This window comes from Erinaceus europaeus, chromosome 13 (genome assembly GCF_950295315.1).
Source record: "Erinaceus europaeus chromosome 13, mEriEur2.1, whole genome shotgun sequence".
NCBI classification, from domain to species: Eukaryota; Metazoa; Chordata; class Mammalia; order Eulipotyphla; family Erinaceidae; genus Erinaceus; species Erinaceus europaeus.
This window is the reverse complement of record NC_080174.1, coordinates 63,149,790-63,438,147: the sequence shown is the minus strand read 5'-3', so window position 1 is coordinate 63,438,147 and position 288,358 is coordinate 63,149,790. Positions and strand designations below refer to the sequence as shown.

At 42.5% G+C, this 288,358-nt stretch overlaps 10 protein-coding genes and 1 pseudogene across 20 annotated transcripts in view; 7 read left to right on the top strand and 4 right to left on the bottom strand.

Annotated features, from left to right (window-relative positions):
- Positions 1-35,440: 35,440 nt before the first annotated feature.
- Positions 35,441-36,478, top strand: LOC103116259 (olfactory receptor 2A12-like). The gene has a single exon (XM_007526117.1). It carries the CDS (start codon positions 35,441-35,443, stop codon positions 36,476-36,478), a length of 1,038 nt encoding a protein of 345 aa, XP_007526179.1.
- Positions 36,479-48,571: 12,093 nt separating this feature from the next.
- On the top strand, positions 48,572-52,073 carry LOC103116231 (olfactory receptor 2D2-like). The gene is made up of 2 exons (XM_007526090.2): positions 48,572-48,586; positions 51,141-52,073. Exons 1-2 carry the CDS (start codon positions 48,572-48,574, stop codon positions 52,071-52,073), a joined length of 948 nt encoding a protein of 315 aa, XP_007526152.2.
- An 11,198-nt stretch (positions 52,074-63,271) lies between these two features.
- On the bottom strand, positions 63,272-64,401 carry LOC103116258 (olfactory receptor 2A12-like). Its single transcript, XM_007526116.2, has one exon. It carries the CDS (start codon positions 64,399-64,401, stop codon positions 63,457-63,459), a length of 945 nt encoding a protein of 314 aa, XP_007526178.1. The 3' UTR covers positions 63,272-63,456.
- A 28,561-nt stretch (positions 64,402-92,962) lies between these two features.
- Positions 92,963-99,005, top strand: CFAP144 (cilia and flagella associated protein 144). 2 transcript variants are annotated; one of them, XM_007526115.2, is made up of 4 exons: positions 92,963-93,120; positions 94,576-94,635; positions 96,672-96,775; positions 98,817-99,005. In XM_007526115.2, the coding sequence occupies exons 1-4, from the start codon at positions 92,988-92,990 to the stop codon at positions 98,925-98,927; spliced, it is 408 nt and encodes a 135-aa protein (XP_007526177.1). In that variant the 5' UTR covers positions 92,963-92,987; the 3' UTR covers positions 98,928-99,005. The 2 variants fall into 2 exon arrangements, with proteins under 2 accessions (XP_007526177.1, XP_060062056.1); XM_060206073.1 differs by lacking the exon at positions 94,576-94,635.
- A 2,649-nt stretch (positions 99,006-101,654) lies between these two features.
- Positions 101,655-111,170, bottom strand: EBNA1BP2 (EBNA1 binding protein 2). The gene is made up of 9 exons (XM_007526089.3): positions 110,925-111,170; positions 110,756-110,839; positions 110,383-110,552; positions 109,514-109,637; positions 106,550-106,639; positions 104,190-104,265; positions 103,866-103,962; positions 101,998-102,160; positions 101,655-101,836 (listed from the first exon to the last, which is right to left on the bottom strand). The coding sequence occupies exons 1-9, from the start codon at positions 110,988-110,990 to the stop codon at positions 101,786-101,788; spliced, it is 921 nt and encodes a 306-aa protein (XP_007526151.1). The 5' UTR covers positions 110,991-111,170; the 3' UTR covers positions 101,655-101,785.
- A 43-nt stretch (positions 111,171-111,213) lies between these two features.
- Positions 111,214-189,678, top strand: CFAP57 (cilia and flagella associated protein 57). Of its 3 annotated transcripts, XM_007526114.3 has the most exons (23): positions 111,214-111,319; positions 111,519-111,699; positions 116,426-116,742; positions 118,794-119,080; positions 124,187-124,397; positions 126,708-126,860; positions 141,098-141,237; positions 141,971-142,136; positions 144,072-144,185; positions 147,878-148,090; positions 149,117-149,290; positions 151,046-151,207; positions 155,874-156,029; positions 157,641-157,734; positions 158,473-158,663; positions 159,946-160,119; positions 161,482-161,640; positions 164,998-165,141; positions 172,272-172,388; positions 173,937-174,071; positions 174,153-174,296; positions 183,354-183,486; positions 189,277-189,678. In XM_007526114.3, exons 2-23 carry the CDS (start codon positions 111,543-111,545, stop codon positions 189,489-189,491), a joined length of 3,756 nt encoding a protein of 1,251 aa, XP_007526176.1. In that variant the 5' UTR covers positions 111,214-111,319; positions 111,519-111,542; the 3' UTR covers positions 189,492-189,678. The 3 variants fall into 3 exon arrangements, with proteins under 3 accessions (XP_007526176.1, XP_060062057.1, XP_060062058.1); XM_060206074.1 differs by lacking the exon at positions 144,072-144,185; XM_060206075.1 differs by lacking the exons at positions 183,354-183,486; positions 189,277-189,678 and adding an exon at positions 175,821-175,936.
- An 11,403-nt stretch (positions 189,679-201,081) lies between these two features.
- TMEM125 (transmembrane protein 125) lies at positions 201,082-203,942 on the top strand. Of its 4 annotated transcripts, none has more exons than XM_060206076.1 (3): positions 201,082-201,296; positions 202,340-202,475; positions 202,700-203,942. In XM_060206076.1, the coding sequence occupies exon 3, from the start codon at positions 202,859-202,861 to the stop codon at positions 203,516-203,518; it is 660 nt and encodes a 219-aa protein (XP_060062059.1). In that variant the 5' UTR covers positions 201,082-201,296; positions 202,340-202,475; positions 202,700-202,858; the 3' UTR covers positions 203,519-203,942. The 4 variants fall into 4 exon arrangements, with proteins under 4 accessions (XP_060062059.1, XP_016045057.1, XP_060062060.1 ...); XM_016189571.2 differs by having other exon boundaries at positions 202,336-202,475; XM_060206077.1 differs by having other exon boundaries at positions 202,333-202,475; positions 202,827-203,942.
- A 9,278-nt stretch (positions 203,943-213,220) lies between these two features.
- On the bottom strand, positions 213,221-222,672 carry C13H1orf210 (chromosome 13 C1orf210 homolog). Of its 3 annotated transcripts, none has more exons than XM_016189564.2 (3): positions 222,409-222,672; positions 215,317-215,434; positions 213,221-215,172 (listed from the first exon to the last, which is right to left on the bottom strand). In XM_016189564.2, exons 2-3 carry the CDS (start codon positions 215,333-215,335, stop codon positions 214,862-214,864), a joined length of 330 nt encoding a protein of 109 aa, XP_016045050.1. In that variant the 5' UTR covers positions 215,336-215,434; positions 222,409-222,672; the 3' UTR covers positions 213,221-214,861. The 3 variants fall into 3 exon arrangements, with proteins under 3 accessions (XP_016045050.1, XP_060062055.1, XP_016045049.1); XM_060206072.1 differs by having other exon boundaries at positions 222,545-222,672; XM_016189563.2 differs by lacking the exon at positions 222,409-222,672 and adding an exon at positions 222,315-222,402.
- Positions 222,673-231,322: 8,650 nt separating this feature from the next.
- LOC103116228 (olfactory receptor 52N4-like) lies at positions 231,323-232,256 on the bottom strand (annotated as a pseudogene).
- A 12,767-nt stretch (positions 232,257-245,023) lies between these two features.
- Positions 245,024-265,693, top strand: TIE1 (tyrosine kinase with immunoglobulin like and EGF like domains 1). 3 transcript variants are annotated; one of them, XM_060206070.1, is made up of 24 exons: positions 245,024-245,084; positions 245,311-245,466; positions 248,109-248,417; positions 248,513-248,623; positions 249,811-249,966; positions 250,137-250,268; positions 250,426-250,566; positions 250,779-250,907; positions 251,680-251,825; positions 252,063-252,207; positions 253,708-253,869; positions 254,044-254,181; positions 254,367-254,663; positions 255,735-256,052; positions 256,420-256,610; positions 259,637-259,847; positions 259,973-260,083; positions 260,261-260,451; positions 261,218-261,331; positions 261,438-261,508; positions 262,588-262,628; positions 262,714-262,810; positions 262,936-263,035; positions 265,232-265,693. In XM_060206070.1, exons 2-24 carry the CDS (start codon positions 245,409-245,411, stop codon positions 265,301-265,303), a joined length of 3,441 nt encoding a protein of 1,146 aa, XP_060062053.1. In that variant the 5' UTR covers positions 245,024-245,084; positions 245,311-245,408; the 3' UTR covers positions 265,304-265,693. The 3 variants fall into 3 exon arrangements, with proteins under 3 accessions (XP_060062053.1, XP_060062052.1, XP_060062054.1); XM_060206069.1 differs by lacking the exon at positions 245,024-245,084 and adding an exon at positions 245,119-245,208; XM_060206071.1 differs by lacking the exon at positions 245,024-245,084 and adding an exon at positions 245,126-245,208 and having other exon boundaries at positions 253,711-253,869.
- A 14,193-nt stretch (positions 265,694-279,886) lies between these two features.
- The window catches only part of MPL (MPL proto-oncogene, thrombopoietin receptor), a 22,527-nt gene continuing 14,055 nt past the window's right edge, over positions 279,887-288,358 (top strand). Inside the window, exons 1-6 of the mRNA XM_007526111.2 lie at positions 279,887-279,998; positions 280,143-280,275; positions 280,575-280,753; positions 281,834-282,132; positions 282,530-282,686; positions 283,700-283,826. Coding sequence (XP_007526173.1) covers positions 279,899-279,998; positions 280,143-280,275; positions 280,575-280,753; positions 281,834-282,132; positions 282,530-282,686; positions 283,700-283,826 — 995 coding nt within the window. The 5' untranslated portion in view covers positions 279,887-279,898. The remainder of the gene's footprint in view (positions 279,999-280,142; positions 280,276-280,574; positions 280,754-281,833; positions 282,133-282,529; positions 282,687-283,699; positions 283,827-288,358) is intronic.

Genomic DNA, 288,358 nt, shown 5'->3' with positions numbered 1-288,358 from the left:
ATGTCTCAAAAAGAAATTGAGATACTGAAAACAACAACAGATACCTATGGGATGACTTCAAAAGGAATAATATACACATTATTGGCTTACAAGAGTAAGAAAGAGAGGGAGGGGAAGAAAGCATTCTTCAGGACATAATAGCTAAGAACTTCCCTAGTCTAGACAACTTAAAAGACATAAATATTCAAGAAGCCAGAGAGTCCCAAAGTCTGGGTTAATTCTTTAACTCAGACTTAAAGACACTGAGACACATCCTATATAAAATGGAAAGGAATAAGGATAAAGAAATGATTGTGAAGGCTGCAAGAGAAAAACAAAGAGTCACCTACAAATAGGAAAACCCATAAGATTAGCAGCAGACTTCTCCACACAAACACTACAGGCCAGAAGAGAATGGCAAGATACCTATGAAATGCTCAATGAGGAAGGCTTTCAGCCAAGAATACTGTATCCTGCTAGACTGTCATTCCGACTACATGGAGGCATCAAAACCATCTTAGACAAGCAACAGTTGAAAGAATCAACTATCACCAAGAATTCCCAGAAAGAAGTTATGAAAGGTCTCCTATAAACTGTCAGACCACCGTAAATATACCATCTATCAGAAAACTCTACAAGAATGGCATTAAAATATCTTCAATCTTTGATATCAATATATGTCAATGGCCTGAATTCATCTACTAAAAGGCACAGAGTAGGAAGATGGATCAGAAAACACAGTCCAACAATATGCTGTCTACAGGAAACCCACCTAACTCAACAAGACAAACATATACTCAACTTGAAAACATGGAAAACTATCATACAGGCCAATGGCCCACAAAAAAGGGCAGGAACAGCTATTCTCATATCTGACACGATAGACTTTAAAATAAATAAAATTCAAAAATATAGGGGTGGACACTACTTAATGCTCAGTGGATCAGTCAATCAAGAGGACTTAACAATTATTAACATCTATACAGCCAACAAGAAGCCATCTAAATACATCAAACATCTACTAAAAGAGCTACAACAATATATTAACAACAAAACAATAAAATATCTAGAAATAAACCTAACCAAAGATGTGAAGGACTTGTATACTGAATATTATGAGTCACTCCTCAAGGAAATTGAAAATGACACAAAGAAATGGAAAGATAGTCCATGTTCATGGGTTGGAAGAATTAACTTCATCAAAATGAATATACTACTCAGAGCCACATACAAATTTAATGTTATCCCCATCAAGATCCCAACCACATTTCTTAGGAGAATAGAACCAATGCTACAAAGGTTTATTTGTAACCAAAAAGACCTAGAATTGCCAAAACACTCTTGAACAGAAAGAACAGAACTGAAGGCATCACACTCCCAGATCTCTGTATTATGGGGCCATTGTCATCAAAACTGCTTGGTACTTTTTAATTTGATGTAGTCCCATAGGTTTATACTTGCCTTAGTCTTCTTTGAAACTGGATTCATTTCATTTAAGATGTCTTTAAAATTTATGTGGAAGAGAGTTCTGCCAATATTTTCCTCTAAGTATCTGATAGTTTGTGGTCTACCATCCAGGTCCTTGATCCACTTGGAATTTACTTTTGTATTTGGTGAAATAAAGTGGTTCAGTTTCATTCTTCTGCATGCTTCAACCCATTTTTTTCCAACATACTTTGTTTTGTTTGTTTGTTTGTTTGTTTTCCAACACACTTTGTTGAAGAAACTCTGCTTTCCCCATTTAATAGTCTGGGTACCTTTGTCAAAGATTAAATGTCCATAGGTGGTACTGGAACATGAATAGACATACTGACCAGTGGAATAGAATTGAGAACAAAGAAGTAAGCCCCCATACCTATGGACATCTAATCTTTGACAAAGGTGCCCAGACTATTAAATGGGGAAAGCAGAGTCTCTTCAACAAAGGGTGTTGGAAAAAAAATGGGTAGAAACATGCAGAACAATGAAACTGAACCACTGTATTTCACCAAATACAAAAGTAAATTCCAAGTGGATCAAGGACCTGGATGGTATACCACAAGCTATCAGATACTTAGAGGAAAATATTGGCAGAACTCTTTTCCACATAAATTTTAAAGACATCTTAAATGAAATGAATCCAATTTCAAAGAAGACTAAGGCAAGTATAAACCTATGGGACTACATCAAATTAAAAAGCTTCTGCACAGCAAAAGAAACCTTACTACCCAAACAGAGACTCCTCACAGAATGGGAGAAGATCTTTACATGCCATACATCAGACAAGAGGCTAATAATCAAAATATATATAAAAAAAAACTTTCCAAACTCAACAAGAAAGAAAATAACCCCATCTTCAGGCTATAAAATTAACATTCAAACGTTAGTGGCATTCCTCTACGCAAACAGTAAGTTAGAAGAAATTGAAATCCAGAAATCAATTCCTTTTACTATAGCAACAAAACAATAAAATATCTAGGAGTAAACCTAGCCAAAGAAGTGAAAGACTTGTATACTGAAAATTATGGGTCACTACTCAAGGCAATTGAAAAAGACACAAAGAAGTGGAAAGATATTCCATGTTCATGGGTTGGAAGAATTAACATCATAAAAATAAATATACTACCCAGAGCCATCTACAAATTTAATGTTTTCCCCATCAAGATCCCAAGCACATTTTTAGGAGAATAGAACAAATGCTACAAAGGTTTATCTGGAACAAGAAGAGACCTAGAATTGCCAAAACAATCTTGAGAAAAAATAACATAACCAGAGGCATCACACTCCCAGATCTCAAATTGTATTATAGGGCCACTATCATCAAAACTGCTTGGTACTGGAACATGAATAGTCATACTGACCAGTGGAATAGAATTAAGAGCCTCGAAGTAAGCCCCCACACATATGGACATCTAAACTTTGACAAAGGTGCCCAGAATATTAAATGGAGAAAGCAGAGTCTCTTCAAAAAAATGGTGTTGGAAATAATGGGTTGAAACATGCAGAAGAATAAAACTGAACCACTATATTTAACTAAATAAAAAAGTAAATTCTAAGTGGATCAAGGACTTGGATGTTAGACCAGAAACTATCAGATATTTAGAGGAAAATATTGGCAGAACTCTTTTCTGCATAAATTTTCAAGACATCTTCAATAAAATGAATCCATTACAAAGAAGACTAATACAAGCATAAACCTATGGGACTACATAAAATTAAAAAGCTTCTGCACAGCTAAAGAAACTACTACCCAAACCAAGAGACCCCTCACAGAATGGGAGAAGATCTTTACATGCCATACATCAGACAAGAGGCTAATAACCAGAATATATAAAGAACTTGCAAATCTCAACAACAAGACAACAAATAGCCCCATCCAAAAATGGGGGGAGGACTTGGACAGAATATTCACCACAGAAGAGATCCAAATGGCCGAGAAAAAAATGAAAAAATGCTCCAAGTCTCTGATTGTCAGAGAAATTCAAATAAAGAAAACAATGAGATACCACTTCACTCCTGTGAGAATGGCATACATCACAAAAGGTAACAGCAGCAAATGCTGGAGTGGTTGTGGGGTCAAAGGACCCCTCCTACACTGCTGATGTGAATGTTAATTGGTCCAACCTCTGTGGAGAACAGTCTGGAGAACTCTCAGAAGGCTAGAAATGGACCTACCCTATGATCCTGCTATTCCTCTCCTGGGGATATATCCTAAGGAACCCAACATATCCATCCAAAAATATCTGTGTACACATGTTCTTAGCAGCACAATTTGTAATAGCCAAAACCTGGAAGCAACCCAGGTGTCCAACAACAGATGAGTGGCTGAGCAAGTTGTGGTATATATACACAATGGAATACTACTCAGCTATAAAAAAATGATGACTTCACTGTTTTCAGCCGATCTTGGATGGACCTTGAAAAATTCATGTTAAGTGAAATAAGTCAGAAACAGAAGGATGAATATAGGATGATCTCACTCTCAGGCAGAAGTTGAAAAACAAGATCAGAAAGGAAAACACAAGTAGAACCTGAACTGGAATTGGCGTATTGCACCAAAGTAAAAGACTCTGGGGTGGGTGGAAGGGGAGAATATAGATCCAAGAAGGATGACAGAGGACCTAGTGGGGGTTGTTTTGTTATATGGAAGACTGGGAAATGTTATGCATGTACAAACTATTGTTTTTACTGTTGAATGTAAAACATTAATTCCCCAATGAAGAAATTTTTTAAAAAGAAAGAAAATAACCCGTCCAAAAATGGGGAGAAGACATGGACAGAATATTCACCACCGAAGAGATACAAAAGGCCAAGAAACACAGGAAAAAATGCTACAAGTCTTTGATGGTCAGAAAAATGCAAATAAAGACAACAATGAGATACCACCTCACTACTGTGAGAATACCATACATCAGAAAAGGTAACAGAAGCAAATGCTAGAGAGGTTGTGTGGTCAAAAGCACCCTCATGAACTGCTGGTGGGAATGTCAATTGGTCCAACCTCTGTGGAGAACAGTCTGGAGAACTCTCAGATGCCCAGAAATGGACCTACCCTATGATCCTGCAATTCCTCTTCTGGGGATATATCCTAAGGAACTCAACACACCCATCCAAAAAGGTCTGTGTACACATAAGTTCTTAGCCACACAATTTGTAATAGCCAAAACCTGGAAGCAACCCAGGTGTCCAATGACAGATAAGTGGCTGAGCAAGTTGTGGTGTGTATATATACACAATGAAATAATACTTAGCTATTAAAAATGGTGACTTCACCATTTTCAGCCAATCTTGGATGGAGCTTGAAAAATTCATGTTGAGTGAAATAAGTCAGGAACATGGACAGAATATTCACCAGAGAAGAGATCCAAAAGGCCAAGAAACACATGAAAAAATGCTACAAGTCTTTGATGGTCAGAGAAATGCAAATAAAGACAACGAGATACCACCTCACTAAATATGGATGAATATAAGATGATTTCACTCTCAGGCAGAAGTTGAAAAACAAGATCAGAAAAGAAAACACAAGTAGAACCTGAACTGGAATTGGCATATAGCACCAAAGTAAAAGACTCTGAGGAAGGGTCAGGGAGGCATACAGATTCAAAAAGGATGACAGAGAAACTGGGAGGGGTTGTATTGTTATATGGAAAACTGGGAAATGTTATTCATGTACAAACTATTGTATTTACTGTCAAATGTAAAGCATTAATTCCCCAATAAAGAAATTTAAAAAAATTAGTACCAACAAATCCATCTGACAAAGAACATAGTGATAATCATCTGTCATGATGAATCTGGCCTCTTTGCCTCTATTTGGGTAAAAAGTATAGAATTCAGCCTTTGTGCTATGCTTTCAAAATACCTTTAGAGGCTGGAAAAATAATATAGCAGTTTATGTAATAGATTTACTTACTTTTTTTTCCAGAGCACTGCTCAGCTCTAGCTTATGGAGGTGCTGGAGATTTAACATGGGACCTCAGAGCTGGGACTCCCAGGCATGAGTGTCTTTATGCATAATCGTTATGCTATTTCCCCAAACCCAGAACAGATTTTTCATGCTAGCAGCACCACAACTCCCAGGTTCAATACTCAACACCACCATAAGGTAGAGTTAAGTACTCTATACTCTATAGAAGGGTTGGAGAGAGAGTATAATTGTTCTGCAAAAGACTTTCATGCCTGAGACTGTGAGATCCTTGGTTCAGTCACTAGCACCACAGTTAACTAAAGCTGAGCAGTGATCTGGTCTGTATCTCTCTCATTAGAATAGAATAAAATAAAATTTTAATGTACTCTATACAAAGAAAAGAAGATAAGACAGAGGGAAAATAAAGGAGATAAGAGAAAAGGAAGGAAAAGAAAAGAGGCCACCTTTGTCACTCATTCTCTCTGTAAGCCTCAGGATGAATCCAAATTCTAGAGGGACATTGGTCTGGATTACACTGATAAAAAAAGCTGAGGCTCAGGGAGTGGTTGTGTTGATTAGGACATGCTCTGTCCTTGGATCCCAAAGGAAATGGAAAACAAATCATGAGGAGATGTCTTGCTTTGGGCTTAATTATACACACACACACACACACACACACACACACACACACACACACACACACAGAGTAAGTAGCCAGTGAACCAGTGGCAGCTTTAAGATCAGTGCAGTCATAGCAGTCAGACACCTGGGAAAACCTCTCTAGCTCCTTTCTCATCCTCCTATATCCTACCTATCACTAGGTTTCATTGTTGTCACCTCCAACTTGCCTCTCACCATCACTGTCCCTCTCCAACCACACTAGCACTGTCCTGCTCAGATGCTTAGTTCCCCACCTGGGTTCAATTCAGTGCTCCAGCTGGATTCCTGCCCAGCCCATTCATTGCAATGTTTTCCAGAGAGCTCTTTCTAAAACATAGGTCTAACTAGACCACTCCTTCAATCCTTTAGGGACTGCTTATCTACAAAGAACATTTTAAAACAGTAAGACCAATACTCCTTACACTTATATTATTTATTTATTTACTTATTTATTTATTTTTGCCACCAGGATTATCAATAGAGTTTGGTGCCTGGATGACAAATCCACTGCTCCTGGAAGCCATTTTTCCTTTTTTTTTTTTTTTTTTTTTAACTAGGTAGGACAGAGGAAAACTGAAAAGAGGTGGGGGAGAGAGAAAGACAGACAACTGGAAACCTGATTCACTGCTCATGAAGCTTCCTCTTTGCAGGTGGGGACTGGGATTTTAAACATAGGTCCTTGCACATGGTAATGTGTGCAGTCAACTGGGTGCAGCACTGCCTAGCCCCACACTCATGCTACTTTTGGTCACTAGCCTCCAGAGCAGGCAAGACACCAGAGAGAACTTCAACTGCTTCAAGAACTTGAACAGAAACACCACAGTAGCCCAAGACACCACGATATTTCCCAGGTCTCAGAGGTTTTTGATGCAAAGTAGAGATGAGTACCAATAGGTCAGTTCTGTGGACTATGTGTCAGTTCATGGTAAATTCAAACTAACAAGCAAACTCTGCTGGTCAGACATAGCCCCATAAACAACTTGGCTTCATCTTTCATTCTTTCATGTTTACCACTGAAACTTCATAGTAAGAACTATGTAAGTAAGAACTGAATGATCTATATCCTGAGAAGCCAGACAAAAGAGAAAGGGAGGAGTGTAAACATTCTTACACTCCCTATGCTCTTGCCCATGATCCTCAGAGACCCAGAGAAAATTACCAGTGTTTGGAGGTCAAAAGTTCTCCAGAGAAATTAGTGCACAAGATAGTTAAGAAAGGAAAACTTCAAGAGTTAGTGCCAAATAATATGAATATTTCTACCTTTTCTCACAACTCCCATTCCACCAATATTAACAAATATAACAATAACTATAATTCTAATTATTAGAATAGTGTGTTGTTCTTATTGCAATTGACTACATGCCAGGCACTGTGGCATATGTTTTTCATTCATTATATTATTTTGTTATATGCACATCATTATTTCATTATATTTTATTATTATTTTATTATATGCAGATCAGACACAAGAGCCCACAATTAAAAATATAGTATATGAGCCTCCAATCAGAGTGAGCAGATGCACAGGGAAAAGAAGTAGCTGCACCAGAACATCTACCAACCAGCCTGGTAGTAGCTATTCTGTATACACAACTGGCCCATGAGTTACACCTATAGTTAAGCCACAGACTTTCTGACACCCATCCCCAAGCATGTGCCTCTCTTACATCTGTGACAAGACTGCAATGGGACTTACCTGTCAGAATTTAGGTCCTACCTCTTGCCCTCAGTTACTTACTCCTTTCTCATTTCCCACTTCCTCCAGGAAAGAAGCTGAAATGCAAGGGGCAAAAGGAATAGATTATGGAGTAAAAGCAAGGGGAGTAGCTCAGGGACTTGACCAGGCCAGTCAGCTGCCCAGCATAGAGATGCCTTTTTGCCTCACACAGCAATGTTGCCCTATTCTACATTCACTCACATTCCATGTCCTCCTTTCCTGCAGAGTTTCTTTGTAAGAGAGAAAACACAAGGCACTGGGAAATAGCTCAGCCAATAGAGCACATATTGTACCATGTGTGAGGATCTGATTTCAAGCCCCTGGCCACCATGTAAGAGCACCTGCACAGAGGAAGCTTCACCTGAGATGGAGCTTCTCTCTGTCTGTCTAGCTCTCCCTCTCTGTCCTTGACCCACAATCAAAATAAAGGGAGGAGGGGAGAAAGAGAGAGAGAGAGAGAGAGAGAGAGAGAGAGAGAGAGAAGAAGAAGAAGAAGAAGAAGAAGAAGAAGAAGAAGAAGAAGAAGAAGAAGAAGAAGAAGAAGAAGAAGAAAGAAAGAAAGAAAGAAAGAAAGAAAGAAAGAAAGAAAGAAAGGAAGGAAGGAAGGAAGGAAGGAAGGAAGGAAGAAAGAAAGAAAGAAAGAAAGAAAGAAAGAAAGAAAGAAAGAAAGAAAGAAAGAAAGAAAGAAAGAAAGAGGGAGGAAGGAAGAAAGGAAGGAAGGGAGGGAGGGAGGGAGAGAAGGAAGGAATGAAGGAAGAAAAGAGGTCAGGCAGTAGCACACTGGTTAAGTGCACATATCACCATGAGCAAGGATCCAGGTTTGAGAACCTGCTCCCCACCTATAGAAAATCTGCTTCACTAGTGGTGAAGCAGGTCTGCAGGTGTCTTTCTCTCTCCCTCTCTGTCTCCCTTCCCTCTCAATTCTCAGTTGCTTTTTTCCTGTTTTAAGTAAAAGTAAAATAGAATGGAGAAGAAGAAAAAAAGGGGGGAATGGCCACCAGGAGCCATGGTAGTACTGGCACTAAGCCTTAATGATAACTTTTGTGTTGGAAGAAAGAAAGAAAGAAAGAGAGAGAGAGAGAAAGAAAGAAAGAAAGAAAGAAAGAAAGAAAGAAAGAAAGAAAGAAAGAAAGAAAAGAAAAGGCACTTTGGAAGTAGTGGAATGGTGCAGGAGCAGAGTCCCCGTGGTAATGCTGCCAGCAAAAATTTATAGATGAATAAAATAAAAATAAATTTAAAGTATGAAAAAAATTTAAAGGGAGAAGCATGAAGGGAATACCAGAGTCCAGTCAGGTGGACAGAGAACTTCCTCCTCCTGCCAAGTTGAGCACCCCAGGAATTCTCAGTGCTGTCTGGGAAGAAGTAAGGATTGCTCTATGGCACAGTGTAGCTAGCTAGGGAATAGCCTTTTCTGAGGTTCATAGGTCTGCTGTGTTGAAGAATGGCAGAGTGAGCCATGAAGGCCAACTAGATCCAGACCATACTGGGAAACTGAAGACAAAGCAGGTGTGAAGAAGGGTGTAGTGCCGCTCCCCAAGTAAAGGTATAAGAATGGAGGAAGACATAGAGCAGAGACCCAGGTTGGGCAGAATATAGGCACAGAACACACAGGCAGCCTCAGTGAGCACGGGTGGGCAGAGCAGGAGTGTCCACAAATGGCCCTCAAGACAGGAAAGAATATCATCAACTGGAGAATAATGTGAACTGAGGACTGAGTCCCTAGATCAGAAAGGAGCTGGAAGCCCACCCCTCAGGACCCTAGTGGCTTACTGGGGCAACAGCCTATTTGCCCACCCTTGCAGTGCACACCTTGTCATGATGCCCCTAATCTGCCCAGCACCACAGGCAGATGTTACTTTCAGAATAAGGTTCTGTCCATCTATGGCACCCAGCACTGACCTTCACTCCCAATCAAGAAGGCCAATATCAGTTCATTTCATGGACTAGGTCTTGTGTGGGTCTGTAAAGTGGTAAGAGCTGGGTTGACAATGGAACTGGAAAATGTCTCTGGCGCTTGCTCTTATATGTTCTAAGTAGCAAGTCACTCCCTGACACCGCAATGACATGCAAAGATTTGCTCTAGGAAACTTCAGATATTCACCAAACCATAAGGGCCAGAGGAAAATTTGCAGAATCTAGCCCTTAACACATGCTGAGCACACATCTCTCCAGCCTCCTTGGCAAAAGATATTCCAACTCCCATCACATATACCTAGGCATGGGAGAAATCTTACCTTTTTAAAAATTTATTATTGGATAGAGATAAAGAGAAGTTGAGAGTGGAGGGGGAGATAGAGAGGTGAAGAGACAGAGGGACACCTACAGCACTGACTCACCATTCATGGAGCTTTCCCTCTGCAGGTGGGGACTAGAGGTTTGAACCTGTGTCCTTGTGCACTGTAATGTGTACACTTAACCAGGTGCACCAGTGCCTGGCTCCTGAGAAGCCTTACCTCTTAAGGCAGTTCAGTTAGCTTTGACTCTATCCTTTATAAAAGCCTTTTGTGCACTGAACCCAAAGCAATTACTAGTCCCCTATGACATAGCTATGTGTTCTTTACATCTTTACAGCCTCCTCTGTCCATCCTCTGCCCTGCCACCTTTCCACCTCCAACCACATGCTCCCCTCTCTCCAGAACTCTGATTTTGCATTGCTATCTCAGCCCTTACCTGCCCTGCCTTTCCTTAGAGAACTGTGTAGGCCTGTCTGTGTCTCATCTCCTCTTGATAAGCCTCCCTGCCCCAGCTTCTCCCATTCCCCAGGTGAATCTTGGCCCCATCCCACAATCTCATGCCAGGCAACAGCCCCAGCAGACTCTCCCCTCTGGCATCCCAGGGAGGGACCAACCCTTCTGTTCAGCTCCAAATGCTCCACAGAGAAGCCTCTGGGAAAGAACTTGTGACAGAAGATCTGGGGATCTGTCATCAGGTAGACTTGGTCACTGTAGCCTGAGTATAGGCCACTCAGTTTTCCTCTGTCACTGAATCTGTTTCCTCTACCATGAGAATGCTTAGTTCTGGATTTTTCTGGGGGTTTGGGGTATGGTGATTACTCAGTGTCAGATACAGACCATTAACTGTCCTATTTGACAGTCATGGAGACTTGGAACAGTAAGCAACCTGTGCAGAGCTAGGAATGGGCAGTGTTAGTGTTGTCTGAGCACATAAACCTTGCTCCTATCCTTGCTAAACCCAGTGTGATGACCAGACACAGGTCAGATCTAAGGTAAGGAACCCTGAGGCATCTTAAGTAGGAAGGACATATCCACTTGTTAGGTTAGGAGGACTGGTGAAACTTTCTACATAAAAGCAGGAAAATTACAGCAGTTGTACAGGGACTGCTGTTGTACCCATTTTCCTGGTGCAGAGAAGGAAAGGGGGAGAGGAAACAGTACTTCCTGAACATCTTTTTATGTACCTATCACTATTTAGGTATCATTAACTTAATTTTCCAGCGTCTTTGTTTAAAGAAAAAGAAGAAAAAAAAACTCAGTCAGTGCACTTAGAGAGGATACTGAAGGTCAGAGAGGTGAAGTGAGATGACTTAGCTGAGGTTAAGCGGCTGTTGAAGATAATTATGTTTCCAGCTCTGCTCTCCTGATTGGGAAGTGTCCATCACCACACTCTGCTTCCAGCTGGAAGCAGCCAAAAGTCAGGACCATCCAAGTCTCTATTCTGGGGACAGGGCCTGTCTTCAGCTTTTCTGACTCACTCAGTTTGACCCTACATTTCTAGGAGGCCTGGTTTGTTCCTAAGGACTCTGAGCTACAAGATAATCCCTCTCAGTCCAGAGTCCACTCACTGTGGGTCCTTTATGCCTAAAATATTCTTTTTTGTGTGTCTTTATTGGAGGGATGAATAGTTTATAGTCAAAATTAAAATACAGTAGTTGGTACATGTGTAACATTTCTCTGTTTTTCATATAACACTCTAACACTCCCCATCTAGGTTCTCCTCCACATCATGTTCCAGGACCTGAACACTCCCACACCCTGCCCCAGAGTCCTTTACTTGGTTCAATACACCAGTCTAGTCGAAGTTCTGCTTTGTGTTTTTCCTTCTGGTATTATTTTTCAACTTCTGTCTATGTAAGGAATCATCCCATATTCATCCTTCTCTTTCTAGCTTATCTAAACATGATACCTTCAAGCTCCATCCAAGATGGAGTGAAATTCACCATTTTAACAGCTGAGTAGTATTCTACTGTGTATACAGATCATAATTTTCTCGGTCACTTATCTGTTGTTGGACACCTAGGTTGCTTCCAGGTTTGGGGCTACTACAAATTGTGCTGCTGTGAACATGGGTATACACAGATCTTTATAGATGGGTATGTTTGGTTCCTTAGGATATATCCTCAGGAGAGGAATTGCAGGGTCATAGAGTAGATGCATTTCTAGTCTCCTGAGAGTTCTTCATACTGCTCTCCACAGGGGTTAGACTAATTGACTTTCCCACGCAGCAGTGCAGGAGGGTTTGTTTGTTCCCACAACCTCTCCAGCATTTGTTGTTGCTATCCTTTCTGGTGTATGACATTCTCATAGAGATGAAGTGTTGTCTCATTGTCTTTATTTGCATTTCTCTGACAATCAATGACTAGGAGCATTTTTTTCATGTTTGTTGGCCTTTTGGATTTCTTCTCTGGTGAATATTCTGTTCAAACCTTCTCCTCAGTTTTGGATGGGGTCATTTTTTTGTTTTTGATTATTTGGTTTTTTGTTTGTTTGCTTGTTTTTGTTGCTGAGTTTGGTGAGTGTTTTATATATTTCGCTTATTGGTCTCTTGTCTGATGTATGGCATGTAAATATCCATCTTGTTTGGGTGGTAGTTTCTTTTGCTATGCAGAAGATTTTTAACTTAATATAGTCCCATTAGTTTATTTTTGTTTTTGTCTTCCTTAGTATTGACTTGTATCACTTAATATGCCTATAAAATTTAAGTGGAAGAGTGCTGCCATCCTCTAAGTATTTAATAGTTTCTGATATAACATCCAAGTCCTTGATCCATTTGTAATTTACTTTTGTGTCTTATTGAATCAGTTTCATTCATCTCCATTTTTAAACCAACTTTTCCCAACACCATTTGTTGAAGAGACTCTCCCCATTGAATAGTCTGGACACCATTGTCAAAGACTAGATAACCACAAGTATGCACAATATCCTTTGATTGTCTGTGTCCTGACTTGCAAAAGTAGTTCATTTGCCCAAGCAAAATTAATAAAGCAGAAAGAAGAAAATAAAATAACGTTCAGTACCTTCCATACATCAAAGCAGGTTTTAATTCTGGCTACCAGGTGTTTTTCTGTTGTTTTTTCCTATGCCTACATTATAGTGGCTTTTTTTCATTTTGATTTTATACTTTATATATAATGGTTTTTGTAACAATACCCTTCCATCTGTGACAGTAATGCTAATTCAGTAGCAAAAGTATCCTGCCTGCAACTTGTAATAATTTAACATCTATATTGGAAGTAATTATTTACTCCTATAAAATTTTATATTCTTTTATTATATATATTGGAAAAGTCATAACATATTTTTTCTTTTTATAGTATTTTATTTATTTTTTCCTTTATTGGGATATTAATTTTGACATTTGACAGTGAATAAAATAGTTTGTACATGCATAACATTTCCCAGTTTTCCACATAAAAATATAACCCCCACTAGGTCTTCTGTCATCCATTTCCAGGACCTGTATTCACCCCTCCCTCCCACCCCAGAGTCTTTTACTTTGGTGCAATACACCAACTCCAGTTCAGATTCTACTTGTTTTTTCTCTTCTGATCTTGTTTTTCAACTTCTGCCTGAGAGTGAGATCATCCCATATTCATCTTTCTGTTCTTGACTTATTTCACTCAACATGATTTCTCCAAGGTCCATCCAAGATAAGTTGAAAACAGTGAAGTCACCATTTTTTACAGCTGAGTAGTATTCCATTATGTATATATACCACAACTTTCTCAGCCACTCATCTGTTGTTGGACACCTGGGTTGCTTCCAGGTTTTGGCTATTACAAATTGTGCTGCCAAAAACATGTGTACACAGATCTCTTTGTATGGATGTGCTGGGTTCCTTAGGATATATCCCCAGGAGAGGAATTGCAGGTCCATTTCTAGCCTTCTGAGAGTTCTCTAGACTGCTCTCCATAGAGAGTGGAGCAGTTGACATTCCCACTAGCAGTGTAGGAGGGTTCCTTTGACCCCACAACCTCTCCAGTATTTGTTGCTGCTATCTTTTCTGATGTATGACATTCTCACAGGAGTGAAGTGGTATCTCATTGTTTTCCTTATTTGCATTTCTCTGACCATCAAAGACTTGGAGCATTTTTTTTCATGTATTTCTTGGCCTTTTGGACCTCTTATGTGATGAATATTCTGTCCATGTCTTCTCCCCATTGTTGAATGGGGTCATTTGTTTTCTTGTTGTTGAGTCTGGCAAGCTCTTTATATAATTTGGTTATTAGCTTCTTGTCTGATGTATGGCATGTAAAGATCTTCTCCCATTCTGTGAGGAGTCTCTGTTTGGGTAGTAAGGTTTCTTTTGCTGTGCAGAAGCTTTTTAATTTGATGTAGTCCCATAGGTTTATACTTGCCTTAGTCTTCTTTGAAATTGGATTCATTTCATTTAAGATGTCTTTAAAATTTATGTGGAAAAGAGTTCTGCCAATATTTTCTTCTAAGTATCTGACAGTTTCCGGACTAACATCCAAGTCCTTGATCCACTTGGAATTTATTTTTGTGTTTGGTGAAATATAGTGGTTCAGTTTCATTCTTCTGCATGTTTCAATCCATTTTTTCCAACACCATTTGTTGAAGAGACTCTGTTTTACCATTTAATAGTCTGGGCACCTTTGTCAAAGATTAGAGGTCCATAGGTATGGGGGCTTATTTCTAGGCTCAGAATTCTGTTCCACTGGTCAGTGTGTCTATTAATGTTCCAGTACCAAGCAGTTTTGATGACAATGGCCCCATAATACAAATTGAGATCTGGGAGTGTGATGCCTCCAATTCTGTTCTTTCTGTTCAAGAGTGTTTTGACAATTCTAGGTCTCTTCTGGTTCCAGATAAACCTTTGTAGCATTGGTTCTATTCTCCTAAGAAATATGGTTGGGATCTTGATGGGGATAGCATTAAATTTGTAGATGTCTCTGGGTAATACATTCATTTTAATGATAATTCTTCCAGTGCATGAACATGAAATATCTTTCCACTGCTTTGTGTCTTTTCTATTTCCTTGAATGGGGACTAATAACTTTATATAGACTATATATAGACTCCACTATCTTGAGGAATTTTCCATGTATTCCCATTTTCTGTAGTGCCTTGGTCATAAAGGGATGTTGTATTTTGTCAAAGGTTTCTTTGCATCTATTGATATGACCATCTGGTTTTTGCTGTTGCTTTTATTGGTGTGGTGGATCACGTTGATTGATTTATGTAAATTAAACCAACCTTGCTTCCCTGGGATAAACCCCTCTTGGTCATGATGAACAATCTTTTATATATATAGGAAACATTGATGAAATCATAGGATAAGAGGGGTACAAATCCACACAATTCCCACCACCAAAACTCTGTATCCCATCCCCTCTCCTGATAGCTTTCCTATTCCTTAACCCTTTGGGAGTATGGACCCAAGGTCATTGTGGGATGCAGAAGGTGGAAGATCTGGCTTCTGTAATTGCTTCCCTGCTGAACATGGGTGTTGACAGGTTGATCCATACTCCCAGTCTGTCTCTCTCTTTCCCTAGTGGGTAAAGGATCTGGGGAAGCTGAGCTCCAGGACACATTGGTGGGGTTCTCTATCCAGGGAAGTCTGGTAGGCATCATGCTAGCATCTGTAACCTGGTGGTTGAAAAGAGAGTTAACATACAAAGCCAAGGGGGAGGAGCCAAGATGAGGACCTGTAGGCAGCTGCTAGCGTGAGCTCCAACAAGCAGTGGCTTGTGACCTAAGATTCACTGGATAGGGTAGGATACTGGGAAGTCAGTAGAAGGGTTAATAAGAGGTCCTACATGTGACACCAAGGAAAGGTCCTATAGCTCACTCTTGGGTTAGAAAACAGAGGAAAAAGAAAGGAAATCTTTGATTATTTCTGAAGCTCACCCCACCCTCCCCACCCCAGAATCAGACCATAGGGGCTGGATAGCTTCTCTTAGCAGGCTTCCTGCTGAGCTGTTTTCTTCACCAAGGTTCCTGGCTCACCAAGGGTGTCATTCCAATCCTTTTCCTTTTTGATTTCCTTATCTCTTTTTTTTTTCTCTAAGTGGCTGGAGCTCTATTTGAGTGACAAAATATCTGGCCAATCGGAGCCTTACCCCTGCCTTGGAAAGACTACCTGAAGACTTTTTAGGGTTTTTTTTGTTTGTTTGTTTCTTTGTTTGCTGTTGATTTTTTTTTTTGAAAATTTTTGCAATTGGTTGTCGTTCCTAAAGCTACCTGAGCCAATCCAGAGCCATACAAGCTGCAGGCTGACTGCTAGAGTTTTTTACTCTATTCTGTTTTATTATTGCTATTCTATATGCACGTGTCCCTTTTCTCCCTCCTTCTTCAGGTTGAACAAAATTAATTGTTATTGTTTTTTCCATTGCTAGGTGACTGAGTATCCTATCCATTGTGACAGAAACTTGTTTCACTCCACCTCTTCCCTCCACTATCCTCTCCTTTTTCCCTCCTTCCCTCCTCCTAGATATTTTTTTAAAAAGCCCTCTTTCCTTTCACTGCTCTTTTTTTTTTCTTGTTTTTGTCTCTTTTTTTTATTTATTTTTTATTGGGGAATTAATGCTTTACATTCAACAGTACATTCAATACAATAGTTTTTACATGCACAACACTCCCCAGTTTCCCATTTAACAATACAACCCCCACTATGTCATTTATCATCCTTCATGGACCTGTATTCTCCCCATCCACACACCCCAGAGTCTTTCATGTTGGTACAATATGCCAATTCCATTTCAGGTTCTACTTGTGTTTTCGATTCTGATATTGTTTTTCAACTTCTGCCTGAGAGTGAGATCATCCCATATTCATCCTTCTGTTTCTGACTTAGTTCACTCAACATGATTTTTTCAAGGTCCATCCAAGATCGGCTGAAAACAGTGAAGTCATCATTTTTTTATAGCTGAGTAGTATTCCATTGTGTATATATACCACAACTTGCTCAGCCACTCATCTGTTGTTGGACACCTGGGTTGCTTCCAGGATTTGGCTATTACAAATTGTGCTGCCAAGAACATATGTGTACACAGATCTTTTTGGATGAATGTGTTGAGTTCCTTAGGATATAAACCCAGGAGAGGAATTCCAGGATCATAGGGTAGATCCATTTCTAGCATTCTGAGAGTTCTCCAGACTGTTCTCCACAGAAGTTGGACCAATTTACATTCCCACCAGCAGTGCAGGAGGGTTCCTTTGACCCCACACCCTCTCCAGCATTTACTGCTGTTACCTTTTCTGATGTATGACATTCTCACAGGAGTGAAGTGATATCTCATTGTTGTCTTGATTTGCATTTCTCTGACAATCAGAGACTTGGAGCATTTTTTCATGTGTTTCTCGACCTTTTGGATCTCTTCTGTGGTGAATATTCTGTCCAAGTACTCCCCCCACTTTTGGATGGGGCTATTTGTTGTCTTGTTGTTGTGTCTGGCAAGCTCTTTATATATGTTGGTTATTAAACTCTTATCTGATGTATGGCATGTAAAGATCTTCTCCCATTCTGTGAGAGGTCTCTTGGTTTGGGTAGTGGTTTCTTTTGCTGTGAAGAAGCTTTTTAATTTGATGTAGTCCCATAGGTTTATACTTGCCTTAGTCTTCTTTGTAATTGGATTCGTTTCATTGAAAATGTCTTTAAAATTTATGTGGAAAAAAGTTCTGCCAATATTTTCCTCTAAGTATTTGATAGTTTGTGGTCTAACATCCAAGTCCTTGATCCACTTGGAATTTACTTTTGTATTTGGTGAAATACAGTGATTCAGTTTCATTCTTCTGCATGTTTCAACCCATTGTTTCCAACACCATTTGTTGAAGAGACTCTGCTTTCCCCATTGAATAGTCTGGGCCCCTTTGTCAAAGATTAGATGTCCATACGTGTGGGGCCTCATTTCTGGGCTCTCAATTCTATTCCACTGGTCAGTGTGTCTGTTCATGTTCCACTACCAAGCAGTTTTGATGACAATGGCCCTATAATACAGTTTGAGATCTGGGAGTGTGATGCCTCCAATTCTGTTCTTTCTTCTCAAGATTGTTTTGGCAATTCTAGGTCTTTTCTGGTTCCAGATAAACATTTGCAGCATTTTTTCTATTTTCCAAAAAAAAGTGCTTGGGATCTTGATGGGGATAGCATTAAATTTGTAGATGGCTCTCGGTAACATATTCATTTTGATGATGTTAATTCTTCCAACCCATGAACATGGAATATCTTTTCAATTCTTTGTGTCCTTCTCAATTTCTTTGAGTAGTGACTCATAATTTTCAGTATACAAGTCTTTCACTTCTTTGGTTAGGTTTACTTCTAGATATTTTATTGTTTTTGTTGCTACAGTAAAAGGAATCGATTTATGGATTTCAATTTCTTCTAACTTAGTGTTTGCATAGAGGAATGCCACTGACTTTTGAATGTTAATATTATAGCCTGACACCTTACTGTATGCCTGATGATTTCCAAAAGCTTCTTACTGGATTCCTTAGGTTTTTCCATGTATACTATCATGTCATCTGCAAATAAGGAGAGTTTGACTTCTCTTCCAATCTGTATCCCTTGAATTCCTTGGTCCTGCCTGATTGCTATAGCAAGAACTTCTAACACTATATTGAATAGTAATGGTGATAGTGGGCAGCCCTGTCTAGTACCTGATCTGAGGGGAAATGCTTCCAGTTTTTCACCATTGAGTATGATGTTGGCTGTAGGTTTGCTATTTATAGACTCCACTATCTTCAGGAATTTTCCATCTATTCCCATTTTTTGTAGTGTTTTGATCATAAAGGGATGTTGTATTTTGTCAAAGGCTTTCTCTGCATCTATTGATATGACCATGTGGTTTTTGGTCTTGCTTTTGTTGATGTGGTGGATCACATTGATTGATTTATGTATATTAAACCAGCCTTGCATGCCTGGGATAAACCCCACTTGGTCATGATGAACAATCTTTTTGATATACTGCTGTATCCGGTTGGCTAGAATTTTGTTCAATATTTTCGCATCTATGTTCATCAGAGATATTGGTCTGTAGTTTTCTTTTTTGGTTTTGTCCCTGTCTTCTTTTGGTATCAGGGTGATGCTGGTTTCATAGAAGCTGGCAGGGGGTATTCCAGTGTCTTCAATCTTCTGGAAGACTTTTAAAAGTAGAGGTATTACTTTCTTTGAAGGTTTTGTAGAATTCATTTGTAAAACCATCTGGTCCAGGACTTTTATTTTTGGTGAGATTTTTGATAACTGTTTCAATTTCCTTAGCTGTGATGGGCCTGTTCATGTTATCCACTTCCTCTTTAATTAGTTTTGGAAGTTGGTAGGTATCTAGGAAATGGTCCATTTCTTCCAGGTTCTCTAGCTTGGTGGCATATAGTTGTTCATAGAAGCCTCATGTAATATGTTGAATTTCTGTGGTGTCTATTATGATATCTCCTCTTTCATTTACTATCCAATTTATTTGGGTCTTCTCCCTTTTTTGTTTTGTGAGTCTGGCTAAAGGTTTGTCTATTTTGTTTACTCTTTCGAAGAACCAACATTTACTTTCGTTGATCTTTTGTATGGTTTTCTTATTCTCAATGTTATTTATTTCTGCCCTAACTTAAGTCATTTCTGTCCTTCTGGTTGCTTTACGGTTCCTTTGTTGTTCTTCTTCTAGGTCTTTAAGATGTGCAATCAGGCTGTTTATTTGTGCTTTTTCTTGTTTCCTAATGTGTGCTTGTATAGCTATGAAATTCCCTCTTAGGACTGCTTTAGCTGTGTCCCAAATATTTTGATAGCTTGTGTCTTCATTTTCATTGAACTCTCGAAACATTTTGATTTCTTCCTTGATTTCCTCTTTGACCCAGAAGTTGTTAAGAAGTGTACTGTACTGTTGAGCTTCCACATTTTGGGACTGTTACTAATCTTTTGTTGATTGATAAGTGTTAGTTTAATTCCACTGTGGTCTGAGAAGATGCTTGGGATGATTTCAATGCTCTTGAATTGGCTGATGCTGTCTTTGTGGCCTAACATATGGTCTATCCTTGAGAATGACCCATGTGGATTTGAGTAAAATGTGTATTCCAGTTTCTTGGGATGAATGACTCTGAAAATGTCCAATAGTTCTAGTTTATCTATCTCTTCATATAGCTCCCTTATGTCTTTATTGATTTTCTGCCTGGATGATTTTCTGTCAAGTTGAGAGAGTGGGGTGTTGAAGTCCCCTACTATGATTGTGTTACTGTTAATATATTGCTGTAGCTCTTTCAGTAGAAGTTTGATGTATTTAGATGGCTTCTCATTGGGTGCATAGATGTTAATAATTGTTAAGTCCTCTTGATTGACTGATCCTCTGAGCATTAAGTAGTGTCCATTCCTATCTTTTTAAATCTTATCTATTTTAGAGTCTATCATGTCAGATATGAGAATAGCTGCTCCTGCCCTTTTTTGTGGGCCATTGGCTTGTATGATAGTTTTCCATCCTTTCACTTTAAGTCTGTGTTTGTCTTGTTACGTTAGGTGAGTTTCCTGTAGACAGCATATTGTTGGGTTGTGTTTTCTGATCCATCTTCCTACTCTGTGTCTTTTAATAGGTGAATTCAGGCCATTCACATTTATTGATATCAAAGATTGAAGATATTTTAATGCCATTCTTGTAGAGTTTTAGAGTGTTTTGATATATGTCCTATTTGTGGTGGTCTCACTGTTTATAGGAGACCTTTCAGAACTTCTTTCAGGGCAGGCTTGGTGATGGTTGTTTCCTTCAACTGTTGCTTGTCTGAGAAGGTTTTTATGCCTCATCTAGTCTGAATGACAGTCTAGCAGGATATAGTATTCTTGGCTGAAAGCCTTTCTCATTGAGCACTCGATAGATATCTTGCCATTCTCTTCTGGCCTGTAGTGTTTTTATGGAGAAGTCTGCTGCTAATCTTATGGGTTTTCCTTTGTAGGTGACTCTTTGTTTTTCTCTTGCAGCCTTCAGGATCCTTTCTTTATCCTTATTCCTTTCCATTCTAAGTATGACATGTCTTGCTGTCTTTAGGTCTGGGTTAATTCTGTTTGGGACCCTCTGGGCTTCTTGAATTTTTATTTCTTTGATGTTGTCTAGACTAGAGAAGTTTTAAGCTACTATGGCCTGGAAAATGCTTTCTTCCTCTCCTTCTCTTTCTTCCTCTGGTATGCCAATAATGCGTATATTGTTTCTTTTGAAGTCATCCCATAGGACTCTGTTGTTGTTTTCAGCATCTCTTAATCTCTTTTTGAGATCTCTTACTTCTTTTTAGTTGTCTCTAATTCATCCTCAATCTTGCTAATTCTGTCTTTAGCCTCATTGTTTCTATTCTCTCTGCCCTCTACTTTTTTCTGGAGTTGATCTATTTTGTTGCCTTGCTCTGATACTGTTTTAACTTGTTCAGCTAGTTGCATTCTTAGCTCAAGGATTTCAGCTTTCAGCTCTCTCATAACCATGAGATAATTAGTATTTTCTTCCATATTCTCATTTGTTGTTCCTGCATTTCTGACTACAATTTTTTCAAATTCTTTACTCACTCCTGTCATTATTTCCTTAGCTAATGTTTGGATGTTGAACTCGTTGTTTTGTGCTTCACCCTCTGGAGGACTTTTAGCTGGACTCTTGTCCTGGTTCTATTCTCCAATATTTTTTCTTGTTGTTTTAACCATTTTATATATTATGTTATGAGTTCCCTTTATCAGTACTTTTCAAATTATTGATCACTATTGCCTGGATTGACTTGTGTCTAAGTAAGTTAATTAAAGGGTTCACAGTGGTGGAAGTTAACGTTGTTTCAATTCCTGAGTTGCAGCTCAGTGGTTTAAAAGCCTCTTTTTTTTTATTCCCTGTAGGCTATGGGAGCCTGAGGGCTTTTAAACTATCAATAGGCTTCTTAGCTTAATCACTGACTCCTGACCAAGAGATAAAGCAGGGTGTGGCAGAGATAATCCAGTGTTTATGCAAAGAGACTTTCACAGCCCCTCAGCTATGCCACCGAGGTATAGGTCTTCTCCTGAGTTTCCCGATTAGATCTCTGTCCCCCAGCGTCCCTCCTTGTCGCTGCTCCAGATTCTGAGGGCAGTAGCAATGGAGACTCAGAGTTGCACTTGGTGAGTCTCTGGGGAGTCCTCACCTCCCTTAAGCTGTCCCCTTGTTGGTGGAGCAGACTGGAGGTGGTGTCTCAACTGATAAACTGCTGAACTGTTAGCAGTCACTTAATCTCTCCTTAGGCTTCTCTCTCCTCTCTGTCACCAGCCACATGTGTTTGTACTCACCGGTGATTTACTGGGTTCCTGTGGTCATTCTAGTCCTGTCTTGTTTTGGTCCTGGGTGGTCTCCTTTGGTATTCCTAGTTGATCCGGGAGAGGAGAGGAGAGAAAGCGATCTGCTGCTCATAGCTCCACCTCTGGAAGTCCTTAATATGCTTCTTACATCAAGCATGTGAGCACAGCTATCTGTTTTTGTCTTCTTTTATTCCTTCCTCCTTCTTTTGCTTTCTGAATTCACTAATAGTCATTTGTGAATTATTTTGGGAGAGAAATCAGACTCAGAGTGGACTCTGTGTGTGTGTCTCTCTTCTCTACTTCCCTTTCTCCTCTTACTAAACCTAGAATTTTCAATGGACAGTAGATTTGCATAATTGTCTATTCTTGCTTTCCTTTTTCTCCTTTCTCTTTCTCTTCTGGATTTGTTGTTATTTTTTCTTGGACTGGTGGTGTTGTTTGGCTAACTGGTATTGGTTAAACTGCATAAATCCTTGATTAAGTTACTATTGTTGTAATTTCTGAGGTTGGTGACTGCATTTGTCATAAAGGTATTTAGTATAGTGTGGCTTGTACTCAAAATACAACAACTGAAGAATGACAAAACAGAAAAATAAAAAACACATCAATAAAAAAAGGCTAAATCAAGAGCTAATAAAACTGTTATCACAATGAATCAACACAGGAGCCCAGAAGAAACTCCAAATCAGTCAGAAGTAACCATAGATAATAAAAGTATGCAAGCAATAGTAAACTTAGTAATCACAGAAATGAAGACAACTATGGAGGAAAAGGCTAGCAGAATTAGGGAAACAACAGATGAGACCCTCAAGGAAAGTACTAATTACCTCAAGGTAATTAAAGAACTGAAAGCTGAAATAGCTGAACTAAAAGGTCAATTAGCATAACAAGCTAATACTATAACTGAACTGAAGAAAGAAGCTGAGGGAAGGGAAAGTAGGCTAACAGAAACAGAAAACAGAATTAGCCAGACAGAGATGGGTGGGTGGCAAGAATACAGGTCCATGAAGGATGATAAATGACATAGTGGGGGTTGTATTGTTAAATGGGAAACTGGGGAATGTTATGCATGTACAAACTATTGTATTTATTGTTGAATGTAAAACATTAATTCCCCAATAAAGAAGTTTAAAAAAAAAAAAAAAGAATTAGCCAGACAGAGGATGGGCTAGAGAAAACTAAGAAAGAGGTAAAATAGATCAAAAAGAGATTGAGAGACACTGAAAACAACAACAGAGACATATAGGAAGATCTCAAAAGAAGTTATAATTGTTATATAATTGGCCTTATTATATAATTATATAATAAGTTATTTAATTGGCCTGCCAGAAGAAGAGAGGAATGGGAAGTAAACATTCTAGATGAAATAATGAAGAAAACTTCCCAGACCTAAACAACAGAAAGGACACTAAGATTTAAGAGGCCCAGAGAGTCCCAAACAGTATCAGCCCAGACCTTAAGACACCAAAACACATCATAGTTACAATGAAAAGAAGTAAGGATAAAGAAAGGATCCTAAAGGCTGCAAGAGAAAAACAAAAAGTCACATACAGGGGAAAACCCATAAAATTATCAGCAGACTTCTCCACTCAAACTCTAGAAGCCAGAAGAGAATGGAAAGATATCTATCAAGCCCTGAATGAAAAAGAGTTTCAGGAGTCAGGCAGTAGCTCAGCAGATTAAATGCACGTGGCACAAAGCACAAGGACCCGCATAAGAATCTTGGTTCAAGCTCCCATCTCCCTGCCTGTAGGGGAGTCGCTTCACAGGCAGTGAAGCAGATCTGCAGGTATCTATATCCCCTCATCTTCCCCTCCTATCTACACTTTTCCCTGTTCTATCCAAAAAGAAAAGCATCAAAAACAACAATAATAACTACAATAATAAAGAAAACAAGGGCAACAAAAGGAAATAAATAAATAAATAAATAAATAAAACAAAAAGAAAAAGGGTTTCAACCAAGGATAATATACCCTACTAGACTTTCATTCAAACTAGATGGAGGGATCAAAACCCTCTCAGACTGACAACAGTTAAAGGAGGCAACCATAAACAAGCCTGCCCTGAAAGAGGTTCAAAAAGACCTTTTATAAAGAACATCATCATAGTACTTGCCATATATCAGAGAAAATTAAAAAAATGTTGAATAATGGCACTACAATGCATTAAAATCATAATAACAAATGTGTCAGTGGCTTAAATTTGCCCTTTAAAATGCACAGAGTGGGAGGATAGATCAGAAAAGACAACCCAACCATATGCTGCTTGCAAGAATCCCATCTGACCCAACAAGACAAACACAGACTTAAAGTTAAAGGATGAAAAACTATCATACAGGCTAATGGACCACAAAAAAAAGGTAGGAACAGCCGTTCTCATCTCTGACACAATAGACTTTAAATTAAATAAAGTAATAAAAGATAGGCAAGGCTATTACATAATTATTAGAGAATCAATCAACCAATAAGATTTAGCAATTATTAACATCTATGCACCCAATGAGGAACATACATCAAACACCTACTAAAAGAACTACAAAAATACATCAATAGTAATACAATAATAATGGGAAACTTTTAACGCCCTACTCTCACATTTAAACACATCAACATAGCAAACAATCAACAATGAAACAAGAGAATTAAATGAAGCAATGGACAGACTAGACCTCCTGGACATTTTCAGAGTTCTTCACCCCAAATAACTGGAATACACATTCTTTTCAAATCCACACAGCACATACTCAAGGATACACCACATTTTAAGCCACAAAGACAGCATCAAAAATTCAAGACCATTGAAATCATCCCAAGTATCTTCTCAGACCACAGTGCAGTATAGCTAATTTTAACAATAAACATAAAATTACTAAAAGTCACAGAATTTGGAAAATCAACAACATACTGCTTAAGAACCGCTGGGTCAGAGAGGCACTCAAGCAAGAAATTCAGATGTTCGTGGAAACAAATGAAATGAAGACACAAGCTATAAAAATATTTGGGACACAATTAAAGCAGTATTGAGAGGAAAACTCATAGCCATACAATCACATATTAAAGAACAATAAAAATCTCAAATAAACAACCTTATTGCACACCTTAAGAATTTAGAGGAAGAGGAACAAAGGAACCCTAAAGCAACCAGAAGGATAGAAATCAATAAATTAGAGCAGAAATAAACAACATCAAAAATAAGAGAACCATACAAAGGACCAATGAAACCAAGTGTTGGTTCTTTGAAAAAATAAACAAGATTGACAAACCCCTAGCCAGACTCACCAAAAAAAAAAAAAAAAAAGGAGAAGCCTCAAATAAATAGAATTGTAAACAACAGAGGAGATATCACAACTGACACCACAGAAATCCAGAAAATCATGTGAAACTTTTATGAAGAACTATATACCACCAAGCTAGAGAATCTGGAAGAAATGCAAGAATTCCTAGAAACATATGCCCTTCCAAAATTGAACCAAGAAGAAATGCAAAACCTAAATGGACCAATCACAGACAAAGAGATCGAAACAGTTATTAGGAATCTTCCCAACGACAAAAGTCCTGGACCAGATGGCTTCACAAATGAATTCTACAAAACCTTCAGGAAACAGTTAATGCCTGTACTTCTAAAGCTTTTCCACAAGATCAAAGAAACAAGAACACTTCTTTCCACCTTCTATGAAGCCAACATAACCTTGATACCAAAAGCAGATAGGGACACAACAAAAAAGGAAAATTACACACCAATACCTCTGATAAACATAGATGCCAAAATATTAAACAAGATCCTGGCCAACCAGATACAACAGTATATCAAAAAGATTGTTCATCATGACTAAGTGGGATTTATCCCAGGAATGCAAGGCTGGTTCAATATATGTAAGTCAATCAATGTCATTCACCACATCAATAAAATCAAAACCAAAAAACACATGCATGATTATCTCAATAGGTGTAGAGAAAGCCTTTGACAAAATCCAACACCCATTCATGCTCAAAACACTACAAAATATGGGAATAGATGGGAAATTCCACAGGAGAGTAGAGTCCATATATAGCAAATCTACATCCAATACCATACTCAATGGACAGAAGCTAAAAACATTCCCCCTCAGATCGGGGACTATCACCATTATCCTTCAACATCGTATTGAAAGTTCTTGCCATAGCAATCAGGCAAGAGAAAGAAATCAAAGGAATACAGACTTGAAAGGGAAGAAGTCAAGCTCCCACTATTTGCAGATGATATGATAGTATACATAGGAAAACCTAAAGAATCCAGCAGAAAACTTTTAAAGGTTATTAGGCAATATAGCAAGGTGTCAAGCTACAAAATCAATGTACAAAAATCAGTGGCATTTCTTTATGCAAACACTATATCTGAAATCACTCCCATTCACTGTTGCAGCAAAAACAATAAAATACCTAGGAATAAAGCTGACCAAAGAAGTGAAAGACTTATATACTGAAAACTAAGAATCACTATTCAAGAAAATAGAAACTGATACCAAGAAATGTAAAGACATCCCATGCTCATGAATTGGAAGAATAAATATCATCAAAATGAATATTCTCCCCAGAGACATATACAAATTTAATGTGATACTCATCAAAGTTCCACCAAGCTTCTTTAAGAGAATAGAACAAAAATGACAATCTTTTATCTGGAACCAGAAAAACACCTAGAATTGCTATAACAATCTTGAGGAAAAGAAACAGAAATGGAGGCATCACACTCCCAGATTTTAAACTATATTTTAACGCCATCATCATCAAAACAGCCTGGTACTGGAACAAAAATAGGTACACAAACCAGTGGAACAGAATTGAAAGTCCAGAACTAAAACCCCACACCTATGGAAATCTACTTTGTAATAAGGGGGCCCAAAGTATTAAATGGAGGAAGGAAGCTCTCTTCAATAAATGGTGCTGGGAAAACTGGGTTGAAACATGCAGAAGAATGAACCTGAACCACCTAATATCACCAGAAACAAATATCAACTCCACATGGATCAAGGACACGGATGTTAAATCATAAACTATCAAATATTTAGAGGAAAACATTGGTGGAACACTTTCCCACCTACACCTGAAGAACATCTTTGATGAAACAACCCCTATTACAAGGAAGACTAAAGCAGAAATAAACCAACGGGACTGCATCAAATTGAAAAGCTTCTGCACAGCCAAAGAAACTATCACACAAACAAGGAGACCCCTCACAGAATGGGATAATATCTTCACAATCCATGCATTAGACAAGGGACTAATAAACAAAATTTGCAAAGAGCTCATCAAACTTAGGAACAAAAAAGCAAATGACCCCATCCAAAAATGGGCAGAGGATATGAACAAAACATTCAATACAGAGGAGATCTAAAAGTCTAACAAACATATGAAAAATTGCTCCAGGTTGCTGATTTTCAGAGAAATGCAAATTAAGACAACACTGAAATATGACCTCACCCCTGTGAGAATGGCATGCATCAAAAAGGACAGCAGCAACAAATGCTGGAGAGGCTATGGGGACAGAGAAACCCTTCTGCATTGCTGGTGACAATGTAAATTGGTCCAGCCTCTGTGAAGAGCAGTCTGGAGAACTCTCACAAGGTTAGACATGGACCTTTCATATGACCCAGTAATTCCTCTCCTAGGGATATACCCCAAGGACTCCATAACACCCAACTAAAAAGATATGTGTACACCTATATTCATAGCAGCATAATTCATAATAGTTAATATCTGGAAGCAACCCAGGTGCCCAACAACAGATGAGTGGCTGAGAAAGCTGTGGTATATATACACAATGGAATACTATGCAGCTACTAAGAACAATGAACCCACCTTCTCTGACCCATCTAGGATGGAGCTAGAAGGAATTATGTTAAGTGAGCTAAGTCAGAAAGATAAAGATGAGTATGGGATAATCCCACTCATCAACAGATGTAGAGAAAGAATAACAGAAAGGGAATCTCAAAGCAGAATCTGACTAAATTTGTAGTAGGGCACCAAAGTAAAAACCCTGCGTTGAGGGTGAGGGTGGATGTTCAGCTTCATGGGGTGGGGTGCTGTGGGGGGTGGGGAGGGGAGAGGGAAGGGGATGGAGCACAGTCTTTTGGTAGTGGGAATGGTGTTTATGTACACTCCTATTAATTTTTAGTCATTTAAACCACTATTTAAATAATATGCGAGGGGGAAAACTGATTGAATGTCTCACACTTTTTAAACACGGATTGAGTCTTTTTAATACATAGGCAGAGTCCTTGATATGTTGACTCTTAAAAGCTTAGTCCAGGGAGAACAGAAGCAACCTGTAGTATAGCTATATACAAAAAATGTCAAAGGACATAAAATATGGTGATGGTGTGTATGATACAGCAAATCATAACAAAGGAATTTTTCAAAGTTAACCCAATTGCCAAACAATGTGATTATAGCAATAACTAGTTATTCTCTTCTTAAACCCTAAGACAGCAGGAACCTCCTACTTCCACTAAAGAGCCTATATTTCCCCTAGTCCTGGAACCACTGGGTGGGACTCACTTTCCTGCATGCTTCTCTCAATTCATACCAAATGATGTTTCATCCGCTGATCCCAACCTAATCAATACAATGAGTACCACCTCAGCATGCTTCACTTCAGACTGTGTCCAGAGACGTCAGGCATGGAATGTCAACCCTTCAGCCTCATAACTAGGGTGAGACTTTTCCTTTCATGATATTCTCTAATTCCATTCCAGGAGGTTCACTTCCTAACAAAGTCCCAAAATCTAGATATAGACCAGATCTCGTGAGATAGTGCATATGTTCATGTGTATCCATAAATTAGGGCAAAATATCTACCTGAAAGCAAAAAATGCACAATAGTCTGTAGTGAGTCAGTATCAAATTCATAATGAAATAGTATCTACTTAGGCTTAGATACCCTCCTCACCTACTTCCTATTACAGTTCTCTCACTCACTCTAAAGCTAACCTTATCAAAGCAAGGACTGCAAAAGCTGAATAAGGGCAAGAGACTGGCATACTTTAATGATGACTCTAGTCACTACAACTAGCTGGACAAGCTAAAACAGTATCAGAAGAGGGTAGCTTCCCCAGAGACACACTCTACTGGGGAAAGAGAGAGGCAGACTGGGAGTATGGACCGACCAGTCAACGCCCATGTTCAGCGGGGAAGCAATTACAGAAGCCAGACCTTCTACCTTCTGCAACCCTCAGTGGCCCTGGGTCCATGCTCCCAGAGGGATAGAGAATGGGAAAGCTACTGGGGAGGGGGTGGGATATGGAGATTGGGTGGTGGGAATTGTGTGGAGTTGTACCCCTCCTACCCTATGGTTTTGTTAATTAATCCTTTCTTAAATAAAAAAAAGAGGGTAACAAAATAGATGAACTACAGAAAACAGTAGAGGGGAGAGAGAATAGAATAAAAGGCTGAAGACAGACTTAGCATGATTGAAGATGAATTAGAGACAACTAAAAAAGAAGTAAGAGATCTCAAAAAAGATTAAGAGGTACTGAAAACAACAACAGAGACCTATGGTATTACTTCAAAAGAAATAATGTATTCATTATTGGCTTACGAGAGTAAGAAAAAGCTCAGATAAACAACCTGATTGCACACCTTAAAGACCTAGAAGAAGAACAAAGGAACCCTAAAGCAACCAGAAGGACAGAAATAAGTTAGGGTAGAAATAAATAACACTGAAAATAAGAAAACTATACAAAAGATCAACTAAAGTAAATGTTGGTTCTTCCAAAGAGTGAACAAAATCGACAAACTTTTAGCCAGACTCATAAAACAAAAAAGGGAGAAGACTCAAATAAATCGTATTGTAAATGAAAGAGGAGATATCACAACAGACACCACAGAAATTCAACATATCACATGAGGCTTCTATGAAAAACTCTCTGCCACCAAGCTAAAGAACCTGGAAGAAATGGATGATTTCTTAGACACCTACAAACTTCCAAAATTAAATAAAGAGGAACTAGATAATATGAACAGGCTCATCACAGCCAATGAAACTGAAACAGTTATCAAAAACCTTCCCAAGAATAAAAGTCCTGGACCAGATGGTTTTACAAATGAATTCTACAAAACCTTTAAGGAAGAGTAAATACTTCTACTTTTAAAAGTCTTCCAGAAGATTGAAGACACAGGAATATTCCCTTCCAGCTTCTATGAAGCCAACATCACTCTGATACCAAAATCAGACAGGGACACAACCAAAAAAGAAAACTACAGACCAATAACTCTGATGAACATAAATGCTAAAATATTGAACAAAATTCTAGCCAACCAGATACAGCAGTATAGACAAACCCCTTTGTGGGCCCCCACAGGACCTTGCCCTCAACTTGGATCAACAATGGTAGAGAATGTTCCATCCTCTAGGATGGAGGATGGACAACATACTCTATGCTACACCTGAGGAAGATGGGTCCTGATACTGGGGCAGCATTCTTAGCTCAGATATTTTAGCATTAAGTAATGTCCATCCCTACCTTGACCACATAGATGTCACAGTAGGATCTGGAATTTGAAAAACCTGTATTCAAATCCAGGCTATGCATGGTCCAGGAGGTGATGCAGTGGATGTAACTTTGCACTCTCAAGAACTATGTCTTCAGTTCAATGCCCAGCATCAAATGAACCTGAATGATGCTCTGGTTCTTTCCTCCACTTCCTCCTCCTCCTCCTCCTCCCCATCCTTGCTCCTCTGCCTCCACTTAGCCCCATCTCCTTCTCTACCTGACCTCCCCCTCCTCCTTCTCATCCCCTCCTCTTCCTCCACTCTTCTCTCACACAAATAAAGAAATATTTTTAAAAAGACAAATTCAGGCTGTACAATGGATCTTCCGTGTAGTGTGAGGAAACTACTTGATTCTCTTAAGCTCTGTGAGACTGCTGAGCTACCAAATGTATTACTGATCTCATTGTGAGGATGAAGTATATTTTGGGTAGTATCTGGTATAGCAACTGGCAGGAGTGGACATCAGTAGAAAGTTGTTATCACTATGATAATAAGCTTGGTGGCACTTACATCAAGTAAGTCTCCAGTGAACAGTGATTCTGATGACACTAATAAGTATTGGCCAGATTTATATGATTTATATCTAAGCCTTAGTTGTATATATTTTTAACCATTTTTAGTTGTATCTTTATTAGCTTGTAGCATTGGGTAAAATGCCTAAGGAGATAAAATACACAGAAAAGTGCCACAGAAGAGAAACAAGATACATTTGATTAGTACTGTCACTATTCACACAGGAATGTAGAAGCTTAACCACAGGACACCTTCCTCTTCTAAATCTCACTGGGAAGGAGTTTTCAGTCCCCAAGTGGAAACTTCCGAAAGATGCCCAGCACACTAACTCCAGGGGCTAAATTTAAAGTGTCTTGGGGGCATGAAACTTCCTGGCTGCGTGCTTCACCCAGCTGTATTTACCTGTGTGACCAAGGAGTCCTCCAAGCTTTTCAGGGACTGGAAATCTATTCTCTATCCTCATTCTGATAGGAAGAGGACTCCTGGGTCTGTTGGAAGCCCCTCCTTCTGGGGCTATTCTGCTTCTAACACACTTAAGAGAGGAGCAGGTCTCCTCCACAGGGCTGACCACCTTGCTAAGGAGAGAAGCAAAATCTTTTCCAGAACACTGTGTGAGACCACAGAGAGCAGACTGCTGCTGCCATAGGACTGAAGGAGCAACCCAGGTGGGAAGTCAGGGTGGTGGTCCTCTGTGGAGGGATGAAGGAGTTACCTACCCTCATCACCCCCACCTTAGTCTTCCTTGCCCCACATACGGGAGAAAGAGAGCAAGAATGGGATTCCCAGTATTACTTTCATAAACAGTTCATAACTTACACTCTCATGAGCACCCCTCCACTCCACACCCAGAATATCTTAAAGCTCTCTGGTGGGCCCCCAACAAGGCATCCTCTACTTTCCCACCAGAAGAGCAGAGGGTAAAAGGAGACAGGGAAGCATTGGCAAGTGGAGGAGAGTGGATATAAATATGGAGTTTACCTACAATGAAAATTTTAATGATCCTGCACAAGTGGATTTGAGAAGAATAGCTGAGTGCAATGATTAAGAATCTGGCAGATGGGTAGGAATGATAATACCATTGTTATGCAAAGGACTGTAATGCCTGAGTAGTCCCAGGTTCAATCCCCTGCACCTCCATTAACCAGAGCTGAGCAGTGCTCTAATGTCTCTCTCTCCCTCTCCCTCTCCCTCTCCTCCCTCTCCTCCTTCTCTCTCTCTCCCCCTCTCCTTCTTCTTCTCCCTCTCTTTCTCCCTCTCTCTGTGTGTGTGCATTGTTCTTGCTTTATCTCTAATTAAAATAAAATATCTTTTTTAAAAAGAACTTGGTAGGTTGTACAGTCAGATAGCCTTAGAAGAAAAATACAAATCTGATCTTGAAAGAGAGAAAGCAAATACTAGAACAGGGCTCCAAAAGTTTTCTGTTCATCCCTATTAGATAGACAATGTGGGAAAAGCTAAGAGACATGGTATCTCCCAACAGGATTGCTGGGGAAACAAGACACAGAATCCAGAGTGCTAGATAAGATACATGTATGCAGGAGGAAACCCCAAACAAGACCCTAAAATTTGTTGGATATGAAGAAATTAGAGGCACTCTCTGCAGGTGAAATAACAGCTGGAACAGAAGAAGCTGAGCCTCTGCATGACATACATGGCAGGCACTGAGAAATCCAGGGAGCCTGCAGGAACTGGGACAGATAGGAGGGGACTCTCCAGCTGCACACTAGGATCCCTTTGGTGTTTGCACTACTAGCATCATGGCTTAGATGTCCCCATGAGGTACTAGTCAGTCACATAAGCTTGGAAGTTGGCTAGAACCAGTGAGAAAGATCTTAAACTCTAGACTAAAGATGCATGAGAAAGACCATGATTTATTGAAACAGAATCTGCTGTTAGTGGATCAGGAGTGGGGCCAAGAAGAAACCACTGAAGACTTGCAGGTCTGGGGTGTGAGCTGATCGAAGGAGCACCTCACCTCTCATAGCTCTTATTATCTTACCTTGGGCCATGTTATTTGATTAATCCTTTCCTTTTAAAGTCTGAAAACTGTTTCTAAGACTTGTGAGAACTACTGTGGCTGTCTTTGGGAGGTGGGCAGTTGGCGATACAGACCTCAGGTGATGGGTATGGTGTGGTGTTTTCTTAAAGCCTTACAAACTCAGTTGATGGGTATGATGTGGTGTTATCTTAAAGTCTTACAAACATACTATTAATAGCAAATACTTTTTCAAAGAAAATCTTTCCTCCCAAGATCCAAAATTCACAGCTCCCTTAGTCCTCTGCTTTTCAATATTCTTGGTCTGGAACTTTTTTTTTTTTTATCCTATAATGGTAATCTCTGAAGCCCAGTAGAAGAAAAAACATGGCATCATCTTCTTTGAATCATCCAGTCTTAGTAAACTAAATCTTCTAGAGCTCTTTCATCATCCTGTGGCAATCAATCATGTTTCCACTCTGTGCTTTAGAACCTCAGATGTATGAAAATGCCATGATAAGAGTCTTTCTCTTCTTGCAATTCCTCCTTACTCTTAGACAATAGCTTTCTACTATCTAAATGGATACCATTTACTCAGTACTTTCCAGAGACTAGATAATTTTCATGCGGTCTCCACTATGGAGGAGGTGATGCTCTCTGTTAAGACCATGTTAAAGACTTGGAAATAGGTAAAGAGGCTACAAGATTCAAGTGTGCTGATACTTTATGTATGTATTCTCCAATGCCTTGGTTTTATATTATTAACTCCCAGCAGGAGTCTCCTGCCAATGCAATAGTGGTGCAGTTTAGTTTAAGACTCAGCTTTCCCCTTGATGTTCATTGCACTGACAAGACCACAGGTTCCCAGCCCTGTGTTCCTGTCATCAAAAAGTAGCAGAGCCAAAAGGTTTCTTTGGAGCAATCAATTTCAACTGTCTTACCTGAAAATGGAGGTTAGAGTTATACAAAACAAATCTGGCAAAGAATCAGGACTAACTCCCAGTTCTTTTGGTTTCTAGACTCATTCCATTTATAACTAACCCTTTTTGTCTATCTAACAATTTTTATTTTATAAGTGCTTTGACACACAGAACTTCACATGCTCCTTGCCATAACCCTGTTTCATCTCTAACAAATGGTAAGACTGTACCCAGTGACAGCAAGGAAACTTGCTGGGTGCCATATAATGGGGTTAGTGATAACCATGGAACAATCATGAAGACATAAATTTTCTTCTTTCTCCCCTCCCCCCCAGCTACCAACTGACTTTTTAAAAGAAATGTTTATTAGTTATTAAGACATGAATTTTCAAATGTGGCCTTGGAATATTAATTATAATGATTTGATTAAAAAAAATTTCACAAATATCTAAGCACAAGAAACAAAGCTCAAGACAGTCCCCCGGGTGAGCTAGAGGTATAAAATCAGAATCACTGTCTTAGTTGCTCAGAGCTGTGATGTTTCCCCTATCTGCTTACCAGTATGTTTGCTTTTTCACCATTTCATTGTATTCTGTAGTGTCAGGACCCCTGTTACTTTGGGTTACTACCATTCTAGCTCTGATGAAGTGTCCCCCAAAGCTACTGACAGAGACTCAGTGTCATCAAGTAAATTCTCAGCAGATACTAATTTTTCTCCACATTTGGTAGAATTCAGTAGTGTCAGGGATGAGTGGTAGCACACTTGGTTGAGCACACATGTTACAGTGCACAGAGACCCAGATTTGAACCCCTGGTCCCCACCAACAGAAGGAAAACTTGGTGAGTGGTGAAGCAGTGCTGCAGGTGTCTCTGTTTCTCTCCCTATCTCCCCTTTCTGCATGTCGCTATCTAATAAGTAAATTAAGATTTAAAAAAAGGAGACAAAAAAGGAATTCAGCAGTGGCCAAGAGTTGGTTAGGTTCCCTGACTCAAGCAAACCTAGCTAACATCTTGTCTTCTATGGGTGGGTATAGTTCCCAGAGAAAAGCCTATGGGCAGTAAGGTATCCTATATTCTTTTACAGGTCTAAGTCCAGATCTGCTGGATTATTTCCCAGTACCAGCATTACACTAGTGTCCTTTGTCTTTTCATACAGATCAATGAAGTTTTGACCAAATCTGTTCAAGTTGTGTGTATATGTGTGATCCAGCTTCTATCAACTCTATTCTTCCTTCCTCGAAGTCCAGTACAGAACTGGGAAATCCTTGCCTCTCTCTCATAGACAAATCATTATGCAGAGCCTTGGCAAGGAGAACCACAGCTCTGTGTCTGAGTTTATCCTCCTTGGCTTCTCCAGTGAATCACCAATCAGAACAGTCCTGTTTACCTTCTTCCTCCTCCTCTACCTCATCACACTACTGGGCAATGGGCTCATCATCACCCTCATCTACTTGGATTCACACCTCCACACACCAATGTATTTCTTTCTCAGCATCCTCTCCTTGGTGGACATGAGCTATATCACCACCACTGTGCCCCAGATGTTGGTTAATATGGTTTGTCCAAGAAGGACCATCTCATGGGGAGCTTGTGTAGCCCAGATGTTCATCTTCTTGGTCTTAGGCATTGCTGAGTGCGTCCTGTATGCCATTATGGCCTATGACAGGTATGTGGCCATTTGCTTCCCCCTTCACTATACCCTACTCATGAGTAGGCCCATTTGTATCAAGATGATGGCAGCCTGTTGGTCCATTAGCATAGGTGGGGCCTTGATCTACACTGTCTTCACCATGCGTCTGCCTTACTGTGGCCCCCATAAAATAAACCACTTCTTCTGTGAGGTCCCTGCAGTACTGAAGTTGGCTTGTGCAGACACATCCTTTAATGACAGGTTGGACTTTGTCCTGGGTTTCATCCTACTTTTGGTCCCACTTTCCCTCATATTGGCCTCTTATGTCCGTATCTTTGCCTCTATCTTAAGAATTCGCTCATCCCAGGGTAGGCTCAAATCCTTCTCCACATGTGCTTCCCATGTCACTGTGGTCACTATGTTCTATGGGCCAGCCATGATCATGTACATGAGGCCTGGCTCCTGGTATGACCCAGAGAGAGACAAGAAACTAGCCCTCTTCTACAATGTTGTCTCTGCCTTCCTCAACCCCATCATCTACAGCCTCAGGAACAAGGATGTAAAGCGTGCCTTTGAGAGAGTACTTGGTGATAGGATAGCTCAGAGACTTAGAATATTTTTCAGAGTTGTTCAGGGTCCTACAAAGACTTCATGTGGCTCAGGTGATATCATCAAAGTACATCAAACTGACCATCTATAACTTTCCTGGGATTGTGAGCAGTGAAAGAAGGTAAGGGCACCTCTAACCTGAAAGTGGTAAACTTCCAATTGACACTACCCGGAGACCCAGCTGAATGTTAGAAGCAAAGAGTTCCTTCTACAAAGACTGTGCCCTTATGGTTCATAATGATTGTTTTGTTGTTTTCCTTTAGTTCTCTCCTTACCTCTGGAAGCGCATGTTCATTCAGCATGATCACAGTCAAATGTTTCACATGCACACATGCTTTTCTACAGTAGAAAGGATTTAGAGGTTAAAATGACATAAAGGATAAACATTATGCAAGAGCACAGCTTAGTGTTACTGTTTGACATGTACTTTCAGATAATATTTGCCACTGGTTTTTGCACTGGGTGTGGTAAAATCTAAACTAGAATTATTCTGGACAGATCTGTGCAGCATTATGGCTAATAGTTAGTCTGGGATGCACTCAGCTTATGAAACTCTTACCTGATTTTACATTTTAAAATCTCACTTTTATTTTAAGAGAAAAGAAGTATGTAAAAAATGGGTATACTGTACAAGAGTATACATATATATAGCCATCTTTTTATCTACATGCCTATGCATATCTATTCCCTCTATATACTTATTTACTGTGAGACTATTTTTTCTTTTTAAAAAAATTATTAATTGAAGATGAAGCTGAATAAACTCCACTCCCTTGATTCAATCAACTTTGCTTATATACAATTGTATTCCATGAATAGATTTGTTCTTATATGACTTTTTTAAAATTTAGTAACAGCATGATATCAACATCTGTCTGTAAAAATAAATAAACATATAGTTTGGGGCCAGGTGGTGGTGCACCTGGTTAAGTGTACATATTACCAAGCACAAGAACCAGATTCAAGCCTCTAATCCCCACCTGCAGGGGGAATGCTTCACAAGAGGTGAGTCAGTGCTACAATTGTCTCTATCTCTTTCTACTCCTGTCTACCCCCTTCCTTTTCAATTTCTCTTTGTTCTATCAAATAAAATAAAGTTAAAGAGAACTCAATATTTCTGACATTGATCCATTTCATTATTATTAGCTTAACTCATTCTTTTCATCTAGTGTTTGAATCTACTATATTTCATTGACCAAATTCTCTAACCTTTTAAGTATTTGCTTAGTTTTATTTTTCACTATTTGAGCAATTTTGCAACAGATGTTTTTGCAAGTCTTGAATTGTTTTTCTCACACTCCCCACCCTTGTGATCTTAATGCACATTCCTCACCACAGAACAAAATTGGTCTTGGATTGGCAAAATCAATAACTTGTATTGTGCACTGCTTTGCCATATACAATGACCCTGGTACAAGCCCAGTCCCTACCACATTTAAAGATTTGGTGCTGTGGTCTCTTTCTCTACCTAAAAAACAGCAATTTTTCAAAATGTTCACACTGTGCAGAACCCCACTGTCTATATATCTATAACAAGAATGCTAGCAATCTGAGACTCCTCCAGCCAATTTTACAAACCTCAAGGCATGCAGTGCTAAGTCAATTTGCAGGGCACAGAACTAACTTCTGCCTAGAGGTTTCCTTTCATAAGGAACCTCAAACAGCCTTATAATCACATAAATATATAACATTGTATTTCTAAAATGTTATAGTATTTCAAATCAATGACACATCAGTAATTTTTGTTTAAAAAATCACTATTATTTGTTATATTGAGACTGGAAAACCAGCCCAAGAAATTCTCTTCTTCATGTTTAACCCTCAGTATCCATTTATTGGGGAGAATTTCTCTGTAGTCAAGTCCCAAGGTTTGTTAAGGTGCTCTTTATCAAGTTGAGGTCTTGTGATTCAGATACCAGGTAGGTTTTCCTAGGAGGTCATTGTACAGATTGGCAACACAAGTTAACCTTTGTTATTTCACATATATAGCTTTTATTATACAATTTGACCAGGTATCAGCTAGTTAAAAAAAAAAAAACTGGGTCTGGGTGGTTGTACACCTGGTGGAGTGCACATGTCACAATGCACAAGGGACCCAGTTCAAGTACCCGGTCCCCACGTACAGGGCGACAGCTTAACAAGTGGTGAAGTAGAACTGCAGATGTCTCTCTGTCTCTCTCCCTCTCTCTCTCTCTATCCCCATTCCTTTTAATTTCTGGCTGTCTCTACTCAGTAAATAAATAAATATTTATTTAAAAAACATTTTTTAAAAAGACTGACTCAGTTGGAGGACATAATATAATGGCTATGTAAAAAGAGTTTCATGCCTGAGGCTCCAAAATCTCAAGTTTAATATCCCACACTACCATAAATCAGAATTAGACAATGCTCTAGGAAAGGAAAGAAAAAAGAGAGAAAGAAAGAAAAGGAAGGAAGGAAGGCAGAGTTAGAAAACAGACTCTTAATGAACATATGCAAGTAATTATAGTACTATGAAAAATAGGGTAACTGATTTGAGTTTCTGAATTCTAACAGACTAATAAGAATACAATTTTCAGTTTAAAATATTTCATTTCAGTTTCCAAAATGTAAGGTCTATTAAATGGTTAGATATTGATTATGTAATTAGTAATAACAGCAGCCCAGGGGGTATCAGATCAGAGAATAGACCACCTGAATTGCAACAGTAAGGTCAAGTTCAATCTCAGGCTCTGTGTATGCCAGAATGATGCTCTAGTCCTCTCTTCCTCTTTCCATTCCACTCATAAATAAATAAATAAGTGTTTTAAAACAGTGATCCATGGAAATAGCATATTGATTATGTAAAACAACTTTAATACCTGAGAAGCAATCAGTTGGTTAGTGAGCCCATGATACAGAGGCATTGGATGAGTAATTTAGGAAGTTTTTTCTTTGTATTCTTTTCTTCTTTTTTCTTTTTTTATTTATCTTTTTTTATTTTGTTTATAAAAAGGAACATTGACAAAACCATAGGATAAGAAGGGTACAACTCCACACAATTCCCACAACCAGAACTCCATATCCCATCCCCTCCCCTGATAGCTTTCTTATTCTTTAACCCTCTGGGAATATGGACCCAAGGTCATTGTGGGATGCAGAAGGTGGAAGGTCTGGCTTCTGTTATTACTCCCCTGCTGAACATAGGCTTTGACAGGTTGATCCATACTCCCAGCCTGTCTCTCTCTTCCCCTAGTGGGGAAGGCCTCTGGGGAATCGGAGCTCCAGAACACATTAGTGGGGTTGTCTGTCCAGGGAAGTCTAGTTGGCATCTGGAACCTGGTGGCTGAAAAGAGAGTTAACATATAAAGCCAAACAAATTGTTGACTAATCATGAACCTAAAGGCTGGAATAGTGCAGATGAAGAGTTGGGGGGGGGGGGAGTCCTCTGTTTTGTAGATAGCTAGTAGGCATGTTTTAGTTATATTCCAAAGGGCCTGTGGATATACTCTTTTTTTTTTTTTGCTTGTTTGTTTGTTTCTTCCCTGAGCCTGAAATCTGAAATGCAGGTGGATTCAAGTCTGGGGAGACGATGTTATGGTTGGAAAAAGAACCAGAAAGTTGCATTAGGGAAGAGAGTAGCTCCTTAATATGGGAAAGAGGTATAAATATTTTTGACTATAAACCCCATCGATTTGATGTCATCTGGGGCCCATATTCAGCTTAGGAGCCTATGTGACCTCTATATCCCTGTAGATCTGAGCTCACATTCTGTGGTCATGAATAGGAACATTCCAAGCTGTCCCAATATCGACCCATCTTCCTCAGGTGTAGCATAGAGTATATTGTCCAGCCTCCCTTTGGAGGATGGAACATTCTCTACCATTGTTGATCCAAGTTGAGAGCAAGGTCCTATAGGGGGCCCACAAAAGGGTCTATTTTGTTCTTCCTAATAGAGATGACCGGTAACAATGGAGAGAGGGATTTATTTGAGGTCTAGGCCATCATGTCTGTTTGGGAATCTCAGGACTCCCCGACTAGGGCCCCAGCTGATGGGGTGGCCTGATAGTGACTAGAGAGTCATCGTTAAAGTATGCCAGTCTCTTGCTCTTATTCAACTTTTGCAGTCCTTGCTTTGATAAGGTTAGCTTTGGAGTAAGTGAGGGAAGTGTAATAGGAAGTAGCTTGGGGGCAGGGGTAGATAGCATAATGGTTATGCAAAGAGGCTCTCATGCCTAAGGCTCCATAGTCCCAGGTTCAATCCCCTGTACCACCATAAACCAGAGCTGAGCAGTGCTGCTCTGGTAAAAAAAAGAAAAAAAAAAACAAAAACAAGTAGGTGAGGAGAGTATCTAAGTCTAAGTAGACACTATTTCATTATGAACTTTATACTGACTCATTGCAGACTATTGTGTACTTTTGCTCTCAGATATATATTTTGCCCTAATTTATGGATACATGTGAACATATGCTCTATCTCACGAGAGCTGGTCTATATCTAGATTTTGGGACTTTGTTAGGAAGTGAAGCACCTGGAATGGAATTAGAGAAGTCGAAAGGAAAGGTCTCACCTGAGTAATGAGGCTAAAGGGTTGACATTCCATGCCTGATGTCTCTGGACACAGTCTGAAGTGAAGCATGCTAAGGTGGTACTCCTTGCGTTGATTAGGTTGGGATCGGTGGATGGAATATCATTTGGTATGAATTGAGAGAAGCATGCAGGAAAGTAAGCCCCACCCCAGAGGTTCCAGGACTGGGGGAAATATAGGCTCTAAAGAGGAAGTAGGAGGTTCCTGCTGTCTTAGGGTTTAAGAAGATAATAGATAGTTGTTGCTATAATCACATTATTTGGCAATTGGGTTAACTTTGAAATATTTTTGTGAGTCCAGTGCTTTATTTTATTTTTTTATATTTATTTATTTTCTCTTTTGCTGCCCTTGTTGTTTTTCATTGTTGTTGTAGTTATTATTGTTTTTATTGATGTCGTCGTTGTTAGACAGGACAGAGAGAAATGGAGAGATGAGAGGAAGACACATAGGGGGAGAGATAGATATACACCTGCAGACCTGCTTCACCACCTGTGAGTGATCCCCCCCATGCAGGTGGGGAGCCGGGGGTTCGAACCAGGATCCTTAAGCCAGTCCTTGCGCTTTTGTTTAACCCACTATTCTACCACCTGACTCCCCACTTTATTTTATTTTATTATTTTTAATTTTACCTATTTATTTTTGAAAGCCATTTTATTTGTGATTAGTTAATTACAGAGTATATTTTTACACTGCACTCACCACCAAAATTCTGTGTCCCCACTCTCTGGAGGGCTCTTATGAAGGGATAGTTAACAGGTAGGCATGAAGTGTCAGGGAAGAGTTCTACAAGGCATAACATTGGGGGTAGGGGCTCCCTTACCATGGGTTTCAATGGGCATCCTGAGCTGAGACAGCCTTCTTGCTGGTCTGTGTATCTGGAAGCTACAGGTGGCTTAGGCTGCTCAGATCGCAAAGTATGTGTCAGAAATCTATAGAAGGAGAGGGTGAAGGAGAGGGAAGGAGGCAACTCTGGAAGTCCCCTTGGCAACCAGAGAAACTGAGACTGGATTCCACAGATGGGGACCACTGAAGGTTCTTGAGCAGAGAAGGAGCAAGATTAGAGGAGCAGGCTAGAAAGAAGGCTATGGCAGTCAGGTGAATGCTTGTTATCTACAGTCTGGTTGTTGAACTCAAACCCTGCCACCTGAAAAGGGTGATATGCCACAGATCTGGAGCCCCTGAGTGCTATGATTGGCATCCAGGGAGAAGGCAATTTAGACTGGGTCAGGAGAGGCTGGAGAATAAGCAGCCCTCCAGGAAGATTAGGAGACCAATAGGGTGGGCATCTCCCTGTGGATCCTGCAGCCCTGAGAGTCTCAAAAGGAAGCTAAAACCCAAATTAGCAAGATGTGGATACCAAATCCTGAGCTCTCCTCAGCTCTCAGAGAAAGATCTCTGTCACCGAGTCCACACTATGTAGACTCCATGCTGGGGTCAGGGTCAGAAAAACAGAAAATAGAAGGAGTTACCTGTTATCTAGGGAGAAACTTTCAGCCCTCAGTGTAGCCAGACGACTAACTAGTAGAGAGAAGGAGCTCACCTAGAGGGATTGACTCAGGGGTTCCAGATCCTGGCTGCCACCATGGATACACTCAGGAGACAGGTTAGTATGACCCAGTGGCCAGGTCTAAGAGCTTCCTGTCCCAGAAGCCCAGGCTCTTTGGCTCTGCTCTCACCAGTGTCAGCTCACCATCTCCTCTCTTCGTGCAGCTCCCAACTTACTGCATAAAGCCCTGTCTGGACCCTGCAGGGACCTACTGGGCCAAGTTCCAAAGGTAACTCCAACCCCACTGGGCTGCCTAGAAGCAAGTGGCCTCCTCAGACTGAGAAAGGATGAAGCCTGAAGTGTTCTTTTTGCCCTATAGGCAGGAATGTATTCCTCCCTATCTTTGGTCAGAAGCATCAAGAAAGAAGATCCCTGTGACCTGAGAGGTGGAGCAGTGGCTAAAGCTTTAGACTTAAAATCTTGAGGCCTTATGTTTGGTTGCCAGCATCACATACACCGAAGTAATGATCTGAGTCTCTCTCTGTCTCTCTTTCTCTCTCTGTCTGTCTCATAAATAAATCTTCTCTCTCTCTTTTTTTTTTTTTAAGGAAAAGACTATCAGGTCTTGACTGCTGCTTGGCTGTCTCAGAATTGGAGGCTCAGTGCTTCAACTTCTTGGGACCACAACCCTGTCCACTTCTTTCCTTGCTTGGGAAAAGCTTCTTACCATGTGACCTTAACTCCATAATATAGCCCACCAGGACTAGGGCCTGAGACCAGAGAGTTTAAGCCCTTCAGGGTCACTATACTTTATGTTAAAATACACCCATGTCCCATATTAAACACAACTAGTAAATCACTTGCTACATAGCTATGCAACCATTTAATGAGTTGAAGTTGACTGAGGAAATGTTCTATTTAGTAGTCATTTAAACATCGACTGACTTTTCCTTTGTAGGATCTCTACTTTTGAGCCAATAATCCTAACATTCAGACAGCTCTTCGACCTGCAGCCTCTGAAAACTCAGGGAACTTCGACACATAGTCTATGGTGGCTGGGACATGACATAGCCCTGGGGAGGCCACCTGGCAGGGGAAGACGGAAATTTCTTGGCCTTCATCACCCTAGACATCCCAGGGTACCTCATTTCTTTTTCCCTGGGAAAGGAGGAACAGCTGAGGAAAAGAACTGTCCTTGGGGCCCTACATGAGCCCCAGCATGCATACCCACCCCCCACCCCCCCACACACACACCCAGCATTTGCATTGTTGTCCATCCCCAGCTACACCTTACATGCCCCATCCCAACCTGGGCCTCCAGAAGGGCATGGCCTGAGCCACCTTGGGGATTGAGGTGTCACAGGGGGAACCCAGGTACTTCCTCCCTAGACCAGGAGGTGCTGCAGAAGTTGTCCCGGAGAGGTCCCTGGGGTCACATGGCACTCAGATGTGGCCCCTGAATGTTAGGGAACCCTGCCCACAAACCCAAGGTTATAAGGTCTGGATAGCAATGCCCACAGCCATTGTGGGGAGCAAGGAAGGCTACCAGGTGCCCCCACATCCAGCCCTGGGGGACCTCTGGATAGGGGCCCAGGCTGGTTCGAAGCTGCTCAAAGCTGGCAACCTGTCACTTTCTGCCTGTCCTTGTCCCACTGTCTATGGGAGTGTGTAAGTGACTGCCTCTTCCTCTGTTAATCCATTCCTTTCTTTGTCTCAGTCTGTCAGTCACTATCACTTTGAATCTGCCACTCTTTCTAGATTCCCATCCCTTCACATGTCTTTTTGTCTCTGTTTCTGTCTCTGTTTCTCTGTCTCAGAAAGTTTTGCATCTCTCCCTCCTCTTTCTGTGTCTCTGGCTCTGGTGTTCTCAGACTTGATCCCCCAGTCACTCTGCCTTTCTGTGTGTACTGCTTACTCTGCGTCTGGGTTTGCCTGTAGTAAGCTCACTTGCTCACTCTCTGTCCATCCCTGATTTTGTCTTTCCCTTGGCCACAGTGTTTCTCTAGGTCTCCCTTAAGGCTGGCTCCCATTTCATCCCTCCTCCACAGTCCTGAATTCTTCTCACCTTACCCTTTTGTTAGCCTCTGCAGCAAATTCCACCTTTCTCTTGGCCTGCAGAAATCCTACCTGTTTTCTCTTGACTGCTTACAGCTTTTTCTTTTTCTGGTAATTGACCCTGCTACTCCCCCACCCTCCTGCCCGACTGTCTATGTCTCGTCTCTTAGAGTGGAGCCTCTGCCCAGCTCTATGCAGATATGATCACCCTCTCTCAGCCACCCCCCTAGTGCCCTCTCCCTACACACACACATCCTACTCTCTCAACATCTCAGACATTCTTCTTCTTTGTCTTCCTGTCTCCTTCTCCTTTTGTGTCTTCCCCAGCTTTGTTCCCTCTGACTCTTTCCTATTGGGTCTCCTCATCTCTGTGCCTCTTTCCTTTAGTCTTTGTTTCTCATCTTACACAAAGAGAAGAATAAGCACTCCCACCTTCTTCCTCCTTCTCATCCCCCCAACCCTTCTGTTGTGCTCTCAGCAGTTTATTTTCTCCCTCCTTTTCTGCTCCCTTCAGATTCCTCGTCCTCTCTCTGTCTGCTTGTTGCTTAAGTTTGTGTCTTTCTCTTTTGTCTCTTTCTAGTTTTACCTGTTTCCCTGGGTCATTCCTGGTCCTGCAGATCTGTGCAGATATTAGGAGGCAGAGAGAAAGAGAGAGAAGGATGGCTGAAAGGAGGATAAGCCATGTGCTTTCAGATCCAGACTGACTCTGGCAGTTTTGTGATAAATCCCCTTTCCGCACAAATAAGAAATAATGGCCTGCAGAGCCATGGCCATTAACAGGCACAGGTGAAAATTCAAAATGGTCTTGAGTCTTTCATCTCCTGGCCTATGGGAGGGCTCATATGAAAAGAGATACTTGTAGGGGTCCAAGGTAAAAAAGCAAATCTTTTTATCTGCTTTCTGTTTCATCTTGACAGAGGACCAAAGCTGCCCCCACCCCTGATACACACACACACACACACACACACACACACACACACACACACACACACACTTTTTTTATCCAATGATCTGGGCTTATCTTTGAGCCAATTGTGCTGAACTCCAGACATGCCAGTGACTAGAGGCTCACATACCCCACACACACACCACTACCACCACCACCACTTCACACTCCCAACCAGAACCTTGCTATCATACTACCCACATTTGTCTTCTCACAGGTCTGGTCAAACTTGGCTGTGACAGAGTTGGAATTAGAGGCCCAGAGAAGTCAAACTGCTCTTCCTAAAACACATAGCAAACTAGCCAAGGAAAGTAAGGTTAGAAACCTGTCCTCATATTCCACTCTGGACAAAGATACAAACTCACCGGAGAAGGAGACCTGGAGGGTAAAAAGCCTATCACTCACAACTTTTCGGCTTTGTCTGCCCTCAGCTGGCAGGCACAAACTGGAGGTAAGATATGAGTAGTCTCTCATCTCTCTGAGATTTGTCTAAGGATATCTATCTCTAGGGATCTGGGAAGAGAATGTAAGCCCCATAAATCGTAGGTCCTGGCTCATGGCTCACCTCTGAGGGGATTCCCTCACAGAGAAAGAACATGGGCTGAGTAAAGATGCTTGCCTGTTCAGCTTACTTCAGATTCTTTTGCTGTGTGTCCTTAAACCAGTGACTTCACCTCTCTGGGCTTTGGCAAAATCTAACTGATCCAAAAACACAACTGTACCAACTAATAAGTGCATTTGCTTTCATCTCTATGTGCTGATTCCAAGTGCAGCTCAGTGGAGATGAGCTAGGACAAAAAAGAAGATGTCCCGGCCATTCTCCTTTGAAACGTCTTTAGGGCCACCATGCCTTCCTCCATCTCTCCTCTTTGTCTCCCACATCCATATTTTTAACAAACTAGCCTGAATGAAGTATCTAAATCCCTACATATTGCATCTTCAAAGTGTCACTTTGAATTTTATTCTGTAATGTGAGAGTAACTTATAAAGTAAGTGTATTATGGGAAAATTAAGAAGTTCAAGGAATTTTAACAAATATAACCTATAAATATAATCACAAGTAATCACTATTAACATTTTGGTATATTCCTTCCTATTTTTTAATCTGTGCATATAATTAGAACATATATATAGTTTTATATCCCGCTGGTTTTTTGTTTATTTTTGTTGTTTGTTTGTTTACCAGAACACTGCTCAGCTCTAGCTTATGGTGGTGCTGGGACTGAATTTAGGGACTTTTAAGTCTCAGACATGAAAGTACTTTACATAACCATTACATTATCTCCTTACACTATATCCTGTTGTATGTATGTTTAATTTTTTATTAGTGATTTAATATTGATTTACAAAATTATAAGATAACAGGGGTATAATTCCACACCTTTCCCACCACCAGAGTTCTGTATTCCCATTCCCTCCATTGGAAACTGCAGTAGTTCTTCCAAGATCACAGATATGGACTTACTATTATTTTTATAATTGTCTATCTAAATATATATAATTTGCCCTTTTTATTTTTTAAATTTATTTTTGTGTTATCTTTTTTTATTTATCAGATAGAAACAGCCAGAAATTGAGAGGAAGTGGGAGAGAGACAGAGAGACACCTGCAACCCTACTTTACCACTCGTGAAGCTTTCCTCCTGCAGGTAGGGACCAAGGACTTGAACCCTGGTCCTTGTACATTGTAATGTGTGCACTTAACCTGCACCTGGACCCCTCATTTTTTCTATGATCCTGCTTTCTCTTCCTTTCTAAGTCACACCTACTACCTCTGAGTGTCCTTCCCCTTCCCCCCCTTTTTTTTCCCTCTTCTCTCTGTGGGTCCTGATGGAATTGGAGTTCAGAGCCCTCTGGTCATATTTCCTTAACATTTACCCCTTTGGGAGTATGGGCTAAAATTCATTTTTTTTTTTTTTTTACCAGAGCACTGCTCAGCTCCGGCTTTTGGTGGTATGGGGGATTGAACCTGGGACTTTGGAGCCTCAGGCACGAGAGTATCTTTGCATAACCATTATGCTATCTACCCCCGCCCACTAAAATTCTTTATAGGGTGCAGAAGGTGGACGGTCTGGCTTCTGTAATTGCTTCTCCACTGGACATGGGCATTGCCAAGTCAATTCATACCCCCAGCCTGTTTCTATCTTTCCCTAGTGACTATATCCTGCTTTTTTAAGTTAGCAATCTAATAGAGCATTTTTCTACCATGTAAAATAGTCACAAACATGTTATTTTTAAAGACCATAATTTACTCAATCAAATCATAGAGCATGGTTTAAGTGGCTCCCTATTGTAGGACATTTCAGTTGTTTCCAATTTTTCCCACTAGTAGTAGTACTGTTAAGAATATTCTTGGTGGGAGTCGGGCAGTAGCGCAGCGGGTTAAGTGCACGTGGCGTGAAGCGCAGAGACCAGCATAAGGATCCTGGTTTGAGCCACTGGCTCCCCACCTGCAGAGGAATCGCTTCACAAGCGGTGAAGCAGGTCTGCAGGTGTCTTTCTCTCCCCCTCTCTGTCTTCCCCTCCTGTCTCCATTTCTCTCTGTCCTATCCAACAACAACGACATCAATAACAACAACAATAATAACTACAACAACGAAACAAGGGCAACAAAAGGGAATAAATAAAAAAAAATTTTAAAGTAATATCTCTGAATATCTCCAATTTTTCTCCTATACAAAAGTGTACTTGTGTGCTGCCAAATTTTCTTGCAGAAAGATTACAGCAATTTCCTGTAGTAATATGTAAGAATTCCTGTTTTATTGTCAATTGGCTAATGCCAGTTATTTGCATAGTATGAGATTTCTTTTTTGCCAATTTTGTGAGTCACAAGCATATTATTTTAATGGCTTTCACTTGCTATCCTTAAGTATTATTGAGGTTAATACTGTGGGTTCATTGATCATATGATTCTCTTGTGAACTAATTATTTGTCCTGTTCTCAGCTGTGTTTTACTTTTTGTTGTAGAAGAGACTTTTATATTATAATCATATGAATCACCTGTCTTCCCTATATCTCACAAGTATTCTCTTAACTTAAGAGAATTTATTTTTTGCATAGCTAAAAATATCCACCCTTTTCTTTACAGTTTCTTCCTTTTATTATGCTGACATAAAAGAAGAGAAACACTGGCGCTTAGTCAAGAGTAACATGAGCAGCTTGGGGGTAATATTAATACAGGAAATTTAAAAATAATAATAATTAATAATAAACCCAAAGAGTCAGCTGTTGCTGCATAATTCAATATCAATGGTTCTCCAAAGGTGATCCCAGATCAGCAGATCACATTTGTGTTATCTGGGAACTTGTCAGAGTTGTAGACTTGCTGAACAGGAAACTCTGGGTGTGAGGAGCAGCAGAGTGGGTTTCACCAGGTAATTTTGACTACAGTGTGAAGTTTGAAAGCAATGGAGGAGGTTGGGATTTGCTAACAGAAAGATAAGAGGAGATGAGAGTTCCAGAAATGAGAACCCACCTTAGTTACATGATAGCTGACCAGGGATTAGAGAGAAAAAGAAGAAGAAATTGCTGCAGATATACCTCAGGGACTTCACAATATTAAACACTCCATTTTATTTTATTTTTAAACAGAGTTAAAGACTTGAATTTACCCTAGCTGCCCCTAGCTGGAGCTCCCTTCCCCCTACCCATATATTTAATTTAAAGTGTTTTTTGGGATTTACGCTGCATCACAAGTCATATTCATTGTGCCCCACCTACAAGACAACTTTTATAAATAACATTCTGTAATTGTGATGTTTTAGGGGCAGAAAAGAAGAGAATAGGAAGAAACCACTAAATGGTTGGTAACCACACAAAGAGGACAATGAGGAGGGGCTAGGAGGTTATGAGAATGGAGAGTTTAGAACCAAGCCAGCAGGTATGCACAGGGACCCTTCAAAATAGTGTAGAAAGAACTTACAGCAGATCAGATGAGGATCTGTACTGTTTTATTTGCACATAAAAGGAAGAGTCTTCACCTGAGACTGAAGAACTTGGAAACATTTGTTATGCTTAAGAAGTCATTCTATGTCCCACCATTAAATTAACATTCTCTCCTTTCTTTATAGTTTGATTTTTTGCATTTAATGCCTTTAGAATTACTTCTAATAACAGAATGAAATAACTTCTTCACGCTTCTGAGTGACTATAAATAGGAAGCATCTAAATGTGTGTTGAACTAACAATATTGGGTTGTTGGAAAAGCCATGACATATTTTTCTGCTTGTTTTTTTTAATATTTATTTATTTATTTATTCCCTTTTGTTGCCCTTGATGTTTTTTTTTTGTAGTTATTGATGTTGTCGTTGTTAGATAGTACAGAGAGAAATGGAGAAAGCAGGGTAACACAGAGAAGGGAAGAGAAAGACACCTGCAGACCTGCTTCACCGACTGTGAAGAGACTCCCCTACAGGTGGAGAGCCAGCCACGGGCTTGAACAGGGATCTTCACGCTGGTCCTTGCGCTTTGTGCCACCTGCACTTAACCCGCTGTGCTACCACCCGACTCCCACTTTTCTGCTTTTCTGTGCAAAAATACATTATGACTTTTCCAGCAACCCAATATAATTAATGGGGCCAGTGAAACAGCTCACCTGGTAAGCCACCTGTTTTGTTATGCATGCAAGCCATGTTTCATGTTTGAAACATGCATGTCATGTTTCAAGTACCTGACACAACACATGGGAGCACTCTGGTGCTGTGGTGACTTGCTCTGTCTTTGTCTATATCTCTCTGAAAAAGTCAGTCCAGAATGGTGAAAGTGGCACAGTGGTAACAGTAATAATAATAATATGATTAATGAATATTAGTGCAATCTCACCAGAAAAAAAAAGCTAAATCTTAAATATTAACTCCATCCTAAACCTTAGCCCAGAGTATGAAAACCTTAACCATAAACCTAAATTTAAATAAAGGCTAAGTAACCTCTGTAGTCTCAAGAAGACATAGAAAGGGAGTCGACGACTGGCCGTAGCGCAGCGGGTTAAGCGTACTTGGTGCAAAGTGCAAGGACCAGCGTAAGGATCCCGGTTCTAGCCCCTGGATCCCCACCTGCAGGGGAGTCGCTTTACAAGCTATAAAGCAGGTCTTCAGGTGTCTTTCTCTCCCTATCTCTGCTTCCCCTCCTCTCTCCATTTCCCTCAGTCCTATCTAACAATGATGACATCAACAATAATAACTACAACAACAATGACAAGGGCAACAAAAAGGAAAATAAAAAATAGAAATTAAAAAAATTTTTAAAGACATAGAAAATAAATTTCACGTGGCCAGGTGGCGGTGCACCCACTTAAACACACACATTACAGTAAACAAGGACCCAGGTTCAAGCCTCTGTTCCCCAACTGCATGGGGAAAAGCTTCACAAGTGGTGAAACAGGGCTGCAGGTATCTCTATGTCTCTCTCCCTCTCTGTCTCCCTTGCCCTCTCAATTTCTCTCTGTCTCTATTCAGTAATAAATAAATAAATATTTTTTAAAAACTTTAAAATACATGAAAAAGAAATTTTAAAAAAAAAGAAAATGAATTTTATAATAGAGAGAAAAGCAAAGGTGTTTCAAAAAAAGGAGAAACAGATCCCTCTAGACTAGAACAGGCCATGACATGCCTGGTTCTTAACCATCTTCATCAACATGGCCCTCAACTAAACCCTGAGCTAAACACTCAATAAATTACATGTCCTCCCCCAAAACTCTTTAAACAGGCAGATCACAATGCAGCAACTCAACCAGTCTGCCGTGACAGAATTCATTCTCTTGGGCTTCACCCCCAACCCCAGGACCAACCCTCTACTCTTCACCTTCTTTCTAGTCTTTTACTTGCTGATCCTTGTGAGCAACAGCCTTCTCATCATCCTCATCCACCAGGACTCTCGCCTCCACACGCCCATGTACTTTTTCATCAGTGTCCTTTCCATGTTGGACGTGTGCTACACCACCACCACTGTGCCCCAGATGCTCGTGCACATCCTCAGCAAGAAGAGGGCCATCTCCTTCTCGAGATGCGTGGCCCAGATGTACATCTTCCTCCTCTTTGGGGTCACTGAGTCCTGGCTTTTCTCCATCATGTCTGTCGACAGGTACATGGCCATCTGTCACCCTCTCAGATACAAGGTCATCATGAGCCGCTGGGTGTGCCTCCTCATGGTGGGCATCTGTGTAGCCTACGGAGTGGTGGGAGGTCTGTGCTACACCTTCTTTGCCATGCGCCTGCCCTATTGTGGCCCCAATGAAATCGACCACTACTTTTGTGAGGTCCCTGCTGTTCTGAAGCTGGCCTGTGCAGACACATCCCTCAATGACTGGGTGGATTTCATCACGGGCTTCAATGTCATCGTAGTCCCACTCTCCCTGGTTGCCATTGTCTATGCCAACATCTTTGCCACTATCATGAAGATCCGCTCGACCCAGGGTCGGATCAAGGCCTTCTCCACCTGTGCCTCCCACATCACTGTAGTCACCATGTTTGCCATCCCATGCATTATTATGTACATGAGCCCTGGCTCTGTTCCCTTATCAAACAATGGCAAGAAAATGGCTCTTTTCTATAACGTTGCTACAGCCTTCCTCAACCCAGTTATTTACAGTCTAAGAAACAAGGATGTGAAAAAAGCTTTCTTCAAATTGATAGGATGGAGTAGGGGGCCAGAGTGAGGCTTCACAGCTAAGCTCTGGGAAGTTTAATGGAATAAGACTCACACTCATCAACTTCCTAATGATTCTTCCAAGAGACCCAGAAGAAATGGACTCCCCTGAACAGTGAGAGGTAACAGGGTACTTAGACATCTGCAATATCTTTGGTGACATGGTTTGGGACAGGCAATTGTGAAGTTAAAGCACAGTGGCCAAGAACCAGACTTTTGAGGCAGATAAATCAGAATGAGTGATTTGGTTTTACCATTCACTAGGAGTATGCCTTTTTTTTCAACTCATATAATTAAGGCTTATATCCCTTCCTCAAAGGGCAGTTGTAATGATTAAATGAGATAAATATGAAAATTACAGGGACTGGCATTTATTTTATTTTGTCTTTTTATTGTTTGTTTGTTTTATCAGAGCACTGCTCAGCTCTGTTATATAGTGGTACTAGGGACTGAACCTACCACCTTTGGTGCCTGAGCTATGAATAGCTTTTTGCATAATCATTATTGCTATCTCCAAAGCCCTACTATTGATTTTTAAAATGTGTTGCTCAGATGAATTACCATCCAATAGTCAGCCATAGTCCTCCCAGGTAGTGAAAACGGACCCTAGAATGGGAAGATGAAGAAAAAAAAAATTGTGAGTAGTGGGGCAGTGAAAGAAATAGAATCTCAAAAAACCACAAAATGAAGACTTTTTAGAGTGAAAGAGAAACTTGAAAAGGATGCAATGAACCTGTACTCACCAACTCATAAGTAATGTACATGAGAGTATCTGAGGTCAACTCAACAGTGGTGTCATCAACAGGTTGATGAATTCTCTTCAAAGGGAATAAAATACTGTTTTTTTACTTTTATATTTTATTTTACTTTTCCATTTGTTTCTAATAAATTTTATTTTCAAAAATCACATCATCTAACCTTAATAAATAGGACTCTAATCACATAAGAGGGAGGGATATAAAGGAAGGGAGAATCAGGGGAGCAGGCAGTGGCTCACCCAGTTAAGCACACATATTACAGTGTCCAAGGACCTAGGTTGAAACCCCCAGTACCCACTTACAGGAAGAAACTTCACAAGCAGTGAAGCAGTGCTTAAATGTCTATCTGTCTCTCTCCCTCCCTACTTTGTCTTTTTCCAATAAATAAACAAAAATTCTGAAGAAAGAAAGAAAAAAGAAAAAATTAAATAAGAATCAGTTACACAATGCAGGAAAACAAGAGAGAACTTTAAAACTCAATGGGAGGACCAGGAAGATAACTCAGCCTGGTAGAGGACAGAGTTTACATGCCTGAAACCCAGAAGAATGCAGGTTCAATCCCCAGCACCACCTCATACTAGAGATGAGCAGTGTTCTGGTCTTTCTCCTCTCACTATTTCACCCTCTCATAATATAAATAAATACATACATATTTTAATAATAAATAAAGTAAATCAGTAAAGAAATTTTTCTCTTACTTGGAGGGACCTTCCCTGAAACTACTTTTTCTCCTATGACCTTTTCCCTCAGGCTTCTCCAGTCTGCAGGAGATATGCCCCACATCTGCTGGTGTTTGCCCCCTGCTTGTTAGTGCAGAAGCTCAAAATACTCAACAAAGCATCTCCCAGGAGACTCTGGAGACATGATCCATAAAATATCATGAAGCGCTTTTGAGTCCTTATTTAAAATTCCTCTGTTGATACACACTGGCTATGAAATTACTTACAAAAAAAAAAAAAAAAGGACTGGACTGGCCATAATTTTTTTAAATTTTTATTAGTGATTTAATAATGGTTAACAAAATTATGAGATTACAAGGGTTCATTTCCCTTTACCAAAATTCCATGTCCCTTCCCTTCCACTGGAAGCTTCCCTATTGTTTATTCCTCTTGGGAGTATGGGCCAAAATTCTTTTTTTTTTTTAAATCATCTTTATTTATTAGAAAAAGACAGCCAGAAATCTAGAGGGAAGGGGGTGATAGAGAAGAGAGACAGAGAGACACCTACAGCCCTGCTTCACCACTTGCAAAGTTTCCTCCTGCAGGTGGGAACCAGGGGCTTGAACCTGGGTCCTTGAGCACTGTAACATGTGCACTCAACCAGGTGCGCCACCACCCGGCCCCCAAAATTCTTTATGGGGTACAAAAGGTGGGAGTTCTGGCTTCTTTAATTGCTTCTTTGCTGGACATGGACATTGGCAGGTCCATCCGTACCCCAGCCTGTGTCTATCTTCTTCTAGAGGTATAGGTCTCTGGAGAGTGGAGACTTTGGGACACATTGCCCAGGAAAGTCAGGATTGGTCATAAAATTATGAACATGAATGCTTTTGTCTTCCACGGGAGAGTTTGTGGGTTCTCAGGGTCCTCAAAGATACTACTAGATTCCATTGCCCAGGAGCCAGTGCAGCATATATAATTAAGGAAAGTTAAAATGCAGATAACAAGCAGGACGGTTGGAACTTATTTTCAGATATCAACAACATAAAAAGAATGTAAAAATTGACAAGAAAAATAAAACATGCCAGAAAATGGACAACAGATATGAACAGTTCATAAAGATATTCAAATCATAAAGAAACTTATGGAAAAATTTTACCACAGTAAGAACCAAAGAAATTAAAATTGAAATATCTGCAAGCGATCATTTTTCACCTTTGAAACAGACAAAATGTTTAAACAAAGGAGTCAGGTGTAGCCAGAACACAGTAAAATGTAAATTTTCCTAGTAGAAGTAGAAATTATTTTGCAAGATCATCTGATTTTATGTATGAAAAACCATAAATATGCCTATATCATTCTGTTCAATATTTCTACCTTTAGGACATTTTAGGAAATGGACATCGGAAATGCAGGAAATATAACACAACTTTCATTGTGTTGTTTATGATAGAGGAAAATTGAAAACATTCACATAGTAGTGAAAAGTTCAAATATGATATACTCTACAATGTAGCCATTGAAAGACTCTGTAGTTTGAAAGACTAATATTTAATAATGTAAGTGCTCAAAACATGATGGTAAGTGAATACAGCAAGAAATTCCTGGTGAATAGCATGTTGTTCATTAACAGCTTGTCAGACTGTTAACAGTTATAAATGGCCCTTCCATACTGAAATCAGATATTAACATCTTAAGAGTAAGGAAGAAGACTTCTAAATATGCTTCTTTGCTAGCATATACACACATTTCTTTACCTTTTAAAAGCTATGAACTATGGAGAAGGACCTAAGTGTGGGGTGTTGGAATGTTATGTGGAAAACTGAGAAATGTTATACATGTACCAACTACTGTATTTTACTGTCTACTATAAATCATTAATCCCTCTATAATAAAGAAAAACACTATGAATTAAACACTAATTAAGATAATTATGTAAACTGAGTTTTCATAATCATTCTCTTGCTTCTTTTTCTCATTCCAATTTAATTTTAGCTTCTGTCACTCACTATGCATCCAGACATCTGCCAGATAGTAGTTTTCCATAGTCTAATCAAAGCCCATTCTATGGATTTTGATGATGATGATGATTTTAGCAAAGCACTGGTCAAAGCTCAATTCTGGTTTAAACTTTATGCTGGAGACTGAACCTGGGGCATCAGAGCCTCAGGCATGAAAGTTGTTTGCATAGCCATTATACTGTCTCCCAAGCCAGGAACTTATTTCTTAAATTCACACACTAGAATTAAAATCATGCCTGAACTTACAGGAAATTTCAGTAAACACAAACTCATGTCTTACCTAGTAGGCTCACTAACAATTGAAATTACTGGGACCAGGTGGTGGTGCAGCTGGTTAAGCACACACATTACAGTGCACAAGGACCCAGGTTCAAGTCCCTGGCTCCCCACTGCAGGGGGAAAGCTTCACGGGTGGTGAAGCAGGGCTGCAGGTGTCTCTCTGTCTCTCTCCCTCTCTATCTTCCCCTCCCCTTTCAATTTCTGTCTCTATCCAATAATAAAAATAAATGAAAATATTTTTAAAACTATTGAAATTACTTCATTTTTTCCCATAAAGCATAGCAAACTATTCATTTTCTGTAACAAGTTCTGTTGATTCATCCCAGCAGGTTCAAGAGTCTTTCACATTTTTCTACTGAGAAATCTTTTTAAGATTTGTTTTACCTTTAGTTGTTTATTATGTATTACATTACATTATACATACATATGTGTCAGAAAATTGTGAGGAGCCTCACAAAGCACCCTGCATTTTTCTGCCTCCAGGAGCCTGGCATTCCTTAAAACATTAAACCAGCTCCCCCTGCTCCACCCTGCATTCCTGGTATTATGGCCTATCTACATAATTATTATTTTGCCTGAAAGATCCCCACCCATTCCATTCCTTTGATCTATCTTCTTTCTACCCTCAAGACCCTTCCTGCCTGCAGGGTATTATTAATCCTACCAGTTAAAACCTTCGCAACAGTTGCTAAGGAAGTTCCTACCTTTCCAGCCCCTTTTGCCTTTCTCCGCCCCTTTCCTAGCCATTTCTATTTATGACTTGCCACTTAAGGGTCTGCCCTTTAAAGCCTTGGCTCTCTGATCAATAAAGAGTTGCATTGCCTCGCTGCCATGAGTATGTTCCTGAATCATCTCCCTCGTGTCACTGAGTGAGTAGCAGCCCAGGCTGGCTCCGGTCATGTTCTCTCCAACCCAGAGAGTATGTGACCTGGAAGAGGCACCCCCATGCTAGCCCAGCATATATGGAGATTACATTACTTTATAGTGAATTACAGTATAGTTGTTGACACATGAGTACAATTTCTCATCTCTCCATGGTGTCTTCAAAACACACTAACCCCCAAACTAGGTCCTTTTCTACCATCATGCATCATGTTCCCAAACTCTCCCCTCCCTCACACTTTCTTTTCCCCTCCTTCCCCAGAGTCCTTTGCTTTAGTGCAATACACCACATCCACTTCAAGTTTTACTTTGTGTTTTCCCTTTCTGTCTTTGTTTAAGTTCCATCACTGAGTGAACTCATCTAGTATTCATTCTTCTTTTTTTTTTTTGGTTTATCTCACTTAACATCTTTCCTTCAAGTTCCATCCAAAATGAGGTAAAAGAGATTACTTCACCATTTTTAGCAGCTGAGTAGTATCCCACTCATATGAGTTGCTTTCATGTTTGATCTACTACATGTTGTGCTGCTTGGACATAGGTAATACATATATCCCACTGGATGGGTGTATTCGCTTCCTTTGGATATATACACAGGAGAGGAATGGCTAGGTTATAGAGTAGCATTCTGATGAGTTTCCTCCAGACTGTTTTCACAGGGGTTGGACCAATTTGCATTCCCAGCATCAGTGTAGAAGGATTCTTTTTCCACCACATCCTTGCCAACACTTGATGTTTCTATCTTTTCTAATGTATGTCACTCTCACAGGTTTAGAGTGGTTACTCACTGTAGTCTTTATTTGCATTTCTCAGATAGTGATCTTGAGCATTTTTCATATATATATCCTTTAGAAGGAATACTAAGGAACCTAAAGGTAAGAAAATAGCAGATGATATTTGAGGTCATCATGTTGGAAGAAGATAGGAAGTCTATTTTAGGTTTATTCCAAGGGGGCCATGACTTTTCTAACTGCCTGAGCCTGGTAGCATGCAGGTAGGCTAAAAGTATTGTCTGGGAGGATTGTGTTAGAGTTGGGAGTAGGACCAGAAAACTGAATCAGAGCAGAGAGAAGCTCCCAAATATGGTAAAAGTATATAAATACCATTAACTGTAAACCTCATCAATCTTACCTGGTGCCCATGTCTATTCATATTCAGCACAAGGACCTATGTAACCTCTGCCTCCTTTTCGGTCTAAGCTCAAATTCCATGGTCATATCTAGGAACATTCTAAGTTGCACTCATTTCAGGACCAGTCTTCTTCAAGTGGCAGTCTTCTTCAAGTTGACCCAGCCTCCCTTCAAAGAGTGGGGCAATTTTTATCACTGTTATTCTACATTGAGGGCAAGGTCCTGTAGAGGCCCACAAGAGGGTTTATGATGTTCCTGTTGGAGATGACCAGTGATGGTGGAGAGAGGGATCTGTCAGAGGTCTAGGCTCATCATATCTGTGTGGGAATCCCAGGATTCCCTGACTTGGGCCCCAGAGGATGGGGTTGCCTAGTAGTGACCAAAAGGGCCATCATTAGAGTGTGCCAGTCTCTTGCCTTTATTGAGTTTTTGTAGTCCTTTATTTGACAGGGTTAGATTTAGAGTGATTGAGGGAAGTGATTGAGGAAGTGGGTGATTGGGAGAGTCTATGTCTAAGTAGAAAATATTTGATTAAGTACTTTATTATATCTATTTTAGGTCTTTTTACTTCCTTGCTATACTACTTATTGAGGTGTTTTTCTGTGTCGGGCTATGATGCGGAGGAGAGAGAGAGGAGATCTGGAGCGAAGAGGGAACACAAATCTTTATTCCCATGGGCACCTCAGGGATTGAGTGAGAGCACAGTGGTTCAGGCCATGGTGGAGCTAGCAAAAATGACGCAGCACCCTTCCGTTAAGGTGAAAAGTGAGCAAGAGAGTGAGGGGCGGAAGAAGAAGGGCTTTTATGGGAGAAAGTCGGGAAGTGATTGGCTAGGAAACAAGGCATGTAGTAGTTACATTCTCATTAGTTCTAATTGCCTTTTCTGCTACAATGCATATTATCCCAACTGGAATTAGCACAAAGCAACCAATAAACAAAATAATTGTTAGTAACAAATCTCACTAGTTCATACACATATTTTCCCAATGCATTCATGTCTTTGCACAACCAAATAATGCATGTCATTCCAGGTCCAGACTTATGACAACCAGAACTTCCTCCAAGGCCCAGATTGTGACTACAGCTTTGCAAGGGAAAAAAAATAGTTTTTATGCAGCCAATCACATTCAGATTCCAGGCATTAACAATTAAGTCTGAACATATGTTCAAATAGAAGGTAAATCGACTGAAAACAGGGAAGTCAGTGAAACAAATTCCCACTGAGTCTAGCAAGTATTAATACTCAGAAGCAGTCTGTCAAATGAATTCATGGAAGTGGTTGCTCTAAGGCTGATTAGGAAGGCAGCAAAGAGGCCAAACCAAATGACCTCTGACACCACTGCCAATTCTGAGACTCATGACTACTGAAATGGAACATCAAGCACATCATCCCCTCCTTTATTACCTTTCTTCTTGTATGTGGGTCCTAATGAAATGTACTGCCTATACCAGTCCCCAGAATGGTAGCCATCAGATTAAGCTGTAGTTACAGACTCCTTGATGTCTCCATTGGGGTGCATACTGAGCCCCTGTATACAAACAGAAGAACTGGGTTCCATTTATACTGTACACTAAGGATTTCCATGCCCATACAGAGCACCACTAGTCCCAAGTAAGTGGTACCTCATGGCGAGGCTCCAGTGACCCATAGGGGTTGGCCCTCAGCCAATCTTCCATTTCACTGTCAAAGCAGTTTTTCAGGCAGGGGTACTGGAGGATGTCTAGTTATCTAATTCCTGTCTTTGCATATTGAGAAGCTAACCTGTGATAGGAAAACAAGCTAGGCTCTGCTTCTAACGGGCACTAAGGACACTGTGCCCATATGATGGTACAGGTGGATAAGGCAGAGCTTTCAGAAAAGCTGAAGAAGTCAAGCAGTTCCAGCCACCAATGTGGCATTAAAACAGGTGGGATTATAGGGCTAGAGAGAACTCGGGCACAGGTCTTTAGAATGCTGCTGCATCTGAGTATCTATAGCCAAGAATTCATGTGGGCCAGGAGCTAGTACAGATCCCAGATAGAACTAGGTTTTGGTAGGATGATAAGGTTATCAAAAACCAAGGCCAAACTAAGACCTACCAAGCACTTAGAGCCTAATCATCCACTGGCCCTCATTATATCTGATCATGAAGACTTTCCACCAGATAAAGGGAATTATCACTTCACTTAGGCAGGCCAGGACCTAAAATGTATAAAAACGAGGATTCTAGAAACAGTTCCCACCTTTACATAGCTTAGATTAGATTAGGAAGAAAGGACTTTCTTTTGGAATATAACAATACACAATTGTGGAAAGAACTGTCAGCCAGGGAGTCGGGCTGTAGCGCAGCGGGTTAAGTGCAGGTGGCGCAAAGCACAAGGACCAGCATAAGGATCCCAGTTCGAACCCCGGCTCCCCACCTGCAGGGGAGTCACTTCACAGGTGGTGAAGCAGGTCTGCAGGTGTCTATCTTTCTCTCCTCTCTGTCTTCCCCTCCTCTCTCCATTTCTCTCTGTCCTATCCAACAACGACGACAACAACAATAATAACTACAACAATAAAACAACAAGGGCAACAAAAGGGAATAAATAAATAAAATAAAAAATTTTTAAAAAAGAACTGTCAGCCAAGCTAATATCACAATACCATCACCATTACAGCAAAGTCTCTTCATTCTGTGTTTTCTCATTATGATGTTCTCTTTAGTTCATAAATTAAGAAGTGGTAGTTTTTTAAAAATTCACATGTGTGAAGAGACATCTGTTTCTGAATTGAAAAATGAATATTTCATCTACTCTCTCACAGTTAATACCTAGAAAACAGGATAAAATGTCTGAAGCATCTTTTTACAAGCATCAGACAAAAGATCATGTTTTAGCTTATGAGGGCCTTCATAACAAAATACCACAGACTGAATGAGTTCTTTATACCATAGGATTTTTTTCCCATAGTTCTAGACACTGGAAGTCCAAGATCAAGGTGTGAGCAGATCTGGTGTCCCCCTGAGGTATCTTTCCTTAGTTTTTTTTTTCCTCTGGCACTACATAAAAGATAGAGGAAGAAACTATTGTATTTACTGTCGATTGTAAAGCATTGATCCCCTAATAAAGAAAAAAAAGACAGAGGAAGGGGGTTAGGTGATAGCACAGTGGGTTAAGTGCACATGGCATGAAGCACAAGACTGGTGCAATGATTCTGATTTGAGCCCTTGACTCCCCACCTATAGGGGGATCGCTTCACAAGCAGGTCTGCAGTTGTCTTTCTCTCCCCCCTCATCTTTCCTTCCTCTCTCTCTTTCCTTAGTTTAAAGATGGCCCCCTCCTCACTATTTCCTCACATGGCCTTTTCTCTGGGTGCATGCATACTCAGTGTCGCATGCATGTGTCCTAGTTTTCTCATCTTAAAGGACAACAACCAGATTGAATTAGTGCTCATCCTTATTATCTCATTATTAAACTTAATTATCTCTTGAAAATTCTCATCTCCAAATACAAAAAAAAAATCACTTTGAAATACTGAGGGAAAGAAGCTCAACATACGAAATTATAGGAGGAGAAGTGACATAATTCATGCCCCAACTCAGTGTGTACTTATTGGGGGGGAAAGAATATAAAAGGTGAGCAAGGATACTCACAAGAATCCCAGTTCGGAGATCACCTGATTTTTACTTTTTTTTTTTTTTTTACTATTGGATAGAGACAGAGAGAAGTTGAGAGGGGAAGGGTAGAGAGGAAAGAGATAGTAAGATACCTGCAGCCCTGCTTCACCACTTGTGAAGCTTTCCCTCTGCAGGTGTGGACCAGGGGCTTGAACCTGGGTCCTTTTGCACAATAATGTGTGTGCTTAACCAGGTGTGCCACCACCTGGCCCCCAAGATCACCTGAAAACATAAGACTAGGATCACTCCAGAAACCCACCAAGCCATAGAAATTAAAACAAACAAAAAAAGAACCCCAGTTTGAGCCCCTGACTCCCCACCTGCAGAGAGGTGGCTTCAAAGTGGTGAAGCAGGTCTTCAGGTGTCTCTCTTTCTCTCCTGCTCTATCTTCCCCTCTCTCAATTTCTTTCTATCCTATCCAATAAAAAATGGCCTCCAGGAGCAGTGGATTCATACTGCAGGCACCAAGCCCCATCAATAACCCTGGAGGCAAAAAACATAAATAAATAAATAAATAAATAAATAAATAAATAAATAAATAAATAATAAATAAAAGAGGTGAGGTTTCTGACCAGAAATACTTCCCAATTAGTAACACAGGGCGGACAAAAAAAAAAAATAGTAATAATATGATGGGAGAAAACATGGACCAGGGTTCAGGGTTGATAAGGCAGCTGGTGATTATAAAAGACACAAATTCAGGAAAAGCAGTAGCTCTATAGAAAAGGAGCCCATGTGCCGGGATAGCCTGAGGGTGCTTCTTCCCGAGCTAGTGCTCTCTGGGTTGGAGAGAACTCAACTGGAGCCGATCTAGGCTGCTGCGTGGGAGAGGGATCAGGAACTTGTGCCGCACTAACTTCGCAGGAGATACACTCTGGAACTCTCAGAGCCGGAAAGCAATTTCCAAGTGTCTTAATCAGAAGAGCAGCTGTTTTTATACTCTCCAAGTAGGGTGGAAACAGGATGTGACATAGAGAGGGTGGAGCAAAAAGTGACTGGTGGAAGATCAGGGTGTGACAAGGAGAGGATCAGGGTGTGACAAGGAGAGGGGGTGGAGCAGGTGAGAATTCTACCACTAAACCACCAATGCCCTGGAGGGAGTGTGGTGCTTTATGTAAATGTAAAAGTGATTTATGTAAATAGACCAAAGCTTTGAACAAATCAATCCCTATATAAGCATATGGTTAAGCAGAAGCCAGGGGGAGCTGGCATACTACCCAACACCCAGGACATAGAATGAATGTCTTGCATGCATAAGGCCCTAGATTTAATCCCCAGAACCACATAAAAGTGGTGGAAATAGTCTCTCTCTCTCTCTCTCTCTCTCTCTCTCTCTCTCAAAAGAAAAGAAAAGCCTCAGAAATCTACATAGAGGTACCTTCAAACCATTGGCCAATTCCTAATATGTCCATATGCTGAGACTTTTAAAACATGGCAGAAAACAGCTACTCAGGACCTACAAGATGAATGAAGATTGAAGAGCTTGTGCCATGCTGTAAACACTGGAGCTGCAAAAATTCAGAGTAGACATATATCACTGCATAGCCCCACCCCAAATAATCCTATTTTAGGCCTGTCTATCTGGTGTTTTAGGGCTTGAGGAATACCCACAGCCTTAGTCTTCTAAGTGTTCTCATTTATCATTGCACTGAATCTAACCCATTCATATATCTTGTGTGGCCCAAGTTGAAAATGTTCCCAAACCCAACCAGTCAATGCCCATGTTCAGCGGGGAAGCAATTACAGAAGCCAGACCTTCTACCTTCTGCAACCCACAATGACCCTGGGTCCATGCTCCCAGAGGGATGGAGAATGGGAAAGCTATCAGGGGAGGGGGTGGGATATGGAGATTGGGTGGTGGGAATTGTGTGGAGTTGTATCCCTCCTACCCTATGGTTTTGTTAATTAATCCTTTCTTAAAGAAAAAAAAAAAAAAAAGAAAATGTCCCCAAACCTGTGGTTCCCTTTCTATGTTTGAAAGGCATGTAGGCTGTGTCCTGAGTTTGTTACTGGTGTCTATTCTTCTGTAACTTCATTCTGGTACTTTTCCCCATCCTGTCACTTTGAGGAAAGCCCTCTTGACATCTTTGTTCCTCAGGCTGTAGATGATAGGGTTGAGGAAGGCAGAGATGACATTGTAGAACAGAGCCAACTTCTTGTCCTCTTCTGGAGAAGCCTCAGAGCCAGGTCTCATATACATAACCATACACGGAATAGAGAACATAGTGACCACAGTGATGTGAGAAGCACAGGTAGAAAAGGCCTTCAGTCGGCCTTGGACTGAGCGGATCTTCAAAATGGCAGCAAAGATATTAATATAGACAATGATGATGAGGGAGAGTGGGACCAAGAGAAGGATGAAACCCAAGATGAAGTCCAATTGATCATTGAGATATGTGTCAGCACAAGCCAACTTCAAGACTGCAGGTACCTCACAGAAGAAATGATTGATCTCATTGGGTCCACAATAGGGAAGAATCATAGCAGAGACAGTATATATTAGGGCACAGCTAATACCCCAGAATGCACAAAAGGCCACCATTATCCCACACAGTGACGGACTCATTATGACTTTATATCTCAGGGGACGGCAGATGGCCACATACCTGTCATAAGCCATAATTGCAAAAAGCCAAGATTCAGTAATTCCTAACATCAGGAAGATGTACATCTGGGCAACACATCTAATATACGAGATAGTCTTCTTCTTGCAAACAAAATGCACCAACATCTGGGGCACTGTGGTGGTGACATAGCCCATATCCAGAATGGAGAGAACACTGAGGAAAAAGTACATGGGTGTGTGGAGATGGGTGTCCATGCGTATTAAGGTGATTATGAGCCCATTGCCCAGGAGGGTAGTGAGGTAGAGGGAGAGGAAGACACCAAATAAAATACTGTTTATCTCTGTGTCATGAGAGAATCCCAGAAGAATGAACTCAGTCAGAGAGCTGTGGTTTCCCCAAAAGTATTGCATCCTTCTCCTGGCAGAGAGAAAGAACATAACATCATTCATAAAGTGAAATCTCCAGATTCAAACTAGATACATATTTTAGGAGAGTCAAATACCAGTAGCAAAGTAAGTGCATCATAGTAGGATGCCTGGAAAGTTGGAAGTTAATTTTCTTTTCCCTAATCTATAGTTTAGACACACTTTCATTGTTATATCTCTTGCCAACTCTGTTCCCCTGAACTCCACATTCAACCACCTACTTGAACTCAGCCATTGAATGTCTAAACTTATCATATCCAAAACTGAACTCTTAATTTTCATTACATGATCTATACTTTGAATCTCATCTTCCATTACTGTTTCCTTTGATCATGCCACCATATATATATATATATACATATATACACACTTGCATTATATATATATTCCTTTCTATTCAAGTTGTTAACTTCCAGTAAGACTTTCATCTAAGGACACTTGAAACAATATCTAGTATTTATATTCTCTTTTAGCAGATATGATATGATCAGGGTGAGCTCTTACACATCCTTTGGATTTCTCTCCAATTGTCATTTCATCGGAAACCCCTTTCTTTACCCTCATTTCTAAAATTCTACTGTCTTTTGCTCTCTACATAGTCTGCTTCACCTTTCTTCATGTCACTTGTGGATTGTTTTTTTTAGACGTTCTTTTTTTAATATTTATTTATTTACTCCCTTTTGTTGCCCTTGTTGTTTTATTGTAGTTATTGTTGTTGTTATTGATGTTGTCGTTGTTGGATAGGACAGAGAGAAATGGAGAGAGGAGGGGGAGACAGAAAGGGGGAGAAAAAGACAGACACCTGCAGACCTGCTTCACTGCTTGTGAAGCGGCTCCCCTGCAGGTGGGGAGCCAGGGGCTAGAACCGGGATCCTTGAGCTGGTCCTTGCGCTTTGTGCCACCTGTGCTTAACCTGCTGCGCTACCACCTGACTCCCACTTGTGATCTTTTTTAAAAATATTTTTATCTTTCTATTTACTTATTGAATAGAAACAGCCAGAAATAAAAAGGGAATGGGGTGATAGAGATGGAGAGAGATAGAAAGACACCTACAACTCTGCTTCACCACTCGCAAAGCTTTCCCACTGCAGATGGGGACCAGGGTCTCAAACCCCAGCCCTTATGCATTGTAACATGTGCATTCAACCAGCTGTGCCACCGCCTGACCCCTCATTTCCCTTCTTAAAACAAGCAAACAAAAATGTATCTACTTGTCTTATTATTGTCAGTCACCCACAATGAGATTGTTAAAGCTAGAGCTTTTAATTTTTTTATAAAATATTTATTATCTTTATTTATTTATTGGATAGAGAGCCAGAAATCAAGAGAGGGTGATAGAAAGGGAGAGAGACAGAGAAACACTAGCAGCACTGCTTCATCACTCACAAATTTTTCTGCTTGCTGGTGGGGACTGGCGCCTCGAACCTGGGTCCTTGCACACTGTAACATGTGCACTTAACTAACCGCAATACCACCAGGGTCCAAGTAAGTGTGAGTGTGTGTGTGTGTGTGTGTGTGTGTGTGTGTGTGTGTGTTCACTACTACCTTCCCAGAATCAATTCTTGTACCTACCACATGACAGACACTCAGATAATATACATATTGAATTATTAAAATAAGAATGCCAGTCTTAGACTCCATTCAAGAAGGCATGTTGACAGGATAAAGAGATATAAATAATAACTGTCCTCTCTAGTGGAACAAACAAATTTGGAAAGTGGAGTTTATACCTGTGGCACTTATCTTAGAGGACTGTGTGGATATATTGCAGCATATAGGAAAAAATACTGTGTTGATGAAAAAGATCTAAGAACTGCTTAGAATAAATCCAAGTAATTGGTAGTTATTTTCTCTGCAGAAATTTAAGTTAAGAGGAACACTTGGGCCTGTCTATTGTAATATCCCAAGGGATTTTTTTAAGAAAGCTGGATAAGAGTTGCTCTGCATTGCCCCACATTTAGAATTAAGTACATTTTATCAGGGTGACAAAATTCAAATTACAAATTCAGACAATGCTCTGGCACTTAGAGTTATTTATAGATGGAAAATTTGTTCTGAGACTTTGAAGTCCCTGTTTCTGTTGAGAGTTTCAGCCTAAATCTAATTGAATATATGTCAGTGATGTGTTGAGATCAACCTGAACTTACAAGTGGGACGAGAGGATAGCTGAGAACCATGATACCTGGTTAGTTAGGTTCTTTTCCATATTTCTGTCTTCTTTATTATCTAACTTTACCTCTTCCACATTCCTAATGCCTAGAACAGTGCAGCAACCCTTTCTCACTGTGACTTCCATTCTCCCAATTCCATCCACACATTCTCTTATAGATTTTACTAGAAGTTTTAAAAATAAATCCTATTCACTATGACCTCTGTCAGCTCAAGTATCCCTAACATAGTGCAGAATATATTTGAGAAAGACCTGTGGATGCTTAGTGAAGAAGAAGCAAAGACCATGGGAGTGGGGGATATGCATGTAGCTTCCAGAAACTCCAGCCCCATCATCTTGCTGATTGTCATGGAAGTCACACTGAACTGCAGGTTTCTGTGTGGGTGACAGCTGCTTTGTTCTCGCTCCCTCACTAAGAAATACATAGAGAGCAACTCCCAGTTTCAAGTTGGTCCTCCAATATCTGCCTTCCCAGAAGTCTCTTTACAAATACCTTTTATCCTATAGCTTATAGTTGTCTGTCAACCTTCCCCACCTCCCATTTGCCACATCTTTGTCTTACCCACTTTCACAGGCTCCACTGATTAAGATAGGGGTTTGGGTTAGTTGAGTTGCCTGCCTCAGCCTCCCCAACAGCAGTTCCTCCTTATCTTTGACCTCATTAGTTGTTGAAGGTCAGATACCTTGAGGGAGATATACATACTAAACCAGATAAAGACAGAGTGCAAAATAAGAGCAGTTAGAGAAAACTTAACAAAAAAGCAAGACAGAGAGAGAAGCAAGAAGAGGGAGACAGAAAAACAAAAGGGCAGAAGAAGCAGCAGTGTATACAAGTTTATAGACAGCAGAGAGGACCAGGTCAGGCAGAAGAAAGGAAGCCTCAGATGAGAAGACTCCCCAGTCATGTGCCCCCTGCTCCTACCCACCACTCTTTATCTGCTGTTAGACCTGTGAGGGCTGGGTCAGGCAACTGATGAACTCTGAAACTTAGTTCCTGGGGACTCTGGTTCCCAGGACAAATCTAGTGACTTCTTAATAAGCTCCCTGTGCCTTTTAATTCCCCAAGGTTTAAACAGCAAGTCTGAGCTTCAAAACCTAATATGCATGACTGTGTATAGTCAGATACCTTTACTCTTCCAGTTCAAGCTGACTTCCCTGCTCCCCACCACCTCCAGAAGGCCTCTAGCTCTCTGTCAGGCCTGTCTCCATGGGTTCTCATAATCCATGTTTTCTCTGAGTGAGCATCAGACCAAGTGGTTGGGATCCTTGGCTTTACAATTACCACATGTTTAACTTTGGGCAAGTTTTGGAACATCTCTTATCTTCTAGGCCTTTTATAAGTAAAACAGAAGCTGTTCCACACAGTCATATTGGGGGAAAAAACCTTAATAAGCATAAAGCTTTTAGAACTATGCTTGACTTATAAAAAATATTCTGAGTAATTATTCTCTCCTCATCTGAAGATCCTCTTATGTCTCCCATATGATTCCCTTTTTATCTTCAAGTCTCCTCTAAATTTAAAACCCATTTCTATTAGGAAGACAATTATAACAACTTGATCTTTTCTGTTATACTATTGCCCTCACTCTCTGCCTTTGTTCTGGATATTTCTGGATGGCCTATGAGGGCTCTGAGGAGTCCACTGCAATCGCTAGCCTGACATACCTGCCTGACTTTTGTCTCAAGAGAGCATGCATCAAATCCCCTTAGATAGCTTCTCTTTCTGTCTTCCAATTGACATTTTATATCTCCCTTCTGGGATAGGTGTTGTGCAGAATAAAAAAAAAAAATGAATGTAAAGCCAAGGGAGGGATTGTTCCTTGGAAAGAAGCTTTTTCAAATCAGTATCTTTCAAATCAGTATCTTTAAGAGCTTAATAATAGTACTTACTATTATTCCCATTTCACATTTATCTATGCTTCGTTTTCGTTAAATAAGTTCCCAATTAAATCTTTAAAAATTTGTTTAATACAGTGGTCCGGGAGGTAGCGCAGTGCATAAAGCATTGGATTTTCAACCATGAGGTCCTGAATTCAATCCCCAGCAGCACATGTACCAGAGTGATGTCTGGTTCTTTCTCTCCTATCTTTCTCATGAATAAATAAATAAATTCTTTTTAAAAAATTGTTTAATACAAGCACCTCTCTTTCATCATCAAGCTCATCTTTCTTTGTTCTAAATCATTGTATTAGGGGGCTAGTGGTCTACAGTATAGTTGTTTACACATGGGCACAATTTCTCATTTCTTCATGATAGGTAGCTGGAAAACACTTTCATCCACCAACTTAGGTCCATCATGTAACAATGCCTACTCTACCCCAGTGCAAGTTTTACCTTATGTTTTCTCTTTCTTTCTTTGTTTCTTAAGTTCCATTTATAAATGAGTATTGCCTAGTGTTTGTTCTTCTCTTTTTGGCATATCCACTTAACCTGTATCATTTTCTGTTCCCATAGCTGCAGTGCTAAGGAAGGGCAGCGTTGAGAGCTGCCCTAAAGTAGGCCTAGAACAGGATTCCAAGTTGACACCATAGGTCCATATCCCTCCTGTACTTCAGATGAGAGCTACACTTAGGTCAGTACCAATAACTCGGCCATAAACAGTTCAACCATCTGCTGTTGGCTCACCTACTTCCATTCCTGGCAGCCAGGCCTGATAGTCCAGATGGCAACCACTACAGCTGGTGTGACTGCAGGCTCTGCTGTTGGCCTCACAACTGGCCATGCCACCAGCAGGAGCTTCAATGGAGGAAGTAATGTTGAGCCTACAAGGCCTGACATCACTTACCAGGAGCCTCAGAGAACTCATCTGGCACACCACGAGCAAAAGCAGCAATTTGGCCCTTTACTATAAGAGAGACAAATTTCTGAAGTGTGTCCATAGCCAGGGTGGCCTGAAGCTTTGTAAGGGTTTCAGCGAGATGCTGAAACAATGTAGATTTGCAAACAGATCAGCATGAGCAAGGTATTCAAACTGAAGACATGGAAAAAATCAACTCTCATGACCAAATTAACTCCACATGAAAATGTAAATGATAAAATGCTTATCCTATATCATTCATAATGCCCTGCTTCCGATTTGCAGCAAATTGGAAGCATTTTTTTACCCTTTTATAAGTAATTTAACAGAGTTTTACAAAATAATAGGATTTCAGGGGAAGAATTTCACACCCATGCATGGTGTGTGTGAGTCACCATATCCTCCACCAAAGTTCGGTGTCCAAGTCCAGAAAATTAAAGTTCTCACAAAATCCAGTGGAAATTTTAATTACCACTCTTTTTGCACATTCATTTGTTCTAGTCACCTATATTTCACACATGTGTGAAGCTATATGGTAGCTGTTCTTGCCTTCTTATTTCACTTAACAAATTTTTTTAATTAACTTCTTAATTGGGGGATTAATGTTTTACCTTCAACAGTAAATACAATAGTTTGTACATGCATAAGATTTCCCAGTTTTCCATATAACAGCACAATCCCCACTAGGTTCTCTGCCACCCTTTTTGGACCTGTACTATTCCCCACCACCACCCACCCCAAAGTCTTTTACTTTGGTGCAATACACCAACTCCTGTTCAGGTTCTACTTGTGTTTTCTCTTCTGATCTTGTTTTTCAACTTCTGGCTAAGAGAGAGAGATCATCCCATATTCATCCTTCTGTTTCTGAATAATTTCACTTAACATGATTTTTTTCAAGCTCTATCCAAGATTGGCTGAAAATGGTGAAGTCAACATTTTTAATAGCTGAGTAGTATTCCATTGTGTATATATACCACAACTTGCTCAGCCACTCATCTGTTGTTGGACATCTGGGTTGCTTCCAGGTTTTGGCTATTACAAATTGTGCTGCTGAGAACATGTGTGTACACAGATCTTTTTGGTTGGGTGTGCTGGGTTCCTTAGGATATATCCCCAGGAGAGGAGTTGCAGGATAATAGGGTAAATCTATTTCTAGCCGTTCGAGAGTTCTCCAGACTGTTCTCTGCTGGGAAATTGTGCAGATGCAGGCACATCTGCCATGTTGTGCCCTCAGGGGACTGTTGATTCCCCGCATAGTTGGAGTGCTTTGGTTACTCCTCCCCCTTCCCATTCTCAAGAGAGTTATTATCCTACCCCGGAGTGCTATGGTTACTTCTTCCCATTCTCACGAGAGCTATTCCCATAAAAGCCCTTCTTCTTCCACACCTCACTCTCTTGCCTGCCTTTCACTTCGGTGATTAGATGCAGGGAAGATTGCTGTGCATGAGGCAGCAATTTTTGCTACTTCCACGTGGCCCAAGCTGCTTCTCTCTCACCCAACTCTGAGGTACCAGCGCAAATAAAGGATTGTGTTCCCCTTTCTCCTCCAAACCTCCTTTTACTGCATCCCACCACAACAAGTGACAGTTCTCCACAGAGGTTGGACCAATTTACATTCCCACCAGCAGTGCAGGAGTGTTCCTTTGACCCCACAACCTCTCCAGCATTTGTTGCTGTTACCTTTTCTGATGTCTGACATTCTCACAGGAGTGAAGTGGTATCTCATTATTGTCTTTATTTGCATTTCTCTGACAATCAAAGAATTGGAGCATTTTTTCATGTTCCTTGGCCTTTTGGATCTCTTCTGTGGTGAATATTCTGTCCATGTCTTCTCCCCATTTTTGGATGGGGTTATTTGTTTTCTTGTTGTTGAGTTTGGCAAGCTCTTTATATAATTTGGTTATTAGCTTCTTGTCTGATGTATGGCATGTAAAGATCTTCTCCCATTCTCTGAGGGGTCTGTTGGGTTGCATAGTGGTTTCTTTTGCTGTGCAGAAGCTTTTCAGTTTGATGTAGTCGCATAGCTTTATATTTGCCTTAGTCTTTCTGGTAACTGGATTCATTTCATTTAATATGTCTTTAAAATCTCTCTCTCTCTTTTTTTTTACCAAAGCACTACTCAGCTCTGGCTTATGGTGGTGCGGAGTATTGAACCTGGGACTAGATGAAGCCTCAGGCATGAGAGTCTGTTTGCATAACCATTATGCTATCTACCCCTGCCCAATGTCTTTTAAAATTTATGCAGAAAAGAGTTCTGCCAATATTTTCCTCTAAGGATCTGATAGTTTCTGGACTAACATTCAAGTCCTTGATCCACTTAGAATATTTTTTCACCAAACTTTTGTGTTTGGTGAAATATAGTGGTTCAGTTTCATTCTTCTGAATGTTTCAACCCATCTTTTTTCCAATACCATGTATTGAAGAGACTCATTTTTCCCATTTAATAGTCTGGGCACCTTTGTCAAAGATTAGATGTCCATAGGTGTGGGAGCTTACTTCTGGGCTAACAATTCTATTCCACTGATGTCTATTCATGTTCCAGTACCAAGAAGTTTTGATGACAATGGCCCTATAATACAAATTGAGATCTGGGAATGTGATGCCACCAGTTCTGTTCTTTCTTCTCAAGATTGTTTTGGCAATTCTAGGTCTTTTCTGGTTCCAGATAAACATTTGTAGCATTTATTCTATTCTCCAAAAAAGTGTGGTTGGGGTCTTGATGGGGATAGTATTAAATTTGTATATGGCTCTGGGTAGTATATGCATTTTAATTATGTTAATTCTTCCAACCCATGAACATGAAATATCTTTCCACTTTTTTGTGTCTTTTTCAATTTCCTTGAGTAATGACTCATAATTTTCAGTATACAAGTCTCTCAATTCTTTGGTTGGGTTTATTCTAGATATTTTATTATTTTTGTTGCTATAGTAAAAGGAATTGATTTCTGGATTTTAACTTCTTCTAACTTAGTGTTTGCATAGAGGAATACTACTGACTTTTGAATGTTAATTTTGTAGCCTGATACCTTACTATATATTGCCTGATGATTTCCAAAAGCTTCTTGCTGCATTCCTAAGGTTTTTCTATGTATACTATGATGTCATCTGCAAATAGGGACAGTTTGACTTCTTCTCTTCCAATCTGTATCCCTTTAATTAATTGGTCCTGCCTGATTGCTATGGCAAGAACTTCCAATAATAGGCTGAATAGGCGTGGTGACAGTGGGCAGCCCTGACTAGTATCCTTTCTCAGAGGAAATGCTTCCAGTTTTTCACCACTGTGTATGTTGTTCATTGTAAGTTTGCTATATATAGACTCCACTATCTTGAGGAATTCTCCATGTATTCCCATTTTTTGTAGCATTTTAATCATAAAGGGACGTTGTATTTTATCAAAGGCTTTCTCTGCATCTACTGATATGACCATGTGGTTTTTCGTCTTGCTTTTATTGATGTGATGGATCACTTTGATTGATTTACATATATTAAACCAACCTTACCTTCCTGGGATAAACCCCACTTGGTCATGATGAACAATCTTTTTAATATACTGCTGTATCTGGTTGGCTAGAATTTTGTTCAATATTTTAGCATCTATGTTCATCAGAGATATTGGTCTGTAGTTTTCTTTTGTGGCTGAGTCCCTGTCTTCTTTTGGTATCAAAGTGCTGCTGGCTTCATAGAAGCTAGAAGGGAGTATTTCTGTGTCTTCAATTTTCTGGAAGACTTTTAAAAGTAGAGGTATTAATTCTTCCTTAAAGGTTTTGTAGAATTCATTTGTAAAACCATCTGGTCCAAGACTTTTATTCTTGGGAAGGTTTTTGATAACTGTTTCAGTTTCGTTGGCTGTGATGGGCCTGTTCATATTATCTAGTTCCTCTTTATTTAATTTTGGAAGTTTGTAGGTATCTAGGAAATCATCCGTTTCTGAGAGACGACTTCCAGAGGCGAAGCTACGAGCAGCAGATCGCTTTCTCTCCTCTCCTCTCCTCTCCTCTCCTCTCCCGGATCAACTAGGAATACCAAAGGAGACCACCTGGACCGAAACAAGACAGGACTAGAATGACCACAGGAAGCCAGTAAATCACCGGTGAGTACAAACATGCGTGGCTGGTGACAGAGAGGAGAGAGGGGCATAAGGAGAGATTAAGTGACTGCTAACAATTCAACAGTTTATCAGTGGAGACACCACCTCCAGTCTGCTCCACAACAAGGGGACAGCTGAAGGGAGGAAAGCACTCCCCAGAGACTCACCAAGTGCAACTCTGAGTCTCCATTGCTACTACCCTCAGAATCTGGAGCAGCGAAAGGGAGGGACACCAGGGGACAGAGATCTAACCGGGAAACTCAGGAGAAGACCTATACCTCGGTGGCATAGCTGATGGGCTGTGAAAGTCTCTTTGCATAACCACTGGATTATCTCTGCCACACCCTGCTTTATCTCTTGGTCAGGAGTCAGTGATTAAGCTAAGAAGCCTATTGATAGTTTAAAAGCCCTCAGGCTCCCATAGCCTACAGGGAAGAAAAAAAAAGAGGCTTTTACACCACTGAGCTCCAACTCAGGGATTGAAAAAACTGTTAACTTCCACCACAGTAAACCCTTTAATTAAATTACTTAGACACAAGTCAATCCAGGCAATAGTGATCAATAATTTGAAAAGTACTGATAAAGGGAACTCATAACATAATATATAAAATGGTTAAAACAACAAGAAAAAATATTGGAGACTCGAACCAGGACAAGAGTCCAGCTAAAAGTCCTCCAGAGGGTGAAGCACAAAACAACGAGTTCAACATCCAAACATTAGCTAAGGAAATAATAACAGGAGTGGGTAAAAAATTTGAAAAAATTGTAATCAGAAATGCGGGAACAACAAATGAGAATATGGAAGAAAATTCTAATTATCTCATGGTTATTAGAGAGCTGAAAGCTGAAATCGCTGAGCTAAGAAGGCAACTAGCTGAACAAGCTAAAACAGTATCAGAGCAGGGCAACAAAATAGATGAACTCCAGAAAGCAGTAGAGGGCAGAGAGAATAGAATCTATGAGGCTGAAGACAGAATTAGCAAGATTGAGGATGAATTAGAGACAACTAAAAAGAAGTAAGAGATCTCAAAAAGAGATTAAGAGATGCTGAAAACAACAACAGAGTCCTGTGGGATGACTTCAAAAGAAACAATATATGCATTATTGGCTTACCAGAGGAAGAAAGAGAAGGAGAGGAAGAAAGCATTCTCCAGGCCATAATAGCTGGAAATCATCCATTTCTTCCAGGTTCTCTAGCTTGGTGGCATACAGTTGTTCATAGAAGCCTCATGTGGTATGTTGAATTTCTGTGGTGTCTGTTGTGATATGTCCTCTTTCATTTACAATACGATTTATTTTGGGTCTTCTCCCTTTTTTGTTTTATGAGTCTGGCTAAAGGTTTGTCGATTTTGTTCACTCTTTTGAAGAACCAACATTTACTTTCATTGATCTTTTGTATGGTTTTCCTATTCTCAATGTTATTTATTTCTGCCCTAACTTTAGTAATTTCTGTCCTTCTGGTTGCTTTATGGTTCCTTTGTTCTTCTTCTTCTAGGTCTTTAAGGTGTGCAATCAGGTTGTTTATCTGAGCTTTTTCTTGTTTCCTAATGTGTGCTTGTATGGCTATGAACTTCCCTCTAAGTACTGCCTTACCTGTGTCCCAAATATTTTGATAGCTTGTGTCTTCATTTTCATTGAACTCTTGAAACATTTTGATTTCTTCCTTTATTTCCTCTTTAACCCAGTAGTTGTTAAGTAGTGTACTTCTGAGCTTCCACATTTTGGGACTATTACTAATCTTTTGTTTATTGTCAAGTGTTAGTTTAATTCCACTGTGGTCTGAGAAGATGCTTGGGATAATTTCAATGCTCTTGAATTTTATGATGCTTTCTTTGTGGCTTAACATATGGTCTATTTGAGAATGGCCCATGGGGACTTGAGTACAATGTATATTCCAGTTTCCTGGGGTGAATGACTCTGTAAATGTCCAATAGTTCTAGTTTATTTATCTCCTCTTTTAGATCTCTCATTTCTTTATTGATTTTCTGCCTAAATGATTTGTCAAGTTGAGAGAGTGGGGTGTTGAAGTCCCCTACTGTGACTGTGTTGTGTTAATATACTTCTGTAACTCTTTCAGTAGATGTTTGATGTATTTCGATGGTTTCTCATTGGGTGCATAGATGTTAATAATTGTTAAGTCCTCTTGACTGACTGATCCTCTGAGCATTAAGTAATGTCCATCCTTATCTTTTTAAATTCTATTTATTTTAAAGTCTATCCTGTCAGATATGAGAATAGCTGTTCCCACCCTTTTTGTGTGCCACTGGCTTGTATGATAGTTTCCTATCCTTTCACTTTGAATCTGTGTTTTTCTTGTTTACTTAGGTGGGTTTCCTGTAGACAGCATATTGTTGAGTTGTGTTTTTGATCCATCTTCCTACTCTCTGCCTTTTAATGGGTGAATTCAGGCCATTGACATTTATTGATATCATAGATTGAAGATATTTTAATGCCATTTTTGTAGAGTTTTAGAGATTCTGATATTCATTTATGGTGGTCTGACAGTTTATAGGAGACCTTTCAGAACTTCTTTCAGGGCAGGCTTGGTGATACTTGATTCTTTCAACTGTTGCTTGTCTGAGAAAGTTTTTCTGCCTCCACCTAGTCTGAATGACAGTCTAGCAGGATATAGTATTCTTGGTTGAAAACCTTTCTCATTGAGCACTTCATAGATATCTTGAAATTGTCTTCAGGCCTGTAGTGTTTGTGTGGAGAAGTTTGCTGCTAATCTTATAAGTTTTCCTCTGTAATGACTTTTTTGTTTTTTCTCTTGCAGCCTTCAAGATCCTTTCTTTTTCCTTATTCCTTTCCATTCCAAATATGATGTGTCTTGGTGTCTTTAAGTCTGGGTTAATTCTGTTTGGAACAATATGGGCTTCTTGAACCTTTACATCTTTGATGTTGTCTAGACTAGAGAAATTCTCAGCTATTATGTCCTGAATGCTTTCTTCCCCCATCCCCCGTATTCCTCTGGTAAGCCAATAATGCATATATTATTTCTTTTGAAGTCATCCCATAAGACTGTTGTTGTTTTCAATATCTCTTAATCTCTTTTGAGATCTCTTAGTTCTTTTTTAGTTGTCTCTAATTCATCCTCGATCTTGCTAATTCTGTCTTCAGCCTCATTTATTCTGTTCTCTCTCCCCTGTACTGTTTTCTGGAGTTCAACAATTTTGTTACCCTTTTCTGATACTATTTTAGCTCATTCAGCTAGTTGTGTTCTTAGCTCAGCTATTTCAGCTTTCAGCTCTCTAATAACCTTGAGATAATTAGTGTTGTCTTTCAGAGTCTCACTTGTTGTTTCTGCATTTCTGATAACAATTCTTTCAAACTCTTTACTCACTCCTGTGACTATTTCCTTAACAAGCGTTTGGAGGTTGACCCCATTATTTTGTGCTTCAACCTTTGGGGGGCTTTTAGCTGGACTTTTGTCTTTATTTTTGTCTCCAATATTTCTTCTTCTTGGTTTAACCATTCTATATAGTATGTTATGAGGTCCCTTTCTCAGGACTTTTCAAATTACTGATCACCCTGGCCTGGATTGACTTGTGTCTAAGTAAGGTACTTAAAGAGTTCACTGTTGTGGAAATTAACATTTATTTCAATCCCTGAGTTGGAGCACAGAGGCTGTTAAAAGTCTCTTTTATTCTTTTTCTTCCCTGTAGGCTATGGGAGCCTCAAGGTTTTTAAATATAAGTAGGCTTCTTCGCTTAATCACTCACTCCTGACCAAGTGATAAAGCAGGGTGGGTGAGAGATAGCACAGTGGTTATGCAAAGAGACTCTCATACCCCAAAGGATCCAAAGCTCCAGGCTTAATTCAGCTTCTCTGCCAAGCTGGACAGCACTGCTGGTGTGAGTTTCTAAACAACTCCCGTTTATAGTCTGTAGGTTCTGAGGCAATTATTCACCATGTTCTCAACAGGAGAACAATGTGGAAATACTCCCACTAGACAGCTCCACTGCTAGGCCACTGAGGTGTAGTTCTCCTGAGTTTCCTGGTCAGTTCTCTGTTCCTAGATGTCAGCAAATGCCTCCCCCCTGCTGCTCCAGCCTCTGAGGGCAGTACAATGGAGATTCACAGTTGCATTTGGTGAGTCTTACGGGATTTCTCTCCTCGCTTCAGCAGTCTTTTTGTTGGTAAAGAAGAATGGAGGTGATGCCTCAACTGGTAAACTGCCAGACTGTTACCAGCTGCTCAACCTCTCCTTGGGCTCCTCCCTGTACTTGAGCCACACATATTTGCACTCACCATAGGTTTGGTGGATTCCTGAAGTTGTTCTAGTCCTGCCTTGTTGTGGTCCCATGTGGTCTCCTTTGGTATTCCTCTTCACTTTACATAGTTACCTCCAGTTCCATTTATTTTGTCCTAACTGATATAATCTTATGTTTTTTATTCCAGAATAGTTATTTTTTGATAAAATGAGAACATCTGCTGTTTTACTTAATTTCTTATCTAGAACATTTAATCTAACAAAAACTATAAAAGTCAAATCTAGCAAAACCTTTTTGCAAGCCATTTTTATTTGTCATTAATAGTGTTTTACAAGATTGTAAGATTATGTAATTCCACTCTGCACTCACGATCAAAGTTCAGTGGTCCTTACCCTCCCCATGATAACCACTATAATTCACACAAAGTCTTAGATGCAGTTTGTTTTTGTTTTTGCAAATTTTGTGTGTCCATCCTCTAGGTTCCACATATAAATGAAGCCACCCAGTTATTGTCTTTCATCCCTTTACTTATTTTGCTAACTATAATCACCTCTTGTCGCATCCATTTTGTCCCAAAGGACACAATATCATCTCGGTTTTTTGTTTGTTTTGTTTTGTTTTATTGCTGAGGCTCCATGCCTGCATTATGAATCCACTGCTCCTGGAGGCTATTTTTCCCATTTTTGTTGCCCTTGTTGTCACCCTTGTTGTTGTTATTGTTGTTATAGTTGTTGCTGTTGTTAGATAGGAAAGAGAGAAATCGAGAGAGGAGGGGAAGACAGAGAGAGGGTGAGAAAGATAGACACCTGCAGATCTGCTTCACTGCCTGTGAAGTGAACCCCCTGCAGATGGGAAGTCAAGGGCTCGAACCAGGATCCTTAAGCAGGTCCTTGCACTTCATGCCATGTGTGCTTAACCTGCTGCTCTACAGCCTGACCCCCATCATCTTGTTGTTTTTTAATTTTTTTATTATCTGTATTGATTTATTGGATAGAGACAACCACAAATTGAGAAGGAAGGGGTGATAGAGGGGAAGAGAGACACCTGCAACACTGCTTCACTACTTGCAAAACTTTCCGCCTACAGGTGGGGAACAGGGGCTTGAACCTCAGTCCTTGCACACTGTAATGTGTGTGCTTAACCAGGTGTGCCACTGCCTGGCCCCAAGTAATCCCATTTTTATTTAAGGACTTTCTATTTTATTTTATTTTATTTATAAAAAGGAAACACTGACAAAACCATAGGATAAGAGGGGTAAAACTCCACACAATTCCCAACTCTGTATCCCATCCCCTCTCTTGATAGCTTTCCTATTCTTAGCCCTCTGGGAGTATGGACCCAAGGTCATTGTGGAATGCAGAAGGTTGAAGGTCTGACTTCTGTAACTGCTTCCCCACTGAACATGGGCGTTGACAGGTTGATCCATACTCCCAGCCTGCTTCTCTCTTTCCCTAGTGGGGTGGGGTTCTGGAAAAGCGGAGTTCCAGGACACATTGGTGGGGTTGTCTGTCCAGGGAAGTCTGGTGGACAACATGCTAACATCTGGAACCTGGTGGCTGAAAAGATAGTTAACATATAAACCAAACAAGTTGACTAATCATGAACCTAAAGGCTGGAGTAGTGCAGATGAAAAGTTGGGGGGAGGTCTCCATTTTGTAGATAGCTAGTAGGCATATTTTAGTTATATTCCAAAGGGCCTGTGGCTATACTAGTTTTTTTTTTCCCCTAAGAAAATATGAAATACAGGTGGATCCAAGTTATTGTCTGGGGAGATGATGTCAAGGCTTGAAAAAGGACCAGAAAGCTGGATCAAGAAAGAGTAGCTCCCAAATATGGGAACGTTGTATAAATACTGTTGACTGTAAACCCCATTTATTTGATGTGATCTGGGGTCCATATTCAGCTAAGGAGCCTATGTGACCTCTACATCCCTGTAGATCTGAGCTCACATTATGTGGTCATGAGTAGGAATGGTCCAAGCTGCCCCAATATCAGGACCCATCTTCCTCAGGTGTAGTATAAAGTATATTATCCAGCCTCCCTTCGGAGAATGAAACATTCTCTACCATTGTTGATCCAAGTTGAGAGCAAGGTCCTATGGGGACCCACAAAGGGGTCTGTTTTGTTGTTCCTGATAGAGATGACTGGTAATATTGGGTAGAGGGATTTATTCGAGGTCTAAGCCCATCATATCTGTTTGGGAATCTCAAGACTCCCTGACTAGGGCCCCAGCTGATGGGGTGCCCAGATAGTGACTAAAGAGTCATCATTAAAGTATGCAGCAAACGCTAGAAGAAGAATTAAAGTGTGCCAGTCTCTTGCCCTTGTTCAGCTTTTGCAGTCTTAAGGACTTTCTATACAGTTTTCCAAAGAGGTTGAACCAGTTTGTATTACCACCAACCTTTTTCTCTCCACAACCTCACCAACACCTGTCATTTCCTGTTTTATTGATGTAGACCATTCTCACAGGTAGAGTCTCAGTGTATATTTTTTGTGTGTGTGACTAAAATCTACCAGAGTTTTGTGCCCCCATTACCTCCATTGGAAACTGGTGATTCTCCCAAGGTCACATATATGGGTTGACTATTATTTTTATAACTATTTCTCTACCTATATATGTTTTTTGCCCATTTTTCCCCTATGGCCCTGCCTTCTCTTTCATTTTAAGTCACACACCTATTATTTCCTTCATTTTTTTCCCTCTTCCTCTCTGGGTCCTGAAGGAATTGGGTTTCAGATCCCTCTAGTTATCTTCCCCTTAAAGTTTTTCCCCTTGTGGCAATATAATTCTTTGGGGGACATAGAAGGTATGAGCTCTGGCTTCTGTAATTGCTTCTCTACTGGACATGAGCTGAGTGTAGATTTAATTTATATTTCTTTATTTTATTACTTATATTGCCATTAGAGTTCAGTGCCTGCAGGATGAATCCACTAACCCTGGCAATCTTTATTGTTCTCTCACTTTCTTTTTTATTTTCTTTAATAGAAGCAGAGAGAACTGAGAAGGGGTTGGGAGGGAGACAGTAAGAGAGACACCTGCTTGACTGTTTCACTGTTTGTGAAGCTTCTTCCTTGCAAGTGAGGATTTGCAGCTTGAATCTGGGTCTCTACATATGGTAATGTGTACACCACAGGCCAGGCCCTAATGAACTTCTCTCTATTCGTAAGTGAAATGAAGTATTTCTTCATATCTGTGGCCCATGTGTGTTTCTTTTTCAGAAAAAAATGTCTATTCTGTTCTTTGGCTCACATTTAAAAAAGTGATTTACAAAATTACATGTCATCAGGGGTATATTTCCACATCATTCCCATCTCCAGAGTTCTGAATTCCCAGTCTCTCCACTGTAAGCCACCACAGTTCTTCTAACATTGCAGACATGGGTTAACTATCAGCTCTACAACTGTCTACATTTGTACATAATTGCCCCATTTTTCTTCTAGGTCCATTCCTCTCTTCCCCTCCAAGCCATTCATGACACCATCCAAATGTCCATCTCCTTTTTCTCCTCTCTCTCCGGGTTCTGATGGAGCTTGAGTTCACAGCCCTCTTATCCTCTTCCTCCTATCACTTCTCCTCCACTTAAGTATGAACAGAGATTGTTTTGGGGTGCAGAATGCCTACCTAGGTGTTCTGACTTCTGTAGTTGCCTCTCCACTGGATTTGGGCATTGGCAGGTCAATCCATACCCCCAACCTGTTTCTATCTTTTAATATTGGGGTAGAGCTCTGGAAAGCCAAGGTTCCAGGACACACTGGTGAGAGCATCTGCAGAGAAGTCAGGATAGAATCAAGGTAGCATCTGCAAATTGGTGTCTGGAAGGGGCTAGGACATAAAGTGAGAGAAAATGGTTAATGAACAGGAACCAAAAAGTATGAATAGAGCATATGAGATTAGGGATCTTAGGGTGGAAGAAAGCTAGAAAGTCCATTTTATGCATGTTTCTAGGACCCCACAACTATAATAATTTCGCTTGGATTTGATAACTAGCATGAAGTTGGATAGAAATATTTGTCTGAGAAAATGGTGTCAGAGTGGAGAAAAGGGCTATAAAGTTGGAGTAGGGCAGTGAGTAGCTCCCATTCTTGGAAGAAATTCTGTGGAATTTCTAGGTGTCTCTCTTTCTCTCCCCCTCTGTCTTCCCCTCCTCTCTCCATTTCTCTCTGTCCTATCCAACAACGACAACATCAACAACAGTAATAATTACAACAATAAAAATTTTAAAAAACAAGGGCAACAAAGGGGAATAAATAAATATTTTTATTTATTTATTAAATAAATATATATATGGGCCCTGAAATAAACCCAGGGCCCATATATATATATTTAGCACCTAAGCCTCTGTAACCTTTAAGTCCCTATTGGTCTGAGCTCACAGCCCATGGTCACAATTGAGAATATTGTAAGCTGCACTCATTCCAGGACCAGTCTTCCTCGAGTGGCAGGGCAGGATACCCCAGCCTCTCTTCAGAGACTGGTTTGGTCCACTTTTTGATTGTTTGTTTGTTTTTCTTTTGTTGAACTGTAGAGTCCTTTACCAAAGCTTGTCATATATGTGATGTGCAAATATCTTCCCTCAGTTACTGAGTTGCCTGGTTATCCTTGTGTAATTTGCTTTCAATGTATAGAAGCTTTTCAGTTTGATACAGTCTGGTTTATTTAATCTTGTTTTCATATCACTGGACCATGAGGTTTAAGTTTCCAAATGCATCTTTGATGTTAAGATGCTGAAATCTTTACCAATGTTTTCTTCTATACATCTTATGATTTCAAGTCTAGTATCCAAGTCTTTGACATATTTTGATCTGCGTTTGGTGCATGGTGTTAAGTTTCATTCTATATATTACTGTCCAGTTTTCCCAGTATCATTTGTTGGAAAAGCTTCTTTTCCCCCACTGAATGGTTTTGACCCCTTTGTCTATATATTTGTGGACTTGTTTTTGGGCTTTTGATTTTGATCCATTGATGCTTTGTAGTATAAACTGAAGTTGGGAAATGTGATGGGAAATTTTTTTTCCTCAGTAGTACTTTAACTGTGTGTGTGTGTGTGTGTGTGTGTGTGTGTGTGTGTGTGCGTGTGTGTGTTTCCACACAAATTTTTAGATAAGTTGTTCAATTTCAGTGTCACTGGAATTTTAACCCATACCATATTTTTTCCCCTTCAAATTCTCACTAGATAGGATAGAGAGAAATTGAGAGAGAATGGGGAGATAGAGAGAGGAAAACAGAACTGCTTCACTGCTTGTGAAGTGGACACTCTACTCTGCATGTGGGGAACAGGGGCTTGAACTTGAGTCCTTGTGTTTGGTACCATTGCCCAGCACCCTGACCTGTAACATCTTTATCCAGGCATCTGTAATTGGGCATTTCATTTACTTGCATATTTTAACTATCACAAATAATGTGCCTATGGGGAGTCAGGCAGTAGTGCAGCAGGTTAAGTGCACTTGGCACCAAGTGTAAGGACCAGCGTAAGGATCCTGGTTCAAGCCCCCAGTTCCCCACCTTCAGGGAAGTCGCTTCACAAGCTGTGAAGCAGGTCTGTAGGTGTCTCTCTTTCTCTCCCCCTCTCTGTCTTCCCCTCCTCTCTCCATTTCTCTCTGTCCTATCCAACAATGACTACAACATCAACAACAACAGTAATAATTACAACAATAAAATTTTTAAAAAACAAGGGCAACAAAGGGGAATAAATATTTTTTAAAAAGAAACAAATAATATACCTATGAACATAGGGCACATATGTCTTTTTTAATTAGTTCTTTCATGTCCTTTAGATCTATGCCTAGAAGTGTATTGATGGGTAAGAAGTCATTTTCATTTTTATTTAAGGATTCTCCCATACTGTTTTCCTAAGGAGCTTACCGGTTTGCATTCCTACTGTTAAAAAACAGGAAGTGTCCAAGAAAGGCATCTCATTATACTACCAGCTTGTGCAACCCATGATCTAGTTGTGCATGGCTGGCAGAGATCTATAACTTTTCAAACACTGATAGGTGTCAATGAATGCCACAGCTCCAGACCACAGCCAATATACATGATATGAATGAGGGACTAGTGATTTGCAAACCACTGCAGCTATATATCTGCTGAGATTCCCTTAGACTGCTAATTAGAGAAGGTCCTATTATAGCCTTGTGAAGGTTCTCCAGACTGCACTTCACAGGGGCTAGACCTATTTACATTCCCACCAGCAGTGCAGAGGGATCCTTTGTCCCCACAACATCTCCAGCACTTGTTAAAAAGACTATGTTGTGTCCCTCAGAACAAAATTAATGGAACTGGTGGGTGATTATGCTTAGTGAAGTAAGGAAGTGAAGGACAACTATGGGATGATTTCACTCATATATGGAATATTTGTATGACCATGGGAGAACCATGATGGTTACTGTTGGAGGGAAGTGGGGGCACCCATCTTTGATGGTAGGAATGGTGTAGAATTACACCCTTATTATCTTTTAATCATGTAAATCACTATTAAATTACTATTTTTTAAAAAAAAAATCTATAGTTGAGTGCACGTTACCATGCACAAGGACCTGAGTTCAAATCCCCTGTCCCTAACTATAGGGGGAAGCTTCACAAGCAGTGAAATAGTGCTACCGGCCCCTATCTATCTATCTATCTATCTATCTATCCATTTATCTACCTATCTCCTCTCCCTTATCTATTGATTTTTATTTCTCTGCAATAAATAAATAAATATCTACAGCCCCATACTTATTTAAGTATTACACACTCTAACCAAAATATGAAAATGAAATAAGTTCCCATTAGTGGATAAGTGGGAAAAGATGTTATATAGTGAGTTATATAGTGTTATATGTTATATAATGAGTTATATAGAGTTATATAAGAGTTATATAGTGGAATATTACTTAGCCATAATGATAAAGAAAATCTGTTCATTTGTGATCACATAGGTGGAACTTGAAGACTTTGTGCCAAGTGAAATAAGACAAATACTATCTATATTTATAGAATTATTTTTTAAAAGTAAATGAAAGTCAAACTCTTAGAAACAGAGAATAGGTCTATTGCACTAAAGTAAAAGACTCTGGGGTAGGAGGGAGGGCTCAGGTCCTGGAACATGATGGCAGAGGAGGATCTAGTGGGGGTTGTATTGTTATGTGGAGATGTTATACATGCACAGACTATTTTATTTTACTGTAGACTGCAAACCATTAATCCCCCAATAAAGAAATAAAAAAAAAAAAGGAAAGAAAGAGAAAGAAAGAAAAAAAGAAAGAAAGAAAGAAAGAAAGAAAGAAAGAAAGAAAGAAAGAAAAGGAAAGAAAGGAAGGAAGGAAGAAGAAAACTGGTTTCTAGAGGCTGAGGGTAAAGAATCTAGGGAAACGTTTATTTAAATAGTACAGACTTTCAAGTCTGACACTCTAATATAAAACATGGTAACTATAGCAGAACTTAAATGTTGCAACAACAAAAGAAGATAAACACACTTGTTTTAAAAAGATAACTATGAGAAGTGATGGATATGTTAACTACAATGGACATATATATCAAATCAACATAATATACTTTAAAAATCTTATAATTTTGTTATATGCAAGTATACCTCAATAAAGTTGGATTTGATTTATCTTTTGCCTCTAGAAATAGTATGCCATGTACTTGGTTATGTAATATCATTAGAAAAAAGGAAAAAATATATTTTAAGTAAAATTAAATGTACAATTATAACTAGGCATATAATTATATATTTAAGCTTATTTATGTGCATATAAAATACATTTTTAAGTCTGATTGTAGGGCAACATAATGGTTATGCAAAGATAGTGTCATGTCTGAGGCTCCAAAGTCCCAGGTTCAATCCCCAGCACCACCATAAGCCAGAGCTGAACAATGCTCTGGTAAAAAAAAAAGGAGGGGTTCCAGGTGGTGGTGCACCTGGTTGAGTGCACATGTTACAGTGTGCAAGGATCCATGTTCGAGCCCCTGGTTCCCATCTGCAGGGGCAAAGCTTTGCAAGTGGTGAAACAGGGCTGCAGGTGTCTCTCTTTCTCTCTCCCTCTCTATCTCCCCCTACCGTCTCAATTTCTGACTGTCTCTATCCAGTAAATAAAGATAATAAAAAAAAAATTTTTTTTTAATGGCTGATGGTAGCCTCAACTGCTGATTGGGAGATTCACACTCAAGAGAGGATGAAAAGAGGCCTTTGCTTATCTGTATTGTTTAAATGCTTATATGAGTGTGTTAATGCTTATTTATGTAATCAGAGAAAAGTGAAAAGTAATTACAAATAATAACAGTGAAAACACTGCAGGGCTTTCTAATACAGCCAGGCTATCATCACCACCTGACAACTCTGCCTAAGTAACTGGCTCACATGTCATAGCTAGTTCAAGATGGAGAAATACTTTTCAGGCAACATACGCCACTTGAGTTTAGACACCTGCCTTAGGGTTGTGACGTGGCTTCATAAGCCCCAGACTTCAAGAGACTGAGAATTCCCTAGAAGCTGTGCATTAGTGTGCACTTCCACAGAGGAAATAAGAACTGTCAATTAGAACACTACACTCTTCTAATCCCAATTAAACCAAAAATAATGTCTTGATCACTCTTCCTCTTCCCCCCCCCCACCCTGCTGTGAGTTTCTGAATTTATTCCCCAGTTACTGGGAGCCACTCCAGGTTCGCCTTCCCCAGGAGTCTTCTTTCCTGACTGTGGCCCAATTAAACCACAATTGATTTGCTCTGAAGGGAGATGCCCTGGGAGACTTGTTAAATTCAGTGCTTGAGAATATAGAAGGAACATCATTAAGAACTTCAGTTTATTAGACAGCTGGGCCAGCACCAGCAACTAAGAGGAGGAGAGACTCAGTGTTCCTCAGAGGCATCTAAAGAAACTTGTTTTAACTTTTATCTAACTTCATCCCAAGTGTGTATACTAACTTGTAAGTACATACCCAAGGTACCTTCAGTTCCACCATCTCAGCATATTATTTTCATTGTACATTACATCATCATAACTTCATAGGTCCATTAACACACCACTTTCATCCAATTCCTCCAAAATATCATCCTTTCCCTATTATCATTCTTAATATCATTACCCACATCATTATCTCATAACCATTATCCTCAGAATCATCATCAGCCCCATTACTGCAACTCCATCCTGCAGCTTCACTATTCCATCACTCGCACGACCACCACTATGATATATACCTGCATCTTATCAGAAGTGTCCTAAAAAATTATAGGAAAATGCCTTTATATGCAGTCAAGAAAAAAAAAACTTTTAACTGGTTGTTATGTGATTTCAACAAGGTACAGAAGGACAAATAGACTAGGATAAAAAATATAGACTAGGTTAAGAAGAATGCATTAAGTAGAGGAAAATAAAACAACATAGTAGATAAAATGTAGCCTGGTCTGGTGATAAGTAAGATAATTTTAATCTTGTATAAAATTGTAAATGTTTCCATAATGAAGGAAAGGGAAATGATGATTATAGAATAAATGTGAGTTGCATAAATCTAATTTACATTTGTTAAAGAATTTCTAAAGAAGAAAGTAGAAATAGACCAGAGGCAATATATAATGGCATGATACAATAAATCCTCTGAAAATCAAAATGTCCCACTGTGCTCCAGGAAAAATTAATGCAAGTGTTCTCTATCTGCACATGTTCACCTGCTAATCTGTTCTCTACATTATAACTAAAACAATTCATCCAACAGGCAAATCTTGGGACATCCTCTTCATCTTTAAATACTTTAATAACTTTACAGTGAATCTAAGATAAAAATAAAAATTTTCAAGGTAGTCCACAAGATCTATAGTCTTGCACATTTTCATATGCTTCTTCATTGCCTTCAGCCTGACTTTTTTTTATTAGTAATTTAATAATGATCGACAAGCCTGTGAGACAATAGGGGTACAACTCCCAACACCAGAGTTCTATATTATATCTCCTCCATTGGAAACTTCCCTAATCTTTATCCCTCTGGAGTATAGACCAAAGATCTTTATGGGGTGCAGAAGGGGATAGGTCTACCTTCTCTAACTGCTTCACCGCTGGACATGGATGTTGGCAGGTCAATCCATACCCCTAGCCTATTTATATCTTTCCCTAGAGGAGTACAGCTCTATAGAGGACAGACTTCAGGACACATTTGTGAGGTCATCTGCCTAGGGACTAACTGACCTTTCTATTCTTTGCATACCACACATGCTACTTCTGACATTAGGCCTTTGCTATAATCTTGTTCCCCCCACCACCCTCAGAAATGTTCCTAAGTTCCACTGGTTTCTTCTAATAAACTCCTACTTTAGGATCTCATATATCACTTGGGTATCCCTAACATCAATAGCAGGCAAAGTCTCCCTGCCTAGTGTTTTCTCCAGATCATCTTTCCTAAATGAAAACCTTATTCTGACTTAACATGCTATAGATGAGTTTCACCTATTTTTGAACTTTTCATAAGCAGAGTTATACATCAAAAATTTTGTATCTGTCATTATTATATATGTATCCATGTTATTCTGTGTAGCTTTGTTGGCCTTATATTAGTTTCTGCTGTATCATACTCTAGTATAAATAAACAATTGATATGTTTCACTGTTATTGAATATTAAAGTATTTCCAGTCTGAGTTTTTTTTTAAATGATGCTATTAAAAAACAATTTATGTTTTGTGTTACACTTGAATAATCATTTTTTGTACAAATATGGACAGGTAAAAATTATTGGAACATAATTTATGTGCACATAAATTTTAGTAGATAATGTCAAACATTTTACAGACTAGTTATACCAATTTACATATGCAGCACCAGTGTAAAAGAGTTTCAATAGCTCCCCATCCTATAGCATTACTGATATTTAATTTAGCCATTATATTGAGTTTATAAGTGCTAATTGATTGTAGTTCTAAAAATTCCTGGACCTTAAATGAAAATAAGAATATTCCGCATTTTACTGATCATTTTGTGTTCCCCCTTTGTGAAGTGTCTTTTCAAACCTTTTACCATTCTCCGTCTCAGCTGTCTTTTTATTGATTTATGGATGATATGTTATTGATGGACTCTGTCTATATACTTACAATATCATTTCTAATATGTACTCACTCATATATTTTTTAATAATTAAAGGTTCTTAGACCAACTAGGTAGCTCACTTGGAAGATATGTCTGTTTCATCTCACATACACAACCCAGGTTGTGCGCCACCACCCGTTCTCTTTGGTTTTCTCTCTATTAAAAAAAAAATAGTGTGTTACGTGATAGTTGTTGTCTCAGGGGTATAATATCTCATCTGCCCAAAATGTTTGTCAGCACATCTTCCCCACTATCTCCACCACAGGGCAAAGAGCCTCTGAACCCCTTCCACCACCCTCCTCCAGTCCCCAATGACTTTGACTTTTTTTTTACTTTGATCTAGTAACAAGAATAAATTTATTTATTTATTTATTTATTGCTAGAGGTTATTGCTGGGGCTTGGTGCCTGCATGATGACAAATTCACCTCTCCTAGTCGCCATTTTTTTCCTTTTCTTTTTTTCTTCCTTTTTCCTTTTTTCTATTCTTGTTTTTTTTTTTTTCCCTTTTCCTTTTTTCTTTTTGATAGAGACAAACAGAAATTGAGAGGGGAAGGGGAGATAGAAAGAGAGAGAGAGAGAGAGAGAGAGAGAGAAGCTCAAAGCACTGCTTCACCACTCATGAAGCTTCCTCCCTACCTCACCCCTCCACCTTGTGCAGATGAGGACCAAGGGCTTGTACCCAGGTATTTGAGCATAGTAATGCCTGTACTCTGCTAGGTATGCCACTGCCAGGGCCCCAATTTATTCCTAATAGTAATTTTTTTCTTGCTGTATTTGAGCTAATTTTTAGGTTCAATCTCCTGGAAGGCAGGTGATTAATTTTTTAATTTCAAAATTCCTGGGACAATTTTGAGATGTAATGCCAAGACATTAGGAGTTTGGTCATGTTATTTGAAATTCTGAGACTCTAATTTAATTTTTTTCTTTATGGTGTGATCTCCCTTAGGTTTATTGTACTAACTGAAACTTGCTAAATAAATATTCCTTTTAAGAATAGGGCAGAGTAGCTAGGAAATGGCTCAAAATGGCTCAACCAGTCGAATGTTAGACCAGCGTGCTTGAAGCTCCTGCTTCAATCCCCAGTGCTGTATATAACACAATTGTATTATGATATCTCTTTCTCTCTCTCTCTCTCTCTGTGTGTGTGTGTGTGTGTGTGTGTTTCAAGTGAAATGTTCTCTATTTTAAATAATTGGATTAAAATGAAGAGAGATAGTATACTGTAACAAATGACAAGGTTTCCATAAGAAAGAAAGTATTCAGGAGACGTGAAGGCAGCAGTACCAGGGAAGCACATGCTTCTAAGGGGCAAGAGGAATGTTGATAGACTATTCTCTATATAGAGAGATGGGTATTGGTTTGAAAGAAGATGAAGGAACAAGACACCACAGCCTGAAGTACTTAAAAGTTTTGACAGAATTAGCAGACTCCTGGAGACATATGCAAAGGAACTAATGTCCTCAAAAGAAATACTGGCTAAATCAGGAGATAAAAAGACTGTCCAATAAAGAGAAGTCTAATGAAATAAGAAAGTACCTAATCACAGATCTGGTCTTACAGAGACAGTACAACTGAATATTCTGTGACTATGGGAGAAAATTGCATTGGATCAAATGAGAAAAATCAGCTTATTACATTACCAAGAGTACAGAAGAGGAGCCCAAAAGTACTTATGATTTAGACAGTGATCAAAGGAACCATAGATGTTAAGCAGAGACAACTCCTACATTAGAAAAATGGAAGAGTGCAGAAGTCTCTTAAATCACTGCCGTGAAGTTAAGCATCTCAGGCAGAAACAAAAAAATCTACTACTACATACTCAAGAATGGATAACCATTAATTGGCTTTGATTTGTGTTTCTGGTTACAGTTAGAGATCAGAAAAGAAACTAGGGAACCACAGGAAGTGAGAGGAAAACTAGACTGTATAACTCTGCTGTGAAGCATACATGCAAAAAACATGAGAAGGGGTCTTGCCATGGTGTGCTCCTTCCTGATGCCACTTTCTAGATGACACAAGTTCTAGTCCAAGTGTTCAGGGTTACTCTTCTCAGTGAATGAACATAAAATATTTTATCTGGTAATGTCTTATTCCTGGGATATGTGATGTGAAAGGACTTCAAAATACATGGTAAATTAAGTAAATAGGGGTACTGAATTCTCCCCACTTTGCTCATTCTTGTTTTAAATCCATTCTCCTTGTCCCAGTCCCCTAATTTGCTCTTCAGTCAATCTTGCCTACTGGGTGGGGCCAGAATAGGTCACCCGGGAAGGTACTTGCTTTGCCATGAATTACACCCATGTTGGAGCCGCTGGTATACCACATGGGAGCACTAGAGGAAGGTTTGGTTTTGTGATATCTCTCCTTTAAACAATGACCTTTGCCAGGCTGGGGAAATAGTATAGTGGTTATGCAAAAAAGTCTTTCATGCCTGAAGCATCAAAGGTTGCAGATTCAATCCCCAACACAACCATATGCCAGAGCTGAGCAGTGCTCTGATAAAATAATAGATAGATAGATAGATAGATAGATAGATAATGTATTAGGTAGCTGTTCCCCAGATAGACAACAGGGGAAAAACTTCCCATATCAAGCAATAAGAATTCAAGTAGGGAATCATGAAGTAGCTCGCTAAGCTAGAGAAATATATCCAGCATACTCACCACTGTGTTCCCCAGTCACATACTGAAATGCTGTTCATGAAAGAGGAAATAAATGAGTGGATGAATGAAGAAATAAATTAATGAAGTACACTGAAAAAGAGAATAAGCTGTGGAGTCAGTGTTTAATTGCTTACTGAAATCAGCAGTGACTCCTGTCTCTATACTGGGTCTTCTTTTGGTCCTTTTAAAATAAACTATATTTATTAATGTAATAAGGTCATAATAAACCAAGAATAACCAAATTCATAAAAACTGAAATAGTGGTTACCAGAGAATAGAGGGAAAGGGGGGAATGGAGAGTTGTTTGGGGATTTTAACATTCTGGAGAAGCCTCGGTGGTGGTGAAATGGAAAAGAAAAAGAGAAAATGTCCAGGCAAAGAGTTAACTAACTAAACTACAGGAAGAAGAGAAGCCACAGGAGACCTCAGAAAGGTACCCCCAACAAGGCCCAGTGTTGTATCTTATCCTGACAGGTCATGAAGCTTTAAACTTTCCCCAGACACAGCTATACAGGAAAAGATAAAAGTAACTAGGGCAACGAGACCCTGAGCAATGGGTGTAAGTCCCACCCCCTTAACCTTGCAGCCTCTGTGTCTGTGATGCTTTCTGCTTTCAGCCCTGCAGCCCCTTGTACCAACCCTTTGTTCAGGGCCCAGAATTCTTTAAAGAGCACAAGGTCTTTCTGTGGCCCATTATGTTAATAAAGTTCCCTCTTGTTGCCTCCATACACTGGCTCTGAGTCCTTAAACCTGTAACACTGGCACTGTGGTAAAGTGCAGGATTTATATGCCTGATCAGACCCAAGTTCCTTTCTTGCATCGCATATGCCAAAGTCAGACTTGGTCTCTCTATATTTATTTATTTCTTCTCTCTCTCTCTCTCTCTCTCTCTCTCAGTAGATAAGTAAATATTTATAAAAAATAAATAAATAAAAATAAAAGGTCCTGGAGATTGGTTCTACATGGTGTGAATATACTTACCACTACTGATCCTTCAAAATGGTTAAAACAGTGAAATGTATATTATATGTATTTACCATTTTTAAACTATAACTTCATGTTGCCTAGACTAAGAAATATTATCACATCAGTGTTATTAATTGGAATATCTTCTTAGGTAACTACTGTAGTGTTAAAGAGCTTTGATTCTAGGCATGAACAACAATAACTACAGCAATAAAACAACAAAGGCAACAAAAAGGAAATAAATATCAAAAAATCTTTTTAAAAAATGGGAGAGATTTCTGATGTCTTCTGTTATCTTTTTGAGGAAATGACTGGTCAAGGTAAGGTCCAATCAGTAGTCTGTTACCACCCAGGTCTGATACTGGGTAGCAAATCCTTTTCTGGCGACTCTAGAGACTGAGAAACTGGGTTCAGCAACCACGAGAAAGTAGCTGGATGCTAAGATTCTGGAACGGGAAGGCGGGAAGGCGAGGGCAGAGTTTAAGGCGAGAGGGGAGGCACTGTTGCCTGGAGACAGCATGGGACGCCGTTGCCTAGAGACGGCGGGGCGTGGCTGCAGGTGATCTGGGAGTGTCTGCTGAAGGAACTCAACTGGACTAGAGGGAACCAGGCCATGGCGGGGCGCCTGAAGGAGAAGATGGTCTCAGATGAGGTCCATCAGAACCAGATCTTACGTGAGCTGTACCTCAAAGAGCTACGAACTCAGAAACTCTACACCCACTATCATGTGAATCCCCACAGCAAAGGTGAGAGGTTCACTGGAAAGGGAGAGCAGAGTGGAGAGGTGAGGACCGTGTCAGGAAGGAAGGGTGGTCGGAGTGGAGGACAGAGCGCCTTGGGAGATGCCTGCTCTGTCCCCACCTCACATCAAATGTAAAATATGTTAAAATGCATCCAAGTCGTGATTAAGTTGAAAGACCAGGACACAAGACAGCTCATATGGAGAGGTGCCTGCTTTGCAGGGTATATGGCCATGGTTCAAGCCTCCTGCACACCACTTGAGAATACTACAGCATTGGACCTACTCAAGGACCAAGGTTCAAGCCCCCATCTCACCACCTGCAGTGGGGACACTTCACAAGTGGTGAAGTCGGTCTGCAGGTGCCTCTCTCCCTCCCTCCGTCCCTCCCTTTCTTCCTGTCTCCTCTTAGTTTCTCTCTGTCCTATCCAATAAAATGGAGACAAAAAAAAAAAAAAGGAAAAATGGCCACCAGAAGTGGTGGCTTCATACTAAAAAAAAAAAAAATTAGAACTTGCATTAATGTCTACTTTTGTGTATCAAGAGATTATGATTTGATAATATGATAACTATACATAGAGACTACATACATTGATATTATGTGCTCAGAAGTATGTCACTGGTAGGAAGGTAAGATAAAGTGGTTTGGAGTACAGCAGTTGCTTCCAGCCTTTTTGCTCACTTACTACTAGTGTCCATTTACCTCACAGCACTTGAATTAGTCTGACTTCTCAATATTTCTCAAGCTCACCAAGATCAACCTCAGATTCTTCCCACACGTGTTTACAGCACATTCCCTCACTATGTCCAGGACTTTGCTTGAGTCTGTCTCCTTAGGGGCACACCACCTACACTCCTGAGACATCATCCACTCCATTTAGTTAACCTGATTAATTGTTCTTCACCTCACATACTATAATTGCCTGATATTACATATTTGCTTTTTTTCTGTCACCACAATAAAATGTGGGACTGATCTATAGCCCCCTTTCCTGGGCATTAGTAATGGCTACAAAGTGGCCTTCTGGATATATATATCACTTTTGGGTCTGCCTCCAAGAGACCAGTGCTGCTCCAGGAAATGATCCACAGCTATCAAAATGTTCTCTGTGCTGCCCCAAATGGGACCTACTAGCCAAATGTGGCCATTGAGCACCTGAAATGTGATTAGCATGACTAATAAGTGCATTTTGAACTATGCTGCATTTAATTATTTAGCTTCAATTAGCCACATATGACTTAATTGTTTCCATATTAGAGTGTGCCACTCTAGATTCTGAGGTGCTGAAGGATCTTATTCAGCTTTGTCCCCTTGTACCCAGAACACTACTGAACATGTGGCACTCAGGAAGCATTAAATGTAGGTATCTGGCCTAAAGCAGGTCTCAGAGAAGGCAGTATTCTAACATGGTTAGTGTTTTAACATGAACCTGTTAAAACTGTATTTTCTGTATTTCTCTAGTTCACACAATTACCAGAAAGCCCATGTCTTGGCATGATAACCTGGAGGAACCTGCAGATGGTAAAATCCTGGGGGTTGACATTACCACTGAAGTGATCATAGGGGGCCAGCTGGCTGGGAGGCCTTTCAAAAATCAAGTATCATGGAATAAGCATCAGTCATCTGCTTTGGCCATCTAAAGTAGACTTATACTAATCAAAGTCACAAGAGGTTAATATGTTCAGTCACTCTGCCAGTCTACTGTCAAGGCAGCAAGAATGTTCCTGATGGCCTTACCATTTCACTAAGTCAGTCATCACAGATTTAACTGCTGTAAGCATAGGTTTGCAACTCAATACTTAGTTCAAATACTAGTTCTGCCACTCAATAACTGTGACTTTAGGTATGTTTCTTTCACCTCTCTGGGCTTATCTCTTAAGGGCCTTTTGAAGATTTTACAGAATACTATATGATACAGCTGGAACCCAGGGAAATATACCCTTCAATCTCTCCTCTTCCTGTCTTCTTAGAGTAGATCTCGATAGAGGATGAAGGAGTTAAAAAAGATAACTCAGGGGCAGAGGAGAGGAACTCTCAAGCTGAGGTTCCAAAGTCCTAGGACCTTGAGAGCTTACTTGGAAGTTCTAGGAGGGGAGTTCAGCTACCCATATACTCTTAACCAAAGACAAGTCTGTATCTATTCAGGAGGGACACACGTGGATCAGTGAGGGAGGATGGGGATCTAGCCAGCCGTATCAGCCAAATCAACTCTGGTAATCAAGGGGGTGACATATGTCACAGCCAGATCACCTTCACATCCCAAAATCCCAGCTTCAATCCCCTGCACCAAAATAAGCCAGAGCTGAGCAGTGCTCTGGTAAAAATTTATTAATTAATTAATTAAAATAACTCAGTGGAAAGTGGGGTGGTGGAATCTCATGGCACAGTGGAGACAGGCAAGTGAATAGACAAACAGACTTAATCAAAGAATTCAAGAGTTAGAGTTTGTGGCACTGTGAAAACAGCAGGTGGAGAAGTTCAAGGCTATAGGGGGGTGTATTATTGACTACCTTTAATGAAGATAACTCTGAGCCAATGCTAGGCCTTTTAGAAGCAATCCATTTCATTTCATTTTCAATCATCATTCTGAGGTAGATACTTTCCTCTCTTATTATAATGGAGCAAAGTGAGGCCCAGAGTCACCTGAAAAACTTAAAGTGGAAGGCCAAGAAAGTGGGACTTCTACAAAGTTCAGATTCTTCTCATCATCAGACTGACTCTGAAATGGAGACTTTATTGGGTAGAAATAAAGTGAGAGGCCAGATGGTGGTCACCTGGTTAAGTGTACACATCACAGTGTGCAAGGACATAGGTTCAAGCCCCACTTGCAGGGGGACAGTTTCACGAGTGGTGAAGCAGTGCTGCAGGTGTTTCTCTTTCTCTCTCCCTCTCTCCTCTCAATTTCTCCCTGCCTCTACCCAATAACATTATATATATATATATATATATATATATATATATATATATATATATATGAAGAAATCAAAAATGAAAAGATTAAACCCTTAAACTATGAAGTTAGAAGTAGGTCTGGTGTTGGCAATCATACTTATTTCAGTACAGAGAGATCTGGCCTTGTGTCCATAGCCTTCCTCCTTACTCTCTCCATTAGCCACAGCTACATTGACCAAACTCATTCTGGCCCCAGGGCCTTTGCTTTTTTCTGCCTGTGGTGTCTTTCTTTCCTTTCCCTCTTTCTCAAGGTTGGTCCTGTTAAGCATCCAGAAGCCTTCCCTCACTAGCCACACTGCTTCTATCTGCCTCTCTGCCTGCTCAGTCCTTCACCACTTCTATTGCTGTCTGCCACCACTACGTTGGCCTTGTATATTGTTGGCTGTTTCCTCTGATGTCTCCCACTTAGGGCTCCAGGACAGCAAGGACCACATCTATCTCATTCTACTCTGTCTTTAGGGCCCAGAGCTCCTTGGCACAGAAGTATCCTTGCCAAGACTTAGGCAAGCCTGGGGATGGGGAGATGCTCTACTCTTAAAAAATGGTATAGTTAGAGAAATGATGAGGCCCCAGACCCTGACTTCTTCCTAACTCATGTTTCTAAGACAGGTTTATCAAACTCATTCATCATGCTGCCCAGGAACCAAGGAGGAAATACCTGGAGTCACAGACTGAGAGCCAGGAAATTGGATGGGACTCAGAACCTTTGGTATGTGTGACCTTTTTTTTTTGTTGTTGTTGTCTTTTTTTTTTTTTGGGGGGGGGGATTAATGGTTTACAGCCAACAGTAAAATACAGTAGTCTGTACATATGTAACATTTCTCAGTTTTCCACATAACATTTTTAAATTTTCTATTTATAAAAAGGAAAATGACTAAACCATAGTATAAGAGGGGTACAACTCCACACAATTCCCACCACCAGAACTCTGTATCCCATCCCCTCACCTGATAGCTTTTCTATTCTTTAACCCTCTGGGAGTATGGACCCAAGGTAATTGTGGGATGCAGAAGGTTGAAGGTCTGGCTTCTGTAATTGCTTCCCCACTGAACATGGGCATTGACAGGTCAATCCATACTCCCACCCGGCTTCTCTACATAGGAAGCAAGGTTTGGCTGGGCACAACCTAGCTGAGAACCAACCGGGTGCTTCTCCTGGTCCTTCATCTTGACCTCACTTGTCTTCATCCACTGAGTAATTTTCATTTCTTTTCTCTTTTTTTTTTTTTTTTTTTAATTTGCCTCCAGTGTTATTGCTGGGGCTCAGTGCCTGCACTATGAATCCACTGCTCCTGGAGGCCATTTTTCCCATTTTGTTGCCCTTGTCACTATTGTTGCCATTGATGATGATGTTGGATACAACAGAGAGAAATCTAGAGGGGAGACAAAGAAGAGGAGAGAAAGATAGACACCTGCAGACCTGCTTCACTGCTTGTGAAGTGACCCCCCCCCTGCCGCAGGTGGGGAGCTAGGGGCTCGAACCAGGATCCTTATGCCGTCTTTGCACTTCACGCCATGTGCGCTTAACCCGCTGCACTACAGCCTGGCCTCCTGCTGAGTAATTTTCTAATGTGCTCCCTTCCTAAGAACTCTCTACACTTTGTAATTTCTATATTGCTACTATATGGGCTTGGCCTTTCCATCCATCTATATACAGCTCTACTTTGGGACTGTAGCTCTACCATGAGGCTACATCACGGAGACTAAAGGGCTCCGGAAGGAAAAAATGAAATAGCTACTTGCAACAGCTTCTCTTCAGGTGGGGCATCCCCTTGGGGAGAGGAGACAGCAGGAGACTGGCAGAGGGTTCCAGTGGGAGTCTCTCTACCATCAATATGCAGTTATAAAGGGTCTGCAAATAAGTCAAGCCTGTTCATTGGGGTAGTGGCATTGGTGACACAGAAAACTGTGCAAGAACAAAACCATTAGGTCCAGGTGTTGTGATATCATAAAATTCAACAAAGATGGGAGTTTCAGAGTGCTGTGACTTGGGAACAAAAAAAAAGGCTTGACAGCCCCAATTTAAGACTATCCTTTGGCAGAATTTCACCTGACAGGTTGAATACTCATACTCCCAGTACTGAGACATTGCAGAAGCCACTCAGTGATTACTTTTTTTTTTTTTTTTTTTAACCAGAGCACTGCTCAGCTCTAGGTTATGGTGGTGCGGGGGATTGAACCTGAGAAATGACAGAGCTTCAGGCATAAGAGTCTGTTTGCATAACCATTGTGCTATCTATCCCCACCCACCAGTGATTACCTTTTAGCCTCTGGTCTCTTGATTCTATTTGCTGGAATTGTATCCTTTAATTGTATGGCATTGCTTTTATTAAAAATGTATGTCTGAGGGCTCAATGTTCTCTGTGAAACTGGTTCAACATTTGTTTCTCAAACAAAAAGCCTGTATTGTGTCCCTAGAATGTGCTGGATACTGGTTGCTGAGAATAGCAATACATTCCATTCTCTTGTGGAAGTTACACTCCAGAAGTCTGCCTCCAACTTAGACAATGGGAAAGGAAGGTGCAGTAACAATGCTGCATAGGGTATTCTTAATCAAGTCTTACACTTCTTTTGATGTAAATATCAACTCCATTTTAATGTCATGATTTAGGAGGGAGAAAGCACCTGGGCCCATGCCTTTATAGAGTGGGGGAGGGGTCTGATTTCAGCCCCAATTTATCTTGTCTTTAAACCCCAATTTTCCTCCCTTCCTCACAGACTCTTCTCTGACACCTTAGTTCTCTTCTTTAGATCAACCCAGATCGCAGTGACAGGAGGCTGAACCACTTCCAGGTCTACAATGACATCACTCTGTATAAGGCTAAAATGTGGAGCTTGGGAGAAAACGATTGGCATAATTAACATCTCAGCTGTGGTCTCAACTTCTGTTATCAATGCCATGTGCAGCCCAATAAATAAAAAGGTTGCTTTAAAGACTGACTGACTTTTCCTATTTTGATTATCACATTTCTCATGTCTGCCTATGTTCATTGGTTGAAATCCTTCATTTTATAGTGTAAATCTCCAGTTAAGCGTGGCAAAGTAAATACATACAATTATCTCTGTGTTTCAAGATACCAGGAAAGGATAATACTGGGATTTTTTTTTTTTTTTTAATGTATGAACCAATACTGAATTAGTGAAGGGAGAAACATTAGCAACCAAGAAAACATTTAAAAGGTGGAAGACCATGGAGGAAACCACAACATGCAAATCAGATGGGATATCTCTGAGCATCAAGTCCATACCTCGCAGAACTCTGGAAAGAGGTTCAGGATCCAAGACAGAGTAGGACAGAAAACAAGGAGCTAAACAGGGAGTTCCACTCCTTATACAGCACCAACTAGGAATCTCTTCCATAGGAGGTTGAAGGTTGGTTATTCAGGAAGTGGGAAAATGGCAAAGGAACACTAAGTACAACAGAAGGTAAGAGTGAGGTGTGAGTGGGGCTGGGTGGTGGCACACCTAGTTGAGCGCACATTTTGCAATGTGCAAGGACCCGGGTTCGAGCGCCGGGTCCCCACCTGCATGGGGAGAGCTTTGCGAGTGGTGAAGCAGGGCTTCAGGTCTCTCTCTGTCTCTTGCCCCCTTCCCTCTCCATTTCTGGTTGTCTCTATCCAGTAAATAAAGATTTTTAAAAAATTTAAATTTTTTAAGTGAGGTGTGAGCCTATAACACACATATCCTTACCTTAGCCTAAATACATCTTTCAAAAAAAAAAACACCTGTCTTATGAGTTTATCAGTGAAAAACAAAGCAACTCAACACCTATAATTTATGCATGAGTGACCAATCACCAACATACTTTGAAAGCAGTGGCTGGTCATTAATCATTATGTAACTTATTTATGCAGTGACCCATGGACTTAAGAGCTGGAAGCAATTAGTTATACTTGGTAACTGGAATATCAACAGTGTTAGGAAGCTACTGTGGTTTTTCTCTGGTAACTGGAAGCCACACAAACTGGAACCAAGAAAAGAACCACATGTCCTCTGTACTAGGAACTGCAGGTTCTTACCTACCAGTGCATAAAGCTGTATTTTAAAACAATATGAGGAATAATACTGAGCCCAGGCTATATTTTAAGGGCTAATATGGTAGAGAAAGTGAGTTCTGTGGAGTATATCTGAAAATTTACTTAGCATTAATAATTTATTTTTGGCTTTACCAGTGTTAACTGCTATTAGCCTGTTTTTCTTTCTTAAAACTCACAATGTTCTGAAATTGATGCCCAGAGATCTCCAGTCTGTGCTTATGGAGGCTTGCCCACATAAACAGTAATTCTCATAGATATCAGCACAGTATATCTTCAACTCAATTTAGACTTTATCTACCCAGAGCTAATGCCAGATTCCACAGATTAAGGACTTAAGTCTTCCAAGACTGTCCTTCCCTTTAGATGCTTCTGACCAACTGGTTATAGATTAAGATTCCCAGGACAGCATACACAGGTTTACTAGAGAAGCTTTCCTAGAACTTATAAATCTGTTTACTCATTAGATCACTGACTTATTATAAAGGATATCACTGAGTAACAAAAAGAGATGCACAGGCCAAGGTATCAAAAAGAGCATGAAGCTTCCTTGACCTCTCCAAGAGCACCATCTCCCCCAAATGTCCAACAACCAGAAAGCTTCCAGAACCCCTCCTTTTTGATTTTTATGGAGGCTTCAATGCAGATATGATTCATTAAATCATTGGCCACTGGCAATAAGACTCAATCTCTAGTCCCTCACCTTCCCCTTCCAGATTGGGAAATGAGACTGCAAGTTCCAACCTTCTAATCACATGGTTAGTTCTGATGGCAATCATCCCCCTTCCCCCTAAACACACACGCACCCATTATTTTTAGGTGCTCTCAAAAGTCACCTCATCCATGTTACAAAATAAAACTTTTTTTTAACTTGCTACCAGGATTATTACCACCACTTCTGGTAACTGTGGGGTTTTTTTTGTTGTTGTTGTTTGTTTTCTTGATAGAGATGGCAATTGAAAGGGAAGGAGAAATAGAGAAGGAGAAAGCAAGATACCACTCATAAAGGTCCTCTACCTTGAACCCAGGTCCTTGTGACTAGTAATGTGAGCTCTACCAGGTGTACCACTGCATAGTCCCCACAAAATATCAATATACTTCTATCATTCTCAACACTAAGGAAAATCTAAGATTCCCCAAATCAACAAAGCAGGAACTATGAAGACTAAATATATCAGATATATTTGCTAACCCAAATGATCTTATAAATCACAATATTGTAGCTCCACATATAACTCAAGTCCAATCTACAACAGATTACCTCATTCATTAGTACAGTATAAACTGTGAAAAACAGATCAGGATAAACTATTTTAGTCTTCTGGAAATATGGATTATTTACTCAAAGTTTTATTAACTAATAGTAACTTCGAAATCTTTTAGTCCTTACTAGGGTTTTTTGGTTTTGTTTTAGCAAGAATGCCATTCATTTCTGATTTAAGGTAGAGCTGTGGATTCAACCTGGGACCCTAGAGCCTCAGGTATAAAATCTGTTGTGGAAATTGCTGTGGTATCTTTTTTACCCCACTCTACTTACTGAATTTTAAACCAAGAGTTGACACTTCTCTGAGAACTTTATTGGATGAACTTAAAAAAAAAAAAAAAAATAGAAGGGAGCCAATTGTAATGTGAAATTCCAAGTCTTCATCTTTTTTTCTAATTTATTGTATACAAATATGCTGCTTATTAGCGTGCCTTGCTCTTCATTTTCTCTCTTGTTCGTTTTCCAGGTCTCTTCTATTAAAAAAAAAAAAAAAAAAAAAAAAAGCATTATATGTAGTCATATAGCTGCTTGGCCTTTTGCTCCAGGGTCACGACACAAGAAAGAAAGGGAGTAGGCAGTGTGGGGTGCAAGAGGAAGTGGCCTAGACCCTCACCCAGCCCCCAAGTTGTCTTACATTTGATCCTTTCTTTCCAGGCCTCTTGAGGACCTTCCCATGAGCTTTCTTAGCCCGGAAACTGGATACATCATCATAGCTTTCACGAGTATTCCACTTAGAACCTTTCTTCTTTCCACCAAAACCAAACTTCTGGTTCTTATAACGTCGTTTTGCATTGGGACTGGGGGAAAAAAAAGAAAGTGATCTAGCAAGTTACTCACAGCCCTGCAAACCCCGAGGAAATTTATGACCCCACAATACCTTCATTTCCTGTCTATAAACACTACTGGTACCCAGGATCTCACCTTCCACCCTACATTCTGATTCTACAAACTCCCTTGGCAAACTTATCTCCTTGCAATTTTCACCACCAGAACAGGAATACAAAGAAAGAACCAGGAAGGACTCCTTGTGCATCATGTGGCTCACTATCTAACTTTGGGAACTTTCACTGATATTTTTCTGTGGGAATCAATGCTGAGTCTTCATTAATTCTCTATACCCAATTCAATTACAGTACTGCTCCTTTAACTCTCCTCTACCTCCATTACCATTGTCAGGTCACTTAGCACTGACCTGGATATTTGCTAATCAATTTCCCAGCATCCCTCAAGTCCATCATTTACTCAAGTACCTCTTTAATTTTGTTTTAAAACATGTGAGCAAGATCTGCTCATTATTGTCTAAAATGTATTTATGATTATTTAATGAGAGAGATTAAAGGAGACAGAACTAGAGCAAAGCATCACTCTGTCTGGCATATGCAGTGGTTGAGGACTGAACTCAGGACCTCATACTTGCAAGCCCAATACTTTATCCACCACACCACTTTGCAGGCTATCCTATTCATTATTTTGAGTGAAAGTCATATGTGCCTCCTCCACTGCCTAATGAACAAAGACTACTCCTCTCAATAAGGTAGATACTGACTCTATAATTTGGCTCCATCACCCTCCAGCTACATCTCATTGTGTTGGCATGACAATATAATCCCAGTAGTATCAAAGACATGTTTCTCACCTCCAAAACTGATTATCTTCTATCCTCCTGGTTAATTTTATTCATTTGGACTAAACTCAGGTAGGACTCTCTTCCAGAAAGTCGCTTCCAGACCCAGTTCCCAATTTCCAAGGCATTCCCTGAATATTTCAACATAGCACTTACTATATTATGCGGGAATTATCATTCCCCCCAGGTCAGGTGACCAGGTATGCATAAAAGTGAACTAAAAAGAACAAGTCATGCCCATTATCCTTTTAATCTTCACAATAGTCTGAAACATATGGCTTTCTCATTTTCACAGATGACAACATTAATAATTAGAAAGATAGCTGCTCAAAGATACCCTCCTAATGAGTGGTAGTCAGGATCAGGACCCACCTCAACTATAAGGTGGAGAATTCACTTTTATTAAGGATTCACTTAAAACATGTCAAGTTTTTAGGAGTCAGGTGGTAGCACAGCAGGTTATGCGCCCGTGGCACAAAGCACAAGGACTGGCGTAAAGATCCCGGTTCGAGCCCCCGACTCCCCACCTGCAGGGAAGTCGCTTCACAGGCGGTGAAGCAGGTCTGCAGGTGTCTGTCTTTCTCTCTCCCTCTCTGTCTTCCCCTCCTCTCTCCATTTCTCTCTGTCCTATCCAATAACGATGACATCAATAATAACTACAACAATAAAACAAGGACAACAAAAGGGAATTAAAAAAACATGTCTTAAATCTCCTTTGTCTTCAAAGACCAATGTGACTAAAAGGCCACTACATAGCCCTACAAATCTAGGTAGCAAGCAGTAACTGAATTTCTACTGTAAGGCTATTCCTTGTACAGGACCCACCATACCCATCTGCTGCTATCCAGCACACACCACAAAACAAAAACACTGCATACCCTTTCTTCATCTGTTGGCTTTTTTTAGCTCCTTCCTTTGTGCCTCGTGCAACCAGTTTCTGATCTCCCTCAAGGAAATCCAGCTTATCAGAGAAGCCTATGAACAAAGAAGTACTTCAATCAGCACCATCATATTTAAGAACTTAAAATTTCAAAAGGTGGTTGTTATTTAATGAGCTAACTTTCCGAGGCCCATGTTACTTTCCACATCATTCCCAAATCTTAGGTCAAAAAGTTCTGAATCATCAAAACTCTAAAGTTAGAATTAATTCAAAGGTAGATGTCAACCCCCTCCCCTTATGTGCTTATGAGAGACGTACTGACCTTTTTGATATTTCTTAATGGCAGTCATCATGTGTGCTTTTTCCTGCTGTCTCTTTTGAAGAACTTCTGTTTGCACCTGGGATATGGAAACAGAACTGTTAACACTCCTTCTAAATTATCACTACAAAATATACTTTCTTTCAGTAATGACACAGTGATACCATTAGCACTGGTCATTTACAATGTGCCAAACTATAAGTGTATTTTCTGTCACCCTCAAATAAAGTGAAGTAAAATTATATCATCATCATTGATACTAATGCATTGAGAGATTAAGTAACATGCCGGAGTTACACTGAAGAAAGTGCAAAGTTAAAATTCATGTCCTGGTACTATACTTTCTAAGTCTTTATTTGTACCCTACTACATAATCCAACTACAAAACTGTAGCAAATCTTATTATGTCTATATCCTATTCTACCATTGATTATATTTGCACAGATGTCTTATATTTGTTATAAGACATAAAATTACAATATGAAGAAGCAAAAAGAAAACACTACAGTCTGTCCTCCATATCCAAGGGTTCTACACCTATGGATTCAATGAACTGTGGATCAAGTATGCATACTGTTGGATTATTGGAAAAATCATGATTTTTTCTATGCAAAAAATATATCATGATTTTTCTGACAACCCAATATGATGGCTATGTCTACACTGAACATGCACAGACTTTTTTTGGGGGGGGAGGGACACTTAGTATTCCCTAAAGAATATAGGAAAATAATGACTTAAATTGCAATAGATGCTATAAGTAATCCATAGATGATTAATGTAGACTGGAGGATGTGACTATCTTTATGTAAAACCATGCAACTATTTATTAGGCACTTGAATATCCAAGGATTTTGGTATCCATGAAGGTCTTGGAACCAATCTCCCTGACTGTACCATGGGAATGACTATACCAAGAAAAACAAACAGCGCAAACAGCACCTCTCACCCCCCCTCAAAAAAAAAAACTTTCATAACAAAAGAAGATACAATCTAAGGTAGGATTGAGGATAATTCTTTGTTGGTGAATGGTCTATCTGTCTTAAAACACCATAAGATGTTTAATAATCTCTCTGCTAGATGCCAATAGTACCCATGCCACCAAGATTTGATAATCAAAATTATGTCCAGACATTGCCAAAGTCCTCGACTGTGGGCAAAACTCACCCCAGCTGAGAAATACTACACAAATATTTCCTCACATTAGAAGCAATATGAGGGACCAGGGAGACAGCATAATGGCTATGCAAAACAACATTCATGTCTAAGGCTCTGAGCTCCCAGATTCAATCCCCAGCATCACCATAAGGTAGAGCTGACTAGTGCTCAGGAAAAGGGAAAAAAAAAGTAGGAGAGTAATGATAACAGGTCCTACTGCATGTCTTTACTTTCCAAGGTTCAGTGAAATGATTCCAAATGTGGGAAGCAACTTAGCAATCCAGGTTACAAGTGTTTACATCTAAAATGCTCATAAAAATCTTAGCACCCAAGCTGATTCTCCACAAATACAGTTCTTCCACCACCTTTTAACTCCCATCACATTTCTCCCCACCCCCTTTTGGGGGGGGGGGCATTAAACTGTGTTAAAGTGCTAGAAATCTTTAAAATGTTTAATGTTAATCCTCTTACAAAGTCATGCTCCTAACTTTCTGGCCTCTGTCTCAGATTTCACAGTAAGGAAGATGGAGGATTGACAGTAACATTACAAGGAGAATTTTAAGAGAAGCAGATACTGTATCTGAAACTATGCCTTCATTTGGAATACAAAATGAAAATAAAGGCAAGTAGAAATTAGAAAAAAGAAGCACAAGTGAAGCATTTGTAATTTCTGTCATCTTCTTTCTAAGGTGGCCATAAAGTAAGAAAAACCAAGGAAAAGTCTCATTGTATACCTGTTCCAGTTTTACATTAGAACTCAGGCATTCATCACTCAAGCAGAGGTACCATTTTTTTTCTTTCAGGTCAAGGACAATCAGTAACATAGTTTAGTTCTCTCAAGGAATTTATAATTATCTAGACTGGTTATTCTCAAACCAGCATGCATATCAGGATCACCCAAGAAACTTAAGGAAAAGAAAGCAGATTCCTAGAGATTCTGAAGTCTAGACACCTACTTTGAAAAACTTCCCCAGGTGACTCTGCTGTTTGGAAATCAGATCTGGACTCCACTCTTCAAGTATAGATGTGCCAACTAAAACCCAAATCACCAAAGTGATTCACCTGTAGTTACTACTAATGGTGACCCATAGGTGTTAAGGATGTGTGCTCATGTGTATTAGTAAATACATACTCCCCATTGTGCGATAACACATGAAACCAAATCAGACCACAGAATTTGGTGTGCCAAACATTTTCCCCCTTACCTTCTTTCCATATTTCCTAAGTGCTCGCAGTTGCTTAGCCTTTTCAGATTTTTCCATGGCAGCTTGTTTTGCCTGCAATTTCTGTCGAATCTAAAACACAAAATGTTCTCAGTTTATGTTATATGACTCTGGGATGATCACTTCTACTTAGGGAACACTGAAGCAAGCAACAAATTCCTTGGCAATCTAAGGAAATCTGTAAATCATCTATTTCAACTCCATGTTTTACAAATGAATAGTATGATGCCCAAAGGCTAGAACTTGAAAGCCGCCATCCCTCTCCCAATCAGCTACCTGTTCCATTATACCAAACAACCTTGTTTGCAGTTGTGTGGGTGTGTGCTTATTTACTTTAATAGCACTACATTTACCATGTATCACCTTGGAATGTAAATTCAGGTTATAGATTTCATAACTGCAATAAAACATTTTCTAATATATTCAGGTTTGTGCATATCTGAACAAACCAGTTTACTCATAAATCAACAATCATTTATATTAAAGGTAATTTCTTAGTTTAACATTTTACAGTTCTTACAGAAAAAATAAACATGCCACACACATTTTTAAAATGTCCATCTAATTTTGCATTAGAGCTTAAAACATATTTCTATTTCAAGATGACATTTAAAAAACATTCTGATACAACAGTAGCAAAAATGTAATTCTACAATAACTAAAGAGCTAAGAAGAATCCTTCATTAAGTTATTTTCATGTTTACAAGTATAATTTGTACTTTAAGTAGTGCTGTTATCAGCTTTTTAGGTTTTGTTAAGCATACACAAATTTCCAGTTGTTAGGCTTATCATGTTATATTCCATGCAACACTCAAGAGACAACCAGTCCTAAAAACTGAAGTCTGAATGAGTCCACAAGGAAGACAGAAAACAGTTAAATTAACTAGTGTAAGTGGGACTCCTGTATAACATCAAAACATGCAAAGTGCAGCGGGTTAAGAGCAGGTGGTGTAAAACGCAAGGACCTGCGTAAGGATCCCTGTTCGAGCTCCCAGCTCCCGACCTGCAGGAGAGTCGCTTCACAAACGGTGAAGTAGGTCTGCAGGTGTCTATATTTCTCTCCCCCTCTCTGTCTTCCCCTCCTCTCTCCGTCCTATCCAACAATGATGACATCAGTAACAACAACAATAAAACAAGAAGGGCAACAAAAGGGAAGAAGTAAATAAATATTTTTTTAAAAAATGCAATAATTCACAGCAACTGTTCTTCAGAATTAGACTGCCATCTTCTTTACCAGTCAGTTAGCCAGGCAGTAGTGCACCCTGTTAAGCGCACATGTTACAGTGAACAAGAGCCTAGATTCAAGCCCCTGGTTCCCACATGCAGGAGGGGAGGAGGGGAAGAGCTTTCTGAGCAGTGAAAAAGTTCTGTAGGTGTCTCTCCCCTTCCCACTTCATTTCTGTCTCTACCCAATAAATAAAATTCAAAAATAACCAAAATTTTTTTCATCAGAGTTTACAAAGGTGAACATCTTAACACCATCAAGAGTACTTAAGTGACAATTTGATTGCCTACTTAATGAAGCAGCCACACGTATTCTGGTCATTTGTAGAAAGAAGCCTAATATCCAAATTACCAAAATTATTTGTCAGACCCACTCATATAATCTATTGTCTACATAAACAAACAGCCTCAATAAGAGGTGCCTAACTAAAACAAATGCCAAGACCAAAATAGCATTTCTTCTTCTAAGATTTAGGTGTTGCTCAGAACTCTTTACACATGGAGTATCCCATACCAACAAGTCCGCACCCACAACAAAGTCTTGGACTGTCACACATGTGGATCAGATAAAGGGATATTTTAGTATTTCCTCTGCCCTTTAATTGTTGCATAACCCATATACAATAATTGCTGCAAAATTTGCCATTCCAATGGGGAGGAAACAATGTCTCTTTAGCCTTTCAGATGAATTTAGACTCCTGATCTTCAGCATATGTAAGAAAGTGATCTATCTGAGATAGTAATTGAAAAAACTTCTAGAAGTCTAGGGCCCCTCACCTTCATATCAGCTTCTCCTGCTGGCAGTTAAGCCAGGAGAGAATACACTCTCCTCATCTCTACTATCTGCAGCTTAAGGTTAACCAGCACACAGCCTCAGTTCACTTCATAACATGCCACATACACAATAAAAACCCAAACAGATACAGGTACCTAGCCCTTTCCATCAAACATACACATTTCATTTAAGGGATGAGCAGTTGTTGGAGTGAATAACTAAAATCCAGCTTGAAACCTCAGGGGAACTATTTTCTTTAATATTTATTTATTTCCTTTTTTAAAAAATTTCTTTATTGGGGAATTAATGTTTTACATTCAACAGTAAATACAATAGTTTGTACATGCATATCATTTCCCAGTTTTCCATATAACAATACAACCCCCACTAGGTCCTCTGTCATCCTTCTTGGATCTGTATTCTCCCCACCCTCAGGAGAACTACTTAAATATAACTTGAACTAGATATTCTCAATCCCCTTCCTCCTAAAGTTAAATGAGGACAAAGTTCTACCTAATTATGAACTATACTACATCTGACTCATATACGAATCCTTCATTTCACAGAAAAGAAAACTCAGGCTCAAGGGAAAATAACTATGGCTAGCTATGGCACTGTTCCCTGTTAAATGCATGACAAAACTGTTGCCTTTTCTTTATGCCATGTCAGCTAGAAAATTCAAAAGGCTATCTTGGACTCAAATTGACTTTTTTTTTTTTAGCTGTAATTTCCTCCCCTTAATAAAATTAAATTTGGAAAGAAGCCATTCTCACACATATCTAACTGGTGACGAAGCAAGCAGTGAACAGAATATTTACCTTTGGACAACCATTTCCTACTACTGACCTTAAACCCATCTTTTAAAAAACAACACAGGAGATAAGCTAGCTGAACATACTGAAGTACAAAGTTTTAGCTTTCCAGAGAAAATCTTCCCTGTTTCTTACCTTCTGCATCTGCTGGTCAGACTTGGCCATCTCAGCAAAATAATCAGTGGGTCGCTTGGTAGGGATTTTGAGCTGATGGAGGCGGGGTAATACTGCAAGCACTGCAGCTTGGGCCTGACGGTAACTGGGGATGGAGGGCAAAAAACAAAGTAAGTTAAAGGAGATAGGTCTTGGGGGTCGGGTGGCAGCACACTGGGTTAAGCGTATGTGGCACAAAGTGCAGGGACCGGAGGAAGATCCTGGTTCGAGCCCTGGCTCCCCACCTGCAGGGAGGGGTTGCTTCACAGGCCGTGAAGCAGGTCTGTAGGTGTCTGTCTTTCTCTCCCCCTCTCTGTCTTCCCCTCCTCTCTCCATTTCTCTCTGTCCTATCCAATAACAACATCAATAACAATGATAATAATAACCACAACAATGGTAAAACAACCAGGGTAAAAAAAAAGGGGGGGTGAAAGGCCTCCAGGAGCAGTGGATTCAACCGAGCCCCAGTGACAACCCTGGAGGCAAAAAAAAAAAAAAAAAGAGACAGGTTTTAACACTCCTTACTGCCTCTCATGGTCAGAAAAACTCTCATTATCAATATCTGATTTTAGCAAGAACAATCAAACAGTTTTATACAAAACTGTATACAACCTCAATAACTGGGTATCTAGGTGAAAATCAAATGTGCACTCTTTTTGTTTCAAAAAAGGGGTAAAGTATTACTAAAAGCAAAAGATGTATTTTAAAAGTACCCAATTCATTTACAGGTTAATGCCAACTATGAATGCTTATGATACCATCTCAGGAGTTCAGACTCACTGCTTTACCCCTCACTCTACTTTCCAGTACAAGGGCCCCTCCAAATTCACCCGCTTGGAAAGCAAACATACAAGCTCATCTCCCGCTTGAAGTCATCCTCTGGATCAACAGCTTTCGGATCCTTATTCTGAGATGTTGACTGAGGTCCACTGATTTCCGGCACCGGGCCCAGGGTAACATCGAGTCTTTCCACCCATTCCAGATCCCGCTTGAACTCCGCCAAACAGTGTTTCAGGCCATTCTAGGAAATTCCGACACTGAGCTCATAAGAAGGGAACCCATGTTTATCTCTCCCAAGCCTTGGGTGGAAGGCGAAAACAAAACACAGACCTCCAATACACTGCCAGGTAACTGATCTTTGTGGCAATGAGCTTATCGCCTTTCCTGTCCCCCAAACACAATGCTGATCTCCTCCTCCTGCCCCCACCTGGCGCCCGAGCTCACCACGTCATTTAAGGCTTTCTTCGGCCCCTCTAGTACGACATTCAGGCCTGGCTTCAGGAGACCTCGGGAAAATGCATCCTGCAACTGCAGGACACAATCGGTGGTCAGTACCGAAGGAAGGAAGGGCCGCTCCCCAGCGCCCAGTCGCAGGAGCTTGACTGACACCCACCTCTCTGTCAGTGACAAGAGAATCCTCCGATTCCGAGTCCGAACCTGAGAGCGGGGGGGTGTCCATCTCTCAGCACGCTCGCCCAACACCTATGGAACGAAGCGGAGGAACCTGGAGGCTGGAAAAGGGAGACTTCGGCCGCCGCTAGACACTCGTAGCCCCTCACTTTTCAGGCCCAGGCTCCACGTGGACCAGAACCGCACCAGTCCCAAGCACTTGCCTCCGCCCCTCAAATTTTTGCCAGGAACTTCCGCTTCCGGTTAGACCGGCACTTCCGGTTTGCCGTTGCTATAGGAACCGCTCTGGCGTTTGAAAGTGCCGGAGTTGCTTGGGATCCTGTAGGAGCAGTATCCCTAACCACACGTGCGGTCTGGTGACCTAGAAAAAAGCGAAAGGTGGGAGTGGGTGTCTGAAGTCGTCTGGATGAGCTGAGCGCCAAGAGGGACCTCAGGAAAGGGACCAAGCAGCCGCGAGGGGTGGCGGGGGAGGGTAGAAGGGGGCGGGGCGGAAAGCTAGGAGGACCTCGAGGGCGGGGCGGGGGCGGGGCGAGGCGGTGCTCTTCTTCCCACTCACCTGTGGCGTTGTCTTCTGCAGAGGCCAACTCTTGGACACCGGACCATGTCGACCGTGGTAGCTCAGTCCTTGCATGTCTTTGGCTTTCGATCCCATGTGTCCAACAATGTCTTCTTCTTCGATGAACAAATCATTATATTCCCTTCAGGAAATCATTGTGTGAAGTACAATGTGGATCAGAAATGGCAAAAATTCATTCCAGGTAGAAAAAGAAAAGAAAAACCGCTCTATGTTGATACAGTAATTAACCTTAAATATCATTTATAATCCCATAACCCCCAACGTGATGATTGAAAAGGTTTTTGACCAAACTGAATATCCATGCAGTTTTATAATACAGAAGTGAATGTCAAAAAAATAATAATAAGTGAATGTCGGACGGGGGAGATTGCATATTTATGGGGGAAAAAAAGCTCTCATGCCAGAGGTTCTGAGGTCCTAAGTTCAATCCCTGCACCACCATAAAATAGACCTGGCCTGTGCTCTGGTTTAAAAAAAAAAAAAAAGGCAAGTCAGGGAGGAGGTAGATAACATAATGTTTATGCAAAGAGGTTCTCCTGCTTGAGGCTCCAAAATTCCAGATTCAATCCCCAGCACCACCATAAAACAGCTTAGCAGTGCTGTGGGAGAAAAGAAAAAGGAAAACAGTTTACTTGCATTAATTAATATATAGAGTAATTAAACTTATACAGTTAAAGTCACATGTTAATTTATGTATATGTTTTCCTAAATGGTTTTCTGGAGAAAAAAATACTTGTCACCACTTCCAGCGTACACCACCATCATTACAGAACATTTTGAATCCGTGTATGTAGACACTGAGATTTTATCCCAAGTCACTAATAACCATTTTTATGTTATACTTGTTTAGGTTTTATTGACAATAAGCTTTCTCCCTACAATTAACTTCTTTCTGTCCACTCTGTTGTGACATATGCATACTAAAGTGTACATATATGTAATATTATATTAAAGAATTAGAATATATGGGGGATAGTTCAGTGGTAGAGCACAGGACTTGTATTACAGATGTTTGTGTGTGTTTCTTTTTTTCTTTACCATAAGAACACAGCTCAGTTCTGTTTTGTTTTTTAATTTCTTCATTGGGAGATTGTTTTACAGTCAACAGTAAATACAATAGTTTGTACATGCATAGCATTTCTCAGTTTTCTCATTTTCCACATAACAATACTACCCCCACTAGGTCCTCTGTCATCCTTTAGCTCTGGTTTATGGTGGTACTGGAGATTGAACCTGGGACTTTTGGTGCCTCAGACATCAAAGTCACTTTGCACAACCATTATATTCTTTCTCTAGCCCTCAGATATTCTTTTTTTTTTTTTTTTTTTGCCTCCAGGGTTATTGCTAGGGCTTGGTGCCAGCACTACTACAAATTCACTCTTCCTCGTGGCCTTTTTTTTTTTTTTTTCCATTTTATTGGATAGGACAGAAAGAAATTGAGAGTGATGGGGAAGATAGAGAGGGGGAGAAAATGATAGATACCTGCTTCACCACTTGTGAATCGATCCCCATGCAGGTGGGGAGCCAGGGGCTTGAACCTGGGTCCTTTGAGCACTGAAATGCGAGTGCTTAACCAGGTGTGCCACTGTCAAGCATAGCCACTAGGCTATGTCCCACCACTACCACCACCACCTCTAAAAAAAATTTAAAAATAAGGAGTGACTAGAAAGATAACTGAAAATTTATGCAAGAGGTGAAAATAAGTTGAGGAACAGTTAAACATCAGCTCAGTTTAAGCAATATGAGTGCATTTATAAACTCTGCAATCAGCCAGTAGATATCAAACACCCATTAGGTGGCAGTTACTGATGGATGAGTGAGTGAGTGAATGAATGAATGAATGTGCAAGAATATCATGACCCCTACCCTCTGGGAGTTCTCAGTGTTATAATGGAGCTGGTGTGTATGCAAACAGCAGGACTATGTAAGTGACAGAACAAATGCTATGCCATCTGGCACTCTGGCACAAAAGTACAAAAGGAAGAAATAACCAGTTTTTCATTTTTTTTTACCTACACTAGACAAACTCAATCTCACCTGTGTTCACAGTTTTAACTTCCCCTTGTGCCTTTCACCTCAGATCTGTATTTTCAGTCCCAACCTCTCCCGCAGCTTTAGAATCTAGCTGGCTGCTAGGCTTCTTTCTCTACCCAAATGTTCCACAATATGTACTTCATCAACATGTCTAAAATTGAATTGTCATTTTCTTTTTTGCTCCCTCTCTTTCCTTAAAACCCTACCTTGACCAGTATTCCAATGTGTGATAAAGATATGATTTAAAAAATAATATGACACTGGGAGAAATATCCCAGAAATTCAATAATATATATGTAAATTAATTTAGTATTTCTCACAAATGTGGCATTAGTAATCAGTGCTAGGAAAACAAGCAAGATATTTAAGAAATGAAAGTCAATTTAAAATTCTCACTTTGTACATTTTGTAGTCATGAACCCAAAATAGATTAAAGGTGTTAGTATAGAAGACTGAAATCATAAAAATCAGGAGGCAAGTAAGCATTAATAAAAACCAGGTCTTTGTAGGAACTGTTTTCAGCAAAAGACAGTATGTCATGTTCACTATGGCCTGTAATTCCCTTAATCTGGACCCCATCCCAGGTGTCAACTCTACTCCCAGTCATCCAAACCAAAAAATGTTTGTCTCTGTCTCTCTCCCAGAAAGTTGCTTAACATTTTTCTGATCCCCACACCCCTCCATTCTCATTGCCCCTGATGCCTGCTTATTGCAGTTTCCTTCTCTCCAGAGAGTTCTGGCATGTGACCTTTACCAAATGTTCTCACTGTTGTTCCACTTAACTCCCTGATGAAGCCCAAGCTCTTGTGCATGGCTCCCCATGACCCCAAACCTGAGTGCTCTTCTAAAGCCTTTACTCCTGAAGCCCTTATAGAGAAGTCTTGAGGGCTGGAAGTCACTGCCTAGGGAGGAGGAGCAAGTGGAGCATTGTCCCTTTCACCTTGAAGCCCTTGGCCTCACTTTTCAACATCCTTCCCCCACCACCCCCCATCCTAACCTTCCCTCCTTTGCACTTATACCAGAGCTTACTTATCCACAGGGCACTGTAGGCACAGAGCCTAGGGCCCACTGTACTGCTAGGGACCCAAGAAAATGTCTTTATTTTATTTCATTTATAGAGACAGAGAAGGAGAGAGAGAGAGAGAGAGAGAGAGAGAGAAGGAGAGAAGGAGAGAGACCTTAGCACCAAAGCTTCCTTCAGTGCTGTGGGGGGCCAGACTTAAACCTGGATCTGTCATACATAGCAAAGCAACACACTATCCAAGTGAGTTATTTTACCAGCCCTTGATTTTTTTATAAGGTTTGTTTTGATTTAATGAGAGAGATATACAGATGTAAAGACGCAGACACACAGAGAGAAAGAGACCAAGACCAGAACACTGTTCAGTTGTGGCTTGTGGTGGTGGTACTGGGACCATAGAGCCTAATGCATGAAAGTTTTTTTGCAGAGCCATTATGTTGTCTCCCTAGCCTCCAGTACCCCCCTCCCCACTTTTTTTTTTTTCCAGATCACTGCTCAGCTCTGGTTTATGGTGTTCTGGGGATTGAACCTGGAACCTTTGGGGCCTCAGGCATATTTTTTTTTTTACATAACTATTATACTCTCTCTTCAGCCCTTAATTTACTTTAAAGTCAGAAAATATATAATATTTATACATTATGCTATATAATGAATCTATCATCGATTATATTTCTTTTTATGCCAGTGCAGTCACAAAATATAATTTCTAGCATTTCTTTTAGTGGCGGAAAAAGTCCATGAAAATGAAAGTGCCTGGGGGCCTCCCAAAATCAAACTCCACCTTGATTGCATTTCCCAAATGGAAGTAGTTTTTTTAGTCTTTGCCTCTGGCTCTAATTTCTAAAGGACCAGGGCTTCATTGGCATGCTTGTCACCACACTGATTACAAGCTATATCTACACATATTTCCCCTAATGTCCCAGGAAATATTTTGCAAGAAAGTACAAGGTTTACCATAAAGCAAATTCATCAGGTTTCTGCATCTGTCTCATGGTCAGAATGTCAGTTCTGGTCATTAAGCTGAGAGGTTAAGTAATATAGTATTAGCATCCCAGCCCTGAAAGGAGAGCAGAGGTGTTAAGTGCTAATACTCGGTACAAAGACTTCTGTAATCGAACTTCTACCTTCTGCACCCCAGAAACAATTTTGATCCATAAGAGGGCTGTGAACTCCAGCTCCATCAGGTCCCAGAGAGAGAGGATGAAAAGGGGAGAGATATTTGAATGTAGTAATAGGGTGTCTGTGACTTAGAGGGGAAGAGAGGACTGGACCTGGAAGAAAAATGGGGCAATTATGTACAAATATAGACAGTTTAGAGATGATGGTTAACCCATGTCTGCAACCTTGGGAGAACCACAGTGGACTGCAATGAAGGAGTCAGGGACTCAGAACTCTGGTGGTGGGAATGGTGTGGAATTATACCTCTGTTAACATGTAATTTTGAAAATCAACATTAAATCACTAAAAAGAAAAAAGACTTCTATAATCTGACCCTAGTCCTCTTGGCCCCCCTGATGCATATGAGATGCTCCAGCAATATCTGACTATTGATAGTTCTGCCCTAATACTGCTCTCTCATGTCCACACCTGTGTTCTTGTTGCCCCACCCCACTATATCCCACCTTGCCCTCCTACTATAACCATCCCCTCCCTTCTCTGCCCACACTGGTCTCATTGAAGTGCCCATCCTTGTCATTTTTATAACACCCAAACATAGCTGTACTAAGGGATGCAGGAATTACCAGTGTGTTTTCCTCCACTGTGTCAGTAGTGCCTACCCTAGGTCTGGTTCCTCTTGAATCTTGGTGAAAGCATGATCTGCCCTCATTCTCCCCTTTTCTGTCCATTGCAGGCTCAGATAAGAGTCAGGGCATGTTGGCCTTGTCCATCAGTCCCAACCGGCGATACCTCGCTATTTCCGAGACTGTGCAAGACAAACCCATCATCACCATCTATGAATTGTCATCCATCCCTTGCCGGAAGCGGAAAATCCTCAATAATTTTGACTTCCCAGTTATGAAATTTACTAGTATGGCCTTTTCTCCAGATTCCAAATACCTGTTGACTCAGACCTCACCTCCAGAGTCAAACCTTGTCTACTGGCTATGGGAAAAACAGAAAGTAATGGCTATTATTAGAATTGATGGTCAGAACAACACTGTCTACCAGGTACCACCCAGTATAAAAAAATCATAAAAATTATTTAAAAAAAAAAAGAAGAGGTCATCTTTTATTGAATGCTTACTAATACCAAGAACAATGTTAATTTTTTAGATATTTTTTATTTCACTATTGGGGGATTAATAGTTTAGTCAACAGTAAAATACAATAGTTTGTACATGTGTAACATTTCTCTGTTTTCTACATAACAATTCAACCCCTACTAGGTCCTCCTCCATTATCATGTTCCAGGACCTGAAACCTTCCCCCCATCTCAGAGTCTTTTACTTTGGTGCAATACACCAACTCCAGTCCAAGTTCTGCTTTATTTTTTTCCCTTCTGTTCTTATTTTTCAACTTCTCTCTATGAATGAGATCATCCCATATTCTTCCTTATCATTCTGACTTACCTCACATAACATGATTACTTCAAGCTCCATCCAAGATGAGGTGGAAAAGGTGAATTCACCATTTTTAGTAGCTGAGTTGTATTCCGTTGTGTATATATACCACAACTTACTCAGCCATTCATCTGTTGTTGGACACCTGGGTTGCTACCAGGTTTTGGATATTATGAATTGTGATGCTATGAACATAGTTATACACAAATCTTTTTGGATGGTTTCGTTTGGTAAATATTTTATTTACTCATTTATCTACTTATTTGTTAGAGCCAGAGAGGTGGTGAGACAGAGAGAGGGAGACACCTATAGCACTGCTTCACTGCTCATGAACCTTTCCCCTGCTGGTAGAGACTAGTGCTTGAACCCAGGTCCTTGTACATTATAACATGAAACTACCAGGTAGGTCATCACCCAGGCCCTAATATTAATGTTCTAATATGCATTTTATGCTCATAGCAATCATATGTGGACTCATGCATCATTATTGTCCCAACTATGTGAATGAGGGAACTGAGACACCAAGAAGCTACGTCATTCACCTAACATCACAGAGCACTGAGGAGCAGGACAGGGAGTCCCCAATTCCATTGCCTGTCTTAATTCACTCACCTAGGTCCTGTCCTTTTTGTAGCAGCATTGCTGGGCAGTGGGAAGATTTTGAAAATGTAACAAGAAAGGATAGGTCTTTAGGAAGCTATCAATAAAGTTGTGGCTAACACTGAGAGAAGAATTTTCTACTGCACATTTAGGGGGAAATGAAGAGGCTCCAGTAGGATGGTTACTTACAGAGCTTTCCCAGGAGGTCTTGCCTTGGTGCAGTCACTCCAGCATATATCTCAGGTTTGGTTGTGATCAGAGATACTGAGTAGTCGATGACTCAGCTACAGATTCAGTCATGTTCACAGGAAGCTGGACTATAAAGCAGCAAATCACAGATTCACATTTACCCAATGTCTTTTCTCCCTTGTAGTAAAGAAAAAGTTTGTGAAGTGGAATTAGCAATCAGAATGTTGCTTGGTGATCACAAAGGCAGGTCTCAGAGCCATAGAATAATTTCATTTGAGTCATGGTAAGACCTGAAAAAGCATCCCTATTCAGAATAGCTCCTCTCAGGTGGGCTGAGTACCCATGTATTGGTAGCACACTGGCAATCCAGAGCTTTAAAAAGTCACTACCCTTCACGTTGCTCATAATTTAATGGGCACCCCTCACTGTTCACTGTGAAATAGTACATTAAGGACGATAAGTTAGCAGGAGACCACACAGCAATCTCTGTTGTATGCTTTCTTCCCTCTAGATAGGCACATAAACCTGCCAGACCCTTATTTCCTTATGTTTTCAGCTTAGCCTACGTTGCATTTTGTTGGTACAAATTTGGGTTATCTGTAAGTGCTGCTTATCCTTCCCTTTGTCCTTTGTAAGATGACTTTTATAGGTTCCCTAGTTTAAGACTCATAGACACCACAACTGTGATAGATACAGAGTACCTATCAAATATGGTATGAGTAGTATATAGTTTTCTGACGTTTCAAAGGCTCCTTTGAGCTACCTGATATAAATATTAATGATTAAAATGGAAAATCACTCTATATTGAGATTAGTTGGTTGTTGTTTTTTTTCTTAGATATTTTTCTTTTGTTCTTATACATGTCACAGGTGAGCTTCAACCCTCAGGATAACACTCAGGTTTGTGTCACTGGAAATGGAATGTTTAAACTTCTCCGTTTTTCTGAAGGAACTCTGAAGCAAATCAATTTTCAGAGGGGAGAACCTCAAAACTATCTAGCCCACAGCTGGGTGTCTGATGACAAGATTATCGTAGGCACTGACACAGGTCGGCTCTTTCTCTTTGAATCTGGAGATCAGCGTTGGGAGACAAATATAATGGTCAAGGAGTCCACCAGTGACCAGAAGACCACAAAGATGATCCAGGAATCAGATAGGTAGGGAAGCCCCTGTGGGTCGTGGGTGATCTCAGAAAAATACACTCAGAGGGCGTTGGACTGTAGCACACCTGGTTTAACATACGTGTTACCATGTGTAAGGACTAGGGTTCAAGCTCCCACTCCCCACCTGCAGCGGGGACACTTCATGAGTGGTAAAACAGTGCCACAGGTGTCTCTCTTTCTCTCTGCCTCTCTGTCTCCACCTCCCCTCTCAATTTCTCTCAGTTCTATCAAATAAATAGAAAGGAAATAATGCCCACCAGAAACAGTGGATTTGTAGTGCTGGCAGTAATAACCTTGGTGGCAGAAAAGAAGGAAGGAAAGAAGGAAGAAGATACATTTAGATATTACTGAGTGATAATGTTAGCATCACTGAGTACCATTTGCCTTACACCAAAAGCAACATTCTTTAAAATTACTCAGCCAGCACCTTGTTGGGTGCACATGTTATCAGCCATGCACGAGGACTTGGGTTCAAGCCTCTAGTCCCCACATGAAGGGAGGAAGCTGTGGGAGTAATGAATTAGTGCTACAGGTGTCTCACGTTCTCTCTCCCTCTCTATCTTCCTATCTTCTCTCTATTTCTCTCTGCCTCTATTAAATAAATAAAACATTTTTAAAAATCACTCAGAGCCCCTCTAGCCCCTCAAAATGAACTTTTTTCATTTTTCCTCTGCCTTTCTGGAATTCATCTATATTCAAGCACAAATTTTACTGGGGTTTTTGTCCTTTTTTTGAGGGCGGGGAGTTAACGTTTATTTTACATTAATGGGTTACAGGCCGATTCCTACCAGACCTGCACAGGCTTGTCCTGCAGCACACAGCTTTTATCAGTTTCAAACTGGGCGCAGCACAAGCTGATTGGTTAGAAACAATTTCTGTCAAGGTGCTTACAATACAGGTGAGAGCAGGTTGGCTACCATCAGAGCCAGCCACTCAGATGCTGGCATCCACCAGAAGCCACTCAGAAGTGGGCATCCACCAGGAGCCTATAGATTTTTCATTTCATCCCCCTCCTCTTCTTGTACCCAGGAAATCTTTCCTGATGTATTGGATTACCTCAGTTTACATTCTCTCTGTACCAGCTGTAACTTAACTGTTTCTAGGCACTCAGTTATAAACTTTACTAACATGTTGATAGGCTGTCATGAGCAGAGAGAAACCATACCCACAGCACCAGTTTATAAACTTCTAAGCTTGCCTCTGTTTCTTTTCTTTTTTTTTTTTATTTCTTTATTGGGGAATTAATGTTTTACATTCAACAGTAAATACAATAGTTTGCACATGCATAACATTCCCCAGTTTCCCATATAACAATAAAACCCCCACTAGGTCCTCTATCATCCTTCATGGACCTGTACTTTCCCCACCCACCCACCCCAGAGTCTTTTACTTTGGTGCGATATGTCAAATCCATTTCAGGTTCTACTTGTGTTTTCTTTTCTGATCTTGATTTTCAACTTCTGCCTGAGAGTGAGATCATCCCATATTCATCCTTCTGTTTCTGACTTATTTCACTTAACATGATTTTTTCAAGGTCCATCCAAGATCGGCTGAAAACGGTGAAGTCACCATTTTTTACAGCTGAGTAGTATTCCATTGTGTATATATACCACAACTTGCTCAGCCACTCATCTGTTGTTGGACACCTGGGTTGCTTCCAGGTTTTGGCTATTACAAATTGTGCTGCCAAGAACATATGTGTACACAGATCTTTTTGGATGGATGTGTTGGGTTCCTTTCTGTTTCTTTTCTAAGCCACACCCACATCTGTTACTACCTTTTATGTAAAGTTTCTTTCTCTAATATGGGAAGTGCCTGTGTCTGGGGAGCAAGTGCTCTAGCTTGTCACAGTACTCCCCATGTTCCCTGGGTTCTGCCTGTTTATTCCCTAGCCTCAACATTTCTCCATTTAGGAGTTGAAGGATGGAGTTTCATGCTTCTGTAACTGCTTCCTGCTGACCTGTGGGCAGTTGCCTGGTCGATCCATACTCCTAAATGCAATTGTACTGTCCCTAGAATTTGCTAGTGGGGCAGGGCTCCAGAGAGATGGGGTTTCTGGACACTTCACCATGTAGTCATTTGTCCAGGGTAGTCAAAATGGGGTTGCGGTGGCATCTGGAACTTGATGTTGGCTAGCTGAGTCACACAATTTCAGTTCCCAGGAGAGGTAGTCATGGCAGATACCTGGAACAGCCTACGCCAAGATGCTTCTGACCAGGAGAAGAAGCAGCAGCCAAAGAGTGGGTTTTTGTCTTTTAAAGATTATTTCCTTGAGAATGAGACAGAGAAAGATCAGAGCACTGTACAACTCATGCACATGGTGGTACCAGATTTTGGACTTGGGACAAATTCAGTTGCTATAAGCATAACTTAGATATAATTATTTTTATACCTAATCTCACTTTAGTATGACTAAGACTGTAGTCTCCAAAACTACAGATTTCCCAAAAACATGTTTTCAAGCAGTTGCCTAATTTTCTGAATCAATTAAATAAATGTCTACCAAGCCCTGGAAATGTGCAAGATACTTTGCTAGGTGCTAGGGACATAAGTCCTTATAGATCTTACAATTAACTAGGTAGCAGCAGATTGATAGAGTAGTGCAAAAAAAGTCTTGCCAGTAATGCAGACACCGTGGAGGTAAGGTGGGTTCAGGGGGGACCTGCCAGTTGACTTCACTATAACCAGTAATAATCATAGCTCACACATATCAGAATGTTCATACCAGAGGTTGCTTTAAAACTCTTTATATATTTTCTTCCCACTTGAGTCTTACTTGGCATATACAAGTTATTATCATGTCATTTTTGTCACTAAGATACATACACTATCATAGTTTATTTCCTTACAAGACTCTCCAGTTTAGTTCAACCAGGTTCCATATTATAGCTTGACCATTATAGCATATATACATTTATCTACATTTTTTGTAACTTGCCTACATTGTATTATAATTTATTGGGGATTAATGGTTTACACTATGGTTATTGATACATGGGTACAGTTTATTTTTTTTGTCATTTTTTATATTTTTTATTTTTTGTTGACCTTTTTCATGTCATTTTATAGATAAGGAAACTGAGGTCTGGAGGGGTTAAATGATTCACCCAGGTCACAGCACTATTAAAGTGGCAGAGTTAGGATCAAACTCAGATCTGTCCTGTAAAGGAACCCTCAGCATTGGCATAGTAGAGATTCTTCTTCCTCAGTTATTTTTGTTTGCCTCGTTTTCAATGTCCCCTATGCAAATGATGTTTTCTTTTTGTTGTTATGATTGTTAAAAGCTTCCTAGTAGGTCTCTAGGCACTCCAATTTGCTATTTCCACAATCCCTTAGTGACTCCAGGGCTACAAGAATACAGTTCAAACTCCTATATTTGACCAACATGCTCCCTGATACTCACATCCTTCTTTACATCTGGAGCATCAGCTCTTGCCCCCATCTACACATGCCCCCTGCTCTTACTTCTGGGCTCAGTCACGTGTAGTTCCCCCATCTCCTCACCCTGTCCTGCTCTAGACACACACACACACACACACACACACACACACACACACACACACACCAGACATGGTCCCTCTGCTCCTCTCAGATGTCTCTCTTTGTACTTGTCATTAGAAAGTCCTATTGAACTGATTGCTGACTGCTCATCCCCACTCAGTTATGCCTGGATGTCCCCTATCAGATGTCCCCTAGATTGTAAGCTAATGAGGGCAGGAACTGTGCCAAACTCACATAGTTTACAGCTTTTTTTTTAATTGGGTAAAGACAGAAATTGAGAGGGAAAAGGAGATAGAGAGACAGAGACAGAGAGACACCTGCAGTCCTACTGTACTATTTGTGAAGCTTTCCCCCTGCAGGTGGGGAAAGGGGCTTGAACCCATGTCCTTGCACACTGTAATGCCTAGCCCCAGGTTGTGTTTTTTTTTTTATTGCAACTGGGGTTATTATTGGGACTCAGTGTTAGCACTATGAATCCACTGCTCCCAGGGTCCCTTTTATTTTTCTTGCCCTATTTTATTGAACAGAGAGAAATTGAGAAATGAGGGGGAGTTAGAGATGGAGAAAGAAAAACACTTGCAAACCTGCTTCACCACTTTGAAGCATACCCCGTACAGATGGGGAGCAGGGGTTCAAACCCTAGTCCTTGTGCATGGTAACGTGTGCACTTAACCAGTCTGCCCACCCCCCCAGTATACAGATATGTCAGTGCAGTACAACTACAGTAAATATTTTTATATAAAAGGGAAGATGGGAGAGAGGAAGAAGAAGCAGAGAAGAAGGGTGGAATGGAGAAAAGGAATACACAGGCGGGGAAGAGGAATGGAGGAAGGAAGGAAGTGGAAACCAGATTAAGATCTTAGAGCTTCTGCTTACTAGTTGTGTGATCTTAGAAAACTTGACCCCTTGTGGTCTGGGAAGTGGCATAGTGGATAAAGCATCGGATTCTCAACCATGAAGTCCTGAGTTCGATCCCCGGAAGCACATGTACCAGAGTGATGTCTGGTTCTTTCTCTCCTCCTATCTTTCTCATGAATAAATAAATGAATTCTTTAAAAAAAAAAAAAAAAGAAGAAAACTTGACCCCTTATGTATTGGCCTCTCAATGCCCATGTCCGGCAGAGAGGCAATTTCAGAAACCAGACCTCCCATCTTCTTCACCCCGTAAAGATCTTTGGTCCATACTTCTAGAGGGATAAAGAATAGGGAAACTTCCGATGGAGGGGAGAGGATATAGAACTCTGCTGAAAACTCTGGTGAGAATTGTGTAGAATTGTACCCCCTCTTATCCCACAATCCTGTCAGTCATTAAATCACTAATAAAAATTTAATAAAAAAAGAAAACTTGACTCCACTGGGCCATTTTCTTCTAAACAAAACAAAAATAATTAGGATGATAATAATTACTACATAGGTCACCAAATAAGTGTGTAACCTTCCAGTCTTTCTTTAGGGTTTATATAGCATTCCCAGAACAAAGCATAGCACTTGGGCTCCAGGAAAGGGGCTCACTGGGTGTTTTTTTCCCATACCCAAAGCAAAATCATTCACCTTAGGATTGTCTCTGTAAACTTAGTGTGCTGTTTTCTTTTCTTTTAGCCTGATCGAATTCCCAACCATCAGTTCCCCAGTGCCTTCCTATGAGCAGTTGGTAACAACTTCCAGCAGCCATGCCCAGCTGAGCATGCCTCAGGTCTTTGCCATTGCTCCCTATTCAAAGGGCTTTGCCTGCTCTGCAGGACCAGGGAGAGTCCTGCTATATGAGAAGTTGGAGGAAAAGGATGTTTACCGTGAAAGCAAAGATATCCGGGTAAGGAAATAGAAAAGAAATGGGGGTGGTGAGGGAGATGTTGCAATGGATATAGTGTAGGACTTTTAAGCTTAAGGTTTTGAGTTCAGTCCTTGGCATCCCATGTGCCAGAGTGATAATCTAGTTCTTTTTCTTTCCCTCTCTTCTATCACTCTCTCTCTTCCCCATATCACCCCTGTCCCCTATGTGTGTGCCCGTACCACCCCTGTCCCGTGTGTGTGTGTGCACACACATGCTCATGCCTTCGATAAAAACAATTAGGGTCTTACCTACCTTTGCTCACCAACAACCAAGTCCTAGTAAGGAGTCTGACAAAAGAGACTGTGGCAGTGAGCCGAAATGATGACAAGCCATTGGCCCTAAAGGAAGATTTAGGATCTATTAGACAGAACTGGGATTTCAAATTAAGAAGACCTAGATTTGTATCTTGAGAGAGAACTGTGGCAACTTAAATGTTCCCTCTGAAGCATAAAGTTCCTAAAATAATTATGATATCATGGTGTAGTGGATGCTGAATTACAAACGCACTGCCTGGCACATAGTGCATATTCAGGAAATGCTTGTGGAGACCATGACCCAATCCACTGTGTAGAGAGATCACACCTGCTTACAGGATAGTGAGGAAGGCTTTCCTATGTGTTTGCTGGTAGTCCTGGAAGAAGGTCTTAAAGGATGGGTAGCATTTGACAGGAAGAAGCATATTAGACATTACAGATGACAAGAACAAGGTAAAAAAGGGCACTGCTGGTGGGGAATATGTTCCACTGTATGTGAGGACCTGGATTCCAGCCCTGGAACCCCAGAGAAGTACCGTAGTTGGCACTGAGGGAGCTCCATGGAAGGTTGAGGGATGGATACAGATGAGTGAGATGTAGCCAGTCCCCTCAACAGCCTCACTGTCTTTGGAGGGGACATCCATCATTCACTGGGCACCTGCCACTGCTAGGCACTGTTTCAAACACTGGAAGACATCAGTGGCAGAACAAAACAGACAAAATTGTTGATCTGCAAGCTCTCATTCTTCCTTGCACAGTGGGTAGATATGACAGCAACAGGAATTTCTCAAGTTCAGTGGGCCTACTGCAGGAATGTCAAGGCTGAGCCTGCCCAAGATGGGTCAGGAAAGGCTTTTTAGAGCCCATGCAATCCTGTTGGAGCAGGCTGAGATGACTGAGTGAAAAAGGGTTAGAGAGTGGATAGAGAGACAGAATCCCAGGTAGATGGAAGGGAGCATGAGAGCCTCATGTCCTGGACCCCAGGGAGGCAAGTATACCCCCACTGTTGCAGAGAACTCTGGAAAAGTCAAGACACACAGGACTGAGCAGGGGGTCTCCAACTTTACTGGTAGGAACTTCCTGGCCACACAATGACCATTTCAGTCAATGTTACAGTGGGAGCCAAGTGATAAGAAATTAAGGATTGAGTGGGTGGTAAGGAAATGGATGGGTATGTGCAAGCCACCCCTTTAGTAAGTTTGGTTGTTTTATAGAAGAAAAGAAACACTTGGGAAAGGTAAAGGAAATTCTGTGGTGTCTGCTTAGGGTTACAGGTCCTCTCATATGGCTTTCAGGAGTTGTGTGACCCCCTTCTCTTTTCTCTGCTCACCCATTGGCACAGCTACTAGCCCCTATTCCCCATGTGTAATGTTCCTAAAGCTCTCCTAGAAAGTGGCCCTGCTTCTCCTTTCCATGCTTTGCTTCCCATTATTTTGCTTTAAATTAACTAGTATAGAGTGAACCTGCAGAGCCTTACACATACCATGCTCCAGCCCTACAAAAGACAGAGCCTCAAGTTCACCTTCTCTCTTTACCCATGACCTCCTGGATGTAGCCCTTGGGTCTTCCCCAGACCCTGCAACAGACTTGAGACAGGACCCTGAAAACTGGCAGTCTTTCATTCACCAGCTCCAAGTAGGAGAAAGGTATTGCCTTTCCCTCCCTCTGTCACCCTGAAGTGCACACTGGTATGTGGCTGGTGCAGGTGTGCACCCACTGGGCTCCTGGTGGGTAAGCAAGAGGGGAACTTAGACTAATGCTTGTTTTCAGAGGGGACCTCACATTGAGATGTAGAGATTTATCATTTTTACACATGCAGCTGTCTTATTATCCAGCCAGGAATCACTTAAAGAGACATTAAAAAAAAAAAAAAATCTCACAGAAACAGGAGTGACTCAGAGCCCTCCTTCCTCCTCCCTTCTGCATATCTAAACAGGAAGCCAGCCTGTGAGTCTTTAAACTGAACAGATCTAAAAGCCTAGAGACCTTCTGACAGTGTGGGAGCCTGACTAAAACTGTCTTATATTTTGGACAGATTCCCGAGGACCCCCAGAGCAGCGATCCAAGTCAGTCTGACAAACAGGATGTCCTGTGCATGTGCTTCAGCCCCTCAGAAGAAACGCTGATTGCCAGCACCTGCAAGAACCAGCTCTACATCATCACCATGTCCCTGATAGAGATCAGCAAGGTGAGCCTTCCCAAGCAAGGCTTCTTTTTGGCCCCAGGATTTTTCACTATGTGGGAAAATCTAAATCCAAATTAGGGAAGTGTGGACTCATTCACTGTCTTCATAGCAGAGCAAAATAAACTACTATTTATTTATTTTTTATTTTTAAATTTTTATTATTGATTTTATATTCACTTACAAAATTATAAGATAGCAAGAGTATACTTCCACACCTTTCGTACCACCAAAGTTCTGTGTCCCATCCCCCCTATTGGAAACTGTGTTAGTTACCCCAAGATCACAGATATGGGCTGACTATTATTTCAGTAAACATCTATCTGTATTTCTAGATATTTGCCCAATATTTCTATGGTCTGTGTTCTATTCCTTTCTAAGTCATACCTACTACTTTTACTACTTCTGAGTATCCTTTCCTTTTTTGAGAAACTACTTTTAACTCTCATGCCTGAGGCTCTGAAGCCCCAGGTTCAATCCCCCACACCACCATAAACCAGATCTGACTAGTGCTCTGATAAACAGACAAACAAACAAACAAAAACTTGGAAAATTAAAAAGGATGAATGGTGAAAAGAAAAAAAGGAAAAGAAAAGAAACTACTCAAGATATCCCTGTGGAACAACCCTTGGTGGAAGTGTTATTGCTCCAGCTGCTTTGGGAGGACACATTGGAGTTGTCTATCAAATTTAAATCACCTAGATAACCCAGAAGTTGCACTGCAGGGAATTTCGTGGATGCTATACCTACTTCTATGCACAAATACTTATGTTTCAGAAGATTTATAGTTGCTTTTTGGTTGCTAATAAGACTTATGTAAATATTATACAAACATTGCAACAACAACAACAAAGAAAAAAAAAACACTTCTAGGCTAGGAGTATGGATTGACCTGTCAACACTCATGTTCAGCGGGGAAGCAATTACAAAAGCCAGACCTTCCACCTTCTGCATCCCACAATGACCTTGAGTCCATACTCCCAGAGGGTTAAAGAATAGGAAAGCTATCAGGGGAGGGGATGGGATACAGAGTTCTGGTGCTGGGAATTGTGTGGAGTTGTATCCCTTTTATCCTATGGTTTTGTCAATGATTCCTTTTTATAAATAAAAAATTGTTAAAAACATTGCTAAAGATGATCCATCTGTATTTATTATAGGTCCAGTTTATCAACAAAATATTACTATTTAAAACTTGTAGCATAGACTTAAAATATATAAAGCAGAATTTGACAAACATCAAGGAAAATAAACCATGTAAATGATAGTAGGAGATTTTAATGTATCTTTGATGCAATTTTAGTTAGTTGAGATATAGATAGATAATAAGGGCTAATCATATCCTTTTACTGATTGTTGTTTTCCTATTGAATGGTCTTGCCAACTTTGCTGAAAATAATTTGTAACATGGGGTCATTTCTAGACTCACAGTTTTATTCCACCAACCCACTTATACTTCTGCCAGTTGCATAATGTAATACCTTACTTAGTTACTGGTATATTGTGGTAAGTTTTGAAGTTAGGAAGTGTGAGTCCTGCAACTTTGTTATTCTTTTTTAAGAATGATTATTCTTGGGTCCCTTGTGATTCTATGCATTTTATAATTAGTCCATTTCTACAAAGAAACCATTAGGAATTTTAGTAAAGATCACATTGACTCTATAGATCAAGCTAGGGAGCTCTATCTTTTGAATGTTACTAAGTTTTCTTCCCCCCACCCCTTTTCATCACAAGTGCTTCCCTACTCCAGGCAGTGATTTTTTTTTTTTTGAGAAAGAAAGATAAAGAGAAGAAAAGAGGAGAAAAGAGAGGAGAGGACACACAACCAAAGCATCTCCAATGTAGTGGGGGCTTATTAAGCCTTGGTCCTGAATATGCTGAAGCAGCATACTATCCAGCTGTGCTATTTACCTGGTCCTACATGATTATGTTTTCTTTTTTAAATTTTTATTTATAAAAATGAAACACTGACAAGACCATAGGATAAGAAGGGTACACCAGAATTCCCATCCCCTCCCCTGATAGCGTCCCTATTCTTTATCCCTCTGGGAGTAAGGACCCAGGGTCATTATGGGGTGCAGAAGGTGGAAGGTCTGGCTTCTGTAATTGTTTCCCCACTGAACGTGGGCACTGACAGGTCAATCCATACACCCAGCCTGTCTCTCTCTTTCCCTAGGGCAGGGATCTGGGGAGGCAGGGCTCCAGGACATATTGGTAGAGTAATCTGCCCAGAGAAGTCCAGTTGGCATCATGGTAGGATCTGGAACCTGGTGGCTGAAAAAAGAGTTAACATAAGAGGGGTACAGCTTTGCACAATTCCCACCACCAGAACTCTCTATCCCATCCCCTACCCTGATAGCTTTCCTATTCTTTAACCCTCTGGGAGTATGGACCCAGGGTCATTGTAGGATGCAGAAGGTGGAAGGTCTGGCTTCTGTAATTGCTTCCCTGCTGAACATGGGCATTGACAGATCGATCCATACTACCAGCCTGTCTCTCTCTTTGCCTAGTGGGGAAGGGCTCTGGGGAAGCAGAGTTCCAGGCCATTTTGGTGGGGTTGTCTGTCCAGGGATGTCTGGTCAGCATCATGTTAGCATCTGGAACCTGGTGGTTGACAAGAGAGTTAACATACAAAGCCAGACAAATTGTTGAACAATCATGGACTTAAGGGCTGAAATAGTACAGATGAAGAGTTGCGGCGTCCTCCATTTTGTAGATAGCTAGTAGGCATATTTTAGTTAAATTACAAAGGGCCTGTGGCTATACTAGTTTTTTTGTTTTGTTTCCTTTTTCTTTTTTACCCTGAGCCTAAAGTATGATATGCCAGTGGATCCAAGTTATTGTCTGGGGAGATGATATCATGGCTGAGAAAAGGACCAGAAAGCTGGATCAGGGAAGAGAATAGCTCCCAAATATGGGAAAGGGGTATAAATATTGTTGACAGTAAACCCCATCGATTTGATGTGATCTGGGGCCTATAATTAGCTTAGGAGCCTATGTGACCTCTATATCCCTGTAGATCTGAGCTCACATTCTATGGTCATGAGTAGGAACATTCCATGCTGCCCCAATATTGACCCATCTTCCTCAGGTGTAGCATAGAGTATGCTGTCCATCCTTCCTTCAGAAGATGGAACATTCTCTACTGTTGTTGATCCAAGTTGAGGGCAAGGTCCTCACAAAGGGGGCCCACAAGGGGTCTATTTTGTTGTTCCTGATAGAAATGACCGGTAACAATGGAGAGAGGGATTTATTTGAGGTCTAGGCCATCATGTCTGTTTGTGAATCTCAGGACTCCCGATTAGGGCCCCAGCTGATGGAATAGCCTGATAGTGACTAAAGAGTCATCGTTAAAGTATGCCAGTCTCGTACCCTTATTCAGCTTTTGCAGTCCTTGCTTTGATAAGGTTAGCTTTGGAGTGAGTGAGAGAACTGTAATAGGAAGTAGGTGAGGAGGTTATCCAAGTCTAAATAGACACTATTTTATTATGAACTTGATACTGACTCACTACAGACTATTGTGTATTTTTTTATTTCAGGTATATATTTTGCCCTAATTTAGGGATACATGTGAAAATATGCTCTTATCTTATGGGACCTGGTCTATATCTAGGTTTTGGGACTTGTTAGGAAGTGAACTACCTGAAATGCAGTTAGAGAATACCATTAAAAAAAAGGTCTCACCCGAGTAATAAGAGTGAAGGGTTGGCATTCCATGCCTGACACCTCTGGACACAGTCTGAAGTGAAGCATACTGAGGTGGTACTCGTTGCATTGACTAGGTTGGGATCAGCGGACACAATATCATTTGGTATGAATTGAGAGACGCATGCAGGAAGGTGAGCCCCAACCCAGTGGTTCGAGGACTGGGGGAAATATAGGCTCTATAGTGGAAGTAGGAGGTTCCTCCTGTCTTAGGGTTTAAGAAGACAATAGCTAGTTATTGCTATAATCACATTGTTTGGCAATTGGGTTAACTTTGAAAAATCCCTTTGTTAGGATTTGCTGTATCATATACACCATCACCATATTTTATGTCTTTGACATTAATTGTATATAGCTATACTACCGGTTGCTTCTGTTCTCCCTGGACTAAGCTTTTAAGAGAGTCAACATATCAAAGACTCAACCTATGTATTAAAAAGATTCAGTCTGTGCTTTAAAAAGTTTGAGACATTCAATGAATTTTTTCCCTCTCATATTACTTAGTGATTTATATGACTAAAAATTAATAGGAGTGTACATAAACATCATTTCCCACCACCAAAAGACTGTGTCCCATCCCCACTCCCATTCCCTCCCCCTCCCCACCCCTTACCCCCACTCCATGAAGCTGAACATCCACCCTCACCCTCAACGCAGGGTTTTTACTTTGGTGCCCTACTAAAATTTAGTCAGATTCTGCTTTGAGATTCCCTTTCTGTTATTCTTTCTGTACATCTGTTGATGAGTGGGATCATCCCATACTCATCTTTATCTTTCTGACTTAGCTCACTTAACATAATTCCTTCTAGCTCCATCCTAGATGGGCCAGAGAAGGTGGGTTCATTGTTCTTAATAGCTGCGTAGTATTATTCCATTGTGTATATATACTACAGCTTTCTCAGCCTCTCATCTGTTGTTGGGCACCTGGGTTGCTTCCAGATATTAACTATTATGAATTATGCTGCTATGAATATAGGTGTACACATATCTTTTTAGTTGGGTGTTATGGAGTCCTTGGGGTATATCCTTAGTAGAGGAATTACTGGATCATATGGAAGGACCATGTCTAGGCTTGTGAGAGTTCTCCAGACTGCTATTCACAGAGGCTGGACAAATTTACATTCCCACCAACAGAGCAGAAGGGTTCCTCTGTCCCCACAGCTTCTCCAGCATTTGTTGCTGCTGTCCATTTTGATGTATGCAATTCTCACAAGGGTGAGGTCATATTTCAATGTTGTCTTAATTTACATTTCTCTGACAGTGACCTGGAGCAATTTTTCATTTTTGTTAGCTTTTTGAATCTCCTCTGTAGTGAATGTTTTGTTCATATCCTCTGCCCATTTTTGGATGGGGTCATTTGCTTTTTTGGTGCTAAATTTGCTGAGCTGTTTGTATATTTTGGCTATTAGACACTCTTGTCTGATGTATGGCATGTGAAGATCTCCCATTCTGTGAGGGGTCTCTTTGTGTGATAGTTTCTTTGGCTGTACAGAAGCTTTTCAATCTGATGTAGTCCCATTAGTTTGTTTCTGCCTTAGTCTTCCTTGCAATTGGGTTTGTTTCATCAAAGATGTCCTTGAGGTTTAGGTGGGAAAGTGTTCCACCAATGTTTTCCTCTAAGTATTTGATAGTTTCTGATCTCACACCCATGTCCTTGATCCATTTGGAGTTGGGTTTTGTTTCTGGTGAGATAAGGTAGTTCAGTTTCATTCTTCTGCATGTTTCTTTTTTATTTAAGAAAGGATTAATTAACAAAACCATAGGGTAGGAGGGGTACAACTCCACACAATTCCCACCACCCAATCTCCATAACCCACCCCCTCCCCTGATAGCTTTCCCATTCTCCATCCCTCTGGGAACATGGACCCAGGGTCATTGTGGGTTGCAGAAGATAGAAGATCTGGCTTCTGTAATTGCTTCCCCACTGAACATGGGCGTTGACTGTTGGTCCATACTCCCAGTCTGCCTCTCTCTTTCCCTAGTAGGGTGTGTCTCTGGGGAAACTGAGCTCCAGGACACATTGGTGGGGTCTTCAATCCAGGGAAGCCTGGCCAGCATCCTGATGGCATCTGGAACCTGGTGACTGAAAAGAGAGTTAACATACGAAGCCAAACAAATTGTTGAGCTATCATGAACCCAAAGCTTGGAATAGTGGAGAGGAAGTGTTAGGGAGGTACTCACTGCTAGCTCTAATGTACTTCTGCTTTCAGGTATATATTTTGCTGTTGGTATGTTTCTAATTCTACTTCTAAAGACCTTTTCTGTTTCATTTGGTTTAAATCCCCCCTGCTTAACACTGCATTCTATTTACATAACCACTGTATTCTATTTACATAACCACTTCATTCTATTTACATAACCGCTGTTAACAAGCACCATCCTCCCTCCAGGGCATTGGTGGTTCAGTGATAGAATTCTCGCCTGCTCTGCCCTCTCTCCTTGTCATACCCTAATTTTCACCAGTCACTTTTCTCTCCACCCTCTCTATGTCACATCCTGTTCACACCCTACTTGGGAAGTATATATAAACACAACATTGTTCGTTTTAGTTTGAGTTTAGCTTAGCTTAGCTTGGTATAGATTGCGCTGCGTCCTGCATGAATAAAGAGATACTGCGTACAGCTCAACCATGAGTCCCTGGTCATCTGTTACCCGCCCGTGAAGCCAGCCCGGCGAAAACAACATTTTGCAGTAGTTTATAGATACGTGTGAAGATATGCTCTCTCTCACAGAAACTGGTGTATATCTAGGTTTTGGGACTTTGTTAGAAAGTGAACCACCTGAGATGAAATTAGAGTATACTATGAAAGGAAAGGTCTCACCCGAGTAATGAAGCTGAAGGGTTGTCATTCCACACGTGAAGTCTCTGGACACAGTCTGAAGTGAAGCATATTGAGGTGGCAATCGTTGCGGTGGTTAGGTTGTGATCGGCGGATGCAATATTATTTGATATGGACTGGGAGATGCATACGGGAAAGTGGGCCCTATCCAAGGGTTCCAGGACTGGGGGAAGTAGGGGCTCTATAGTGGAGATGTGAGGTTCCTGCTGTCTTAGGGTTCCAAAAGACAATCGATAGTTAATGTTATCATCACATTATTTGGTAATTGGGTTAACTTTGAAAAGTCCTTTTGTTAGGGTTTGCTGTACAGTACCCAGTATCTTGTATATAGCTGTGCTATTGGATGCTTCTGATCTACTTGGTCTAGGCTTTTGAGAGAGTCCGCATATCAAATAAACAGCCTATATATTAAAAAGATTCAGTTTGTATTTTGAAAAACTTTGAGACATACAATTGATTTCCCCCCTCTCATGTTAATTAACTAGTGATTTATATGTCTACATTTTACTAGGAGTGTACATAAACACCATTCCCACCTTCAAAAGACTGTGACCCATCCCTCCCACCCACTCCCACCCCCCACTGGCCCAGGAAGCTGCATGTCTACCCCTCACCACAGGGTTTTTACTTTGGTGCCCTACTTAAAATTTGCTCAAGTCCTGCTTTTAGTTTCCCTTTCAGATCTTCTTAGTCAGCTTCTGTTGATGAGTGGGATCATCCCATACTCATCTTTATCTTTATGACTTAGCTCACTTAACATAATTCCTTCTAGCTCTGTCCAAGATGGGTCAGAGAAGGTGGGTTCATTGTTCTTGATAGCTGCATAGTATTCCACTGTGTATATATACCACAGCTTTCTCAGCCACTCATCTGTTGTTGGGCACCTGGGTTGCTTCCAGGTTTTAGCTATTATGAATTGTGCTGCTATGAACATAGGAGTACACCCCTCTTTGTGGTTGGGTGTTATGGAGTCCTTGGGGTATAACCCCAGGAGAGGAATTATTGGATCACATGGAAGGTCCATGTCTAGCTTTCTGAGAGTTTTCCAGACTGCTCTCCACAGAGGCTGTACCAATTTACATTCCCACCAGCAATGTAAAAGGGTTCCTCTGTCCCCACAACCTCTCCAGCATTTGTTGCTGCTGTCCTTTTTGATGTATGCCATTCTTACAGGAGTGAGGTGGTATCTTAGTGTTGTCTTAATTTGCATTTCTCTGACAATCAGTGACCTAGAGCAGTTTTTCATATGTTTGTTAGCCTTTTGGATCTCCTCTGTAGTGAATGTTTTGTTCATATCCTCTGCCCATTTTTGGATGGGGTCATTTGCTTTTTTGGTGCTAAGTTTGCTGAGCTCTTTATATATTTTGGTGATTAGTTTCTTGTCTGATGTATGGCATGTGAAGATCTTCTTCCATTCTGTGAGGGGTCTCTTTGTTTAATAGTTTCTTTGGATGTGCAGAAGCTTTTCAATTTGATGTAGTCCCATTGGTTTGTTTCTGCTTTAGTCTTCCTTGCAATTGGGTTTGATTCATCAAAGATGTCCTTGAGGTGTAGGTGGGAAAGTGTTTTACCAATGTTTTCCTCTAAGTATTTGATTGTTTCTGGTCTGACATCTAGGTCTTTGATCCATTTGGAGTTGATTTTTGTTTCTGGTGAGATAAAGTGGTTCAATTTCATTCTTCTGCATGTTACAACCCTGGTTTCCCAGCACCATTTATTGAAGAGAACCTCCTTCCTCCATTTAATACTTTGGGCCCCCTTATCAAAGATTAGATGTCCATAGGTGTGAGGGTTTAGTTCTGGGCTTCCAATTCTGTTCCACTCATTTCTGTGCCTATTTTTGTTCCAGTACTAGGCTGTTTTGGTGATGATGGCCTTATAATATAGTTTGAGATCTGGGAGTGTGATGTCTCCATTTCTGTTTCTTGTCCTCAAGATTGGTTTTGGCAATTCTAGGTGTTTTCTGGTTCCAGATAAATGACTGTAGTTTTTGTTCTATTCTCTTAAAGATGCTTGGTGGAACTTTGATGAGTATTGCGTTAAATTTGTATATGGCCCTGGGGAGAATATTCATTTTGATAATATTTATTCCTTGAGGGTCTCATCTCTTGTTTCCCTAACTCTACTAGCCTTTTCCTCTATAGTTTCTTAATTTCTGTTGGGATTATTAGGTTTACTATTGCTTGCATACTTTTCTTATCTATGGTTACTTCTGACTGATTTGGAGTTTCTTCTCAGCTCCTGTCTTCATTCACTGTGGTAGAAGTTTTATTTGCTCTTGATTTAACCATTTTTTTACTGATTCTTTTTTTTATTTTTCTGTTTTGTTGTTCTTCAGTTGTTGTGTTTTGAGTACAAGCCACGCTATACTAAATACCTTTATGACTGCAGTCACCAACCTCAGAAATTACAACAATAGTAACTTAAGCAAGGATTGATGCAATTTAACCAATATCAGTTAGCCAAACAACACCACCAGCCCAAGAAATAATAGCAACCAAATCCAAAAGAAAAATAAAGAGAAAGGAGAAAAGGGATAGCAGGAATAAACAATTATGCAAATCTACTGTCCACTGAAATTCTAGAGATAGCAAGAGGAGAAAGGGAAGTAGAGAAGAGAGACACACATAGAGTCCACTCTGAGTCAGATTTCCTCCCCAAAATAATTCACAAATGAGTATCAGTGAATTCAGAAAGCAAAAGAAGGAGGAAGACAAGAACAAGAAAAAAAGAACAGTGAAAGGAAAGAGGGTTTTGTTGTTGTTGTTGTTTTTGTTGTTGTTTTAATTAACTAGGAGGAGGGGAAAAGGAGAGAAGAGTGGAGGGAAGAGGTAGAGTGAAACAAGTTCCTCTCACAATGGATAGGACATCCAGTCACCTAGCAATGGAAAAAACAATAACAGTTAATTTGGGTCAACCTGAAGAAGGAGGGGGAAAAGGGACATGTGTATATATAATAGTAATAATAAAATAGAATAGAGTAAAAAACCCTAGCAGTCAGACTGCAGCTTGGATGGCTTCAGATTGGCTCACGCAGCCAGAGCAAAGCCAGCCAATTGTAAGAAGTATCCAAAAAAATCTCCAGGTAGTCTTGCCCAGGCAGGGGTGAGGCTCTGATTGATCAGATATTTTGTCACTCAAATAGAGCTCCAGCCACTTAGAGAAAAAGAGAGAGAGAGAGAGAAGGAAATCAAAAAGGAAAAGGATTGGAATGACACCCCTTCTTCTTCTAGCGTTTGCCCAATGACACCCTGATGAGCCATGAATCTTGATAAAGAAAATAGCTCAGCAGGAAGCCTGCTAGGAACAACTCTCCAGCCTCTAGGGTCTGGTTCTGGGGTGGGGGGGAGGGGTGAGCTTCAGAAATAATCAAAGATTTTCTTTCTTTTTTCCTCCGTTTTCTAACCCAAAAGTGAGCTATAGGATGCCTCCTTGGTGTCACACTTAGGACCCCTTACTCACCTTCCTGCTGATGGCCCAGTATCATACCCTATACAACGAATCCTAAGTCACAGGGCGCTGCTTGTTGGAACTCACACCAACAGCTGCCTCCAAGTCGTCATCTTTGATTTATCGTTAACTCTTTTTTCAGCCACCAGGTTCCACATGCTAACATGATGCTAACTGGACTTCCCTGGAAAGACGACCACACCGATGTGTCCTAGAGCCCTGCTTCCCCAGAGCTCTTCCCCACTAGAGAAAGAGAGAGACAAGCTGGGAGTATGGATCGACCTGTCAACGCCCACATTCAGCAGGGAAACAATTACAGAAGCCAGACCTTCCACCTTCTGCACCCCATAATGACCCTGGGTCCATACTCCCAGAAGGATAAAGAATAGAAAAGCTATCAGGGAAGGGGATGGGATATGGAGTTCTGGTGGTCAGAATTGTGTGGAGTTGTACCCCTCTTATCCTGTAGTTTTTGCCAGTGTTTCCTTTTTATAAATAAAAAAAATTTTAAAGGAGTTAACATATAAAGCCATACAAATTGTCAACTAATCATGAACTAAAGGCTGGAATATTGCAGATGAAGATTTGGGGTCTCTGTTTTAGAAATAGCTAGTAGGTCTAGTTTATGTATATTCCAAAGGGCCCATGACTTTATTAGGTTTTGCCTGTGCCTGACATCTCATTTGCAGGTGAACATGATTATGTTTTCTATTCCGGGAGCTCAGAATCTTTTTCCTTCTGACTAGATTGTCTCTGCCTTCCTCTTCCTCTAGTAGAACCACCCCTCCCATATATATTTACAACAGTATAGTTATATTTATATATTTATAACAGTCCAGTTATAAGTCAGGGAGGAGCAGAATTTGAGAGAATTCCCATCACAGTCTTTGTCTTGAGTTCTGCAAAGACCCAAAATATGTACTTTAATAAATTTCCCAATTTGTCTATGGCCATACCACCCTGAACATGCCCAATCTCGTCCGATCTCAGAAGTTTCCCAACCATCACTCTTCATTCGTGTGTCCAGATTCTTATGACAGAATCCAGAGCCTGCTCAACTAATATAATAGGATCATTTTAGTTTAAAATTACTTTAAAAATAAAAGCACTGTTTTTGATTGTCAAGTGACATATATTCTCTCTGGAGAGAATTTTGGCAGCCCTTTTCAAGATGCTAAAAAATTTCCTATCAACCCCACTCCCCACACCAGTATTTCATTTCTAGAAATACTATCTATTGTACTGGATCCAATAGATTGTGCTGTTACATCTCCTGGAGATATCCGACCCCTGGCATTTCCCTAGCCAAGGCCATTATTGCAACTGATCCAGCTTTTTCAGTTCTTACTATGATTGTGTGATGGATACACTTCAGCAAGAACCAGCAGGGAGCCCTGAGGGACAGGCTTCATTACCCACAGGTCCTAGACGGTACAAGTCAGGCTCAAGGGTTACACAGTGGCATCAAGGTAAACAGAGAAGGTGAATCTGAGGCTCTGCCTTTATTACAGCTTGAGGGTGGAGTAAGTAAGGTTCTGCAGGTTTGCTCTCTTCTGGTTCATTCAAAGCATAAGAGTGGGAAGCAGGGCATGGAAGGGAGAAAAAGAACCACTAAAAGTTCAGCAATCTAGTTAATATAGTGCTTCCTAAAAGAAAGCGCTTCAGAAATGGGGTGGGGTGAAACTGAGCAGCTGTGTAATACAGCTGAACTACATTTATTCAGGATGGAAGTCCTTTGAAATGAATGCCTGAGGGCCAGAAAAATAGCTCGCTTGCATAGTGTGCTGCTTTGCCAGGTGCATGACCCAGATTTGAGCCTAGAGCCCATTGCATTGGTGGAAGCTTTGGTGCCATTTTCTCTCTCTCTCCTCTCCTCTCCTCTCCTCTCCTCTCCTCTCCTCTCCTCTCCAAGGGTAGGGAGGATACCTTGACAATCAAAAGGTTATGTTAGGAAACCAGGAGATAGCTCACCTGGTAGAATATACACCTTACTATGAAAAAGGACGCAGGTTAGAGCCCCACCCCCAGCACCACATGGGAGTATCTGCACAGGGAACACTTCACTGAGTAGTACATCAGGGCTGTGCTGCCTCTCCTTCTCTCTCTGACTCTTTCTTTCTCTATCTTTTTTTTCTTTCTCTATCTATCTCTATCTTTTCCTCATCTATGTCTCTCATCCTCTAAAAGGAAAAAAGTAAGGGCTGGGTGATAGTGCACCTGGTTAAATGCACATGTTACTATGTATAAGAGCCCGGGTTCAAACCCCCCCCCCCAGTCCCCACCTGTAGGAGGAAAGCTCTGTGAGTGGTTAAACAGAGCTGCAGATGTCTCTCTGTCTCTCTCTCACCCCTCTTGATTTCTGGCTTTCTGTCTACAACAAATAAATAAGGATAATTTAATGGGCGGTAGTGCAGTGGGTTAAGTGCATGTGGCGTGAAGCTCAAGGACCAGTTGAAGGATCCCAGTTCGAGCCCCCCAGCTTCCCACCTGCAGGGGAGTCGCTTCACAGGCAGTAAAGTAGGTCTGCAGGTGTTTCTCTTTCCCCCTCTCTGTCTTCCCTTCCTTTTTCCATTTCTCTCTATCCTATCTAACAACAACATCAATAACAACAATAATAACTACAACAAGAGTAAAAAATGACAAGGGCAACAAAAGGGAAAATAAGTAAAATAAATATTAAAAATTTTAAAAAGATAATTTAATGGGGCAGGGGTAGATAGCATAATGGTTATGCAAAGAGACTCTCATGCCTGAGGCTCTAAAGTCCCAGGTTCAATCCCCCATATCACCATAAACCAGAGCTGAACAGTGCTCTGGTAAATAATAATAATAATTAAAAAAAAATAAGGGGCCAGTGGTGGCACATCTGGTTAAGCACACATAGTACTAAGCCCAAGGACCTGAGCAAGAATCCAATCAGGTTCAAGCCTCTAGGTCCCCCCATTTTGGGGACACTGCACAAGCAGCAAAGCAGTTCTGCAGGTGTCTGTCTTTCTCCCTATCACTCCCTCCTCTCTCAATTTCTCCCTATCCTATCTAATAAAATGGGGGGTGGCCACTAGGAGCAATGGATTCATAGTGTTGGCAACAGTAACTCTGGAGGCAAAATAAATAATAAATTAAATAAATAAATAAAATGGGGAAAAAAAGAGTCACCAGAAGTGGTGAAAGCATAGAAGCTTTTAGCCCCAGCGAAAAGGCAGGAAAAAAAAATAGAGCTTAAACTCTACTTAAGAAGCTGGATTTCGGGTAGGGTTGAGCGCACATGTCACATTGCAAAAGGACCCAGGTTCGAGCCCCCGGTTCCCACCTTCAGGGGGAGGCAGGGCTGCAGATGTCTGTCTCTTTTCCTCTCTATCATCCCCTTCCCTCTCAATTTCTGGCTGTTTCTATCCAATAAATTTCTTAATTTAAAAAAAAAACTGGATTTTGGGCCAGGTGGTGGCGCACCTGGTTGAGCGCATGTATTACAATACACAAGGACCTGGGTTCAAGCCCCTGGTCTCCACCTGCAGGGGGAAAGCTTCACCAGTGTTGAAGCAGGGCTGCAGGTGTCTCTCTGTCTCTCTCCCTCTCTAACACCTCTCCCTCTTGATTTCTGGCTGTCTCTATCCAATAAATAAAGATAATTTTTAAAAAGAAGCTGGATTTCAGGCATCTACAGCATCCTAAGAAATTAATCAGAGAGACATACCAAGACTTATCTAAAAAAGATATAGTCTATTGTTATTTTTTTTAGCTTTTTTTTTTTCCTCCTGGGTTATTGCTGGGGCTCAGTGCCTGCATCATGAATGCACTGCTCCTGGAGGCCTTTTTTTCCCCCTTTTGTTGCCCTTGTTGTAGCCTTGTTGTGGTTATTATTGTTGTTGTTGATGTTGTTTGTTGTTGGATAGGACAGAGAGAAATGGAGAGAGGAGGGGAAGACAGAGGGGGAGAGAAAGATAGACACTTGCAGACCTGCTTCACCGCCTGTGAAGCGACTCCAATGTTATTTTAAATAGCAAAAGTTAGAAGTTACTTAAACATTCACACAGTAGAGAAATGGCTAAATTCCAGTATAGCCGTGCTATGAAACATTCAATTGCCGTTAAACTAACAATCTCAGAGGGAAGTAAGCAGAGTAGTGGAACAATTTGCCCCAGTCTGATTTCCCTGAACCCAGACTACTTAATGTTCACAGGCCTTGATGCAAAACTGCAGTGTGTGTAGCTTACTTACTCTTCTGGATTTCATTCTGTGTGTTTACTCCAGGGGGAGCCTGCTCACTTTGAGTATCTGATGCACCCATTGCACTCGGCATCCATCACTGGTCTAGCCACATGCATCCGCAAACCCCTCATTGCTACCTGTTCTCTGGATCGATCTGTTCGCATCTGGAATTATGAAACAAAGTAAGGAAAGAAAAGACTTTGCTACTGTAACGTGCAGGATCTTATTGTTAAATGTGTTCATGTGAATTATTTTAATGAGAGCTTTTAAGTTACATTATTTAGAAGCTCTGAGTTGGAAAGAGAATTTTTTTTAATCAAGTCAGTCAGCCTTCCTGTTTCTCTTCTCTTTTTCACTCCCACATGGGCTAGAAATGTTATGTTATATTAAATGCTCGCTGCATACCACACATTATTCTAGAGCCTAAGGGCATGGAACCAACACTTCAGTGGCTCAACTTCCTACATAACTCCTGTGTCCTTCTAGCCTTCCTATCACTCCACTACCAAGCAGTACTTTTTTGCCCTGTGAGCTCTCTATGTTATTTGTTTCTCTTCTTCCTCCTCATTACTACTTTTAGTAAATACAACTCCCCAGTAATTCTTATCCTCTCCACATAAAACTGCTGGAGTTGCTTGGAAAAAATGTGCAATACTTATGAATCTAACTGAAGATCTAATTGGAGCAGTGCTTTCAACAACACTAGACATTCCTTGATTAGTATCCTTATTTCCATTCTCATTGCTAGACACTATCTCCAAGTAAAAAAAAAAAATTAGAAGGGGAGGTAATAATTATAAACAGTGCTATATCTCAAATGCGATGATAAAAATATGTTCCAGATACAGTGGAAGAGCTCAAGGGACTGAGTGGGCTAGACTTGTAATCTAATAACTGATATTTTGTCACACACAGCACTCTGGAGTTATTTAAGGAATACCAAGAAGAGGCATATACAGTCAGCCTTCACCCATCTGGTCACTTCATTGTAGTAGGGTTTGCTGACAAACTCCGCCTTCTGAATCTACTCATTGATGATATCCGTCCTTTCAAAGAATACTCTGTCAGAGGATGCAGAGAGGTAAGAACTACTAAAACTAAGGCCTGTTTTCTTATAAATCCAGGGTTGAAATATCAAGAAGTAGCTGGAATTTATCTTGGGAAATTTTGGTGACTTTTTGAAAATCCAGGGATGGGGTCACCCAGTAGTGCACATGTTAGCTCATGCAGAGACCCAGATTCAAGCCCCCACTACCCACTGGTAGGGGGAAAACTTCACAAGCAATGAAGCAGTGCTACAGATGTCTCTCCTTTCCCCTCCCTCTTAAGTTCTCTCTGTCTCTATCAAAGGGAAAAAAATGACCACCAGGGAGCCTGGAGTCATCATGTAGGCACAAAATAATAATCATAGTGGCATTAAAAAAAATTCCACAGCTACAGTAGAGTGCAGGACAGTCGAATACTGGATTTGCATACCTGAGGTCCCAGATTTGAGCCCCAGCACTAAAGACAATTTCCAGAAAGTCAAAAATGAGCTGTACTCTGGCCTGTATCTATTTCTCATAAGAATAAATAAATCCTGGGGAGTCAGGCGGTAGCGCAGTGGGTTAAGTGCACATGGCGCAAAGCACAAGGACCAGCCTAAGGATCCCGGTTCGAGCCCCAGCTACCCACCTGCAGGGGAGTCCCTTCACAGGTGGTGAAGCAGGTCTGAAGGTGTCTATCTTTCTCTCCCCCTCTTTGTCTTCCCCTCCTCTCTCCATTTCTCTCTATCCTATCCAACAACAACGGCATCAATAACAACAACAACAAAAATAAATAAAATATATTTTAAAAAACAGTTCATTAAAAAAAGAATAAATAAATCCTGTGTCTGGGAGGTGACACACTGGATAAAGCATTGGACTCTCAAGCATGAGGTCCTGAGTTCAATCCCCAGCAGCACATGTACCAGAGTGATGTCTGGTTTTTCCTCTCTCTCTTCCTATTTTTCTCATAAAGAAATAAAATCTTTAAGATAAAAAAGAAAGAAAAATTACCCTATAAAAATAATAAATAAGTCCTTAATAATTATTTTTTGCCAAATTTATTGACTATGTGACTCTATCCCTTTTTTCTTATGCTCATCAAAATATTTCATTGGAGCCCAAAGCTCGTGATAATTCCTCTCTGTTATTATAGAGTAATAAAAAGCACTAAACAAGAAAAAGTTATATCAGAATCTGAGTCACAGTTGGGAAGGCAAGGCTGAAGATTAGGAGGAACTGGAAAGCATACTCATTAGTACTGACAAACAATTAACCAACCCATCAAATTTGCCCCCATGAGACAACTTGCAGAAACAAGATAATGATTTCAGGAATCACTTCACACATGGAAACTTCTTCAGAATGAGAACTATGAGCACTCTACTTCATGTGATCCCTGAAGCTCCATGATTAATGCATTATGACCTTGTCAGTGCTTTGGCCAGTGTGAGCTCCAGGAACAGTAGAAGTGTCTGAAGCTTTCAGTCAATCCTCAGTCTTATTTGTGCCTTCCTACCTCCACACATTGCTTCAGGCTGAACTCTTTGGGTAAAGTGACTCTTCGTTGTAACCTTCAGCTAGACTGCTCATTTATTTATTTTTGCTGGGCTATCACCATGGCTCACTGCCTACATAACCATTCTACCACTCTCTGTGGCTTTTTTTTTAAAAATCTTTTTAATAGAGGGACAGACAGAAAAGTTGGTGAGGGAGAGGCCCCAAGAAGGAGAAATACCTGCAGCACTGCTCCACCACTGGTGAAAGTACTTCCCTCCTATCCCCCCCCCAACCACACACACACACACACACACACACACACACACACACACACACACACACACACACACACACACGGGAACTGGAGACTTAAACCCAAGTCCTTGCTCGTATTAACATATAGGCCTCACCAGAGGTGCCACCACCCAGCCCCAATTGCTTGTTTCTTTTTTTTTTTTTCACTTTTTCTCTCTTATTGTGCTTTCTTGTAGTGTGCCTTTAGCAATGGTGGACACCTTTTTGCTGCAGCCAGTGGAAATGTGATTCACATTTTTACCACCACCAGCCTGGAAAACATCACAAACCTGAAAGGTCACACAGGGAAAGTAAGTGAGTGAGTAGTGTCAAGTATACATGTGAATAGAAGTTAATTCATTCCCTTCCTCTTAGACTTTACTCTCTGCTTGTTGAAAGAGTAAAGAAAATGCACAATTTTAAGTACTAATTGCAGAACATGCAGTGAAATAAAATCATAGAGAGTCGGGAGTCGGGCGATATCACAGCACGTTAACCGCAAGTGGTGCAAAGTGCAAGGACCAGAATAAGGATCCTGGTTTGAGCCCCCGGCTCCCCACCTGCAGGGGACTCGCTTCACAGGTGGTGAAGCAGGTCTGCAGGTATCTATCTTTCTCTCCCCCTCTCTGTCTTCCCCTCCTCTCTCCATTTCTCTCTGTCCTATCCAACAACAATGGCATCAACAACAACAATAATAACTACAACAATAAAACAACAAGGGCAACAAAAGAGAATAAATAAATATTTTTTTAAAAGCATAGAGAGTCATAAGAGTAAATGATAGGGCTAGCATAATTTAGATCAGGGCGTTCACAACAACCTTGGCCTTAAAGGAGTGGGTAAGAGGTAACCAGACAGAGCTGGTAAATGTAATTATGCAAACAGGCTTTGCATATTTGGTTGACTGGATGTTTAAGATAATATACTGTAGTAATTCTGGATATTTGGTTTCCTGGGTGATTTGGATGATGAGAGTTATTATTTGGCTGATTTTTATTTACTGATTTCACTGAACTAATTCTTTTTTTTTTAATCTTTATTTATTGTATAGAGACAGCCTGAAATCAGAGGATAGGGAAGATAGAGAGGGAGAGAGAAAGAGAGACACCTGCAGACCTGCTTCACTGCTTGTGAAGCTTTCCCCTGCAGATGTGGACTGGGGGCTCAAACCTGAGTCCTTGAGCACTGAAACATGTGCGCTCAACCAGGTGCGCCACCACCCGGCCCCACTGAACTAATTCTGAGAAGTTCTTTTTCTTCTCTGGTGTATACAACCTCTTATATCTGCCTAAGTTTTTCTTTCTCCCCCTCCCCACCCCCTTCTCCTCTTCACCCTTCTCTACCCCCCCCCCCCCCCCCCGCTTTTCCTCCTCCTTCTCTTAATCTTTCAGCCTGGCTCCGTAGGGACTAACCCTAAGAAAACCTAAATTGCTTATTAGTCATATACTTCTTAAGCTCATTTAGCCAATTGAATTTTACCCTTTCCTGTTATGTGTGGGTTGGAGGCTGCTATCAGAGTTCATGGTATTTATGTGTTTTGCTCTATGTTCAGCCAGAGACTAGTAAACTAGAGGTTCCTTCTCTGATTATATATGAGAGGCATGCACACAGTCTTCTGGGCTACCAGGAGTAAATGTGATTTTATTTTTCAGCCTGGCTTCTTAGGAGATGTCCCTGATCAGAGGAGCTTATAATTCAGTTAGTATTTGGTCAGATGTTATGTTTATACCCTTTTGCTGATAAGGCTTGCCCTGTCTTAATGGTTTGTTTGTTTGTTTTTCTTTTCACCTCCAGGGTTATGGCTGGGGCTTGGTGCCAGACTACCAATCTACTGCTCCTAGTGGCCATTTTTTTCCATCTTGTTGGATAGGACAGAGAGAAATTGAAAGCGGTGGAGGAGATAGAGGGAGAGAAAGAAAGACACCTATAGACCTGCTTTAGGTGGGGAGCATCCCTCCTGCAGGTGGGGAGTGGGGGGTGCTCAAACCCAGCTCCTTGTGTGGGTCCTTACACTTGTACTATGTGCTCTTAACTGGGTGCACCACCACTTGGCCCCTTCTATTTGCAGTTTAGGAGATGATTTCCATTTCCCAGCACCCTGCCCTGACTATTTCTGAGTGGGTGCAGCCTAGCACAGACACAGCCTTCCTAAACCCTACTAACAACCTACAATGCCAGAGGGTCTGTTCCCTGTCTTTTTCCCTGTTCTCTCTATGAATAGTTTTCTCCTCTGTCATTTTGCTCACTGCATGGAGTTATTAGCCTTCTTTTAATTGCTCTTTGACAAGATTCCCATTATTTGAAACAAAGTCCATAGGCGCAGACTTCTCCCTGCTCTATTCCAAGTAAAATCAGCATCCTCACACAGAGCTGTAGAGCTTGTTGTCTCATACAGGGTGAAAGCCCCTTTGTCTTTTCATCTTTGCACTCATGGTATGAAACCTCTGCCTTTTGAACAAACTGAGGCAGGGACTATTGGAACCAAGTTCTCCCACACTTGGCATTGATCTTCTACCAGTTGGTGGGGGCTGACTGGGGCAAGGGAGTCTAGTACTCTTAGCCATGGCTTATAGGAGTGGAGCTTCTGGGTAAGAACAAGAACAAAAGAAATGTCTTCCCAGGATGAAACCATAACCTAAGACAAGACTAACCAGAGTGTGTAGGAACAGAGCTAGAATGAATGAGGGTAAGGAATAGATCAGGGCTTAAATGGCATACTCTGTTCTGAGGTTGAATGAATTTTCATGAACATGTGTTTCTACATATTGCTATATGTCCTGAGGACAATTTCCAGAGACTTGAAACAATTTATCTTATAAACCATAACAGTTAACTTATTTTATTAAAGAAACAGTCAGCTGAGGAAGACAATACTCTGTCATTCTGTAAGTCTCCTCTCTCCATTCTGTTTTTACAATATCCTGTAAATACATAGTTCTTTCAGATCAAAAGCTTTTAAAATTCAGCAATAATTTATTAATCATAGTGTATAGATACCACCATGACTCTGTATTTACACTCATAAAGTGATTGGGGCTGTGTAGTGGTGCGCCCAGTTGAACACACGTTACAGTGTGTAAAGACCAGGTTCAAGTCCCTAGCCCCTACCTGCAGGGGAAAAGTTTCATGAGCAGTGAATCAATCAATGCTGCAGGTATCTCTCCCCCAAGTCCCTCTCCCTCTCTCTGTCTTTATTTCTATCTCTCCCCCCCCTCTCAATTTCTCTCTTTCCAGGGCCTGGTGTTGGTCCACCTGGTTGAGTGCAAATGTTAAAATGGGCAAGGACCCAAGTTCGAGCCCCTGGCCCCCACCTGTAGGGGAAAATTTTATGAGTGGTGAAGCAGTGCTGCAGGTGTCTCTCTGTCTTTATCCTTCTCTATGACCCCCTTCCCTTTTGATTTCTGGCTGTCTGTACCCAATAGATAAAATGACAATAATAATAATAAAATTCTTTCTGTCCTAGCAAATAAAGAAAAAACAAAAATATATTTAAAAATTGTATTCAGAAAGTGAAATGGACTTTAGAGTGTTCCATCTTCAGCATTTGGAAAGCATCTTAAAAAGCAAAATAAAGGGGAGTCAGGCGGTAGCGCAGCGGGTTAAGCGCATGGTGGTGCAAAGCGCAAGGACTGGCTTAAAGATCCCGGTTCGAGCCCCCAGCTCCCCACCTGCAGGGGAGTCGCTTCACAGGTGGTGAAGCAGGTCTGCAGGTGTCTGTCTTTCTCTCCTCCTCTCTGTCTTCCCCTCCTCTCTCCATTTCTCTCTGTCCTATCCAACAATGACGACATCAATAATAAATAATAACTACAACAATAAAACAACAAGGGCAACAAAAGGGAATAAATATTTTTAAAAAGAAGAAAAAAAATTTTTTAAAGCAAAATAAAGGTTCCCTAGAAGCTATATTTTGTGTTTAATGAAGGGAAAACCAGTGGGAGGCATGAAGAGTTCACCCTCCTTTTCCATGTGTGTTCTTAGCTGAGTTTGTCTTCCTCCTCTGCAGATTCGTTCAGTTGTGTGGAATTTTGATGATAGCAGACTGATTTCTTGTGGCACAGATGGTGCTGTATATGAATGGAGTCTCTCCACAGGGAAGAGAGAGACAGAATGTGTGCTCAAATCCTGCAGCTACCACTGTGTTACCATCTCTCCTGATTCCAAAATCATCTTTGCTGTTGGATCAGACCAGACCCTCAAAGAGATTGCAGATTCTTCGGTGTGTTGGCCCCTGCCCTACTTCTGGGTTACTGTACTGAGCTACATCCACCTGTGAGCTAACTCCTGGGTCCTCCTTCCAATTGGGGTCAACTCAAATATTGCTAGTTCTGAGTCCCTGGCCCAGTGCCCTGCCTGCTTAGGTTAAATTGTGGAGTCCTTATCATCTCTGTTTTACTTGTTGTCAGTGACTTTTCTTCCATCCTCCAGGCATGAAGACCAGCAACATCTCTAAAACACACTTTCCCTTTCCATCTGTACCTAACTATCCTGTGGTAAAGACAGAGATTCAGTTATTTCAAGCACATAGACTTGCCTCTGTATTCTTTTGAGACTCCCAAACTCTGAAACTTTAGAATGAACACATTTGGCTCCAAATAGATGAGACAAGGACAGAAACACTTTATACTATGGTGGCTAGGTAGATGGATGCATGAGTGGGTGGATGGATGAATGTATTAGTGAGAAGAGGAACAAATGAGTTCCCAGATAGTACTGTTTACATAATAAACTGAAGTATTTGGTGAATAAATGTATGCTTCTAAACCTCATTCTTAGTTTGAGAAGCATAACAATATAACTGTCAGAGACCCTGGAGCCTGACCAGAACTTAATTTGGTGGCTGAGTTTGAGGCAAATTCTGTGTCATCTCTGACTGTTTTTCACCATCTTTTAGATAGGGATGACACTAACTTCCTCACAGGGATTTTGTGAGAATTGAATGAGTTGTTAACATGCCAAAGCTATAGAATGAGGCTTGGCACCTAGTAGGTACTATTTGAAAGTTTTCTTTTAGTTATGTTAATCTGACTTCTGGAACTGTTTACTCATTAATCAAGCAGCCAAGTAATATTTAATTGTGTGCCTTTTATGTACTAGGCACTACATAAGATGCTGTAAGAAAAAAATTATTTAAATACAGAACTTGTCCAAATACTGATATTAAAGGAGAAGAAGAGAGAATGGCATAGGGATACAGGGAACATGCCTGAGTCCCTCACCTTGAACAGAGCTCTCTGTATCCCAGGTCCTTCGAGAAATACCAGCATTTGATGTCATCTACACAGCTGTCGTCATTTCACATTCTGGGCGCATGATGTTTGTGGGCACCTCAGTGGGAACCATCCGTGCCATGAAGTATCCTCTGTCTGTGCAGAAAGAATTCAATGAGTACCAGGCCCATGCTGGCCCCATCACCAAGGTACAAGGGAATCCTTGGGAGCCTTACCCGAGATCTTGCTATCAAGAAATCCATTTGATGCCCCCTAGAACTTCATTCAGTCTTATTACCCAGCCACACATTCAGTAAGCATTTATTAGCTACTAATACTTCTCTAAATTACTTCCAAGAATATTCTGGAAACTAACCACAGGTACATCCAAAGATTTATGTACAAGGTTGTCCACAATAATATTCTGCATAGTAATGGGCCATCTGAAAAAAACTGCTGTGGACACCACCCAACTCTGCATTTTTTTTTATTGGTGATTGAATATTGATCTACAAAATTACATGTCAGTGGGGGTACAATGCCACACCATTCCAACCACCAGAGCTCTGAATCTCGAATCCCTCTATTGCAAGCTACCACAGTTCTTCCAAGGTTGCAGACATGGGTTAACTATCATCTCTACAACTTCTGTCTACATTTGTACATAATTGCCCCATTTTTCTTCCAGGTCCAGTCCTCTTTTTCCCTCCAAGCCACTCATAACCCTACTACTACATCCAAATGTCCCTCCCTTTTCCCTCCACTCTCTCTGGGTACTTATGGAGCTGCAGTTCAGAGCCCTCATCTGCTTCTTCCTATCACTTCTCCCCCATTGGAATTATGGATCAAAATTGTTTTGGGAGTACAGAAGGTAGATGTTCTGGCTTCTGTAATTTCTTCTCTGCTGGACATGGGCATTGGCAGGTCCATCCATACTCCCAGCCTATTTTTCTACCTTTCCCTAGTGGAGCAGGGCTCTGGTGACACACTGGTGAGAAATTTCCTCATAAATATGATTTTAGCAGCTATACAAATATCCTGTCAAGTGATGTGTTTAGGTTTTATTCTTTGTAGAAGCTGCCAACCTATTTTCCATCCCACCTGCAGTGTCTAAGAGGTCCAGTTTTTCACATTGTTGCCAGAATTTTGTACTGTCACTGGTTTTTCTTTCAGCTCTTCTAGTAGCTATGTTGCAAGATCTCGTTCTAGTCTTCTTTAATTTCCTAATATGTGATATTGTTTCTGTGTTTATCTGTAAACTGCAGGATCTCTTCTATGAAATATCTCTGTACCTTTTGCAACTTTCTACTTGAACTGTTGTTTTTCTACCTTTGAGTTTTGAGCACTCTAGTCTAGGTATTCACTGACTCTTTAAGATTTTGAACACACAAAGTATGTGGACATAGTCTCACTTTAAAAAAATTTTTATATAAAGACAGAAATCAAGAGGGGTTGGGGAGATAGAGAAGACATTTGCAGCACTGCTTCACTGCTAGTGAAGCTCCCCCCTAGCCCCTGGGACTTCAACCCCCCACCCCTCAGCAGGCAGTGACTGGGACTTGAACTTGGGTCCTTGAGCATTGCAATGTGTGCACTCAACCAAGTGCACCATTGCCTGGCCCCTATTCTCATTTCTTTTATTCATTAAAAAAAACAATTCCTGTGAACTTCTGTCTTGTTTTTACTCAGGATCAGATGAGTCTTTTTTTTTTTTTTCTTTTTTAATTAATGAGAAAGAACCAGACATCACTCTTGCACATGTGCTGCCGGGGATCGAACTCAGGACCTCATGCTTGAGAATCCAAAGCCTTATCACTGTGCCACCTCCCAGACCACCAGATGAGTCTTTTTACCATGAGGCAGTGTCTGAGCTGGCATGAAGCTAAGCCTTGAATAGTAGCCTGTTCAGTCCTGGACATCTAGGACCTCAGAAATCCTCCTCCCCATGACTGTTTCCTTCTTAGATACAGCTCACCTTTGATGACCAGTTCCTGCTGACTGTTGCTGAGGATGGCTGTCTGTTTACCTGGAAGGTCTTTGACAAGGAAGGCCGGGGAATCAAACGAGAGAGGGAAGTGGGCTTTGCCGAGGAAGTGCTTGTGACGAAAACAGACATGGAAGAGAAGGTACAAATGGGATGTGGGACATGATTACCAGACTGAGTCCAAACTTCGTATGGGCAGGTACTCAAGACAACCCAGAGACTGTACCAGGTACCCAATGCAGACTCCCCAGAACCCCTGCATAACCCCTTCCCATGCCTCCATGCTGTCCTCTCCACTGCCACCTGATCCTTCCGTACCCTCTCACCTGCCTGTGGTCCACCACATGGTCATCTTGACTTCTACTGTGTTCCACTTTCAGTCTGTGTACCAGCTTCCTCTCCTATCTGAGGACAGGAACCACAGCACACAATTCTCCTGAATGGCCAGAACCTAGCACACACTAGGGACATAGGCAATAATCAGCAGATAGCTACAAAATGGAATTGACAGACTGGATATTACACTTGTATCTCTGTGCTTTGTAATAACTACTGGTATTTGGAGCCTTCCTTAAAAGACAAAGAGGTTTAGAATACACTGCTGAAACCCATTCTTCTTTATAATTAAACAATAAAAACTGTAATAACCAACATGTATTAGGTTTGTCATAGGCTAATTCTACACTCAGTGTTTTATGAGTATTTTCTCATTTAAATCACACATCTCTAAGAGAAAATACACTTTGTGCTCCAATAAATGGGCTTAGAGAGGTGGATGAATGTATCCTAAGTCCTGAACCAATAAATAATAGAACATGGGTTCTGATTCAGATTTACTCTAGAGCATGCCCTCCGTGTGTGTGTGTGTGTGTGTGTTGTATGTGTGTGTATATAGACAGACTTTGAACATGTGTGATTTTACTGCCCCTGGGTCAACTTTTTTTATTTCAGATAAGAGACCACAGCACTGGACCTTTCCTCAGTGTGGAGGTATCCTCATGTTTTGCATAGTCTCAAACCTGGGTCATAAGAATGGCAAGGCACATGCTATAGCCTATGAACTATCTCTCAGCCCTGAGAACCCCCACTCCTAATCACTACTCCTTTGTGACTGTCCATGCCCATTAGTGTAACTTATGCTCTGTGAATATATGTTTTGAGACATTTTATTACCATGTTCCCTAGGGGAAGACCTGAATGAATGGTAAACTCAAGAGGCTTAGAGAGAATGGGAAAGCTATGCACTCAGTGCTATATATCCAGAATCTGAAGTGCCATTACTGAAAACCACTGTTTACCCAGAAACAGGGTGTGTGTGTGTGTGTGTGTGTGTGTGTGTGTGTGTGTGTGTGTGTAAGTATATCAAAGCATGGGTCTTGTGACCAGGAAACTCATAGTCAAAAGAGAGCTAGAGTCATGCAAAGCCTTCAGAACAGCAATGTGAAAATGGCCCATAGCAGGATAATAGGCCCCTGGCATTTCCTAAGGATGCCTTGTGGAGCTCCCTGGAACTTTCTTCAGGAAAGGTAATGTAGGAAGATAGGAAGGAGAACTGATGAGAGTTGGGGCTGACCCACACCACAGGCAGATCAACTTCAACTCTCTTCCTCTTACATCTTTTCTGTTTTCCACTCTCCCAACTAGAGGGTAGAAGAAAAGACAAAATAAAGAGACATCAAAGAGTGCTGGTGTGATGATGCATCTGGCTGAGTATACACATTACCATGTGCGAGAACTGGAGTTCAAACTCTGAGTCTCCCATCTGCAGAGGAGAAGCTTCATGAGTGGTGAAGCAGTGCTGCATGTGTCTCTGTTTTTCTCTATCTCCCCTTCCCTCTCAATTTCTCTATAGCCTATGGAAGCAAAGAAGGAAATAAGGAGAAGAAGGGATGGAGGAAATTTAAAAAAGGCCTCCAGGAGTGATGGACATCAAGCTCTAGTGATAATCCTAGTGGTACTAAAAATAAACAAATAGATTAATTAATTAGTTGATTAATTAATTAAAATTTTAAAAATTAATTAAAATTAATATGCTTGAGGTGTCTGGGTTGACTCCTGACCCCTACCCCTAACTAGGCTTCACAAAATTATTGCCAAGCCAGAAGTGACTGCTGCATATACTCTCCACCTCTTTTCCCTCAGCACCCGTGGCACCACACTCTTTCCCTATAAGTCATGCTAGCTGTTCCTTCCTCCTTGACTCCTTCCCTCACTATCCTCCACCGATGCTTTAAAGCCATGCTTCCCAGAACTCCCAATTCCCTTTTGTCTTTATGTTCTGTGATGTTTGGTGTGACTATCTCTTAAGTCCATGATTTACCCATTCATTCTGTCAATCATTTATTCATTTATTAATTGATATTACAGAGAGATGTGCTATATGCCAGATACTGTACTAATATCTAGAATTATAGAAGTGAAAGACACAGGTTATCCTCTATCTTATAACTGGGGAAGAGGAATGGGTCAAATTTTAAAGGGAGTTAAGTATACAATAGTGTTATAAAAGAATGATGCTGTAGAAGCCAGCATCATTTGGCCCAGTGATACCAAAGGAAGTAAACCTTGGGCAGATACCTCCAAAACAAATGAGAAAGGGCCTTCCACACTGAAGACTGTGTGCAAAGGGATGAGAAGAAGCTCTGGGGAAGATACTCCCAGCTAGTGGGTCTGGAGATGTGTGTCTGTGTTGGAGGATAGAGTTGGACATGAAGCTAGAGAGAGATCATGAGGGGTCCTTTATACCAATGTTGATTCCAAAGAACTCACTGATAGACTTCAGTTGGGGAGTGAATTTGATTTGTGTCTTAGAAGCACTACTCTGCAAAACTATGGAGAACAGATTGAGAAAGGAAGATAATAAGAGCCACAAAGACAACATATCAAAAACTGTGTTGATGCTACCAGTAAATCTGTTCCCCAGTCCAAGGCAGATTCCCCAGATCCTTTGTTCATATGGTAAACATTTATTAGCAGTGTTTGTATTCTGGCCTTATAGTCTCCTGAGATAAAACAGTAAAACAAGTCAGACAAAATACAAACCAAGCAACCCAGGAGGTGGCACAGTGGATAGAGCACTGGACTCCCAATCATGAGGTCCTGAGTTTAGTCCCTGGCACTTCTTGCTCTCTTATTAATAAATATTTAAAAGCAAACAAACAAAAAATGCAAGCCAATAGAGGGTCTTTATCCCCAGATTCTCATCTTCCCTCTTATTTAGTCATATCCAATTCTCTTGATGTTTTCATCCTTCCATTTTATTCTGTTCCCCTACCTCATCTTATAGACCCTTATCATTCTCACTTATTCTATGCAGACCTCCTATGAGCTCATTCCCCCCCCCCATTTTTATCTTCAGTCCTTCTTGAACCTTTGTCCATATTGCACACGGCCCTTAGAGAGCTGTCATTGGTCTTTCTCATACCAATGACATTGGTATGAGAAAGCTGTCATTGGTCTTTCTCATACCAATGACAGCTTAATCAGGTTAGACCTTTGGAGGTCCTTATTTCTTAGCATGGCAACAAGCACTTTGATGGTCTGGTCCCACACCACATCACAGGCAGTGCTTTGATCAAGTCGCCTTACTCTTACCCCCAATTTTACACGTGCAGTCTGTGTCTATCCCTCAACTCAGTATACTTCGTGCATGTCAGGTCCACACTTTCTCTAGACAGGAGTATAGAAATGAACATAAAACATTGCTCTTTCTCCAGTCACCCACAGGCAGTAAGGGAGACAGAGCAGAAGAGATAGGGTTGTACAGGGTGTAATCATAGAAGAAAAACATCTGTGTCCTTACCCACCATGCCAGCAACATTAGGAAATGGGAGGGATGTACATTGACAATACTTTTAGAAAACATTACCAGTGGTTAATATGATGGATTAGAGGAAGAAGATACTAAACACAGGGACCAGAAAGACAAGAAGAGCTAAGACCTAAATTAAAGTCCTAGTAGTGAGTACAGCAGAAGTTTAATGGGCTTCAAGAGGGGCAAATTGACATTTCTTAGCACTATTCAGATTTGGGGCACTTACTACAATTTGTATTGATATATTTGTTTGCTGCCTCAGTAAAATGCAAATTCCATGACATGAGTTATGGTTCAACAAGTAGTTGTCAAGTGCCTGTACATACTGGGAACTATTCTGGGTACTTGGGGCATATCATCACTCAAATTCTAACAAATATATCAGCATTCCTGGAGCTTGAATTCTGTAAGGGAAAGAAGATAAAAGCCAATAAACAGGGGGGTGGGCTGTTGTATAACCAGTAAGGTGCATAAATTACCATACACAAGGACCCAGTTTCAAGCCCCCAGCCCTCACACAGACAGAGCAGGGAAAACTTCATGATCAGTGGAATAGGGTACTAGTGTCACTTTTCATTAAAAAAGAAGTCAATAACATAATACATAAATTACATGCTATGTTATAAAAGACCTTAATCTCAAGACATAATAAAAAGTAAGTCGAGTGAGGGTGTTACAGGTGCTGGGAATGGAAGGAGAGGAAACAGGATGAAATGATCTGACTCAACTAGGTCTCACTGAGTAGATGACATTGAAGGACATGCAAAAATTACTAGCATATTAGCCAGCACACAATAGGACTGTAAGTATATTTTTGTAAGGGTAGAAGAAGACTCATGTGTCTTCTAGTTTTTAGTCTTTATGTCTCATGGAGAAAAGGTGGCATGCTCTAGTTGAAACGCATGAGGTTGAGGCTAAACAGAGCCTCAGGTCTCAGAACTCAGGGCCATGGGTTTTAATTGGATGCTTTTGATTCTGTATCCTTCTTCCAAAGGCTCAGATTATGTTGGAGTTGAAGACTCGTGTGGAAGAATTAAAAATGGAGAGTGAGTATCAACTTCGACTGAAGGATATGAACTATTCTGAGAAGATTAAGGAGCTCACAGACAAGTTCATCCAGGAAATGGAGTCCTTGAAAACGAAAAACCAGGTCTGTTTGAGAGACTGAATCAACTACTTACAAGTACCTTGAAACTTTCAATTATCTCAAGATGGAACTGGCTTAAACTTGGGCAGTCTAGTATGTGATAGTTTTCAGTTTTAAAGCGTAGTTGAGACTATCAGAAATATTTATAAAAAGTGCTGTGTTAAAAAAAAAAAGGCAGGATATAAAATTCTAGAATGCATGTTATTCATTAGGTAAAATCAATACACATGGAAGGATTTCTTTTTTATTTCTATTTATAAAATGGACACACTGACAAAACCTTAGGATAAGAGGGGTACAATTCCACATAATTCCTACCACCAGAACTCCATATCCCATTCGATCAGGATTTTTTTTTAACAACATACCTTGCAGTGGGATTATCTCTAAAAGTTAGGATTGTGGATAAATTGTGTCCTACTTTCTATGATTTCCAAAGTCTCTATAGTGAGAATACTCTACCTTCGTGATCAAGAGAAACTTGGTTTAAAACAAAAATGAAAAGATAACAGGAAAAGCAAAATGTAAACACAAAGGGCTAGCAGAATATTGATCTCTGGATTATCATTAGGTTAAGTGAAGTTACTCCAAATGGTCTTTGTGCAATTTGTGCAGGGTGTTCCCAGAATATTTCCTTTGTTCTGTACAAATCTGTCTGACCCTTCATCCAAAATCCCCCAATATTTTTGTTTAAAAGATATTTGTTCTTTTATGTTGTTTCCATAAGTCAGAGCTGCTTCAGACAAACAAACCTTTGCTATCAATTGGATTATTTAATTAATTTTATCGACATACATTTGCTTGATGCCCTTTGTAAATTTGAATCCCAGGGATGGCACTTGCCTGCCTGCAAGCCTTCCTGCTCTATTAAAGGAAACAGTTCCTTTGAAGCTGGCACATTAGCATATCTAAGGATTTAGTTGACAGCAATGTGCAAAGAACAGAGGGATCAAATAAATCCTTACTTTTCCAACCCCAAATTTGTTACATGTGTACATTTAAACTCATCATTGACAAGACCTAATTAGTAGAAAGGATGTAAAAGGAGAACGGCTCAAATGTTCAGAAGAGAATGTAATGTAAATGAAAAGTGATAGTTTGGTTGTTGCTCACAGAATAGTGCTCGGTGCAGTATCAGGGCTTAAGAAATGTTTTCACAGGAGTCGAGCTGTAGCACAGTGGGTTAAGCGCAGGCGGCGCAAAGCACGAGGACCAGCATAAGGATCCCGGTTTGAACCCCGGCTCCCCACCTGCAGGGGAGTTGCTTCACAGGTGGTGAAGCAGGTCTGCAGGTGTCTATCTTTCTCTCCTCCTCTCTGTCTTCCCCTCCTCTCTCCGTTTCTCTCTGTCCTATCCAACAACGATAATAACTACAACAATAAAACAACAAGGGCAACAAAAGGGAATACATAAATAAAATAAATATTTTTTTAAAAAAATGTTTTCACTACAACAGTAAAACAACAAGGGCAACAAAAAGGAATAGATAAATATTTTTAAAAATTAAAAGAAAAAAAGAAATGTTTTCAAGTAAAGAAAGGCCTCATCAACTAGTTCCTCTGTAGCAGTGCTTTGGGCAGATGTAGAGGAATAAGAACACTGACTTTGTTTTAGGTCTTAAGGACAGAAAAAGAAAAGCAGGATCAGTCCCATCAGGAACGCATAGATGACCTCTTAGACAAGCAAAGCCGGGAACTACAGGACCTAGGTGAGTACCACTTAGAGGCCCTGTGAACAAGGGTGTGGCTGGTTAGGGACAGAGGTTGACTTCTCTCACACCCAGCAGAGGTCCCAGGTGATATGCTTTGTCTGTCAACAGTCTACTTGTATCCCTGCAACTCTCCCTGGTTTTGACTGCTATGCATTAACCCATTCATTCAGCATGCATGAAACACCCACTACATGCCAGGAGATTTGGAAGAATGCCATTTGGAACCTGGTAGACTGCATTGGGTGCTACCTACTTGTTAGCTACACCCACTGCATACCAGTAGGAAATATGGAAACGTGCCGTTTGGAAACTGGTAGACTGCATTGGGTGTCACATTCTTGTTAGCTACTCTGGGGAGTAACTACACCTAAATTCACCTTGCCACAGTTTGATCTTCTGTAAAATGGAGTACAAATACCTTTTTTGCATACTCAGGACCTTCTTCTTGGCTCTGAACCCTCAAACACCCCTCTATACTTTCCTGGACCCCTTTCTACCTAGAGAGCAATTCTACCTAGAAGGCAGTTTGGCTACCTAATCAGATGATAAAGTTGGGGGAGTGTGGGGAAGGGATGATGGAGAGGAGTTGAGGAGGAAGAAGTTAATCTAGCATTTGATCTTGATTTTGAAGCCCAAACTAGCTGGTACTAGAAGAGCATGGAAGAGCACCAAGGCTTCTGGGGCTCCCCCAGGTTGGTGCTATTGTCCCCTCTAAAACACCTTCCTTTCCTCCAGAAAGTTGCAATAACCAAAAGTTGCTGCTTGAATATGAGAAATACCAGGAATTGCAGCTCAAGTCTCAGAGGATGCAGGAAGAATATGAGAAACAGCTTCGGGATAATGATGAGACCAAGAGCCAGGCCCTGGAGGAGCTGACTGAATTTTATGAGGCCAAACTGCAGGAGAAGTCCACCCTTCTGGAAGAGGTGCCCACTGGAGACTAGCTGTATCCCTTTCACAGAACCATTCCTATAGACTAGAGAGCTAGTTGGGAAACTTCACTTGGCCTCTTTCCCTTCCTTGACTTCCTCCCAACATGGATTTCACTGTTTATACAGTTGTTTCCCTTTAGCCAGGGGACACACAGCTGAAAGTGTTCAGCTTTTGAGATTATAATTCACTGGCTCCAGTAAGCTCATACCTACTGTCTTGTCCTAACTATACCTTTAAGACTTGAGCATTACGGAAGTGAGACCTTTCTAGAAGATGCCTATAGATCCTACATGAGAACTGAGGCCCTGAATGATGGGGAAGGTGGTTGCCCAAAATCCTTTAGTAACTTCTGTGTCTTATGAGATTAATTCAAGGGTAAGCAAAAATAAAGGCTTTCAGGGTGAGTGAGAGTGGCCTGATTGGGTGCTCGCTTGAGAAAGTTCTCCTGGACTAGAAAATGGAGACAGAAGGGGGAAGCACAGTCAGAGGCAGGGACCAATTAGGCTGAGACAGCAGTCCAGGAAAGAGATGATGGGCATCAGGATAGTGGTAGAGGCAGTAAGAGAAGTGCTGGGCCACTTGGGTAGTATGTCTGGTCTGACAGACACACGACCCAAATTCATGCTACCCACCTTAAAGACCCAGCCCCCACTACACTGGAAGTAGAGGTAAGGCCCCAGTGACAATAAAAAAGAAGGAGGAGAAGAAGAAAAGGAGGGGGAGAGGAAGGGGTATCTAAGAGCTCTCTGACAAAGACAGGTTTGTTTGGACTCAAAGGAGGGAGAGCAAAAGTAAAGAGTCACTCATTCATTCAAATGTCACTGACTGTGTGATGTACAAAGGAGACTCCATGGCAGGCACATGGACAAGGTACCTTTTCTGCCTTCAAGAAGCTTGCTTCTACTTCAAGAGGAAGTAGAAGAAATGAATAATTTCACAAATAAATTTAAAACTGTCACAAGTACAACAAAAGGACACTAGAGGAAGCCTGGGAGTTAATGTGAAGTAGCCCAAGAGAGAAATCGGACGTTGAATGTTGCTAAGACAGCAGTTGAAGTAATGGAGCCTAATAGCAGGAAAAGAAGAGAGCAGGACATAGAAAGTGGAAGATCAAGGGAGTCTGTGGCCATGGTGCCCCTTTCTTTGATAACACTGGTTTCTGTCCCCTTTGTAGGCTGCATCCCCTGTAGCACAAAGGTGCCTTGTCTCCTTTCCTCCACACCATACACTCCCTCCCTGTCTCTTTCTCTCTCTCTCTCTTTTTCTCTGAGCCAGGCACAGGAAGATGTGAGGCAGCAGCTGCGGGAGTTTGAAGAGACCAAGAAGCAGATAGAAGAAGACGAAGACAGAGAAATCCAAGATATCAAAACCAAGTATGAGAAAAAGCTTCGGGATGAAAAGGAATCAAATCTGCGGCTCAAAGGAGAAACTGGCATCATGAGGAAGAAGGTATTGGGCTGCTCCCTGAGAGGTCTGGGGGTGGACAAAGGGGGCTGAACTACAGAGAAAGCAAGGTGGGTGGTAGAACGCAGAGCCCTCTCAGTGACTGTGCCCCAGGCATCCTGGCCAAGTCTCACCTGGCCAAGTCAGACAACCTTCCCCCATCCTCTGAAAGGGAAACTGGAGGGGCTTCCTTTCCCTTTCCTCTCATAGGACTGAGGGACACTTTTCAGGCTTTTATTGGCAAATAGAACTTAGTCACATTGTCAGAGCCAAGCTTCTGCTAGAAATGGAAATGAGACCTTTTAGAGAGGAGAGATAAAAGTTGTTGCCTAGAGGTATCCTCAGGCTTTTGGTGCAGGGAATTGTGGGTGGGTGGCTCCTGTCCAGAGTGGGTATGAGAAGGGTGGAGGTGGAGAGTGCTTAGTTTACAGAGTGGGGAAGATTTTTTTTTTTTTTTAACCAGAGCACTGCTCAGCTCTGGCTTATGGTGGGATGGGGGATTGAACCTGGGACTTCAAAGCCTCAGGAATGAGAGTCTCTTTGCATAACCATTATGTTATCTTCCCCCACCCTGAGGCAGATGTTTTTAACCTGTGATGTTTTAAAGGATTCAGTTCACATATCCTTGTAGAATTGCCAGTTTGCCCCAAATAAACAACCTCAGTGAGACCAAGTTCAAAGCAAGGTCCCATTCCTTCTTAATGTGTGGCTCACTAATCTAGGGGACAAGCATGACTTTCTTACTTGGATTTGGCTAAAATGTTTCATCAGTTAGCTCCACCTGGTCATCTCTGGGACCTTGACAGGGTCTATATCCCAACACTTCAGTGTCACTGCAGCCTAGTCCATTTGTAGCTGGTGTCTGGGTCCTCTTGATGCAGACAATCTGGCCTCACAGAAGGCAGTGGGACTGGATTTTACTGGACAGAATGTTACAGCATTCATTTGGCCTGGGGCATTCCTGATTCATCCCACATTCTGATGAGAAACTCTTTAAATTCATAGGCAGTTTAGGAGAGGTAGAGTTGAGCTCAGAGTTGGTGTTTTTTTTTTTCTAAATATTTGTTTATTTTTCCTTTTTGTTGCCCTTTTTTTTAGTTGTTGTTGTAGTTATTGTTATTGATGTCATCATTGTTAGATAGGATGGAGAAAAATAGAGAGAGGAGGGGACAACAAAGGAGGGGAGAGAAAGATAGCCACCTGCAGACCTGCTTCACCACCTATGAAGGGACTCCTCTGCAGGTGGGGAGCCGGGGTCTCAAACCAGGATCCTTAGACCCGTCCTTGTGCTTTGTGCCACGTGCGCTTAACCTGCTGCGCTACCACCCAACTCCCAGTGTTCTTTGTTATTGCTGTTTGTGCCTTCAGTTCAGCAGCCTGCAGAAGGAGATTGAAGAGCGAACCAATGACATCGAGATGATGAAGGGAGAGCAGGTGAAGCTGCAAGGAGTGATTAAGTCCTTGGAGAAGGACATCCTGAGCCTCAAGCGGGAAATCCAGGAAAGAGATGAGACGATTCAAGATAAGGTGAAGGCTCATCTTCCACCCTCTCCCTTAGCTACCTAGATGGACCCAGGCAGTGAACAGGAGAGAATGAATCCCTTGACTTCCACGAGTAGATTTTTTTTTTCCCCCTCCAGGGTTATCACTGGGTCTTAATGCTCCTGGAGGCCTTTTTCTTTTTTTTCTTTTTTTTTTCATTAGATAGGACAGAGAGAAATTGGGAGCAGGGAGAGGTAGATGAGGGAGAGAGGAGCCAGATGGTGGCGCACCTGATTAAGTGCACACACTACAGTGCTCAAGGACCCGGGTTCAAGCCACTGGTCCCCACCTGCAGGGGAAAAGCTTCACAAGTGGTAAAGCAGGGTTGCAGGTATTTCTTTGTCTCTCTCCTTCTCTATCACCCCCTTCTCAATTTCTGGCTGTCTGTATCCAGTAAGTAAATAAAGATAATTTTTTAAAAAAATTCAAAAAGAAAATTTTTTTAAAATAGGGGGAGAGAGAATGACCTCTGCAGACCTGTTTCACTGATTGTGAAGTGATTCCCCTGCAGGTAGGGAGACAAGGGCTTGAACCAGGATACTTGCACAGGTTCTTACAGGTCCTTACACATTGTACTATGTGTGCTTAACTACTGCCCAGCCATCCACCATGAATACATTCCTTTATTATGTTTTTAAAAAAATTATTATACATTTCTCTTTCTTTCGTGTGCGTGTGTGTGTGTGTGTGTATGTGTGTGTGTGTGTGTGTGTGTGTTAACCAGAGCACTACTCAGCTCTGGCTTATAACAGTGCTGGGGCTTGAACCTGGGACCTCAGAACCTCAAGCATGAAAGCCTTTTGCATAGCCACTGTGCTCTCTCCCCTTTCCAGAGTACATTTTTTTTTTATTTATTCCCTTTTGTTGCCCTTGTTGTTTTATTGTTGTAGTTATTATTGTTGTCATTGTTGTTGGATAGGACAGAGAGAAATGGAGAGGGGAGAGGAAGACAGAGAGAGGGAGAGAAAGATAGACACCTGCAGACCTGTTTCACCGCTTGTGAAGCGACACCCCTGCAGGTGGGGAGCCAGGGCTTGAACCAGGATCCTTATGTGGGCCCTTGTGCTTAGCGCCACCTGCACTTAACCCGCTGCGCTACAGCCTGACTCCCTCCAGAGTACATTTTTTTAACTTAAGGGAGGATTAACATTCAGTGAAATGTTGTGGTTTTCTTGGCATGGTGTTAGCGTTCTATCAGATTCAGTTTCCCCAACAACCCAGTTGTGGAGCTCAGGAGCTAAATTCCAAGAAGCTAAGTATCTTATCAAAGGTCATGTAATTTATAGGTGACAAATATGGTTTAACAGCCTATGTCTGCTGACCACAAGCCCCCTGGGCTCTACTGCTCCAGGCATCCTAAGGCATCTTCTTAGTGGGGGGATGCTCTAACTTGGGGGGCCTGATCACCAGCCCATTGCCCACTTGGGTATGCCCCACAGAGAGGACCTCCCATGTGGTTGACTCTATAAGTGCTGGGTACCCTCAGAAAGCTGGTATCACTTTTCTGGAGGCCTTTTTCATACTACCCTTAGCAGACAGAGACATTTTTCTGTGGCAATGCACCTCAGTATCCAAAATTTGTATCATCTTCCTGAGTAAATCCAGGCTCCATGGTCTCCTCTCCATCCCTTCTGCCATTACACCTTAGTCAGGCAGAATTCTCCATCAGCTGAGAACATGGACTTCAGCAATAGTTAAATAGGTTCTAGCACAGGCTCTTTCATTTACCAGTCACAGGACTGTGGGCAACTTATCGAAACCTTCACTTTCCCATCTGTGTAGTGGGGCTCTTGGGGGGGTGGTCAGTAAGGACTAAGTGGAAAAACACCTGCACATAATTTCTACATGCCAGTGTTTATATATGTGTCTAGGCATTGTCATAGGGACAATCCAAAACTTCCTTTAGTGGGGCTTCAATAAAAAAGAGGTTAAGTCCTCCTGACTTACAGAGTTGCAACAGCCTCCTGACAGGAAACAGCTTTCCTCCCCACTCCACACCCCTGCTCCTTGCCATTTGCTGTCATTATGTTGCTCTTCCACTTAAAACTCTCTCACAGCTCTCTGTTGGTTGTGTCCAGATTCTGTAGACTTTTTTTTTTTCTGTAAATGACTAGGAAGTGGATGTTGTAGTCTTTGCAGGCCACATGGTCTCTCAGTCATCGCTATCCAGTCCTGCCATGATTATGTGAAATCAGCCATAGACAGCACAGAATGAAGATGGCTTAGTTTGATTCCAACACATCAAAAATGGTAACAGGTCAAATCTAACCTGAACACCGGAATTTGCAGACCGTTGGCTTCTTAGACACATTTTGAATAAACTCAACACATAGACCCTTGCCTTCTCTCCTTATCCTACAACCCCTTGTTTTCTGCCCCCACAAAGCACAACTTTACACTTACATTATTCACAGGACCCTTGATACATACTGTGTCCCTGTGCCTTACTCTTCTATAAGACATATCACAGTATAGCTTACAGGTGGTGACTCAGCTGTTTTCCCAGCTTTAGTTTTCTTCATAGGGGGGCAGGGACTATGTCATAATTCTATTTAGAATCTCAGTACTTGAGAAAAGGTCTTCATTCAGTAAATGTTTGCTAAATGGATAGTCCTACATCCTAATTACTATTACCATGCAACAGATTATTTACCAGCTCAGTGATGAACAAAAATAGCTGGTTTACTATGCTCACAGATTCTGTGGTCTAAACAGTGTGCACCTAGATGACACGTCTTTGTCCTTTATCTCTGGGGTCAAGCCGGGCTGTAATCAGAGGTGACTCAAACAGCAGGGGGCTGGGAGATGGGGCTAAGCTGAGCCTATTGACCAGAGCACCTACCATGCCCTCCAGCCTGCAGAGCTCAGTGTTAGTTCATGGGAGGAGCTTCCTAGATAGCAGGTGACCTCTTCCAAAGCAGACATCCCAAGAGAACCAGGTGGGTATTTCTTGACCTTTTCTGAGCTAGCCTTGGAAACAACCCAGGACTCTGCAGGATCATTTAAACTGCATTAGTTGGGCTATAGGTGAACCATAAATTAAGCCAGATGCAAGCAGAGGAGACAGAGAGGCATGAGGTCCCATTGCAGAAAAGCATACAGGATGTGTTGTCCTATGGAGACCAGCTCTGGAGAACACATTTAACCACAGCCCACATATGAATAAGCAGATACATGAATGATGTCCAGACACAGAATCTAAGGAGTTAGTGCTACAGTCTAGCAGGGACCCAGCCCTCATGTGGTCATTCCACTGATGTATATGCTCTTTCTAAAGGGGTTCTACTTACCAGGACCTCCTGGTATCTCCGTTTCACTCACTTTCTCTCATCTTACTCACAGGAGAAACGAATCTATGATCTGAAAAAGAAAAACCAAGAACTGGAGAAATTCAAGTTTGTGCTCGACTATAAAATAAAGGAGCTGAAGAAGCAAATCGAACCACGAGAGAATGAGATCAAGGTGATGAAGGAGCAGATCCAGGAGGTGAGCAACCTCTCATTCTGCTGTCCCTAGTAGCTCCCAGGGCACATGCAGCCACCACTCTGCAGGGTATGCCACAGGGAAGGTTGTGTTCAACCTGGAGTCAGATTGAAAAGCAAACTGCTTTGGGGGTTGGCCTGCAGTGGGGCCTTAAAGTTTTTGTTCTCCTGCTCTGGGCCCTTCTAAAAGGAAAAGTGCTGCTCTCTGGCCTTCAGCCACTAGAGGGCAATGTGTACCCAGCTATCGGCCATCCCCCAGCAAGTACACCCCTCAGGATTCACATTTTTTCTGACTGGAAATGTTGGTTGGGGCCTATGCAAGACCTTGGTATTTAGATTTCATGATAAGAAATGGAGAGTCATCAAAGGCTCTTGAATGAAAGAGTGGTATAATTAAGTGTGTGTTCTGGGAAGCAAACAGGATGAAGGTAGAGAGGAGAGATCAGCTGAGAACTTATGAGTGTCCAACGAGGGATGTGTCCCGTTTTTTACCTTGGTGCCCACCCCACACACACACTGCATTTCCTTATGGCATGCTTACCTGTCCACCTCCCCCACTAGCAAAGATGATGGACGACCCAGAGTAGAATCCCTAACCCTTCTCCTCCCCACTCCATTTCTTAGTAAATGGTACCATTGGGCCACTTTGGTGCTTAGGGTTAAGGTGCAACATCTTTCTGGGTTCTTTCTGTCCTACACTCAAATCATCACCAATGCCTAGCTCACTGATTAAAAAAAAAAAAAAAAGCCAAAAGCCAGCCCTCCCTTCTAGGCCGCCATCATCTGATCCAAACTCCATCTCTTATGTGGACTTAACTCTGCAGTCTCCAGTTAGGTCTCCACAGGAGACCAGAGTAAATCCCTAATTGTGCCCCACTCCACCTAGAATAATCTAGACATCCTACATGGTCAGGCCTCCTACTGTCACTACAGCCTCATCTCAAGCTATGCTCCACCTTTTCTGTAGCCTTTCTGACAGTTTCAGAAGAATCCTGCACCCTCCACCCAGAAGGTTCCCAGGTCCTCTTAGGCCTGGCTTCTTTGCATCTTTCAGGTCCCAGCTAATGTGTTACCTCTTCACAGAGGTCTTCCCTGACTGCTGGGTCCATAATGGGCCCTTGCTCCCCCTCCATTTTCTCTAATTATACTGAGTAAGAATAATAAGTAAAAGAGTATCAGAGAGTGTTGATGACCCAACTAGAGCTGGGTATCTAAGAGGTATGGGGGGAAAAGCAAGGTCTTTTCTGGGAGTCTCAGTTTAAAAATATCCAGCAGTGGGATCAGTCTAGGACTGGGGTCTTCCTAGGAGGATATGTCCTTGTGGTAGCAGATGACTTTCTCGCTGACTTTTTGGTAGAGGAAGTATAGGGTATCCTGTCTCTCTGGGTCTCTTGTTCCCCCAACACCACCACCACCACCAGTTATTGCTGGGGTTCTCTGCCTGCAAGTCTCCACCATTCCTAGTGGCCTTTGAGAATGACGGACACCAGCAGCACTGCTCCACTGCTCATAAAAATTTCCTCCTGCTGGTGGGAACTGGAGGCTTGAACTCAGGTCCTTGAGCATAGTAATGTATATGCTCTATCGGGTGCACCCCTACCCAGCCCCATTTCCTGACATTCTTAGAGATTTATGAACCTAGAAATGGCAACCTGAGGCCAGGAGGTGACTCAGTAGTAGAACACATGCCATGTATGAATGAGGTCCTGGAGGAGAAGAAGGAGGAGAAAAAAAAGGAAGAGAAAAAAGGAGGAGAAAAAAGCAAGTAGAACTCCATGGGTGGTGGAGTGGAGTGGAGTGGAGTGGTGTGGTGTGGGTCCCCACATGCACATCATTTCCATTTCTCTCTTCCTGTTTCACTCTCTCATAAGCAAAAATTTAAAAAATGGGCCAGGGAAGTGGCTTAGCAGTAGGGCACCTGTGTGAGGCCCTGAGTTCTGTTACTGCATTTAAAAATAATAATAATAAAGGCAGCCTGAGAAAATGGAAAAGAGCAGAGGCCCCACCTGCCCGTAATGTAAGTGTGCTTCAGGCTCTGGAAGCCTTGCCTCATTTCTCCCTCTTCATTTGACATATTTTCACATGGGTTTGTTTTACTTTCCACCCAAACAACCTAAGGGACTGTTCACTTTCACATAGTAACTGGGCCAACTATGGAGTCAATTCATAGCAGGGAATATGCCCACACTTGGGGATTGCTTCTTACAGGTCCCCTCCTACACCTGCCCCAGGTGCCAGTTGCTGCCTCTTCTCTCCTCCAAGGGCCTCTAACCTTGAGGAAGCCCTCCTGAGGCCAAAGGCACATTGAGATCCTGTAAGAAGTGTCTTTTCCTATAAGAAGGAAGCTATCTGTAAGCCCTGGGCCTGATTTTTCAGAGAAGAGAAGACCCCTGACATGAAAACAGAATACTTTCCTGATCTCAGCTTCTTTGTGATGAATCACTTTGATTAGAACTTACAATTTTTTTAATTTTAAAAAAATATTTATTTATTTATTCCCTTTTTTGTTGCCCTTGTTGTTTTATTGTTGTTGTTATTATTGTTGTTGCCATTGTTGGATAGGACAGATAGAAATGGAGAGAGGAGGGGAAGACGGGGAGAGAAAGATAGACACCTGCAGACCTGCTTCACCATTTGTGAAGCGACTCCTCTGCAGTGGGGAGTGGAGGCCTCAAACTGGGATCCTTATGCCAGTCCTTGCGATTAGTACCACCTGCGCTTAACCCGCTGTGCTACCACCCGACTCCCAAGAATTTATTATTTTACTTCACAATTTTATTTACTCATCTGTCAGGTTTCTCAACTTAGCACTACTAGCATTTGTGGGTAAACAGTTCTTTCTTATAGGGACTTCCCTGTGTCCCCTGGGATATTTAGCAACATCCCTGGTCTCTGCCTACTGGGGGCCTATAGCAAGCCTCCCCTCCCCACATACACACAGATGCAGCAGCCATACAACATCTCCAAGATAGTTAGATGTGGGAAAGGGATGTAGAAGGGCCTCTTCCCTTCCCCCTTTCCCAGTGAACATCCCTAATGTGGTGGGATTTCCATGTCAGGAAAGGGATGTTTATTCCCACATACTAAACTCATCTCCTGATTTCCAGCCAGTTATTCAAACTTGACATGTTTCACAGTTTTACTATAAGATCAGTTGTTTTTATTCTCAGCATGGTTGGAGGCATAGTCCTCAGCATGTCATTTCTAAACAAATCTGCCATTGCTGACCTTAAGACTGCAGAGAAGGAGCCATAGCCAGCCTGCTTGCAGGCACTTCGACACGAATTTGGAGGCCCCCATCTCTCCTAGGACATGAGTCTCTCATCAGCGTGCCCAGCTCCAGGCTTGCCCTCTCTAGCAGAGCCTCAGCAGAGCTTCTGGTCTTATATGGTGCAAATAGATCATACCATGCCACTCCATGGGTAAAGCCTGTCAGCCACTCCCGGAGCTTTCAGGCTAAATACCTAGCTTTGGGTGGGTTTAAACTTTTAGCCAGGGTAAAGGGCAAACTGCTCACCATTTGAGCCCCTTCCCTCTGGTCCTGCATGACCCAGCTAGCCAACCTCTGAAGTCCCTCTTCCTAGCTTTACATGAAGCCCTCCTGCAGAACTTCCTGAAGGCCCCCTGCCCCAGCTTGTAGCACTGGTGATGTGCCAGGCTACCTGTGCCTCCATTACTTTCTGCATGTGGCTGTCCTCTTGGATTCGAATTCTCCTGCCCCACTTTGTCCACAAATGCCTGCTTTCACAAAGCCCCACTGAGCATCCCTTCTCTGGATGTCACTTTCTCTCCTCCTCTGTGCAGGCATTGATCCTTTCTATCCCAAGTGCAGATGGTGTTTATCCTGCTCCACTTTTTTATTTACTTCTTTCATTCCTCTAGACCTGAGACTTTTTGAAAACAGAAATCACCTCTTATTCAGCTCTCCATCCCTATCCCTATGCCCTATGCCAGCCCTTGCTAATGGATACAGTCTTCCTTTCACTGTACAAATACAACCATTTACAATGTCCTCTGCAAACTGACTCTACTTGGCTTCATCAGTATTGTAGGCTTATTTTATCATTCCTCTTCCAAAAGGCAGGTTGTCCCAGTTCCTCCCTCCTCCCTTCTCTCACCATTGTTTCCCTTTCCCCTTTATATTTGTGCATTTATTCATTCTCTCATATGAAGACTGATTGAATACTGCCTTTATGCCAGGAATAGGGTTCCAGGACTACTGTATCTATACAAAATGCTTCCAATAATGAGACAAATACTGGGTAATCTGACCTTTTGTGTGTAGAATACGAATGTGACTTGTTACAGTTTCCCTAATGTTTCCTAGAAGCTTTAAGATCTGATCAAAAGGCTGGGGTAGACAAGAGGGACAATTCCATCCAGCTATGAAAAAAACCTATGAACCCTCCCATGTTTCCCCAACCCAAATAGTCATCTGTTGTTATCGCTGGGCTGGCTTCATGGGCGGGTAACAGAGACGACCAGAAACACACGGCTGAGCTGAGAACGCAGTTTAATCTTTATTCACGAGCAGGGAAATCAGCACACCATGTGCTTCTCCATCTTTCTTCTCCCGCGGCTGCAGCAGGAACTCTGGAAGTACGTAGGATAAGGGGCGGGGAGAAGGGAGTAGCACGAAAACTAGCAAGGGCTAAACCAAATCTCCCGGCAGGGGAGAGTGAGACCAAACCAATGTGAAGCATAGCAACAATTCCCCCTTTTCTTTTTAACTAAATGACCATAGTATCAGGAGTGTGGGGTGAACAGAAACCTATATCGTACAGGGATTTTCAAAAAAGAAACTGGCACAAACATGGAGGAACATGTAAGCGAGCAACAAGAACCAGTGTGCTGCCAAGGGAAGGCCTGAGGGGGCCATTTTTTGCCTCTGTGGGCAAAGCTTTATCAGCTAAAGAACCTTTGCTGCCTCTGTGGGCTTTTGCCTCAACGGGCATTTTTTTTTTCTCTGTGGAGATTACCTAGCATGGGGGGGTATGGCCTAGAGTCCCAAGGCAGCTGGCTGCAGTCAGTCTTTGAGAAACCCAGCAGCATAAAGGGAAGCTGCTGTAGAGTTGTGTAAAGTGTCCAAGAGGTGTACCAGTGAATCCGATAGAAGTGTCAGTCCAAAGCAGATATCCACTGAAGAATGCCAGGGGGTGGAACGTTGTATGAGGAAGGTCAGCTGTTGGAATTCCGCTTTTCTGTAGAGAACTTGACAGCTGCAATTCACTTACTTATGAAACAAAACTTGTAGCAGGTTAGAAGTTTACCACAATTGATAACTCTATTACAATTGGAAGTCTTTTTTAGTATGATTTTAAGGTTGTTTAAAGTTTAAACAATAAAATGTGGAAAGGTAAACAGAAGAACCATGGGAAAAAAAAACCTAAGGCGTGAGAATCATTAGCATAACCATTGTGCAATCTACCATTTCTAATTGAGGATTCAAGAGTTTTACATATCAACAAGTCTATTTAACCTTTTATTACACCCATTGAAGACACACCCTAGGTGTGCACAGGTTTTTTTTTTTAGACTAACTTAGTTAAAATATATTGATTTTTAACTAATTTTTAACTCAGACTTTAAATGTAAGTTAATTTTACCTTTATGAGAACTATGTTGAAAACCTTTTTCATTTAACTCTGTCTGGTAAGAATATAGCCTTAAAGTTACATTTTTAACCTTAAATTTAATGTTTACCAAACTTTAAACACACACATAAACATAGTCTTCAATACACAAGGAGGAAAACTTTTGTTACAAAGTCATGTCATTTTAAACACGGGTTTAGATCTATATTGTCTTAGCTGTTCGGGGAGTGCGTTGTCTAGCGGTGGCTTCTTGGGCAACTTCACATCCAGGAATTGCAGGTTGCGATCTCTGCAGGGATCTCTGCGTATTTTAGCTCCTCTGCCTTCAGAGCCGAGCTGGGGATCTCAGCCAGGGGTCCCAGTTTCGGCAGGGAGCCCGCAGTCTCCGGATGGTCCAGGATCTGTCCAGACTTCATAGCAGGAAGGCAGGCGGGCCAGCCGTGCAGAAGGCGCGGGGTGGCGGCCAGGATTGGCTGCAGCCCTGCCTGCCATGTCTGCTGCCCTGCTCCCGACGGCCAAGCAGCATGGAGGGAGCCCGCGCCCAACACCCCGCGCCAAGCACCGCTCCTGCGGGTGGGCGGCAGGCAGAAACCAGAGAGTAATGTTCCAGAAACACAGAAACAGTCTCGTGAAGAAAGGGCAGAGGCCTTTGGAAACCTCTTCACAAGCAGAAAAGAAGGCCATTGTAGATAGGTAGCCAAAGTCTTCACTTATCTGAGAGATGCACAGGTCAGGCCCCACGTTGGGCACCATATGTTGTTTTAAACCGGGGCTGGCTTCACGGGTGGGTAACAGAGACGACCAGAGACACATGGCTGAGCTGAGAACACAGTTTAATCTTTATTCACGAGCAGGGAAATCAGCACACCATGTGCTTCTCCATCTTTCTACTCCCGCGGCTGCGGCAGGAACTCCAGAGTACGTAGGATAGGGGGCGGGGAGAAGGGAGTAGCGCGAAAACTAGCAAGGGCTAAACCAAATCTCCCGGCGGGGGAGAGTGAGACCAAACCAATATGAAGCATAGCAACAGTCATCAGCCTTCTATATCAACAAAAACACCAGTGTTCACCAGATCTAGTATGTCAATCAAGCATCATCCCACCCCTACCTTTGCATTGAGCAGGAGTTAGATCAACTGAGAGATCACCTCCTATTTATCTCATCCAATGAGAGAAAGGTTTCATTACAGAAAACACAGGTGGAAATAAGATAAGAAATGCCCTGGGGGCCGGGTGGTGGCGAACCTGGTTGTGCGCACATGTTACCATGTGCAAGGACCCAGGTTCGAGCCCCTGGTCCCCACCCACTTCACTAGTGATGAAGTAGTGCTGCAGGTCTTTCTCTCTCTCTCTCTCTCTCTCTCTCTCCCTGTCACTCCCTTCCTTAAAATAAAAAAATTAAAAAATAATAATAAAAAAATTTTAAAAAAGAAATGCCCTGGTAGTGGGGAAGTGTCCTCACTGAAACACTTCAGTTCTCAAATAGGAATTACACCTTCTCACTTTCTTCTTATTGACCCTTCTTGCCTTCTTTGCTATAGATGGAAGCTGAACTGGAGCGTTTCCATAAGCAGAACACGCAACTGGAACTGAACATCACAGAACTGTGGCAGAAACTACGAGCCACAGATAAGGAGATGCGCAGAGAGAGGCAGAAGGTGTGAGGGTTGTCATTCTGGTAGTTTTGGGATTTGGGATCTGGTACCTGCCAGCAGTGGGCAGCTGGCTTCTCAGAGACAGAGCAGCCCATTGTTAAGATACATTCCCATTTTAACTTGAATTCTTGCTCATAGCCCTGACAGATTTAGGCCCATGCAAATTCACATGACTGGATCCATATGTGACTATGGAAATGACTATAAGTAAAGGGATAAGGGTAGGGGTAGTGGTGGGGAGCCAGTTACACAGAAAATACTCATTGCATTGGGATTGTTTGGTCTGAGTAAAAGCATGCTCAGGGTCACATGCATGTGGTCAGTAGTGAAAGTATTCAACAATAGCAACAAAAAAATTACTAAGGCCAGGAGGACCTCAAGAGATTATCTATTCCAGTCTCTCTGTACTATAGTAAGAAATAAGGCCTGAGACATAAGGTTAAGAGACTTACTTCAGTCTCCACAGCTAGTACATACAAAGCCAGTACTGGGGCTACATGATAGCACCTGGTTGAGCGTACATATTACAGTGTGTACAAGGACCCAGGTTTGAGCCCCTGGTCTTCACCTGCAGAGGGGAAAGCTTTACAAGTAGTGAAGCAGTGCTACAGGTATCTCTGTTTCTCTTCCTCTTTATCTCTCTTTTCCCTCTCAATTTTCAATTATCTCTATCCAATAAATAAATAAAAAATTTAAGTTACAAAACCAGTACTGTGAGCTAGGTTTTCTGATCCTGAGCCAGGACATGGCTGAAGCATGGGGCACCTGGTAAAATTTGTAGAAACTGACTAAATGTCTCTATGTCCACACTAAGCACTGAGTCTGTACCAGGTAATAGTGGAAGCTGCAGAGCTGCAAACATGACATTACACAGATCGTGGCCTTCACAAACTGCAGAGCTTGATAGGCATTTGTGGCATGCACATGGTAATTTAATGCAAGGTAGCAAGGAATGGAATTTTTATAAGGAGCCAAAAGAAAGAGATAGTCTAGGTCAGGGGAGGGGCAGATGGGTATCAGAGAAAAATGGAGAAAATAAAGGAGAGGAGATCTAGCCCAAGTTGGCAGTTGAACCAATCTGCCCAAGTTTGTAGTGTTGTCCCCTGCCTAGTAACAGGAACATGCTGCACTGTCAGGAAGGACAAACACTGAATGAGCTAAAGAGGATGATGGTTCTGGCCAAGAAGCCCTAGCCCAGGGATCTGCCAGTGAGCATCGGTGCTACCCATCTTGGCTCAGAAAGAGTAAGGTGCCCACTTGTGCTTCCTTTTCTCTTTTTAAGGCCTGTGGTCCTGAAAGCAATCCAGAGCCAAGAGAGCAGTAGCCTTTGGGGCATATTGAGGGTTAGGCTGTACAAACGAGGTGCCCAGCCAGGCTAGGTGCACTTGAGTCAAGGTGCTACCTCCTCTGTGTCCACCCATGTCTCTGCCCACTGTGACCCCTTTGCAGATGAAATGTCTCTTGTCCCTTCCTGCTGCTCTTCAATACTTGCAGCCCCTGCCCCTCCACCTGGAGAGTCCTACAGTGCCAAGAAAATGTCTCTGATGGCAGGAACGGGATCTGGAGGCGCTGGTCAAACGGTTTAAGACAGACCTCCACAACTGCGTGGCCTACATCCAGGAGCCCCGGCAGCTGAAAGAGAAGGTTCGAGGGCTCTTTGAGAAGTATGTGCAGCGGGCAGACATGGTAAGTGCAGCCCCTCGCTGACCTCCCCTGTTCTGCAGAGCATCCTCCTCCCCTCATGGAGAACCCTCCTTCCCCCACCAGGTGGAGATTGCAGGGCTGAACACGGACCTGCAGCAGGAGTACTCCCGCCAGCGGGACCACCTGGAGAGGAACCTGGCAACTCTCAAGAAGAAGGTGGTCAAGGAGAGCGAGCTGCACCGCACCGACTATGTCCGAATCATGCAGGTACCCCAATACTCTCCTCAGCTCCCACATGGGAAGCTGCCAAGGACCCCTCCAAAGCAGCCTGTCTACAAGGCTCCTCAAATGTCCAAGCAACTCACTAGCTTTCCTAAGGTTTTCTCTTTCTTCCTCTGACCTCCCAGTACCCTGCCCAGATGATTTTCCAGATATTTCCATGCTCAGCCTGTGCCCATGAACTTCTCCCCCATCATTTCTCCAGGCACCCCTACCCCCTTTTTCTTCTCTGTCCCCTCTTTGTGCAAAGCACTCCTGTGTCTGTCTCTTTCATCTCACTGAGCCCTGCCTCTGGACCTTGGTCCAAGTATCTTTAGGTTTCCTGAGTCACACTCTCCTTTCTCCACCTCTATTTCCAACTCTCACTTCACCATACTTTGTTTCACTGCTTTCTGTTCTGCTGCTTGTATCACATACAGAACACTCTAACTCTCTGCAGCTTCATATGATGTCCCTGAAGCCTTAGGTCTCTACCCTTATCTCTTGGGTCCAGAGCTAGCCACACCTACCCTCAGATCTGGCCCCTCTCTGCCTTAATGAACCTTCCACACCCACTTCATTGGGTGCTCTGCAGGTTGATCAGAAGCCTGACCCCATTACTGCCGCCTCCACATAAGCACATTATCAGGTCTGTCAGTTGGGATGCTTCAGCCATATTTCTGCCTGGTTATCAGTATCGTCTGAGGCAATTAATGTGAATTAATATCAGAAGAGAACATCAGAATCACACTTATAAGGCACATACCTTTTAATGTTCACATTTCTTCAATGCCATAATTAAAATACTGGAATGGGATGGGTTGAAGTTGGAATTGAAACAAACCAGTTCCTACTTGGCAGCTCACATGCATCTGGGCAGAGCTCACTGAATTTCAGGCCAGACCCAGACCTCACAGCCAGCCCCCACACTGCCAAGCAGTTCACACTGTCAGACTACCATCTGCCTCCTAGGCTGTAAAAGCAGGTGGAGCTCCAGAGAGAAGTGGGTTCAAGTGGTGGGCCTCTTAGGCCACCAGGAGCTGAGACCCAGAGCCCCTGCTAAGGATCTCAAGTACCCCCAAACATGGAGAGCCCACTGAGGCTCTGGGGTGCCTCTAAGCTTATTTGCCCACTGGTGACATTGCTGAGCTTGGGCCTGTACCCTGCCACCAGAGCCCAGGCTTGAGGCATCCTTCAGGGTCTGGGTCCTTCTCTCCATACCAGGCACACACCCAAGGTAATACCAGCCCAAGGAAAAGGAAAATAAGACCCCAGGCTAGCCAGAGAGTGTAAGTGTCAGCACCAGGCTACTCAAGCTGGCATGAGCTCTTCTTTTGTTCCCCACCACCACCACCCCCAACTCCTGCTGGGCTAGGGTGAGAGTCAGAGTATAGGGAGCTGAGACCTGAGCAGGTCTGCAGCCCAGCCTTGCCGCGCCCTGTTAGCTGACAGAGGGAGCCTTCAACAAGGGAGATTCCTAGAAGAGTGGTTTCTGGAACCACATTATAAGCTAGCTGTGTGCTTTCACTCCAGAGGAGTGTTCCCAGGCAGCTGCAGGAAGGAAGAGGGGACCCACCCTCAGCCAAGAAGACTCCTTGTTCATTACTCTACAGAAGATGTTGGTAGACTGGAAGATTCAAACAAACAAACAAAAAATACTATTCTGTCATAATATGTTGTTATTTTCTTTGATCTTCAATTGGGGTGATGGTGGGGGAAAGAGGAGCCAGGAATTGTCCAAACTGACAAACCTGGGCTCAGAACCATGCTGCCTTTGGGTGGTGAGATCTCTGAGCTCTCACAGAGAGAACAGGGCTGTGAAGACCCTGCAGGTATATCCTGCCTCAGCTGCTTCTTTGCAGGAGACCCTAAGCAAAGTCCCACCTTCTTCAGGAGTCAACCTCCAAGGCAGGAACACCATCCTGAGCAAATCCCTACAAGAACTGGATATGAGAGTCATGTCAGTCTATGACCATACCATCGTGAACATGCCCAGTCTCATCTGATCTCAGAAGCTAAGCAGGGTCAGGCCTGGTTAGTAGTACTTGAATAGGAGAGTTCAAGTCATTTGGATTCTGGTACAAATTCTAAAATGTGCCATTTCCCTGCCCTTTGTCCAAAGGAAAGACATGTTCAAGCATTAAGGTTGAAATCCAGTCTAAGACCCTGGGGACGGGGGCACAGGAAAAGAGACTAGCATCTCCCCCCACACCCCCTAGCTGGTGGCCCCTGATATACAGGATCGGGCTGTGCTGTACCTGCAGACCCCAGGGCCCTGACACTTCAATCCAGAAAGGCCATGGAGGGGCAGGGCAGACAAGGCATGTGAGAGAAACTCATTAGAAAACAGAGAAAATGAGGTCACTGTCTCATCTGTATGTTCAGACAGGTACAGGGCCTCCCCACTCATTCAGGCTTGCAGATAGGAAAATCAGAGTTGCTATGGAATACAAACATCTAGGGCACAGGCTTCATTCAGGACATAGTTCTGAGAGCTTCTTATATGCCAAGCTCTACACCAGCAGCCATGGAGGATCCCAAGATGAATGGTCATACTTGCCCTCACAGCGCTGACAGACACTGATAATCACTGCTTGGTACAGTGCCGACTATGCGATGGCCCCATGGGAGAGGCTGTGCTTTGGGGACTCGGGAATGTTTTAGAGTGGGGATGATGTTTGAGCCTTGCGGGGTGAGTGGTGGATGGTCAAGGAGGCTTTTAAATAAAGAGCATAACCTGTGAATGGGGAGGGTTTGGAGGCCCAGGAGGGGCTACAATTTACTTTAATGAAGTTTCAGGGACAAGGAGAAGGAGCCTACTAGAGTGTTGGGGAAAGAACACTTGCCTTGAAAGAGCTCTCATGCCACAGAAAGAAGCATGAAATTAGACCAGCAAGATGACTCGCCTGGAAGGGTGCCCACTTTGCCATGCACACAACCCAAACTCAAGCCCTGGCACTGCACAAGAGTACTAGGGCACTGGGGAACTTTAGTGTTGTAGTCAGTCTCTCTCTGTGTCAAAAAAAAAAATTAACCCAGAGTGGTAAAGCCCTGGGATAAAAAGTGAGAGACATAAACATCAAGTTTATCTCCTAAGCAGATGCCACCCCAGATGCTTAACTCAAGTAGGGGTGTTACCTGTTCTAAAAAGGCTGTCGGCAGGGTGGAAAGGCTGGAGGACATAGAGGCAGGTGGCAAGAAAGCCTATTAGAAGATGACTGCAATTAAGGGGAAATGAGAAAAGCTTGGAAGGGAGAACATGATGGCAAAAGGCATTTCAAAGAAGAAATAACTAGAAATGTCAGGTGAGGCATGAGAGGAAGGTTGTAAGAAAAGCGGGAAAATGATTCATTTGTGCTGTCAGGTAGATGGCGATGACAACCCCCTCCCCCCACTGACCCGGCCCCAACCCCCTACTGCCAAATGTGGGTTGTAGAAAGCTGCCACTGATGCAGAGCTTCCAGATTCACCAAATAAAATCCATTGCCAGCTATTTCCACAGTGCCAGGCACTGCCATGTTCTTAGAGGTGTCGACTCAGGGAAGGCCAGTAAGGGGTGCTGTAGGCATTCCCTCCCTTCTTTCCCCAGCACTGGCATCTAAAAGGTCTGTCAGTCTAATTCTGTCTACCAAAGGCAGTGCTGGCCAGCTGCCCTCTATTTAGAAGGATTTCTGTGTAACTAGACCTGGGCATCACCCAGTCAGCCCTTCTTACACATCCCAAGCTAGCACTTGATGGGTTCCAGGTCAGACTTTCCTTCTACAGAGCAGCTGGGTGGAGGGTTGAAGAGTTGGAGGGTTGGAGGGCAGGGAAACTTCTGCTGGCCAGCAAGGAGGGATCAGGAAAAGAAGACTCAGCAAACCTGCTATGTTTGCACTTCTAATTTACAAAGTACATGCAGTTCACCTCATTGTGACCTCTAGGTTCCACCCTGGATAATACTCTTCAGGGAGCCCAAACTTGGACTCTCAGAGGGATTTTCTAACTATTGTCCTACACCATACTAGAATGGAGGTGGTGTGCATGAGAAAAGAAAGGGGAGTCTCGAAGGGAGCAGTCAGAAGAGCTGGCACTGTGTCTGGAATTCCAGTCTGCCACTGACATACCACCTCTGTCTATTCCTCTGAAAATGAGTCTACTAATACCTCTCTTGTGAGGTTGCTTTAGGAATAAGTGAAGTAATGCATAAAAAGTATCTGGTACATTGCATCAACCCCACCACCCTTGAACACTCTAATTTTCATCAAGTATTTAGCGCTCAAATCCTGCTTGCCTTGCCTCCTTTTGGCTCTGACTTAAAACACTCCTTCCTGGGAGTGCAGTGGGTTAAGTGCAGGTGGCACAAAGCACAAGGACCAGCATAATGATCCCAGTTCGAGCCCCCAGCTCCCCACCTACCAGGGAGTCGCTTCACAGGTGGTGAAGCAGGTCTGTGGGTGTCTTTCTCTCCCCTTCTTTGTCTTCCCCTCCTCTCTCCATTTCTCTCTGTCCTATCTAATAATGATGACATCAGTAACAACAATAACTACAACAACAATAAAAAACAACAAGGTCAACAAAAGGGAAAATAAATAAATATAATTTTAAAAAAAAACCTTCCTGCCCCCTCACCTATGCAGCAGACCCTTCTCACACTGGGTAAGTGCCCTGATTCAGACTCCCCTGGCTCCTTCCTGCATTGTATCCAAGCTGGCACAATAACCAGAACACAGTGGGCATCCAAGTTCTTAGGTAATCTTTATGAGTAAATGGACAGAACAGGAAAACTGAGCTTCATGGAGCCATCAGCCTCAATAACACTCTGATACAGATTAAATCATGCCCTCAAGATCTACTTAGGTGACAGACATAGTGGAGTCATATCATGCTGGCAGTGGGGTCAGAAACAGGCCTTCTCTAGAGGAAGATGACCAGAGGGCTCTGAACTCCAGTTCCATAGGGACTTGGAGAGAGAAGAGGAAAAAGAAAAAGAGAAAGAAAGGGAGGACATTCAGAAGTAGTAACAGATGTAGGTGTGACTTAGAAAGGAAGAAATGGCAGGGTCATAGGAAAAATAATATTCAGACATAAAATCAGCTAGGACTCAGTGACAAAACACATGCAGATAACCAAAAGGGGAAAGTAACCAAGCCTGTAGGCAGAGAGAACTGGAGAAATGGTGCCTTCAGTCTCTAATCTTTATCCCAACAACTATTATTTTATTGAAGGGAAGCTAAGTGACAGCATCTACATGGAGTGAGAGAGCCAGGGAGTGAGCAGGTTTGCCTGTGAATTCCTTAGGGCTCTCCAACACTCATCTTCCCTGCCTGACCCTTACCCCCAGCTTGTCATTTCCTCATTAGTAAGAATCATGTCTTAGTAAACTTGGCATCTGCTACATTAGTTATTCATTTATTGACCCATCCCACAAATAGGCACCCACCACCTCCTCTATGAAAGGCTGAGTCCAAGGTCTTAGAACTCAGTAAGTGTTTAACTGATCACATCCTGAGGCTTGGAGAGGTTTTGGGAACAGAAACTATCAGAGTTTGACTGAAGGAAAGCTAGAAAGGCAGCATGAGAGAGCCATCTCAAGGACTGGATTGGTTACAAAGGTAAAAGATCAGATGAGAGAAACCTGCTGACTTCAGAAAAAAAGCAGGCACGAAGTCTCACCTAATCAAAAGGGATTAGTAGTAGTCCCTGGGCATTTCACCCAGGAGGAATTTTGTTTGTTTGTTTGTTTTGTTATGAGGAATCCTGAAATGTAGTGATAAGATGAAAAGCTGAACACATATGTGACTTGGTTAGATGAAGAGATGTGAAAGGAAACTGATATGCTGGGGTGCCGCAGCTCCTTCCTGCTCTCCAGGGAGAGACCCATAGCAGAGGGCTGCTTGCCAGGACTCAGTGGAACAGAGCATGAGCTCAGCTTGTTTGGAAGCGCTGACCACCCAGTGCTCTGCTTGTCCCTGGTGAAAGCACGCTTTGTTCCTGGCACAGGTCTATGTGGTTTTCTGTGGACTTGGCCTGCCTTTGCCTTTTTTGGTACTCAACCCTCAGGGCCCTTGCTCCCTGCAGGCAGGCCAGGCCCACACACCAGCAGCAGCATCTCCCAGGAGCTGGTTAGAAACACTGAAGCTCGGGAAAGTCTCCATACCCAGGCTCTTCTGGTGCTGCCCTTGCTGGAACCTGTGAGAGGCACAGCCGCAGGCTAGCAGAGAGCTGAGGCTGTGGCTGTCAGAGCATGAAGGTCATTGCTGGACACCAATGTAGACACCCTTGATACCCTTTTGCTGAGAGTAACAAGGAAGGCTTTATGGAAAGGGAAGTGCCTGCTCAGTTCTGACAGCAGAGCCCCCACCAGTGGCCCCCAGCAGCCTCTGCACCTTTACTTTTCCCTACTGTCTTCTCTCACTTTGGGCTCCAGTGGTGCAAGACTGCCCCAAGTCCCCCCACACCAGCTGTGTCATACTTCTGTGTCATGGCTCCTACTGTTTTGGTTATCTGAAACTCCTCTGCCCTTTCTTTAGTAACTTCAAACTAGAGTTCAATTCCTAGGAAACTTCCCTATCCCACTCAGTCAGGCAGAGCTAAGTATCTTTCCTCTGCCTCTCTCCTCCATCACAGCAAAGTAGTCATGACCTAGATCTCCCTAAACCCCTCAAGTAAGGAGCCAGGTCTCAACTTTGTATATACTACATGCTCAACACAGTATCTGATAGATAAAATAAGTACTCAGTAAATACCATGTGGATGGGTAGGTGGGTGGATATTTGTCAAACATATGCAGGAGAACTGAACTTCCAGTGTATATAGCAAATGTTGATTTTTAATTGCCTATTTATTATTTATCATATATTTGTTATATTATTATACCCATATTAATTACTTGTCTTTGTTCCTCATTAAACATTATTCTGACAGGGAAAAAATCATATTCTGTTTGCATCCCAGTGACCTGATACCATGTAATTGCAAATTAAACAGATGCATTTTAATATCCTGAATAAAGCACAGCACAATATTAAGAAGCTAAGGGTTCTAGAGCCAGACTGCCAAGGTCAGAATCATGGCTTTAACACTTGTTTGCTATGTAATTAGGACAAATTACATAGTCTCTTTGGACCTTAAATTTTCTTCCTCTATAAAGCTGTGATTGCTATCCATTCACAGGGTTATAATGATACTTCATTGCATTAATTTTTTTTTGTTTGTGTATCTCCAGGGTTATTGCTGGGGCTCAGTGCCTGCACTACGAATCCACTTTTTAAAAATTTTTTATTAATATTTATTTATTCCCTTTTGTTGTCCTTGTTTTATTGTTGTAGTTGTTATTGTGGTTGTTATTGATGCCATTGTTGTTGGGTAGGACAGAGAGAAATGGAGAGAGGAGGGGAAGACATAGAGGGGGAGAGAAAGACAGACACCTGCAGAACTGCTTCACCGCCTGTGAAGCAACTCCCTGACAGGTGGGGAGCCGGGGGCTCGAACTGGGATCCTTAAGCCAGTCCTTGTGCTTTGCGCCACGTGCGCTTAACCCGGTGCACTACCACCCAAATCCTACACCAAATCCACTCTTTTTTCCCTTTTGTTGCCCTTATTGTTTATCGTTGTTGTTATTATTGTTGTTGGATAAGATAGAGAGAAATCAAGAGAGAACAGGAAGACAAAGAGGGCAAGAGAAAGACAGTCACCTGCAGCCCTCTTTCATTGCTTCATTGCATTCCCCTGCAGGTGGGGATCTGGGGGCTTGAACTGGGATCTTTACACCAGTCTATGTGCTTTGAGCCATGTGTGCTTAACCTGCTGTGCTTAATTTTTTTAAGATTTATTTATGGGACCTGGGTGGTGGTGCACCTTGTTGAGCACACACATTATAGTGGGCGAGGACCCAGGTTCAAGCTCCCAGTCCCCACTTGCAGCGGGGAAGCTTCATAAGTGGTGAAGCAGTACTGGAGGTGTCACTCTTTCCCTTTCTATCTCCCCTTCTCCTCTCAGTTTCTCTCTGTTCAAATAAATAAATAAATAAATAACTTTTTCAAATATTTGTTTATGGGAGGGCCAGGAGAGAGAGAACTAGAATATCACTCTGGTATATGCAATGCCAGAGATCAAACCCAAAGCCTCATGCATACAAGTCATGTGCTCTATCCATTGTACAGCTTCTCAGGCCTCATTACATTTAAATTATTATAAGGTGCTCAGAAAAGCACTGTTGTTTTTGAATGGATGGGAATGGGTTAGCTGAGTGTATCGTATGTTGCCAGGGTGCACCTGAAGGTAAGTTTGCTGCTGCCTTAAGAATGCAGGTCCAGGGAATCAGACAGTAGAGCAGCGGGATAAGCGCAGGTGGCACAAAGCAAAAGGACCAGCCTAAGGATCCGGTTTCAGTCCCTGGCTCACCCCCTGCAGGGGAGTCCCTTCATAGGCGGTGAAGCCTGTCTATCTTTCTCTCCCCCTCTCTGTCTTCCCCTCCTCTCTCCATTTCTCTCTGTCCTAACCAACAACAATGACATCAGTAACAACAACAATAATAACTACAATAATAAAACAACAATGACAACAAAAGGGAATAAATAAGTAAATATTTTTTTAAAATATACATTAAAAAAGAGTGCAAGTCCACCAACCAGGATATAAATGCCCCAGTACCCTGCCCCTCCAGGAAAAACATTAAGACAGGCTGGGAGTATGGATCAACCTGCCAACACCCATGTCTAGCAGAGAAGTAATTACAGAAGCCAGATCTTCCACCTTCTGCACTCCATAATGATCCTGGTTCCATACTCTCAGAGGGATAAAGAGTAGAAAAGCTTCCAATATGGAAGGGCTTGGATATGGAACTCTGATGGTGGGAATTGTGTGGAATTGTACCTCTCTTATCTGATGGTCTTGTCAATCATTAAATCAATAAAATTAAATTTAAACTGGGGGGATACCCCCAAAAGGAAAAAGAGAATTCATCTCAGTGTAGTCTCAACCTCACCCACTGCCCCACATCCTCAGTCTCCAGGCCATATTGAGGCTTCTGCCCACCCATCACTCACCCACCTGTAGTCACTTTCTTGCCCTTCTTTCTTGCAGGAAAATGTCTCCCTGATCAAGGAAATTAATGAGCTCCGCAGGGAGCTGAAGTTGACACGTTCCCAAGTCTATGATCTTGAAGCAGCTCTGAAACTAACCAAGAAACTCCGGCCACAAGATGTTCCAGAGACAGGTAATAGGGCAAAAGGAGATAAGCACTGGATCAAGGGACCCATGGAAGCCACAAGCAGCTCTTCTCTGGTTCCTAAGGTTGCATCTCTCCACCGTCTCTTTCTTTCTTTCTTTTTTTCTTTTTTTTTTTTTTTTTTACCAGAGCACTGCTCAGCTCTGGCAGTGGTGCCTGGGATTGAACTTGGGACTTTGGAGCCTCAGGCATGAGAGTCTGTACATAACCATTATGCCATCTACTCCCACCCCCAAGGTTGCTCATCCTATAGTAGTTCACACCCACACCCATGGTCTTCTGAGATCCTCTTCATGCCACACACCTGTCCACCAGAGGTTCAGTAAGGACATTAGGAAATTCAGTCTCTAAAATCTGAAGCCTGTAGGGCTAGCTGTGGCTTCAGAATGCAGAATCTTGCAGACTGTAAGGAACATGTGCCACATGCTGTATATTGCATCACACAGAGAAGGAGCCTGAGGAGTGAATTCAGTGCCAGCTAAGTGTCACTTTTGCCTCATTGCTTTTCTTGCTCTCTAGTTATTTCCTCCCACATCCACCACAGATTTTTTTCCATGAAGGTTATTGATTGGGATCAGTGTGTGCATTCCTGATAGCTATTTTTATTTCTTTTTCATTTATTTTTTAAGATAGAGACAGAAGTAGAGAGGGGGAGAAGAAGAAGAGAGAGACCTATAGCACTGCTCCATTGCTCGTGTAGCTTCCCCTCCTCAAGGTGAGGACCAGGATTATTTTGCAGCAAACCAAACATCATGTCATGTATACAAAATAGTTTTATTCCAGGAAGGTCTTTTCCTTTTTTTAATTTTTTTTCCCTTTTGTTGCCCTTGTTATTTTTTATTGTTTTTATAGTTATTATTGAAGTCATTGTTATTATTATAGTTATTATTGAAGTCATTGTTAGGACAGTGAGAAATAGAGGAGGGGAAGACAGAGAAGGGAAGAGAAAGATAGACACCTGCAGACCTGTTTCACAGCCTGTGAAGCGACTCCCCTGCAGGTGGGGAGCCAGGGGCTCGAAATGGGATCCTTAAGCCAGTCCTTGCGCTTTGCGCCACATGCGCTTAACCTGCCGACTCCCCACTCCAGGAGGATTTTATTTTTAACAGTTGAAGAGAGATACTACCAGTTGTCTGCCTTGATCATAAGGAACTTAAATTTGACCTGTGATTTTTAACATGGGACCACCAAGACAAGTTGGCTAAAAATATACACCTTCAATTGTTTAAGGGAAATGATTGGCCAACTCAACTAATTATCATAATTATTTATCTGAAGGTCCCCATCCCCAAACCACTATTTTAGTTTTGGCATAATTTATATTAAGTTTTCAGGTATACAACAATTAACTAACAGATCTAATAAATATGTCTACTTTTTTCACTTCTTTAAACTATGTCATTTAAGTGTTTAAAATGTATGATTGACAACATACTAAAATGCCATAAATCATAAGATTAAGAAAACACAAAAGAAAATAAGAGACAGAGAACTCTGAAAATGGGTAGGTACCTGACTTTTATGTATTTATTTCCTTTTTTATGAGAGCACTGGTCAGCTCTGGCTTATGGTGGTGCTGGTAATTGAACCTGGGACCTTAGAGTCTCAGGCATGAGAATCTTTTTGCATAACCATTATGCTATCTCCCTCTCTTTATAACTGATGTTAAAGATTCATAAAACCTGAGACTTAGCCCAGATGTGGGGAACCTATAAGAAGCATGTTTATGCTATCAACCCCTTAAAAGGATCAGGAATTAATAGAAACATATCTCTGAAACCAAACCTAGAGATAAGAGGGAAAATCTCTCAGACGCTATTAGACTTACCTAGTATCCAACACAGTAGAAAAATAGAACCACACCACCTTTATCATTATGAAAGTTTAGAATAGTAGAGTACAAATTTTCAAATCCTCCAAACTTCCTCCAAAATGTATAGGGGGAAGTTTCAAACAAAGGATTAAAAATTCAAATTGAACAATATAAAACCAACACATAAAAAAATCAGTTGCAATGTGGTCCGGGAGATGGTGCAGTGGCTAAGGCACTAGACTCTCAAGCATGAGGTCCTGAGTTCAGTCCCCAGCAGCACATGTACCAGAGTGATATCTGGTTCTTTCTCTCTCTCCTCCTATCTTTCTCATTAATGAATAAATGAAATCTTAAAAAAAAATTTTTCTAAATCAGTTGCATTTTTGTACACTAACAAAGAATAATCTGAAAATAAATTAAGAAAAAAAAAAAAGCATGGGGCCAGATGATGTGGTAGAGTGAAAACATTACCATGTGAAAGGACCCAAGTTCAGCTCCTGGTGCCCACTTGATGTAGGAAAGCTTCATGAGCAGTAAAGCAAGTCTACAGGTATCTTTGTCTTCCTCTTTTCCTCTTATCTTCCCCCTTCCTCTCAGTTTCTTTGTCCTATCACATAAAATAAGGTAAAAAGGTGGGGGGGGGATGACTGTGGGGAGCAGCAGATTCATAGTGCTGGCACTGAGCTCCAACAATAACCATAGTGGCAGAAAAAAAACTTCATATATTTTTAAAATTTTATTTAGTTATTTATTGGATAGCGGCAGTCATAAATCAAATGGGAAGGGGATAATATGGAGAGAGACAGAGGGATACCTGCAGCCCTGGTTCACCACTTGCAAAGCTTTCCCCCTGTAGGTGGGGATGGGGACTGAAACCCAGATCTTGTGTATTGTAAAATGTACACTCAACCAGGTATGCCACCACTCACCTCCCCCCAAAATATTTTGATTTAAAAAAGAATATAACAGAGGATTACTTTGACAATAATTTTTTGGATATGACACCAAAAGCACAGGCAACTAAATAAAAAATAAACTACATCAACATTTAAAACTTCTGTGCATTAGAAAAACAATAAAGTAAAAGACATCATATGGAATGGGAAAAACATTTTTATTTATTTATTTTAAAAAGGAGACATTAACAAAACCCTAGGATAAGAGGGGTACAACTCCACACAATTCCCACCACCAAATCTCCGTATCCCATCCCTTCCCTTGATAGCTTTCCCATTCTTTATCCCTCTGGGAGTATGGAACCAAGGTCATTGTGAGTTGCAGAAGGTGAAGGGTCTGGCTTCTGTAATTGCTTCCCCACTGAACAAAAGTGTTGACTGGTCAATCCATACTCCCAGTCTGCCTCTCTCTTTCCCTAGTAGGGTGGGGCTCTGGGGAAGCGGAGCTCCAGGACATATTGGTGGGGTCGTCTGTCCAGGGAAGTCTGGTCGGCATCATGCTGGCATCTGGAACCTGGTGGCTGAAAAGAGAGTTAACATACAAAGCCAAACAAATTGTTGAACAATTATGGACCTAAAGGCTGGAATAGTGCAGATGAAGTGTTGGGGGGGGGGGGTACTCATTGCAGTCTATTGTGTACTTTTGCTTTCAGGTATATATTTTGCCCTAGTTTATGGATACATGTGAACATATACTTTATCTCATGGGACCTGGTCTATATCTAGGTTTTGGGACTTTGTTAGGAAGTGAACTGCCTGGAATGGAATTAGAGAATACTATGAAAGGAAAGGTCTCACCTGAGTAATGAAGCTGAAGGGTTGTCATTCCACACCTGAAGTCTCTGGACACAGTCTGAAGTGAAGCATGCTGGGGTGGCACTCATTGCATTGATTAGGTTGGGATTGGCGAATGCAGTATTATTTGGTATGAATTGAGAGAAGCATGCAGGAAAGTGCACCCCACCCTAAGGTTCCAGGACTGGGGGAAATATAGGCTCTATAGTGGAAATGTGAGGTTCCTGTTGTCTTAAGGTTCTAGAAGACAATAGATAGTTATTGTTATCATCACATTATTTGGTAATTGGGTTAACTTTGAAAAGTCTCTTTGTTAGGATTTGCTGTATAATACCCAGCATCTTGTATATAGTTGTGCCACCGGTTGCTTCTATTCTCCCTGGTGGGGAAAACATTTTCAAATCATGTATCTGATAGGAGGTACTATGTGTATAGATAGTAAAATATTATTCAGCCTTAAATAGAAAATTGTGACACATAATGCATTGATGAATCTTGAGGATATTACATCAAGTGAAACAAACCTTTCATAAATAACAACAACAAAAAAAGGCAAACACTGTATGGTTCCATTATGTGAGATACCAAGAGCAGTCAAATCTAAAGAATATAGAAAGGTGATTGCAAAGGGGAGGGGAGGTGGGGAGTTGTTTCACAGGTGTGAAGTTTCAATTTTGTAAGATGAGAAGAGTTCTGGGGATTATTTCCACAACAGTGTGAATGCACTTAACACTGCTAAACTGTGCACTTAAAAATGGTAAAATTTAAAAGGTGGCACATTTAAAAAGATGGTTCAGGAGCCCAGGAGGAAGTGCAATGAATAAAGTGTTGGATTTGCAGACATGGGGTCCCAAGTTCAATCTACAGCACTACATGTGCCAAAATAATGCCTTGATCCCCCCCTCTCCCCACACACACAAATAAAATCTTTAAATTAAATAAATGAGTGAAAAATGATGTATTGCATCATATATATACATATATGTATATATATGTATATATATACATATATGTATATATACACATATATATATGTATATATCTCTATATACATATATATATATATAGAGAGAGAGAGTTAAAGTTGAAGTTTGCAAAGGTTGCTACAGGGAAGGAGTTTGTTGACTGGACCTAAAGTTCATCTGGGACTGGAAACCTAGAATTGAATTTCATGTGGATATTCTTTCAATAGCACACAGCTGGCCAGATGTGAAAGCAGAGTCACTGAATGCTTAGATGATCTCAGGTTTGGGTTGTGCAGGGCATATGGGTCAAAGGACAAAACACTGGAATACCAGAAATGTTGTCAGGGAAAAATGGTCAACAAAACTTGCTATATAGGCCTAACCTGAGCAGAAAAGCAAGTCAGTCCAAAAGGAACCCATTGGTAGGTGAAATCAGAGTTATCTGAAGTCAGAGAACAGTAAAATCTGCTGTAAAAGTGGTTTTGAGGAGAGAATGGAAAGACTTCACAGAAGCTGGACCAGGGTGTGACCTAAACAAGGAAGACTTAGGAATGGGTGCCAGCAGGGCCTGAAGGTCAAGGACATTCAGGGTGGAAGCTCAGCCTTGATAGCCAGGGGCTAAAATGATCTGTGGACCCTGCTGGGCATCAACTCTACCCGGGATGATGGCAGCACCTGAGACAGGAGGATAGCTGAAAGTCTCCCAGGAACAAGAATGAGAGGTTGATAGGTAGCTTTGTACCTATACAAAGAAGGGTAGAAAGAGGTCCTGTTTCCAGGAACAAGGATTTCAGTGAAACATGAAGACTGGCCATCTGGAGGTCCACCTAGCTCAGTGGGAGGGTACCACTGCTGCCCAGCCCCTCAGTAAATGTTTGAGGTAGGTAGGGCAGAAGAACTAGTTTCTAAAAAGCTTTATGGTAGGACACGGCACTGGTAGAGTGCATATATTGTAACCAAGTACAAGGACCTGGGTTCAAGCCCCTGGTCCCCTTGTGCTTCATGTGCAATGAGGTTATGTTACAGGTATCTCTCTGTCTCTCTCCTTACCTCCCCTCCCTTCTCAATTTGTCTATGTCCCTATCAAAAAAGGGAAAGAAGAAAAGATAGCTGCCAGGAACAGTGGATCCATCATGCAAGCACCACCAAGCCCCAGTGATAACCCTGGTGGCAATAAAATAGATAAATTTTTAAAAATTTGTAGCTGTCCAGTAAGATGCCTACATTAGTCTTGTTCTGTCCCCTACAGTGCCCAGTGAGAAAGTGCCCAGTGTGGCTCCCACTATGAGACTCGATGAGCAAGAAGAAACGGGGAGAATCATTGAAATGCAGCGGCTAGAGATCCAGCGCCTCCGAGACCAGATCCAAGAACAAGAGCAGGTCCCAGGCTTCCATCCAATAGCTGGAATCCGCCTTCCTTCCCTTCTCAACTCAGAAGTTGACTTTGAGGAGTACAACAGATGACCTCCTCTCAAAAGCCATCTCCAGCCACACCTGAGGTCATGCCAGACATCTGTCCCCAGGCTGATGGTGGGCTGGGGTTCCTGCAGTTCCTGTAGCACTAACCCCAGTGCTCCCCTGCCCTCTCTCCCCCTCTCTCCCCTGCCCTGGGGTGCTTAGGACAGGTCAGAATAAAGGTGTTTGCTCATGACCTTGTCCACCTCTCTGCTTAGCCAGGGAGCTCAGGAGTGGGGAAGAACAAGAGGGGGCCCTGAGGACTGGAGTTTCCAGCTCATGCACATCAACAGTGGCCTCTCAGGGGTCACACCAGACCCAATGCTGGCCCTCCAGGGTGGGCTGCCTACTCCCCTCCTCACTTCCCACTTGTATGCCCCCTCTCCAGCCAAGTAAGCAGACGAAGAGTCTCTTTTTGAAACTTGATGGACTTCTGTTTCAGAGGACAGACATCTGCTATGATCTCTGTGGAAAGATGAGAGTGAAATAATGAGAATGACAAAGTGACTAGAATTTCCTTCTGAGTCTTTATTATCCCTGGCTGTGTTGATAAAACTGTAAACAGACCTCTGCCCTTATTTCTCATCACTCCATTCCACTCAAGATGTATCAGCTTTGTTCTGCTTCTCCATTTGGGAAAGAAGGCACCTGTTCTTCTAGGTGTCGCCTATATCAGGTGACCCAGCTTCACAGACCAAGAAAGTTCTTTTTTTTTATGTTGTTGTTTTGTTTTTTTGTTACTGGTCCAACTTTCTCAGATAGAGAAACAGAGAAGTAGAGAAATGACACCATAGCACCAAAGCTTCACCCAACATGGTGGGGACCAGGCTTGAATCTGATTTTGCACAAGGTAAGGCAGGTGTGTTCCCAGGTGGGCTATCTTGCTGGCCATGATTGTTTTTATTTATTTTTATTTATTTTTTTAAATATTTATTCCCTTATGTTGCCCTTGTTTTATTGTTGTAGTTACAATTATTGTTGTTATTGATGCCATTGTTGTTGGATACGACAGAGAGATGGAGAGAGGAGGGGAAGACAGAGGCAGGGGAGAAAGATAGACACCTGCAGACCTGCTTCACCACTTGTGAAGCCACTCCCCGGCAGGTGTGGAGCTGGGGGCTTGAATCGGGATCCTTACACCAGTCCTTGTGCTTTGTGCTGCCTGCACTTAACCCACTGTGCTACCGCCCAACTCCCATGATTGTTTTTAAAGATGTACTTATTTTATGAGAGAGAGAGAGACAGATCGAGCACTGCTTTTGTGTGCAGTGACTGGAATTGAAACTGGGTCTAATGAGAGTATAGAATGTGCTCTACCCTTCTAAGGTGCAGGGGGAGGTAGTTTCTCTGCACTAAAAAGCAAAGGAATATCACACAGCTGTCTCTGCCTTTCCTACTCGTAGAGGTCAGACACCCCTGAAATGCTCCAATAAATATCCAGGCTCCCAGGTTAACCATCATCTGTACAACTGTCTAGATCTGAATATAACTACCCTCTTTTTCTTCTAGGTCCAATCCTCACCCTCCAAGCCACTCATAACCCTATTACTACATCCAAATGTCCCTCTCCTTTTTCTTTCTTTTTTTTGTTTATATTTTGTTTTTATTATTAAAACAATTTTTCTAATACCATTTTAACATTTGAATCTAAGGTCAAAATGATTACCTGCCCCAATTTCAGGACCCATCTTCCTCAGGTGTAGCATAGAGTATGTTGTCTAGCCTCCCTTTGGAGGATGGTACATTCTCTACTGTTGTTGATCCACATTGAGGGCAAGGTCCTATGAGGGCCTACAAAGGGCTCTATTTTGTTGTTGCTGATAGAGACAACAATGGAGAGAGGGATTTATTTGAGGTCTAGGCCCATCATGTCTGTTTGGGAATCTCAGGACTCCCCAAGTAGGGCCCCAGCTGTCCCTCCCCTCTTCTCTCTCTGGGACTTGATGGAGCTCGAGTTCAGAGCGCTCTTATCCTCTTCCTTCTATCACTGCTCCCCCACTAGGAGTTTGAATCAAATTTCTTTTGGGGTGCAGAAGGTAGGAGTTCTAGTTTCTATAATTGTTTCTCCACTAGACTTGGCACTGGCAGGTCAATCCATACCCGCAGCCTGTTTCTATTTTCCTAGTGGGGTAGAGCTCTAGAGAGGCAAGGTTCTAAGTCACACTGATGAAATTGTCTGCCTAGAGAAGTCAGGATGGAATCATGGTAGCATCTGCAACTTGGTGTCTGGAAGGTGATAGGACATAAAGTGAGAGAAAATGGTTGATGAACAGGAACCAAAAAATAGGAACAGAGCAAATGAGATTAGGGATCTTAGAGTGGAAGAAAGCTAAGAAGTCCATTTTAGGCATGTTTCTTTTTTATTGTTTTTTATTGTTGTTGTAGTTATTATTGTTGTTATTGATGTCATTGTTGGATAGGACAGAGAGAAATGGAGAGAGGAAGGGAAGACAGGGGAGAGAAAGATAGACACCGGCAGAGTTGCTTCACCACTTGTGACGCAACTCCCCTCCAGGTGGGGAGCCAGCCAGGATCCTTACGTGGGTCCTTGCACTTCACGCCACATGCACTTAATCTGCTGCGATACTGCCCAACTTCCTTTAGGCATGTTTCTATGGTAGTTTTTGCTTGAGTTTGATAGCTAGCTTGAAGTTGGATAAAAATATTGTCTGAGAAAATGGTGTCAAAGCAGAGAAAATGGATAGAAAGTTGGATTAGGCCAGAGAGTACCTCCCATTCTTAAAAATATTCTGTAGGGGGCGGTCAGGCGGTGGTGCAGTGGGTTAAGCGCATGTGGCACAAAGAGCAGGGACCAGCATAAGGATGAAGGTTCGAGCCCCGGTTCCCCACCTGCAGGGGAGTCGTTTCACAAGCAGTGAAGGTCTGCAGGTATCTATCTTTCTCTCCCCCCTCTGTCTTCCCCTCCTCTCTCCATTTCTCTCTGTCCTATCCAACAACGAACAACATCAACAATGGCAATAATAATAACCACAACAAGGCTACAACAACAAGGGCAACAAAAAGGGGGAAAAAATGGCCTCCAGGAGTGTTGTTTTCTCCAGGCTATGTTGTTTTCACCGGGCTGGCTTCATGGGCAGGTAACAGACGACCAGGGACTCATGGTTGAGCTATAGGCAGTATCTCTTTATTCATGCAGGACGCAGCACAATCTAAGAGGAGCTAAGTTAAACTCCAAGTACAGTACCGTAAAACTCACAATGCTGTCTTTATATATACTTGCCAAGTAAGGTGGAAACAGGATGTGACATAGAGAGGGTGGAGAGAAAAGTGACTGGTGAAAATCAAGACTGTGACAAAGAGGGGGCAGATTAGGCGAGAATCCTATCACTGAACCACAAATGCCCTGGAGGGAGGGTGGAACTTGTTAACAGTGGTTATGTAAATAGAATGAAGTGGTTATGTAAATAGAATAGTGTTAAGCAGGGGGAATTTAAACCAAATGAAACAGAAGGGGTCTCATGCATACCAACACAGGAGAGGTGGATTCATGGTGCAGGCACTGAGCCCAGCAATAACCCTGGAGGGGAAAAAAAAAAAAATATATATATATATATATATATTCATTCTGTAGGGAGTCAGGTGGTAGTGCAGCAGGTTAAGTGCAGGTGGCACAAAGCACAAGGATCAGCATAAGCATCCCAGTTCGAGCACCCAGCTCCCCACCTGCAGGGGAGTCACTTCACAAATGGTGAAGCAGGTCTGCAGGTGTCTTTCTCTCCCCCTCTCTGTCTTCCCCTCCTCTCTCCATTTCTCTCTGTCCTAGCCAACAATGACAACAACAATAATAACTACAATGATAAAACAACAAGGGCAGCAAAAGGGAATAAATATATAAATACAATTCTGTAGATAGAATTAACTATTTACCTCCATCCACTCTACCCAGGATATATATATAGCCCCAGAGCCTGAGTAGCCTCTGAGTCCTTATTGATCTGGAGCTCACAGCTCATGGTCACAGCTGGGAACATTGTAGGTTGCATTCATTTCAGGACCAGTCTTCCTCAAGTGGCAGGACAGGATACCCCAGCCTCCCTTCGGAGACTAGGGCAGTCCCTAGCATAGCTTCTATATGTTGAAGGCAAGGTCCTGGGAAGGCCCACAAGAGGGCTAGTGATAACATTCCTGATAGAAGTGACCGGTACCACCAGAGTTCTATATCCTCATCTCCTCCATTGAAAATTGCAGTAGTTGGGGCCGTGCAGTGGTGCACCTGGTTAAGTGCACACATTACAGAGACCCAGGTTCAAGCCTCTAGTTGTCACCTGCAGGGAGAAGGCTTCACAAGTGGTAAAGCAGTGCTACAGGTGTCTCTCTGTCTCTCTCCCACTTCCCTCTCAATTTCTCCCTATCCAATAATAAACAAATAAAATATTTTTTAAAAAGAAAATTGCCATAATTCTCCCAAGATCACAGGTATGGACTGACTTTATAGATAGATAGATATAGGTAGATAGGTAGATAGATAGATATAGACAGACAGATAGATACATATCCACTTTTTATATGGCCCTGCCTTCCCTTGCTTATTAAGTTACGCCTTCACCTATTACTACTTCCAAGTGTACTTACTTTTTTTTCCTCTTCTCTCTCAGATAAGAGAAACAGTGCCTGATTTCCTCTAGTGTTTTCCAGATTCACTTCCCTTTCTGTGACGGTATAAAAACAAGATTCCTGGTGATAGACACTTTGAGTCCTGATGGAATTGGCGTTCAGAGCCTTAGGTGGGCTCTCCTGGACTCCCTCCATTCCAAACTAGTACAGCTTTACCCTTGCAAAACAAACTGACTTCAAACAAGACAGAAGAGGTTAGCAAAGCCAGACACTAAGGGCACATTAGGACTCTGGCAACTATCTACAGGCCAGTGCTTGGCCCTGAAAGTCATTCCTTAGTGCTTCCCAAGCTCTTGCCAAACCAGCCTCTCTTCAGTCATTCTAAAAGGCCAAGTTCTCCCCTGCCCCAAGTCTTTCCACATACCATTTTCTTTGCTTGAAAAGCTCATGACCTTACACCTCACTTAGCTCATCCTTCAGAACTTAGCTGGAATATCACTTCCTTAGCAGGACAGTCTCTGATGTTCACACCTCCATCTAAATCCAACTGGTCATGGTGGCTTCCTTTGTACCCCTCATCACAGCACATCCAGGCATTATTTGGTGTCTGCCTCTGCAACTAGACTCTCCCTTCTTTGGGCTATGTCTGATTTTTTTTTTTACTTTTTTTTTTTTTAACAAAGAGGTTGAGAGATGGAGTGAAAGAAACCACAGCACCAAAACTTCCTTTAATGCAGTTGGGGCTGGGCTCAAACCTGGGTTGTGCACATGGCAAAGTGAGATATTTCACCAGCTGTTTACTTTTGTTTTCAGCTTTATTCTTTATTTGTTGGAGAGAAAGGGAGAGACAGAGAGTCAAGAAACATAGCAGGACTGCACCATCTAAGGAACTTCCCTAACATCATCCATGGTACACCCATGTAATGCTGGGTTTTAAACCCAGGACCTCACACACAGGAGGATGTGTATTTTACCAAGTGAACTATCTCCTGGAAGCAGGCTATGTCTGTTTTTAAAGTTTACTTGAGGGGACAGGGTGGTGGTGGTGCAACCAGTAGAGCACACACATTACCATATCTGAGTACCTGGATTTAAGCCCTCAACTCCTGCTTGTGAGAGAAGATTCATGAGCAGTGGAACAGTGCTGCAAGTGTCTCTTTCTCTTTGTCTCTTCCTGTCTCTCTCTGCCTCTTACCCTTTATCAAAGGAAAAGGAAAAAAAAAACTTTTCTAGAAACATCAAGAAGGCACCCAGACCCTGTGATAACCCAGGTGGAGAGAGAATAAAATAACAAGGTTCACTTGGGTAGTTGTGTAAAGAATAAATGAAGGGCTCTGATAGTGGGGAAAAGGGGCCAATTAGGAGGAAACTGTGGCTTGGACAAGATGGTGGCAGTGGAGGTGCAGAGAAGTGAGTCTGTCTAACTCAATGTTAGTTAACCAAAGAAAGAGGGAGAAGAATTGGGAGGAAGGAACATGAAAAAGAAACTGGGGTCTTCTGAGGACCAGAAGGAAATTCACCAGGGCTAGAGTATATCAACATTCCAATGACAATTTTTTTCAGTGTAAAAATGTCTTAGGAAGACTCAGAGGTGGCTTAGCAGGTAAGCAAGCACATTTCTTCCATGTGTGAGTTTTAATCTCTAGCACCACATGAGAGCACCAAAGACAGAAACCAAAGACAGGGTGGACCTCCATGGATCACATATTAGTGCTTTGTTCTTCCCTTTCTCTCTCTGTTTCTCTCTGTCTCTCTCTGTCTCTCTCTGTCTCTCTCTGTCTCTGTGTGTGTGTGTGTGTGTGTGTGTGTGTGTGTGTGTGTGTGTGTGTGTTCGAAAGAGAGAATAAAGGTTGTATAGGGAGATAGGGACGTGGTACTGTGATTGTGCATTTGCAGTGACCTGGGTTATAACATCACAGCATTAAAATAAAAAAGTCTTAATATCAATTTGCATTACATTTCATCTACAAAAGAGGCCTTGGGTTACATATGAGTAGGCTAAGTCCAAGCAGGAGTGAAGTCAATGGCACATAGATCCTACATGTGGGGCCCAGATTCAGCCCAGTGGCCTCCAAGCCCCATACTCTTAACCCTGCACTGGAAAGGCCTCCAAACAGAACATTTGGACAAATGGTAGAGTTTAGAGAAGGGACATTCAGAGAGTTCTTTTACTAGAAGTAAAAGGAGCTGACAATTTCACAATGAGCTCACCTGAGCCAGTCACTGGCCATTGTCCAGCTCAGGAGAACAAGGTGGAGGAGGAAAGCCAGGCCAGCCTGCCACAGCCTGGCAATTCAGCCAGCAGGTCATAGGGGGCAATCAAGAGTTTCCCGCACCAGTTCTGACATCAGAGGCACAACTTTGTTCACCTCTCTGCTCTGCCATCCATCCACGTCCCTAGATGAACTGGCTAGATGGCACTGGTTAGTGTCTGAGACCTTCATTGACAGTTTTCTGGATTCCAAGGGGAGGCTACAGGCACTCACACCACATGTTCTCAGCCAGTTGACACCTTGTCAATGGAGGGAGCCTATCTGTGGTCAACTCCAGCTGCAGCTTGGGGGCCCCTACTGATTGCCCTGAATTAGCATATGGACTGCACTATTTATTTATTTTTTTGTTCATATGTTTTATATTTTATTAATTTTTATTTATTAAAAAGGAAACACTGACAAAAAACATAGGATAAGAGGGGTACAATTCCCACCACCATCAAATTGCCAGGAGACTACTTTGGGCCAAACATGAGTCTGGGGTTCATCTCTAGGCAGTTAAATATACCCAGAGAAGTAACAAAATATGATGGTTGTTGGGCTTGATCCCTGTACTGAAAGATGGCCATTGTGAACAGGGCAGATGCTCCAAAAGGTATCTATGTGGAGGGATACTCACAGGGTCTGGGGAGGGGTATCTGCTACTGTGCCTGTGCTTTGTCTGGTTCCTGAGACTGTCCCACAGAATGGTAGGAACAGTGCTCCAGCTCCTGGCATAGTACCTGGTCAGAGAAGTGCTCATTACATCAGCTGTACTCCATACCCACTGTGCCTCCTCCTCTAGCCTTCATTCTTGCCTAACTGAGCTGCCCAACAACCTCTGCTTTGGGAATAGAGTTCAACAGCCTTGCAAGAGCTTCCTGCCTGGCCATTGTAGCTCCAAGTTATTTGATAAGAGCACAAGAAGAACAAAGACTTGCCCAATCAATGTTTAAACCAAGAAGTTTCAGGTTCTGTGTCACCCACCCACACAGAAAGTCCCCAGGGGGAAGGAGAGGAAAAATACCCTAATCTCCCATCCTGGATAAAGCCAGAATGGTTGGGTCCTGGGTCTGACTAGATTTGGTCCTTCTCAGGACCAGGAAGAAGTGTAGGTGTCAATCAGGTCCAAGCAGATTACATCATCAGCAAACCCTGCTACCCTGGTCTGCACAATGTAAGGAGAACCTTTATAGTATTTTGCAAAGTGACACATCCATGTGATCATCCAGAGATACACAGTGACTAGCCTGCCCTAAACTTTCCTTGGGGAGAAGAACCATCTCTAATTATTCTATCCTGTATGAGAGCCCAAAGATCCCTGTAACAATAGAACATTTGAAATGTAACTATTGAACTGAGATGCCTTGTAAGTACAAAACATATACCAAACTTTCCAGACTGCATACAAAATATGAAATTGAAATAATTCAGCAGTAGCTTGCATATCAAAGTGAAGATATTTGGAAGTAATGTTTTGATTTCACCTGTTTCTTTGTAATTTTTAATGTGGGTACTAGATTATTTTGCATATATGATTCATGTTATATTTATTTTCTTAATATTTTATTTTAGTGAAAGAGATACAGAAAGAGATACTTGAGCACTGCTCAGCTCTGGCTTTGGTGGTGCTAAGGATTGAACCTGGGACTTCAGAGCCTCAGGCATGAGAGTCTTTTTGAATAACCAGTATGCTTTTTCCATGGCCTACTTTTTCCCAGCCAGGGTTACTGCTGGGGCTCAGTGCCTATACCATTCCACTGTGGGTAGCCATTTTTTCTTTTTTCTTTTTTTCTTTTCTTTTACTTTTCTAGGTTGTGTTGTTTTCTTTTGTTTCTTTCTAGAGCATTGCTCAGTTCTGGCTTACAGTGCTTGCGATTGAACCTGTGAGCTCAGAGCCTCATGCATGAGAGTATTTCCACACAACCATTATGCTATCTTCCCTGCTTTGTTTTTCTTCTAAATAAAGAATGAGAGATATGTGGAGAGAGGGACAAAAGAAGGAGAGACATCACAGTATCACCCCACCACCCGTGAAACTTTCCCCTGGCAGGTGATGGCCAAGGGACTTACACCCAGGTTCTCTCATATAGTAACATGCTCATTTTACTTGTGAGCCACCTCCTGGACCCTTGTGTTATCTTTCTTTAAAAAAAAAAAATTATGGGTGGGGGATAGCATAATGGTTATGCAAAGAGACTCTCATGCTTGAGGCTCCTAAATCCCAGGTTCAATCCCCTGTACCACCATAAGTCAGAGCTGAGCAGTGCTCTGGTAAATAAATAAATAAATAAAATTTAAAAAACAAAATTTTTATCATAATTTATTATTTAGGGTAGAGACAAAGAGAAAATGAGAGGGGACGGGGAAACAAAGAGAGAGAGAGATACTGGTAGACACCAGAAGCATTTCACTATTCTTGAAGCTCCCCTCTTGCAGGTGGGAACCAGGGGCTTGAATCTTGATCCTTGAGCATAGTAATATGTGTGCTCAACTATCTCCCCTTCCCCCTCTCAGTTTCCCTTTGTCTTATCAAATAAGGGGGGGAGGCCACTGGGAGCAGTGGATTTGTAGTGTAAGCACTGAGTCCCAGTAATAACTCTAGAAGAAAAAATATATTATGACTGACCCCCAATCAACTCCATGTACCAAGAAAGTATAGACAGGTCAAGCCTGACTCTTTTATGAACTAGTAATAGAAAGATGACTGACTTTGTTTCTCTTGTCTATTTCATACCCATTAGGACAGAATCCAGGGGCATTAGAAGTCACCAGCCCCTACTCCACCCATTCAGCACACGTGTGGGTGGCACCAAATTTGTCTACTAGGAAGCAGAGATCTATTGTATTTTGAAATCTTCCACAGGCACCTGACACAGTCCAAATGCCTCCCCATGGCATAAGGCCCTATGCACTCCAAACCTAACTTGTCTTTCCACATGTTCAAGTACACACACACACACACACACACACACACATACCTGTCAGTTCACAAGTCAGTCACTGGGCAAATATTTATTGATTAGTATCCATGTTCCAGACACAGTGCTGACTCCTGAGATCACTGTAGCTAGTAAAACAAGACTACAACTAGACCCTGTGAGACCATATAGCTAGTGGGGGGGGGGTAGGAGACAGTTAAGTAAATAAGGATCTATACTGCACATGCAGTGACAGCCATTGTGGGGAGAACACAGAGGCCATGTGTGTACCTGAGAAGTACCCAAACCAGCCTGGAGGCCAAGAAGGGCTTCCTGGAAGAAGGGAAAACTCCACTGAAAAATTCAAGTCGGTCAGACCAAAGGTTGGGGAACTTTTGACTTTGAAAAGCAACTGGAAGGGCCAAACAAGAGGAGCTGAGTTGGATGCATTCCTGCCTACCTTCTTGCTGGAAGGGCAGGACCAGCAGCAAATGACTGACCTACTGTGCATAACAGGCATTTTGTGACTCCAGAGAAGGAGAGTGTCATTTCTTCTACAAGTGTTTTAAGCAAGGGAGCTCCAGTTACCTACCCGAAGTCATCCACCTCCTCCTCTTCCTCCCCTCCTCCTCCCCCTCCCCCCTTTCTTCTTCCTCCTTCCCTCTCCTCCCCATCCCTCCTCCTTCCCTACCTCCTCCCCTTCCCCCTCCTCCACCCCCTCCTCCACCCCCCTACCCCCTCCTCCTCCTCACCCCCTTCCTCCTCCCTCTCCCTCTCCCCCTCCCCCTCCCCCTCCCCTGCTTCCCCCAGCAGGAGCCAGACCCCTGGAGGCCAGTTGGTCAAGGCTGAAGGAGAATGAGGCAGGAGCTTGAGGGGCCTGCAGTTGAGAAGAAAATACCAAGGAACACAGAGGTACAGGCATGGGCTTGGGAGGTCATCTAGTGTTGGAATTTGGGACCAATGCAAGATTTGAGTTAGGAACTGGGATTAGAGAGCTGGATTCAGGAATAGGAGACATATTTGTGGATTAATGCCACAATGTAAAGCTGGACTTGGGGTAAGCGGTTGGAGCTGAGCTTTCAAGTCAGATTTGGGAGTTATGTTTTAGAATTGGTGCTCGGACTGGATTTACATTTATTTAGTATAAAGACAGAGGGAAAGTGAGAGGGAAAAGGAAGGGAGAGAGGGAGACAAATGCAGCACTACTTCACTGTTCATGAAGTTTTCCCCCTGCAGGTGGGGACCAGGCAGGAACTTGAACCTGGGACCTAGGTTCTTGTGCACTATAATGTATGCATTCAATCAGATGTGCCACTGCCCGATCCTGGGATTAGATTTAGAAACTTGGCTGAGACATGGGGTCCAGACTGGAGCTAGGAGTCCCAAACTAGAGTTTGAAACTACAGTTGTGGTTGTTGGGGATGGTAATGGGTCTGGGGGTCAAGTTAAAAAGGGGTTGGAGGGGTCAGGCGGTAGCGCAGTGGTTTAAGCGCATAGTGCTAAGCGAAAAGACCTGCATAAGGATCCCGGTTCGAGCCCCCTGCTACCCACCTGCAGGGACGTCGCTTCACACACGGTGAAGCAAGTCTGAAGGTGTTTTCTCTCCCCCTATCTTCCCCTCCTCTCTCCATTTCTCTGTGTCCTATCCAACAACGACATCAATAACAATAACAATAGTAATAACTACAACAACAATAAAGGGGGTGCAACAAAGTCGGGGTAAGGGTTTGTAGCCAGGGGCTAGATTAGGGCCCAGACACTGAGGCATGGAGATCACATTCCTGCTGCAGCTCCTGGGCTGGGAGTTGTATCTGAGCCCTAATAGACTGACAGAAACCCCTCCCTTCCCAGGAATGTCTCAGCCTTGGAAAAGGCACTCTGCCACGTCAGCCAATCAAATTCAGATCTGCCTAGGAAACACCTGTTGATCTCGATCCCCCACCCCCACCCTAGACGCACCTGGGTGCAGGCTCTGCAGGTGAAACGCCTCCCCGGAAACGAAGCTGAAGCGCCCCACCTGCCAGTCCTGCCTGCTCGAATTGGATCCAGCACTTTCAGGACGCTTTGTGAGTGCCCCTACATTTTCCCCTTCCCCGCCACCCCCACCCGCTGGCTCTCCCCCTGAAAGCCTGCACCCCACCCCCAAGAGAATCCAAGACCCACAACAGTGCTAGCACTTTCCAGCTTGTGAAAACACAGCCCTGGGGAATGCTGGGACTGACTCCACGGCCCCGCCCCTAACCCCTCCCCCACTTCCCTTGGGGGCATCTGCCTCCCACCTTGTGTGCCAGGGCAGCCCCTGTAGAGGGTTCGTGGAAGACTGATACCTAACCAGGTGTCACCTGTCCATGGCCACCACCATGACCACATGGTCGTATTCTTCCTGAAGTGATCCAGGACCTGCGGGTGTATATATAAAGCAGAAGGAGGTGGAAACGCTAGGTGTTCTTTTATTCAAAATGCATTATGTTGTGCATCTGAGCAAGCTTACTGGGATTTTAAAATCAAGGTTTCCAATGTCTTGCCCCTATTCCTCAAGATAAAGGGGTTTTGTTCTCATTTTCAGATAAGGAGCCTGAGACTAAGGCTCTAAGAGGTGAACTCATGGGGGTCTCTCCCAAAGTCCCTTCATCAAGCCCCTCTCCCGACTAACCCACACCCAGTATTTGCAAACAAATCCTTTTCCTGTTACACTACTTTAGATAAACTGGGTGCGAATGGCAGGGGTGAAGGAATGGAGAAGAGTAGGGGAGGTGGGGGCAGAGAGGTGAGGAGGCTAGAGCTGGTATTGGGAGGCAGCCTCTCCTGATGGAGGATCCCATGTGGAACTGGTTTGGGGTAAGCTGGTTTGGGTGGGACCTGTTGCATCAGAGATAACTATGGAACATTAAAGTGGTATACAGGGGAGGGTCATCTGGTTTGAGAAGCTTGAGAGCTGGAAGTCCTGGGAGACTAAGATATGAAGGGAGGGAGTTAGGGGTCCATTCATAGCCCACAGATTTAAGACATCTTCAGAGAGAAGATTCAGGGTCAGGCTGCTGGTTCCGGAAGGGTTAAGTCATAAGCCCCTTCCCTCCTATCTACCCTCCCCCCCCCCCCAAGAAGCCAGCAGTGACAGCTGAGTCATGTGAGTGGATCCTGAATGAGGCTTTATCTCTGCTTCTCCGTCCCAGTCCCATCTTCCACCGTGGCACCAGCTTCCTCCACCAGGCAGGATGGGACAAGCAACTGAGAAAGCCAAAGAGGTGAGTGGCTGGGGAGAATAGGGGTTCTCTGGAGAGATCTGGGGCTGCTTTGGTAGCAGGGGCTACCCTGGGTTCATTGGTGAAGTACTCCCAATGGGTAGTGCTGGGGAAGAGGCTTCCACAGTGCAGGGTTCCCAGGGGTCATCCCAAGACTCCCAGACCATGAGGGGCAGGTGGGCGGGCAGGTGGGCTGGCAGGTAATAAGTATGGTTCTCCCCTGGCAGGTGATGGTGGCCACACTCTGGACTGTGAAAGGAGTAGGACTCAGGGCTTCTAGCTACCAAGCAGGTGGTGGGGACTCCTAGCCATGACCCAGACCCTCTGACCCTGGACTCCCACCTCTGTGTTCAGCCTGACCTCTGCCAGACACATGACCTTCAGCCATGCCTGAAGAAGTTCCTGGTTCCCTGGGCCAGGGGCTGCCCCCAGACGTGCTGGCGGAACAGATAGAACTGTGGTGGTCCCAGCAGCCACGGCGCTCGGCACTCTGCTTCACCATGGCTGTGGCTCTTGTGGCAGGCTGCGGGGCAGGTGGTGTGGCTTTGCTCTCTTCCACCAGCAGCCGCTCGGGAGAGTGGCGATTGGCTGTGGGCACTGTGCTCTGCCTGCTGGCCCTGCTGGTCCTAGTTAAGCAGCTGATGAGCTCAGCCGTGCAGGACATGAACTGCATCCGCCAGCCCCACCATGTGGCCCTGCTGCGCAGCGGCGGAGGAGCTGATGCCCTGGTGGTACTGCTCAGTGGCCTGGTGCTTCTGGTCACTGGCCTGACTCTGGCTGGGCTAGCTACTGCCCCTGCCCCTGCCCGGCCACTGGCTGCCATGCTGTCTGTGGGCATTGCCCTAGCCACCTCGGGCTCACTCCTGCTGCTGGGCTTGCTGCTATACCAGGTGGGCATGAGTGGACACTGCCCTCCTATCCGTGCCGCTGTCCCCTCCACCCACAGTGATCGCAGTGGCAACAGTAGCAGCATCTTCAGCATCTCAGGACAGCTGTCAGCCGGCCAGCGGCATGAGACCACCTCTAGCATCGCCAGCCTCATCTGACCCAGCCAGAACCCCTCTTGTCCTAGCACCCACACAACTGTATTGGGACATGAGCACGCAGGTGTGCAAGCATGTATGTATACATGTGTGTGTGTGCGCGCGCGCGCATGTGCGCTCACAGAAAAGAGCAGCAAGTCTATCTGAGGGTGTGCATGGACCCAGGACTGCCCAACACTTCCATGGAATCTGTGAAGTATGGCAGAGAGCTGGATTGTACTCACAGGAGGGTAGGTGTGTGTGTTCATGACACAGTCCTGGGTTGAAATCCCCACTTCCCCTGCTGTCAGCCTTAGCCAAGTGACTTAACCTCTCTGAGCCTCAGTTTCCTACAGTAATGGTGGCAGTTGTGGTAACTGACTGTGCAGATGGAAATATATGGAAGGCTGAGTGACTGGCTGATGTTCAATAAAAGTGGTGGCTTATGTTACTGTTTGTACTTCATTGCCTCACTTAGAAATGTGTTCCCCTTTCCTAGCACCCTGCCCCTTTGAAAAGGAATACTTTGTGCCCATCTCAGGCTGAATAAAGGTGCCTTAAGGGTCTTCTCAGCCAACCCTATGGTTTCTCCACACAGGAGGGAGCTGTAGAGGAGCAGGACAAAGGGGTGCTCAGCTTTCAGGCTATAATAGCTATGGGAAAACTTGGGAAGCCCACTTACTTGTTTATGTAAGACAAGCCCTTAAGGACTGGGATTTTAACAGTTGGTTTTGCTGGACGCTTCAGCTCCTAAACCCACCTCTGAAACCAGAACATCCTGGTCCATGTGGCGGCTGCACTGCCTCTGGACTCCCCCAGCATGGGAAGGAGTGTCTGAAACTGCCTTGGGTGCTAAGAGTCACTTCCTGTTGGGATCTGCCCTGGAAGGGCTCTCTCCTTCTGTGGTGTGGGGACACTTCCTGGGAGGCAATGATAAAGCTCTCCTGAAAGAGTACTTGAGAATATGACTCCCAGTCTCTCACTTCCTGTTTGGTGGGGAGCAAAGTATATGAAGCTGAAGATGGAAAGTAAGGGAGGTAGGAACCGAGCCATGATTCCTATAAGGTGTTAAACTAGAGCTAGAGACTCTGATAAGAGAAAATTGTCTTCAGCTTCCCAGATAGGAACTCCTAGATGACTTCTAGGAGAAAACTCTTAAGTTGGTTGATGAGGGGAAGGGTCTTGCCATTGAAGGGGGGAAAATTGTGAGCAGAAAGGATGGGGCTTGTCCATGGGCACCTCAGACTTAACATTTTAAAAATGGAAACCCTCAGGAGTCGGGTGGTAGCACAGCGGGTTAAGCGCAGGTGGTACAAAGCACAAGGACCGGAGTAAGGGTCCCAGTTCAAGCCCCCAGCTCCCAACCTGCAGGGGAGTTGCTTCACAGGCGGTGAAGCAGGTCTGCAGGTGTCTATCTTTCTCTCCCCCTCTCTGTCTTCCCCACCTCTTTCCATTTCTCTCTGTCCTAACAACGACGACATCAATAACAACAGTACTAAGTACAACAATAAAACAAGGGCAACAAAAGGGAATAAATAAATAAATATTTTTTAAAAATGGAAACCCTTTGTTTCCCATGTCTTTTTTTTTTCCTTTTCTTTCCTTTTCCTTTCTTCCTCTCTCCCTTCCTTTTTTTTTTTTTTTAAGGTAGACAGAGAGTAAAAGAGACCATAAGCACAAAAGCTTCCTTCAGTGCAACAGGGACCAGGTTCAAATCTGGGTTGCATACACAGCAAAGCAACACAGTAAGATATTTTACCAGTCCCCTGTTCTCTGTCTTAAATAGACTACTCTTTCTCACCATTCTGGTTCCTGACAGCATCCTCACTACCTCCTCCACCCTGTATCCAATAAACACAATAATTTAGGCTGGCATGTTAGCTCAGATGAGAGAGTGTGTGCTTTGTCATATGCACGACCTAGGTTTGGGCCTAGCCCCCACCTCACAGGGGTAGCATCAGTGCTATAGTGTTTTGTCTTTGTCTATCTGTATGTCTATCTGAAAAACTGTTTGGAGCAGCGATGCCCTGGCAAGGAAAAAACCACATGCACACACACACACATAGAAACTTCTGCAACTCCCCTCATAAATATTTATCTGGTGAGTCTACCTCCATATTCAGTGTGGACACAGAGTCATCCTGAATTACACAATAGCCTCCATCTTTTGCTCTTTCCTCCTCTTAAACACACCTCCCCCCAACTCAACACACATGCTAACCCAGAGTAACTGTTCCAAAATGAAAATGTTCCCCCAAAGCCCTCCACAGCACCTAAAGTCTTGCAGACTAATGACCACATTCCCTCTAGAGTCTGGCCTATCTATCAATCATTTCTCCTTGAAGCACCACCTGAGTTAGCCCCACTGAACCTCACCATGTTCTCTCACCTCTCCCAGCCTCTATATATTCTCTTTGCCTTTCCCTCATATCTCTTCAAGCCCAGTTCTCTGGGGAGGCACATTCTCTGGAAGTCTTTCCTGGCTCTCTCCCCTGAGACAGGTGAGTAACTCCTTCTCTGTACCTATATTAGCCACTGTAGACAACACCCTGCACTCTTTCTCTGTTTATCTGTCTCTTTAATAGGTAGAAAGCACCTCTGGACAGGATTTGGTTCTCATTTTCCTGTGTGTCTCTACTTCCCAGCACAGGTCTGGCACGTAACAGGTGCTTTATTGAATGGATTAAGGGTTTGACTTGGTGAGTTGACAATGTACATTCTAGGTTTAGAGAGAAACCTACCTATTATTGAGCAGGCTCAGAAGGCTAAGCTGCTGTCCACTGTTGGTCCAAAAATGCTCTTTCTTCCAGGACTCCTTACAGGTGGGGGATATCATTCTCACCACCTCTTGGGCAGCTGGAAAACCCCAAACACATCTCCATCCTATAACATGTTTTTACAACTAAGAAAGGATTGTATTCGTTTACAACTTTTAAGAAACTAAAGGGAACTGGGATATAGGTTCACTGGGAAGAGAGCACATTTCACCATGCAAGAGAACTCAGGTTCGAGTCCCTGACACCGCACCATACACAAAGAAGCTTCAATAACACTGGAGAGGTGTCATTGTGCTTCTCCTACTTTCTGATTTTCTCCCTGTATGTCTCTTACCCTCTGCCTGGAAAAAAGAAAAAAATAAATGCTGAGAGCAGTGGAATCACACAGGTGCAATGCCCAAGAGAGAGAGAAAGAGAGAGAGAGAGAGAGAGAGAGAGAGAGGGAGGAGGAGGAAGAGGAGGAGGAGGAGGAGGAGAAGAAGAAGAAGAATGGGAGAAGGGGAGAAGGGGAGAAGGGGAGAAGGGAGAAGGAGGAGGAGAAGGAGGAGGAGGAGGAGGAGGAGGAGGAGGAGGAGGAGCATGGAAGCCTAGACATGGGGAGAGGGGAGGACACATAGCACAAGTATGGGTGAGTGTTTATTGCATGGAAGGCAGATATCAGATTTTTTAAGAAATAAGCCAGATGAAAAATGTAGTCTGTGCCCCAGAGCACCTGTTCCAAAAGGCAGTGGCTGGGCAGTACACACCCAACTATAACATGAGACGAGTGGTAAGAGTGCAGTTGCTGTGCAGGCAGGGTAGAAATGCTATCCTGCACTTCCTCAATCACTAAGGCTGATTTCTTGCAGCCTCAAGCTGCCAGTTTGTTTGCTTAAAGTATTGCTAAAGGTGATCTTGGTCCCCACTGCAACCAGCTGTCCATTGACCTCTGCTCAATCTATCACCACCACCACCCACTTCATCTTGCTCCTGATTTAGATTCTGTGGCCCATCATTGCACCCACTCCTTGGCAGAGTCTTTAACACCTTAGTCCCTGCCCCTTGCCACACCCTCCCTGAAAACCCTGCCCTCCACAGATAAGCTCCCACCCCCACCTCCATCCCCACCTCCACCTCTGTTACCCAGATGCACCTGCTGTTCTGCAGTGAGCAAGTTACTCAAGAAATTGTACAAATAGCAGCATCATGGTCTCGGCTGTGTCCACAATGCTACTGTCAGTCATGCTGCTTCTCTGATCAGCCCTTGCTCCCACAGTGGCCCCCAAGTTTTCTCCACTCTCTTCACACCCAGCAGCAGCAGCCCCCTTGCACCCCTGTGCCACTCTCCACAAATGACTTGGGTCTCCTACAACATGACAAAATTAGAGCAGTGTGATGGGGATCCTTCTCCTGTCTGTGCAGCAACCTTCTCAGCCTCACTGAGGAATTTGGACTTAGTCCTCGAGACACTGAAAAACATGAAGAGATTTTTTTAAATGGGAGTACTGGTTCAGACTTGGGACTTGCTGGTGTTGTGTAAAATTGGGGTTGGTCTTAGGAGAAAAAGCCTAATTAAAAAGCTAGAAAAGTTAGTAGAATAAATATGTTACCATGCATGAGGATCCGGGTTCAAGCCCCTGACCCCCACCTGAAGGTAGTAAGCTTTACAAGCCATGGGGATGTCTCTCCCTCCCCCCCATTTCTTTGTCTCTCACTCTGTATTTAAAAAATTAAAAAGGAAGGGAGGAAGGAAAACAATAAGAAGAAATGGTCAAATATCCCCCCCCCACAAATATCTAAATAGCTCACCTGGATAGGGCACCTGCTGCACATGCCGCAGATTCAAGCTTGACCTCACCCACGTGAAAAGCTTTGCCACTGTGGTGTCTATTTAGCTAGCTATCTATCTAAAAATGCCCAGAGGGAAGTGCCATCTGTGCTGCCCTTTTGAGGATGAGAAACAAGTGATCAAACTCAGGACTGGGAAGAGTATTCTGGAAAAAAGAAATAGCAGGAATAATGGTCTGGACACAAGAGCACTTAACTCCTTCAAGGAACTACAAAGGGATTGTGTGACTGGAACATCGAGTATTACTGGCAAGAGAAAAAGGGGTGCAGTTAGGGAAGAGTCTAGCATCAGCCCTGGGGCTTCAGAGCCTCCTTAGTTGGTGACGTAGTTTCTAAAGAACAAGAAGTCTTTAAGGAATTGTCAGCAGAGAAGTGACTTCCTCAGATTTGGGTTTTAGGATAGTCATTGTGCTGGCAGCATAGAGCATTCACTGGAAGGCAGGGCAATCGGTTGGTTAAGTAATTCCATATCCAGAAATGAGATGATGGAACTGAAACAAAGGGAGTGGCTGTCAGGACAGAATGAAACAGAATAGATTTGATATGAATGCTCACGACCAAGGACCAAGTAGGTCTTTGTGCCTGGTCAGAGGAGCTGTTTTGTTGTTACTGTTGTTTGTTTGTTTTGTTTTCAAGACAGGAGAAATGTGACTGGTATAGGTTGATAGAAAGAGGAGTTTAATATACAAGCTAGAGAAGTACCAATTTTCAAGTTCCTGAGCAGGAACTGGGGGACCTGAGATGCCAATGCAATTTTGATAGGAAAAAAGAGATGGGACATAGGTGCATGTGTGGGTTTTTTTTTTATATAGGAAATCAAGGGATGGCCTGACCAAAATCTATTCTCTAGGTAAGGCAGAGACCTTTTTTAAAAAATGATATGAAGCATGAGAGAGGAGTCTGACATAAAAAAAAAAAAAAAAAACATCAAACTTACCAGACATTTTGAGAGTCTATGGTAGGTTAGAAATAAGCATTAACAAAAGCATTAAGCTGGTAAATTATGGGTTTTCTCAGAAGCACACAGAGGCCAGAATGAAGATTTCAGTTTAGACCTTCCTCCACAACCCTTAACACCTGGAGTGTGAAATGCTAAGATGATGGGGTAGGTGAGAACAGGATTTCTGGCAGGAGAGAGATAAACATCATGGACCCTGGAATTTAAACTGGCACTGAGTAAAGAGAAATGGGGAGAAGTGGTGTACCCAGTTAAGTGCACACAGTAATAAGCACAAGGATCTGCTCAAGGACCCAGGTTCAAGCCCCTGGCTCCCCACCTGCAGGGAGAATGCTTCATAAGCAGTGAAGCAGGTCTGCAGGTGTCTATCTTTCTCTCTCTCTCTTAAACTCCTGCCTCTTTCTCAATTTCTCTATGTTCTATCCAATATAATGGGGGGAAAATGTTCACTGGGAGCAGTGGATCCATAATGCCAGCAATAACCGAGAGAGAGAGAGAGAGAGAGAGAGAGATGAAGAGATAACTTTCAACATGTTCTTCCTGGGCTCAACAAACTCTAGGTTTTCAGCTATGCCACCTAGATACTGCAGGAATATGTTCCAGAGACTTCAAATGTGTTCAGCAAAAACAATCCTTACATCATGTTTCAGGAGACCTCAGACCTTCTAGAACACAAGCCATCCTAGAGGAGGTTCCTCCAAGCTTCAGGGATTAGCCCTTGACTCTGTAGGCTCGGCTCTCTGTACCAGTACTGGGGCTGTCTTCTTGGCACTTCCAGATTTTCTGGGCTTAATTATGGAAGTCAGCCCCAGGGACTGTCAGAGCCAAGCCAGGGATGGGACATACACTTTAACTCATAGCTGATCCTCCAAACTAGGAGCTTGCATCCTGAAATTTCTGGGCATCTCAAGGGGACATGCTAGTTCAGGCAGGGTGGCAATGTTCGTATCAGAAGTTTCCTTCTCTGGGTCTATTTTATCTTTACTTCATGATAAACTAGTGACTGATGAGCTAAGCAGTTAATGGCAGTTAACTTGTTTGAACCTTAATTTCTCAGTCTATAAAGTAGGATTCTTTATGGGATGATCTCATTCATAGACAGAAGTGGAGAAATAATAACAGAAGGGAAAACATAAAACAGAACTTGGACTGGAGTTGGTGTATTGCACCAAAGTAAAAGACTCTGGGGTGGGGGTAGGGGGATATTCAGGTTCCAGAACATGATAGCAGAGGAGGACTCTCTAGAGGGGGTTAGATTATTGTGTCAAAAACTGAGAAATGTTACACATACACAAACTACAGTATTTAACTGTCAACTTTAAACCATTAATCACCAAATAAGGAAAAATAGAGATATTACAAAAAATAAATAAAATAAAGTATATATCAAAAAAGGGGGAGGAATTCTTTCCCCATTGAGTAAGGAAGTGCTAGAACATTCATGTTACTGTTGTTATATTCTTTTTCTTATTTTTTTCATTTTTATTTATGTTTTTATATTCCATAGCATCAGATCCTAACTCATGTCCTTTGCTGTCCTAACTGCATCTTTTTTTTAAACTAGAGACAGACAATCAGAAAGACAGTGAAAGAGATCATAATACTAAAGCTTCCTTCAATGCACTTGGGGCCAGACTCGAGCCTTTGTTGTGCACATGGCAAAGCAGCATGTTATCTAAATGAGCTATTTCATTGGCTCCATGACTGTATCTTCTGGCCTCAGTCTTGGGAAACAGACTTAGATCTCCAGGCAGGAATGAACAGTATGCTCCTCCCTCAGGATTCAGTCTGGTCACCTGTTGGGGATAAACTATTGCCTTGTGGGTGCTGATAGGGAAACAGCTAATACTTATCAATACTTGCTCTGTTCTACTTTACATATATAATTCATTTAAACCTCCCAACAAGTATATGAAATAAAGTCTACTATGAACCCCATTTTTCTGGAAATAAAATGGAGTACTGGGGAGTTAGGTAACTTACCCAAGCACATAAATGGCAGAGATGGGATCTGAACCCAGGAAGGCTGTGCTTTCAGTTCACTCTGCTACTCTGCCTGGTTTCTTTAACTCCATATCTGTGGTTTGTGTGACCCCTTGTCTTTGGGCTCCATACAAGAATAAGTGATGTGGTCTAGCATTGGGGGCTGTGGGATGAGGCAGCCAAGAAGCTGGTTGTTTCCTACTGAGTAGGCAGAAGTAGCTGCTGAGGGCTATGCCACTGGGGGCAGAGGCAGTTGGTCTAGGATGAAAAGCCAGAAAAAAAGCAGTTGTGTGAACAGCCTGAATCCCCACTTCCCAGCAGCTCAGCATCACTTGGCCTTTGAGCCTGCAGACACAGGTCAATCTTATTTGTGCCTGATCCAGCCACATGGAACAGTAGAACTAGTTCCTCAGAAGACATGATCAAGGCCTCTCAAGACAGGGTCCAAGGTTCTCATGAGCCTGTCCCTGCTCAGCCAGGCTTGATGCCCACAGCAGGTTCTGAGGCATCACTTCTCATCAGCTCTTGTGGGGCTCCTGACTCAGAAGAGCAGCTGTTAATCTAGGGGGCCCTTACCTTCTCCTAGATATCTCAGAGACTCTTTAATCTAGTACTGTAGGATATGTGAAAACACAAACACCTGAGCTGCCTTCTGGTCCAGAAGTGCAGGTAGAGGTGTCTCTCCTTGTGGGCGTTAGAGGGGCACCAGAGCAAAGGACAGGCCCTCTTGCATTCTAAGCAGCCCTTTTCAGAGACAAGGCTGTGTTCTCAGTTTCTTCTCCAGGGACCAAGCTAGGGAAGCCTAGTTGAACAAGCAAGGGAACAGCAGTTCCAGACACTGGGCCTTCCCATGCCTGTGGTGTTAGCCTGTCCCTGGCTTCAGGAACAATTATTGGCATTGGGATTGTGTGCACTGAGTCCTTCCATGTCCCCCTCTTCTGACAAGTGCTGTAATGTCAGTGTTTCCACACTCAGCCCTCAGCACCTCATCCACCCTACCTTACCTCCCAGGATCTTATTCACTCCAGGCCTCTGTGACCTACTGGTGACGATTCCCAAACCCAGCACTGCAGTCTGACTTATCTTATGACTCCTCTCCAGGAAATTCCACATCCAGCATTAAATCCCAAACCTGTTTCTCCTCTTTGTGCACAGCCATCAAGCTAGAAGCCAGAGTGATTTCCTACTCTTCATGTCCAAGCAGTTGACAAGTCTCATCAATTCCCACCTCTCTATGCCACACCTTAGTCATGTCACTCTCTATCTCCTCTTCCCTTTATACCACCCTGCTCTTCAGCTCCACCACTGCCCACAAGTAACCCTCAGGGCCTACACTGTGGCCCTCCTGGCCTTCTTGACACTCCCTACATTAGTTCTTCAAGGCTAAGACTGTAGCCAGTAGACACATGTGGACACTACAGGGTCATGGCTCTCTCTGATGACTTCCCACTGACACTGACCTGAAACAGACAGATGAGATTCCAAAGTTGTATATACATTCCAGGAGTTGCCCTTGTCATAGCAAATTGGAACAATGATGGACAATGGTCTCAAACTATGCCAACCAGACTGTGTCCTGAGTATAGTAATGTTCACATAACATTGTAGATAGATTCCTAGAAACTGCAGCTTTAGGTCAAATCAGTTCCTGGGCTGGGGAAGATAGCATAATGATTGTGCAAATGACTCTTACACCTGAGTACCCAGGTTCAATTCCTCACAACACCATAAACCAGAGCTGAGCAGTACTCTGATAAAATTAATAAATAATATAATAGTAAATACATATACAAAAACTAAATAATTTCCTTTTCTCATTAAAATTATAATAATGTTAAATATTACTCAAGGGGAGTCGGGCATAGTGCAGTGGGTTAAGCGCACGTGGCGCAAAGTACAAGAACCTGCATAAGGATCCTGGTTCCAGCCCCTGGCTCCCCACCTGCAGGAGAGTCGCTTCACAAGCGGTGAAGCAGGTCTGCAGGTGTTTCTCTTTCTCTCCCCCTCTCTGTCTTCCCCTCCTCTCTCCATTTCTCTCTGTTCTATCCAACAATGACGACATCAATAACAACAGCAATAATAACTACAACAATAAAACAAGGGCAACAAAAGAGAATATATATATATATATATTATTCAAGTACCTGCTATATGTAAAGCTAAAGTTGGTGAGTTTGAGAGTTACAGGCAAGCAGCTTTATTCATACTAAGAAATTACAGAGCACAATAAATATCATATGTAACCTCTGACTGCTGTGGCCACCTGCTTCCTCCTCTTTTGAGCCAGCAGTTCCTTAAATTATTCTCTGAAACTCTTTTCTATTGCTTGTAATAAAAAAAAAAGCTAACCCTGTCTCTGTCACCTTAAAACATTTCCCTTGCCTTAAACTTTATGACTCTATCTTTCTCTTCATTAAGATTTTAATAACAACATAGGTTTATTTCCTTATTTTATTTTTAAAGAGTTATTTATATATGAGAGAGAACAGAGAATCACTCTAGCACATGTGGTACCAGAGATCAAACTCTGAACCTCATGCTTGAGAGTCCAACACTTCACCCACTATGCCACATCTTGGGTCACTATTATGAGATAAAGAAGCAGAGACCAGTGCACTACTTGGCTTTGGCATAAGGTGGTACTGGAGACAAAACCCTGGGTCTCTGGGATCTCAGGTAGGTAAGTCTTAACAGCTGAGCTCTCTCCCTGGCTCTCCATCAAGTTTCTTGATAAAGTCTTCTACACTTGACCCAACTCCCAATTTTACTACTCACTCCTGAACCCACAGTAATTCAACAAGTTTGACAATTATTTGTTAAGCATATACCATGTTTAAGATTTTGAAGACACAGAACATATTGCTCCCTACAGTCTCAGAGAGCTCAGTGTCACAGACTAGGGCCAAGGGTAGACTGTAATGAAGATTCACATAAGACCCAAGAAGGGCCAGGAAATATGCAGGATGTCCTGAGGGCAGGGCTCAGGAAGATGCCCTGGAGGAGTAGGTGCCCCAGCAGCATCTTCCACTATGAGCAACAAGAATATTTTTATTGCACAAGTGCCAGTTCAGGAAAGAAAAAAAAAGTGACTTCTTTTTATTTTCACTTAAAATGAAAATCAATTTTTAATATCTGTGAAAAACATAATATATTATAAGCAGTTCAATTCTTCTTGCTGGCAGGGAAACTTTACAAGAAGAAACAGGACACACTGGTTTTCCCTGGGTACTGGTTACATCTAGACCTCTGAAATGCCAGCAGGTAGGCAGGCCATGTGGAACCTATTAGTAAGGGTGTTTCATCACTGACATAGAGGATTTGGGAGAAATGGAGGGCGATGTAGGATAGGGGAGAGTCTGAGCAAAGGTGCATGAAGAAACAGCATGGTAGAAGAGGAACAACAGTAACAAATCTAGTTGGGCAGGGAGTCAAGTGGGTTGAGGTAAGGAGGGATTGACAGGATCCTGACTGCCATGGTCAGGTCCTTGTTAGGCTTTATCCTGAGAGCAACAGGGAGTCACTGAGGGTTATTGAACAATAGAGATGGTCATAGTCAGGACTGGGGATATAATTCATGTGGCAAGAGCACATGTTTCATATGTATAAGGCTATAGATTCAATCCCCAGCACCAAAAATATAGGAGGGGATAAGAGGTCATTGTCATTTTGGTGGCTAGTATCATGGAAAAGAGGCTTGCTTTACCCCTAGGCAGTCCTTAAGCTCTAGCCACCTCTGTCCCTGAGACTTGTGGCTCCCATGCAGTATCCACTATTCCTAAGCTGTCAGGCATCTGGGGGGCAGGTCTGGCCAAATAGCAGGGCTCAGAGGGAGAAGTGGTCCCTGCTACCCCCCATTCCACCAGTCTCAGGCTGAATGTAATTGTCCTCAATGAAACCGTCATCATCCTCATCTTCACCCACCTCTGGGTGGGCTCTCTTCGAGGTCGCTGGCAGTGGGTGGTGCTGGTAGCTGGCACGGTATTTGCGGCAGAGGTGGCATTTAGCAGCAAGTGCAATGAGGAGAGAGAGGACCACAGCTCCCAGCACAACCCCTACCAGCACAGGCCATGCCCGGCTCCCACTGATCACTCCAGGAGATGTGGCTGTCAGGAGCTCTGTGGGCCCCGCAGTAGCTGCAGATAAAGGGACAGCATTATGGGGATGACTCCAGACAGGCCCAAGTGAGAGGGAGGGAGTCAGGAGTAATCAGACCCTCTCCCAACCCCAGAGCTAAGGGGGAACCCACTCCATCCTCAGCCTCCCTTCCTGTCACTCACTGTTATTTGTTGTATTCATGGAGAGGGACTAGAAGGCACCAAAGAGTCTCAGCCTCGTCCAGAAGAGCCCTAGTTCCACGGATGCCAGGCAGATTCCAGGCAGCCCTGGCTCAGAGTCCTGAAATACACATATGTGTGAGTGTCAGGAAAAGTCACAGCACACGCATTTCAGACCACACTGCAAGCAACCTTAAGGCAGGACATGAACCCTGGAGATGACCCGCTGTCCACAGGAGATTAGCTGAGCACATGGAAACTGGCTGTTTATAAGGGAACGCTGTAGGGTCCAGCTCTGGTAGCAGCTGAAAAAACAAATCAGAGCTAGCATGCACTGAGCATGGATTCAGGCAGCAGAGAACATTCTCCCAGACCTTGTAATGTGGTTATAGTCCCTCCTCTAGAGATGAAGTCTCTGAGGTCCTAAAAGGTAAACTTACTCAGCCAAAGTCCCAGGACTGGAACCCAGGTCTCTGACAGCAGGGCCAGAGCGTAGGGCAGAGAACCATAGCCACAGCCAGGGAAGACATCCCTCTGCTCCTAAGTCTGGATCCCCTCTTTTTAAAAAATATTTATTTATCTATTTATTTATTTTCCCTTTTGTTGCCCTTGTTGTTTTATTGTTGTAGTTATTATTGTTGTTGTTACTGATGTCATCGTTGTTGAAGAGAACAGAGAGAAATGGAGAGAGGAGGGGAAGGTGGGGAGAGAAAGATAGACACCTGCAGACCTACTTCACCACTTGTAAAGCTACTGCACTGCAGTTGGGGGCCAGATGCTCGAACTGGGATCCTTACTCCCATCCTTGCACTTTGTGCCACGTGCACTTAACCCATTGCACTACCACCTGACTCCCTGGATCCCTTCTTGAGAGCTTGTTTGGAGGTTCTAGCAGGGGAGTGCAGCTACTCATATGCCCTCAACCGAAGACCAGTCCATCTCTATTCGGGGAAGGCCATCCCCTCTTCGATGAGTGCGCAGCTTCGAGAGGGACACACATGGAGCAGTGAGGGAGGAAGGGAACACCTGCCTAGCCAGCCAGATCAGCCGAATCAACCCTGGTGATCAATGGGGTGACAGATGTTGCAGGCAGATCACCCTCATGTCCCCTGGATCCCCTCTTATCCCATCCCTATCCTCAGTCCTTTAGATACAGCTCTTATGAGGTTACCTCTGCCCCCAGGGAGGCCATATTCAGTCTCCCCAGGTCAACTGTTGCATTTCCAGAACTTAAAGGATGTGTTGAAGAATGTATACACATGATGTGGGGGTGATGGGGAGCTCTTGGAGGAACCAGAGGGCTGGAATATAACCTGAGTCAGGAAATGGCCTGGATACAAATTACTATGTCTTGGGAGTCTAGTGGAGGAAGAGCATCTAGAAAAGTACACCTAAGGAGTCAGACGGTAGTGAGACGGTAGTGCAGCAGGTTAAGCACATGTGGCACAAAGCACAAGGACCAGCCTAAGGATCCTGGTTCGAGGCCCCGGCTCCCACCTGCAAGGGAGTCGATTCACACGTGGTGAAGCAGGTCTGCAGGTGTCTATATTTCTGTCCCCCTCTCTGTTTTCCCCTCTTTTCTCCATTTCTCTCTGTCCTAACAACGATGACATCAATAACAACAACAATAACTACAACAACAATGAAAAACAAGGGCAACAAAAGGAAAAATAAATTTAAAAAAACCTAAAAAAAAATGTACACCTAAATCAGAGAGGTTTGAGGAGCAACTCCAGAATCTGGGGGAAGAGCACCAAGGTTAGAAAGTAGCTGGAACCCCTATATTTGTAGCTGCATTATTCACAATAGCTAAAGAGTGGAAGCAGCCTAAATGCCCATTGACATATGACTGGTTAAAGAAATTATGGTAAGACTTCTGAAGGCATGGCTATGGAGTAGGAATCAACTAGGAATATCAAAGAGGATCACCTGAAAATGCAACAAGATAGGACTAGGATTACTTCTGGAACCCTCCAAGCCATGGTGATTGCAAACACATATGGCTCGTGGACAGAGAGGCTTAAGGAGAGATTCCTGGGGCTAAAAGCTCATATCTACTTGGGAGCAGTCAGTACAAGTCCAGCACTTTGCCAGTTGACACACCATCTCTAGTCTTATCAACAAAAAGACTGTTGAAGGGAAGAGATCACCAGTTTACAACTGTGGGTATCCATTGTTGTTACACAACAGCAGGGAAGCCTTATACTGACATTAGGCAGGGGGCTGGGGGGAGCAGAGAATTGGCTGGTGTCTAAGGAGAAAATCTACACTCCCGGTATTCTGGAGGTATGACTATATAGTACAAGTGTTTTCACATCATTTCTTGATATATTAGGGGGGAAAGGTAAATAATACCTCAGAAATCAGGATTTATTCAGAAACATAGGACCACAGAGTACTGCTTGGCTCAGCTCTGGCTGGTGGAGGAGTGGGGATTGGTTTGAGGACTGTGGACCCTCAGGGTATGGGAGTCTCTTTGCATAACCATTGTCCTATCTATCCCCCGCCCTGTTTTATCTCTTGGTCATGAGTGAGTGATAAACTAAAAAATCTACTTAGAGTTAAAGTAGTTAAAATCTACTTACAGTTAAAAAATCTACTTACATTTAAAAGGCCCCCTGTCGGGAGTCGGGCTGTAGCGCAGCGGGTTAAGCGCAGGTGGCGCAAAGCACAAGGACTGGCATAAGGATCCCGGTTCGAACCCCGGCTCCCCACCTGCAGGGGAGTCGCTTCACAGGCGGTGAAGCAGGTCTGCAGGTGTCTATCTTTCTCTCCTCCTCTCTGTCTTCCCCTCCCTCTCTCCATTTCTCTCTGTCCTATCCAACAACAACACAACAATAATAACTACAACAATGAAACAACAAGGGCAACAAAAGGGAATAAATAAAATAAATTTTTAAAAAAGCATGCTATAAAAAAGCCCCCTGTCTCCCATAGCCTGCAGGGAAGATAAATAACATAAGAAGATTTAACAGTCACTGAGCTTAACCTCAGGGATTGAGATAACATTGAAACAACTGTTAAGATTCACAACTGTGAGCTCTTTAGTACCTTACTTAGATACAAGTCAATCCAGGAAAGTGACTAGTGAATTGAAAAGTAGTGAGAGGGGGACCTCATAACACACTAAATATAATGGTTAAGTTGGGAAGAAACATTAGAGAAATGAACCAGGACAAAATCTCAGATAAAAGTCCCAAAAAGGTAGAAGCACATAAGAATGAGGACAACATCTAAACACTAATCAATGCAATAGTTACAGAAGTGAGGAAAACTTTTGAGAGTAATGTCATCAGAAATTGGGAAACAACAAATGAGACTCAGAAATAAAACACTAATTATCTCGAGGTAATTACAGAGCTGAAAGCTGAAATAGCTGAACTAAGAGCACAACTAGCTAAACAAGATAATAGAGTATCAGAACAGTGTAATAAACTGAGGCTAAAAACAGAATTAGCAAGATCAAGGATGAATTAGAGAAAGCTAAGAAAGAAATGAGAACTAAAAAAGAGATTAAGAGATACTGAAAGCAACAACAGACATATAGGATGACTTCAAAAGAAGTAATATATGCATTATTGGCCTACCAGAGGAAGAGAGGGAGGAAGAAAGCATTCTACAGGACATAATAGCTGAGAACTTAGCTACTATAAACAACATAAAGGACATAAAGGTTCAAGAATCCCAGAGAGTCCCAAACAGAATTAACCCAGACTTAAAGACACCAAGACACATCATATTTAGAATGAAAAGGAATAAGGATAAAGGACCCTGAAGGCTGAAAGAGAAAAAAAAAGTCACCTACAAAGAGGAAAACCCATAAGATTAGAAGCAGATTTCTCCACACAAACACAACAGGCCAGAAGAGAATGGCAAGATATCTATCGAATGCTCAATGAGAAAGGCTTTCAACCAAGAATACTGTATCCTGCTAGACTGTCGTTCAGACTAGATGGAGGCATAAAAACCTCAGACAAGCAACAGTTGAAGGAATCTACTAACACCAAGTCTTCCCTGCAACAAGTTCTGAAAAGTTTCCTATAAACAGTCAGACCACCATAAATATGCCATATATCAGAACACTCTAAAAATCTACAAGAATGGCATTACGATATCTTCAATCTATAATATCAATAAATGTCAATGGCCTGAATTCACCTATTAAAAGGCACAAAGTAGGAATATGGATCAGAAAACACAAGCCAACAATATGCTGTCTAAAAGAACTCACCTAACTCAACAAGACAAACAGACTCAAAGTGAAAGGATGGAAAACCATCATACAAGCCAATGGCCCACAAAAAAGGGGAGAAACAGCTATTCTCATATCTGACATGATAGACTTTCAAGTAAATAAAATTAAAAAAGATAGAGATGGACATTGCTTAATGCTCAGAGGATCAGTCAATCAAGAGGATTTAACATCTATGCACCCAATGAAAAGCCATCTAAATACATCAAACATCTACTGATAGAGCTACAACAATATATTAACAGCAACACAGTAATAGTAGGGGATTTCAACACCTCACTCTCTCAGCTTGACAGATCATCTAGGCAGAAAACCAATAAAGAAACAAGGGAGCTAAATGAATAGACAGATAAACTAGAACTATTGGACATTCACCCCAAGAAACTGGAATATACAGTCTATTCAAGAAATTATGGGATATATATTCCATGGAATATTACTCTGTAATCAAAAAAGATGGTATTGTGTTCTCTGGGATAAAATTAATGGAACTGGAGCTGATTATACTTATGGAAATAAGTAGAGATGAAAAGACAAATACTGGATGGTTTCACTCACAGGTGGAATCTAGTAATTGGATACACAGGAACTTGAAAAAAAAAAAAACAGAAGCAAGCAAAATGTTTCTAAGACTTGTGAGAACTATGGTGGTATGGGCTGGGTGGTGGCACACCTAGTGGAGTGCACATGTTACAATGTGCAAGGATCTGGGTTTTAGCCCCCAGTCCCCACCTGCAGGGGTAAAGCTTTACAAGTGGTGAAGCAGTGTTGCAAGTTTCTCTGTGTCTCTCTCCCTCTCTATCACCCCCTTCTCTCTTGATTTCTGGCTTTCTCTATCCAATAAATAAATAGATAATTTTTTAAATAATTTTTAAAAAGAACTATGGTGGGTATCTTTGGGACATGGGAGGGTGAGGATACAGAACTTTGGTGGTGGGTGTGGTATAGAACTATATGTTGTAATCTTACAATCTTGTAACCTACTATTAATAGCAAATAAAAAATAATTCTTTTAAAATGAAGTACCTAGAAGAAGAGCTAGGGCTAGAGGTTATCTGCAGAGAGGACATTTGCCTCAGAGGAAAACCTGGAGAATGAAGCTCCTAGTTAGGAGAGTTGCATATCTCCCTCTCTCTCTCTCTCTCTTTGTCCCTTCCACCAGGGTTATTGCTGGGCCTGGGTTCCTATACAACAAATCCTCTGCTCCTTTCTTTCTTTCCTTCTTTCTTTCTTTATCTCTTTCTTTCTATTGATAGAACAGAGAGAAATTGAAAGGAGAGGAGAGGATAAAAAGGAGAGACTTCAGTAGGACTGCCCTGGGAAGTTTCCCCTTTGCAGGTAGGAACCAGGGGTTTGAACCCAGGTCTTTACTCATGGTAATGTGTGTGTTCAACCAGCATGCACCACTACCTGGCCCTCTAGAGAAACTACTTCACCCTTGAGACATCCACCTTCCTCAAGCCCCCTCAACTCTTTCTCTAGATATCCCTGGAGTGACCACCCCTCCTTTGATTTTACTGGCACTGTGCCTGGCCAAGCAAGTTACCTTCATTTTATATCTCAGTTCTGGCAACAGTCGCTCCCAACTGCTAATTCTTTTCCCTGAGTGAAGAACCTAAACCCTTAATCGGATCCCCTCCCTCCCTGGCTTAAAAATCCTTTGAGAGGGGGCCAGGCTGTACACATATTACTATTTGTGAGGACCCAGGGCCAGGCTCCCAGTCCTTATCTTCAGGGGGTATAATTCACAAGCAGTGGAGCAGTGCTACAGGTGTGTATCTCTCAGTAAATATCTATCTATCTATCTATCTGTCTATCTTTCTCTTCCCATCCTGTCTCTATTAGAAAAAAAGCCATCAGGAATGGTAGAGTCGAATGTAGGCACTAAGCTCCAGTGATAACTCCAGTGGTAAAAAAAAAAAAAAAAAAAAAAAAAAAAAAAAATCCTTCAAGAGCTCACATTCCTATTTATTATTTCCAGAATGTAACACATCCTGTTACATTCTGGAAATCCAAAGCATGGCCCTCAGACCACTTTTTCCTCCACTGCCCCACCCCCCTTAACACATAGGAACCTCCCCTCCACCTCTCCCATCCCCCTTGTTCTGCAGCCCTCCCCATTTTTTTTAATGTCCTTCAACCTTTGAGGTCAAACCAGACCTCACATGCCTGAGAAGCTGTCCCAGGCTCCACTTGGGCAGCCCCATTCACTGCCCTGTGCAGCTGACTGCCTACCAGATTTGGTCATTAGTTTACTAGATGGCCAGCTCCCAGGGTCTGGCTTGGTCAGTCTGCCCTGGCGCTGGCAGGGAACTTGGTAAGATGCAGCTCAGCTGGGGTGTTTGTGCAGCAAGGGCGGAGGGAGGCAGAGTGCCAGTGACTGAGTGGGGGAGGGGACCTTGGAATGGAGAGGTAAATCATTCATCCATTAGCAAACAGGTATTGGTGCCTGCTGCAGGCCCCACGCTCCACACTGGGCCCTTAAAAATAAATTGAAACAACCTGAATTCCACTTGGCGTTTCTAAGATTTACTCCTGATTCTTCCTTCCTGTCCTGTCCCTATGAAAGTTCTCAAGAACACTCACATTCAGCCTGTCACCTCACCCCCTCCAATTACAGTTCCTCCACCCACAAAGATTTACTCCCTGATTTTTTTTTTTTCTAGCTCCTACCCGGTTCCTAGGAGCCATCAGGGATCTATGTACCCTCACTCTCGGGTCCCCCAACGTCTCCCCCTCTGCTCCCCACCTGTAGGAATTGTGCACAGCCAGTAGAGGAAGATTCCGGAAGGCACAGGTTGGACCAGGACGGGTGGGCGGGCCAGAGAGGTGGGTAGACTCACCTGGAGACGCAGCGGGCGGGGCTGAAGCGGCAGGTGAGGGCTGAGGGGCCGGGCAGCAAGCAGCGCCCCCTGCAGAGGGGACAGGCTTTACTGCTTCCCAAGGTTTTGCCAAGTAGCTTGTAACACAACTACTTACCCATACCCCTGCCCGGTCCCCCGCCTCCAGTCCTAGAGGCTGGAATCCAGAGAGGTGTCCAGGCGGCCTGAAAGGGGGCAAACACCCCAACAATTAGCTACTAAGGCTGCCTGCCTCTGATAAGCTAGTGAATTTCCTGTGGCAGGTACAAAGTCCAATGCTGAAGAGGTAGCTAGCTCTGCAGGCCTGGCAAGGGAGTGGGCATAATTCCCAGGAAGCCAGAGGGCATTATTCAAAACTGGAGGAGGGAGGGGATAGAGGTTTGTAGAAAGTGTGAGTTTGGAGGGCTGGGAAGTGGGGGTCAGCAGGTGTGGGGGATTTGTATGTAGCATGAATATGTGTTTGCCTGGGTAGAGGTTTCAGACTTTTCCTCTGGATGTCAATAATCTTATACCCCACAAGGTTAGGCTCCAAACTTCTCCCCTTTGCCTTATTCCTTATCCCCAGGCCTAGTGTCTCCTTGTCCTTTAAGATATGGTTCGGCAGTGACCTTCCCTGAACTGCCCAGGTGCTGGGCAAGTCCCACCTCCTGGGTGCCCAGAATACATTCTATCCCCACCCACTTCTCTTCCAGGTTTGGCAGTTCTGGACTCTCACAGCACCTGACACAGTTTGCTTGACTTGAAGTCATGCAGGCAAACGAATTCACAGGATCCATGAAGGCTGTGGCGAGGGGCTGAAGCAGGGCATGATAGAAGCTCCTACTCCCCCACCCCAGGCCACACTCTGTAACTGGAAAGCAGAGGCCAATAGGACCCAACATTGACACACCTGGTTGAGGATGCACATCACAACATGCAAGGACCTAGCTTCAAGCCCTTGCCCCCACCTGCAGGGGAAAAGCTTCACAAGCAGTGAAGTAGTGCTACAAATGTCTCTTTCTCCCTCTCTACATACCTTCCCCTCTTGATTTCTCTCTGCATCTATTCAATAAAATTTTTAAAATCAATAAATAAAGATATGTTTAAAAAGAAAAGAAAAGAAACCAGATGTCGGTGTTTAACTACCTCAGCAAGGAGTCTGGTTCCATGGCTCCCACATTGTCTCATACCTACACACTCACACCCTGCTCCAGCCAGCCCCAGACTATTCTCCCTAGAACTCACCATCTCACCAGCCAGGCTTTGCAAGAGTTTCTGGGAATGCTGCTATCCTCCAATCCTCACCCCTAACTCCTGCCCCCCATATGTCCATCACTCACCTGTTTTTTCCTTCCAGGCCTACACATGACTCTGGTCCCAGGCTAGGTCTCCCTTTATCTAGACTGGCCTTTCCCAACACTCCCTAGTCTTGGCCTTTCCTCCCTGCCTCCATGTTCCCAAGGATGTTGACCCTTGTCCCCTACAATCCTGACCTCACAACACTATGATCTTCTTTTTACTTGGCAAGGTCCCCTGCAAACCTGTAAACTCTTAGGGGAGGTGTATCTTTACTTGTTTTGCTCCCCTCTATAGCTCCAGTATTTGAACAGTCATAAACACTTCCAAAATAATTGAATGAGAGGAAAATGAATGCTACCATGAATTAGGCAGTGAGGAGTTAGGGCAGGTTTCGGGGCTTGCTTTGATTTTGAAGCAAGAAAATCACAGGATTCAAAAGATATTCATGAGACTCACCTGGTGGTGTGCACATTTTGCCATACTTGATGACCCAGGTTTAAGCTCCCCAGCGCCATATGGGTGCATCATTTATGGCAATAAGGAGAAACTCCATGCATGAGGATAGTGCTATGGTATCACTCATTCTCTGTCGTTCTATCCCTTTCTGGCTCTTTCTGTCTGAAATCAAAAAGGAAAAAAAAAAAAAAAACTGGCAAGACAATACACCAGGATAGTGCATACGGCTGCTAAGCATGCAGTCCAATTGCTAGCCCAGCTTCCATCACCCTGGAGGAAGTTTGGGGGCTGTGGTGTCTTTTCCTTTTTTCCCTCTGTCCTTCTGTCTATGTGTTTCTATCTGGCGGTTGGGGGGAGGGAGTCAGCTTGAAGTGGTAAAGCACCAGTAACAATGACAAAAACAAAAAGAGGAAATATGTCCACAGGGAGCAATAAATCACATAGGCACAAAAGCTTGGCAGCAGTAAAATAAAATAAAATAAAATAAAACTCACCGAATATGTCTCAGGCACTTATTTTTATTATATTACTATTGTCATTGTTGTTACATTCCTATAGCATAAGCTAGTTCACAAAGCAAATAATTCACCATCTTTACCAGACTTTTGGCCCACAACTAGGAGGACAGAAAGTAAGTAGACAGAGGAAGGGACAGATTGGGAGGATCTCAGTTTGGGACATGTGGGATGTGGCATGTAAGTGATACATCCAGATCAAGTATTAAGTAGGCAGAAACATCAACTCATCTGAATGCAGAGGGAGGTAAGGGCTAGAAGCAAAATTTATGACTTAAAGCCAATCACCTAAGTGAGATCCCCCAAAGTGTACAAGAGAAGAAGACTAAGAAAGAGCACACTGGGAGCAGAGGTGGAGAAGGAAGAAAAATGGATGAGAAGATTGCAGCATATCCACCACTGCAGGAGGCAGACTTGTGACAGAACTGGTTAAGCCTTTGCCCTTGTCAGAGAGGAAAACATTTCAAGGGCAAAGGCTTAACCAGCGCCGTCAAATGCTGATGATCCACCAACTAAGATATGGACGGAGAATTAACTTTGAAAGTGGCCTTGTGGAGGGCAGTACTGACCTTTACAAAGGCAATTTCACTAGTGTATTAGGAATGAATGTCTCACTGGAGCAGTGCATAAACAAGGGAAAAGAGAAATTAAAGAAACTCCTTCAAGGAATTTTACAATAAAAGCAAAAGAGAACTAGAGAGGACACTGGAGGTGGTTGTGAAATCAAGGGAAGATTTTGTTTAAGGTGAGCTGGGGAGAGAGTATAACGATTATGCAAAAGACTCCCATGCCTGAAGCTCTGAAGTCCCAGGTTCAATATCCAATACCACCATAAGCCAGAGTTGAACAGTGCTCTGGTCACTCTCTCTCTGTATCTCTCTCATTAAAATAAATAAAAATTATATAGAAAAATGTTTGTTTAAGGCTAGAGCAATGGTAGTTTTGTTATTGTCTGTAGCATGTAACTAACTTAAGCATCTGAAAAATCAGAGATCTCATGATAACATGCTAACGGATCAATTAATAAGTTATAGTCAAGATTTGATCCCAGGCCTTCTAACTCTAGCTCCAGTACCTTTCCAATTTTATCCCAACTACACCCCTCTAATCCTATGAGTAAAATTTTTATCACCAAGGTGTTGGATTTCTCACAGTCTTTGGACCTTGAGAGCTTGTTTGAAGGTTCTAGCAGGGGAGCACAGCCATGCTGCATTCTACCTCCCTCATTCAACCTTTCCCACTCCTGGTCTGCCACCACTGGCTTCCTGGACATGCCCCATAATCTGGAGCATCCCTAAAGCAGTTTCAGTGGAGCTCAGGCTAAATGCTTGACAAAAATAAGTCCTCTCTAGGGGCCAGGCAGTGAAGCATTTGGTAAAACACATAAACTTACTATGTGCAAGAAGCCAGGTTCAAACCCCCAGGCCCTACTCACAGTTGGGAAAGCTTCAGAAGCAGTAGGGCAGTGCTGCAAATGCCTCTCCATCTCTCCATCTCTCCTCCCCTTTCTGACTGTGTCTGTCAGAATAAAGGAAAAGAAAAGCATTTAAATGGCCAGTAGCAGTAGAATCACGATGCAGGCAGCAAAAAACAAAACCAAAACAAACAACAGTAAAAATTCTCTCTCTAAAAGTTTGGTAAAAGCCAAAAAACAAACAAAAAAAAAGTATCCTCAGTCAGGGGTAGATAGCATAATGGTTATACAAAGAAACCCTCATGCCTGAGTCTCCAAAGTCTCAAGTTCAATCTTCCCTCCACACACATATACCACCATAAGCCAGAGTTGAGCAGTACTCTTATTAAAAAAAAAAAAAAAAAAAAACCTCATTCACACATCACAGTTCATTTACATGAATTCAAACAATATGTCTCTAGAGGAAATTCCAGACCTGAGCCTAGGGAAACACAAAAAGGTCATAGCTTTGAGCATGTCCAGGACCCTGGAGAAAAGCTTATCAAGCCTCTAAGAACAGACAACCCTGAAAATCCAGATTCATTACCTAATAAGATTACCACATATCAGATCCAATGTCTAGATTCATTGAACAGTCTCTTCCCAAGCCACCAACTCCCTCTTGCCACAGTGATAACAATAAAATAAATTAAAATATAATAATATAAATTATAATAAGATAAATAGCATCAGTTCCTGATGGTCAGAGGTAGCTGGAGCAAACTAGCAGAATATTTATATGGCCCCTCAGGATAAAGAGAGCTAAGAAAGGGTGGTAATCAGAGGACAGCCTTCAAACATTTCTTTGACACCCCTGTGCCACCATGAAGGAATCATGAGAGCTTCAGGACATATGTCCTTACATCCTCAAGCATTTTAAAAGTGAGATTGAATAACAGGAAGGAATGGCTCTTGTTCAATCAGAGTTCTCATCTTCATCCTGTAGGAATGTGTGGCTGTGGCCCGTGGTGACAGCTTTAGGTCATAAAATGTGCTTTGTATTCTAAGTAGGCTTGCTGTTGTTTGAAGCTGGACAATGAGTTCCTTGTGTCTTGTGCTATTAGTTCTAAGATGTCAGAGTGACCCAGGATAAAACAAAGATCCCCTGTACCTTAGAAGCAAGATGCCCATCTGTGCAGGTGCCCTCTGACTTCTTAAAGGACCCTCACTTGATCAATACAAAGCAAAATTGAACTCATGATTTTTCTAGAATAAAATCTTTTTCTTTCTTTCTTTCTTCCTTTCTCTCTTTCCTTTTTAACACTTTGATTTACCAGGCCATTTGTCTTTTAAGGGTAAAATCTCACACTTCTTCAACATACTATGTATCACCATACCCACCACCAAAAATACCACTGTCCCTCCACCAGAGCCTCCACTTTTACAACCCCCCACACCACCCCTTGCCCCTTTGGTGACTTCATTTCTGTAGTCAAAGTCTAAGAGCTTGTTTTCATTTGACTTTGTTCCCTTGCTTTGTTTCTTTATATCCCACATGTGAGATCATCCAGTATTTATCTTTCTCCTTCTGAGCTGTTTAGCTTCACACAGTCCATTGCAGTTCCATGATGTAGCAATGTTGTAGCAAAGGAGTTCCATCTCTGCTCATAGTTGAATGATATGCCATCACATATAAATACAACTTCTCAACCCATTCATCTGTCATGAGGATCTCTAGTTGTTTTCATAGCTCAGCTATTGCAAATAATGCTGTAATGAACATAGGAGTACACACATCTTTTTGGATAAATGGTTGTGCGTTTTTCTTATAGACACTTAGGTATGGAATTGCTAGATCATAAAGGCCAGAAGTAATGTTGCCAAAGGTATACAGTACAAGGAAACTGGTATACTATTGGTAAGAATGATATGAAAGGGGGAGATAGAGAGGGAGAAAGAGAAACACCTGCAGCACTGTTTCACCACTTATGAAGCCTCCACCCTGCAGGGGTGGACCAGAGGCTTGAAACCAGATCCTTACACATGGTATTATGTGTACTCATCTGATTATGCCACCCTCTGGTGCCTTAATTATTATTTTTCCTTTTTTATTGACTTAATTATGAACAAGTCTGTTGGATAAGACTTGTTGTTGGTACAATTCTACACAATTCTCACCACAAGAGTTCTGCTAATCAATTTTTTATATTCTTTTTAAAAAGTTTTTTTTTAATTTATTCCCTTTTGTTGCCCTTGTTGTTTTACTGTTGTGGTTATTACTGTTGTTGTTATTGATGTCATCTTTGTTGGATAGAACAGAGAGAAATGGAAAGGAGGGGAAATAGAGAGGGGGTGAGAACGATAGACACCTGCAGACCTGCTTCACCGCCTGTGAAGCGACTCCCCTGCAGGTGGGAAGCCAGGGGCTCAAAGCAGTATCCTTACGCCAGAGCTTTAGTGCCACGTGCACTTAACCGCTGCGCTACCACCCAACTCCCCCCTTTTTTTTAATATAGATAATGGCAGAGAGAGGGAGGGTGGGGAAGGGAGAAAGAAAAAAAGAGGAGAGACATTTGCAGACTGTTCCACCACTTTTGAATGCTTGCCCCTTACAGGTAGGAACCGGGGTCTTGAATCCAGGTCCTCATGTATGGTAATGTGTGTTCTACTGGGTGTGTCACCAGCCCTTCTTAAATCACTTTTCAGAGTTTGAGAAATGGTACGTACAGGCTGTAGCAGCTGCCTGTGAATGCCAGCAAATTTTTCACCTGCTGTCTATGTAGGCAGGACGTTCTGGCTGGCCTACCACAGCACTGAGCCCTCTGGCTGTGGAACAAATAGTTTGGAGTCCAAGATGAGATGTTTTAATTAGTTTTAGGAGGCATGGATTTCTTCATCTGCAAAACTGGGGTTAATACTAATATTGATACCTACCTCCAAAAGCATAGAGTTCATGAGGAAGGATCAGCACCTTTTCCTGCCACCAGTCAGTAAATGTTCAATAACTGTCAGTGGAATTGAGTCTCATTGGTGTTCTGCATGAACTATTGCTTACACTGATGGGTAAATTTCATTCTGCCCAAGGTCAATAAAAATCTATTATGCTTTAAATAGGTCCTGAGCTTTGAATCATCTGAACCCTCTGTAGGGTGTTGATTCCAACTCTGGTCCCACAGGATTCCTTTGGTGCCAAGGGGCCTTTGCCAAGCAGTTTATATGAAAGGGACTTCATTCAGTCAGTCTTGTTGGATTAACTGGGGCTTCCTTTAAGCCAAAGCTCATTTTCAGAGGCTTTCTTTTTGCAACAAGGAAAAGAAACACAAAGGAGCCCAAGTTATCTACAGTCCTCATCACAGCTTGACCCAAACACTTGGCACAACTTTGCAGTCCAGAAAACACACACACACACACACACACACACACACAGAGACACACACTCCTTCAGGGGCACAGCCTGAGTTTGATGCTCCAAAATCATTTGCTGACAAACCTCCTCTCTCCATAAATTTATTTCCTAGAAAAATAGCAAAAACTCATTTTTAAATTGACAAGAACAGCATTAGTTGGTGCTGAAATTCAGTGAAAATAACTATTATTATTTTTTAAGTTTTAAAAGAATTTTCCTTTTTTTTTTTCTTTTTCTTTGCTGAGCAGCATGAAAAATAGTGTCTTGGTTTCCAGCAAAGTCAGAACTTAGAAATTGGGTTCACATACTGCCCAATTTTGTTAAGAGAACACTTCATGCTGTTATTTGGGTAACATTTTCCTTGATTCTGCAAACAACAATTATGACAAACAATAGAGAGAAACCACTGTAATGTGGTCTGAGAAATGGCACAGTGAATGAAGCATTAGACTCTCAAAAATAAGGTCCTGAGTTCAATCACTAGCAGCACATGTACAAGAGTGATGTCTGATTCTTTCTGTCTCTCCTTCTACCTTTCTCATTAATAAATAAACAAAAACTTTTTTAAAAAGTTGTCTGGGAGGTGGTGCAGTGGATAAAGCATGGAACTCTCAAACCCGAGGGCTTAAATTCAATCCTCTGCAGCACAGGTACCAGAGTGATATCTGGTACTTTCTCTCTACCTATCTTCTTCATGAATAAATAAAATCTCAAAAAGAAAGAGAGAAAGGAATGAAGGAAGGAAGGAAGGAAGGAAGGAAGGAAGGAAGGAAGGAAGGAAGGAACCACTGTAGTATATGGAAAAGAAGGAAAAGACAGGAAGAGAGAAAAAGAAAGAAAGAGATAGAAAGAAAAAAAGAAATGAAGGAAGGAAGAAATGAAGGGAATGAGGGAGGGAGGAGTGGAGGGAGGGAGGGAGGGAGGAAGGAAGGAAGGAAGGAAAGAAGGAAGGAAGGAAGGAAGGAAGGAAGGAAGGAAGATAACTGCCAGCATTGACACTTCACATAACAAAGAAATATCTTAAATAGTTTTCAAAATATTCTAGAAGCCAAGATTCAAGAACAAAGGAAAGTAATGAAGGGAAATCAGTGAGGAAAACAAAACACCATTCAAATCACATATTGATTTTACACAGTCAATGTATCAACTCAAATTAAGTCCAAATGGCAAAAATGGGAGTGTCACTCTATTTATTCTGAAAGATAATTGCAGAGACATCCAAGTAATATACCCTAGCATGACAGTTGTCCTTGGAAGAAATCTCTGTTCCTTCAGAAAGAACCAATTTGACACATCCTTCATCAGATTACCTTGAAGTAAAATTTAAAAGTAAAATTTAAGAGACAATTGGGAAATATTATTTTCTTCACTCTACATCAATGCAGCCCTAAATTTCACCAGCATTTTGTGCACAGGCACATAATTTGAATAAATTCATCCAAATGGGTCTTCATTCTACCACTATTTCTGTTAAAAACTGTGTTTCTTGCCCATGTAAAAAATTGATTCATTTTAATGAATTAAATATTAAAATTTAATATGGTTTTGTTAATTTTTACTTTCTTAAATAAAACATAAATTAAAAATAAATAAATAAAGTTATTCAGCCTACATGTGATAAAGAAGGAATCGTATAAAATGATGAATGGTTTCTTTAAATGGATTAAAGTTTTTAATAATTTTAAAACTTGAAGTTGAAAGATTTTTAAAATGCAGAAACCAATAAACTTTGCTAGTGGAGTTAAAATAGTACTTCCAGAACAACAACAACAACAAAAGTCAGTTTCTGCCTAAAGAACCACTTGCAATAATCTTTGCTGTGTGTTTTCTCTCCCAGAAGTCATCCACTCATATGCTCTGGGATTTGTTGTCTTTAGAAACTGAAAGGATCCTTAGAACACAGTCACATATCTGTTTCGTTTTCACCCCATAAACAACAGGGTTCATGGTGGGAGGCAAGAGAATATAAATATTGGCTATAATGATGTGACAGGCTGGAGGAATTGTGTGACCTCCAAAGCGATGGGAAAAGAAAGAAAAGAAAGCCGGGCAGTGCAGGTGCTGAAGGCCTTCTGCCGAGAGTCAGCTGACGAGAGACTGATCACGTGCGGAGGATCATGATGTAGGAGACCATGATGCACAGGATGTCAAAGCCCCCAATCAGCAGTGCAACCATCAGACCATAAGTAGCACTGACCTTGATATTCCCACAGGATAACTTGGCTAAGGACATGTGGTCGCAGAAGGTATGATGGATAATGTTTCCTCTGCAGTGAGGCAGTCGCTTGGTGAGAACAGTGAAGGGAATGATGAGGAGTACTGCTCTCAGGAAAGTGGCAAGCCCAGCCTTTGCAAAGACAGGGTTGGTGAGGATGGTGGAGCAATGTAGAGGGTAGCAGATGACCACAAAGCGGTCCAGGGCCATGAGCATGAGCACACCTGACTCCATCACTGTGAAGGTGTGGATGAAGAACATCTGGACCAGGCACTCATTGAAGCTGATTTCCTTGAGGTGAAACAAGAAGATGCAAAGAGCTTTCAGGATCCAACTGGTGCATATGACGAGGTCTGTTAAGGACAGCATAGCCAAGAAGTAGTACATGGGCTTGTGCAGGGAATCCTCACAGCCGATAAGGTAGAGGAGTCCACAGTTCCCCGCCATCGCCACAACATACATGGAGCAGAAGGGGAAGGAAATCCAGAGGTGCATATGCTCCACTCCTGGGATCCCACTAAGAAGAAATGAGACTGGTGTCACATCTGTCTGGTTCAGGATTATCATGATTAAGCTGGTATAACTATGAAACTTGTCAGGATTTTAGTCTTCATTTTATTTTGTTAGATTTTTCTTACTGTCCTATATTCGGTGAAGTAAAGAAGAAAAAACAGTAAAAAAATTGATTCATTTTAATGAATTAAATATTAAAATTTAAAATTATAAATGTCAAGTTTATATACTATGCATTTTATATATTACATATACATCTTGTATGGTTTACAAATTATAAATTCATAATATATATAACAAATTATAGTTAGATTAATTAAAATTAATTTAATTAAAAATGCATTCATTATTTTTGCATGGACAAGGTCTACAGTTTTCTAGCAGATATGATAGAATGAGCCAACAGCATACTCAATGGTGAAAAACTGGAAGCATTTCCCCTCAGATCAGGTACTAGACAGGGCTGCCCACTATCACCATTACTATTCAACATAGTGTTGGAAGTTCTTGCCATAGCAATCAGGCAGGAGCAAGGAATTAAAGGCATACAGATTGGAAGAGAAGAAGTCAAAGTCTCCTTATTTGCAGATGACATGATAGTATACATGGAAAAACCTAAGGAATCCAGCAAGAAGCTTTTGGAAATCATCAGGCAATACAGTAAGGTGTCAGGCTATAAAATTAACATTCAAAAGTCAGTGGCATTCCTCTATGCAAACACTAAGCTAGAAGAAATTGAAATCCAGAAATCAGTTCCTTTTTCTATAGCAACAAAAACAATAAAATATCTAGGAGTAAACCTAACCAAAGAAGTGAAAGAATTGTATACTGAAAATTGTGAGTCACTACTCAAAGAAATTGAAAAAGACACAAAGAAGTGGAAAGATATTCCATGTTCATGGGTTGGAAGAATTAATATCATCAAAATGAATATATTACCCAGAGCCATCTACAAATTTAATGCTATCCCCATCAAGATCCCAAGCACATTTTTTAGGAGAATAGAAAAAATGCTACAAATGTTTATCTGGAACCAGAAAAGACCTAGAATTGCCAAAACAATCTTGAGAAAAAAGAACAGAACCGGAGGCATCACACTCCCAGATCTCAAACTGTATTATACGGCCATTGTCATCAAAACTGCTTGGTACTGGAACATGAACAGACACACTGACCAGTGGAATAGAATTGAGAGCCCAGAAATGAGGCCCCACACCTATGGACATCTAATCTTTGACAAAGGGGCCCAGACTATTACATGGGGAAAGCAGAGTCTCTTCAACAAATGGTGTTAGAAACAATGGGTTGAAAGAATGAAATGCAGAAGAATGAAACTGAATCACTGTATTTCACCAAATACAAAAGTAAATTCCAAGTGGATCAAGGACTTGGATGTTAGACCAGAAACTATCAGATACTTAGAGGAAAATATTGGCAGAACTTTTTTCCGCATAAATTTTAAAGACATTTTCAATGCAACGAATCCAGTTACAAGGAAGACTAAGGCAAGTATAAACCTATGGGACTACATCAAATTAAAAAGCTTCTTCACAGCAAAAGAAACCACTACCCAAACCAAGAGACCCCTCACAGAATGGGAGAAGATCTTTACATGCCATACATCAGATAAGAGTTCAATAACCAACATATATAAAGAGCTTGCCAGACTCAACAACAAGACAACAAATAACCCCATCCAAAAATGGGGGGAGGACTTGGATAGAATATTCACCACAGAAGAGATCCAAAAGGCTGAGAAACACATGAAAAAATGCTCCAAGTCTCTGATTGTCAGAGAAATGCAAATCAAGACAACAATGAGATATCACTTCACTCCTGTGAGAATGTCATACATCAGAAAAGGTAACAACAGCAAATGCTGGAGAGGGTGTGGGGTCAAAGGAACCCTCCTGCACTGCTGGTGGGAATGTAAATTGGTCCAACATCTGTGGAAAACAGTCTGGAGAACTCTCAGAAGGCTAGAAATGGACCTACCCTATGACCCTGCAATTCCCCTCCTGGGGATATATCCTAAGGAACCCAACACATCCATCCAAAAAGATCTGTGTACACATATGTTCTTGGCAGCACAATTTGTAATAGCCAAAAACTGGAAGCAACCCAGGTGTCCAACAACAGATGAGTGGCTGAGCAAGTTGTGGTATATATACACAATGGAATACTACTCAGCTGTAAAAAATGGTGACTTCACCGTTTTCAGCCGATCTTGGATGGACCTTGAAAAAATCATGTTGAGTGAAATAAGTCAGAAACAGAAGGATGAATATGGGATGATCTCACTTTCAGGCCGAAGTTGAAAAACAAGACCAGAAAAGAAAACACAAGTGAACCTGAAATGGAATTGGCGTATTGCACCAAAGTAAAAGACTCTGGGGTGAGTGGGTGGGGAGAATACAGGTCCATGAAAAATGATAAATGAAATAGTGGGGGTTGTATTGTTAAATGGGAATCTGGGGAATGTTATGCATGTTCAAACTATTGTATTTACTGTTGAATGTAAAACATTAATTCCCCAATAAAGAAATAAATTATTTTTTAAAAAAATATTAAATTATCTTTGTTTCACAAAAAAAAGAAAAGAAATGATAGAATGAAGACCCACTTGAATAAAATTATTCAAATTATGTGCCTGTCAAATGCTTCCACAAATATTTGCATGCAATCTAAAATCTTTAGGGCAGTTTAAGAAGCTACATGCAAGGGAGTTGGGCAGTAGCACAGCAGGTTAAGCGCACATGGCACAAAGCGCAAGGACAGGCATAAGCATCCTGGTTCGAGCCCGCAGCTCCCCACCTGCAGAGGAGTCATTTCACAGGTGGTGAAGCAGGTCTGAAAGTGTCTATCTCTCTCTCTCCCTCTCTGTCTTTCCCTCCTCTCTCCATTTCTCTCTTCAACAACAACAATAACTACAACAGCAAAACAAGGGCAACTAAAGGGAAAATAAATAATAAAAATTAAAAAAAAAAAGCTACATGCAAGATCTTGGAAGGCAATGGAAGAGATACATATCAGCTTGTTTCTAAGCCATCTCTCTTTTTTTTTTCTTTTTTTAAAATTTTTATTTATACAATGGAAACACTGACAAAAAACATAGGATAAGAGGGGTACAACTCCACACAATTCCCACCACCAGAACTCCATATCCCATCACCTCCCCTGATACCTTTCCTATTCTTTATCCTGCTGGGAGTATGGACCAGTATATTTTCCATACTCCAGGATTATGGGTGCAGAAGGTGAAAGGTCTGGCTCCTGTAATTGCTTCCCCACTGAACATGGGCATTGGCAGGTCGATCCATACTCTCAGCCTGTCTCTCTCATTCCCTAGTGGAGCGGGGTTCTGGGGAAGCAGGTCTCTAGGACGTATCAAAATGAATATTCTCCCCAGAGCCGTAAACAAATTTAATGCAATACCCATCAAAGTTCCACCAAGCATTTGTATATGGCTCTGGGTAGTAGATTCATTTTGATGATGTTAGTTCTTCCAACCCATGAACATGGAATATCTTTCCACTTCTTTGTATCTTTTTTAATTTCATTCAGTAGTGACTCATAATTTTCAGTATACAAGTCTTTCACTTCTTTGGTTAGGTTTATTCCTATATATATATATATATATATATATATATATATATATATATATATATATATTTTTTGCTATAGTAAAAGGAATTGATTTCTGGACTTCATCTTCTAACTTAGTGTTTGCATAGAGAAATGCCACTGACTTTTGAATGTTAATTTTGTAGCCTGACAGCTTACTGTATTGCCTGATGATTTCCAAAAGTTTCTTGCTGGATTCTTTAGGTTTTTCTGTGTATACTATCATGTCATCTACAAATAGGGACAGTTTGACTTCTTCTCTTCCAATCTGTATCCCTTGAATTCCTTGCTCCTGCCTGATTGCTGTGGCAAGAACTTCCAACACTATGTTGAATAGTAATGGTGACAGTGGGCATCCCTCTCTAGTACTTGATCTGAGTGGAAATGCTTCCAGTTTTTCACCATTGAGTATGATGTTGGCTGTAGGTTTGCTATATATAGACTCCACTATCTTCAGGAATTTTCCATCTATTCCCATTTTTTGTAGTGTTCTGATCATAAAGGGATGTTGTATTTTGTCATAGGCTTTCCCTGCATCTATTGATATGACCATGTGGTTTTTGGTCTTGCTTTTGTTGATGTGGTGGATCACATTGATTGATTTACGTATATTAAACCAACCTTGCATGCCTGGGATAAACCCCACTTGGTCATGATGAACAATCTTTTTTTTTTTTAGATTTTATTTATTTATTTATTTATGAGAAAGATAGGGGAGAGAGAGAGAAAGAACCAGACATCACTCTGGTACATGTGCTGCCAAGGATTGAACTCAGGACCTCATGCTTGAGAGTATAGTGCCTTAGCCACTGCGCCACCTCCTGGACCATGAACAATCTTTTTTTAAACAATCTTTTTAATATACTGCTGTATCCGGTTGGATAGAAATTTGTTCAATATTTTAGCATCTATGTTCACCAGAGATATTGATCTGTAGTTTTCTTTTTTGGTTGTGTCCCTGTCTGCTTTTGGTATCAGAGTGATGTTGGGCTTCATAGAAGCTGGAAGGGAGTATTCCAGTGTCTTCAGTCTTCTGGAAGACATTTAAAAGTAGAGGCATTAACCTTTCCTTGAAGGTTTTGTAGAATTCATTTGTAAAACCATCTGGTCCAGGACTTTTATTCTTGGGAAGATTTTTGATAACTGTTTCAATTTCATTAGCTGTAATGGGCCTGTTCATGTTTTCTACTTCCTCTTTACTTACTTTTGGAAGTTAGTAGCTATCTAGGAAATCATCCAATTCTTCCAGGTTCTCTAGCTTGGTGTCATATAGTTGTTCATAGAAGCCTCACATGATATGTTGAATTTCTGTGGTGTCTGTTGTGATATCTTCTCTTTCATTTACTATCTGAATTATTTGGGTCATCTCCCTTTTTTGTGCTGTGAGTCTGGCTAAAGGTTTGTCGATTTTGTTCAGTCTTTTGAAGAACAAACATTTACTTTCGTTGATCTTTTGTATGGCTTTCTTTTTTTCAATATTATTTATTTCTGCCCTAACTTTAGTGATTTCTGTCCTTCTGGTTGCTTTAGGGTTCTTTTATTCTTCTTCTTCTAGGTCTTTAAGGTGTGCAATCAGGTTATTTATTTGTGCTTTTTCTTTTTTTATATATATAATTATTTAATTACCCTTTTGTTGCCCTTGTAATTATTATTGTTGTTATTGATGTCATTGTTGTTGGATAGGACAGACAGAAATGGAGAGAGGAGGGGAAGATAGAGAGGGGGAGAGAAAAAGAGACACCTCTGGACACAGTCTGAGGTGAAGCATGTTGAGGTGGCAATCGTTGCGTTGGTTAGGTTGTGATCGGCGGATGCAATATTATTTGGTATGAATTGGGAGACGCATACGGGAAAGTGGGCCCTATCCAAGGGTTCCAGGACTGGGGGAAGTAGGGGCTCTATAGTGGAGATGTGAGGTTCCTGCTGTCTTAGGGTTCCAAAAGACAATCGATAGTTAATGTTATCATCACATTATTTGGTAATTGGGTTAACTTTGAAAAGTCCTTTTGTTATGGTTTGCTGTACAGTATCCAGTATCTTGTATATAGCTGTGCTATTGGATGCTTCTAATCTACTTGCTCTAGGCTTTTGAGAGAGTCCGCATATCAAATACACAGCCTATATATTAAAAAGATTCAGTTTGTGTTTTGAGAAACTTTGATTTTCCCCCTCTCATATTAATTAACTACTGATTTATATGTCTACATTTTGCTAGGAGTGTACATAAACACCATTCCCACCACCAAAACACTGTGACCCATCCCTCCCACCCACTCCCACCCCCCACTGTCCCAGGAAGCTGCATGTCTACCCCTCACCACAGGGTTTTTACTTTGGTGCCCTACTTAAAATTTTATCAGATCCTGCTTTTAGTTTCCCTTTCAGATCTTCTTACTCAACTTCTGTTGATGAGTGGGATCATCCCATACTCATCTTTATCTTTATCTTTCTGACTTAGTTCACTTAACATAATTCCTTCTAGCTCTGTCCAAGATGGGTCAGAGAAGGTAGGTTCATTGTTCTTGATAGCTGCATAGTATTCCATTGTGTATATATACCACAGCTTTCTCAGCCACTCATCTGTTGTTGGGCATCTGGGTTGCTTCCAGGTTTTAGCTATTATGAATTGTGCTGCTATGAACAGAGGAGTACACACCCTTCAGCTTCATTACTCGGGTGAGACCTTTCCTTTTATAGTACACTCTAATTTCATCTCAGGTGGTTCACCTTCTAACAAAGTCCCATAACCTAGATATACACCAGTTTCTGTGAGAGAGAGCTTATGTTCACACATTTCCATAAACTACTGCAAAATATATACCTGAAAGCAGAAGTACACTAGAGTTTGCAGTGAGTACCTCCCTAACACTTACTCTCCACTATTCCAATCTTGGGATCCATGATTGCTCAACAAATTGTTTGGCTTCGTATGTTAACTCTCTTTTCAATCACCAGGTTCCAGATGCCACCAGGATGCTGGCCAGGCTTCCCTGGATTGAAGACCCCACCAATGTGTCCTGGAGCTCAGCTTCCCCAGAGACACACCTTACTAGGGAAAGATAGAGGCAGACTGGGGGTATGGACCGACCAGTCAACGCCCATGTTCAGCGGAGAAGCAATTACAGAAGCCAGACCTTCTACCTTCTGCAACCCTCAACGACCCTGGGTCCATGCTCCCAGAGGGCTAGAGAATGGGAAAGCTATCATGGGAGGGGGTAGGTTAAGGATATTGGGTGGTGGGAATTGAGTGGAGTTGTACCCCTCCTACCTTATGGTTTTGTTCGTTAATCCTTTCTTAAATAAAAAATTTAAAAAAAAAAAGAAAAGAAAAAGAGACACCTGCAAACCTGCTTCACCACTTGTGAAGAGACTCCCCTGCAAGTGGGGAGCCGGTGGCTCAAACCGGGATCTTTAGGCCCGTCCTTGCACTTTGCACCACGTGTGCTTAACCCACTGCGCTACTGCCCAACTTCCTATTTGTGCTTTTTCTTATTTCCTAATGTATGCTTGTATGGCTATGAACTTCCCTCTCAGTACTGCCTTAGCTGTGTCCCAAATATTTTGATAGCTCACGTCTTCATTTTCTTTCTTTTTTTTAAATTTATTTCTTTATTGGGGAATTAATGTTTTACATTCAACAGTAAATACAATAGTTTGTACATGCATAACATTCCCCAGTTTCCCATTTAACAATACAACCCCCACTATGTCATTTATCATCCTTCATGGACCTGTATTCTCCCCACCCACTCACCCCAGAGTCTTTTACTTGGGGGCAATATGCCAATTCCATTTCAGGTTCTACTTGTGTTTTCTTTTCTGATCTTGTTTTTCAACTTCTGCCTGAGAGTGAGATCATCCCATATTCATCCTTCTGTTTCTCACTTATTTCACTCAACATGATTTTTTCAAGGTCCATCCAAGATTGGCTGAAAACGGTAAAGTCACCATTTTTTACAGCTGAGTAGTATTCCATTGTGTATATATACCACAACTTGCTCAGCCACTCATCTGTTGTTGGACACCTGGGTTGCTTCCAGGTTTTGGCTATTACAAATTGTGCTGCCAAGAACATATGTGTACACAGATCTTTTTGGATGGATGTATTGAGTTCCTTAGGATATAGAAGGGGGATTGCAAGGTCATAGGGTAGGTCCATTTCTAGCCTTCTGAGAGTTCTCCAGACTGTTTTCCACAGAGGTTGGACCAATTTACATTCCCACCAGCAGTGCAGGAGGGTTCCTTTGACCTCACACCCTCTCCAGCATTTGCTGCTGTTACCTTTTCTGATGTATGACATTCTCACAGGAGTGAAGTGATATCTCATTGTTGTCTTGATTTGCATTTCTCTGACAATCAGAGACTTGGAGCACTTTTTCATGTGTTTCTCAACCTTTTGGATCTCTTCTGTGGTGAATATTCTATCCAAGTCCTCCCCCCATTTTTGGATGGGGTTATTTGTTGTCTTGTTGTTGAGTCTGGATATATCCTAAGGAACTCAACACATCCATCCAAAAAGATCTGTGTACACATATGTTCTTGGCAGCACAATTTGTAATAGCCAAAAACTGGAAGCAACCCAGGTGTCCAACAACAGATGAGTGGCTGAGCAAGTTGTGGTATATATACACAATGGAATACTACTCAGCTGTAAAAAATGGTGACTTCACTGTTTTCAGCCGATCTTGGATGGACCTTGAAAAAATCATGTTGAGTGAAATAAGTGAGAAACAGAAGGATGAATATGGGATGATCTCACTCTCAGGCAGAAGTTGAAAAACAAGATCAGAAAAGAAAACACAAGTAGAACCTGAAATGGAATTGGCATATTGCCCCCAAGTAAAAGACTCTGGGGTGAGTGGGTGGGGAGAATACAGGTCCATGAAGGATGATAAATGACATAGTGGGGGTTGTATTGTTAAATGGGAAACTGGGGAATGTTATGCAGGTACAAACTATTGTATTTACTGTTGAATGTAAAACATTAATTCCCCAATAAAGAAATAAATTTAAAAAATATGTGCTCAATAAAATTTGGCAATTAAGAAAAGAAAAGAAAAAAAAAGAAGACTGAGAATGGGCATTCAGAAGCTTTTATTGTTGTAACATCAAAGTATATGATTGGTAGTGGACATAGAACAGATCAGGTGTTAAAGAATTCACAAAGGAGCCAGACTGTAGTGTACCTGGTTGAGTGCATACATTATAGTGTGCAAGGACCCAGGTTCAAGTCCCAGGTTCCCACCTGCAGGTGAGAAGCTTCACAATCAATGAAGTGGTACTACAGGTCTCTCTTTCTCTCTCCTCCTTCCCTCTCAAGTTCTCTCTATCTCTATACTAAATACAGTTTTAAAAAGTCACAGACATGAGGCCTGGGAGGTAGCACTTGGACTGTCAAGCACTGAATTCTCAAGCATGAGATCCTGAGTTTGAGTCTCAGCTTCACACAGGTCAGAGTGATGTTCTGGTTTTCTTTCTGTCTCTCTGTAGAATGTGAGGAGACCTGCCTGTTAGGAATGCACAAAAGACTCTGTGTTGGTCTATGTAATTTGAGAAGCTGCACTAGGCTGCACTTCTCTCCTATGCTCAACTTTGAAATAGGTGTTTCTTCCTCTTTTTTTTTCTTTTTTGCCCCCAGGGTTATTGCCTGGGTTCCGTGCCTGCACCATGAATCCACTGTTCCTGGAGACCATTTTTCCCCTTTTGTTGCCCTTGTTCCATCATTGTTGTTGTTGTTGCTGTCATTGGATAGGACAGAGAGAAATGGAGAGAGGAGGGGAAGACAGAGGAGGAGAGAAAGATAGATACCTGCAGACCTGCTTTGCCGCCTGTGAAGTGACCTCCCTGTAGGTGGGGAGCCAGGGGCTCAAACTGGGATCCTTAAACCGGTCCTTGCGTTTCGTGCTTAACCTGCTGCACCACAGCCCGACTCCCTCTTCTTTCTCTTATACCCCACTCCTAGAAAATAAACTCATATCCAAGAGAAATACTTCAAAATTCACGCATCCTGCCTCCTCACACACACACACACACACACACACACACACACACACAACCTCCCTCTCCTGCTTTGCTTCTTTCTCAGCTGAAGCTGGATTCCCAGATAGAATCTTCATGAGCACTTACACCAGTCAGTGTGTCAGCCCAACACTCTGCCAGGAATGAATCTACTATAATACAACCATGCTGACACCCTCACTTCAGGCTTCTAAAAACCTCCAGAAGCAAATTTCTGAAATTCTGCTTGTAAATCATCCAGTCTACTTTGACAAAAGAAGCAGCCTCAAATCTCCAGGTTAAGAAAAATATACAACAGTGTTCAGTATCACTTAAAACACTTGGCACCATGAAGCAGACACATACCTAATTCCTTCCACAGTTCACTATGTAACAATACTGTCCCTGATGGGCCCTGACTGGGTCCAAAAATACAAATGCTTTCTTCTCTTGTCAAGGACAAATAATTCCACTGCCTTTCCCTCTTATGTCCAATAACATCTTCCTTATTAGTAGCATCCTAAATGAATTTCACTACAATATGGAAACTAAAACTGGTTAAAATTCCATTCTGGAGTTCTATAAGGCAGCCTGGCTACCCTGAAACCCCTGGAATCCTCTCAAAATTCCTATATTTGCCCATATGTCAATTGGTGGAAATACCACTATTTGTAGGAAATGTTTATTAACCAGTGAATAAGCAGTATTATCTATATATGTATATATATATATACATATACATGGCTTTGGGCCAGCAAAATAGCTCACAGAGTTAGTGCATTGATTTGCCAAGAACATGACCTAGGTATGAGCCTGGCCTCCACTGCATTGTAGGACACTTGGTTCTATGGTCTTGGTCTTGGTCTCTCTCTCTCTGCCTGTGTCTAAGCAAAAATAAAAATTATTACAAAGAATTAGCTCTATTATTACATACTTAACTAATTTGGAGTTTGAGATTAAGCTTACATACTGTATAGAACTACATATCTGCATCAGCATTATTTTTGGCCTATAACTTTTCACTGAAGGAGAATTTAAGATACACACTATGATTTCAGTATTGCTACTGAAACAGCAGATGTATACACAACCCACTCAGACTTCTTGCAGCGATATTTACATTGCAAATAATTTAAATAGGATCTGTTTACAAACAGCACAATTTTAAATTACTTTCAACATAATCTCAACACATGTGGAAAATATACTTTCACACTTATAAGATATTGTTTTATAATACAGATATTTGTGTACCAACTGCAAAGTTAGATTATATTTATCTACAGATAATTATTATTTAGTTTGCTTCCTAGTTGAAGGTAGAGAAGGCAGGTGGGCCTGGAGTCTTTGCTCAACAACATCATTCAGGAAAAACACCTGTGCCAGGTGCTGTGTCGTTTTTTTTGCAGTCTGCAAAATGACATCAGGCTCAGTTGACTTTTCCAGAACCTGAGGAAAGAGTACACAAGTGTTTTCCACCTATAACCCTGCTAGATAGACTGCCCCAGAGCTTCCCAGCAGCTTCCTCATGCCAGAGTCACAGTTTGTGGCACCAAGATGAGTTGAAAGCACCAACCATACCTCCCTTTCCCTCTCTCACCAGAGTCTTATCTAGAGAAGGTTCCCCCCAGTCTCACACTCTGCTAAAATGTCTGAAGGCCTGGAGGGGTAGGGAATTTGTCTCTTCCACAGTCCTTTCTCATGTTGCACCAGGAGTCAAAGTTTTTTTCTGAAGTTTTCAGAAGAGTCCCCAGCCTAGACCAACTCAACCAGACTGCAAGGACCTAACTTGCCCAGGACATAACTTGGAACCCCATGGGTCCAGAGAACAAGCCACCCTTCACCCAGAAATAGGCTGTATGAAGATGTCCCAGCACTAGAGGGAGGCTTTGGACTTCCAAACCCAAAACACCTAAGCTAGCAGCAGTTCTTCCCCCCTCCTCAACCATTCCATTCCAGGATAAAGGGCACATAGACTTCACTAGCTGCCCTCCAGTCTCCTGACTCTAAGCCTTCCCCCCTATGCTCCCTCCAAGAACAGCTCCCATCTCACTTCAATGGGGTCATACTCTCGTGGGAACTGCCAGTGGTGGCATGCCAGGTGGTACAGAGGTGCCAGGGAGTAAGAGATGAAAGGCCTAGTAGATGCAAGGTCCATGGGACTTTTTTAAAAATATTTATTTATTTTCCCTTTTGTTGCCCTTGTTTTTCACTGTTGTTGTAGTTAGTATTGTTGTTATTGATGTCATCATTGTTAGATAGGACAGAGAGAAATGGAGAGAGGAGGGGAAGATAGAGAGGGAGAGAGAAGGACAGACACCTGCAGATCTGCTTCACCGCCTGTGAAGTGACACACCTGCAGGTGGGAAGCCCGGGGCTCGAACTGGGATCCTTATGCCGGTCCTTGCACTTTGCGCCAGGAGTGGTCCATGGGACTTAGAAGCTTTGCAAGGGACTGGACTGGCTCCCAGGCTGTGACCAGCCATCTACAATGAGTGCACTGTCATGGCACTGCCCCACTGCCCAGGGACAGATAGTTTTTTGAAAATCCTCAAGCAGACAATGAACTGAAGCCTGTTAACTACGGAAGCCAGTGACTATAAATACAAGGGGCTTATTCCCTGTGTGTTCCCCCAAGCTGTTTAACTTGTGCCCTTGAGAAGCAACTAAGTCAGAAGGTTGAGTCTCAACTAGGCCACCACTTTAGAATGCCCTCACATATTGCAGGCCACAGTTTTCTCTTTTGTAAAATGATAGAACACACAAGATACAACTGAAGGGGGTTGGAGAGACAGCATCATGGTTATGTGATTTTCATGTCTGAGTTTCCAGGTTTAATACCAGCACCACTATATGCCAGAGCTGAACAGTGCTCTGGTAAAATAATAAAAATAACAATAATAATAGTCCTTTCACACCTTGAATGTGACTTTTGTGACTCCTCTGATTGTGCATGTTCTCAGGCCCACAAAAATAATGTTGCATAGGTGAACTGCTTTCTAGGAGCCCCCCCCCCCCATGTGACTATTTGAGAGCACATGTAAGAGGAATCCCATGGGCCCTATTGTGTGTGTATGCTGGGGGGAGGGGAGAGCCCAAAACAATATCCTCCCCCCCCTTCCCTCCTCAATAGGCGGAAGCCACTGACTTCCTCCCTTTCCTGCCTCCTGCCTCCTGCCTCCTGCCTCCTGCCTCCTGCCTCCTGCCTCCTGCGAGCCACCAGAGGACCAAGGGAAAGGAGAGGAAGGGAAAGTCAGTCCTGTAAGCCCAAGTCTGACCCTGCCATAATCCTCCCCCCACCCCCACCTCAAGTAACCCCATCCAAGCGTCTCCCACACCACACCCTATCTCAGTCTTGAGGGGGCCTGACTGGGCAGACTCAGAGGTAAGGGACTGGGGGAGCCTAGAAGACCAGACATCATCCTCTCCACCCCTCTCCCCAGCCACCCCTCCCACCTCAACCACCTCATTTCCTTTTCCTCCTCAGAACCAACACATACTCACTAACACAGATTGAGCAGCCTAGCCCAGAGTAACTGACTGTGGGCCCAGCGTGTGCAGGCTGGCCTGGTCAGCCTTCGGAGTATGGTCTTGTTGAAGAGCACTTGGCTGTTCCCCATTCTCTTCCTGGCTTCTCATGTTGGTGAGTATCCCCTGAGCCATATCCCACTCCCAGCCCTTTACCCTCCCTGCCTGACTCCCCAACCCCCACTCCTTCCTTCCCCCACCCCCCATCCCAAGAAACCCTGCATCATCACCATCACTTTCATCCACACTCTGATCTACTAAAACTGGAATCAAGGCTAAGAAATGTCTGGGCAGGTGCTACAAATCACTATAGCCTGAGATGGGGGAGGGGATGGGACACAAACTTTGACTCTGATACATTTTAGGATCAGTGGGGAGCAGGGCCTATTGGTCAAGACATTTTCAAGGGGTGCTCATATGATCAATATGTTGGTTCAGCTATGCATTTGACAGTCATTTATTAAACACCAACAGTATTCCAGGAGTGGTGCTAAGTGAATTGAGAGACAAACTAGATCCAGACTGTACAATGTGATTAAATAATACTGACCTCCTATGGCTGTTATGAGGTTTAAATGAGGTGATTGATGCAGAGTGCTTGGTGCAGAGCCTGGTGCCTGGCAAGGCCTTCTGAGTAAATGGGAGCTGATTCCTTTGGAATACTGGCCATCAGAGTGTGAGGCCTTTGGTTCATAGTCTTGGTCTTGTGGAGGACACAGGACTTGGGGTGAGACACAAGGAGCTCCAGAGCAGCACTGGGGAGGAGTCAGCTGATTCTGTCTTGGGGTAGCAGATGAAAAGGAGTGAGGAAGGATTCCCCTAAGATGAATGGTCTTCATTTAAGGCAGCCAGAACAACAGATGCAAGTCTCAGAAGCTTGGGTGTGCAAGGGAGAGAAGGTTCCTAGAGGTAAAGTGAGGTGTCCAGTGTGAGAAGCCAGGGTCTTGAGCTTTGCATTTTACCCTGAGGGGGAAAAAGGAGCTATGGAAGGTTGTAGACAGTTACAAGGTCTTTGCTGGATGATGTTGGAGGATGGGTTGAGGAAGAAGGGGTGGCTCACACAGCAGAGCACACAGGTCACCATGTACACAAGGGCAAAAGGCAAAACAATGGCATCTTGGGGTTATGGAGAGGAAAAGTCAAAGGAATAGCATTTGCAGAGCACTATGACTGATTGGAGCAGCCACTAAGATGCTTAGTTAGACAATCTGGCTCTTCAAGTTACTGTCTGACCTGGTACGTTACTTCTTTGAACCTTCATCCTCTGATTATAAAATTCCATAACAAACACCCTCTTCCCAGGATAGTTAAGATGATAAAAAACAAGAGAGCATATATAAAGTGCATGACATTTAATTGACCTTAAGTAAACAAAATTATGACAGTGGAAGTAAGAGATGACTCCTAAGTGTGAGTGTGTCAGGTGACTGAGACCATCTGCTGAGTCAAGGTACATGGAGAGGAGCAGGTTTAGGGAAAGGCTGCTTTCCTTTCCAAAGGAGGAGCTGTTGTTGAGTTACTGACTCAGAGGTTGCAGCCAAGGGAGTGGAAGCTCTTGCTCAAGGAAGCCTGGAGAGTAATTGCTATTACCATCTTCTATAACTGAAAAGATTCTAGCTAGCTGCCCTGGTAGGTGTGAGGATCCAATGGAAAACAGGCACAGGGAAAACTGTCAGAAAATACCTCTTTTCCTCCTGGTCAGCTTCCAAAGATTATTAACAAGCTAAGTGATATTTAGTCCACTTACTTGGTAGTCTGTCTGGATTTAGTACATTCTGACTTAGAGGGTGTGTTCCAGCCAACTAGGACATCCCTGTCTATACTGTACACACCAAAGTATGTTTCATTCTGTGCCTTTACTCATGCCACTCTTTCTGCCTAGAAAATCCTGTCCTACCACTCATTTGTCTTCATCCCTACTCTCATCCCAGTGTCCTGTCAGCATTAAGACCCTAGAGCTGAAGGTTCCAGGAGGTATCTCTTCACCTTCGGCTTCCCCTCACTGGGTTCAGTGCCACTCCTCTGTATTTTTCCACATGGAGCCTTGCCTTCCATGACTATGTTCACTTCTGTGTCCTCAATTAGGCCAGAGTTAGCAAGCCCCAGCCCACCTGGATCAGACCCTTTTGCTGAGCCTTCCACTAGGCCAGGATGAGAGCTGACATGCTTTCTGCACCATAGCCACCTGACTGCAGAGCCTAGCCTTAAAGTGTGTGTGTGTGTGTGTGTGTGTGTGTGTGTGTGTGTGTTTCCCTCCCTACCCTATCAGTTTCCCACTGTCTCTATCCTAAAATCAATCAATAAAGAAATGATATTTTAAAAAAAGAAAAAAGTTGGATTGCCAACAAAAGTCGTCGACAGAAAAAAAGGTTCCAAAACACCAGAGAAGGGAGTTTGCTTTCCCTTTTCTTTCTTACTTTTTTTTAATTAATATAGAGACAGAGAGAGAGAAATAAAGAGGGAAAGGGTAATCATAGAGAGGGAGAGAGAGAGAGACACCCACATCACAGCTTCACCACTTGGTAAGCTCCCCCCCTGTAGATGGAGAGAGGCTTGAACCCGGATCTTTGAGCATATGATAACACATGTGTTCAACCTGGTAAGATAAAGATACTTGAGAGTGGGAGGCCGGGGTGCAAGAAAAGGAGAGGGGCAGGAAGGGCCAGAATGGAGACCTCTCTTGAACTGAACAGGGGGATCTTGGGTAAGGCTGGGGACCATCCTGGGAGGATGGATCAGAGGACTGGTGTCCCCCAGGCGCAGCGGTAGACTTGACGCTGCTGGCAGACCTGCGCCTCACGGACCCCCAACGTTTCTTCCTGACCTGTGTGTCCGGGGAAACCGGACGTGGCTCTGACGCCTGGGGCGAGCCACTGCTGCTGGAGAAAGACGACCGCATTGTGCGCACCCCGCGCTCCTGGCCCCCACGCCTGGCCCGCAACGGCTCGCACCAACTCACGCTGCAAGGCTTCTCGCAGCCCTCGGACCTGGTGGGTGTCTTCTCCTGCGTGGGCGGCGCGGGGGCCAGGCGCACGCGGGTGGTCTATGTGCACAACAGCCCCGGAGGTGAGTCCGGCCAGCTGGAGAGGAGGGGCAGGGGGGCTCTGACTGCTCTCCACTCAGACTGACCCCACCTTCTCCCATTTCCCTGCCCTTCACAGCCCACCTGCACCCAGACAGAGTCACCCACACAGTGAACAAAGGTGACACGGTTGTGCTTTCTGCACGTGTGCACAAGGAAAAGCAAACAGATGTGATCTGGAAGAGCAACGGTGAGAGGGGCGTCCCAGTCGGTCTGATACCCTAGTGCCTTGTGGCCCTCAGCACCTCAGGCTCTGACCCCACTAGCGACAATCGCTCCCAAACCCCTGCCAGCTCCTGACTAGACACTAGGGCCAATGTTCTACCCTGCACCGTGTGCGAAGTGTCCACCCCCTCTGGAGCTCAGAGTTGCCCTCCTGCTGCACTAAGAGGCCTAGCAGCCTCTTGTTCTGCTGCCTCCTTCCCTTTTGCTCTCAAAGCAACACCATGTTAAACCCTCAGCTTTCATTTCCCCCTGGGAGTTAGCAGGTGCTATCACATGGCCTCAACCCTGGCCCTGTAAGAGTGTGATTTCAGCTCTCAAAACCCTTTCACTGCCTCTGGCATCTCTGGGTTCCTGCCTACTGAGCTCCAGAGCCCTGAATGAAAATGTGGTCGCTTATAAAATTGGGCTCCCTAGAGCCTGTTTCCTTTTAAGAGGCAAGAAGGATGAGTGGGGCAGGGCCAGAGATATTCTTCTAATAGCTGGGTCCCCTGGTCCTGGAATCCTGGAAGAATCCCCAGAGTTGATGACACCTGAACATTACCTACAAGAGGGGTGGGAATCAAGTAGAGAAAGAGGGCAAGATATTCCAGATGGATGATAAGAGCATAGGCAGGAAACTGAAATACCAGTGTCTCCAGAAGAGAAACCAGCCATTCAGGAATGCAGGAATGTGAGAAGCTAGGCAGGGTGTGGAGAGGCCTGGGGTCAGAGGGCTAAGCAGTGGCCCAAGGGATGAAAATAAGGGATTGGGGGGGGGCATGTGGTCAAAGAAAAAGCTTTGAAGCGTTTAAGCAAGAAAATTCAGAGGAGTCTGGTAGAGAAAAATCGCACTTGCTACTGAGTGGCAGACAAGTGGGAATGGGAGCACAAGAGTGGCATAGGAACAAATGGATGCTGGGACCGGGGTGGTGGTGCTGGGTGGGGAGATATGTGGATGACTGTAGGGGCTGAGAAGGGGAGAGATTGAGCAAGAATCAATGATATACTTGGTGGTAGGTGGGGTCTGGAGAAGACTCTTCTTCCCAGCTCTCGGGCCTGGGGACAATCAGTGTTCTTGGCACACACTGCTGTGACCTAGGCAGAAATGAGCAGAGGGAAGAGACACCAGCTGTCTTGTGCTACTGATACCCCTGATCCATTTGTGCCCCCCAGGATCATACTTCTATACCCTGGACTGGCATGAGGCCCAGGATGGACAGTTCCTACTGCAACTCCCAAACGTGCAACCATCTCTGAGTGGCATCTACAGTGCTACCTACCTGGAAGCCAGCCCCCTGGGCAGCGCCTTCTTTCGGCTCATTGTGCGGGGTCAGGGGGAAAGGGAAGATGCCATGGGTGGCATGGGTGACATGGGAGGCTGGGATCCCTCTGGCCACTTCCTGTGAGTCCCCTGGTTCTCGTGGACTCTCAGAGTTGCCCCTGTCCTCCATAGCAGTTACCATGCAAGAAAAGGTCATGCTAAAAGCTCATTCTTTCAGGTTGTGGGGCTGGGCGCTGGGGACCAGGTTGTACCAAGGAATGCCCAGGCTGCCTGCATGGGGGTGTCTGCCATGACCAGGATGGCGAGTGTGTGTGTCCCCCTGGATTCACTGGTACCCGCTGTGAACAGGGTAAGGAAAATGGGTGCTAGGTCCTGGGCATGAGAGGACACCTGGATGGGGGAAGACCCTCAGACCTTGAAGCTGAACCTTAGTCAGTAAGGTGGAGCCTGGCCCCTGGAACCCAACAGAAGACCTTATACTGTCAATGCATGCCCCCTCCTCCTAGCCTGCAGGGAAGGCCGCTTTGGACAGAGGTGCCAGGAACAGTGCCCAGGCACTTCAGGCTGCCAGGGCCTCACCTTCTGCCTCCCAGACCCTTATGGCTGTTCTTGTGGATCTGGCTGGAGAGGAAGTCAGTGCCAGGAAGGTATGGACCAACCTACCTTCTATGGGCTCTGACCAGGGCAGCTGGCCCAAGCTTGACCCAGACCCTCTACTCTGACCCTGACTTTTACATCAAGCCCTCCACAGTCCCCCTGCTCCCCCCTTTCCCCCTTTACCCAGGCCCCCACTGTGCCTTCATTGCCCCCAGACCTGTGCCCCTCTAACCACACACTCTCGTCCCCACTCTGTTCCCAGCCTGTGCCTCTGGCCACTTTGGGGCTGATTGCCGCCTCCGGTGCCAGTGTCAGAATGGAGGCACTTGTGACCGCTTCAGTGGCTGTGTTTGCCCCTCTGGGTGGCATGGTGTGCACTGTGAAAAGTCAGGTATGAACACAAGGGTCTTTAAGATAACCCCCCCACACACACACACCAGCAAGTCAACTTTAGCCAGATACATCACTCCTACCTAGTAGGAGTTCTACCCACGCAGTGTACACAGTGATGAGACAGTGGGTTGCCTGAGTGTTGGGGAGCCCAGGAAGGCCTCCAGCCAGTTTTCAAGGACCAGGGAAGACTTCTGAGAAAAAGGCCAAGATCTGAGATGAGGGTAAAGGACAACAGAGGGGCATAGCTGGCAAAGAGTGTGGGCAAAGGGATTAAGGACTTAGGCTTGGTTACAAGACAGTTGAGGGGTTGGTGGGCAGCAGTCAGAGAGGGACAGAGAGTTTGCACTTCGTATGATCAGAGCAGAGGGGAATTGCCAAATATGCCTAAGGTAGTCGGTCATGTGTTTGAGAAAGGACTCTTGCAGCTGAGTGGTAAGCAGAAGGAGGAGATCTGGGAAGGCCTATAGCAGGGCACAGAAAGAAATGAAGCCTGTATCGAACTTTCAGATGGGTGGCAGGTGAGGGACATGGTCCTGGCAATAGAGGTTATTAGGAGAGGGAGGTAGTGACTGCAAAAGACTTTACATCAGATCAGAGTTGAGGCAAGGGCCCTAAGGGGGTCTCCCAGGATCCTGCCCACTTTCAGGTTTGAGGAACTGAGCAAGTGGCACAACTGCTGCTAAGATGCAGGACACAGGACATGGGGCACTTGGGTAGTTGCATGTCTGCTCTTGTGGAAGCCCTAGGATGAGTGTTCTCTTTCTTCCAAGACCGAATCCCCCAGATCCTTGACGTGGCCTCAGAGCTGGAGTTCAACTTAGGGACGATGCCCAGAATCCACTGTGCAGCCGCAGGGAACCCCTTCCCAGTCCGGGGCAGCATGGAACTCCGCAAGCCAGATGGCACAGTGCTCCTGGTCAGTCCCCAGTGACCCCCTATCCTAGGAATCCCCCACCCCATTCTACCAGTATCACAGTTGACCCATTAGGGTACTAGTGGACTCTATATAATGGCCTGTCTGGAACTCCCATGTGACGAGGCTGATGGCTGAGGGTCCCTCCTCCATTCCTGCATCAGTCTGGATAATCAAGTGTGTACCTACAACCAGTGTGCACATTCCCTGTGTTCTGTCTCATTCCCCTGTCCCCACCAGTCCTCCAAGGCCATCGTGGAGCCAGATAGAACCACAGCAGAGTTCGAGGTGTCCCACTTGGCTCTAGGGGACAGTGGGCTCTGGGAGTGCCGTGTGTCAACATCTGGTGGCCAGGACAGCCGACGCTTCAGGGTCAACATCAGAGGTCAGTGATGTCCTGGGACTATGAGGCTGGACTGTGGTCAGAGTAGGTGCTGCTCTAGGCTGCTCTGATTGGGCACCCTATCAAAAGGACAAAAGCATCTGTGGGCCTAGGATGGGCAGCATCAAAACTGGAGCACAACTCAGTTCTGTCTGGAAATAACATCCCACACCCCAGAAGCTGAAGACACCCTCAGCCTCAACCAGTTTCCTGCCTACCATCCTTTCCCTTCTTCACCGCCTCAGGAGTGTGTCTTTAACTCTGCCTCTAGTCTGCTGTTTCCCTGCTAAGTCACAGCACCAGGCACTCAATGCTGGACAGGGTAGCTTGGTCCACAGAATCCAAAGCAGGCTTGCATTCCCTCCAGAGCAGCACCCCAACAGGGGCAATGGCTATAGGATGGGGAAGTCAGGCAGGATCATGAACACTATGTTGGGATAAAATTGATCGATCTTTAGAAGAGCCAGTCAGACCTAGTTCAAACCTCAGCCATAGCTTCTTCTGACTTTTCCCTTAGATAAATTATTCTGTATCTTGAGGCCTCAGTTTCTTATTATTTTTTTAACTTTTATTTATAAAATGGAAATACTGACAAGACGATAGGATAAGAGGGATACAATTCCACACAATTCCTACCACCAGAACTCCGTATCCCATCCCTCTCCTGACAGCTTTCCTGTTCTTTTTTTATTATATTTTTATTATTCTCTTTTTAAATTTTTATTATCTTTATTTATTGGATAGAGAAAGTCATAAATCAAGAAGGAAGGGGAAGATGAGAGAAAGAGAGAAACCTGCAGCCCTGCTTCACAACTTGGCAAAGCTTTCCCCCTGCAGGTGGGGACCAGAGGCTAGAACCCAGGTCCTTGTGCATTGTAACATGTGTGTTCAACCACCAGCCCCCCCCCTCTACCTCACCCTCCCCTTTCCATTTCTCGCTATCTTATCAGTTGAAAAGAAATAAAATGAAATGAAAAAGACCACCAGGTGTAGTGGATTCTTGTGCAGGCACTGAGACCCAGTGATAACTGGTGGTAATAAATAAATCAATCCATGAGAATTGATAGTGTGATGTGAAGCATCTAGGTAGAGCAGGTGCTTCTCCTCCTTCTTTTCCTTTAATTAAGAAAGTGATGAATAGTAGTGGAAGGGACAAAGAACTGGATCATACCACTTTTTCTCTGATTGGGGTTCCAGTTCTTCTGTCTGTACTTTCCCAGCCCTCTAATGGTCACGTCACTTCCTCGGTTACCATCTTCTGGGATACCTGCATGTCCTTATTGCCAGTATTTGTGTCCAAGGTGGGGTGGAACACAGGATTCTGTTCTTCCAGGGTTCTCATTACTCTGGTTATCTGTTGAACTTAGTCTCTCCTATCCCCAGTCCAAAGGGCCCCCAAATCCAAATCAAAACCCAGGATGTCTTTGATGCCCAGAGCACTGAGTCCCCTCATTTTCCTGAGGATCAGGTAGACTGTGCTGTGCCTGACCCTATGTTTCCTGGCAGTACCCCCAGTGCCCCTGGCTGCTCCTCTGCTCCTGGCCAGGCAGAGCCGCCAGCTTGTGATTTCTCCACTGGTCTCCTTCTCTGGGGATGGACCCATCACTTCTGTCCGCCTGCATTACCGACCCCAGGACAGCACCGTGGACTGGTCTGCCATTGTGGGTGAGTGGGAGAGCAGAAAGGGCAGGAACAGGAAACTGCTGTTGAATAGTAATGGTGGGAGTAGGGGAAGAAAGAGGGTGAAAAGGCAGGTGATGGGTGAGAAGAGGAAGGCTGAGGGAGAATGGAAGATTCAGAAGAGTCTGAGGCTGAATGTGCAGGGTGCCTTCCCTCCAGTGGACCCCAGTGAGAACGTGACGATTGTGAACCTGAGGCCCAAGACAGGCTACAGCATTCGAGTGCAGCTGAGTCGGCCAGGGGAAGGGGGCCAGGGGGCCCCAGGACCTCCCGCTTTCATGACCACTGACTGTCCTGGTAAGAGGCTGAGTCACCCTCCCTGTCCTCCTCCCATCCATCCCAGGTGTCCTGTGCATTCAGGGGTCATCATGTCTTTTTCCACTTGTCTTTCCCACTTTAGTTTATCCCACTCCATTCACTGGGTCCCACCTAGCTCCAAGGACCCATTGAATACTCCTGACTCCTAACCTCTGGCCACACAGAGCCCTTGCTGCAGCCATGGCTGGAGAGCTGGCACTTGGAGGGCCCCGACCGCTTACGAGTGAGCTGGTCCCTACCCTTGGTGGCTGGACCACTAGTGGGTGATGGCTTCCTGCTTCGCCTGTGGGATGGGGCACGGGGACAGGAGCGGCGGGAGAATGTCTCATCCCCCCAAGCCCGCACTGCCCTCCTGACGGGACTCACTCCTGGCACCAAATACCAACTGGATGTGCGGCTCTACCACTGCACCCTCCTGGGCCCTGCCTCACCCACTGCACGTGTGCAGCTGCCACCCAGTGGTAAGCTCAGAAAGGGGGTGACAGGTCTGAGGGCAGGAGGGATATGAGACACAGGGAATGCCTGGAAGCCAAAAGGTTAAATGAAATTCAACAGGCACAGAGAAAGCATAGGACATGGAGAAGCACAGACATAAAGAAGTCATCTAGGGGCCAGTTGATGGTATACCTGGTTAAATGCATGCATTATAGTGCACAGGGACCCGGGTTCAAGTCCCTGGTCCCCACCTGCAGAGGCAAAGCTTCACAAGTGGTGAAGCAGGGCTGCAGGTGTCTCTCTACCTCTCTCCTTCTCTATCTTCCACTCCTCTCTCAATTTCTCTCTGTCTCTAACCAATAATAAATAAATAAAAATTTTTAAAAGTTATCGAATATCAGAAAGAAATGAACAGGGGCAACAAGTGACATAAGATACTCAGAAGAAGCAAGTTTCCAGAAGTTTACAGGATGGAAGAGAGCAAGGAGGATTCATGTGGAGAACAAGAGTCTTAGGGAAGGAGCCAGTTGGTAGTGCACCTGATTGAGTGTACACTTTACCATAAGCTGAAACTCAAGTTCAAGCCTTCCTACCCCACCTGCAGTTGGAAACACTTCATGAGCAGTGAAGTAGATCTGCAGGTGTCTATTTCTCCCTCTCTATTTCCCTTTCCCCTCTCAATGTCTCTCTGTCCTAGCAAATAAAAATTGAAAGAAAAAACAAAAAAAAGGCCATCAGAAGCAGTGAATTCATAATGCCAACACTGAGCCTCAATAATAACTCTAGTGGCAATAAAATTAAATAAATAAGCAAATGCCATGGGGAAGACACAGGACAACAAGAGAACATGGGACTAGGAGGGACACAAGGCAGGGAGGCAGTCCTAAAATCTAGGACACTGGAGGGAAGACATGGAGCATAAGGAGCATAAGAGGAAGCAGAAACTCAGGGGTGAATGGAGAGGAATTCAACTCAAGAGGACATTGTGGAGTAGCTCTCATTCTGGGGTCCACAGAGCAGGGGACACAGAAAAGAAATCAGGTCTACTATAGAATCTGGTCCTGTCTGAGCTCTACCTTTGTTCTCCTTCTCCTCAGGTCCCCCAGGGCCCCCAGGGCCCCCAGGACCCCCAGCCCCACGACACCTCCATGCCCAGGCCCTCTCAGAGTCAGAGATCCAGCTGACATGGCAGCGCCCAGAGGCTGCAGCTGAGCCTATATCCAAGTACATTGTAGAGATGCAGGTGGCTGGGGGCTCAGGAGACCCACAATGGATGGACGTGGACCGGCCTGAGGAGACAAGCACTATTGTCCGAGGCCTCAATGCCAGCACGCGCTACCTCTTCCGTGTGCGGGCCAGTATCCAGGGGCCTGGGGACTGGAGCAACATGGTAGAAGAGTCCACCCTGGGCAATGGTGAGAGGGGAAGGTGCCCAGGAACTTCTGGGGCCTGGGTTGGTCTCCCTCCATGTGACCTCCTGCCTTGAAGCCAGAGTCTCCCAGATCCTTCCCAACAAGGGACATTAAAGTCCAACTCCTGGAGACTCTGGCCTTCCCTATCATGATCCACTGTCCTAGTGCTGAGAAAATCATGTCACCCCAGTGACCCACAGATTCAGAGCTTTGAATCCCTGGTCTTTCCCCGGAACCGAACTTGTATCTCTGACTCCTGTGTAACTCTCCCCCAACACACACACACACACACACACACACACACGCAAACACACGCACATCACCACCACCTCTGGGTGCCCTCATCCAGGCCTCCTTTGATTGTATCTAGGGCTACAGAGTGAAGGTCCAATTCAGGAGATCAGAGCAGCTGAAGAAGGCCTGGATCACCAGCTGATACTGGCTGTAGTTGGCTCAGTGTCTGCAACCTGCCTCACCATCCTGGCCGCCCTCTTAACCCTTGTGTGCATCCGCAGAAGCTGCCTACACCGCAGACGCACCTTCACCTACCAGTCAGGATCGGTCAGTTATCTGCAGCCACCCTAGGGAGTGTGTGTACACAGTCTGTGCATGTATTTCTAGCTGTGTACACAGATACATGCACAACTCTGTGTGTGTGTGTGTGTGTGTGTGTGTGTGTGTGTGTGTGTGTGTGTGTGTGTGTGTGTGCTATAAGGCTAGACTCAGTGGCATAAAACACAGTTTTCTTTATTTCTCTAGAACTGAACTCATGAAGTCATTTATTGTATTTTACTTTTTTGAAGCTGGGGCATTATGTGATTCCACAACTACTCTTTCTTTTTCTTTTCTTTTTTCTTTATTTCAGAAAAGAGGGTGAGAGGCAGAGATGATGAGAAAGATAGAGAAGAGACAGTGCTATTGAAGTTCCCCCCTTTACCTGGTATTTACCTGGTATACCTGACTAGGGACTCAAACCCAGGTTTTTGTACATGGTAAGGTATATACTCTACCAGTTGAGCTATCTCCTGACCCCTAAATCCATTATATTAGTGGTGATTTTTTTTTTTTTAATCAGGGCACTGCTCAGCTCTAGCTTATGGTAGTGCTGGGAATTGTGCCTGGGACTTCAGCACTTCAAACATGAAAGACTTTTTGCTTAATGATTATGTTATCTCCCCAGCCCAAGTGGTGAAATTTCTAGTAGTCCCAGATCAGAGTAACTCAGTCACATCCCTGTTTTACCATAGCCATTCTGAGATCCCTTCCTTCTCCCTAAGGATGATCTAACTCCAAATAGTTGGGTAATGCCACAGGGTCACCTTGGCTTCATGCTGCCCCTCGTCCTGGTGGGCCCTTCAGACTTGGGAGCCAACCTCTACCTGTACACAGCTGTAGCTCATGTCCTCAGCCCTTCTGTGGCTTCCTGTGGCCTCCTCCCAATAAGCCACCCATACCATGAGATACTGCTCCTTATCCTATCATTCAACCCTATGAGGTCCAGGGTCTCCTCTGTGACACCTAAGAACTCTGGGGGTACTTCCCCATGCACTGCAACAGGCAGCATATTCCATAGCTGCCGGGCCCATCACCACCATCTCTAATGTAGCTGTTTCTACCACTGCTAGACTTGCAGCCTATAGTCTCACCTGTTACTCCTTGAGAACAGTTTGAGCCTCATGTACCCCCATACACACACACACCCTGGCTTCCCTTCAACCTGCCTGAGCTCTCTGTCCTTCTGTAGCTCCTGCTGTTCCATCCTGCAGGCCAACAACTGGAGGTGAAGTGGGGGTACTGACAAACCCAGCATACCTCTTCTCTCTCTCCTGAGTCATACTGTCTCTTCTGAGATCATCCCTGCTGTTGTCATTTATGATCCAAACTCAGACCTTGGTCTTGTTTTGATAGTACAGCTGAAGTTTGGATTTAACATAAATGAATAAATAAGTAAATGAATGAATAAATAAATAAATAAATGTGCTCTTCTCTCTCAAGGGCTGACCCTTGTGATAGAAAGCTTAGTGTCCCAGGCTGTTGTCTCTGCCCAGCCTTTCAAAAGCTCCCTTCAGACACTCAATTGGCTTCTTTGTCCCAGGCTGCCACTGGACCTCCCACTAAGGTCTATGCAGGCACAAAAAGTCCCCCACCCCCACCGCATGATGGGGGAGGGGAATGAGTGCAGATGTGGAAGGAAGGAGGTGGGGGAGTACCCTTTTACATACAGGTCACGCTAACATGTACCAAAACACACTCCTCCTACATGTATCCACATGCAGATGTGTGTGCACCTGAATGTGTGTGTCTACTGTGAGCATCCCGTGTATATTTGTGTGTGTGTGTGTGTGTGTGTGTGTGTTGTGCACATTTGTAGGTGTGCTTCTGCATGGATACACCTACATACAGTGCCACTACTAGAACATGGGTGTGCATTCTGATATGTATCTCCAGCTGCCCACGTTTCATGCAGATCCATGTTATCCATGTCTTCATCCATGTCCATCAAGTGTGGCTACAGCTCAGTTAAGGAGCTCCCTCTTCCTGATTAGGTCTGTTTTGGCTCTGCTTCCTCTTCTCACATTGACACCTCTCTAGTTTCTACTCATGTTCCTTTTCTTGCAATCAGACCTACCTAGGTGGCGCAGCTCTTCATATTCAGCTGGTGAAAGGGCATGTTCTTCTTTGTCCTGATCTTCCTGTCTTCAGGTCCTAGACTGATGTCAAAACTGTTAAGAAGACCCAGTGGCAGACAGCTGCACTCTCTGCTTTGCTTCTACTACTCCACTATCTGCTGGTGATGTGTCAGGGTTTAATGTAGAGTGGATGCTTAAGAAGTAAACTGTTTAATAAGTGTATCCCTGCTGGAATTTTCTCAAGAAGGTCCTTGACGACCTAAAAAAAAAAAAAAGTTCAGTTGTGGAATCAGCACAATGATGGGATCTTTGTTGTTCTCTTCATAGCTTACTCCAGTTTTTCTGTTGCAAATGTAAATATATATATTCTTTATGGCTGGTCAGTAGAGTGCAACAATTGCATGCATGAGGCACCAAAACAGTGCTAGATAAACAGATAAATCTGTGATGGAGGGGTGCATCCAAGAAATGGCACATTGACTAGAGCTTTGGAATTAAAAGTATGAGATCCCAAGTTGGATCCCTCATGAAGCTCTGGTTCATGTTTTGTTTCTCTCTCTCTCTCTCTCTCTCTCTCTCTCTCTCATTAATAAACAATTGAATCTTTAAAAAAAAGAAGAAGAAAGAAAAGAGAAATACCCCCCCCCCATGACTCAGATAATGATTTTGCCCAATCCTACCCTGTTCTTCTAGAGCCCTCTAAGCCTGATCCCTAGACTCCTACTTCTGCATTTCCCTGCTAGGGCATCTGTCCCAACTCCCCCCCCCCCACCCCCACTACCACCACCACCCCCACCACCCCAGCTCTATCTCCAATGATCCTGTCTCCATTTGTGTCTTCTGTTTGTCTATCTGTCTGGCCCTGGCTGACCACTAGGGTGCCGTCCATCTGGGTGTCGGTCCATTTGTCTAACTCTTTGTAAGCTTATCTGTGCCTCCTATGGGCCCCCTATAAAGGGTGAGGAGACCATCTTGCAATTCAGCTCGGGCACCTTGACGCTGACCCGGCGGCCCAAACCACAGCCAGAACCTCTAAACTACCCAGTACTGGAGTGGGAGGACATCACCTTTGAGGACCTCATCGGAGAGGGCAACTTCGGCCAGGTCATCCGGGCCATGATCAAAAAGGACGGACTCAAGATGAATGCAGCCATCAAGATGCTGAAAGGTCCCCTGAGCCTGACTCCTGACCTACTCCTTTGTCCCACAGACCCCAGCCCTTACCTCCCCCAACCCCATTCCCTCTCTCCAGAGTGATTTCTGGCAAAAGTGATAACTGAATTCTTTACACAGAATATGCCTCTGAGAATGATCATCGTGACTTTGCTGGAGAACTAGAAGTACTCTGTAAATTAGGGCATCATCCCAACATCATCAACCTTCTAGGGGCCTGTGAAAACCGAGGTGGGCTCCCAATTCATCCCCTACCCTTTCTTCTAAGTCTCCATCATCAGCACCACCTCCTCCAAACCAAGCTTTAGCTTAAAGGTCACCATTGATTCCCTCTTTGTTCTTCAGCTCTCCTATTGATTATCGTTGGGTGCCCATACCTAATCCACCATGTGCCTCCTCACCCCCCAGGTTACTTGTATATTGCTATTGAATATGCCCCCTATGGGAACCTGCTGGATTTTTTGCGGAAGAGTCGGGTCCTAGAAACGGATCCAGCTTTTGCTCGAGAGCATGGAACAGCCTCCACCCTCAGCTCCCGGCAACTGCTGCGTTTTGCCAGTGATGCTGCCAATGGCATGCAGTATCTGAGTGAGAAGCAGGTAGGAGAGGGACAGGCAAGGCTGCAAGGGAAAAGGGAGACCTGGGTGACTCTGATGAGTCCAGGTTGCTGACCTGGATGAATGGTGGGGCCACAGGATGAGAAGTGTGTCTGGAGGGCATGTAGTGTTTGAAGAATCTGAGAAGGGGGTGGACATTTTAGTGGATATATTCAGTGAGCAGTTATAGATGCCAGTTTAGAACTACGGAGAGAGGCTTGGGCTAGAGACAAAAGTGGGGCAGTGACCTCACTATAGTGCTGAGGGTCTGGGTGAGACCTACCAGAAGAGGGAGATAGAGTGGAGACTGCTTGAATGAAGTGGGATGAAGAACTTATTGTTAAGTGAATGCCTTTGAAAGCAGGGGTTGGGGCAAACACAGAGAAAGGGACTGAGAGGGAAGGACCTGGAACTCAAGGAAAAGGATCACTTTGGACCTTCTCTGCTTTCACCAACAAGGGAAAAGGAGAGGCTGGGAGAGAGGCAGGTACGGAACACACAAAGCAGAGAAGTTGCATTGTGGTCACTGGGGAGAAATCCAGCATTGTCCCAGAGAGAAGGAACCAACCTGAGCATGTATGTTCAGGTCCCAGGAGAATGGACAATGAGCACTGGTTTTTCTTAGGCAAGAGCCATTGCTCCAGGACAAGGATAGGGTAGAGGGAGAGGGAGTAAGGGGTTGCTGAAGCCAAGTGGTGACCACAAGGACCAGCTGGTGGATCCCAGGTCCATTCACCCAGTCTTCCCTGACTCCCCACTGTGCCTGCAGTTCATCCACAGGGATCTGGCTGCCCGAAACGTGCTGGTAGGAGAGAACCTGGCTTCCAAGATTGCAGACTTTGGTCTTTCTCGAGGGGAAGAGGTTTATGTGAAGAAGACAATGGTAAATCATAAGCAGTCCTACCCTGTGGGATCCATGCCTGGTCCTCCCCCAGGACTCCCTTATAGGTTTTTCCTCACCACCTACCCCTTACCCCCCCCCCCACCAGGGACGTCTCCCAGTGCGCTGGATGGCTATTGAGTCTCTGAACTACAGTGTCTATACCACCAAGAGTGATGTGTGAGTATGGGGAAAAGGAGGGCTTACACCCCAAAACATGCAGACAGGAATAACCAGGACATCTAGGACTTTCCTCAGGTAGTCTAGTGCCTGCCTGGGTCACTCCTAAAGTATTTCAAGTGTGGCACAGATATGTCTGAAGTGGACCTTGGTGATGCCTAATACCTTAGTGGGTCAGGAAAGGGCACTAGTTAGAATTAAGTTTTGTGTTGAAAGGTATTTCAGGCTACATGAGGGTAGTAGTAGTCTAAGATTGTGTTTGTGTAAGACTGGAGGATATCTTTGCAGGGCTGGGAGTGCTGGTGGCTAATGTCTGGATGGATGGAGAACCCACTCAACAAGTGCTCTCATCTTCCCCTCTGAAAGGCAGGGCTGTCCCCACCTGAGGACCAAACAGGGCACCTCTAGCTCTCCAAGGCCTCTCTGTGCTCCCTGATCCCCTCTCTGTAGCCATGGCTTTGTCTCCTCTACCCTCCCACCAGGGCCCTAGTTTGCCAGTCCCCCAGTGCTGACTCTACCCCTTGCCCCAAACTCCATAGCTTGGCCTGGCCAGCTCTATGTTTCCCTCCTGTTTCTTCCCCAAGACTCCCTTTATAGCCCTTCCTCCATTAAAACCTCCACCTTCATTTCATGTGACTCACCTATGTAGAAGCTATTAATATTCAGAGAGGCAGATAAGAGCAACTATTGGGGAGCCAGACTGCCAGGGTTTGAACCCCAGGTCAGCCACCTACTGGCTGTGTGATTTGGGGCAAACCAGCCAACCTCTCTGTGTCTCAGTGTCTCCATCTATAAAAACAGGAAGAATAACAGCACTTCAGTCATAAGGCCAGTGTGAAGGTTAAATGCATCAGCATATACAATAAATAATCAGTGCTTGTCCCAGATCATGTTAAGTATGTGATTAAAACATCAACTCTGTTCCATGGAGTTTGAGAGGGGCTCTGATGCAGCTTTAATGGAGCTGAGGCCAGGGACTTGCAGGGCAGGTATCAGGAGGGGCTGCACAGATGAGGTGAGGAGTCTCTACACTGCTGGCCCAGGACCTGGAAGGTAACTGTGCATCTTCCTCCTTTCAGCTGGTCCTTTGGGGTCCTCCTCTGGGAAATCGTGAGCCTCGGTGAGTCTGAAACCCTAGTACTTGCGTGCTTCCACTTTCCTCCACTCAGGGATGGGGGTTGAGAGAAGTCTGTCCACTCCTCCAGGAGGCACACCCTACTGTGGCATGACCTGTGCTGAGCTCTATGAGAAGCTGCCTCAGGGATACCGCATGGAGCAGCCTCGGAACTGTGATGATGAAGTGTGAGTCACCTCACCTTTGAGCCTTGTGCCCAATAGCTCTGTGAGGAGCAACACTGACCTGGAGCCTGTGGCCCCACCACACCCACTGTCCCTGATGCCTCATCTCAGCAATGCCCCTTCTACAGGTACGAGCTGATGCGGCAATGCTGGCGGGACCGTCCCTATGAGCGACCCCCCTTTGCCCAGATCGCACTTCAGCTGGGCCGAATGTTGGAAGCCAGGAAGGTAAAGAGACTGGGGTAATAATGGCTTGGGTCCTCCAACCTCACAGGGGTGCCCACACTCAGGAGCCAGAGAGCCAGCAGCATGCTGCTGTACCCTCCACCACAATATAGCCAGACCCCAGCATACAGCTCCCATTTCCAACGCTCAGTAGGATGAACACCAGGCCTGTCATTTTCTCTTCTTTCTTGTTGTTTTTTGATTTTGGGTTTTTGTGGTGTTTTTATTTCCCCACCAGGGTTCTCACTGGAGACCTTTGCCTACACAATTCCATTATTCCTGATGGCTGCTTTTGTTTTTTCTTTTTGATAGAAGGTGAGGGACAGAGAGGGAGAAACAGAAAGGAGAAGACACACTTGCAGCACTGCTTCACTGCTTGTGAAACTTCCCCCTTGCAGGTGGGGATAGGGGCTTGAAATTGGGTCCTTGGACATGGTATGGTGAGCTCTCTACCTGGTGAGCTACTCCACACTAGACCTTTCTAAACTCTTCTAAACCACTGGTTGTCTTCTTAACTATGCCCATCACTCCTTTCCCATCTGGACATTTCACCTGTCACAGAGTAGAATGCATGAATGGTCAGTCAACCAGATACAGTCACTAAGTGAATAAATGAATGTAACTACTGGGTGGATTATATAATGAAACTACAACTAAACACATAACTGAAACTAGTAATTATGTGAACAAATGAATTGGTAAGTAAATATAAATAAAAATATATCAAAATGAGTTCATATGAAGAGTCTTTCATGTGAACTAATGGATAAACAGCTATAAAAATTAGTAAGCTATCTTTTAAGAACAAGGGAATTATTTAATAATCATATGTAAGTGAATTAAAATAGCTTTTTAAAATTTATTGTAATGAGAGAGATACAGAGAGAAAGAGAGATGAAGAGTGAGACCAGAGCACTGCTCAGCTCTGGCGTATGGTGGTGTTGGGAACTGAAACTGGGATCTCAGGGCCTCAGGAATGAAATTCTGTTGCATAACCAGTATGCTATCTCCCCTGCCCCAAAATATCTTTCTCTGTAAAGGGATGAACAAGTGAATGAGTATATGCATGAGTAAACAATTCACTGGATGAGTGCATATAAAAATTATCTAGAGGGCTACACAGTGGCACCCCTAATGGAGTGCATATCTTACCATGCACAAGGACCAGAGCTCAAACCCCAACTTCCCACATAAGGTGGAGGCTTCACAACAAGCGAAGCAGGGCTGCAGGTGTCTTTCTTTCTTTCTCTTTCCCTCTCTATCCCCTACTCCCCTCTCAATTTTTCTCTGTCCTATCAAATTGAAGAAAAAAGAAAAGAAAAGAAAAGAAAAATGGCCACTGGGAGCAGTGGATTCATTATGCAGGCACAGAACCCCAGCAATAACCCTGGTGGCAATAAAAAATAAAATAAAATTCTGGACAGGAGAGATAGCATACTTGCTATGCAGAAAGACTTTCACACCTGAGGCTTGGAGATCCCAGGTTCAATCCCCAGCACCACCATAAGCCAGAGAAGTGCTCTTGTAAAAAATAATAATAGTATTAATAATAATAAATAAATAAGTATTGTGGCCTCTTCCTTTAGTTCCCTCAGCTATGGTCCATGCTGTTAAGACCCACCCTTGAGGGTTGGGCAGTAGCGCAGCAGGTTAAGTGCACGTGGCACAAAATGCAAGGACCAACGTAAGGATCTAGGTTCGAGCCTCTGGCTCCCTACCTGCAGAGGGGTTCACTTCACAAGTGGTGAAGCAGGTCTGCAGGTCTATCTTTCTCTCCCCCTCTCTGTCTTCCCCTCCTCTCGATTTCTTTCTGCCCTATCCAAAAAAAAAAAAAAAAAAAAGACCCACCCTTGACTATGGGGTCATCTTGAGTCTCCCAAACAAATCAGTGTCTTTCCAACAGGCCTGGTGGTGGTGCACCTGGTTGAGCACACATGTTACAAATCAGTGTCTTCCCAGAGGTCTTAACCACATAGAAGTCAAGATCCTCTTGGCAGGAGTAGATAGCATAATGGTTATGCAAAGAGACTCTCATGCCTGAGGCTCCAAAGTCCCAGATTCAATCCCACACACCACACAACCACAAGCCAGAGTTCAGCAGTGCTCTAATAAAAAAAAGAAGAAGAAGTCAAGAACTGAGAACTTCTGGACCAGAACTACCCATCCCTAGTCCCAACTAAAGTTTCCTCTGCTCCCCAGGCTTATGTGAACATGTCGCTGTTTGAGAACTTCACTTACGCTGGCATCGACGCTACAGCTGAGGAGGCCTGAGCTACCACTCGACTAGCACCTGGCTCTGCTGGCCAGAGCAAGCTCCATTCTCCAACTTGTGACTTTTGGTCCAGCCTCTGACCTGAATTGGCTTAGAATTATTTTTTTTTTAATTTAAAGAAGAGAGGGGATCCAAGATTGGGGTGGGCTTAGGGAAATTGGGTCCTCATCCACTGCAGTTGCTCCCTTCTCCTGTAATTGCTTCCTATACTACCCTTCACGTTCTTCCTTCTAGTTCAACAAGTGTTTCTTTTCTGCCACTTCCTACACTCAAACCCTAACTTTAGCTCCTCTACCAGAACCAGCTCTCATATAATTAACATGTTCTGTTCAGCTGTTTCCCACTCCTAACCTTGTAATCAGAAAAAATAAATGCTCTGAGGAACTCCATCCACTGTTTACCTTTTACTAGTGGTCAGCCCTGGTGAAAAGTTAAACCAAAAAGGGAGAAACTGAACAACAACAAAAAAATTCTCCTTTCTCCTCTAGTTATACTATCTTCTTTTGGTGGTATTTTCTGGGTTTTTGTTTGTTTGTTTGTTTCCCCACATGGGAATTATTCTGAAAGACTTTTTTTCTTTTCTTTCTTTATCTCCTTTTTTATAAATTTATATTTATTATTGGATAGAGACAGAGAGAGATTGAGAGGGGAGCAGGAGACAGGGAAAGAGAGACAATGACACACCTGTACAGCCCCGCTTCACCACTTGTGAAGCTTTCCCCCTGCAGGTGGGGACTAGGAGCTTGAACCTGGGTCCTTGAGCACTTTAATGTGAGTATTTAACCAGGTGCACCATCACCTGGCTCCCTCTTTCCTTCTCTCTCTCTTTTTGTTGTTGTTGTTTGCTTGTTTGTTCATTTGTTTGTCTGTTTTTGGTCATAACCAGGACCTCAGTGCTTCAGGTCAACTTTTTCAGATAGAAAAAATGAGAGAGAAAGACACCACAGCACTGAAGCATGCCCCCTTGTGTGCATGACTTGAAGTGGGGTTGTACACATGACAAAGCAGATTAGCTATCCAGGTGAGCTATCTTAACAGGCCCAGGAGATTCATTTTGGATATATACTATCCCCACATCTGTCACAATGAAAAGTCCAGTTTCATCCTGGTCTCTTCCCTGTTCTCCAGCTTTCATCACCAACAAGTTTCCTTGTATGTCTAAGTAACTTCTAGCCTAAGAGTCTTTGCTTTGTCCAAGCAGTCCAGCCTAGGAACAGCTATGGCTCAGCCTCAGGTCAAATTGCCACCTCATCATCCTACAAATCTTGGCTTTTCCTGAGCATTTAAAAAAAATTTTTTTTTACCAGACCACTGATCAGCTCTGGCTTATGGTGGGGGGGGGGGGGGTTGAACCCAGGATTTCAGAACCTCAGGCATTAAAGTCTCTTTGCATAACCATCATGCTATTTTCCCCACCCAGATCACTTCTTATGTATCTAAGAAGTCTCTTCCCTAACTTGATGGCCCAAAAGGTGAAAGGCAGCTTCAACCAACCACAGGAGTATTTCTTTACCTTCCTTGGGGTCTCATAATGTTTTGGAAGATACTCTGTTCTCTGAAAGCTGATCCATTCAGATTTGCCTTGTCTTTGGTCTTATCACTGATGCCTCAGGTTTCTCTCCCACTGGTCCACAGAAAACAAGACTTCTCTCTTTCATTTATTATTACTGTTGTTATAAATAGTATCATTATTGCTATTTTACCAGAGCACTGCTCAGCTCTGGCAAATGGTAGTGTGGGAGTGATATTTGGGACCTCCAGTGCCTAAGGCACTTGTTGCTTAAACCTCTATGCCATTTCCCATCCACCTGCCCCTATCCCTTTTTAATGGATAAATCCAGTGAAATCCAAGGAAGTATAATGTGGCATAGCACTGTGGTTAAGAGCACAGATTTTGGAATTGCACAGATCCATGTTCAAGTCCGTGCTGTACAATTTGTTATATATAAAGTTATATATATCATGGTAAATTTTATGAAGATATCAACAAAGAGTTTGAATTAATTTTATATTCATTTGTTTGTTATTAGAACACTATTAATTCTGGCATATGGCGTCAAAGATAGAACCTGGGACCTCTCACATGCAAATCGTATTCATCACTGTGCTATCTCCCAGTTAAGGGAGAGTGTTTATGTATTTATACATACATACACACACACACATACACACACAAAGATAGTCAAGGCCCAGAAGGCTTCTCTGTTGAATTCTACCAAACATTTAGAGAATAGTTAGTGCCAATTCATCACAAGCTTTTCCAAAAATAAATAAAGAGGCAAGTCTACAATAAAAATATAGATACAGAAATTCTCAAGGGAATACTAACAAACAGAATTGGCAACATATAAAAAGAATTATATGCTATAATTAAGCAGGATTTATCCCAGGAATGAAAAGTTGATTTAATGTCATTTTTCAGTGTTCTATTCCAAAAATATCAGTGTAATATATCAGTAGAATAAAAGGCTAATCTACATGATTATCTTAATAGATGCAAAAAAAATACAACTTCTAGTATCTTTTAATGATTTAAAAAAACTAGGAATAGAAGAAAACTTTATCGACCTGATACAGGGAATTTATAAAAGACCAACAATATATTTAACAGTGAAAGAATGAATGCTTTTCTCTTAAGATCTGGGGTAAGACAAAGATATCTGTTCTCCCCACTTTTATTCAGCCTCATGTTTGAAGGTCTAGCCAGGTCAATGGGAAGGAAAAAAAGAGAAAGAGAAATGAAGGAGGAAGGAAAAAAGGAAGGAATGGAGGAAAGAAGGAAGGAAAGAATAGTATACAGACTGGAAAGGAAGAAATAAAACTTTCTCTATTTGCAGATAAAATTTGCAGACTATGTATATAGGAAACCCTAAGTAAAAACCTAATTGGACTTATATATGTATTCAGCAAGGCTAAAGAACACAAGATTTGTGGAAGCCAGGTGGTGGTGCACCTGGTTAAGCACTCACGATTACAGTGCACAAGGACCCAGGTTCATGCCCCTGGTCCTCACCTGTATGGGGAAAACTTCACAAGTGGTGAAGCAGGGCTGCCAGGTGTCTTTCTGTCTCTCTCCCTATCTATTTCCTCTTCGGCCTTCAGTTTCTCTCTGTTTCTATCTAGTAATAAGTAAATAATACTTTTTTTAAAAAGAGAACACAAGATTAGTATGTAAATAACTATTTTCTTTTATATTATTGAAATAAACAATCTGAAAATAAATATACTTTTTTTCTGACTAGGGCACTTTTCATCTCTGGCAGATGATGCTATGGATGGAACCTAGGATGTCTCACATGCAGAGCTCATTCACTATTACTAATTTTACCAGTATTCAAATAAGCAAAGTACTTAAGAATAAGTTTAACAAAAAAAATACAAAATTTATACTGTTACAACTACAAAACATCACTGGAAGAAACTAAAACCATCTAAATAAATGCAAAATTATCTCATGGTCATGAATTGGAAAGCTTACTATTACTAAAATCATAATAATTCCCAAGTTGTACAAATTCAGTGCAGCTAATTTCTTTGGAGAAATTGGCATAGCAATTCTAAAATCCAGGCAGAAATTTCAAGGGATTCAGAATAGCAAAGAAAAGCCTTAAAAAATAACAAATATTGGGGGTCGGACGGTGGTGCAGTGGGTTAAACGAATGTGGCGCAAAGCACTAGGACCAGAGTAAGGATCCTGACTCCCCACCTGTAGGGGCGTCGCTTCACAGGCGGTGAAGCAGGTCTGCAGGTGTGTGGCTTTCTTTCCCCTTTTGTCTTCCCTTCCTCTCTCCATTTCTCTCTGTCCTATCCAACAACGAACAACATCAACAATAACAATAATAACCACAACAAGACTACAACAACAAGGGCAACAAAAGGGGGGAAAGTGGCCTTCAGGAGCAGTGGATTCATGGTGCAGGCACTGAGCCCCAGCAATAACCCTGGAGGCAATAAAATAAAATAAAATTAAATTAAATTAAATTAAATTAACAAATATTGGCAAATTCTTACTTTCCAATGTAAAACTAACTATAAAGAAAAATATAGGAACCAGGAGGTGGTGCACTTGGTTAAGTGCATACATTATAGTGCTTATGGACCCAGATTCAAGCCCCTGGCCCCAACTACAGAGGAAATCTTCACGGGTGGTGAAGCAGGGCTGCAGGTGTCTCTCTGTCCCTCTTCCTTTCTGTCACTCCCTTCCCTCTGGAGTTCTGGCTGTCTCTAGAATATAAATAAATAAAGATAATAAAAAATTTTAGGGCCGGTGGTGGCATACCTGGTTGGGTGCACATGTTTTGTTTCAATGAGCAAGGACCCAGGTTCAATCCTCCAGTCCCCAACTGCAGAGGAAAAGCTTTGCGAGTGGTGAAGCAGGGCTGCAGGTGTCTCTCTGTCTCTCTTCCTCTCTATCTCCCCCTCTCCTTTCAATTTCTAGCTGCCTCTATCCAATAATAAATAAATGTTAAAAAAATATATATATAGGGATCTGGGCAGTGGCACAGCAGGTTAAGTGTACAAGGTGCAAAGTGCAAGGATCAGTGTAAGGACCCGTTTTGAGCCCCCGGCTCCCCACCTGTAGGGTGTTCACTTCACAGGCGGTGAAGCAGGTCTGCAGGTCTCTATCTTTCTCTCCCCTCTCTGTCTTCCCCTCCTCTCTCCATTTCTCTCTGTCCTACCAACAACAGTGACAGCAATAACAACAATAATAATAACAACAACAATGATAAACAACAAGGATAACTTCAGGGGAAAAATAATTTAAATATATTTATATATAAACATATGTATTTTTGAAGTATTGTGCTGCATATGCCAATGGAATATAATTGAGAGTCCAGAAATAAAGCCATGTGTATGGTCAGCTGGTTTTCAATGAAAGTGGCAATATCATTCAATAAGGGCTTAACAGTCTTCAACAAATGATACTAAAAAAACTGAAGTCACATGTAAAATAAAATAAAGTTAAACTACTACCCAACTAGCATATACAAAATTTACTCAAAATGTACTAAAGAACTAAAATTATAAAATTCTAACAGAAAAATAGCAGTAAGCCTTTATTACCTCAGATTTGGTAGTGCATTCTTCTATTTTTGTGCTAAAGAGAAAATAAAACTAGTAACTGGGGAAATCACTCAAGAGACTTACTTGAGGATCCTAGTTCAATCCCTAGTGCCAAATGCACCAGAATGGTGCTCTGGCTTCTCTCTCTCTCTCTCTCTCTCTCTCTCTCTCTCATTAGAAACTTTAATATGGAATAAATACATCTTTCTCTCCTTTCTTTCCTTCTTCATTCTTTCCTTCTTTATTCCCTTCCTTTTTTCCTTCTTTCCTTTTTTTTATTGTTGTAGTTATTATTGTTGTTACTGATGTCCTTATTATTGGATAGGACAGAGAGAAATGGAGAGAGGAGGGGAAGACAGAGGGGAGAGAAAGACAGACACATCCAGACCTGCTTCACCGCCTGTGAAGCAACTCCCCTGCAGTTGGGGAGTCGGGGGTTCGAACTGGGATCCTTACTCCGGTCCTTGTGCTTTGCACCACCTGCGTTTAACTCACTGCACTACCACTCGACTCCCTTTCCTTCCTTTCTTAGTAGAGACAGAGAAGCAGAGAGGGTGGAATAGACCATAACTAAAGTTTCCTTTAATGTGGTGGGGGCTGGAGTTGAACCTCGGTTATACACATTGTAAAAGCAGCACACTCTCCAAGTGAGCTATTGGGTTGCTGAAAAAGTCATGACGCATTTTTCATAGAAAATTTATGTCATGACTCCTCCGACTCCTCCTCTTCCCTTTCCTCCTCCTCCTTCTTTTTTGCTTCCAGGGTTATCACTGAGGTTCATTTTTGGCACTATGAATCCACTGTCACTTCTGGCAGCTATTTTTTTTTTACTGATTAATATTGATTTACAAAATTATAAAACATCAAGGGTAAAATTCTGTACCATTCCCAATGGTAATTTATTCTTGCACATCAAAAATTTAAAAAAAATAACAAAAGGTAAATAATTTAGAATTTGCCAAAAATGGAAAATATATACATGTGTACTAAAGGACATTATCAAGAAAGTAAAAAGAAACCCCACAAAATGAGAGAGAATATTTTTAAATCATATATATGATAAAATATATGTAAAGTTTCATAACTCAACAAAGAGATGAATAACCCATTTATGTCTTTTTTAAATTTTTTAATTTATAAAATAAAAAATAGAAAATATTGACAAAACTATCAGATAAAGGGGTAAAATTCCACACATTTCCCACACCAGAGTATCCAAAAAAAAAAAAAAGAGTACAGAACACCAACTCACCATTTATGATTCTCTATTTTGATTTTGTCTCTTTTTTTTAACAACTGCCATTGACAGTGACTTTAATTTTTTTATTATTATCTTTATTTGTTTATTGGATAGAGACAGCCAGAAATTAAGAGAAGGGGTGATAAAGAAGGATAGAGACAGAGAGACACCTGCAGCCCTACTTTACCATTTGTGAGGCTTTCCCCCTGCAAGTGAGGACCATGGGCTTGAACCCAAGTCCTTGTGTACTGTAACATGTGCACTCAACTAAGTGTACCACCACCCAGCCTCTGTTTTGGTTTTGTCTTTTGTCTTACTTTGTTGTTAAGTAGTGTCAAAAATCAAATCCAGCACTCACATATTCAAGGCATATGTTCTACCATTCCCTCGTCAGTCCCAAAATCAATTTTTTTTAAATGTATTTACTTGTGTGGTCCAGGAGGTAGTGCAGCAATAAAGCTTTGGACTCTCAAGCTTGAGGTCCTGAGTTCAATCCCCAGCATCACACGTGCCAGAGTGGTATCTGGTTCTTTCTCTCTCTCTCTCTCTCTCTCTCTCTCTCAAGCTCTCTCTCTCTCTCTCTCAATCTCTCTCTCTCTCTCTCCTGTCTTTCTCATAAATAAATAAAATCCTTTAAAAAATGTATTTACTTACTGATAGATTAAACACTAGAGCACTACTCTGGTACATGTGATACCAAGGACTGAACTTGGGATCCTATCCATGCAGGTCCCATATTATACTACTGACTGAGGAAGGCAAACCTAAGCACTTTATTCCAGGGGCCTCTCTGCAGTTCCTACTCTTGGCCAAAAAAAATAATAATAAAATAAAAAATAACTGAACTCCCACCAGTCAGCCCTGAGTCATTCCCCTCCCAACCCTCAAAAAAAGGGTGACTTCCTGCAGGCTCTCTGGGCAGCTCTGGCTCCTCCCCTGGGCTATGGGTTCTCTTATCTCATTCAGGCCCTGGTCCTATCCCTCTCCTCTAGTGTGGGCAGGTCAGCCAGCATCTGGCTGTGGAGGCCTAGCTCCCGGCTTCTCAGCTTCTGTCTCCTCAGGCAGCCTTGGACTGGAGAGAAAGCAGAGCTGCTGCAGAAGGGCAGTTTAGCAGGCAAAGGATGACCTAATCAGGTTCCCTGACCTCTCTGGCTCTGGGTCACTTCTGGGCACCTACTGGTACTTTTCCACTAGCTTGAATTAAGCCTCTCCTGATGACTGTTTTGAACTCAGCCTTATACTCTGGGAGAGACCTATACCAAGCACATATGCCAAGCATATAATGTTAAATAAGTGAATAAAATAGAGGAAGTGAGGAGGGGAGATAGTTCACCCTATAGGGCACACATTTACCATGTGCAAAGAACAAGGGTTCAAGCACCTGGCCACCATGTGGGAGTACCCTGCAAATGAGAGGATTTTTCCCTCTTTTCTTTTTCTTTTTTTAATATTTTATTTATTTATTTGATAGAGACAGAGAAATTTAGAGGGGAGGGGATGATAGAGAGGGAAAGAGACAGACAGAGACACCTGCAGCCCTGCTTCAGCACTTGTGAAGCTTCCCCTACAAGTGGAGACCAGGAGCTTGAACCTGGGTCCTCACACTGTAATGTGTGTGCTTAACTAGATGCACCACCTCCTGGCCACCAAAGGAGAAATTTCATGAGATGGAGCAGTTCTGTGGTGTTTCTGTTTCTCTATCTCTCTCCCCCTCTCTGTCTCTCACACCCATCTGGGTTTTTATTTTAAAGAAAAGAACAATGGTAGGTATGGAATCATGCAGTTTATGAAGTCCCAAAAGAGTCATGATGGCAAAAAGAAAAATAAAATGGAGGAAACAGTAACTCTCAGTAGATGACTAAGTAGTGATTAAAAGAACACATTCTGGAGCCCAAATGACCTGCATTCAAGGTAACTACTTCATAGTTTAAAAAAAAAAATTCTTTGGAGTCAAAAACACCTAAATTCAAATCTCAGTTCTACTCATTGTGTCTCATTGTATCAGCCACTGTTTTCTCTGTAAAGTAAGGGCTAGAGCACCTAATCTAAGCAAGTGTGATGGAATGAGATCATATGCTAACATAGTATAAGTGTTCATGAAAGGTAGCTGATAACATAATGGCAGAACAAGAAAAGGGAGAGGGTAGGGGGCCAGGTGGTAGCAAGTGTGGTAAGTGTGCCAAGCACACATGGCAGGAAGCACAAGGACTGCTGCAAGGATCCCAGCTCCCCACCTGTAGGGGGTAGCTTCACAATCAGTGAAGCAGGTCTGCAGGTATCTATGCTCTTTGTCTTCCCCAGTGGTAACCCTGGAGGCAAAAAAAAAGAGGGGGAGGAGAGGATGGTCTTCTATCTGACTTTCACCACAGGAGGATTGAATTAAGATGACTGTTTCCAAGGGGCTGGGTATGGTGCACTTGGTAGAGTACACATGTTACAATGCACATAGACCCTGATTCAAGAACCTGGTTCCGGGAGTTGGACGATAGCACAGTGGGTTAAGTGAACATGGCGCAAAGCTCAAGGACCAGCATAAGGATCCAGGTTCGAGCCCCCAGCTCTGCACTTGCAGGGGAGTTGCTTCACAAGTGGTGAAGCAGGTCTGCATGTATCTATCTTTCTCTCCCCCCTCTGTCTTCCCTTCCTCTCTACATTTCTCTCTGCCTTATCCAACAACAGACTACAACAATAAAATAATAAGGGCAGCAAAAGGGAATAAATAAATAAATATTTAAAAAAGAACCTGGTTCCCACCTGCATGAGACAGCTTCATGAGTAGTGAAGTAGTCCTAAAGGTGTCTCTCTTTCTCTCTCTCTCCATCACCCCCTTCATTTTCAATTTCTCTTTTTTTTTATTGTTATATTTACTGGACAGAGATAGTCAGAAATTAATAGATCAGGTGGAGATAGAGAGAAAGAGAAAGAGAGATACCTGCAGCCCTGCTTCATCACTTGCAAAGCTTTCCCCCTGCAGGTGGGGACTGGGGGCTCTAACCCGGGTTCTTGTGCATTGTAACATGTGCACTCAACCAGGTGTGCCACCACCCAGCCCCCTGTCAATTTCTCTTTGTATATATCCCATTTGGTAGGGCTCATATCTTATCTAGCTAGAGTGTAAGCATAACATGGTGGTTTATAAATGAATACACTCCAACAAAGGCACAATATTAGAGGGACTCAGAGGAAGAAAATGTTGTGTGCATGGAACTCAAATGTACTTGAGTCTTGGAAGTCCTTTGGGGTCACCTTTTCCATTTACATTTGATTAGATTATCTCAGTCTCTCTTTCACATCCCCCAGGAAAGCTCATGTTCTCTTCTTTTTCTTAGAACTCTCCAAGTGTTTACCTCCTCACAGTCTCTCTCAAAGAGAATTCCTGCTTTTGCTCAATTCTTCACTGCTAGACTCCTCCCTCTCTGAGGATGCCGTCTTCTCATCAGTATTATCGTTGCCTTTCTCTCTTTGCTCCTAAAACACCAGAAACAAAAGGCTTTGTATATAGAACTCTAACTGAATGTTAGGACGTTTTAAGTAGAAGAAAAAAAAAAACAGGAGGAGAGAAGAGAATAAATTTTAAACTGAGTATTAAATAATACCAAATTTTCCTCCAACAGTTCTTCTACTGGAGTTTCTCACTGGTTAAATTTTCTTCTCCTTAGACTGCTTTCTTTCACTTTGTAGCCCTTGCCCTTTGTGTGAGTCATTACTTTTCATCAATTTCACATCAAGCTAATTTAGATATCTAGCTCCTTCCTAACAAGACCATGCCTAATATTGCTTGGAATCACAAAAGAGCTATAAGCCTTTCAGGTCTGCAGATATCTATCTTTCTCTCCCCCTCTTTGTCTTCCCATCCTGTCTCAATTTCCCTTGGTCCTATCCAACGACAGCAATAACAACAACAATAAACAACAAGGGCAACAAATGCATTTGTCTTTCTTAATTAGCCTCCCCCTACCCATTGCATATAGTTGATCAGAGTTAAGAAAAGACTTCCTAGGCCTTCATTTCTCTCCTTGGGGGTCTACTTACCTAGATGGCTTGTATTTTCTTCTCCTTTTCTGTCTTTATTTTCTCTCAGTAAATGCTTATTTCCCTGGTGGGGGGAAACTTCCTAGATAAAGGGGGGAAAGTCTTGAAGCACAAAGTTCCAAAAGTGATAGGTTAGAAGGCTTTTTTTGGATTGGTGAAATAGCTCACTTGGATAGCTCACTGCTTTGCCATGTGCACCATCCAGGTTTGAGCCTGGCACCCCAACTGTACCGAAGGAAGTATCGGTCCTGTGGTTTCTCTATCTTTCCTTCTTTCTTTCTCTCTTTCTTCCTTCCTTTCTTTCTTTCTTTCTTTCTTTCTTTCTTTCTCTTTCTGCCTGTCTCTACCTTTAAAAAGAAGAAAAAGAATGAGAAGGAGAAGAAAGAGGTTCTGTGCCTAGGAAAGCACAAAACACAACCCTGTGGCTGGAAAATGGGGTAGGTTTGGGAAGTAACAGAGGGAAGGAGCATTATGGAGGGGGGTTGCTTCACAGGCAGTGAAGCAGGTCTGAAGGTGCCTTTCTCTCTCCCTATCTTTCCCTCCCCTCTCTGTCCTATTCAATAAAATAAATTTTTAAAAAATGGCCACCAGGAGCAGTGAATTCATAGTGCTATCACTGAGCCCCAGCGATAACCCTGGAGGCAAAAAAAAAAACCAAAACCTGAGATTTTGAAGTTTAAGAGAATAATAAAGTCAGAGCCAGGTGGTGGTGCATCTGGTTAAGCGCACATATTACAGTGCGCAAGGACCCAGGTCCAAGCCCCTGGTCCCCACCTGCAGGGGGAAAGCTTCACAAGTGGTGAATCAGGGCTGTAGGTGTCTCTCTGTTTCTCTCCTTCTCTACCCCTTCTCAATTTCTCTCTGTCTCTATCCAATAATAAATAAAAGGAAAGAAAAGAAAAGAAAAAGAAAAAAGAGAGAATGATAAAGTCTTGGAAATTACCATTGATAATATGCAGATGTACCTAAAGCCATAAGATCAAGGACACCTGTGGAATAGCAGCATTTAAGAGAGAGAGGGAAAAAAACTGGAATGTCCAAGAGGTAAGTGGAAACCAGTGAAATGTGACTCATTGTGTAACTCAAAGGAGAAAGAGTATCACATGTTACAGAAAGGTTGAGTGTGATAAGAATTAAGATAAGAGACACAACAAGGCTATTCTGATTGGTTTGGGTACAGAAGAAAATGGCAGGAGATGGAATTTAAATAGACCAGATCAATCAGGACCTTGTATGCCATTAGGAGGCATGTGGATTTTACTCTTCTTGGATTAGAAGATCTTTAGAGGGAGTAAAAAAAAATCTGGGGAGTCGGGCTGTAGCTCAGTGGGTTAAGCGCAGGTGGCGCAAAGCACAAGGTCGGCATAAGGATCCCAGTTCAAACCCCCGGCTCCCCACCTGCAGGGGAGTCGCTTCACAAGCGGTGAAGCAGGTCTGCAGGTGTCTATCTTTCTCTGCCCCTCTCTGTCTTCCCCTCCTCTCTCCATTTCTCTCTGTCCTATCTAACAACGACAACCTCAATAACAATAATAACTACAACAACAACGAAAAACAACAAGGACAACAAAAGAGAAAATAAATTAATAAAATATTTAAAAATAAAAATCTGATTCACATACCTCACTCCATAATGTGGAGGATGACTGGCAGGAGTAAGCAATGAGACTACTAGGAAGAGTCTTCCATAACCAAACTTGAACTAGGACAACAAGAGTGGAAGTGATCAGATTTGAGGTACATTTTTGAAAGCTTATTAACAGGACTTACTAAAAGAAGAGTAGGAAAAAGATAGTATCAAGAAGCAGTGAATGAGTAGGGGAGATAGTATAAGGGCTATGCAAAAGACGTTCATGCTTGCAACACCAGAGATCCCAGGTTCCAGTAAAACAATAACAACCACAGACAAACAATGAGAGCTTGCATTTGGGGAACTGAGTAGATGGTGGTGATATTTACAGAGGTAGGCAAGACTAGAGGGATGGGAACCCGAATTAAGAGTTTTGCTTTGGCCATCTACAGTGTAAGATACCCATTCAAGTGGAGATGCCAAGTAGGCAGCTGATTATCCAAATCTGGAGCTGGAGATACTAAAATTAAAGCCATTGGCACATAAGCAGTCACAAAGCCATGGAACTATGACCATTAGAATTGGATTTTCTGGGGGCTAAGCACATGGCCCAAAGTGCAAAGACCTGTGTAAGGATCCCAGTTCGAGCCTCTGGCTCCCCACTTGCAGAAGTCTCTTCACAAGTGGTGAAGCAGGTCTGCAGGTGTCTATCTTTCTCTACCCCTCTCTGTCTTCCCCTCGTCTCTCAATTTCTCTCTGTCCTATCCAACAACAATGACATCAATAACAATAACAATTATAAACAACAAGGGCAACAAAAGGGGGAAAAATAGCCTCCAGGAACAGTGAATTTGTAGTGCAAGCACTGAGCCCCAGCAATAACCCTGGATATATATATATTGGATTTTCCCTCTCACTTGGCCTGACAGAAAAAGTGGAATGCCCTTTAAAAGGGACTAGGAGAAACATACAAAATCACACACACCTAATAACTTCATAGCCTAATAACCTAATAGCTAGACAAGAGGGTCAGCAAAATAGTTCACTTGGATAATGCACTGTTTTGCCATGTGCATGACCCAGGTTCAAGCCCCCACCACCACCACCACTACATTGAAGGATGCTGTGGTCTCTTTCACTCTTTTTCTCTCTGCCTATATACAAGAGGGAGGGAGGGAGAGAGAGACAGAGACAGACAGGGAGAAAGAGAGAGAGAGAGGAGGCACACAGGCTGGATAAGAATCAGAATTGATTTAGAGACTAACTACAGAGAATGATGCCAGAGAAAGTAAGACTTCACAGGTTGGCAGAAAGATTCCCATCTACCTCTTCTTCCCCCTTCCCATACTCCCACAATTCTCTTATAGTGACATTAATTCAAGGGGAAGAAAGAAAATTAACATTAAGACTACTTAGTCTATAGGGTCAGAAGGGTTTAATATGGAAGGTAGTGTGGTGTGAAGACTCTCCCCCCTCACACACCAACACACCCACAACAGTGGTCAAAAAAGCCAACAAAAATACAGCACTCCAAGGATGACACCTGGGCTTCAGATAAAGGGTCACACACACTAATCTGCTACTAATGTAAAGATGAGTCTGAGCTGAAGAGGTAGAATAACAGGCTCCTTTACTGTGTATTCAAATCATCTGCACATCGGTAAAATGCAAGTTCTGCTTTAGTAGGCTTTGGGAGAGGGTGGGGACTACTAAATTATTCATATCTTTTTTTAAAATTTTTTTGTTAATTTTATTTTTGAGAGAGCTGCAGAGAGAAAGACACACAGAGAAACACCAGAGCACTGCTCAGCTCTAGTTTATGGTGGTGCAGGGGATGGAACCTGGGACTTAGGAGCCTCAGGCATGAAAGTCCATTTGCATAACCATTATGCTGTCTCCCCCGCCCTAAATTATGCATTTCTAATAAGCTCCTGGGTAATATTATCATTACTGACCTACAGATCATACTTTAAATAGTGAAGGATAAGGGGCAGCTGTAGAGGCCACACACAACAGAGCGAAGAGGGCCACTGTGGAGAAAATGTGTTTGTTTGTGCACAAAGTCATGGAACCTGTTGACGTGGAAATTCCTACCCTGTGGTTATGGTTTTGAGGCAAATTATCATTTCTCAGCTGATTACACTTCCCAGTAACATGGTGCAGCTTTTAAGTATTTGGTTTCTGCAGCCTGACCTCCTGAGCTTTCTCTCTTAGTGGATATGTGATCTTGGACAAATCTTTAACTTCTCTGTGTCTTGTTTTCCACATCCCTGTAGTGGCAATCATAAGACTTTTATGGGAGTTCACTGTACTAGTCTGTGTTTGACGTGGTCACAAAGTAGTTTCTTAGTAAATGTTGCTGGCATTACAGCCCTCTCTGATAGTTCGCAGAGATGCACACAGAGGCCTGATCTTCCTTTGGTACGTGGTCAAAAATATAACCCCATTTTCCTCCTACCAAAAGGTCCATATCCTTTCTTACACATGCCTCCTGCTCTCCTGCCCAATCAACTCCCCCTCCCCTGGCCCCTGGCCCCAGTGTGGTCTGGATGGGCCCCACAGCAGCAGAGACAGGGACAGGACGTGGGGTTGTATCTGACAGGAACCTGAGGGGCTGGCCCGGGAGGGGATTGGGGCCCGGCTTCCTGAAGGGAGGATGGGCTAAGGCAGGCACACAGCACTGAGAAGATGCCCTCCTGGTCCCTCTTGGTGGCTACCTTCTGCCTCCTCCTGGTCACCTCTTGCTTCCTCCTGGCCCCCCAAAACCTGGCACAAGTCACCAGCCAAGGTGAGATGTGTGGAGGGTGGAGACCACATCTAACAGGAAGGGGAAGTCCTGGGAGGGTTGCAGGTAGGAAGTCCGTATCGGTTCCCTCTTGCTCATAAACATGCCTGAGAGGATGCAGAGCCCAATGTGCCAGCTGTTCTTCAGATGCCTCCCTGCTGGTCTCGAACTCAGAGCCCCTGCACTGTTTCTCTCGGACATTTGAGGACCTCACTTGCTTCTGGGATGAGGAAGAGGCAGCACCCAATGGAACATATCAGTTGCTGTATGCCTACCCAGGGTATGTACTGGGCTATGGCCCATCTTAGATCTGTCCTGTACTTAGCTCAGCTGTGCCTGCTCCAGTAGACTCCCTGCTTTGGTCCCATCACAGGACTACTGCATGGACCTGCCATGGAGTGGCTCTTCAATAAGCAGATGTGCTGGGAATCCATGTGGGTGCAACCCCAACCCCTACATACCAGCTAATCCAGCTCCTGAAAGTAGTGGAACTAGAAGTTGGTCTTGGGCCCAGTCCTGGGTCCTCAGGGTCGGGCACAGAGGCTATGCAAGTATGATAGTCTGTTCCTCTGCCCACAGAGAGATGCCCCGAGCTTGCCCTCTAAGTTCCCAGAGTGTGCCCCCTTTTGGAGCCCGATATGTATGCCAGTTCCCAGTCCAGGATGAAGTGCGCCTCTTCTTCCCACTGCACCTCTGGGTGAAGAATGCATTCCTCAACCAGACTGTGATGCAGCGGGTGCTTTTTGTGGACAGTGTGGGTAAGCCTCCTCCCACGCCAGTCCCTCTGTGAGTTGTCCCAAGGCCAGCTTATATGGCCAGGCTGGTCTGTGTTCTTGCTGGTCAGTGTAAATGCCCTTCTTCACTGTCATCCCAGAGGCACCTCTGTCATCCTTCTCAGCCCCCTGCCATCCACAGCTAGATTCCATTTCAGACCAGATATTCTCCCACCCTCCCCTCATTAACCCATACATTTATCATCCATTCAGTAGTTATGAAATACATACTGTGTGCTGAGCAGGATGCAGAGGTGGAAAAAGATTCCTGCTTTTGAGGGGCACTGAGTCTAACAGCCTACAGTAAGAACAGGAAGTAAAGAACAGGAAGGGGGGTTTAAGCATACACATTACCATATACAAGGACCCTGGTTCAAGCCCCCAGTTCCCACCTTCAAGGGGAAGCTTCAGGAGTAAAGAATTGGTGCTGTGGATCTGTCTGTCCCTCTCTCTTTCCTTCTCCCTCTCTACCTCCCTCTCTACCTCCCTCTCTCCTCTCAATTTCTTTCTGTCCTATCAAATAAAAAGAAGAAGGAAGAGGAGGAGAAAAGTTTTCCACAAGTGGTAGATTCATGGTGCAGGTACCAAGCCCCAGTGATAACTCTGGTGATGGAGTGGGGGAGAAGATGGATAGGATAGGATAGGATAGGATAGGATAGGATAGGATAGGATAGGATAGGATAGGATAGGATAGGGAGCATTTCTTCCTGCCCTACCTTCCAGCTGAGTCATAGCCTGTGTCCTTTTAGAACCCAGGATCTGGGCCCAGGCAGTGGCACACCTAGTTAAGCACAAACACTAAGTGCTCAAGGACCAGGGTTCAAGCCCCTGGTCCCCACCTGCAGGGGAGAAGCTTCACAAGTGGTGACACAAGGCTTCAGGTGTCTCTCTTTTTCTCTCCCTCTCTATCTCACCCTCCTCTCAATTTCTCTCTGTCTCTATTCAAATATATACATACCCAGGAGCTATCCCTAGTCCAACCTCCAACACCCCTCTTCTTACCCCATAATGGAACTATAGGTGGTGCTACCCAGAGAGTTCTGATGTGCCTTATCTTGCCCTCAGGCCTGCCTGCTCCCCCCAGTGTCATCAAGGCCATGGGTGGGAGCCGGCCAGGGGAACTTCAGATCAGCTGGGAGGCCCCAGCCCCCGATATCAGTGATTTCCTGAGACATGAACTCCGATATGGTCTCAAGGGTCCTGGAAACTTCACTGGTCCCACAGTTGTGCAGCTCCTGTCCACAGAAACCTGCTGCCCGGTTCTGCAGAAGCCAAACCAAATTGCAGCTCTGGATCAGCCTCCCTGTACTCAGCCCATGATGCCTCAACAGGATGGAGCAGAGCAGACCGCCCCAACCAGAGAAGTATCCTGGTCTTCTACTCCACCTTCTATCTTCTACTCCCTACCCCATTTTGACCCAAGCAAGGACAGGCAATACTTTGGGAGTTCCAGGCTGGGTTGGGCCTTGGGGACTAGTATGGGCATGATCAGGCATCATGTCGATTTAAGAATCCCCCACTTTGGATCACTCAGATCAACAAAGCTGAGAGTTCTGGGCTTCCAAATTAATGGGGATTTCCCTAAGAGCTCCCAAACATCTGAAACCCACTGTCCTAGCCTCAAGGCTGCACACTTATCTACCCAGTCAGGAACTGAGGGTATCTCCACAGGCATGCATGGGGGGCTTCCAATAAAAGAGATGGAGGCTGTCTAGGCTGAACTGTCGGCCTAGATTCTGAAGCTGGGATTCTGTTCCCAAGGCTCTGCCAGTGAAGGGTGGAAGCTGCCTCCTCTCTGGACTTAAGCCTGGTAACTTTTACTGGCTGCAGATACGTAGCCAACCAGATGGTGTCTCTCTCCATGGCTCCTGGGGGCCTTGGTCCCTCCCTGTGAGTGTGGGCCTGCCCCGGGATGCAGGTGAGTAAAGAAAAAAAAAATGTTATGAAATGATGGGCAGAGCAACTTGGGAGGTAGCACAGTGGCAGAGTCTTTTACTTGCAAGCATCAAGCCCTGAGTTTGATCCCTACATATCCTAGAGTGCACTTGTACTTCCTCCCCATCCCTCTTCAAAAATTTAATATTTAATTGATTATTTTAAAAAGAAACAGAGAGGGTATGAGTGGTGGCATACCTAGTTGAGTGCACACATTACCATCCACAAGGACCCAGATTCAAGCCCCCCTCCCCACCTGCAGGTGGAAAGCCTCAAAAAGGATAAAACAGGTCTATAATTGCCTCTCTCTCTCTCTCTCTCTCTCTCTTTCTCTCTATCCCTCTCTCTCTCTCCTTTCCTCCCTCCCTCCCCCTCTGCCTCTCTATATACCTTTATCCTCTCAATTTCTCTCTGTCCTGTCAAATAAAAGAGAAAAAATGGGAATTTAAAAAAAGAAGAAGAAGAAGAAATAAGAGAAAGAAAGGACCGGGCAGTGATACACTTGGTTAAGAACACATAGTTCACACCCAGTGAACACATAGTTCAAGCCCCTGCTCCTAACCTGCAGCAGGGATGCTTCACATATAGTGAATTAGAATCTTTCTCTCTCCATCTCTATCTCTCATGCCCTCTCAATTTTTCTCTGTCCCGTCAAATAAAATGAAAAAAAGAAAGAAAGAAAGAAAGAAAGAAAGAAAGAAAGAAAGAAAGAAAGAAAGAAAGAAAAGAAAGAAAGAGAAGGAAGGAAGGAAGGAAGGAAGGAAGGAAGGAAGGAAGGAAGGAAGGAAGGAAGGAAGGAAAGAAGGTAAGGCCTGGGTTGGATATGGACATTCTGGGAAGTTAATCATCCTTCTTTATGAAGTCAAACTTACCGCTGGACAGGGCAACAGAGGAGGGGGAGGAGTAATGTCATGAGTGATGTGTGTATAGTTGACCTGGACATGCTATAGAGTAAGAGCCCACAGGTCCTGATGAGACCTTCTTTTTTGACCTCAGAGGAGATTGGACTTCAGTGCTTTACTCTGGACCTGAAGAATGTCACCTGTCAGTGGCGGCAGCAAGACCATGCTAGCTCCCAAGGCTTCTTCCACCACAGCAGAACATGGTGCTGCATCCGAGAGAGGTGAAGATTAAACTACCACTTGAGTTAATGTCATGAGAGAGAGGGAAAATCTTGTAGAAAGAAGGGAGAAGTTGTTTGGTCCTTTTTGCTCCCCTCGCTATTTTGCTCTCTATTCCCACTGGGAATGCCTTGGAATGTTTAGTTCAGTATTAATCATGTTACCTGGACCATCACAACCACCTATAGTCTCATTCACCTCTAATTTATCCTCCATACAGCTGACAGAATAGCCTTTGTTAAATTTAAACTTCGCATGACTGTCCTTTACTTAAATGTGTACTGCAACTCTCTATTAGCTATTAAATCTAATCAAAACTTCTCTTGACCATTAAGATTTTTCTTTTTTTAATTTTTATTTTTTAATTTCTTTATTGTGGGATTAATATTTTACAGTTGATAGTAAATACAGTAATTTGTCCATGCATAACATTTCTCATTTTTCTACACAACAATACAGTCCCCACTAGGTCCTCTGCTATCCTGTTTCAGGACCTGAACTCCATCCACCCCAGAGTCTTTTACTTTGGTGCAATACACCAACTCCATTCCAAGTTCTGCTTAGTGTTTTCTCTTCTGATCTTGTTTTTCAACTTCTGCCTGTGAAATGAGATCATCCCATATTCATCTTTCTGTTTCTGACTTATTTCACTTAACATGATTTCTTCAAGCTCCATCCAAGATGGGCTGAAAACAGTGAAATCACCAACTTTTACTATGAAAATGTCCAATACTTCTAGTTAATTCATCTCTTCTTTTAGCTCCTTCATTTCTTTATTTTCTGCCTGGGTGATCTGTCAAGTTGAGAGAGTGGGGTGTTGAAGTCCTGTGTTGCTGTTAATATATTACTGTAGCTCTTTCAGTAGATGTTTGATGTATTTAAATGGCCTCTCCTTGGGTGCATAGATGTTGATAATCATTAAGTCCTCTTGATTTATTGCTCCGCTGAGCACTAAGTATTGTCCATCCCTATCTTTTTAAATTTTATTTATTTTAAGGTCTATCATATGTCAGATATGAACATAGTTATTCCTGCCCGTTTTTTGTGGTCCATTGGCTTATATGGTAGTTTTCTATCCTTTCACTTTGAGTCTGTGTTTGTCTTGTTGAGTTAGGTGGGATTCCTGCAGACAACATATGGTTGGGTTGTGTTTTCTGATCCATCTTCCTACTCTGTGCCTTTTAATAGGTGAATTCAGGCCATTGACGTTTATTGATATTATAGATTAAAGATATTTTAATGCCATTATCATAGATGTTTAGAGTGTTCTGATATATGGCATGTATACGGTGATCTGGTTGTTTATAGGAAACCTTTCAGAACTTCTTGCAGGGCAGGCTTGGTGATAGTAGGTTCCTTGTTGATTGTCTGAGAAGGTTTTTATGTCTCCATATACTTTGAATGACAGTCTAGGAGGATACAGTAGTCTTGGTTGAAAGACTTTCTCATTGAGCACTCGACAGATATCTTGCCATTCTCTTCTGGCCTGTTGTGTTTGTGTGGAGAAATATGCTGCTAATCTTACGGTTTTCCTCTGTAAGTGACCTTGTTTTCCTCTTGCAGCCTTCAGGATCCTTTCTTTATCCTATTCCTTTTCATTCTAAATATGATGTGTCTTGATGTCTTTGTTGTTGTTTTCAGTATCTCTTTGTCTCTTTTTGAGATCTCTTACTTCTTTCTTAGTTTTCTCTAATTCATCCTTTATCTTCCTAATTCTGTTTTCTGCCTCATTTATTCTGTTCTCTCTCCCCTCTGTTGTTTTCTGTAGCTCACTATTCTGTTACCCTATTCTGATACTGTATTAGTTTGTTCATCTAGTTGTGCTCTTAGCTCAGCTTTCAGCTCTTTAATTACTTCGAGATAGTGCTTTCTTTCAGAGTCTCATTTGTTGTTTCTGCATTTAAAAAAATTTTTTTTTATTTATTTATTCCCTTTTGTTGCCCTTATTGTTTTATTGTTGTAGTTATTATTGTTATCATTGTTGTTAGATAGGACAGAGAGAATTGGAGACAGGAGGGGAAGACATAGAGGGGGAAAGAAAGACAAACATCTGCAGACCTGCTTCACTGCTTGTGAATCAACTCCCCTGCTGGTGAGAAGCTGGGGGCTCGAACAGGGATCCTTACGCTGGTCCTTGCGCTTTGCACCATGTGCACTTAACTTACTACACCATGTGCACTTAACGTGACTCCCTGTTTCTGCATTTCTGATGACAATTCTTTCAAACTCTTTCCTCACTCCTGTGACTAATTCCTCAGCTAGCTAGAATGAGATGTTGATCTCATTCTTCTGTGCTTTTACCTTTGGGAGGCTTTTAGCTGGACTTTTATCCTGGTTCATTTCTCCAAAGTTTCTCCTTTATTTAACCATTATTATAGTGTGTTATGAGATCCTTCTCTCAGTACTTTTCAGTCCACTGATCACTCTTGCCTGGATTGTGTCTAAGTAAGGTACTTAAAGAGTTCAAAGTTGTGGAAATTAACAGTTGTTTCAATGTTATCTCAATCCCTGAGTTGAAGCACAGTGGCTGTTAAAGTCTCTTTTGTTCTTTTTCTTCCTTGTAGGCTATAGTAGCTATACGCAGGTTTTTTTAGCTTAATCTCTCAATCCTCACCAAAAGATAAAGCAGGGTGGGGGAGAGATAGCACAGTAGTTATGCAAAGAGACTCCCACACCTCAACTATCCAAAGCTCCTGGATCAATTCAGCTTCTCTGTCAAGCTAGGCCCTGTGAGTTTCTGAACAAGTCCCTTTTATAGTCAGTAGGTTCTAAAGCAATTACTCACCATGTTTTCATCAGTAGAACAATGTGGAAAGGCTCCCACTAGACAGCCCCACTGCTACACCACCAGAGTGTAGATCTTCTCCTGAGTGTCCTAGTCAGTTTCCTGCCCCTCTTGCCATGTCAGCACAGGGTCTCCCCCTGCTGCTCCAGCCTCTGAGGACAGTACCAAGTGAAGATTCATAGTTGCATTTGGGGAGTCTTAGAGAAGTCCTCTCCTCCCTTCAGCAGACTTTTTGTTGGTAAAACAGACTGGAGGTGGCTCCTCAACTGGCAAACTGCCAGACTGTTACAAACCACTGGGGATTAGATATGGGCTTTAGCCCCAGGAATCTCTTCTTAGGCTCCTCTCTGTCCATAAGCCACACATGTTTTCACTCACCAGTGACTTGGTGGGTTCCCAGAGTATTCCCAGTCTCATCTTGTTGCAGTCTTAGGTGATCTATGATATTCCTTGTTCTTTAGAGAAGTCTCTCAACTGGGTAGAGCTGGAGGTCTGGGCAGAATTGTGGTCCTGGATGCTCTGGTGATTTGGTGGGTTCCCAAAGTAATTCTAGTCCTGTCTTGTTGTGGTCCCAGGTGGTCTCCTTCGATAATCCTCGACCATTAAGATTTTTCTTCAAACACTTCACTCGCCATTTATTCCTTCCATATATTTTGGTCTATAACCAAATCTTGCTGGTTTTGCCGACCAAATATTTCCAGAATCTCTTCACTTTTCTTTCTTCCTTTCTTTCTTTTTATTGGATAGGACAGAGAGAAATTGAGAGAGGAGAGGAAGAGAGAAAGATAGACACTGGCAGACCTGCTCTACTGGTTGTGAAGCTTCCCCACTGCAGGTGGGGAGCATGGGCTCAAACCTGGGTCCTTATGCAGGTTCTGGTGCTTAGTGGGTGTGCTGCTATCCAGCCTCCACTTTTCTTCATCATTGCCCTAGTGATTACCTTAACACAAGTCCTTACCATCTCTTGCTTGGCTTACTGAGAAGATTCATTGACTGGTCATCTCCCATACCTTCCAAACCATCCTGTACATAAGAGATGGAGTGATCTTTTAGAAGTTCAAAACTGAACATAGCATTCACTCCTTTAAAATCTTCAACTGCGGGAGTCGGGCTGTAGTGCAGCGGGTTAAGCGCAGGTGGCGCAAAGCACAAGGACTGGCATAAGGATCCTGGTTCGAACCCCGGCTCCCCACCTGCAGGGGAGTCGCTTCACAGGCGGTGAAGCAGGTCTGCAGGTGTCTATCTTTCTCTCCTCCTCTCTGTCTTGCCCTCCTCTCTCCATTTCTCTCTGTCCTATCCAACAACGACAACAACAATAATAACTACAACAATAAAACAACAAGGACAACAAAAGGGAATAAATAAATAAAATAAATATTTTTAAAAAAATCTTCAACTGCTTCTCATTGATCTCATGATAAAGTAAAGAATAGGACAGGGAGCTAGCTCACCTGGTAAAGCACATTCATTACCATGTACAAGACCTCAAGTTTGAGCACCACAGCACCAAGGGAAGCACCATAGATGATGGAGGGATTCTGAGACATCCTTCATCAGTGACAGGTGAACTGAGGCCAAAGTGACAAGAAAGAATAAGGCACTTGAAGATTGAGAGAGCAATCCAGGACAAAGGCAGTGATCTGACACTTTTGTGGAACAGGAAAATCCTCATGCATGAAAGGTGGTCAACTGGTATGAGAACCACAGGAAATGAGACTACCATGATAAGGAGGAACCAAATCATATACA

Excerpts from the sequence above, each read along its gene's own strand:
- LOC103116259 (XM_007526117.1), top strand. The coding sequence starts at position 35,441 with ATGCAGAGCCTTGGCAAGGAGAACCACAGCTCTGTGTCTGAGTTTATC.
- LOC103116258 (XM_007526116.2), bottom strand. The coding sequence starts at position 64,401 with ATGCAATACTTTTGGGGAAACCACAGCTCTCTGACTGAGTTCATTCTT.
- CFAP144 (XM_007526115.2), top strand. The coding sequence starts at position 92,988 with ATGGCGGGGCGCCTGAAGGAGAAGATGGTCTCAGATGAGGTCCATCAG. Across the intron at positions 93,121-94,575 it reads TGTGAATCCCCACAGCAAAG|TTCACACAATTACCAGAAAG; the intron begins GTGAGAGGTTCA and ends GTATTTCTCTAG. Across the intron at positions 94,636-96,671 it reads CCTGGAGGAACCTGCAGATG|ACAGGTTTATCAAACTCATT; the intron begins GTAAAATCCTGG and ends CATGTTTCTAAG.
- EBNA1BP2 (XM_007526089.3), bottom strand. The coding sequence starts at position 110,990 with ATGGACACCCCCCCGCTCTCAGGTTCGGACTCGGAATCGGAGGATTCT. Across the intron at positions 104,266-106,549 it reads TTAGGAAATATGGAAAGAAG|GTGCAAACAGAAGTTCTTCA; the intron begins GTAAGGGGGAAA and ends TCCATATCCCAG. Across the intron at positions 103,963-104,189 it reads CATTAAGAAATATCAAAAAG|GCTTCTCTGATAAGCTGGAT; the intron begins GTCAGTACGTCT and ends CTTTGTTCATAG.
- CFAP57 (XM_007526114.3), top strand. The coding sequence starts at position 111,543 with ATGTCGACCGTGGTAGCTCAGTCCTTGCATGTCTTTGGCTTTCGATCC. Across the intron at positions 119,081-124,186 it reads ATGATCCAGGAATCAGATAG|CCTGATCGAATTCCCAACCA; the intron begins GTAGGGAAGCCC and ends CTTTTCTTTTAG. Across the intron at positions 141,238-141,970 it reads ATCTGGAATTATGAAACAAA|CACTCTGGAGTTATTTAAGG; the intron begins GTAAGGAAAGAA and ends TGTCACACACAG.
- TMEM125 (XM_060206076.1), top strand. The coding sequence starts at position 202,859 with ATGCCTGAAGAAGTTCCTGGTTCCCTGGGCCAGGGGCTGCCCCCAGAC.
- TIE1 (XM_060206070.1), top strand. The coding sequence starts at position 245,409 with ATGGTCTTGTTGAAGAGCACTTGGCTGTTCCCCATTCTCTTCCTGGCT. Across the intron at positions 253,870-254,043 it reads GGACTGGTCTGCCATTGTGG|TGGACCCCAGTGAGAACGTG; the intron begins GTGAGTGGGAGA and ends CCTTCCCTCCAG. Across the intron at positions 261,332-261,437 it reads TTTATGTGAAGAAGACAATG|GGACGTCTCCCAGTGCGCTG; the intron begins GTAAATCATAAG and ends CCCCCCCACCAG.